The 281,162-nt window shown below is 43.9% G+C and overlaps 6 protein-coding genes across 10 annotated transcripts; 4 read left to right on the top strand and 2 right to left on the bottom strand.

Moving 5' to 3' along the window:
* Window positions 1–3,533: 3,533 nt before the first annotated feature.
* Window positions 3,534–29,979, bottom strand: VPS36 (vacuolar protein sorting 36 homolog). Its single transcript, XM_039236088.1, has 14 exons — window positions 29,817–29,979; window positions 23,683–23,751; window positions 21,504–21,574; window positions 18,613–18,727; window positions 17,450–17,539; window positions 16,642–16,728; window positions 9,903–9,935; window positions 9,703–9,780; window positions 8,916–9,050; window positions 7,256–7,321; window positions 5,804–5,868; window positions 5,104–5,188; window positions 4,115–4,191; window positions 3,534–4,031 (listed from the first exon to the last, which is right to left on the bottom strand). Exons 1-14 carry the CDS (start codon window positions 29,910–29,912, stop codon window positions 3,938–3,940), a joined length of 1,161 nt encoding a protein of 386 aa, XP_039092019.1. The 5' UTR covers window positions 29,913–29,979; the 3' UTR covers window positions 3,534–3,937.
* A 12,342-nt stretch (window positions 29,980–42,321) lies between these two features.
* Window positions 42,322–56,994, top strand: CKAP2 (cytoskeleton associated protein 2). Of its 3 annotated transcripts, none has more exons than XM_039236121.1 (9): window positions 42,322–42,461; window positions 43,401–43,482; window positions 49,172–49,244; window positions 49,357–50,219; window positions 50,604–50,808; window positions 52,272–52,442; window positions 54,378–54,447; window positions 55,970–56,222; window positions 56,720–56,994. In XM_039236121.1, the coding sequence occupies exons 1-9, from the start codon at window positions 42,392–42,394 to the stop codon at window positions 56,973–56,975; spliced, it is 2,043 nt and encodes a 680-aa protein (XP_039092052.1). In that variant the 5' UTR covers window positions 42,322–42,391; the 3' UTR covers window positions 56,976–56,994. The 3 variants fall into 3 exon arrangements, with proteins under 3 accessions (XP_039092052.1, XP_039092051.1, XP_039092053.1); XM_039236120.1 differs by having other exon boundaries at window positions 49,169–49,244; XM_039236122.1 differs by lacking the exon at window positions 42,322–42,461 and adding an exon at window positions 42,995–43,068 and having other exon boundaries at window positions 49,169–49,244.
* A 5,483-nt stretch (window positions 56,995–62,477) lies between these two features.
* Window positions 62,478–87,476, top strand: NEK3 (NIMA related kinase 3). Of its 2 annotated transcripts, none has more exons than XM_039236113.1 (16): window positions 62,478–62,528; window positions 65,296–65,468; window positions 67,387–67,480; window positions 67,568–67,665; window positions 69,789–69,872; window positions 70,442–70,509; window positions 70,603–70,689; window positions 72,765–72,819; window positions 75,525–75,725; window positions 76,610–76,682; window positions 78,890–78,936; window positions 82,372–82,471; window positions 82,988–83,128; window positions 83,626–83,760; window positions 86,086–86,212; window positions 86,896–87,476. In XM_039236113.1, the coding sequence occupies exons 2-16, from the start codon at window positions 65,352–65,354 to the stop codon at window positions 86,981–86,983; spliced, it is 1,515 nt and encodes a 504-aa protein (XP_039092044.1). In that variant the 5' UTR covers window positions 62,478–62,528; window positions 65,296–65,351; the 3' UTR covers window positions 86,984–87,476. The 2 variants fall into 2 exon arrangements, with proteins under 2 accessions (XP_039092044.1, XP_039092043.1); XM_039236112.1 differs by having other exon boundaries at window positions 78,887–78,936.
* A 5,305-nt stretch (window positions 87,477–92,781) lies between these two features.
* Window positions 92,782–153,896, top strand: NEK5 (NIMA related kinase 5). Its single transcript, XM_039236077.1, has 22 exons — window positions 92,782–92,898; window positions 102,070–102,166; window positions 109,602–109,699; window positions 111,362–111,445; window positions 111,537–111,607; window positions 112,670–112,756; window positions 114,965–115,019; window positions 116,978–117,178; window positions 117,258–117,339; window positions 119,100–119,233; window positions 121,632–121,816; window positions 122,956–123,022; window positions 124,042–124,158; window positions 125,154–125,240; window positions 127,042–127,134; window positions 129,361–129,441; window positions 129,671–129,739; window positions 131,697–131,816; window positions 137,136–137,265; window positions 138,807–138,944; window positions 145,210–145,318; window positions 153,629–153,896. The coding sequence occupies exons 1-22, from the start codon at window positions 92,782–92,784 to the stop codon at window positions 153,894–153,896; spliced, it is 2,490 nt and encodes an 829-aa protein (XP_039092008.1).
* Window positions 153,897–159,613: 5,717 nt separating this feature from the next.
* ALG11 (ALG11 alpha-1,2-mannosyltransferase) lies at window positions 159,614–173,911 on the bottom strand. The gene is made up of 4 exons (XM_039236078.1): window positions 173,702–173,911; window positions 167,576–167,806; window positions 162,487–163,418; window positions 159,614–160,025 (listed from the first exon to the last, which is right to left on the bottom strand). Exons 1-4 carry the CDS (start codon window positions 173,743–173,745, stop codon window positions 159,754–159,756), a joined length of 1,479 nt encoding a protein of 492 aa, XP_039092009.1. The 5' UTR covers window positions 173,746–173,911; the 3' UTR covers window positions 159,614–159,753.
* Window positions 173,912–193,121: 19,210 nt separating this feature from the next.
* On the top strand, window positions 193,122–238,859 carry ATP7B (ATPase copper transporting beta). 2 transcript variants are annotated; one of them, XM_039236100.1, is made up of 21 exons: window positions 193,122–193,160; window positions 205,372–206,602; window positions 212,751–213,008; window positions 215,080–215,243; window positions 217,045–217,206; window positions 219,495–219,571; window positions 221,313–221,487; window positions 222,954–223,187; window positions 223,878–223,969; window positions 225,889–226,016; window positions 226,131–226,285; window positions 226,505–226,639; window positions 229,340–229,534; window positions 230,259–230,441; window positions 230,528–230,696; window positions 232,288–232,431; window positions 233,423–233,565; window positions 234,834–235,037; window positions 235,137–235,254; window positions 235,722–235,824; window positions 236,446–238,859. In XM_039236100.1, the coding sequence occupies exons 2-21, from the start codon at window positions 205,417–205,419 to the stop codon at window positions 236,717–236,719; spliced, it is 4,299 nt and encodes a 1,432-aa protein (XP_039092031.1). In that variant the 5' UTR covers window positions 193,122–193,160; window positions 205,372–205,416; the 3' UTR covers window positions 236,720–238,859. The 2 variants fall into 2 exon arrangements, with proteins under 2 accessions (XP_039092031.1, XP_039092030.1); XM_039236099.1 differs by lacking the exon at window positions 193,122–193,160 and adding an exon at window positions 194,429–194,677.
* Window positions 238,860–281,162: the final 42,303 nt, after the last annotated feature.

Below are 281,162 nucleotides of genomic sequence, written 5' to 3'. Positions count from 1 at the left end.
TGGTAAGGGACAGATTGAAGTTTGTGAGTCAATTCACGACACATCATAATCCAAAAATCATTCAAGTATTCAGCTAATACTTAACTAGGAACCTGCCATGTACAATCACTGATCTAGGCCAGAAAAGATTTAAAAGATTCAGTTATGTGAGTGTTTGAGCTTGAAAGAAACCCAATTCCTCTATTTTCTTATGGCTTCAAGACAAAATAGAGTCTTGTAAACAGGATAATTACTATTTCGGAGTTTAGAAAGAGTCGTATACTGGAAACAGATTTTTCTAAAGCAGGTTGGAATGAGCAAAGTATGATTCTGATAATTGGGGTGGAGATGGAAAAGTGAATGGGAAAGAGTTAAGAAAGGGAAGCCTGCACAGTCAAAGGAAGTATGCCCCAGGAATAGGAAGGCGCACCCCTCATGCTGTTCCTCTAACCCAACAGCCTTCCACTCACTGACAACCTCTTGGTCCTTGTGAGCCTAGTTTACGAGGCTCTTCCTCTCCCACGAGAACTAAAGGCTCCTCCTTCTGTCATGCACAGCACGGTACCTGTACCTTTTCCATGACACGTACTTCATTCCATCTTGAATGAAGGTTGTTTACATGTCTATTTCCCTAACTCGGCCACCCTTGTAAAGGCAGAGACTATCTTATTCATTTTGCTTCCACCCCCCACTGGTGGCTCACGCAGTTCCTCACACAGTGAATATGGATTTTTAACAAAAAATTTTTTTATTGAATTGAATGAGAGATAAAGTAGGATAAATGGAGCCAGGTTATAAATAGGTATATACATGAGAGTTCATTCATTCACTTACTATTTATTGAATGCTTACTGTGTGCCAGGTTCTGTTCTGAGCTCTGAGGATATAGCCACAAACACACCAGACAAAAAGTCTCTCCCCTGTGGAGCTCACACTCTAGATCTGTCTTGATAAGGGATTGGCTTAGCGATAAATTCACATCAATTCAACCGTAACTAATGGCCAAAAAGCAAAAACAAGACACACATTTAAACAGTTTAATTACTGGTGTTATAAATGTCTACTGTTGCTATGTAGTTTTTATGGTCTATTGTACTTACTGTTTTCATACCCAGGTAACACTCTACAGGGATTCTAATTTTAAGACTATACAAAGAACTTCACTGGCAATTTAAGAGAGTTTCAGGGATCATTTTGAGCATGCCTGATTTCATTCTGAGGCACAGTCTTTAAAAATCTAACCGGCTTATGAGGCGCAACTCTACTGTACCAAAATGAAAATGCTGATATTGCTGGGCGGAGCATGAGAATGGCCACCTGACGAATCCATGTCTGGTCAGGCGAGTCTGGTTATAGGGAACCAATATTTGGAGAGATGGTACATTCACGTGAATGCACAAGGTCAGTCAACAGTGAAATTCACATCATGAATTAAAAAAAAAGTTCATGAGCCATTTCCCATTCTTTTAAAGAACTAAAACAGTTAAGATCTTGAGGTCAAAATTAAAGAAAAAAATTGTAACGTACTGGCTTATTCTGATTAAAGGTTTATCATTTTCATATGTTTTTCAAAGAGTATTTTAAAAAGAACACCAAGTTAAGAAAAATCATTTACAAGTTTTCCAGTAATTTTACTCTATATACATTAATTCCAATCATTTAACCCTGAAAACAAGCTTCACTTGTACAATGTAAAAAAATTTTTGACAGTGACTAGAAAAATTCCATTATTGAAAAGCTACAAATTTATGCTCCTAAGAGCAAAGTTACTAAAGCAAAAATAATAAGTATACCAGTGATAAGCACCAAGATGAATTTTTTTTTTTTTGCATTTAGGGCCTGATTGGTTGTATTTAAACATAACCTCGACCAACAGAGGACCAAAATAACATCTTATTTGGCAACAAAAAAAAGGGGGAGATGGAAGGGATCAAAAATACACATACAGAAATCTAGAAACCGTGAAGAATGCCCACTTTAACAGTAAAATCAATCATACCTGTTTTCTAATTAATGTGACACTTGCAAAATATATTCATGTCACTTCTCTTCCTCTTAGTTCACTTTGTACAATTTAGACTGCTCCGTTTTTGTTAATGTGTTGCCACACAAATGTAAATAAATATGTTGAACTGTGGGAGTTTGCTGTGATGAATCCAAATTGTAAGAGCCAGACCCAATAGCTCAAACAATCTTAGTTGCAATTCACTCCAACTGCTGAAACAGACTATTATTTACCTTTGTAATTTCTGAGAAACCTTAGCGGGAGGAGACATCATGTGTGTAAGTGTGTGTAAGTGTGCATAGGAACATGCGTGTACAAGAGTGCCAGGGAGTGTGAGTATGCCCCAGACACAGTAGCGCCACACAAACAAGTTCACACTGACCTGAAAGACATGGGCAGCCAGACACTGAGTTCCCCTGAAACACACCGGAGGGTGAGCAGTGAGGAAATGAGGGAAAATCTGTCATCAGAGGACAGAATGAGCGGCACGTTGGGAAAATGGTCATTCCCATAAAGCTGGAGGATGCGAAGTGGCAACAGCCACTTCTGTGGGCAGGGATCAGATGGGGTCTGGCTGCAGTGGGATGATCCCTGCAACTCCCCAAAGGGCATTCGTGGTGGCCTCTGCAGGGGCCCTCCACCTCACTCAGTGACGTCTTAGGGATCCCAGAGCATGAGCCTGGGTCTCCCCGCCTGCTGGTCACAATAGGTCTCTCAGTGCAGACACTATCCCTTCTGGAGGCTTGGCCAAAAACCGTCCCTACTTCCCACTTTTGACATAGTCTCAGAAGGGGGTCTCCCTGTGTCCCTGAGGGATCCCTGAGTTTGAGGTAATGCCAACACACCGTACACTGTCTAGCAGTGACACGTGAAGTCCGGCGGTGCGTTTTAGAACTCAAGCAATCTAGTAGCCAGTTTCTGTTATCGCGGTAATACTTTCTAGTGAGATAAATTTCTCTACGCAACTTCTAATATATGGAGTAAAGAAAAAAAATACTGCTGGGAAATGAAAGATTTTTTAAAGTTCAGTGTTGAAACTCCTTAAGAGAAGGAAAAGGAGACCGATTACGGGTCCATTTTCTACGTTCCTGTCCTTGGCTTTCCAGGTCAAAGAGCAACAAGGTTCCTGTTAAGCTACTTAAAGGTTCTCCCGGCCCCTCCACCCACACAATCCTAGGGAATTCCGGAGCCCTCTAAGTTCCAAATTCGTAATCATATCTCTGGGCGTGTCTATACATCTCATTAATTCAGTTTCAAAATCTACTGCATTTTTAAAACAAAATGACATAGTTGCATTCTTTAAATGCCAGCTATGAAATCATTTCTTGGGGAAAAAAACCTAGTCAGACTATATATACGTAAGTCAAATACAATTCTCTCCTTTTTTCAGGTGTCTGCTGAAGACAAGCTTCTAAAGAAAAGCCCTCACTCAGAAGAAGCCTCGCGTGGCGATCCGTGGTTTCAGGTTCCGCTCCCGTGCTGCCAGGTCCTACACTGCACTGTACGTAGGACTTGCTCCATGACCCTCTCCCATAACGGGCACACTCGATACAGAGAAAAACTTTGTTTATAATTCGGGGAATTTTAGTCACACCAGAAAAATGATCTAACCTGTCCAAACACGCAACGTCTTCCCCCATTCTTCCCTTCTTTAAAAACTTCCCTTTTTTAAAAAATCAGATTTGAGGATCACGTTAAAATTCACCATAGAAGGTTCTATACAGCTGTAGCATGATTTCAAACTCACTGTGGCATTCAGTTTTCTGTATTTTCCTATATTTATCCTAAGTAAACTTCCGGGACCATAATATTTGGGAGAAATTAGAAGGGTATTCTATTATGGTGTAAAGTTCCAGAAATTCTCAGTTCATCAAGGTTTACTCTGAGCTGAATGTCATACAACCTCTACATGATACAAGTATATGGACAAGAAGTATTTTAAATACAAAACCCTTAGCTCTGTGTCATAAATAAATTTGGATAAAACCGCAAGCCTTCCACTGAATCATCTCGGCAAAGGTGGCCCATCTTCTCTGCGAGCAGCAACCTAGGAATCAAGGGAAAAACCACAATCATCTGTCCATTCAGAAACACAAACAGAGTTGTAAGGAAGAGCAAGGACTCGCTTACCTTTCCTTAGCCAGGAGGACAGACATTCCCACCAGCTTAGCAAACTCTTCTGATGTTAGGGATCCCTTTTCTGAAACCTAACAGAAACACAGCAGAAAAAAAAAAGTGATAACTTGGCCACCTAGGTACTAACCTAGGGAGAACGTCTACCATTATACTCAGGAAATAATATTCTGAATTGCCTAATAAAACTCAAAGAATATTCAATATAGATCTAAATTTTCTTCACTAATGCTCAATTCTACAAATGTGGAAGAACCCAGAACAAATACAGCAGAGCCTAAGACATCATGAAGCCCTCTAGAAAGTTACAAAGGCACTGCACTAAACCCCAAAAATAACTCTTGATATTCTGAAAAGGAACATATAACAAATTCTAGTGGAGTGCATACTGCATGTTCCAGGAAAGGAGCTTACAATACATGGTAAAAATATCCTATAGTCTTGAGGTTTTCATCTGGTTTAAAATAAATGTAATGAATTTGAGTTATTTAAATTAAACAGGCTCACCACAGAGGCCATGAAGGCAGTAATATTTCAAGTCTCCTAATGAGTAATAGCAGCAGTTTGGCCAGTAAGATCCATCTAAACTACAGTTGCTTTTAATATTTTTTGAAGCAATTATTTCATAAAACAACCTGTGATGTTTTACAATACTGTTTATAACACTGTTTACGTATGTGGTACTAGAAGAAAAAGTTCAATCAAGGGTAAATTCTGATGAACAAAGCTAAAAACCTGTCCACAAGACTGAGCTTCGAACAAAAAGATAACACCTCACTAATTCTAATTCTCCTTGGCAAGCTTCAAAAAGCTTTAAAAGTATCATTTTGATTAGTATTCATTCACTGTTAATAATAGGTGTTTTTAATTGGGTCTACAAACATTACTTTTTAGAAAAATTAAATTCAAAAGGAAATCCTGTTTCTCAAGTTGCTAAGGATTCAGGTCTTGGTGGGCAGACTAATGAGGAAACTGGGTTCACATACTGTCTCCAAGGCTGAGGCCACCATTTCCTCTTCCTTGTGGGACTGAAGCTCAATCACCATGACGCCACTGTCAAAAACTCGGAGCCTAAAAACCGCAGATGGGAAAACCAAGCTGTGAATATCTAGGATCTTCAACCACTAAGGAGGTGCAAATATCCTGTACTTTCTTCTATGCCCGGGCATGCAGGCAGTATTAACACAAAACAGCATCTAAAATGTAACAACCACAGGCAATTATAGCATAACTGAGAAGCTCATGAATAAATACAGTTAATAACATTATGAACTGGAATCCACAGGCTAAACAAAATATGTCTGGCACTTTTGTTTTTTTAATCTGAAGGGAGGAAAATATAATTCACAACTGAACATCTGTAGTTTTAAATCTCCAGAAACGAGCCCAGGATGTCTAGCAGAGGGGCTGGGTATTCTGACCTCATAGGGGAGCCCGCATTCTTATTTCACTGCCCCCAAAGCAACAAGCGTTGGCCCACTCGCCCCTCAGGCCATGTACATACAGCTCCGATAAGGAGGGAAGCTGGAGGACAGGTGAATTGTGGGCACGTGGGAGATGCCCAGAGGGGCAAGGGGCTGGCTCACCACGCACAGACCTGTGCGGGCAGACCCGGCAGGGTTTTCCTGTCTACTGTGTGAGGAGCGGTGGCTGGACTTGGCAAGCTTCCTGCAGAGGTTCTTTTACCTGAGTGGTAACTGTAGTGCTTCCAGCATCTTGCATGCATTCACTAAATCTTCAGGTGAGAGCAACTAAGAGGAAAAGAAACCCGGTTTATACTACAGATTAATAGAGTGGTGCTACAGATTAATAGAGTTCAAGGCCCATGGTGGGTGTGGAGTCTATTTTTTTTCTCCATTTAAAATAAATAAATAAATAATCACTTATCAAGGATTTTACGTGGCTTAATCGCCATAAGGCAAAAAGGATTAACAAAGGAGCAAAGCAGTGCTATCCGATAGAAAGCAATGCAAGCCGTATATGTAATTCTAAGTGTTCTAGTAGTCATATTAATAAAGTAAAAAGAAACAGGTGAAATTTATTTCAATACATGTATTTTATTTGAGCCAATAAATCTAAAACATGAACATATAATCAATATAAAAATTATTAATGAGATACTTAACATTTCTTTCTCCTCTACTGAGTCTTCTAAATCTGGGGTGTAATTTACACTTACAGCACATCTCAGTTTGGATTAACTGTATTTCAAGTTCAAAGTCGTCACATGTAGCTGGCTGGCGGCCACCCTTCCAGACTCACGCAACCTTAAAGAATCAGCCCGCCTTGGTGGTTGGCATGTACAGCTTTGAGTCACAGGCCCAGTCTGGGCCCAAATGCCTGTCAAACCTGTGTTTCTAGATGCAGCCTTGGTCAAATCATTTAATTTCTGGAAGCCTCAAGCTCCTCATCCTCATATTATCCCCAAGATGGGGACAGCAAAGACGCTGCCTCACTGAGGTCCTGGGACGATAAATGAGGTAATGTGTGCAGAGTGCTTGGGTAGCCAAATTAAAACAGAGCAGAGGCTTCCCTCGTGGACCTGGGACTGCTGGGGGTGGGTGCCTGAGAGATGTAGGAGTTCTCCGCACAGAGGTGACTGCTGACACCACAAAACCGTTTGACTGAAGGGCATGAAGAGCACACGGACCCCACACCCGTGGGCGTGAAGGGGCGATGAGAGTTGAAGAGCAGCCGCGGCTGACTCAGGGCCGAAGGCAGAGGGCAGCTTTCCCTCTGTTTCTCTACAGGCAACCTGAACCCACCCAGCTTAGTCCAGACTGTCACAGGGAGAAGGCATCATTCATGACCTTGCTAATCACAATACAAACACAGAATATTAAAGCCAGAAGGTATCTATCAGTCCAAATCCTTGTTTTAGAGGTAGGAAAACCGAGTCTCAGTGAAGTCAAGTAAGCTGCTCAAGGTCACTCAGCACGCCACTGGCAAAACCAGGAGAAGCATGTACCTCCTAGATCCCCAGGGCAGGACAGCATTCTTGTCACTGCACTGTGCTGCTTCTCAGATGGTTTTGATATTCTCAACCCTTCCTCAAATTGTAATCACTGTAGGGGAACTTGTATTATATTAAGAAAGTCTATATTTAGTTAAAAGAATATCTACATGTTCTATTCTTACCTCCATTCCACGAGCTCGGTTTACTAAACAGTACACCTCTGTAAGTGACATGATTCCCCCTCGTTCCTGTTAACATATGAAATTTAAAAAGTATTATAATTCACACAGGTTAGCATTTCTTAACAGAAATCATAAGCAGAGTGAAATCAAGATTCATAAAATTCCCCAAGAGGCGTTTTAAAAACTAAATTCGCACACAGGAAAACCTAGTCAGATACCATTACCCATTTCAAATTCAGTATTTGGACTTTAGCATCATTATTAGTGTTTCAACATTTACATAAATGAAAAGAGGGCCTCTACATCAAGTTTCAAAAAGTATATTTAAATGTTTTGAATTATTACAAGTGAAAAAATTATAGAATTAAATGGGAATATCACCATTGTAATCCTTAATGAAGTAACAGATCTAGACAGTGACTGTTAGTGGCTGCTAACATCACAGAAAAAAAGACAAACAGAGATTCCGTACCTCCTAATGGAAATGCACAGCACCCTCTATGAAATATCTAGCAGGAAAAAAAAAAGAACTTCTAGATATAACTACCAAGTCTACAGGGAATATATAAGGCGGGGAAGGATGTTAACATACAAGTCAGCCAGATCCAGACTCTAAGACACTCTATAAGAAAAATCATTCATTTCTTCAATAAATATATTTTATGGGAGAGAAAAAAAGAGAAGGGGAAATCCAAGGAATTAAAAAAAACAACAACAACAGAAAACCACCCGGGAGGCAAATCAACCAACTAAAATGTATCCTAATTTGACAAACTAACTATAAGAAAAAATGTGAACAGTAAGAAGATATTTGATTACGTTGAAAATAATTTTTAATTCTTAATTTGTGAAATGGGATTATAATTATATTAAAGGCATCTTTATCATTGTAATTACATACTGAAAACTTCACAGATAAAATGATGTGATGTCTGGGATTTGCTTTAAAATAAGATTTTTAAAATGTTCATTTGTTTATTTGAGAGCACATGTGCATGGGCCCGTGAGTAAGGGAGGGGCAGAGAAGGAGAGAGACAATCACAAGTAGGCTCTGCACTGTCAGTGTGGAGCCCTACACGGGGCTCAAACTCCCCAACTGTGAGATCATGACCTGAGCTGAAATCAAGACTCAGGACACTTAGCTGGCTGAACCAACCAGGCGCCCCTGCTTTAAAATAATTTCGAGTGGACACTGTTTACAGATAAACATAGATGATGGGTATGCAGGGATTCATTATATTATTCTCATTTTGTCATGTTGGAAATACTTCTTAATATGAGTGCTTTAATAAGTAAAAGTTGGATTGCCTGACTCATGTTAGAAGATATATCTGTATTCTGAAATTATTAACAGTACACTGTATGTTCCGACTAGATATATAGAAATATATGGAAACATGCAGAGATCATGTTTCCTTTTGAAAATAAGAGATAAGAAAAACTTCGTATCAAATGGGTTTAGGAAGTTACAGATTATCTGAAGTGGAAACTGAAAATAATTTGCATTTTGACAAAAAAACCACTAATTTAATATTCCTGAACAACAAAAAAAATACCATCTTGGTTGAATAGTAACCATACAATGAAAGAAGTTAAAAATTTCTGACCATATGGATATAATTTAACACAACCGAAAGAGACCACTCAGGTTTTGTGTTACCTCCAGCGGCGCCTGCAGTATCCCAGCCAGCTGTCTGGCCAGCTGCATGTGGTACTGTGTGCCCGAGCCGCACGTCTCCCTGGTGACCGGGTTAGCTATCCCCATGCTCAGCAAGTAGGATTTAAACCTGATGGTCTATAATAAGAGGAGAAAATGTACAAAAAGACTAATAAGAAAAAAAAAAAGACTAATAAGCAGGATTAGTCTTCCCATCCCAACATTTGAAATCTTTCTATCGTAAATTCAATCCTACTCAATTATATCTGTATCTACCCATTTCTTCTACTGTGTTTTGATAGTGTGGATTCTAAGAAAGTGGATTTCTAGTAGCTCCCTGCGTGAAATGAATTCTTCTTCTTTCTCCCATCTTGACATCTCCTACTCCACTGAACTCACAAGTTTGGTGTGAGAAGAGGCTAGGGAACAACTATGCTATATTTAATGCCAACCAAATGATAGAGCCAAAAACTTAGAAAGGGCAATGGCTGTGATCAGATTGTTCTGAAATTTACTGAAACAAACATCCAACTTATGGATATGTATAAAACCCTACTCCTTCCACATTTTAATTGTTCTCTTTTCCACACTCCAAAAGAAAGTACTGAAGTATCCTTTAATCCTACTATAATCAACAAAGTTTTTATGGTTGACTTTTTCTTTAGCACTTTCATATATTTGCAAGTCCTAAAAGAAAACTATATTAAGAAAGAAACTGCTAAACCACTGAAACATCACTGTGTTATTTCTGTAACCTGGTATCTAATGCCTTAAAAAGCAACCAATTTACCTCATCTTCTGTGATGTCACCTTGCTTGTCTTTAATCTTATTAGCAATTGATTTTGATAATTCCACCATTTCCTTAGCCTGTGAAGAGAACAGTAAAAGATTGGAAAAAAAAAAAAAGTCCCCAAAGTGTCTGCTAACAAAACAATTTCAAAAATTGTATCAAAATTGGTAAGAATTTAATAGGTATAAATTACATATACCTTGACCATTAACTTGCTGAGGTCTTCAAAGGCCTGAAATGAGAAATGAGTTTTTGTTGGAATATAAAGAATCAAGATGTTTTAAAGCAATGGAGCACTCTATTTTCTTCCCTTTGACCAAAATTTATGAAAACTTCTTACAAATATCAATTTATAGAAATATTTATATAATAAGCCTATCTTATTCTAAGGATTCAGTTTAGCTAAGAAACTGTAAATTCTTCAAAACAAACTGCAAAAAATAGCCTTTCAAATTTTCAAAGAAAAATGTTATTACTGATTAAAAACACAAAAGGTGACATAAGTACTAAATCGTTCAGAAAGTATTATTTACTGTGCTTTCCCATAAGAGAATTTGTCACTGGTTTTTGCCAAAACCATTTCCTGACAGGAGGGCCAGAATCAAGGGCATTGTAAAGCTTTCCTAGTTGAAAATGGCAGTGCACAGCTGCCAGAATACTTCTGTAGGCACAACAATTTTGGCTTTAATAGCAGGTGTGATTTAACTGAAACTCAGCCTCTAAATACTGAAGAGTTTATACTTGTAGCTTTGGATGTAGTGGGTATCACAAAAGAAAAACAGCCAAATACCACCAAAATACACCTAAATAAAACCCATCAATTGTCCGATTTACTACAATGACTATCCACTTCAAAGGCCTCTTCAAACTTTAATCAGACATTTTTATAGTAAATTTATTTCGTATCGCCAAAAATACACTTCCAATGAAGAACATCTGCCAACTGATGTGCACAGATGTTATTTTTGAGCCAATTAAGCAACTTCTCATTAACTGAAGAATCTTTTGGTTCATACAGAATAATGGTCAACAGATTCTGATTAGCCCACGCCCATCTTAATTACATGCAGAAAAGCATCCCCCATCTGCAAAAAGGGTTTTACTGAAAGAATAGAGTGTTGTGTAAGATTCTTATGGCCAGACTTGCTAAGGCTAATACTGAAAACAAAGGGGAATGTGCACACACCTAACAGGAATTTCCTCAGATAAACAAAAGGCTTAAACTTTGGATTCTTATCAGCAACAACCAGCAGATGCAGGAAACCTTTTGTGGGAAACTCTGGGCACCAGCTCTGAAACTAAGTTAACGCTAACATTCAAATGGAGGGCAAATCACACCCCAGCGTAGTTTTCAAAAATAAAACATCACAAACACTTTACACACTTCGAGTTTTACTTTCAATATACAAAATAATAGATTTCCTAGAGCTGGAGAGGGAACACTAATAAGGCAACATCTTTAAAAAATTTTTATACGATAAATCACTTTATTTACTAGGTTACATTTTCATGGAAAAAATGTGTTAAAAGTAATAGTGAGTCCACACAGGATACATAAATTAGCCCTCTTGCTTACAGTCCGTAAAAGATAAATACAAATATTTTAGTGTCTTAGAAGAATTATCTATATTTTAAGTAATCGTAAAACACAAATGAAATTTTCCTCACTTCTATCTATATTATTATTTTAAAATTAAAGGAATTAGCCAATTATCCAAAAAATAGGCAGAAAAACTACCTACAAGAAAATTAAAGCAACAAAAATAGGCAGAAAAACTACCTACAAGAAAATTAAAGCAATGTACAAATGCAAAACAGATGCATTTGCCCTTTCTGTTATTTTATCCATCAGTTTATAGAACTTTCTATCCTCTACCAAGTCCACAAATTTCCACTCCAATGAAAAATAAAATGGCATCTGCTTTAAAAGTACCCTCCTATGCTGATTTATAGCATTATTTCTTGTTTTCAGTCAGTACTTTGGTTAGTAGCTTTAGTGACTATTATTATATTCTTGAATATTCTGTTTCAGTTTCCTTGATTTTGCACCTTTACATACTCTGTTCCCTCTACCTGGATCCTCTTATCTCCGCTAGTCCTCTGTTAGTGCCTGCTAAACTTTCAGGCCTTGGCTTCCGTTACTTTTGCTAACACGACGTCCCTGAACCCCAGAGATGTCAGAGGCCATATGACGTGTTCCTGCTGCAACCACCATTTTCTCTAACACAGCATTTCTCCCTCTGTAGAGCATGCCTGTTTGCTTGCCTGTCTGGTGCATCATCACAGTATCTAAAACCTCAATCTGATGCAGGGCTTGCACAAAGTGGAGAGCAAGGACCACCTGCTGAATAAATCAGTGACCTGCAATGAGAGAGCACAATGATGGGACTGAATCCTTTGAGCTATGCAACTCCGTGAAAATTAGATTGAATCACAATAGTGTTTCATAAATTAAGAAAAACATTATTTTGGGTTTTTAAGTTAAAAAATATTTTTAAGTTTATTTATTTAGAGAGAGACATAATGAACAGGTGACGGACAGAGAGAGAGAATCCCAAGCAAGCTCTGCGCTGTCAGCACAGAGCCTGATATAGGGCTTGAACTCATGAAACCGTGAGACCGTGACCTGAACCGAAGTCTGATGCTTAACGGACTGAGCCACCCAGGCGCTCCAAAAAAACAAAACAAAACAAAACAAAACATTATTTTGAACACCAAATTAGTATGGCACCATTCAGAAAAATATTAATTCAAAATTAGTTCACTGCTCCATGCCATCTCTAAAAGTATCACACAAAAGGATGACAATAAATGTCACTGAAAGAGGGCAGTGATAGCACCTTCTGAATGACAGAGAGAGTGGCCATGATATAGTAGACTATGCTGGTCTGCAAATCAGAAGACCGAGTGCTCATAACCCTGGTTCCGAATCTAGTCACTAACTCTGAGACGATTACTTCTCTGGATAGTAAAAACCCCTTTAGTGCCAAAATGCTGGAATTTTATGAATTTATTTTATTTTTATTTTTTTAAAAAAATTTTTAATGTTTTATTTATTTCTAGGAGAGAGAGAGACATTGTGAGCAGGGGAGGGTCAGAGAGAGAGGAAGTGACAGACTCTGAAACAGGCTCCAGGCTCTGAGCTGTCAGTCAGCACAGAGCCCGACGCGGGGCTCGAACCCACGAACCGCGAGATCATGACCCAAGCGAAAGTTGGACGCTTAACTGACTAAGCCACCCAGGCGTCCCTAGAAGATGTTATTTCAACATGAGCTAGAAGATGTTAATAAAATGACACAAGCCATGAGTCGACAAAATAAATCACAAATGAGGCAACAGGGTTCATGAAAAAATTTTTAAAAAATCATTTCAGAAATAATGACCACATCAGACAGAATGCAAAAGTGAATAAACACAGCAGACAGCAAGTATCTTAAGAGAAACAACAGGTTAAAAAGAGGAAAATTTTCTAAATGAAACAAATGAAAGCGATAAGGGTTTGAAAGAAAGTCGCAAGCAGTAAAGTTAGGCAGTAGCTATGACATAGAGCTAACAGGACTCTCAGAGGAAAAAAAAAATCAAAACAACTATTAAAAATTACAAAACTGGAAAAAAAAAAAACCCCTGAAATTAAAAGAAACAATTTCTGGAACCAAATCCTGAAAGCATACTGTTAACAAACCAGAATGACTAACACATCAACACATTCTGCTAAAATTACTGGGCTTTATTTAAAAAAGGGCAGGGGGAGACTTTGGGCATTTACGATAAATACTGACTTTAAGGTGACGAAGAATTAGATTAGCCTCAGTCTTTGACAGCAACACTTCATGCCAGACACAAAACTGAAAGTAACTGATTAAAGGCACTCAAGGATGGGGCGCCTGGGTGGCTCAGTCGGCTGAACGTCCGACTTCGGCTCAGGTCATGATCTCACGGTTCGTGGGTTCGAGTCCCGCGTTGGGCTCTGTGCTGACAGCTCAGAGCCTGGAGCCTGCTTCAGATTCTGTGTCTCCCTCTCTCTCTGACCCTCCCCTGCTTCATGCTGTCTCTCTCTCTCAGAAATAAATAAAACATTAAAAAAATTTTTTTTTAAATAAAGGCATTCAAGGAAAGAACACGCGAGCCAAGGATTTTAACTTCATGTATGAGGAACACAAACATGCCAGAACTCAGGGAATACTGTTCCATGAGCACTTTCTGAAAAATCTGAGGCCAACATCAGAACTGGTGGTGTCAGTTGCCTGTAAAACTGGGGCCCACTGAGAGCTGGAAGGGAGAGAGTACACCTAGTGAGTGGCTCGAACTTCAGATATTGCCTATCGACTTTTAAAATTGGGAATAACGGGGAGTTCACATAGACACACACACACACACACACACACACACACACATACAATCTTTTTAACTGTTTTAGTCATTATTTGGTAGGGAATATCAGTATGACCTCATGAGGCACTTGTACTCAAAAAAAACCCATCCAAACAAACAAACAAACAAACAAACAAGAAACCTAGCTCTTTAGACTATAAAGGCCTACAAATAAAGATCAGCGCAGCAGACATAGAGTCCTAGCAGGCAGACTGCAGTTTTAAAATACAATTTACCACTAAAACAAAACAAACAGAGCTTCTCAGGTAATGACTGACTACAGATCTTGGGCAGGAAACATACAAGATGGTCTGGAACTTTGTCATGTTGAACAGTAGGGAAGCTATTAGGGTCCACCCGTCACATCAGAAATACTCAGGAGCCAACTCGAAGAGGCTCCCACTGGCCAAAAATGGGATAATGTGGGCTTTAAACGTGATAATAATTGCAATTGATTGAAACCCATCAAATATGTTATAATTTGTGAATTCACAATAATACGTAAAAAATTCTAATGAGTTGCCATTGGAAGATGAGGAACTAATTTATTATGCTGATGACAAAGAAAAAGTCACTTATCTTGCCTTGTACGAACTGTAACACTGAGTAGTCAGATAGATGAAGGGAAGCATCTCTTCAAAAAGTATTCCAACTAAAAAATAAAAAATAAATCCTAGAACACTGCCATTTGTCACCACCAATGAACCGAAAGATCAATGCACTGCACAGGAACAGCTGCCGACATCATCAACAGAGACATGATGTGCCTCCTGAGGGAAGAATACAGTATGATCGCTAGTTTCACCAAAGGGATCAAACAGAAGTCTGATCAAGCTTCTGATCCAGCTGCCAATTCTCGGGAAATACAGAGCCGAGGAACATATACAACGTTACCATAAATGTGAGATCACCAAACCTAGACCATGGGCACTTAATAGGCCAAATGACCTTGGTTTCTCAATGATAATCTCTATTTTCAACTTAGTGGGCCCAGAATTGGTACTATGATGGTTCATTTTAGGTGTTGACTTGATCAGATCACGAGGTTCCCAGGTTTTTGATCAAACCTGGGATCAAACCTGGGATTGATGTGTCTGTGAGGGTTTTTCCGCATGAGGTTCTGAAATGGTAGACTGAAGCCCACAACTGCCCTCCTCAATGTGTGCGGCTATCACCCAATCCACAGAGGGCCTGAAGGAGTTTGAAAGGAGAACTCACACTTTCTTAAGCCTGACTGCTTAAGCCAAGAGAGCAGTCCTACCCTGCCCTTGGACTGGACCTAAACCATCAGTGCTCCTGGTTTGCAGGCCTTCAGACTCAGATTAGAATTTATATCACTAACTTTCCTGGATCACCAGCTTGCAGGTGGCAGATTGTGGGGTTTTTCAATCCCCACAATCAAATGAGCAATTTCTTACGTTAAATGTCCTTGGGGGCATCTGGGTGGCTCAGTTGGTTAAGTGTCCGACTTTGGCTCAGGTCACCATCTCACGGTCTGTGAGTTTAAGCCCTGTGTCAGGCTAACAGCTCAGCCTGGAGCCTGCTTTGGATTCTGTCTCCTTCTCTTTCAGCCCCTCCCTCACTTGTTTCTCTCTCTCTCTCTCAAAAGTAAATAAACATTAAAAAAAATTTACATGTCTTTGTGTGTGTGTGTGTGTGCGCGCGCGCAGAAAAACGTAATATAAAGGTATATATTGACATCTACGTCTATATATTGATATCTATATACCTCCTATTGGTTGCTTCTCTGGAGAATTTTGATTAATACAGGTATTCAATAACTGCAGTTTAGACTTTAAGCGACTGACATACATCTTTGAAATTCTATGAACAGCACTAGTCAATGGGATTTAACTTATAAACTATTATCATAAACTAAAGAATTACTTCATTGAGTAATTTCATAAAAATCCAAGACCATCTTTCTATAAACACAGGAAAACAAATGATATGTTCAGATGTATTAACTAACTGCAGAATCTAATATGCATAACTGGTTTTCTTAATTAGAGTTCTTTCCCTTGCACTTGAACTTCCTCATATATGATGAAGGTTCAGAAACGTGAGGCACATGCTCAGGGTTGTTCTCCCAACGGACATAATGTGCTGGTTCAAGCCATTCTCACTATCTCTGCGTCTGGTCCTCGAGTGGCCATCAGCATCAAACTGTGTGGTATCGAGCCAGGTGAACAGCCACAGAACAGCATTTTCCCCTCAACAAGTTAACCAAGCATCCAAAATAATCCTACAGAGGACCCTGAATTCATTAGCAGTATTCTCCACTCAATTCCATCTAGACTTTAAAATTTATTCACAACAACCCACCATGTTTTCTAACATCAGAGAAAACAAATTTGTACTTTGTTTTTATTTCTTTTTGGAAAAGGTTTTTAAAACATGTTTTGGCTAACTTATGCCAACCAGAAGAAGACCTGGAATAAGAGACTGTGGCTTCAGGCAAGCTAAATATATTCTAACATACAGACTGGAATTAGTCACGGGTACATCGAAAAGAATAAACACAAATAGCTGAAAGACAGCTGACCGGAACTTATGTTAAGAGTTACCTCAGAAATGTTTTTGTCAGTTTCTTTCCTTTTTTCTTCCAATTTCCTTTCAATGCCTACAATTCCTACAGCCCTTATTCTTCCTGGCTGTGAAACAAAAGTGGAAAATAAAACATACAAAATAGGAAGGACACAGTCTTTTGCAACCCACCACAATGTGTTTTCAATGGCGGGAAAGGACCCACAAAGAACCAAAGAAAAACAGCATACAATTACATCTAGTTTCCTTTCAAAACATTTGTCAGTTTCTTGTCATACACAATGATCTTCATATCAACATTTAAAAAAACTGTATATACAATAATAAGTGGCATAATATACTGTGTATTTTAGATAGAAATAAACTCATTTTTGTTCTTTGGTAAACTATTATATAGGTGTCATATTTAATAGGGTCTCAAACGTTCAAGAAATTACGGTTAAAATTCTGGTATTTGACAGTTATTATACAAAGTACTTTCACACATTTGTTTGAGTGTCCAGAGTTGGTGGTGAATTTAGACTGGTCTGAAAAACATCACCCAGAGGCACTGTCTGTTCTCTGTGCTATACTGATTAGGAAGAACAGAAGGTAGTGAATGGAATCTAACTTCTACCACCTCAAGAATTACTCTGGTAAGTAGTCATTTATTTTTCTAAGTATCTACTGTGTGCAGAGCACTAAATTAAGTTCTGTGAAAATAAATGTTTAACCAGGGTATCATGATTTTGTTTCTTGCAAGTTCTATAATCATAGAAATCTTTTCCCTTAATGAAGATGCAAGTTCAGAACTGAAAACACTGGGTTAAAAAACAGTTTCAACAATACCTGGGGTCCTCTATTTGTTTGTAAAGCCTGGGAAACTGGCATATTCTCCCATCTTCTCTGTGTCATTTCCTCAGATAAACGCCTGTAAAACTGTTGCACACATACATACACTTTAAATGAGTCAGTCAGGTTATAGTATCCTTGTACAAATTATTACTTAACATTTTTTTAGTTGAAAGGTCTGTTCAGTCATCTGCAACAAGCCTAGAATTCTCAGAGACATCAAAAGAAACCAAAGGAAGTTCTTTTCTTGGATCAGCTTCAGAAAGCACAAAGGAAAAAAAAAGAAGAAAGAAACTGACCTTCTATATAGAGTGAGCTATTCTCAACAAAGAGATGACTGACAATGAATAAATAGACTTACTTTAAACAATCCTGCATATGTGGATTGTTTTCAATCTATAGCGAAACAGATAGAGTGCCAAGAAAAATATACAACCATTACCCGTGAAGGAAGCAGAAAATAATTTGTCTAGTTAAAATGTGAAGCCAGAAATGAGAGCCAAAATATCCCTACAGTCACAGAAAATCAACTATATTTTTTAACTACAGTGAACATGACTATATTTAGTCACTATATTTGCTTAGTGCCTACTGTGTGAGGAGCACTGGGTGAGGTGCTATAGGAAAAAAAAAACCCTATAAATAATTTAGGATATCGATGGGGGCAATAAACATACCCTTGTAAATGTCTGAGGAATACTTGTATAGTCACTTACTAATCAGAACCTGTAAAGTATCATATCATGCAGTAAGTAGGTAAGTGATTAGATCTGTGAAGTCAGCAGAGTCCGTGAAGACTGCCTGATTTAAGGCTGATGAGCTATCAGATACCAAGATAGTTTACCATTTCACTGCATTATACCAAACCACCTCCTTAACCAAACCGCTGAAAAGTTTACTAGCGGCCGAATGGCTTGACTTAGCATATTGCCAGCTTCTGCTTTTTCCTTGTGACTACACCCTCCTGCTGCTTCCTGCTCCCACTGGAACCTAAACTTCATTTTTCTACTGATAATGCTTAATCTATTAGAAAAAATTTGTTGTAAAAATATGGTGAAACCTGGTGTGTTGTATAATATGGATTTCCATCATATTAACAAACAACAAAAATACACATAAGTACACGTTTCTAGTCCAACTTTATGCATACAAAAGCTCACCTCAATCTGGCCGTGTTCTTTGAAGGAGAGTTTGATGTAGGAGTTCTTACTACTCTGGAAGGGACCAGGTTCTTTGTTAGGTGGCGCTGGGTGAAGATGAACCACTATTTTGGCACTAAGGAATAAGTGTAATGAATTTCATCACCTTTTAAGAATCACTAATTCTATTTTCATAACTTTCAATATATTTCAGTTCACTTTTAAAATTCATGTAGAACATGTTGTAAGGAATTCCTTTAAATTTTTTATTACTTCAGTATTAATGAACCTTTCAAAAAGACCTCTACTTACAATTTACAAGCTATGAACCAAAAAGTTCAAGTGACTAGTTCCATAGACGAATTAAAAAGGTGGTTTAAAAAAAAAGTTCAAAACAAGTTTGCAAAATTTGGGATAGTTTATTACTTGGTTTATGATTAGGGTTTTCCATGCAGAGTCATCCCCAGAGATTACCGGGGGGCCTATAATTTCTGCCAAAGCATACTACCTTGCTCATTTAAAAACAAAAGGTGAAAACTTATCTGTATAAAACCGGCCAGCTGACATTTTGTTAAAACTCCATCCAAAACTAACATTCTACGGTATATAATATTTGGAAAATGTCACTCAATCAACAGCATGACCTAAAAAATAATCCAACTTCAAAAGTAATTCTCAAATGCTGCTGCTCCAGAAACACAAACTACCATATCTTTATGACCACCAGTATCTTCTATGCTATTAAAATCGCCACTATGTTTGTTCAGTTTTATAAGCCTTTTATCCTCTTTTTCCCCAACCTGCTCAATAAACAATCTTCTTCCACAAATTAGCAAAACCAAAGTACTCAGTCAAAATATCTCGGATATTTAGCTTTTTGTCAAGGGAAACCCAATAAAGAGTTAAAGACTATGATAGAAAATGAAGTTTAAAAATCCCAAAGTCAGCATAAAAGATCAGGCCAGTTTTTAAGTATATTCATTTCACAGGTCATTCAATTATCATATTTCAAGTTGAAAAACCACCAAAACAAAGAAGCATCTTGGGTTATGAGATGTTTGGGGTTTTTAAAAAAAAATTTTTTAAGAGATAGAGAGCACATGCATCTGGGAGGGGCAGAGGGAGAGAGAGGAGAGAGGAGAGAGAAGAGAGGGGAGAGGCGAGAGGAGGTGGGGGGGGAGAGGGTGAGGGAGGGAGAGAAAGAGAGAGAGAGAGAGAGAGAGAGAGAGAGAATCTTAAGCAGGCTCCATGCTCAGCACAGAGCCTGACACAAGGCTCAATCCCACCACCCTGGGATCATGACCTGAGTCGAAATCAAGAATCAGATGCTCGACTGACTGAGCCATCCAGGCGCCCAGGTTATGAGATATCAAAATGTGAAACTATATATATACATCTTTGAATCAATGAAATATGGTAATTGCTTGGTGAGGAGGAGCTGAGAACTAAAGAGAATATTTGAGAAAAGTTAATCTGGCATATTATTAAGTTCTTCATTGGACATGCTTAAAAATAAGACACTAAAGGGCAAGTAAATATTTTAAATATTTTTGTTACAGTTTAGATTCCCTTGGTAGACAGCAGAAGAAAATTCAAATGATCTGGAACATCTTAAAGTTTTACTTTGTAGAACCTGAGTAATATATACAAATATTGGATCGTTGTGTTTTACACCTGAAAGTCATACAATGTTGTATGTAATTATACCTCCATTTGAAAAAGAAGCACTTAAAGAGATGGAGAAAAATGACAAGGGGAAAAACAGAAATTAGAGAAATGGCCTACTCTAAAAATCTATGTCTTTATTAATCTTTTTGAAATGTTGGTCAGTTTCTTTTATGTCAAATAAGCAATCTTTCATGCTAGCTACATTATAATTAAAGTACACACTGCATTTCCAGTGAAGGTCAACATCCACTTAAGCTCTACTGAAGTTAACTATACTAACGCTCAAGATGGGCCCCCGTGGGGTAAAAAAAATTATCAGCAATATTTGCTCATAAGCTGCCCTCAATTACATGTACTGAAAATATATACCCAGAATTTTTGATGTACTTGATTAAACAGAAACATTTTAACATGTGGCTTTAACCCAGGGTGATCACATGTCCTGGTTTGCCCAAAACAGTCCCCATTTTATGCTTCCTTGGTCCAATTAAAAACAGCACCCCTATTACTTTTATAAATGTCCCAATTTGGACAATAACTATTATGATACTTTTATTTAACACTGATATCTGAAAAAGTCAAAGTAGAGAAACTTAATGATCATCTAGAAATGGAAGTAAGGGGCACCTGGTTAGTTCAGTCGGTTAAGCGTCCAACTTCCACCTTGATCATGATCTCGTCACTCGCAAGTTTGAGCCCCAGGTGGGCTCTGTGCTGACAGCTCAGAGCCTGGAGCCTGTTGGGATTCTGTGTCTCCCTCTCTCTCTCAGTCTCTCTCTACTCCTCCCCTACTCACGTTCTTTTTCTCTCTCAAAAATAAATAAACATTAAAAAAATTTTAAAGAAAAAAGAAATGGGAGTAAAGCCAGTCATTTTTCTCAGATGAGTCCTTTCTGATTTTAAGTACTACATACACAGACATGCAAAAGCAAATGTTTGTGGAAATACATGCAATCACAGCTGGTTGACATTTATTTATTTTGACTCAAGGACATTATATAGCAAACCTCAGTACTTGATTTGTGCTTTAAGAATGACTTCCACTTATCCGTGAGTTTAATGTAGGAAAACATCGTCTTAGGGGAGTTCCTGACCAATGACTACTACTTATAAAGCCCCAAAACACAATCATTAGAGTCACTCCCACAGGGGCAGTCATGGTACAGCAATATATCTACCAGGTTAATAATAACAGCTTGACTGGAAGGAGTTTGCAAAGAAAGACTGTAGTATATACACCTCACCTTTTCCCAATTCCAGCTGCCTGTTCTTCAATGAACACAATGTGGGAAAGAGGAATGGCCATGCAGCACTCCTAGGAGGAAATCAACAGAAAATATGACTCTTAAGACTCATCAGAGGGGCACCTGGGTGGCTCAGTCGGTTAAGCGCCTTACTTCAGCTCAGGTCTCTCAGGTTCATGAGTTTGAGCCCCGCATCTGGCTCTGTGCTGTCAGCTCAGAGCCTGGAGCCTGCTTTGGATTCTTCCTTCTCTCTCTGCCCCTCCCCCACTCACATGCTGTCTCACTGTCTCTCTCTCTCTCTCTCTCTTAAAAATAAACATTAAAAGGGGCGCCTGGGTGGCTTAGTCGGTTGGGCGTCCGACTTTCGCTTGGGTCGTGGTCTCGCGATTCGTGGGTTCGAGCCCTGCGTCGGGCTCTGTGTTGACTGCCAGCTCGGAGCCTGGAGCCTGTTTCAGTCTGTGACTCCCTCTCTCTCTGACCCTCCCCTGCTCGCGCTGTCTCTCTCTCTCTCTCTCCTAGAAATAAATGAAAATATTTAAAAAAAAATAAAATAAAATAAAATAAACATTAAAAAAAAAAGACTCAACAGAAATCCTTGTTTTATAGTATTTAATACAGCATTACATACCTTTAAGGTGCTTAATAAAAACAATTTTAAAAATCATGATTTTATTCCTTAGTAAACTGAAGGAAAAACTGAATGGAAACAGTACTGTGGTGGCATTTTGCTGCATGGAAGAACACTAGAGGTTGGAAAGAAACTGTAACTAGCTTTGTTTTTTACAGTAGGCACATCTTTTTAAAAGCAATATTTGTATGAAAACATTTTATATATAATATATTCTTAAATGGAAGTCAAAAAAAGCAGAACAGGTAAATCAAAATAATCTGAAGGAGTGTGCTGTATGGGTGATTTTTTTCCCTAATATTCTATACTTCACTCATCATTTCTTCTAGAAAATACTGATGTAGCTTCCCTTCATTAGTACATTTAGTTTTAAGTTATTATAAATGACTGGCATTTAATAGTTCTAAGGGTTTCTAAATTAGCCTCTTTATTTGACAATCAAAAAACTAAACTAAGATTAATTTACAAATATATGTTTTCAGGACATCTACCCTTCCAAAAAAGGTTTCTTTCCTAAATGTACACTTCTTTTAAAAGAATTAGGCCAATTCTTTTCTAGGGTGTGCCTTTCCAACAAGGTCAATATCCCCACAAAGGGAGCAAAAACGGATTCTTGGGGGCTAAAAAGAGTCAGATTTTGCAATCGTTAGAGGCCTTTAAAGAACCTCAGTACAGTATATAGTTTGCCTATAAAATTAAAATGTCATGGTAGAGGGGGCAGCAATTATGAAAATAACACAGATTGCTTATTTTACTGACAACACTGAAATTTACATACACACACACACTTTCAATTAAAGCTCTTTAGAATAAAAATAGCTTTATACACATAACTTGTTCTCCCTGGAAATGAAAACACAGGGAGGTTTCTCCTCTTGCTGAATGACCTTGAGGCCATTCTTCTCAGTATCTAGGTAAAAGCATGTCCTTCCCAGCAGACCCATCCTCCGGATTCTCAGTCAGGAAGGTTGTTTTGAGAACCCTTGACAACAGGTGGGAGAAATACTGCCATTACACACAGAACATTCAGGTATACGGTAGGTTCTGATTGGTTTAAAAACAGAGTGACCCTGAGTCTCTCTCTATTTAGCAACTACAGATTTTTCGGAGTTGAATGAGGGACAACCCCTAACTCCTCTATCTGCACTCCATTCAGAGAGATCATATGAGACACACGCTTTGGACATTATGAAAATAGAAATTTAAAAAAATTTTTTTCATGTCTTACTATTTATTTTAGAGAGAAAGAGAGAGCAAGAGAGAGAGTGTACAAGCAGGGGAGGGGCAGAGAGAGAGAAGGAGGCTCCAGGCTCTGAGCTGTCAGCATAGAGCCCAACTTGGAGCCACAACTCACGGGCTGTGAGATCATGACCTGAGCAAAAGTCAGATGCTTAACTGACTGAGCCACCCAGGTGCTCCGTGAAAATGGAAATTTATTGCATCTATTTAGCTTTGACAGAAAGAAAGAGAGAGAGAGAGAGAGAGACAGAGAGACTTCAGGGATTTAAAACCTAGAATAGATTAAAAAAACCAAAAATACCATTATCTTACATGATTTTTCTGATCTCTCCAAATCAGTCGATGTGTACTAAGAAGGAGGGTCCCAGCATCAAATTTTATCTAGAAAGACAAGATCACAAAATATTAATGATATATCACTCAATTCATTCCAGGTCTTTTTCCTCGTGAATTACACAAAAGTACATCAATCATATAAATAAACACTTGAGAATTAGGCTTACCACAAATTAAGGAGAAGCAATGCTACACACTTCATAAGCTATATATATACAGCCCCGATAAAATTAGGAAAAAATTGCAAACAACCAAATGAGCAACAAGAGGGTAGTAGTTAAATCAAGTATGATACATTCATACTGTGGGGTCCAAGCAGAGGTTACAAAGAATGAAGTATAGCTGTATGGACTATCACAGAATTGTAGGACAGAGTTAGTGGGGAAAGAAAGACATTTATAGCATATTACATACAATGTAATCAGACAGAAATAGAGATAACCTCCATATCCCCTAAACTACATGTGAGAGACACACATGCACACACACACACATACACACACACACGCACGCACACACACACACATGCACAGGTAGTAAAAAAAAAAAAAAAGATATAAATGAAATACACAGTGGTCCGTTAACAATGATTATCTTGAAAGAGTGAGGAAATGGGAAGAAGAGAAACCAAGACCTCCTTTTTAAAACTAGCCAATTCATTACTGAATTTTTTACCATGAGATTGGATTTGTATATAACACTTATATAATTTTTAAAATGATTTTTAAATAATAAGAAAATAGACACAAACATACAAAATTAATGTGGCTGGAGAGGCAATCAGTGGCACTGGGACAACCGGGTTCCCCAGGAGAAAAATAATGATGATGATGATGATAACGTTGGACTTATACCTAATATACTTTACCAAACTAAAGTCTAGATCAAATATTAAAGTTAAAAAAAAAAACTCCACACACACATGCACACAAATTCCTCGTGGCAAAAAACACCAAGGGCAAGATGGCAGACTGGGGAAAATAACTATAACTCACATCAGAGACAAAGGGCTAATTTCCTTAACATACAAAGCGCTCTCACAAATCACTTTTTAAAAATAGCCTGTAATCCATTAGAGAAATGGGCAAAGACTATTAACAGAAAGTTCACATAAAAGGAACTACATTGACTCTTTAAAAAAATTTTTTTTAAATGTTTTATTTATTTCTGAGAGAGAGAGAGAGACAGCGTGAGCAGGGGAGGGTCAGAGAGAGAGGGAGACACAGAATCTGAAGCAGGATCCAGACTCTGAGCTGGCAGTCAGCACGGAGCCCGACGCGGGGCTCGAACCCACGAACCGTGAGATCATGACCTGAGCTGAAGTCGGACGCTTAACTGACTGAGCCACCCAGGTGCCCCACTACACTGACTCTTCAACACATTAATAGATGCCCCACTTCAAAGATAACAGGAAAAATGCAAATTAAGAGAACATCAGGGCACTCCTTCACCCAGGAGATGGGCAGAGGTCCAGAAGCTTGATAGCAGCATGTAGGTGAAGCATTAAGGAAATAAGCACTTGCACACCTTCTTGGAGGGACAACCTCTACGGAGAGCAATAGATTATTATCTATCAGAAATACAAATACACATATCCTTTGATCCAATTTATCCTACAGATGAATCCATACATGTGCATAATCATACACTACTAGGCTATCCACTGCTGTTTGTGAAAAGTAAAATATAGGAAATAAGTTAAATGACCATCAACAGAGAAATGTACATCTACACAATGAATTACTACCCAGTCATTAAAAAGAAATCAGGAGACTCTATCTTCATAATGTATTTGACAAAATCTAAGATGCCACTGATTACAAAATGCATCCTGATTCTGGTTGTTAAAATGTGTGTGTGTGGGGGTGGACATTTAGAATAGATGAAATATGGTAGATTGTCCACATAGATTAAGTGAAAACAGCAAGATTCAGAACTCTGTATGCATATTACAAATTTACATCTTAAAAAAGGAAACAATTTACTTTATACAAATACCTGTGCGTGACACACATTCACAGCTCTTTAGCACGATGCACTGGTGGCCTCTGAGGGGGAACTGAGTAGCAAAGAAACAAGGTGAAAGGGAGACTTTTAACTTTATATGTTTTGTGGTTTTTGAATTTTTGTCATGGGATTGTATCCTCTACTCAAACTATAATATAAAAAATGTTTTGAAAAACTGTAACACAAGGGCGCCCAAGTGGCTCAGTCAGTTAAGCATCTGACTCATGATGTTGTCTCAGGTCATGAGCTCACGGTTAGTGAGTTCGAGCCCCACATGGGGCTTGCTGCTGTCAGGGAGGCGCCCACTTGGAACACTCTGTCCTCCTCTCTCTACCTCCCCTCCTCTTTCTTCTCTCTCCCTCAAAAATAAACGTGAAAAAAGGAAATTTTAAAACCTCTTTTTTGTCAATGAGTAAGATTTCCCTTTCCCCAAAGCAAGTACTTTATCAACTTGAGAGTACATGGTGCTACCTTACAGCATAATAGTTCTGATGAAGCAAATGCACTTTTCTCTCACTGAAATTCTGCATAAAGGATGCAAATTTAAAGCTGAAGGCAGAAATATATTCCATTCCTACGTCAATTAACAATATGCAAATGTAAAATGCTGATGTTCCAAGTGGAGAAATTGTGTAAGAGTTCCCTTCAGGGATTCCAAGGGATTATGAGCTAAACCTGATAGGCAAGTTTAGGCTGGTCTGCTCCTGCCCCTCAGAGCTAGAACAATTTTTAACTACTTCCAAGTTGATCTAACTTAGGCATTTGCTGGATAAGCTCTTACCCTGTGTTGTTTTGCTTTGCTCTGACATTTTTCTGTTATAAAAGTAATACAGTGTAGAAAATCTGGAAAAAAAATGTAAGTCTGAAAAAGAAAATGAAATCACTCTAATCATAACAGCCAGAGTGTGTGTGTATGTGTGTGCATGTGTGAATAATCTTAAACCATTATATTTATAGTTGTATAACTAGCTTTTTTCAGTTAGTAGCCTCTCATTAGCAATTCTCATGCCGATTAAGCCATGTCCTATTCAATTCACAAAACCCTACGGTGGTCACTCAGATTGCTTCCAATTTTCCCTCTACGTAATAATATATAATATATAAAATAATGCTGAGATGAGTATCCTCATTCATTATTATTTTTATGCATCTCTGATTACTTCCCAAGGGTAAATCCCTAAAAGTCAAACAGCTGGCTGAAAGAAAATAAACGTTTTCTAAGTCTCCCAGTATAGGCTGCCAACTTTCCACTTTAAATACTACTGAACCTGCTTTCATTTTTAAATTCGCTGAGGCTACAGAAGCTTCTGTGAATTTAAACAAATGACCTGTCTATGCTGCTTAAGAAAACACACTATGTGGTCATAATGGGCCCATGAAAACTGTGCCTGTAGAAACAGGCAGGCGCTCATTTATTCACAGGAGACGCTTGGGCAGTGGGAAGGGCACAGTCTACTCTAGGTGTGTCACCTCAGCCGGGTCACAGTTTTCTTAATTGCCAACTGAGTGTCCTCATCTTTGGGAGGAGTCACTCTACGAAACATTACAGAAAGAGTCTGGCACTGGTGACTGCTCTATTCGTGAAGCGTAGCACAGTGGACGAGGCAGAGCCTCTGGGAGTCTGATCAATAGAGAGAGTGGGCAAGTCACTTTCTAAGACTTATTTTCTCATCCATAAAATGTTCCCCTCATATCCCAGTAATAGGAGTAAATGAGATTGTACATGAAGCTCCTGGCACATAGTAGGCACTTCAATTATTCAGGTCTTTTTTTCCCCCCCCATGTATTTCACGCCTACAATGAGCCAAAAGGTACAAGGATGAGTAAGGCACACTCTCTGCCTTCCAGGAGCGTCCACCGGGTCTGTAAGATGGCCAGGTGCATGCCCGCCTGAGGAATGCATTGGGATGCAAAGCTATGAAGGCCAAGTAGTCTGGTCTGGGATGCCCTAGACCCAGGCGGCCAGTGAAAGATATGAAAGGGAACTTGACCAGATCTGGAGGGTGATATGGAGCTTCCTAGAGTCTTCAGACTCCAGGAGGTCTGGAAGCCTTCCAGCAGACGGAGGAAGCCAGGACATGGGGCTTTCCCCTCGGAATCAGTGTGGCCCTCAGTCACACTGGGGACACCTCAGCAAGTGATCATTAGATGCAGCTCGGGGACCACAGTGGTGACCAAGCTTGTCTTAGAGCTCCGCGTCAATTTCAGGACACCCACATCCTTCCCTCACCGCCCCCAGCTTTTACAACAGCTAAGAATTCTTGGGGAGATCAAAGGATCTTAACTAAATTTTTCCCAATACTTTTTTTATGAATCCTCTGATAACTATATCTACTTGTCCGTTAAAATAGGCAAAAAACTTAACGGAAACCCTAGAATTCATTGATTGAGCAATGGTTTTTCATACACGGGTACTAATGGTGTTGACTTTTTATTGTCTTAAATAGACATGCTTGTATCATGTGCCAGGCAAGATGTTCCTAATTTGCACACTGGAATTACACAGAACAACAGAGTGCGGTGCTCTGCAAAAGTGTGACTTCCAGCACGGACTGTCTTTCGCTGAGTTTCTGAAGACCAATCTATCACTGTCAGCATTCAGGTCTGAGAGGGAGGCATGAACCAGCTGTGGGAGGGGATTTGATTAGGCTTCCTATTGAAAACAGGTCCAAGGGTGTAACCTTCGTTCAAAACATTTAGCTCGTCACTCCAACCAAGAGATGCAAACCCAATTGAGATCAAATTAACAACAGTGCTGAGGCAGGAAATGGAGTAAAACCAAGCAAGTTATTTAAGAAATAGGCCCTGACTTGAGAAGGGAAGCGGTTCTGTACGTGGAAAATGTCCTCAGGGAGGCAGAGCACCTATGTCAGCTGTGCCTGTAGACAGCTGGGTAACCCCTGCCCTCAGTGACCTAGAAGGAAGGAAGAAGCCTCAGGCTTCTGCAAGCACCGACCAGGAAACGCTATGAGTCAAGGAACAAAACGCAAAAGGACAGAAGGAAGTTTCATTAATAAAACCACGAAGAAGGAAAGATGGCAAGTGAAAACTTCTGGAAACTAAAAATCCTGGTGAATAAGCGGGTTTTTAAATATGTTCTGATTCCAGCTTATACAATTCATCCAAGAACAGGTTAGTAGTTTGGTAACAGCCAACCCCGCCCCCTAACCGGTCTCAAGCCTTCACTCTTTGCTTGCTGACCAAAGTCCCCTGGTGTGTGGCGGAACCAACCCACTTCCCTTGAGACCTGCGGACCCCTGGAGCAGGGGAGTGAAGGGGCAGACCCCCCAGAAGATAAGGCCTGGCTGCACTGGCAAACAGCTGCGGCTGATGCCGGCAAGTCTGATGTTCAGGGTCACGTCCACCCCGGACTAACCGCCAGGGCACCTGCTTCCCCTGCACGGAGCGCCCCCTCCCCCCAGCCTTCCCCTTTAAATCCTTCCGGCTCTGCCCCGACAGGGAGGACAGTCTTCGGGACGTCTGTCCACCGTCTTCCCGGGCCGCCCGCCTCCCGAGGAAAGCAGCCTCCCCCGGCCCCCGGCGCGCGTCTCCGGAGTGCGGATGTGCCCGCGGGCGCAGCGCGGGCCGCGCCGGAGCCCCTTCCTCGGGCGGAAACAGTCGGACGCAAGTCCCCCTGGGCGCTCACGCCGGGCTGGTCACACTCGTCGCGGTCGGCACGCGCCTCTCCGGAGGTTTACGCCCGGGGGACACGGCATGGCCTACCACATCGCCTTACAAAACACACGCTCTGGACCCTTCCTTAAGTCACTCCAGGAAACGGGGGGGAGGGGAAAGGCGACCAGCGAGACGCGGACACGCTTCTCAGAAAGCCCTGCAGCGCCCTCCCTGCCGCTCGCCGGGCCAGACCGCACGCCCGCCGGCCGCACCCCGGCTCGGGGAGGCACCCCGGCCGGCGAGCCCGACAAAGGCCGCGGCAGCCCGGCGCGACCCGGGCCCGAGGGACAGGCACCCGGCCAGCCGTCGGCCGTCCCCGTCGCTGCCGGAGCGCGGCCGCCCGAGCGCCGCGGCATGCGGACCCGGCACCCGGGCCGGGGCCCCTCAGGCCGGCCAGACCGCGCGCCCGTCCCCGAGGCCGCCTCTACCTTCTCCTCGCCGTCGTAGATGCGCACGCCGCGCTGCTGGATCACCAGCGTCTCGTTGATCTCCAGGAGGCCGCTGGTCCACACGAAGCGGTCCATGGCCGCCGCCAGGCCGGCCTCCGCCGCTCGCCCGCGCCGGCGCTCCGGGGCCGCGAGCCGCGCGCTGGGTCGCCTGCCGCGCCCCCTGGCGGCGGGCGGGGCGGAGGCGGGCAGGGAGGGAGGGTGTCCCGGGAACCTGGGGGCGTGCGTGGAGCGCCCCCTGGCGGTCGGTCAGCCGGCGGCCCGGCGGGGTCGTCCCCTCCCTGTCCAGCCCGGGCACGAACCCGCAGCTTGCAAGGGGTTTTGAGGAAGGCCAGGACGCAGCTTGGACTTCCTTATTGTGCATTATTCCTGCGTATTTGTGCCGTTTTCTTGTCTCTGCCCAACGTGTTGCCGCGTTCATCAAAGGCTGTAAATAATAACACTGGAACTTTTCTTTCCAAATGAAGATTTGTGGCCTGAACTCTTTTCTACACAGCGGCAATCAGTATGGAAGTACTATATTGGGCCCCCCAATCCTTCCCATTAAAACCGTTTTCATTTAGGGGTGCCTGACTGGCTCCGTTGATAAAGCATGTGACTCTGGATCTCAGGGTGGTGAGTTCACGCTCCACATCAGAGCAGAGTCTACTTAAAAAAAAAAAAAAAAGATCATATTCATTTAAACATTTTCAATATCATGAATTTACTCCAGACAATATTTTAATATGTACATCTTCCGGGTCCCCACAAACTGCCACTGTTCCCACCTGCAAATATAAAATTTGCACCTATATTTGTATTATATTTGTACAAACTGCCACTGCTCCCGCCTGCAATTATAAAAATGGAGCATCTATATTTGTACTGCTACAACGGATATATTTTTTGGCTTTTGGGATTATTTTCTTAGTGTGTCTTCCCAAAATAGAATTCTTGGTTTAAAAAGTTGGGTCGTATTGGGGACTTATTTAACCAGGATGCAGTGCCAACAGCAAATTGGTCTTTTTCTCAGGCCAAGTAGCTCTGTGTACACTAGACGTTATCATTTTTGGTTTATTTGCTACTTGACAGTGATTTTATTCTTTTTATTTACTGATGAGGCTATTTCTCAACACCTTTTTTAAAAAAAAAATACCTTTTAATCAAAAGAAAATCCTTGTCCTGAAGAATGGCTAACACCATCTGAAGTTGGACAGCCTCCACTTAAGAGGATAGGATTGTTAATTTAGACCAAATTAAACTGGTTGGGAGAAGAAGGGGCACAGAGGAGGAGATGGAGAAGGAGCTGCTAGTGAGATAGGAATTCAGACAGGAGAAGGTGGTGCCCTGGAAGCCAAGTCAAGACAGCATATCAGGGAGAAGGAAAGAGCAGGTGTACAATTCTGCTCACGGGTCAAGACCATGGGAGTGAAGATGGCTCACTGCTTTTACCATGTGGAGTTATTGGTGACCTTGACGAGAGTGAGGGCAATGGAGGGCTGCAGAGCAAGCCCTAATGGAGCGGTCTTCAAGGAGAAAAAGAGGAGAGGAACTGTAGATAGGGAATAGAGACAACTCCCTTGAGGACTTTGCTGCAAAGGAGAGCGAAGAAATGGGTCGGTAATAGGCAGAGTGAGGTTTAGAAATTTGGATTGTTTGTTTGTTTGTGTTCCAGGTAGAAAAATACAATAGTGCGTCTGAATGCTGATAGCAGTGACTGAGGCAAAGCATTGGGTAAGACGCAAGACAGAGGGATGTGCTTGAGTGATGTCCCGGAGGAGATGAGAGACAATGCACAGGAGAGGGTCAGAGACATTTCTATTATCAGAGGAGAGCAGGGTATGTGAGCAGAGAGATTTTGTGGTGGGAGTCTGAAAAAATTCTCTGGGCTGGTTCAGTTTTCTCAGAGGAGGAAGCAAGACTGGAAGAGGTGGTTGAGGTGCGAGGAGGTACAAGCACACACCTAAGGATACTACAATTGCCTGGCCCGCTTGAAGTTTCCTAACATGCGATTAAAGTGAAGCTAGAGGAGCAATACTGCAGCCCCACTCGGGGGCAAAACCTAATGGGAGAGTAGGAAAGACACAGATTTGATTCGGCATGGGGTTTTGCCACACCATGGATCGAAAGAGGCACCGAAGGATAAGCAAGCCCAGTACTAGACTACTTCGTTCTTTGTAAGAGAGCTGTGCTGTCTGGAAGCTGTAAGAGTTTCTCATTCTCGGATCAAGAAGATGTGGTTCATCTATACGATGGAATACTCCGTGGCAATGAGAAAGAATGAAACCTGGCCATGTGTAGCAACATGGATGGACCTTGAGGGTGTTACGCTGAGCGAAATAAGTCAGGCAAAGAAGGACAAATACCATATGTTTGCATGTATAGGAGGACTAGGAGGAACTTAACGAAGGACTGTGGGGGAGAAGAAGGGGGGAATTAGTGGGGGAGACGGGGAGAGGCAAACCATGAGAGACTCTTGAATGCTGAGAACAAACTGAGGACTCATGGGTGTGGGGGGGGTAGGGGGGAGATGGGCATGGAGGAGGGCACTTGTGGGGATGAGCCCTGGGTGTTATATGGAAACCAACTTGACAATAAACTATTTGTAAAAAATTAAAAGAAAAAAAAGTTTCTCATTCTCCCTGAGGTCCAGAAATTTCACCAGGTCAAAGATTGTGGGTCTGTATCCCTTTTCATTGTCCTGCCTGTGAGATGATGGTCCTTTTCAATTTGAAGACTCAAGTTCCTGTCCCCTTTGGGAAAGTGTGCCTCTATTATATCTTTGATTACTTCTGGTCTCTGTGTTCTGTTTTTGGCCCCTCTAGGACCTTTGGTTATTTGCGTATTTTAGACCTGTCGGAACTGTTTCCCATAGGCCCTACCTTAACCCTCATCATGTTCATTTCTATATCTTTTGGGGCTACATTTGTGTTAACAGTGACCACTCATTTTTCCAATTCTTCTGTTGAATTTTTTTAATTGGGACTTTTTTTTTTAATGTTTTATTTATTTCTAGGAGAGACAGTGTGAGCAGGGGAGGGTCAGAGAGAGAGGGAGTCACAGACTGAAACAGGCTCCAGGCTCTGAGCTGGCAGTCAGCACAGAGCCCGACGCGGGGCTCGAACCCACAAACCGCAAGATCATGACCTAAGCGAAAGTCGGAAAGTCGGACGCTTAACCGACTAAGCCACCCAGGCGCCCCTGGGACTTTTTTTTTAGTTCCAGAATTTTTAGTTCTTGAAACACTAGAATGTTCCGATCATATCTACACAGAATTCTCACTGCATTTTCAATAAAGTTTTCTTCTGTGACGTCCCTGAGTTCACACTCCACAGTAGCCTCCTATCCTAATTCATCTTGTTCCTTCCTTAAGCTGCTGTTTCCTTAAGTGTCTCATAATCACTTTTGCTTTTCTGGATCTGTGAGCTCTCCTAGTGCCTGTGCAAGGCAGCCTATTGGGATCTCACCTGGCAAGGACTGACAGGTGGTTTTTCCCAGGAGACCATAGGCAAGTAGGTCAGTAAGTTGAGAACATCTCCTTGGAGTCCTTTCAAGACAGGCTTCTCTGTCCTCAGCCTACTCACTCATTAAACAAGAACTCAGAAAATACTCGTTAAAGACCTGCTATGTGTTAGGCGCCGTTGAATTGCTCTCCAGTGTTGCTGGCCAGAGAAGCCACTGGTTTCTCCCAAGCTGGGCAGGGCTGGCACTCAGGTAAGGGGAGGGAGGCCCTCCTCTCAGGTGCAAATCTTAAGGAGGTGACACAAGAATTCAGTGATCAAGAAAAATGATATTTTAAAGAAATATGTTTGGTTTTGTAAATTCCTGTTTCTTAACTGACTATATTGACCGTGCTGTCCCTTGTATTCCCGTGACTTATTCATTCCATAATTGGAAGCCTGTGTCACCCATTTTGCCCTTCCCCCCCATCTTCTTCCCCTCTGGCAACCATCAGCTTGTTCTCTGTACTTATGGGTCTCTTTCTGCTTTTTATTTATTCATTTATTTTGTTTTTTGGATTCCACATGAGTGAAATCATGTGGTATTTGTCTTTGATTTGTCATCATGATGTTAGCATCATGCCTTCTATATCCATCCATGTCATCACAAACGGTAAGGATCTCAACCTTTTTTATGGTTGAGTAATACTCTTTGTGTATATATACCACCTCTTCTTTATCCATTTGACCATCGATGGACACTTGGGCTGCCTCCATACCGTGGCTATTATAATTAATACTGCAATAGACTTAGAGATGCATATATCTTTTTGAATTAGTGTTTTCACTTTCTTTGGGTAAATACCCAGTAGTGGAGTTACTGGATCATATGGTAGTTCTACTTCTGGTTTTTTGAGGAAGCTCCATACTGTTTTCCACAGGGGCTGCATGAATTTGGACTCCCACCAAAGTGTATGAGGGTTCCTTTTTCTCCACAGTCTCACTAACACATGTTGTCATCTTGAATGTAGCCATTCTGAAAGGCATAAGGTGATGTCTCATTGTCTCATTAATTTGCACTTTCCCAATGGTCAGTGACGTTGAATGTCTTTTCCTGTGTCTGCTGGCCATCTGTATATCTTCTTTGGAACAATGCCTATTTAGGTCCTCTGCCCATTATAATTGGGTTATTTGTTTTCAAGGGGTTCAGTTGTATAAGTTCAAGTTCTTTATATATTTTGGTATTAACCCTTTATTATCAGATATATCATTTGCAAATAACCTCTCCCATTCAGTAGGTTGCTTTTTTGTGTTGTTGATGGTATCATTTGCTGTCCAAAAGCTTTTTATTTTGGTGTAGCAAAAAGCAATATGCTTTTTTTTAAATCAAAATTAATTTTAAAAACCTATGATAAACTAAATATTCATTTTAAATAAAGGAAACATCAACAGGTCAGGATTAGGGCAAGGAGACTGAAGCCAAGCCATGCATGTGAGGGCACTTGCCTTCCCCTGGTCCATTCTTCAAGTCCCAAAGCCGCATGCCAGCCCATGTGGCAGAAGGGTGGAGGGATGACTCCCTCTCTGTTCATGGCTCTGCATCTCCCCTCATCATGGAGTCACTGCTCTGGAGCAGAATTTCTATAAGAAAGGTAAGACTCTAGGGGCGCCTGGGTGGCTCAGTCAGTTAAGCATCTGACTTTGGCTCAGGTCATGATCTCATGGTTTGTGGGTTTGAGCCCTGCGTCGGGTTCTGTGCTGACAGCTAGGTCAGAGCCTGGAGCCTGCTTCAGATTCTGTATCGCCCCCTCTCTCTGACTCTCCCCTGCTCACATTGTCTGCCTGCCTGTCTCTCAGAAATAAAAACATTTAAGAAAAAATTAAAAAAAAGAAAGGTCAGACTCCAGTGTGCAGAAACTATCTTTTCTCTGCTGAATTAAATCACCATCTTTATCATGTTCTAAAATCCTGTGTAGATTCTGGTCTATTTATGACCCTTCTTTTCTGTAGCTTCATACTTTTCATTTTATATCATGACTATCCCAAAGCACTAACCATTATTTGACATTTTATTTTTTAATTTGAGAGAGAGAGAGAGAGAGAGAGAGAGAGAGAGAGATAGCACGTGAGACAAGGAGAGGGCAGAGGGAGAGAGAGGGAGAGAGAAAGGATCCCTGCTGAGTGTGGAGCAACCCTGGCATCATGACCTCAGCCAAAATCAAGAGGTGGATGCTCACATGATTGAGCCACCCAGGCACCCCTATTTGACATTTTTATCATGGTAATATGCCATTGTTACCTGTGACCATTTACTGTCATTTCCTGATTTTTTGCCATTAGATTATTTATGTATGTTTTGCCTTTTCTCCTATTAAAAGTAACATCACATAAGCTAAGTCTCCTAGTTTGATGTGGAATTGTGCAGTTTTGGTTGTTGTTTTTTTTTTTTTTTGGACTTTGCAATGGTCAAAATGCTGGGTAGTGTGGACATGAAAACAAGATATGCTTTCTACCCTTAAGGGGCATATGCTTCACAGTAAACAAATGTGCCTGACACATGAGAGCTGCTGGGATAGACATCTGTACAGGGTTTTCTCTTTCTAGGCTGCAGCAAGGAGATATGTCATGTGTCTCAGACATGTTAAGAGATGAGAATGGAGTAGGCCAGAGTACCTGCCTGGTAAGAAATTCATCCAAGAAGGAGAACGGGGCATCTGTATGAGTCCGAGCTCTCCAGAGAAAGAGATGGAATGGACACTGGCACATCCGAAATCTATAGGGTTGGCAGGCAGGCTGGAGACCCGGGAGAGCCAACGCTACAGTTGATGTCCAAGGGCCATCGTGGCCATCAATCATCAATCATCAAGAACTCAGAGCAGATGTTCCAGTTTGAGTCTGAAAGCCGTCTGTTGCAGAATTTTTCTTGCTGGGAATGGGGAGAGTCAGCCTTTTGTTGTGTCCAGGCCTTCAGCTGATTAGATGAGCCCCACTCACATTATGAAGGGTAACCTGCTTCCCTCGGAGTCTGCTGATTCAACTGTCAATCTCACCCAGAAACACCCTTACATAAACACTCAGAATAATATCAGACCAAATATCTGGGCACCTTGTGGCCCAGCCAAGTTGATATAAAATTAACCGTCATCGCATCCTAACTGAAAGCAGAAAGATGTTGAAATCCAATGGACAAGGCGGTCAGGGTTCCCAGGGCTGGCTTGGGAGAAGCACCCAAAGGTGAGAACCGGAGGGAAGGAAAGCTGAGAAGCCAGCAGGGAGAGGAAAAAGACCCTCTTTCCTCAGGCTGCGACAACCAAGATTAAGACAATCAGCACAGTCAGCTCCCTAAAAAAAAAGAGAGATAATAAAAGTGTACATACACAGTTGGGGTCTGTGATTGGAGGTTTCCACTCCATGTATGGAAAATGGTACGGGACCCCTGTGTCCTGTGAGCTGTGGGAGAGAAAGCCCTAGAATGCAAAGCTACACACACACACACACACACACACACACACACACACCACAGGTTATCCATGTTTTAAGTATCTTATATATCAGAGTCATAAAACTTGAGACCAAAACCAAATCAAAAATATGAGAAGAAAGCTAGAGATAGTAGAAGAAAATCTTAGCTTTTGAGTTTTGTTTTTCTGTGGACATTATGTTCCCGTTCTAAAATATTTTTTAATTATGCTATTCCTCAGTAATAATGGTAATGTGTTTAAAACAACTGGTACATGTATTGCTACTATCACTACTTAAAATTATTCCACATTATGACTTTCCTAAAGTATGCAATGGGAAGATTTTTGCTGCTATAAGACTATGAAGATCATCATTGGGGCACCTGGGTGGCTCAATAGGTTAAGCATCTGACTTTGGCTCAGGTCATGATCTCATGGTTTGTGAGTCTGGCCCCTGCTCTGCACTGGCAGTGTGGAGCCTGCTTGGGATTCTCTATCCCTCTCTTTCTGCCCCTACCCCTGTCTGTCTGTCTGTCTGTCTGTCTCTCAAAAATATTTTTTTAAAAAAGACTATATAAATCATCATAGTTGGCATATTATTTGGAACTCTAGTTCTTAACTAAAAGCATGATGTGTTTGTTTTTAACATTTATTCATTTTTAAGAGAGAGACAGAGTGTGAGGGGCAGAGAGGGAGACAGAGAATCTGAAGCACACTCCAGGCTCTGAGCTGTCAGCACAGAGCCTGATACGGGGCTCAGACTCACAGACGGCGAGATCATGACCTGATCTGAAGTCAGACACTAAACCGAGTGAGCCACCCAGGCACCCCATGATGTGTTTGTTTTTTAATTGAGGTAAAATTGGCATGTAATACATAAGTTTAGGTGTCCAACATTATAATTTGACATCTGTATTCATTACAAAGTGATCACCTCTGAAAGTCTAGCTATCATCCATCACCATACATTTGACCCCCTTCATCCATTTGATCCACCCCTACCCCCTAGTAACTATCAATCAGCTCTTTGTGTCTGTGTTTTCTTTTGTTTGCTCATTTCTTTTCTTTTCCTTTCTTTTTAGATTCCATGTATGAATGAAATCATATGTTTTTTGTCTTTGTTCTTCTGATTCATTCATAACACTCTCAAGTCCATCCATATTGTTGCAAATAGCAAGATTGCAATCCTTTTTATGACTAATATTCCATTGTCAATGTGTGTGTGTGTGTGCGCACACTGCCACCTCTTTATCTGTTCGTCCATTGGTGGACACTTAGGTTGCTTCTGTATCTTGACTATCGTAAATAATGCTGCAATAAACATAGGGGTGATATGTCTTTTTGAATTGGTGTTTTCATACTCTTTGGATAAATACCCAGAAGTGGAATAGCTGGTCATATGGTAGTACTCTTCTTAACATTTTGATAAGTAAACAGATTTCTGAACCAATTTACATTCCCACCAACAGTGTACAAGGGTCCCCTTTCCTCCACATCCTTGCCAATAGTTGTTTTTTTTTTTTTTTCAATGATAGCCAGCCTAAGCAGTGTGGGGTGACATTTTATTGTAGTTTTGATTTGCATTTCCCTAATAAATAATGATGCACGATGTGTTTTTGCCTCCAGAGATCATCGCCATTCTCACGCATAAAGAAAGGAGCCTCAGGGCACTTAGGTGGCTCAGTTAGTAGAGCGCCCAACTCTTGATCTCAGGTCTTGATATCAGAGTCATTAGTTCAAGCCCCACATTGGGCGTGGAGTCTACTTTAAAAAAAAAGGGGGGGGGGGCAGTCTCAACATCACTAATTCTTTTTTTCTAAGAGAAGATATCATGAAAAATGACAGTAGAAATTGCTCATCTTGGTAGCTATAAAGTGAGACTAATGGAACAAAGTAGTCTCAGGTAAAAGTTGTATTTGAGTAGTTTGGGGGATTAACAATTTACAGATGACATGATACTATATATAGAAAGTCCTAAAGACTCCAACCAAAAGCTATTAGAATAAGTGAATTCAATAAAGTTGCAGATTACAAAATTAATGCACAGCAATTGGCTGCATTTCTATACACTTATAATGAAGTAGCATAAAGAGAAATTTAAAAAAAATTCCATTTATAATTGCACCAAAAAGAATACAATACCTAGGAACAAACTTAACCAGGGAGGTGAAAGACCTATACTCTGAAAATGACAAAACATTGATGAGAGAAATTGAGGACAACACAACCAAATGGAAAGACATTCCATGCTTATGGATTGGAAAAATCTCATTAGAATATCCATATTACCACTACCCAAAGCAATCTACACATTCAGTGGCAATCCCTATCAAAATAGCACCACCATTATTCACAGAGGAAGAACAAACAATTCTAAAATTTGTGTGGTATCAGAAAAGACCCTGGATAGCCAAAGTAATGTTAAAAAAGAAAACCAAAGCTAGAGGCATCACAGTTCTGGACTTCAAGGTATATTACAAGCTGTAATCATCAAGACAGTATGGTACTGGTACAAAAGCAGACAAATAGATCAATGGAGCAGAATAGAGAACCCAGAAATGGACCCACAAATGCACAACTAACTAATTGTTGGCAAAGCAGGAAAGAATATCCAATGGAAAAAAGACAGTCTCTTCAACTAACGGCGCTGGGAAAACTGGACAGCAACGTGCAAAAGAATGAAACTGGACCACTTTCTTATACTATGCAGACAAATAAGTTCAAAATGAATGAAAGACCTAAATGTAAGACATGAAACCATCAAAATCCTAGTGGCAGCAATCATTTTGAACTTGGCTGCAGCAACTTTCTACTAAACATGTCTTTGAAGCCAGGGGAAACAAAAGCAAAAATGAACAATCAGGACCTTGTCAAGATATAAAGCTTCTGCACAGTGAAGGAAACAATCAAAAAACTAAAAGGCAAGCAGTGGAATGGGAGAAGATGTTTGGATATGATATATCTGATAAAGGGTTAGTATCCAAAATCTACAAAGAAATTATCAAACTCAACACCCAAAAAACAAATACTCCAATTAAGAAATGGGGAGGAGACATGAATAGACACTTTTCCAAAGAAACATCCAGATAGCAAATAGACACATGAAAAGATGCTCAACAGCACTCATCATCAGGGAGACACAAATCAAAACCACAATGAGCTACACCTCATACTTGTCAGAACAGCTAAAATTAACAACTCAAGAAACAGTAATTTTGGCGAGGACATAGAGAAAGGGGAACCCTCTTACACTGTTGGTGGGAATGCAAACTGGTGCAGCCACTCTGGAAAACAGTATGGAGGTTCCTCAAAAAATTAAAAGTAGAGCTACCCTACAACCCAGCAATTGCACTACTAGGTATTTATCCAGAGGATACAAAAGTGCTGATTCGAAGAGGCACGTATGCCCCAATGCTTATAGCAGCCCTATCAACAATAGCCAAATTATAGAAAGAGCCCAAATGTCCATTGACTGATTAATGGATCAAGAGGATGTGGTATATATATATAAACAAGGAGACAAACCATAAGAGACTCTTAAATATAGCGAAAAAAACAGGGTTGCTGGAGAGGCGGTGGGTGGGGGATGGGCTAAATGGGTGATGGGTGTTAAAGAGGGCACTGGTTGGGATGAGCATTGGATGTTTATGTAAGTGATGAATCATCAGATTCTACTCCTGAAACCAGTATTACACTATATGTTAACAAGAATTTAAGTTAAAAAAAAAAAAAAAGAATATCCATATTACCCAAAGCAGCATACAGATTGAATGCAATCTCTATCAAAATAGTTTGTACTTGTCCACAGATTGTTTTTGCCAGACCTTCCTAGCTTCTGAATCCAGTGGTTCCTTTCCGTCTCACTCCTACAAGTCCTCTTCAGTGCCCAACACAGGACTATTACTTCTTTAGGTACCTTCCTCCTTGGACTTTGTGTCCTCGGCCTGCCTTTGTCTTCCTTCTATCCTTTGGATGGTCCTATCCTGTTCTCCCGTAGGTGCTCTGTTTCACAGGAAGGGGGTCAGAGATACTCCAGCTGGCTGCAGTTCAATGGTCATCTGTGTTGGGGAAGGACTGTTCTGAAAGGAATTCTTCTCCTGGAACTTTTAGAGAATGGTCTGCCTTCCCTCCAACAATTGTGCGATCATGACAGTTTTAGAAAAGTGTCTTTAAAGAGATACCATTCTTGGAGTGGGTAAGTCTGGAGACTGTGGGGGGAAAGTGCCACGTTGGAAAACCTAGCAGTTTTGTGGGATTTCCAACCCTCCATCTCAGCCTCTTGAGCTCTCCAGGGTTTTCTCTGGGTCACTATTTTTAACCATGCCCCTTAAGAAAATACTGAAGTTTACATAACATAAAATTACCATTTTAAAGTGAACAGCTCAGTGGTCTCTCCTTATTCCCCCTGCCCCTAACCCCTGGCAACCACCAATCTGTGTCATTTCTCTATGGATTTATCTATGATGGATATTTCATATGGAATCATACCATATATGTGACCTTTTGTGGCTGGCTTTCACTTAGCATAATGGTTGGGAGGTTCTTGAGTCACTCTTTTTACTGTTAAACTATTTTGTTAAACTGTTCTCGGTCACTTAATCCCTGGTTACCCAGCCAGTCCCCTGGAACTTTAGTACATAACTGACAATATTAAAAAAGTAATATGCAAAGAGCTGTAATCTCTTAGGGATGATGATGGGTGCTGTTTGGCTGTTAGCTCTCCCAGAATTGGCGTCTAGTGCAGGCAAAGTTACGCAAAATTACACTTGACATTTCATCAAGAAAAAGCAACAACGGAATATCCCAGACTTCATTAGCAAGATGCTATACCATACGATGCTTTCAGAAAAACAAGCAGAGAAAGACGGCGAGAACTGGGGTTTGAGAGCCAGCTCTGGAGTATCCCACAGATATCCGCGCAGGGGATACAAAAAATTGTATCCTCCGGTCTCTGTCTCCCTGCTTAAAACCCGGCTGGAACGGTTAACGTAGAGTGGCACCTTCTGTGGACCCGTTAGCCAAAGTGGCTCCTTCCGTGCGCCCCTTCAGTGAGGATCAGAACAAACCTTCCTGATAACCTTCAGGGGTCCTGGAACACGGATCCGGAGGGAAGTCATTGCAGGAGCGTAAACAGGATGGATCGCCAGAGAGGGGGTCCATGTTGTCCGCAGTCCTAGAGTCCCACGTCGGAGTTGTCATGTGGCAACGAAGTAATGTTTGTGAAAGGGAAAGGCACATGCTCTTGTACAGCAGTGGGGACTTACAGCCTCCTCAGCAAGCACGCCCCGGTTTTAACAAGCGCTGCCAAACGACAATTCTCTAGCCTGCCTCCCTCCACGCACTATGAGCGTCCAAAGGCAAGTCCTATCTGCCACACAGCAAGGACTTTGCAGACCCCCCCTCCCCCCCTCCGTCCCGGGTCGCATGTCCAACGCGGAAACAGCCGATCAGGCTTGCCAGCCTGGGGACTCCGCTGAGCAGTTCTCACTGCATCCAGCTGGGGCAAGACCCGCCCCGGCAGCCGCGGCCCAGGCCCCGCCCCTCTGCGCCCATTGGCTCATTTAATTCACGCCGCACCTCCTGCAGCGGGGCCGGCAGCGTGTTCAGTTTGCAGCCGCCTTGGCTTTAGGAGTCGGGGACCGTCGGGGCCGAGACGCGTCCTCCACCCGTAGCAGCCATGAGCACCCCAGCAGTGCCCCCGGAGCTACAGCTGCCCCCAAGCCAGAGGGCCCAGCCCGAGTTCAGAGGTGAGGGCCGCGGTGGCGGGAGCGGCGCGACCCGCAGGCGCCTCGTTTGCCTGAGAGGATGGGGACGCGGACGGCCGTGGGGGAGGGGTAGCTCGCACTCAGCGGCCGGGGCCTCGGACCCGCCAACTTCAGTTGCGACAGAAGCCTGTCCAGATCGCTCGGCCCCTCGCAGCCTCATCCTTGGCATTCGCGAAGTGGACAACCAGAGCGGTGCCCGGGCCGTGGTGTTAGTGTGCGGGTTGAGCGCCTCCCGTGCGGGCGTTACCGGCCGGGCGTGAGCCACTGGCGACAAGGACCGGCCTGCAGTGAAGGAGTCCGTTTGGCGAGGGAGGGTGCGCGACACTCCGGGCGGCTTCTGCGTTCGGGGCTCGGGACCCGCGGGGGCGGGGCTGCGCTCGGGCCCCGAGCCCAGGGCGCATGCGCAGGGCGCTCCCGCCGCCGGAGCGCGAGTATTTGGAGAGGCGGGGCTGCCTCCTCTGATCCTTCAAATTTAAGACTCTCAACTTCGTGTAAATCCAGGGTTGGCTGGATCTTCAGAAATGATGTTAGTTCTTTGTCCTCCACATGGGAAAGCAGAGGAAAGAAACTCTCACCCAACCCAGTTCTGGTAAATTACAACTTAGGGTCTGGGGTCTCGTCTCTGCTAGTTTCTTAAAGCGTGGGTTTCAGTAACCCTGTATTGAAAATGATATGGTCCAGATTTTTCACTTTCAGACGGCAGAAAATGTAATTCTTGTGCAGTGGTTGTGTGCACCTTTTACGGTAACAATTTCTTAAAAATGGGATTATTTCTCAAAGGCAATACTGAATGAAGAAGTTTTCTGTTGTGTACAAGATATGATCTCTAGTAGAGCATTTTTTGAAGTTGTGCATTTAGTGAATATTTATTTGATGTTACCGTTGTAACCAATGTTGGCTTGTCGCCTTTTCGTTCTTTAGAACAAAGAAGACAGAAACTCAAGGAACATATGTTAAAAAGAAAAACATTTTTTGCATACAAAGAGGAAAATCGCATATCCAGGTGAGGTCAAATTTTCTCACTTCAGATCTGTAAAATTAGAGCTGTCCAATAAAAATGTAATGGGAGCCACAATTGTACTGTAATTTAAAATTTTCTAGCAGCCGCATCTGAAAACTTTTTTTAAAGGGGAATTCTATATGTTCTTTACATGTTATAATTACAACATGTAATTCTTAAGAGTTATTAAGAAATTTTGCATACCTTTTTGGTACTGAGTTTTCAGAATCAGGTGTGTATTTCACACTTTCACAAAGTGTTTGTTTATACCAAAATACTGACTATGGTTTATACAGTGTTACTACAGATGTTGGTCTTTCTTAATTTAGCAAAGTTTTTATTGTGTATGTGAGAGAGAGACAGAGAAGTGGACAGTTATTCTTTGGAAGGTGCCACTCACCCCCCCCCCCCCCCCAATGTTCGGAAAGCATTTGTTACAGTCTCAGTTCTCCATAGAAATATCTTGGTGTTATTTTGTTAAAATTTTAAAAATAGTACATGGTTGTGGCTAAGACAAAAACCCATGAAAGTATATAAGGCAGAAAAGCAAAAGGCCCCCTCCAAAGAGAACTGCTAGTAACGTCCTTTAGGCAATTTTCTGTGCAATCTAAGAGCATTGGCTTTAGAGTGATGAGGACTGGAATCTGTAAGTCCGCCACTACAACTGTGTAACCTCTGGGGAGTTACATGGCCTCTTTGAGTCCATTTACTTTATTACAATGGGATAGTAATGTGTGTTTCTTGGGGGAATAAATGAGCTAGTGAATGCAGTATGCTATGCCTGGTATATAGTGAGAGCCCAGTAAGTGGTGGCTATTATTTCATGATCTCTCAGTGGCTTTACACACAGAGGATTGGTTCTTGTGTTACTCTGTTTTCCTGATTTCTCTAGTTTCTTCCAACAGGTAGTGATATATTTTGCCTCTGGGAATGCTTCATACCCTTCCTCATGATTGAGAGTGGTCGGATTGTGTTGATATTTAGGAGATAGGGATGACAGGAGTTGGTGATGGAAGGGTAGGAGATGTGAAAGAAAGAAAGGAATTTAGGATGACCCTGAATGTTCCAGATTAAGAGATACTATTCAATCCAATACCTGACCCTTCTACCCTATTGTGGAAGAGGAAATGCTATAAAGGACATTATTATGTTAGTTTTCAACTAGAATATAAATAGTAGATTTAGGGGCACATCACATTGAACTTATTAATTTGATAACTGTGTTGTGATTACATAAGAGAAAAATCACTGCTTTCAGGAAATGAACATTGAAGCATTTAGGGGTAAAGAGCAATAATGTATATCTCTTGAAAGATTTAGTTAGAGAACATTGTACATACTCCACACATACACGTATTCAGAAACAATGCAAATGATAACGCAAATGGAATAAAAAATTATCACTGAACAAATCTGGGAAATCAGTAATGGATATTCTTTGAACTATTTCTAATTTTGCAACTTTATGTAAGTTGGGCATTCATTCCAAATTTTTAATAATCTTTTAAACTTTACATTAATGTTACCTTAAATATTTTGCGCTTACATGTAAATGGTTTACATTTTCTTTCACAAATTCCACATTTCTTCATTTAAAACAAAAAGATGGTCCTAGATTTTTTTTATTTGAATAACTGAGTGGATAGTAATATCATATTATCGAGATGGGGAAGACTGAGGGAGGAATGGGGGAATCCGGCGCTCTGTTTGGGCCACGCTAAGTCTGAGGTACCAATAAGAAATCCAAGAGGAAACGCCAAAGGGTTACATGTCTGAAGGCTGGGTTGAGATTGGGACCAGAGATATAAACATGGGAATTAGCAGTTTGTGGATGATATTTCTTTCAAACCTTGAGGGGGAAGAAGGTTACTAGAGAGTAAGCAAAGAGAATATTAATTCGAGTAAGACAGAGCATGACTTTCAAGTACTTATTTAAATAAGGAATCTAACTGGGTCATGGGGTTTATAATATTCTTAGACACAATGGGAAGAAAAAATTCTGAAATTCTTCTGGCTTTACAAGAAATCTCACAAGTGTTGTATTTATTTCTTTCAGAAAACAGATGTCAATTGAAATATCGTTATTTGAGCAACAAATTGATAAACATACAACCAATCAGAGTCACAGCTTTTCAAAATTAAATCATATTTTACAATCCCTAGGGGCGCCTGGGTGGCTCAGTTGGTTAAGCGTCCGACTTTGGCTCAGGTCATGATCTCACGGTTGGTGGGTTTGAGCCCCGTGTCAGGCTCTGTGCTGACAGCTAGCTCAGAGCCTGGAGCCTGTTTCACATTCTGTGTCTCCCTTTCTCTCTCTGACCCTCCCTCCTCACACTCTCTCTCTCTCTCTCAGAAATAAATAAAAAAACATTAAAAAAAAAAAAAAGAAATCAAGATACATCAGAAGAGATCCTGTGTCTCCAGGAATAAACGTTGACATTTAAGAATGCACCGTCTCATTGTATATGTACGTCAGGAACTAAGGATGAACAGTTTGACGAGTTTTGCTATAAAGCTGAAAGGGAACGTGGGCTTTAAGGCTTTTAAGATGAGATATAATATACAGTGTTTATATGCTGGTGGGAATGACCTAGCAGAGGGGCAGGTTCATGGTGCAGAAGAATGAACACATAATCACAGGAACAAAGATCCTGAGTGGGCAAGCGGGAGAGCACAGATGGAGAGCTTGCCTGTGGGTCAGCATGGTGTCAGTTCATTAGCCAAGGAAGGCAGAGTCTATGGCTACAGAGGCACATAGACTGGCAGTGTTTGGTGGAAGAAAGAAGGGCTAATTCTTGTTAAGACTGGTTCTGATTTTTTGGGGCACCTGGGTGGCTCAGTCGGTTAAGCATCCGACTTCAGCTCAAGTCATGATCTCACAGTTTGTGGGTTTGAGCCCCATGTCGGGCTCTGTGCTGACTGCCAGCTCAGAGCCTGGAGCCTGTTTCAGATTCTGTATCTCCCTCTCTCTCTGACCCACCCCTGCTCACACTGTCTCTCTCTCTCTCTCAGAAATAAAAAAAAAAAAAAAAAAAAAAAAGACTGGTTCTGATTTTCTCAGGGAGATCCCACCACAGTATACCATAAGCCCAGAAGGAATTGGGGGTCCGATTAGTTAAGGTACCACATTGGGCGCACCTGACAGATTGACCAGGAGCATCCTCTCCCACCCCACTCCAGCCTACAGGCCAGTGAATAACAAGGGGAGTATTTACCATCAGGCAGCAAATTGCAGGAGTGTATGCTGGGGAGACATTATTCTGTTCAGTGACACATCTTGACTCTCCTTTGCCATCATTCAAAATGGATAGTATAAGCTCTGTCAAAGTTCTGCCCCTTGTCCGAGCAGACTAAGCGAAAAGATGTGAAAAGCAGTATAACCCAAGTTATCAACTGTAGGGATAACAAGTTTTGTTGATTCTAAAATGTACCCTTTTTTACATTTTAGCATCTCTGAACTTGGCAACTGTCTTAGAATCAATGGCATGTCTAATTGACCCTGTTTTTTTTCTTTGTGGAATGCAAATTGTTAACAATGACTTGCTAAGCCAATCTCCTGGCCTGTACTAACCAGAATATATTTGTTCACAGGAGTGTAGGTCAAATTTTTGAGGACACTTTCGTTTTATATGCACATTCTAAATGCATTGCCGTCTAGAAACTGAAATCCCTGTTTGTATTGAAATACAGTCTGTGTGCAAAGTTTTGGATTTCTTTTGGGAGGGCTATTTTTTCTTCTTTTATTACTTTTTAATTCAGTTGTCATATAGTTTTAAGTATACATCATAGTGATTTGACAGTTGTACACATTAAGTGCTTACCATGGTAAGTAGTTACTTTCTGTCACCACACAAAGTTACTACAGTGTTATTGACTATATTCTCTATGCTATACTTTTCATTCCCATGACTTCTTTATCTTATAACCAGAGGTTTGTACCTTGTAACTCCCTTCATCTATTTTCATCTGTCTCTCCACCACCCTCTTAGGGAACCATAGTTCTCTGTATTTGAGTCTGTTTCTAATTTTTATTGGTTGTTTGTTTGTTTTTGTTTTGTATTTTTATTTAAAAACATTTTTTAACTGTTTTTTATTTATTTTTGAGAGTCAGAGAGAAACAGCGCGAGCAGGGGAGGGTCAGAGAGAGGGAGATACAGAATCCAAAGACAGGCTCCAGGCTCTGAGCTAGCTGTTAGCACAGAGCCGGACGTGAGGCTTAAACCCACGAACCATGAAATCATGACCTGAGCCAAAGTCGGACGCTCAACTGACCGAGCCACCCAGGCGGCCCTGTTTTATGTTTTTAGATTCCACATAGAAATGAAGTCATATGGTGTTTGTCTTTCTTCAGCTGCCTTATTTTACTTGGCAGAATACCCTCAAAGTCCTTCCGCGTTGTCATACATGGCAAGATTTTCTTTTTTATGGCTGAGTAATATTCCAGAGTTTATATATGCCACATCTTCCTTATCCATTCATTTATCGATGGATACTTGGGCTTGCTTCTATATCATGGCTGCTGTGAAGAATGCTGCCGTAAACACGAGGGTGTATGTATCTTTGTGAATTAGTGTTTTCATATATTCTTCAGGTGAATACCCAGAAGTAGAATTACTGGATCATCTGGTGTTTCTATTTTTAATTTTTTGAGGAACCTGCATGCTATTTTCCATTGGTTGCACCAATTAATATTTTCATTGCACAAGGGCTCCTCTTTCTCCATATCCTTTCCAACACTTGTTATTCTTTGTCTTTTTGTTAGTAGCCATTCTGACAGGTGTGAGGTGCTATCTCATCGTGGTGTTGATTTGCATTTCCCTGAAGATGAGTGATGTTAAGCACCCTTTCATGGGCTTGTTGACCGTCTGTATGTTTTTGGAAAAATGTCTGCTCAGGTCCTCTGCGCATTTTTTAATTGGGTTTTCTTCATATTGAGTCGAAGGAGTTCTTTATAAATTTTGGAAGTTAACCCCTGATTTATCAGATCTATCACTTGTAAATAGCTACTCTCATTTAGTAGATGGCCTTTTCATTTTGTTGATGGTTTAATTCTATGCAGAGGCTTTTAGTTTGATGGACTCTCCATTATTTTTACTTTTGTTTCCCTTGGCTAAGGCTGGTGACCAGGACTTTCCTGCCTCTTTTTCCTTGCAGGAGCTTTATGGTTGCAGGTCTCTCATTTAGGTCTTGAATGCATTCTGAGTTCATCTTTGTGTATGGTGTAAGAAAGTGGTCCAGTTTCCTTCTTTTGCATGTGGCTGTCCAGTTTTCCCAGCACCATTAATTTGAAGGGAGGCTATTTTTAATTTTTTTTTTTCAGTGTAAATCTGTTACTAAGTACTTAGAACTAAACACAGAAAGTGTTGCTTAATAATGGTTTTGAGAACTTGTTTGAGTGACTAGGAAGAATGGTTTGGAATGTGACTATCAAATGTGTTTACAATTTCTGTGTGGAGAGGGTGTTAAGACTTTTAAGAAAATATCTAAATTCCTTAGCCCTCTTGTTTACACTATTAAGTCACCCTATAGTAAAGAAGACTTTTGCTTCATGAATAAATAAATCTCGGCTGAGTTTCTGCCTTAATATAAAATTACCAAGTCAGTTGATTGTTAAGATCTTCCCATTTCTCCTGCCAAAGAGAACTCATTAAATGTTTTTTCATCTTTTTTTTTTTTTTTTTTTTTAAAGTAGTAGAGACCAGAAAGTGACCTCTGAGGGCCAGGTCCATGAAGAGACCAAAGTTCTGAAATTTAAGACCAAAATGGTAAGATATGGACATAGCCCTCATAAACTGTCCCTTTTCCCCCTTTTCCCTTTCCTAAACTCTTAAAGAAATGAGTTCTGAAATACTGATTTGTCCTAATTCACTCTTTTAGGCTGGTAAAGAAAATGTCAGTAGGCCTCCTGGGAACAAAACTAATATAACAATGGAAAAAAATTGTATTCCTTTAAGGCCTTCTAATGAATTAACCAATTCAACTATAGTAATTGATCCACCTAATTTGGAGGATAGTAATCACACTGGGCAGTTGGTACCAATTAAAGATGATCCTCCCGGCCAACATATGACATTAAGCCAAGTGTTTCATCTTAAAAACAACAATAAAAAGAAACCAATAATGACAGAAAAACCAAAGCAAGATGCTAACGTGTCCAAGAAGCTTGTGCTTGGATCTTACCGTGGCCAGATTGTTCAGTCTAAGGTTAATTCGTTTAGAAAGCCTCTGCAAGTCAGAGATGAGAGTTCTGCAGCAACAAAGAAACTTTCGACTACAGTCCCTAAAGCCACAGAGCCTCCGCGCACAGACAGCAGCACAGTGACTGTCAAAAGCAACAGAGCCTCTAGCGTGACGACTACCACTAAACTTGTGAGCACTACATCTCAGAACAGACAGCTTCTGCGACCTCCTATTAGAAGTCACCGCGACAATGCTCAGGACCCTGTGAGACAAGGCATCGGTAGAAGCTCTGCCAACGTTACGATTCGGAAAGGGCCTCGTGAAAAAGAATTAGTACAATTCAACACAGTTTTGTCTAGTGCCAAAACCAGCTCTCAGGATGGAGAAAGAAAGAAGACACTAACAAGAAGTGTGAAGTCTGAAATCTTAGCCAGGCCTGTTTTGTCTTCTAACAGCAAACTGATAGAAAAGTCGAAAAACGTTGACCCTAGCAGGCACACAATAGCAAAAGCAACTATTAATAGATCAGCTCAGCCCAGAGAAACAGCAGAAGAGAGAAAGTAAGTAGATGTAATTTTATTAGCTTAATTTTCAGTAGAGTACCTCTCGTGGTTTAGCTTACATCTCCTTGAATGTATTAGAATTTGTGTGCAAGTGTAGATTCTCTTCTGCCCTGTGCAGACAAATTTAAGTAAATTTATGTCGTGGAAATAACTGGGAAATATTTTATATATATATGTATATATTTTATAATCCCTCCATTCTTCTGGTTTTTGAGCATATATTAACATTGATCAATATTTCTCTTTCTTCGAACTTGTGATCTTCTCTATGTGCCACCAGCATGGAACTACTTAAAGACCTGAGTTATTTTTTAACTTCTCCTCTGAGAAAACTCTATCATCAGTATCACAGTAATGCTTATATCCTGCTTCTAACCGTAGAGCTCGTCTGAGTGAGTGGAAAACTGGCAAAAGGAAAGTTCTGCAAGGGACACCTAGCTCAGTAGTTACCCAGCCCGAGCCTGAAGAGCAACAGGAAAACCCAGTTGAGTCCTTTTGGACTGTGCTGGTAGAAGAAGATGAACAAAGATTATTTACGGAAAAAGTAAACAAGACATTTTCTGAATGCCTAAACCTGATTCGTGAGGTACTGTCCTTGTATTTCTGTAGTAGTTTATAGTTTGTAAATTATCTTCTAAATGTTATCTCAGTAAATTACATTGTCACTCTTTTGACCATGTAATTAATGTGTTAGTGGTGTTATGTAGATTTAATGTTAATGGTGAGGTTGTTTATCTTTGGCTTTTAATGGACTGCATTTTCATTGAGCTCATATTAAATTGATCAAAGGGATAATTAGGTTTTTTACTTGATTTTTTTTTTTTTACTTATAAACATTATGTTTCTGTAAGATGTTAGTATAAAATGGGCTGAGAGTGGATGTTCACCTCTGATATGTCTGTCTTTTCCATTCCTTCAGCATCTTTACATATTATTTGTTCCACTCATTACACATTTTACCAAAGACGGGCTACATAAATTAGTGAGTCATTCTATCTCACATGAAATTCAAGTTAACGAAAATATTTCAAACAAAATTCTATTAATCGAAACCAATATCGTCATGGTCTTAAACTTACTGTAGAGTTTCACTGTTTGGACCAAACTCCTATAGAGTGTAACAACTCTAGAACGTTTCCTTTATTTCCCAACTACTCTTTCATCTCGCTTTGGTCACCCACGGTGTCCAAGACCCATAGCAAGACTGAATATATGAGTAAGATTTCAAACCTGACTCTGGTCTTCATGAGCATCTTTAGACTTGTGATTCTGAGGACCACTGAAAATTAGAATTGGAGTTTCCCTGATTCTATTCTTAGTTCTGCTTAGCTGGGGCTTCTCATTGAAACTGGAATTTTTCCATCCTACTATCTCACTATGTGTAGCCCTTAAGTACATATACCATAACAGATTCATTTTAGTCTTAATATCAAGACCTGACAGTTTTTCGAAACCTGCAAAGTGTTCTCCCCCATAAGCATTTCATATATACAAAAATTCTAACTCAAGTATTGAATGGAATCCCACAATATGTAAAAGGATAAACATCAAGACCATGTAGGGTGTTGGTCATTTAAAAAAAGTTTTTTTAATGTTTTATTTATTTCTGAGAGAGAGAGACAGCGTGAACAGGGAAAGGTCAGAGAGACAGGGAGACACAGAATTCGAAACAGCCTCCAGGCTCTGAGCTAGCTGTTAACACAGAGCCCGACATGGGGCTCGAACCCACGAACCATGAGATCATGACATGAGCCGAAGTCAGCCACTTAACCGACTGAGTCACCCAGGTGCCCCATGGTCATTTTTGACTAATGTTTTTCTCAAGTGTACTTAATTTTTTCCCTCCTCTGTATTCATGACTAATAAGCCTCTTGTTAGCCATTCGGAATAAGTTTGCAGTAAGGAAGAGAACACTGAATATTTTTATGAATAATTTTCTATCAAGTTTTCCTCTCATTGTCATTGATCTTGATTACAGTAAGCTTACTTAATTGTTCATAGTTTGGAGGCTAAACGAGAGATCGCTCATTTCACTTCTTGCTATTTTAGGGATGTCCAAAAGAAGAAATATTGGTCATAGTGAATGACGTGATTAAAAAAATTCCAGATGCCAAAAAACTTGTGAAATATTGGATATGCCTTGCACGTATTGAATCTCTCACAGGTCCTGTTGAAAATATTATCACACTCTATGAGAAAGCCATTCTGTCAGGCGCTCAGGTAAGATGAAAATGTAATAATCTTTATTATAGTGTAGAAGATTCAGAGTTATTTTGGAGCATATTACATCATAACCGGATACAAGTATGGTTATATATCTAGGAGTAATGAATGTTTAAAGGCCGCAGTAATTGCATATTATAAAAGCTTGTTGCTCAACCTTCTAAAACTTGCTTGTGAATTAGTGATAATCAGACTTAGAAATGGACATAAGCTGAAATGTACATCTAGTGAAAAATGCTATCAGAAATCTTTTATCATAACATGTAATTTTGCACATTTCCCAATTAAGAAATCGGGGATATTGAATTTTTAATATTAAAATGTCTTTAATGACTATAAAGCAAGTACAATTAACTTTTAAAATATTAGCAAGTTCTGTGGCTTTGTGAGAGAACTCTTTTGCTTTAAGAGCATCTTAATGTACTGCTTTTTTTATGCCATATGTTTGGTCCTGTCCACACTTAGAAGGTGGCAGTCAACTAGTTTCTCTGACCTATAACCACCCTAGTGATTTGATACCATACCTCTCACTTCTTCCTGTTCTATTGCTACAAATTCCTGGGTCTAGAATAAATTGTATCTCCAGGTTCTTTTATTTGGTTGGGTTTTTGTTTTTATGGGCAAATATTTCTAAAATGCATTTCCTTTTGACCAAGTTTCTCAAAATGCATTTTTAGAGATTCTTCACAAAGACAGTTTTTAAAATTTCTTTAGCCTTTAGTTAAAAAAGGTCTGCTCACTTTAGTCTACTCACAAAAAGCCAATAGGTGCTTTGGACCTTTCACCTGAGTCAAAAATCAGATATTAGCCGATAACTCTCTCAATGGCTATTACGTATAAAGTGCTTTGCTGAAGGGAAATTGTATTTGACAGAATTCCACCTGGAAGGGGGTGTTAGGTGCCCACTACATGGAACCAGAAGGGGCATTACTTAAGGTGGCTTAAGGCCGAATAGCTAGGATGCCTAACTGGGGCCAAAGGTTCACAGAGAAAGCAGTGTGTAAAGAGAAAGTTGTGACACTGGAGAAGGAAGTGGAAAACAAGGATTAAAATTTGCCAAAGAAAAGTGAAAGCAGGATGGGTGAGTAGTTAAGGGTCATGTTCTAGAACTAAGAATATGAGCCAGCAATTGCCTTTTGTATAATGTCTTGAATATGTTGCGTTAGCAGTCAGGGTAGTTCAAAGGAACATGGTAAATACTTACATGTTCTAGCATGTAACGGACACTTAGGGAACTGTTGAATTTGAATGAGTGAAATGTTAAGCTGATCAACCTTGAACTCATCAGAGATGCATTGAATAGCATGTGAACAAAATATATAGCCATGGACGTAGGAGAAAAGGAATAAATCTCATATTAAATTTACTTTATATCATTAGCTCTTTAATACACATTAATGTTAGCTTGATATTTGTCCATTAATGTTATTTGTATCAGACAAGCAGTTAATAGTTACCAGAGGCTTAAGAAAAATTGTGGGTAAAAGTTTTAACTTATAATTCTACCTTTTAAATTGGAAAAGAGTTGGGGCACCTGAGAAGCTCAGTCAGTTAAGCATCTGGCTTCAGCTTGGATTATGATCTCGTGATTCGTGAGTTCGAGCCCTGCATCGGGCTCTGTGCCGACAGCTCAGAGCCTGGAGCCTGCTTCGGATTCTGTGTCTCCTTCTCTCTCTGTACCTGCAGTACTCGCACTCTGTCTCTCTCTCAAAAATAAACATTAAAAATTTTTTTTAATGGAAAAGAGTCATTTTAAAAAATCTGAGTGACAAAATAAGTATTTTGAGAAAAGAGACATGGTCTAAGAACCACTGCTTTGTTTTATTAATTAAAGTATGAAATGCAATCACTGTTCTAAATATTTTTGTCTTGGTCAATCTCATTAACGTCTGAGAATATAAAGCTTACATTTTCTTCATTAAAACAATTAAGCCTATTGAAGAGATGCGACATACCATTGCAGATATTCTGACAATGAAGAGTCAAGGAAAAGTTAAGTATGGTAAGTTTTTAATTTTCTTCAAGTGAATTGTGATTTTTAAAAAATTCTTTGAATTACTTTGCTTTTATCTTTATAGACTTTTTAAATTTGTAGGTTGTTTCTCTCCTCTTACATCTGTTGGCATACCTCCAAGATTCAGTGGCTTTATGTAGTGGAAAGAAGTTTTAATTAGGAGGTCTAGTTCAAAGCTCAAATTTGTCATTGAGTGTCTATGAAAGTTACTTTACCTCTCTAGGCCTCCGTTGCCTGTGTTTAAAAAAAAAGGAATTTGATTAGATCATCTCTAAAATTTTATCTATGGACTTTTATCATCTGTTCTTTGCTCTAGAGAAGCTATTCAAGAATTCTCTTTGCTAGAGATAGTAGATAGAGGTAAGAGAGTCATAGTTGTCTAGTTCATAGAATGTAGATGTTTTCTAGATTCAGATATATCCTATAACTGAAACATCTCTTAGTAAAAATCGCTAACAATTTCCTAATGGTCAAATCCAGAGGTCTATTGAGCTTGATGGATCTCCCAGGCTGTCTCCGGTATTTCACATCTAGCATGTTTTATTTTGAACTCCTTATCTTCCCTCATTGCTTCCCCTTACTATCATCTCTTCCTCCCAAAAAAGAAAGAGAAAAAAAGAAAATCCTCTGTGGTTAAAGAGGCCTACACAGAAAATCATAGGAGAGATGCTCCTAGTAGACCTGCACTCATTCAGACATGCACAGGCGTTCATTTTTTAAGTCCCAACCTAGAAATGACTCTTAAAGCGAGCCCTGCCTTCTCACTGCCTACCTCTCTGCCACCTTGCCCAGAGACAACCACAGCTTTGTCTTACCCTCACAGATGATTCCTTTTCATTCCTTGCCATTCTAAACCATCCATCATAGTGATCAAACCTTATTGTATCTCTGTCTCTCCAGTGAAGATTTTTTTTTTTTACCAAACTTCTAGCATGTAAAGGTCATTACAGTCCAGCCCTTTATACCTATCTGAACTCATCACCTCCTCTTCACATTCCCACCTTGCTTCTTATCCTGTATTCTAAGCACGCTGGCCCTTTAATGTTGTCTTAGTAGGTCATTTTCGTTTAAGCTTCATACCAAAATTGTCTTCCTTGGTCTTGTCGAGTACTCATTTCTCAAGACCCACCCTAAGTGTCACTTGGGAATCTTTCCATAGCCATCTCGTTGTCTCTCACACAAAGCTAATTATTCCATTTCATGAGTTCCTATAACCCTTTATTCTTAGCTCAATTATATAGCATTTTTCTCATTTCATAATTACTTTCAACTTCTTAAAGGGCAGGGATGGTTTCGTTCTTAAATCTGTATCTATAACCCCTGACCCACAGGTGATTGTAAATATTTGTTAATGGTCGTCAGCAGTATTAGCTTAGGAAATGTAATGGTTGGGAGATGGCAGTTCGTTTTGTTGATTTTGAAAATCTGACCAACTATGAATCACTTTAATGCCTTCTGTTTTGCTCTTTACCTTTGGCCAAAAGCTTAATATATAAATATATGTCTATAGGAGAAAATACTGAGGAGGCTTGTGCAACCAAAGAATACATCCATGAAGTCAACACTGAAGATAGAGGGGTCAATCTAGAGTCAGGAAAACCAGAAATGGAAATGAAAACTAGAAAAGTGCTATTTCAAGATGATGAAAAAGAGCAAGATGACAAACCAAAAGATTCCACCAATGACGTTAAAACCCCCAGTACAGAAACCAGAGGGAGTTGCTTAATTAAATATAACGTGTCTACTACACCGTACCTACAGAGGTGAGCTTTCAAAACATAATGTGCTGTGATTTGTTTTTATGTTTAAGAATAATAAATATGGTGTCTAAAAGTCTTCTGCTTCTAATAAGAACTATCGTGTGTTAATAGGTAACAGTTTCAAACAAATCAGTATCATTGGGAGATTTCACCATTTAAATACCGTATTTGCTTTGCTTTCCCCTAAGAATTGCCATTTTGTAAAAGAAAACTTTGAGATCTCTGTACTTTGATGTCTGTATATTATTCATAATAGTAGGTTTTGGAATTGAGCAAATAGCCAATTGTACAGACACTCAAGAATCTGCTGTGTACGTGCTGTGACGACAAACACAGAAAGGAGTAAGTTCCCAACCACGAGCAGCTCTGGTACCTCCTTTTCTGTAAGACCGCCAATCACATGGTTGTAACATACAAGTCATAGTAAGATAAACGGCATAAAAGAACAAGTAAAAACGTTCATGTTTTTTAACTCTGGGAATAATTTTGTGTCTTCTTAGTGAAAAAAAGAAGATACAGTTCGACAATACAGATCCTACATTTAAAGAGCTAAAGTTTCTAACACCAGTGAGGCGTTCTCGACGCATTCAAGAGAACACCGCTAAGTTGCCAGATATGTTGAAAGACCATTATCCTTGTGTGTCGTCTCTGGAAGAATTGACAGTGTTGGAAGGTGAAACCGATGCTTTTGTGTGCCGCCCCAATATCGCGCTACGCCCCATGTACTCGGCGCCTGGAACCATAGAAGAGAAATAAAACAATGATAAGAAATGGGTTTTTTGTTGTTCCTGGGGTATTTTGTTTGCGTGTTGTGGTGTTGTGTGTCATTCAGGAGTTGGCCAAGTACCAAAATACTGGTGGCAGTAAGCTCTCTTACTGATGTTTATATTATAGCAGGTATTGCCTTCTGGGCAGCAGAAAGCTAAGCCTGCCTTTCTGATCTTGGCAGAGGAGGTTTGTAAGATGGTAAATTTGTCAAGTAGTTGACTATGTTCCTTGGATATAAACCAGTTTCATCATAATGTTGGCTTGTTCGCTTTGAATAGTCTTAAGTTAGAGATAAATTTTTTGTCATTAAATATAAGCACAGTAAACAATAATGCTGCATCATCGGAAAAGGTGTTCTAGATAAAATTTATATATTTGCATAGGCATGTTCTTGAAATTCATAACATACATGCCAGCCTTTAAACAGAATACTGACTTTTCATTGCCTTTCCTTAATTCTAGACCAGTAGGAAAGTCAATAATTGTAATGCAGAGAGTGATTCCATTCAAATGTGAAGACATGGAAGAGTCGGCTTGCTTTTCCACCCACTTCTTGTTCCGCAGACTGCTGTGGTCTGTTGTGCTTTGGCTCCTCACTATTGCTTTCCATCTGTGCTTAGGGAGTCTGGTCTCTGTTGGCTTCTCTCTTTCTTTATTGTAGCTGAGGTCACCAGGAAGGGTAATTAACTAAATACCCCGCGTCTAAGAGCAGGTACTTTGTAGTAAGAAAGAAAAGGTGCCAAACACACTGGGTATTTGAAACTTTCCATCTGAGTTTCTTTCTTTAGTTCCTTCTATAACTTGACTATCTAAAAACGCTAAAATTGTAACTGGTATTGTTTCATTTGATAGAGTTGTAGACTTTTAGAATGAAATTAGAGCAGGAATATATAATGTTGTTCTAATTTAAGTAGAATTTCTAAAATAACTAATAGTTTCTTCTAAAAACTTTACTGTTAAGTCATGTCCCTTGAAACATAATAGTTGTATACAATAAACCGTTTCTTCTCCCTACACATAAGTATCACCAATAAAATTGTCTTGTAACTCTCTGAACTAATCCTTAAATACATCGTCTACCAATTTTATAGCTCCAAAGATAGGTTAGTTTTAAAACTGTGTATAATGTAAATGTGCATGAAAATCACATAGTCTTATATTTGCTCATTCCATTTGTATAATAGCACCTATCTTTGTTCTATTGTTTTATGTTCTAGATAGGATTTTTTATTCTTTCATAAACTGTGTACCTAATATTTATAAATAAATTTATCTGTATTTTGCTGTTTCAGTGACATTTATTTCAACAAATATGAAATCCTGTTTAACCACAGTGAATGAATTTGAACTTTGCTTTTGAAATACATTATAGTGCCTGAGCTACCTGCGTAGCTCAGTTGATTAAGCATCTGACTCTTGGTTTCAGCCCTGGTCATGATCTCACAGGTTGTGAGTTCGAGCCCTGCATCAGGCTCTGTGCTGACAGTGCAGAACCGCATGGAATTCTCTCTCTTTCACTGTCTCTCTCCCTGTCCCTCCCTGCTTGTGTGTGTATGTGCGTGCTCTCTCTCAAAATTAAGAAACTTTAATTAAAGAAAAAGAATCAGACTCGAGTCCTACCATACTGCCCTGGTCCTAATTCCAGTTCTGCCACGTATTAGCTGTGGGACCTGAGACAACAGACCTTTCTGCACCCCAGAGATAATAATGGTAACTTTAGGGGTGTTTTGGAGAGTAAAATGAGTTGCTAGCTGACACCCTTATCTGGTCCTACGCTAAACACTTCACCTAGATTGATTCACTTAAACGATGCCTGGTACCTTGTATATGTTATCTATAGTGATATGTTATTTCCTGTCACTACCCAATTCAGAAGGTCGCCTGCTTGGGATCCACAGCTTGGGAACAGCTGTAGAGAAAAGGGGTTAGATCTGTTCTCACTATTTCCTCTTCCCCACACTCACTAGTCCATGCTTGCTGATCGTTACAGGTTGAATTGTATCCCGCCAAAGATGTTACGTTGGCATCTTAGCCCCCAGTACTTCAGAATGTGACGTGTTTTAGAAATCGGGTCATTGGGGCGCCTGGGTGGCTTAGTCGGTTGAGCGTCCGACTTTCGCTTAGGTCATGATCTCGCGGTTCGTGGGTTCGAGCCCTGCGTCGGGCTCTGTGCTGACTGCCAGCTCGGAGCCTGGAGCCTGTTTCAGAGTCTGTATCTCCCTCTCTCTCTGACCCTCCCCTGCTCACGCTGTCTCTTTCTCTCTCTCCTAGAAAATAAAAAAAAAAAAAAAAAAAAAGAAATCGGGTCATTGCAGATGCAATTAATATGAAGTAAGACTGGTCTAGGGTTGGCTCCTAGTCCAGTATGCCTGGGAAGGTGCTGTGAAGACACAAGGAAGAGACCGCCTTCCAAAGCCAGAGACGCCCCTCTCTGAGGCCTCAGCAAGAATCCTGCTGGCCCCCTTATTTTGGACTTGCAGGGTCCAGAACTGTAACAGGATACACTTGTGTTGTGTAAGCCACTCAGTTTGTGATGCTTTGTTAGGGCAGGCCTAGCCAACTAATATATTCTTGGAACAAGATGAAAGATTTCTTTTCATGATTATCAACACTGGGCGAGAAAGAAAAGAGTTGGGCGGCTTCATGACTTTTGCCCCAGTGCTGTCATGAATTTAAAGTGGTTGGGGTCTGGGGCGCCTGGGTGGCTCAGTCGGTTAGGCGTCTGACTCCAGCTCAGGTCATGAACTCACAGTCTGTGGGTTCGAGCCCCACATTGGGCTCTGTGCTGACAGCTCAGAGCCTGGAGCTGCTTCAGATTCTGTGTCTCCCTCTCTCTCTGCCTCTCCGCTGCTCGCTCTCTGTCTCTCAAAGACATTTAAAAAAAAATTAAAGATAATAAAGTGGTTGAGGTCTGTGTCTACAGCTTGAACAGCGGGAGTATGTTCATGGAAACAAGCTGTAGTAGCATTCTGGGCATAGGCATGTCTAGTAGTTTTGTCTTCATTTCTTTAATTGAAACCAACCAATGCAGATGTTGCAGATGTTGGCCATTCAGAAAGACTATTATACTCCAGAGACCCTGCTCTTCTCTGTATATGATAGAATAATAGCACATTAACTCTGCTATATTATAGTGAACATGCACAGCACAGACAACAACAAAGTTGTTCTAATATGTATACCTTCTAATACAGTGAAACCTTGGTTTCCAAGGCATAAGTCATTCCAAAAACATGATTGTAATCCAACGCACTTGTATATCAAAGCAAATTTCCCATAAGAAATAATGGAAACTCAGATGATACATTCCACAACCCCAACATATTCATATAGTAATGATAACAGTACTGGGGCATCTGGGTGACCCAGTTGGGTAAGCATCCTGACTTAGGCTCAGGTCATGATCTCACAGGTCATGAGATTGAGCCCTGCGTCAGGCTCTGTGCTGACAGCTTAGAGCCTGGAGCCTGCTTCCAGAGTCTGTCTCCTCCCTCTCTGTCTGCTACTTCCCCTGACCCCCGGCCTGCACTCTGTTCCTCTCTCAAAAATATAAACATTAAAAAATTTTTTTAAAACCCTGATAACAATACTGTAATATAATACAAAATTATAAAGATAATACAAAACAAAAATTAACTGCACTTACCTTTGAAAACCTTCGTGGCTGGTGTGAGGGAGAAAACAAGAGGAGGGTTATTGTGTAGGACGATTTTCAATATCATTAACAATCACTGCTATGCATTGGCTCAATGGAATCTTTTCCTTTTTTTCTTTCTTTTTTTTTTTTATGTTTTATTTATTTCTAAGAGAGAGAGAGAGACAGTGTGAGCAGGGGAGGGTCAGAGAGAGAGGGAGTGACAGACTGAAACAGGCTCCAGGCTCTGAGCTGGCAGTCAGCACAGAGCCCGACGCGGGGCTCGAACCCACGAACCGCGAGATCATGACCTAAGCGAAAGTCGGACGCTTAACCGACTAAGCCACCCAGGCGCCCCTCTTTTCCTTTTTTTCAATGTTAACAGGGGAACTACCCAATGACCTAGAATGAAGCAAAGCATTCCTAAGCTTATTCTTGTATGGAAAAACAAAGGACTGTCCATAGTGTAGCATGATTCTCACATACAGAGTCATAACATGGATGCTTTTCTTTCCAGGAAGCAACTTTATTCATGCCTGCACTGCTGAGTTGGGTTCCTAACCAAAGAACTGAGCCCCAAACCCCACGTGGCATAGTTTTTTTTAAATATATTTTTTACTTCTTTGTCTCCCATATATGGTAACATACAAACATGTAGTCTGATTAAGTGGTCTCATATTACAAGGTCGTGAGGGATGTTGTCATGTATAGCCAGGTTGCCTTGAGGCTTTTTTTTTTTCTTTCCTTAGGGAGGGGACCCTGCCACAATAGGTACTTTGAAGTGACAAAAAATACACCATTGCCAGTTGTGGGCACCATCCAATGTTCTGAGAAATCACCGATTTCTGCCAAACACCATGGCCTTCCGATCACCCACAATCCCAGAGAGAGAGAAGAGAAGAATCATTGGTTCCATTGTTATGTGACGTTCAGCATCGAATGCTACTTGTGTTACAAGACTTCACTGGTTTATCAAGTTAAAATTTATTAGAAATGTTTGTCTTGCAGAACACTCAGAACAAGTTAATCGCAATCCAAGGTTTTACCGTATACCCATTTTGATTTTCACAATACTCCTATGAAGCAGGTACTATACTCATACACAGAGAGGTTTAATGACTCGCTGTATGAGTTTTCTAGACTTGCCCTTATAACAAATCACCACACAGTGACTTAAAACAACATAAAGGTATTCTCTTCTGCAAGTTAGAAGTCTGGCTTAGATCTCACTGGACTAAAAACAAAGTATAAACAGGATTGTGTTTCTTCTGGAAGTTTAAGGGGCAATTCATTTTCTGGCCTTTTCCAGCTTCTTGAGGCCTTCTGCGTTCCTCGGCTGACGGCCCCTTCCTCCATCTTCAGATGTCTCTGACCAGTACTCTGTCCCTCTCTTCCACTTGAAGGGGCCATTGTGATCATACCGGGTCCAGCTGGAGAATCCAAAGTCAGTTCCATATTTTAGAGTTAGTTGGTTAGCGGCCTTAACTCCACCTGCAATCTTTACTGCCCTTTGCCATGGAACCTAACATCCACAACTTACATGGAGAAGGAGGTAGACATGGGGGTGGGGGTACTGTTCCCCTCTCCACACTTACCCAGTATCATTCAGGTAGAAAGGGGAATGCTGGGCCCAAGAAACTGGTCTATATGAGCTGTTCGCTTAAACTGGAGGCAAAACTCATGTTGCTGGGAGATTCTTTCCCCCTCAATATTGCTGGCGTTGTTCTAGAGCAACGTGGATCAAAGGTTTGTAAAACACGCCCTTAGTAGGCCCGGCTACTCCGATAACAGCGCTTCCCGCTCAACCCGGGAACCTTCCTTCACCGGCAACCCGAGAGACGACCGGCTGGGCCCGCCCGGCGGAAACGCTCGGACGGAAAGGCCTTCTTGGGTCGCCTGGGAAGCTGGTAAGCGCCCCCCTCCCCCGCCAGGCTCGGAGACTGGAGGAATGAGCGCGACCGTAGTGACGGCTTGGGGCCCGTGGAGTGGGCGCCGCCCTCGCGCGGTGGGGACGAGTGGGAGACCCGCTCTTGGCGCTCCGGGATCCACGCCCCAGCTCGGCCCGGGCCCGGGCCGCTCGCCCGCAGGTCCCCTCCCCCCTCCCCCGCAGCCTCGGGCCCTCTGGGCGCCCCGCGTGGCGCAGGTGCCCTGCAGGTGCCGCGCAGGTGGGGGACTTCGAGGTGGCGCGGGTTCTCCCGGAGGAACGATTTGGGCGCGGCTGGCCTGCCGCAAGGTGCGGTCACCGTGCTCAGTACCTTCTAAACTTGAGCTCCAAGGTTTTTCACCCTTGCTCCCATTTCTGGCCATTTGCAAATCACTTTTACCAGTTTTTGCCTGGGAGAGGCGTGCAAAGGGACTTTGTGACACTCGGAGTATATACAGGTCTTTTTACTGAAATATGGGTGTTAATATTGAGTAATGGGCAAATGTGGGCAGAAACGACCAAATAAATGTTGGTGTTCAGCTAAGAAAAATCAGTGGTCGTCCTTACTTATCGGTTACTGTCCATTACATAAAAGAAAAGAATAGAAATCTGGGAAAACTTGGCCTCCTTGTTAAATCGGGCAATACCAAGAGTCAGTTATAATAGTGGCAAAGGAACTCTTTTTTCTTTCTGCTCCTTAAATATATGGAAAGGCCTGACTCTTCTGGAAAAGAATTAGTTTTGAACAGAATATATCCAAGTTGGTCAATATGCAGAAATTTCTAGAGTCTCCGAGTCCTTCTATGATACACGTGAATACAAATGACAGTTTACAGATCGCTGTACTATGTAGATTTTGGTTTGTGATTTTGGCTTTACCTGCAGTGCTCTCTTTGCCTCATAATTCTTTGTGGTGTGATTTTAAAACATAAACGATACTACATGTAAGCTCTCTAAAAGTTAAGGTAATTCGTTCTAGTGGGTTTTTTTCTACAGTGAGAAAAAATTGCATCATCTTTCTAAAGTTTTAATAATAATAGCTGCCATTTATGCAGGGTCTCCTCTGTACCAGGCAAAATGTTAGGAACTTTATATTCATTCTACTTTACCTATGAACCATCCAGCTAACTGCTTCATCCTAGAAATACAGAAAAGGACCTTGATGTTCAAGGCTCTGCTTATCTCTTCTTCTTCTTCTTTTTTTTAATGTTTATTTTTGAGAGCGAGAGAGACAGAGACAAAGAGCAAGGGAGGAAGGGGCAGAGAGAAAGGGAGGGGCAAAGAGGGAGGGAGACACAGAATCAGAAAGAGGCTTCAGGCTTTGAGTCCTCAGCACACAGCCCCAATGGGACTCGAACTCACTAGCCCTCAGATCATGACCTGAGCGGAAGTTTAACCGACTGAGACACCCAGGTACCCCTCTGCTGATCAGTTCTTTATCCCAGGCATCTCCAATTCAACATGTCCTAAAATGAATGTGTCTCCTTTCACTGTGCCTTTCCCTGCCGCTGCCACACTCGCACTGCCAGAAACACACGTACACAACCATTGTGGTTTTCTTTTCCTTCAGGGAATGGTATCATCACTCACTCAGTTTATCCCAGAAACCTGGGAGTCTACCTTGGCCTCTTCTCCTAGCTGTTCCCCATAAATCTGTTGCCAAAACCCTTGCCGATTCTTTCTACATCCTTCCTTTCCGTTTTCTTCATCTCCATTGCCCTCACCGTATTCTACCCCATCATCATTTTTTTTGCCTTTTCTGTTCTTGGAGTCCCACTCCAGCCCTTTCTGCCCCCTTCTCTGTGCGGTCCATTCACTCTGCAGCCTGAGTGAGTGAGTTTTCTAATATGCTCTCTTGATTAAAATCCTTCAGAGACAGCACATTAACTACCCCAAAGATAAAATCCAGCAACCTTGGCTTGGCTTACGGTAGCCTTCATACAAGGTCCTGTCTGCGTCACCAGCCTGTTAACAGTTCTCTTTCACTTCCTTGAACTGAACACAGTCTCTTTTGCTCTTAAAACATGGCAGCCCTTCTGCCTACATCACTCTTCCTGGCTGATTTCCATTCATCCTTCAGACTTCAGTTAAATGTCATTTTCCTAACTCCTCTGGATATTTCTGCCTTGTGCCAGCAGAACGCTTTCTGTGAGACTCACCACCCTATACTGGAGGAGGCCGGAGGTCTTCTCTGGTCTGGGTCGTGTGTGTGATGGCACGGACCATGAGAGATCGAAGTGCTGTGCTGTATAAATGCCATCTGGCATTGAAATATACAAACCACACTTGACCCTTGAACAAAACGGTTTGAACTGCACAGGTTCACTTATGTGAAGATTTTTTGATAAATGCAGTACAGTTCTGTAAATGTATTTTTTAAGTTTATGTATTTGTTTTAAATGAGAGAGCGAGCAAGCAAGCATGTTTGAAGGAGGCGCAGAAAGAGGGAAAGAGAGAATCCCAAGCATGCTGTCAGTGTGGAGCCCAATGTGGGGCTCCATGCAGGGCTCGAACTCAGGAACCCTGAGATCATGACTGGAACTGAAATCAAGTCGCTTAATGGACTGAGCCACCCAGGTGCCCCTGTATTTTCTTATTCAGGATCATAAAAGCTGGCGTGAGTGCTCTACCTGTTCAACGAATAAAGGAATAAATTGCTGTTGTCCTATTAGGGTGATTAGAGCTACTTTGAATTGATTCTGCATTTTGAAAGTAAATTTAATTCTCAAATTTTCTGTGTTTGAATATAGGTTGGGAGAAGCTGTGGCTACTGTGCGACTGGAGGGGGGCTGCGTGGTGCCTCAGCATGGATGGCTACGTGGTCCTGAGGGCGATTGGAGAGGGCTCCTTCGGCAGAGCCCTTTTGGTTCAGCAAGAAAACAGTAATCAGATATTTGCCATGAAGGAAATAAGGCTTCCCAAGGTACCTCCTGAGGCAATTCGCTCATGGTGAAGGTGTACATGCAACTTGTCCAGGGCAATAAGTTCTTGAGATTTTACATGGAATTGCTTTTGCGAGCAAAAGATGTAATGGGTTTATTCTTTAGCTTTATAAGGTCTTGATGTATGTATGTATTTTAAGTTGAATTTATTAAGTAATGTCTGCACCCAATGTGGGGCTCAAACTCATGACCCCGAGATCAAATGTCAGATGCTCTTCCGACTGAGCCAGGCTGTCTTGATATATTTTATGTGGATTTTTGGATATTGTAATTAATAATAAGGGAGAAAAATAGTCTAGGTGGCGATTGCTGTTTATTTTATCTCAATGAATACTTCGTAATAATTTCCAATTTTGCGTACCTAAGAGGAGGGAATCTTTGCCAACGGCAGATCAGGTGCCAGATTAATGAAAGTGGAGCATAAAAATACAATGAAGGGCAAAAACCTAGCACTCTAACCTTTGGTCTCAGGAAGCCTATTCTGTGGCTCAGTTTTGGGTTTTGTTTCCCTGTAAGATGAGGAAGGTGCTGACTTAACTGGTGTTTATCATAGTTGTCATGGAAAAGCAACTGGGCCATGGAAGCTGCTTGATAATGTCTTGATCAATCTTTTAAAAAGATTTTAATAAAATTCTCAGAATTGTATTTCCCCACTGCGTTCTTGACCTCGTTTAGTGATTCTCAGGTGGGCTTCAAAGACATCTGGAGGTTAAAACCCAGATGGCTGTCCCCCGCCCCAGCCTCTGGCTGAGTAGGTCCCGCTTGGCCTGTGAATTTGCATTTTTAGGGAGTTCCCAGGCGATGGCAGTGCCGGTCTGAGTACCCTTGTGCAAGCATGCAGTCGATGGCCTTTCTTCATTGAAAGATATAAGTCATTCAGGAGAGTAAGTGAGGCCACAAACAGCTTTGGAAGCTCCTTTTGTAAATCATCTCCCATCCTGACTGCAGAAACGCATCAGTCTCCTTTTTCGTCTGGGCCAGTGGTCTGGAAACATGATGCAGACCTTAAAACACGACAGCCCCAGGTTTTCCTTAAAGATATACTATTGTTAATGGCATCCTGGCTCACAAATTCAATTATGCTTAGGCTCATGTTAAAAATTTTTTTTTAATGTTTATTTATTTTTGAGAGAGAGACACACACACAGAGACAGAGAGACAGAGCAACAAGTGGGGGAGGGGCAGAGAAAGAGGGAGACAGAATCCGAAGCAGGCTCCAGGCTCTGGGCTGTGAGCACAGAGCCCAAGGAGGACTTGAACCCACCGACTGTGAGGTCATGACCTGAGCCGAAGTCAGACCCTTAGACGGAGCCACCCAGGCATCCCTGTTAGGCTCATGTTAAAACTGGTTTACATTCTACACTTGCAAGGACATTAGGGGTCAGCTCAAGCATGCAAAATATAGCCGTAATTGAAAATCACCACTTTTTCTCTTAGAGTTTGATAAACGTAAGTTGGGTCAAAGTTCAGTGCTGTAAAACTGCATCTAGCATTGAAGTATACAAACCACACCTGACCCTTGAACAACACAGGTTTGAACTGCATGGGTCCATTTATAAGGATGCTTTTGATAAATACAGTCCAGTATAAATGTATTTTTTTCTCTCTTGTGATTTTCTTAATAATATTTTCCTTCCTTTAGCTTACTTTATTGTAAAAATACAGTATATAACACATAAAACATATAGCATATATGTTAATTGACTGTGCATGTTATTGGCAAGGCTATTAGTATTTACATTTTTGGGGAGTCAGGTGTCACATGTGGATTTTCACCTCTACAGGGACCATTACCTCTGACCCCTGTGTGGTTCAGGGTCAACTGTATACTGTAATGTTGTAAAAGTATCTGTTTTAAAATGAAGTATTACATTTATGCTGTTTAAAATCTTTTTCCAGTCTTTCTCTGGTACCCAGAATTCTAGGAAGGAAGCTGTTCTGTTAGCCAGAATGAAACACCCCAACATTGTTGCCTTTAAAGAATCATTTGAAGGTAAATATGAATTCCCCCAAATGCATGCAATGTGAAATTTGATTTATGACCACCAGGCTTTCCTAAAGAGTCTTCTTTTTGTTTTAGCTGAGGGACACCTGTACATTGTGATGGAATATTGTGATGGAGGGGACCTAATGCAGAAGATTAAGCATCAGAAAGGAAAGTTGTTTCCTGAAGATACGGTAAGAGACAGACTTACATAGTTTCTCTCAAGGTTCAGAAGCAAACTTTCCTCGTAAAATTTGTAGAAGTTCAAATAAAGGCATTGTACCTATGATACACTATGGGATACACATAGTGTATCAGATACACTATGATACCTGATACACTAGTTAGAAACAGCTCATTTCCATATCAGTGCTACAGTTTTGTGTTCAAGATCTGGCTGCTTGAGATATTTTTAGGAAGTTAAATAGATATGTTGATAAAATACCAACATTAAAAACATTTTTTTTTTCTTTTAAAGAGAGAGAGTACAAGTGAGGGAGGGGCAGAGGGAGAGAGAGAGAATCTTTAGCAGGCTCCACACTCATCGCAAGGCTGACGTGGGGCTTGATCCCATGACCCTGGGTTCATGACCTGAGCCGAAATCAAGAGTCAGACTCTCAACAGACTGAGCTCCCCAGGCACCCCTGTTTATGAAATATCCAGGAATGAAACTTCTGTGTTTAAAAGAATTTCAAAATTATCTGATTCATTTTTTGTCCTACATATTTAAAATTTACAGTTGTGTTGTACTGAAATTTTAGAAGGTGGATGGATTTATTTTGTATTACAGAATCATCCAGATGAAGTATAAATTCCTTTTTCTTGAGAGTACCTATCTCACTCTTTTTCCTTTTACATCTTAACACATTCTCTTAAGTCTAGTACTTCCTGCCTTTTTAATGGAAACTTGTATATTAAATACTATTGAAATGAATTGACTAAGGAAAATATTTAAATTTTTTAATGTTTTTTATTTATTTCTGAGAGAGAGAGACAGCATGAGCAGGGGAGGGTCAGAGAGAGAGACGGAGACACAGGATCTGAAACAGGCTCCAGGCTCTGAGCTAGCTGGCAGCACAGAGCCCGACGCGGGGCTCGAACCCACAGGCTGTGAGATCATAAGCTGAGCAGAACTCAGATGCCCAACTGACTGAGCCACCCAGGCACCCGGAAAATATTTAAACAAACAACCTTGATGAGATTTAGTTTGATTTAGGGTATAATGCATGTTATGAAGGTAAATATTTTTCATTTAGAAGTTGTGATAGAAGGAGGAAGGACGTCAAAGGAATGAATTTCCATAGCAAAAAAGAAAAAAAAAATGGGGCACCTGGGTGGCTTAGTCGGTTAAGCATCTGACTTCCACTCAGGTCATGATCTCGCTGGTGAGTTCTGCTGGTGAGTTCAAGCCCCGCATGGGGCTCTGTGCTGACAGCTCAGAGCCTGAAGCCTGCTTCGGATTCTATGTCTCCATCTCTCTCTGCCCCTCCCCAACTTGTACTCTGTCTCTCTCTCTCAAAAACAAATAAACATTTTAAAAAAAGAAATCCTTTTGACATTTAAACATAGGCACATGGAAATTTTGACTAGTATTGACTGGGGATTTATGAGCAGAAATGCTGACCTCACAAGATTGTTGACAATAGAATGAAATCTTTTAATGTTAACATATGAACATTCTGGGGGTGCCTGGGTGGCTTAGTCGGTTAAGCGTCCGACTTTCGCTTAGGTCATGATCTCGCGGTTCGTGGGTTCGAGCCCCGCGTCGGGCTCTGTGCTGACTGCCAGCTCAGAGCCTGGAGCCTGTTTCAGATTCTGTGTCTCCCTCTCTCTCTGACCCTCCTCTGCTCACGCTGTCTCTCTCTCTCTCCTAGAAATAAATAAAAAAATATTTAAAAATAAAAAAAAGGCATTTAAAAAAAAAAAACATGAACATTCTGACAAAGTAAATGAAAATATGACATAGTAAATTACAAAAATTAGTAGTGTACTTATTCCTTAGTGGTGAACTATCTTTATATATATATTTAAGGAAAACTTTTATTTGGTCGAATTCAAGAAAACCATAGTGAGAGTTTTATTGAACTAAGTTGTTATTTAGATCATATGTAAGATGATGAAACATGGGCTTCACAGTTTTTCTGAATTTCTCCAGGCAACATTGACTCTTAGTTGAACTATGTAATTTTTAGGAGTTCTGTATTTACATTATGGAAACCCCAGGTCAACTAAGGCCTAGAGCCTATTCTTTGGGATTTGGGCTTAACACGAACCACTTAGTGCATTTCTGCAATTATTGCGACCTTTTTTCTTCCAGATACTTAATTGGTTTACACAAATGTGCCTTGGAGTAAATCACATTCATAAGAAACGTGTGTTACACAGAGATATCAAGTCCAAGGTAAGTGGAATACCTTGTGGGGCCTAAAAGCAAAAACAGAAACAAAAACTATTCCACTCAGCTTTTTTTCTGTTTTATTCTGCCTCCTTCTGGGACATTTTTAGTTAGCTTAGAAATATTTCTCAACCTAACGTTTATCTGAGCCAAGTAAGGTACTACCTGAGAACGATCATGAAATCTCTTTAGTAGTATCTGTTACTGTGTTCCATGCTCTCTTTGCCACTGCTTACTGCGACCGTACGCTCTCTGGTGGAAGATGGTCGAGACCTGGGCCTGCCACACGGAGTCACCCTGACACAGGCTCCCAGGTGGTCCATCAGGGTCTGCTGATACAGTCTCACGCTCACTTGTTTGATTCTAAGCAGGGATCCTGAATTCGCAAGCAGCGGAATATGTAGCTGTCAAGAGGGTGTCTTGACCTTTTTTGTGTTCCACTCAGGGACTCAGCTGTCAGCATCCTTCCCCTTAATCTCTGTCCTCAGTGGGCTTTGAAAGACAGCTTCTCAGGAGGTCTCTGCTTCCCTGTGAATGATGGAAGACGTAATCTGAGCTCTTCTTTTTTAATGCAGAATATCTTCCTCACCCAAAATGGAAAAATAAAACTGGGAGATTTTGGATCTGCCCGTCTTCTCTCCAGGCATGTAATTCTCTTCTGTGGTAGTGACAGCAATCAAAGCGTCCATTCTTCAGGAATGCTCCCTAACCGTTCTTTGCCTCTTTATGGTTTCAGTCGTATGGCGTTTGCTTGTACATATGTGGGAACACCTTATTACGTGCCCCCAGAAATTTGGGAAAACATGCCTTATAACAATAAAAGGTAAGTCATGGACTTAATTTGATGCAAGCATCACTGCTTGGCGACTGGCACTGCGGCCTTCCGGTGAAGTTTGGTTTTTAAAAACTACATATTTGAAAGCATTGGAGAATGCCCAGGCTTCTAGATGAAAGTCCTAGTTTCCCAACTGTTTGAATCGGAGCTGAAAGGAGCCAAAGATAAATGTCTAGAGGCCGTGTGAATGATACCGCTCCTCACGCTCTGCTGTGCCCGCTTTAAAAAAATCCCAAAGCACAGGTTACAAGCCTGCCATTTCCATCAGAATGTCTGGGGGTGGGAAGCAGGCATCCGTAATTTTCCAGGATCACCGGATGATTCCAAAGTGCAGCAGAATTTGGGAACTGCTGGGTTATGTCAGTGAGTTAATGTTACAGGACTGGATAATAAACACTTGGCTGATGGGTTAGTTAATTATCAGGAGAGAATATTAAGGCCTTAAGATTTAAAAGATAATATTTTTCTGAATACAAGTAACACGTGCCCGTTGATGGAGTGGATGAGCAGGGAGAATTTTGGAAATAGATCTACAAGAAAGGATATGGCTGTCACCACTCTTACCCTGCTATTAATAACATTTGGGTATTTTTTCTATCTATTCACTTCCCCCCTAAACCTAGTTTATGTACTCTATATACAACTTGGCTCCTCCTTTTTGTTTACATTATGTCACATTCATTTCACCACATATTTAAACTCTTCAGAAATATTGTTGATTTAATGATATATTTCCAATTTTCAGTATCACAAACAGTATTGTGATTAATATACCTGTTGTGCATAAATATAGGTCATTATTATCGATCACCTTCCTGGCATGAATTCCTAGAAGTAGAAACACCTAATGGCTCTTGTTGCCTTCTGTGGAGTTGATTTCTGGGAAGGTATGATAATCCATACTGAATAGGTTCCTTTAAGAGTAAAACTGAGTGAATTGGGAATAGAACAGCAGTCAAGAAACTTACGGGGACGGTTGGGGAAATCTGAGCCTGGACAAATATTCAATAATATTATTGAATTAAGGTTACATTTCTTGGGTGTGATCATGGCTTTGTGTTTATAAGGGAGAGTATCCTTGCTCTGAGGAGATACATGCTGATGTGTTTAGGGGCGAAGGCTTTGAGGTCTGCTGTCTTTTCTTCAAGAGGTTCAGATTTATATGGTTGCAACGGCTTGCATACGTGGCAAATGTTAATAGCCGGGGAGTCTAAGAAACCATGCGGGCATTTACTTTAGGTTTGAAAGTTAAAAAAAATCAGAAGTTGGGGGTAAATGGTTGATCAAAGCCATTAGTTAAAATGCAAAGGAGTTTTGGAAAAATGGAAAAAGTCTGGGGGTGTGACAGCTAAGCAGTGAGAGTGGTGTAGGAAGAGAGGATGCTTACTTAGTGTGCAGGAGGGTGGGCGTGTGGGGCAAACCAGAGAAGTCTTCTCTGATTTTTGAAGAACTGTTTAGTGGAAGAATGAGTCAGCACATTTTCTTTGTTAGGAACATAGAGCTAACACGGGGTGATGGGGGGGAGGTGGTGAGGGTTCCCAGGAGATGCACATTTTAGTTTATGATGAGGAAGATGGCTGTCCCATAGAGCCAGCCCGGGATCGGAGAGTGGGAGGTGGGTGGGCTGTGCCCAAGGTAGAGCACTGTTCCTCAGGGCCTGGGGCTCTGCATGGTTGTGAGTGGGAGCCTCAGTGCATGACTTCCAGACTCCTTCTTCCAGACTCCTTCTTCTATTAATCACAAACAGTATTGTTTGTCCACAGATCCACGCTCTTGTAACACATGCTAATGAAATCACACCGGAACCACCCTGCTTTGGAGGGCTAGGTGCTGGGGAGCAGAGAGTTATATTGTGAACATTCCTGTTAGTAAATATCTAAGTGTTAGAGCAAACTTACCACATATTTTATTTTTTATTTTTTTATAATGTGTTTTATTTTAATCTCTGAGAATTACTTGGGATATTTATTCTTATTAAAGGTAATTTTTCATTTTTCTTTTTTTATATTTCATATAGTCACTCATAACACATTTGTCATTATGTTGCTTCTTTATGCTTCTAGTGACATCTGGTCCCTGGGATGCATTCTGTACGAACTCTGTACCCTTAAGCATCCAGTAAGTATGGTGTGCAAAGTGGAAAATCTGGCTATATCCTCAGGAATGTGCCAGATCCCACTTGGCAGTCTGCTTCCCTAGGACGATGTAGGAGTGCTGACCGCATGGACTCACTCTTTGGCCTTCTATCTTGTTCTTCCCTCTGGCTCACAGCTGGCACCACGTAGGTAACTGCCTTGTGGCCTCCCCACCATGCCCCTCACTCCATAAAAGCTGGGGGTTAAGGTCTGCATAGCTGTGGAGAAGGGGCAGAGAATAGTTGTGTAGTGCCTGGATCCACCTCGCGCCTCACCAGGCCGCCCATGGCCCCCATCTGTAAGTTACTCGGCATAAAACTCTGTGTAAATGGTACGGAGTGGCTTGCTTCGTTTTTTGGTACTAAAGTACCTTCTCAGTCTGGAGGATACATTACTGACCCTCCTCCAGCTTCTAACAGATGAATTCATACACAAGTTTTCATTCCATCGGCATCACCTTTGCCTTGAGCCCCTTTTGTAGCATATACTGATAGGAAATTTCCATTATTTGGTTTTTATAGTTTTATATTTAGCTTGCCTGCTTGCCTGCCTTCTTTCCTTCCTTCCCTCCTTCCTTCCTTTTTCCTGCTATTCTCAATTTTTTTGTGTTTGTAAAATATATATAACATAAAAGGTACCATTTTAAGTGGCATTGATTACTTCACAATATTGTGCAATCATCACTACTGCCTATTTGCAAAACTTTTCCGTGGCCCCAGACAAGAAAACTGTGTACCCATTAAACGATCCCTCTCCCTCCCCACCAGCCCCTGGTAACCTCTAATCCACTTTCTGTCTCCATAAATTTGCATATTCCAAATATTTCATGTAAGTGGCATTACACAGTGCTTTTCCTTTTGGGTTAGAATTTCCTTTCTATGACTGACTATTCCATTGTGTGCTTATACCATGTTTTGTTTATCCATTCATCTGTTATTGGACATTTGGGTTATTTTCACCTTTTGGCTATTGTGGAAAAAATATTTTTGTGTTTATTTTTTTAAGATATTTTAAGAAACAGTTTTGCAAAAAAGAGGTTAAATAACTTGCCCTACTTATCTAGCACTTATTTATTACACAGAACTAACAATACAATTCCCAATTAGGTCTTAGCCTTCAGTGGCAATAAATTCTGTCCTTTGGGCACAGATTGAAACTTGGCTCTAACCAAGCATTTTTTGGTCTTTAATTTTTAAAATTTTAACTGAAATATGGTTGACATAGAGTCTTATATTAGTTTCAGGTGTACAACATGGTGATTCAACAGTTCTGTACATTACAAAATGCTCATTGTAACTGTAGTTACCATCTGCCACCGCACAAAGTTATTAGAGTATCATCAACTATAAGCCCTATGCCGTACTTTTCATCCCCATGACTTTCATACCTGGAAGTCTGTGCCTCTTAATCCCCTTCACCTATTTCACCCGTAAAAGCATCTTTACGGACACGCTTGAGAATGTATGAGACTGAATGATGGAGAAAAAGCTTTTGCCATCACTGGGTAAAAGCAACTCACACTCAAGGCGTGTGCTATTAAGAGGCTGTCTTCCTTGGATATATGTGGCTTATAACGCCAACTGCATAATTATAACAGTTTGGGAAACCTTAACAAATGGTGATGTCTGGGCCTATGCCAGACTAATGGAATTAAAATCCCTGAGTATGTCTGGACAGTAGTAGTTTTAAAACAGATAGTTCTAATATGTAGTTCAAGTGGAAAACCGCCGTTGTATACAAATAAAATTATTTTTAAAATACCAGTATCTTATCCCTGATTTTGTCTCTTTTTTTTTTGGTAAACTTTCATATACATGTTTGTATTTTGTCTAGCGAGAATAAGAACTCAGGAGTGTAAGGCCTTGATATTTGACACAGTCTGCTCATCTGCTTTGAGGCAAAAGTAGTTCTCAAACCTATAGGAAAGGCAGAAACCTGGTATAATGGTCCCAAAGCCTAAGACAAAGCAGATTCACTCGTATTTTTTACTATCTGAATTTGCCCCTTGTAATATGTTGATTTTTTTTCCTTTTCCCTATCTTCACTTGTATATTTCATCAATAGGGCAGTACCCTTCCAAGGTGGAATGCCATGTTCTTGAATGAGTATTACCAGGGCTAACTAACATCTAATCTTCATTCCAGTGTTTATCATGCAGTGGACATTTTTTAAGTGTTATTCTGGCAAGTCATTTTATATCCCATTCTACTGCTTATCAAATTTTAATAGCTACTTTGATGGTATGAAAGTGAAAAGGGATTTGGCAGTAGAAGTTTAAAGCTGGAGAAGTCTGGAGTGTGATTCTCAAAGGTGGAGGCCTTGGGTATTCTGAGGTTCAAAGGGATGCTACACTTATCATAAGGCTGTCAGTACCGTTGCCTTCTTAAGCTACATGTGTGTGTTACTTTGATTTTTAAAATATGTTTAAAATGTGTTATCTGCAAACACCTTGATTGTGAGTGAGAGAGAACCCAAGGCTGGCACTGATGCTTACCTTTCTTCTGAACCCATCCTAAGATTTCGAAGAGTACCTCAAGGACCCCTCCCCACCCTGTCAGGAAGAAAAATGACCAGGCAGCAAATACATTTATAAAGTTAAAATGATTCATAAGAATTCAGCTAAGCTGATGATTTCTTACTTCTGCTCTTCCCTTGTGTCTTCTCTTACAGTTCGGTTTTACCTTTTAGTTTCAGGCAAATAGCTGGAAAAGTCTCATTCTCAAAATATGTCAGGGGTCCCTGAGGCCACTGCCGCCTCAATACTCCTGTGAGCTGCAGCAGCTGATCAAGCAGATGTTTAAAAGGAACCCCTCACATCGCCCTTCCACTACAACGCTTCTGTCCAGAGGCTCCTTGGCTCGGCTTGTCCACAAGTGCTTGCCCCCAGAGGTATGATACATGCTGGATGACTGTGAACAGGTTTTGAGTGTGGTAAAATGGTTTGTTATCTTTTAAATGCACTGACATGTTGTACGTGCTTATAAAGATTCAAATAATGCAGAAGTGTATTAAAAAATACGCCCTTTCTTTCTTTTCTTCTCTCCCTTCCACCATGCTGATCCCTGAGAATAATCACAGGGAGAATTTGTGTAAGCTTTCAGATCTTTTTCTAGACCTATAGAAATATCTACCTGTGTGCCTAAATGATATGTATTTTCTAAATGGCATTATTCCTTGTCTTTTTTCCTTTTTTTCTTAAAAATTAAAAAAAAAATTTAATGTTTTATTTATTTCTGAGAGAGAGAGAGAGAGAGCGAGCTTGAGCAGGGATGGGTCAGAGAGAGAGGGAGATACAGAATCTGAAGCAGGCTCCAGGCTCTGAGCTGTCAGCACAAAGCCTGACGCAGGGCTTGAACCCACAAACCATGAGATCATGACCTGAGCCAAAGTCAGACGCTCAACTGACTGAGCCACCCAGGCGCCCCTAAAATATTTTTTTTAATGTTTATTTATTTTTGAGAGACAGAGAGAGACAGAGTGTTTGGGGAAGGGCAGAGAGAGAGAGGGAGACATAGAATCCAAAGCAGGCTCCAGGCTCTGAGCTAGCTGTCAGCACAGAGCCCAATGAGGGTCTTGAACTCACAAACTATGATACCATGACCTGAGCCAAAGTCAGCCTCTCAACTGACTGAGCCACCCAGACCCCCCGGCATTTTTCCTTTCCAGCTGTAAATAGAATCATGGGGAAGAATGTTGATAATCAAGTGACATTATGGCAATGTCTATGGAAAACCATATTCCACATCTTTAAATTCTCTACTTTAAATTTTCAGATCATCACAGAATATGGTGAGCAAGTATTAGAAGAAATCAAGAATTCTAAGCATAGTACACCAAAGAGAAAAAGTAAGAATTTTGGAAAGCTTATTTTTTGCTAAGTGCTCTTTTAAAATGTAGTATAACAAAAAAAGAAAAATATGATTTTCAAGTTACTAGAGACAATTTCAGAGCTATTCCTGAAAATCAAAAATTTCTTATTGCTATTTCTGGTGTAATTCTGTACTGACTCTTATATATTTAGTTGGCTAGGAATCAAAAGGCCTAGTTTGGAGATTTTAGGGATGTAAAGATTGTTCTCTGCCTAGGAATCTAACCATGAAAATACAACATTAATCTTCCAGGAAATTATTCCCAGGTTTCCAAAGAATCATCTGGTAAACAAAACTTTAAAAACAGAACCTTTTCAGAAGTTGGAACTGTCCCCATAATGGCCACGCATAATTTCCATACGTCAATCCTGAACAAATTTCAAACGTAATTTATTGTCTCTTTGGAAGTTGTCATCTCTTAATTTTTTCAAAGCTGTTGAAAAAATGGGGGCCGTGTCTGATGTACTCACTGTCATATCCTCAGCGCCTGTCATCACAGATGCTCAATAGCAGTTTTTAAAAATGTTGAATGAATGAGGATGAACATGGAAGGCAGGGCTCAGCCAGGGAAAATCAGCCACTCTTACCGAAGGGACATGGTTCTGCGAGTACCTTGGGAGGGAAAAAGCAGCTCCCTTTTTTTTCCTCCACATTTTTATTTAAATTCTAATTAGTTAACATACGGTGTAATACTGGTTTCAGGAATTGAATTTAGTGAGTCATCACTTACCTACAACACCCAGTGCTCATCCCAACAAGTGCCCTCCTCAGTACCCATCACCCATTTTGCCCACCCCTCCACCACCCCTCCAGCAATTCTCTGTTCTCTATGGTGAAGAGTCTCTTTTAAAAATTTTTTTAAAAATATTTATTTATTTTTGAGAGAGAGGCAGACAGAGCATAAGCAGAGGAAGGGGCAGAGAGTCCGAGACAGAATCTGAAGCAGGCTCCAGGCTCCAGGCTGTGAGTGCAGAGCCTGACATGGGGCTCAAACTCAGGAGCGGTTAGATCATGACCTGAGCCGAAGTTGGATGCTCAACTGACTGAGCCACCCAGGTGCCCTGAGTCTCTTTCTTTTTTAAAAAATGTTTATTTATTTTGAGAGAGAGAGAGAGCAAGCAGGGGAGGGGCAGAGAGAGAGGGAGACAGAGAATCTGAAGCAGGCTCCACACTGCCAGCACAGAGCCCCCATGCAGGGCTTGAACTCACTAACCATGCCATCATGATCTGAGCTAAAATCAAGAGTCAGATGCTTAACTGACTGAGCCCCCTGGGTGCCTGGAAAGATCAGTCTTTTATGGTTTGCCTCCCTCTGTTTTTCTTTTCCCTTCCCGTATGTTCATCTGTTTTCCTAAATTCCACATATGAATGTAGTCATATGGTATTTGTCTTTGACTGACTTATTTCACTTAGCATGATACTCTAACTCCATCTGACATTGCAAACAGCAATATTTCCTTTTTTTTTTTTTAATGTTTATTTATTTTTGAGAGACAGAGAGAGCATGAGCAGGGGTGGGGTAGAGAGAGGGAGACACAGAATCTGAAGCAGGTTCCAGGCTCTGTGCTGTCAGCACAGAGCCCAAGGTGGGGCTCGAACCCAGGAACTATGAGATCATGACCTGAGTTGAAGTTGGACACCTAACCAACTGAGCCGCCCAGGCAGCTCGCAAATGGCAAGATTTCGTTCTTTTTGATGGCTCAGTAATATTCCATTATATGTACACCACATCTTCTTTATCCATTCATCAATTAATGGACATTTGGGCTCTTTCTGTAGTTTGGCTGATGTAAATAAGGAAGCAACTCTCTTCTTATGAGGGATACCTATTCACCTGCTTTAGGGAAAGCACAGACTCCATAGCTATCGCCTGAGCTGAAGATGATAATGACCTTCCAGGTATGCAGAGTATCTTACTCCTAATGCTTCAATGGGCTGGGATAGGTGCATAATGACGTCCTACCTTTCAGATGTTAACATTAGGAACAAAACAGCAGAAATAGCCTCTTTTTTAATTACAAAAGCTTGATATCACTATTCAGGCTAATGCTTTGGCCCTTTGACTTGAAAAACTACATTTGTCTTCACTTGTCTTTCAAACTTTATGCAAATCACATTAAGAACTTAAAATATGTGAGCCTTTCCTTGCTTTCTCTTCCTACCATCTCTTTTCTTTTGTAGCAGACCCCAGCAGAATCCGGATAGCTTTGGGAAATGAGGTAACCATAATGGTAAGTGCTTTCCCTATACGGGTACCATCCGGCGCTATGAGATGCTTGTAAGACTGGGACCTGGTCTGTCCCGGCCAGTAGCTTTTCATCCTTTGGCGCGTGAGGTCATTGGTGGCTGTTGACCTGCCCTGCCCGCCAAGCTGGTTTAGATCACCGGTCATTGGTTCATTTGCTTTGTTTTTTTCTTTTCATTTTTTCTTTTTCTTTTCTTTTTGCCCCAAACCCGTTTCTTCATTTGGATTCTTGATGACAAGTGGCTTCAACATAGATGTGAGAGAATTTTGTTCTGCTTTCCATCATGAAGATCTTGTTTTAGTCTGGCTTTGGATTGTTTCTCATCACGGCAAAACACATGTCACATAGAATTTACCATTCCAGCCATTTTGAAGCATACGATTCAGCAGCTGCAATTACAGTCACAATGTTGTGCAACCACCAACACGCTGTGTTTCCAGTACTTTTTCATCACCCGTTACCGAAACTCCGCCCACTGTACAATAACTCCCCTTTCCTCCTCGCCCTGCACAGCCACCCCAGCTCCTGGTGACCTCCATTCTACTTTCGGTCTCTATAAATGTGCCTGTTCTAGGTGTTTCCTAGGAGTGGAATCATACAATATTTGTCTTTTTGTGTCTGGCTTCTTTTGCTTAGCATAGTGTTTTTAAAAGTTCATCCATGTTATAGGCTGTATTAGAATATTTTCCTTTTTATGGCTACATAATACTTAGATCTCTAGTTTGATCTTGACATTTTTCTGTTCAGGAACTTCTGGTGCCTCCCCATTACCCGAGAAAGCAAGTTGACATTTTTCAGCCTGGCATTCACGGTCCTGTTTGTCTTCTTTTGTCCTGGGTGCTGGGAGCTCTTTGACCTAAAGCTGCAGTCAAGTCCTGAGTAGGACTTGGATCCGCTGACCAGCTCAGTAACTTGTGTCCTACTGCCGACGCTTTTTTCTTCCTTCAACAGTTTAGTCAGTCTTTTAACTCCAGAAAGAAAAAATGTTGCGCTAACAGCAAATTTTTCTATTTATGGAATGTACTAGTAATTAAACTTGTTAATTTTTGGAATGGAGATTTGGCCATAAATAAACAACAGCATTCCACCATTACATTGACAAATGGGATAGATTCTGCCCCTGTACTTTGTTTTTTAATTTGTGCGGGAATATCTATTTTTTTCCCCAGCTTGATTGAGGCATAATTTATAAGCAATAAAATTTGCCCATTAGTACAGAGTTTGATGAATTTTGGAAATTTTATACAGTCCTATAACCACCACCACAATCAAGATCTAGAAATCCCAGCCCCTTAAAAAGTTTCCTCAGGGCCCTTTGCAGACAATTCTGGCTCCTGTTGTAGGTGACCACCACTGTCTTTTATTTTATTTTTTGAGTGTATTTATTTATTTTGAGAGAGAGCGAGAGCGAGAGCGAGAGTGAGAGCACAAGTTGTGGAGGGGCAGAGAAAGAGAGAGGGAGAGAGAGAGAATCCCAAACATTGGTGTGGAGCCCAATGCAGGGCTCGAACCCATGAACCATGAAATCGTGACCTGAGCTGAAGTCAGACACTTAACTGAGCCACCCAGGTGCCCTCACCACTGTCATTTTAATACCTACCTATAATGGGCCTTTCTATGTGTTCTTGCAAAATGAAGAGGGGGCTAAACGTACGCAGAGAAGAGAGAGCCAGAAAGTCAGGTAACGGAAGAGCTGAGGTAGGGAGAAGGTCCGGGCAAGCTGGCAGGATGTGGTGGCCGGGAGCCAGGGCTGTGGTGCGGGGCCGTGGTGCGGGGCCGGGGTGCGGGGCAGGGGTGCGGGGCCTGGTGTGGGGCAGCGGTGCGGGGCCGGGGTGCGGGGCCGGGGTGCGGGGCAGGGGTGCGGGGCCTTGGTCCGGGGCTTGGTGCGGGGCAGGGGTGCGGGGCTGGGGTGGGGTTGGAGGCTGCTGTCTCTAGAGCAGTGACTGCCAGTGGGAAAGGAGCATCAGATTCCCCTCAAGGCTTTTTTTTTTTTTTAATATTTTTTTAAGTTTATTTATTTATTGAGAGACGAGAGGGAGAGATGAGGGGGGAGGGACAGAGAGAGGGAGAGAGAGAATCCCAAGCAGGCTCGAAACTGACAGCGCAGAGCCTGATGCAGGGCTCGGACTCACAAACCATGGAGTGAGATCATGACCTGATCTGAAGCCAAGAGTAAGATGCTCAACCAACTGAGCCACCCAGGCGTCCCCCTCAAGGCTTTTTTTTTTTTTTAACTTGTTTTTTTTTAATGTTTTATTTATTTCTGAGAGAGAGAGAGAGAGACCGCGTGAGCAGGGCAGGGTCAGAGAGAGAGGGAGACACAGAATCTGAAACAGGCTCCAGGCTCTGAGCTGGGAGTGCAGAGCCTGACATGGGGCTCAAACTCAGGAGCGGTTAGATCATGACCTGAGCCGAAGTTGGATGCTCAACTGACTGAGCCACCCAGGCGTCCCCCTCAAGGCTTTTTTTTTTTTTTATTTTTTTTTTTTTTAATGTTTTATTTATTTCTGAGAGAGAGAGAGAGAGACCGCGTGAGCAGGGCAGGGTCAGAGAGAGAGGGAGACACAGAATCTGAAACAGGCTCCAGGCTCTGAGCTGGCAGTCAGCACAGAGCCCGAAGCGGGGCTCGAACCCACAAACCGTGAGATCATGACCTGAGCTGAAGTCGTTCGCTTAACCGACTGAGCCACCCAGGTGCCCCTCTCAAGGCTTTTAAAACTGCTCCTCACCACCACCCAGCCAAGATTCTGACTTCTTTGTCTACTGGGGGTCCTTAGCCATATGGGGAGAGAAGTTTGAGAGCCACTGTATAGAAATTAGGAACCATGTGGCAGCTACAGCCTACTGTTTATTTATTCAACGAATCATTGAGAACCTACACGCTGCAAACTGTCTAGTCACGGGCCATGTCTTACTCAAATATTTGCAGATTTAGTGGCGTCCAGACGGTGTGTTGCTATACATGAAATCAGAAGCTTAGATAATTTGGAAAAATACCGAATAGTGGGAACACCTTGACTATATATAGCCAGTTTATAAAAGATCTCACTTTGATATTCCAGCATGAAAAGCCCAACACAGCAACTCGTTCTGGAAATTTTCATTACTCATTGCTTCTATAAAGACCCTTCAAATACCTCTGTGATTTTATATATCCTCTTCATATTTGCAAAGATCGTTATTAATACTTAGTAGTGGGTGTGATTTAATACACATAAATAGGTATGTATGTGGTTTTTAACTTACATACTTATGATGTATATGGCTTCTACATACAGTTATATATGGGGTTCTATAGTTATTAAGGTTTTTTTAATTCATCAATCTTTATTTAAAATTAAGGTAGCTGACTTTTTATACCTTACCTTGTTTGTAGTAATTCAAGAATTGTTTAATCTTTATTTTTAATCTCTTTTAAAGCAAGGGGAAGAACAAGGTAGAAAGTCCAGCCACATGGATTTAGAAAGCATTAACAAAAATTCGGTCGAAAATGCACTGAGGAGAGTAAATGAAGAGAAAGGTAAGTTACTCAAATTTGAATCATTGTATACGTGAGGAGCCAGGGAATATGGAAGGAATACTGATTTTCACTGTACTTGGTTGTATCATAAGCAAGTGGACTGGCAGATTTTTGTTTGCTTATCTAGTGATTTATTTAATGCCATACGAATATTTTATTACTCATAAAAAAAGAGAACAGTGTTTATTAATAAGAGCCTTTAGAAAAAACAGTATTTGTTGCACTGTCTACCATAGGAACCATGTACAAAAGTATACAACCGCTCAGGGCTTCATTCTTCGTACAGTGTGAAAGATATACATATTTTTAAAAATACACTTTAATGATTAGCTTTACCTTTTCATTTGGAGGGTTGTTTTTTTTTTTTTCCATTCCCTTTACTACGTAGACTCAGAAGAACATTGTGAGTGGAGGTGAAGAGAAAAGAAAGACTTCTGTATCGTTGTTGGAGTATATGTGTGCCTGTCGTCGAATAAATAATATGCTTACCAATCCTTCTTAACATTTTGAAATCAGATAAATCCGTCCATCTGAAGAAAGCCAGTTCACCAAGTCCTCTCAGGCGACAGTGGGAGAAGAACGTACCCAACACAGCTGTCACGGCTTTGGAAAATGCAGCCATCCTCTCCTCCACGTTAGGGGCAGGGGATGTGAGAGGTCAGTAGTCTGACAGAATGGTGTTACTATAGAACATTAAAAAAAATTTTTTTTAACGTTTATTTTAGAGAGAGAGAGAGAGACAGAGACCGAGACAGTGCGAGTGGGGGAGGGGCAGAGAGAGGGAGACACAGAATGCCAAGCAGGCTGCAGGCTCTGAGCTGTCAGCACAGAGCCTGACACGGGGTTCAAACCCACAAACTGCGAGACCATGACCTGAGCTGAAGTCTGACGTTCAACCGACTGAGCCACTCAGGTGCTCCACCATACAACATTTTCTAGTGGTTGTTTAATCGGCTAGACGTTGTTCTTGTTGTTTTTAATATCACCCTGTAAAAGATCTCTGGTGTCACACATCAGAGCAGTGCTCATGGAGGTGAGTGAAATAGATTTTAGTAGAGAGTAAAATATAATTAACTTAGCTTCAGATATGGTCTGGAAAATACATGCCGAAGGTCTTTTTTATGTGGCCCTAACTGTTACCTTTTCACAACTAGGTGGTTCTGTAATAAAGTATAATGAAAATAGCACCCGTAAGCAGTGGCTCAAAGAGACTCCAGAAACTTTGATGAACATCCTCAAGAATGCTGATCTCAGCCTGGCGTTTCAAACGTACACAATATATAGACCAGGTGACTCAAGTCTATTATGTAACCGTGAAAACCCTTTGATTTTTTTTTTTAAGTGTGGTAAAATATGCAAAGACTAAAATTTACCATGTATGCCATTTTCAGGTGTACAGTTCGGGGGCATGAAATACATGTATGCTGTGCAGCCGTCACCACCATCCATCTCTAGAATTTTCCCCATCTTCCGAATCTGAAATCCCATACCCATTAAATAATTTCCCATTCACCCCTCCAAGAGACTTTGATTTTGAAGTTACAAATGATTTTATTTAAAAAAAAATTTTTTTTAATCTTTATTTATTTTTGAGAGAGAGATAGACAGAGTATGAGTTGGGAGGAACAGAGAGAGAGACACACACAGAATCCAAAGCAGGCTCCAGTCAGCACATAGCCCAACTCGGGGCTTGAACCTATGAACTGGGAATTCATGACCTGAGCCGAAGCCAGATGCTTAACTGACTGAGCCACCCAGGTGCCCCAAAAGTTATAACTGATTTTAAAGTTATGAAATCATTCATAACATTGTATTTTTTAGGTTTTCTTGGATATTTTTCAGCCAGTCTTGAGCTGTAATTAAGATTTCCCATGGAGCTTCATTACTTCTATTTAATTTTTATTTAAAATGTTTATTTTTGAGAGAGAGACAGAGACAGCATGTGTGTGTGTGTGTGTGTGTGTGTGTGTGTGTGTGTGTGTGAGATAGCAGGGAGGGACAGAGAGAGAGAGGGAGACAGAAGATCTGAAGCAGGCTCCTCACTGACAGCACAGAGCCCAATTCAGGGCTTCAACTCACAAACCACGAGATCATGATCTGAGCCAAAGTCAGAAGCTTAAACTCAGTCTAATGAGCCACCCAGGCACCCCTTTATAACCTTTTATTGTTTATTTGTTTTCACTAGGTAGGACTACTTTGAAGAGTGGCCTGTTTTTACCATGCAAATATACCACTGCTTTACCGACTTTAGTTCTGACTCCATCATAGTAAACTTTGAGGCACTTCAAGATTTCTTTTGCTCTATGCTTGAATTCTGCTGTATTGAATAGAACTCAAAGAAGAGAAATAATTAGGATTTGATTTTTTTTTACTGTTTCTACAGACATTTTCCCTAAAACTGTGCTAAATCACCTTTTATAATATTCTCTTTAGGAATCTAGACCAAAGCAGTGCATTAAAGGTGTCTACATGTGTGTACATGTGTGTGTAAGTTTGATCATTCAATTATTAAGCCACCATGCTAGGTTAAGATCTAAGACAAATTATGCCAAGTAAAGCATGTGACAATTCTCAACTGTATTTATTGTGACAGATTTAGTTGTATTTGTTTATTTGGTCAGTATTTATTGAGTGCCTAACATATTCTAGGTTAAGATTTAAAAAAAAAAAAAGAATAAAACCCAGTTCCTTGCCTGAAAGAGTGTGGGGGAGCGCGGCAGTCACATGAGCATTTTAGAGGATTGTAGGCGAATTGTAGAGGTGAATTCTGATAGAACTGCCCTGCAAGGTTCAGGAAGGTCAACGGTTGTGAATTTTGTTTTAGCAATTGTAGGTCCTGGAGTTTGTTTCTGGTCCAATGATAAAGGTTTTTGTCACTTCAGGAAAGTCACTGGTCAGAAAGTCTGCCGTAGCAGGGTTTAACAAAGACTTGGGCTGTGGGGCACCTGGGTGGCTCAGTCGGTTAAGCGTTCGACTTCGGTTCAGGTCATGATCTCACGGTCCATGAGTTTGAGCCCCACATCGGACTCTGTGCTAACAGCTCAGATCCTGGAGCCTGTTTCAGATTCTGTGTCTCCCTCTCTCTGACCCTTCCCTGCTCATGCTGTCTCTCTCTCTCTCTCAGAAATAAATAAAACATTGAAAAAAAAAGACTTAGCCCACATTTTTGTGTTAGGTTATTGTTGTGTGAGCAAAAATCGGCAAGCAGTTGCCATCTAGAAAATTTCTTGAAGGCACGCGTGTGGTCTCCATTCTGGAATGTTCTTCCCCGCCATTGGGAAACGTTGGGGGTGGGGAGCTGAAAGGGAAAACAACTGTTATACAACCATCCAAAGGTAACTGTAATAGAGGTTCTTATATTTGGAGGTTTTAAGTGTACTTTTCTGAATTCTTCTTTTGAAGCAAGAGCTATTTGTAAATTTAATACCCATACTGATGCTTCATGGGCCTATTTTATGCCAGAAAGTATTCTGTTTAATGTGAGGAGAAGAAATACAGGGCCTGGCATTGTCCTTAGTTAGCCAGCCGTCTTTTGGAGGGTTTTAGTCCTATGTTCACTAAAGGAGTATATACTATTAAAATTGGCATAATTTCTGTTAATATTCCTCTTGAAGGATCAGAAGAGTTCTTGAAGGGCCCCCTGTCTGAGGAAACAGAAGCCCCAGACAGTGTGGACGGGGGCCACGATTCTGTCACTTTGGACCCAGAGAGACTGGAGCCTAGATTGGATGCAGAGGACACGTACGTTGGGATATATATACCTAGATGGTGGTAGCTGGCACGCGTGATTTACATTCTACCTTAATTTCAGGTTTAGCAAGAACTGGTTATATTACTTGACATCACAAACGAATATTTATATCTTGAATTTTTGTCTGGGATGGTAATATGTTACAGGATTATTATAGAATTCCTGATAGAGCCATGTTTTTGATCCTTCCGCTTGGACTTCTTATTTTTTTTTTTTTTTAATATTTTTATTTATTTCTAGGAGAGAGGGAGAGAGAGAGAGAGACAGCGTGAGCAGGGGAGGGTCAGAGAGAGAGGGTGTCACAGACTGAAACAGTCTCCAGGCTCTGAGCTGGCAGTCAGCACAGAGCCCGACGCGGGGCTCGAACCCACAAACCGCGAGATCATGACCTAAGTGAAAGTCGGACGCTTAACCGACTAAGCCACCCAGGCGCCCCTGGACTTATTTTTTAACATGTAGCATTTTCTTTGCAAATGTTATGGAAACACGGAAGAAGCAAGTCCGTGGAAGGGATAACAATGTTTTTTCTCTGTTCAGTTGCCTCATGGAGTTCGTTTTTCAAAAACGTAAATATTGTGATGGTGGCATTCTGTTTTGAGCCACCAAAAAAAAAAAAAAAATACTTGCTGTGCCCCTGACATGGAGGCTTAATATCCAAATTGTTTCTTCACAGGGATTTTGAGGAGGATGACGATGAGAGCCCTGACTGGGTGTCCGAACTGCAGCAGCGAGCTGGCTGGCAAGCAGTGTCTGACGGGTAGTGCCCAAGGACGTGCTGCACCGTCACGTGGCATAGATGTTTAAAGTGAGGAATCCATGTTTGGATGATATCAGCTCACAGGATGTGTATTTTTCTTTGGACACAGAATGAAGATGGGGAAACTGAATATTTAAACTGTTCCTGATTAGTATCACAAAGTTTAAAATATCTGTTAACTCACGGGTTTTTGGACTCAGAGAGAAGGTGTTGGAAGAATGGCTCTGAGCTTCCGGCTTGCGGTCAGAAGAGAAATGGGATGCTGCTGCTTACAGTTTGTGTGCTGGTGGGAGATTATTTAACCTCTTTGAGCCCCAGTGCCCACGCCTCTAAGATGAGGGTAATAATGCCTTCCTCATAGGGACGCTGACCATAGACCATGGCAGCAGCCCATAATGTTATTTCTGCGATTGTTATGATTTGTGTTTAATTGCTGCATAACTCTCTTTACATTTCCTAAAGGTTTGAGGATCAAAATAAATTTAATTAGACCATAATGAGGTTGTCCAGTTTTCCAGTAAGACCCATTTCTGGGTAGTGATCTATGATCTCCAATGATCGTCACCAGCAACTCGCCATCCTTTTTAAAAAATTTATTTCTTATTTTTTTAAACATTTTTATTTATTGTTGAGAGAGCATGAACATGGGAAGGGTAGAGAGAGAGGGAGACACAGAATCTGAAGCCGGCTCCAGGCTCTGAGCTGTCAGCACAGAGCCCAATGCGGGGCTCGAACTCACAAACCACGAGATCATGACCTGAGCCGAAGTTGGACGCTTAACCGACTGAGCCACCCAGGCGCCCCAACAACCCTTCATCCTTAAATACGGCCCCTCACAGGATGCACAGGAGCGCCCAGGTCAACGGATTGGCCGTGGGAAGGGGTGAGGGGGCTACAGATCGTGTCTGAAGTTAGTGGTCTTGGGCAGGAGCCAGAAATGGCCCAGAGGTGGGAAGTGTGGAGCACCCTGACACACACCTGCTGCGTCCTGTCATTCCATCGTCCTTCCCTGCTGGGATGCTGTTGTGAGGTGAGATGTTTTACTACAGGGGAAAGAGCCTGCTCCCCGGGGAGCAGCCTCCCCCCCACCCCCCTCGGCTCAAGTGAAGAACAGAAAAGTAGCTGAAGCCCCAGCAGGAGCGTCACTGAGGATCTCCTGAAAATGTGGAATACATGCATCTTCTAGATTTAAACCTTTTTTAAAAAATGTTCATGTACGAGAACCGTGGGATAGCCCTTCATGCCACACGCTTTATTTACCCATAGACATCTGGTCATCCTTGTTTTCCTCTGCTCTCTGACAGCCTCTCCAGCTTTCCTTATTTTTTGGGACCTTGACAGTTTTGAGCAATACTGGTTGGGGATTTTGTAGACTGTCTCTCACTTTGGGTTTGTCTGGTATTTTTCTCATGGTGACGATCAACTTAAGGGTCATAGAGGCAAAGTGCCCTTCCCATCACATCTCATGAGGCAGTACACGATATCAGCCTGATTTATTACTGCTCTTGTTAGCCTCCATCACTTGGTTAAGGTGGTGTCTGCTACAAGGGTAAACTGTAAGGTTACTAATTTTCCATTTCTGGGCCTTGTTCATTCTAAGTGGGTCACCACTCAGCTGCAGAGAAATCACGCTGTGCCTCCCGAAGGGGCCTATAATCCAGTGCTAACTCATTTGTGTTGTTGCTTAAATTGTTCTAGCTTTGGCCATTGGGAGTTTTTCAGGTTACTTCTGTGTTCCTTTGACATGCCCTCATTCTTTTGTGTTTCGGGAACACTTTCTGGTACTTTCTGGTAATACAAGAAGATGGTCTAGGCTCATCTCGAACCTTCTCTGTCCCAGCTCCAGCATCAGCTGTTTCTCGAGGAGGCTTGGTTCCTTTTATTGGTTTCGACCAATAAATCAACCAGGATCTGGGTGCTGGGTGTGCTTGTTGCTGCTGGGGTGTCACTGCTCGTAGGCCCTCTCAGGAAACTGAGCTAGGAAATCCATGTGTGTTTACTGTCCTGTGCACATACCCACAACTGTAGTCATTCTGTACCTCTGCCCCTGCACGTATATTAAGCTAAGGGTGAGTTTGTAGTGATGCCCTCGAGTCTGATTTGGCACCGCAAGTTCAGCCTCGCCTCCCCCCTGCTCTTCTGTAGCTTCTCTCTGACAGGGAGAAGCCTGGCCCGAACCATCCCTTATCTGCTTACCTACTCAACCCCAGGATACATAAGTAAAGCAGTTTCCAAATTACTAACCCTTACTCCTGTGAGAAACAAATTTCCCAGCTAGAGTACAGCCCCTATGTATTGTTTCTAGTGCTTTTAGCCCTATGGTTCCAGTTAAAACATCATTTCCCAGAGTTCCTTAGGTTGGCTCCATTTTTTTTTTTTTTTTAAACGTCTCTAAGACTTTTCAAGAATTAAGATAGTCAGGGATCACTTTAAGGCTAGTTCCAGATACTCAGCTTCCATAAATACAGTATTCTGTACCACTTAGACATCTCAGATTTTAGCATTATCCCAGGGTGTAAATGTTTCCACACCATCAAACAAAGGGAACTTGGAATTATGTATAGTTATTGAGAGACTGCATCTTGATTGGACGACAAATCCTTTCAAAAGTCAGACGGTTTGCAGAGTTTTGTTTTTATTATTTTTAAAAAATGTTTTATTTTTGAGAGAGAGCAGGAGCGGGAGAGGGGCAAAGAGAGACGGGGACAGAGAATTTGAAGCGGGCTCTGCACTGACAGCAGTCATCCGGATGTGGGGCTCGAACTCACTAACTGTGAGATCATGACCTGAGCCAAAGTCTGGGTGCCGAACGACTGAGCCACCCAGGTGCCCCAACAGAGTTTTGCTTTTGAGGTACACTTTTAACAAAACTTCCAACTCCTGTTTATTTAAATGAATGAGATTCCTTAATACTTACAGCTGGAAGGAAGGAAGAAAAGAAGGAAAAAAGGAACGAAAAAGGAAGGAAAAAAGGCAGGGAGGTATGAAAGAAAAGCAAGAGAATCATTGTTGAACCTTGTCTATTCCAGCAAAAAGTTAGCATTCATCTATGGATACGAATTGGGAGGAGGAGAAAAACCCATTGACATCTGTAAGAGATGAATTTCCAATACAATTTTACTTTTTATGCTTAATGATTATCAGTGTGATTGATCTTATTTTTACCAGTTATATACTACTAGTAATGTTAATAATTCAATAAAAAAATAAAAGCCTCGGATCAAGAAATATAAATTTCCATTTAGATGATAGGGTGATCAATATAACTTTGAAGCAGAAAAACATTACCTATGGGCATATAAGTTTAAGGAGAGAGAGAAATGATGTCCACTTTGTGATTCTTGAAAGAAGCTTACTTAAAAAAAGAATGATTGTTGGTTTCAAATTGCTGTAGTTGTTAGATTCCTTTGGATATGTTTTACTTGTGTCAATATTTATAATTGTTGGAAATTACATCCTTTTCAACTACTTAGACACGTAATGAAAGGTTTTAGACAGCAGCTTGGTGTGCAATCGGGAATGGGGGATGGGGAGGGGAAGGGAGCCTGTCTGCGGGCCTCTGGGCGGCATCCAGTTTTGTAAAAGAACCCCATGGAGGCCGCCAGCTGTAGACAAAACAGTCTCCAATCTCTTGACAGTATTTGAGACCTTGCACAAAAAAACCTCTCCCGGGGCGCCTGGGTGGCTTAGTCGGTTAAGCGTCCGACTTTCGCTTAGGTCATGATCTCACGGTTCGTGGGTTCGAGCCCCGCGTCGGGCTCTGTGCTGACTGCCAGCTCAGAGTCTGGAGCCTGTTTCAGTCTGTGACTCCCTCTCTCTCTGACCCTCCCCTGCTCACGCTGTGTGTGTGTGTCTCTCTCTCTCCCCTAAAAAAAAAAAAAAAAAAAAAAAAAAAGTCAAAAAAAGAAACAACACCTCTCCCTGTCTCAATTCAGCTCATTTGGAAAACTGGGAGACCACAACCTTGCTGGGTTGTTGCAAACAGAGATAAATATATGCAAAGCATCTAGTACGCAAGACCGGAGGAGCGGTGTGCTTGTGTGGTGGGATCGGCACAGGGGGCCTGACCCAAGACAAAGGAAGGTGGTGCGGCCAGGTCTCCCAACTCCCTGGCCTCGGACCCCTCCCTCTTCGGGGTGGACTGCGTAGACAGTTCCCCCGCAGCTGCTCCGCGCGGCTCCGCCCCGGCGGTCCGGAAGCGGGGCGGGCCCGGGACCCAGATTCGCCCGGGACCCAGATTCCCCCGGGACGCTTCCCGCCCTGCGGAATTGCCTGGACAGGTACGCTGCGGGCGGGGCCCCCTGGATCCTTATCCCGAGCTGTCCTCGGCGCCCCGGGAGCCGCAGGGGAAGGGACGGAGCCCCCGCGGGGTAGGCCGGGGCTGCAAGGGAGCCGTCCCAAGTCCTGGGCCCGCGTCGGTCGCCGTGGCAACGCGCAACACGCCGAGCTCCGGCCCGCGCGCAAGCTCGGCCGCCCACCCGGCGGCCGCCTCCCCGAGGGCTCCTAAAGGAGAAGGCTTGTCCCGAGAGCTGGGGGCTTCCACCCACCGGTGCTGCCGGGGCGGTGGGTCGCGGTCCCTCAGGTACCCCGCTGGTGCCCTCGAGTTCCGATTCCGCAGCCAACTTCCTCAAAACCCGATCCTCGGGTGTCCCAGGCCTCCCCTGGCAGCGGAGCTGCCACCCAGCTCCATGCCACCCAGTCGTCCCCCTTCCTACCCTGGCACAAATGACCTAAAACATAACCTGCCTGTTCACGCATGATGCCCTAACTGCAGTGTAAGAGGAAATGCAAGGAAACCGTTTACAGCTAAGTCTGCATTTCGGTCTGCAAAGGCTTGGTTTGTCCACACTCGAAGAAGTAGTGAAGTAGCCAAGGGCCCGCACCTGGGCAGGGAGGCACCTGAAGGTGACTACACCCCCACCCCCCGCTGTTAGGTTTTGGCTACTAGGAGCAGCGCGCCAAGCGGGGGCGTGATTTTCTACACCGGTGCACGGTTCTTGGTAATGTTCCAAACAAAAAGTGCAATCAAGCCTTGGTTTTACATGCAGTTGCATTCCTCGAAAATTCAGTGTTCGTTAAAACTGTGCAAAAAAAATTTTCTGTATTTACATGTAAAATGGAATTTGGTTCTAGCCGCAGGTAATTATAAACGGATTTTTCCACGCACATGAATGTGTGTGGAGATTTGCTAAGGCTGTAAGGCCGCAGGATAATCCTTTATTTTCAGGACTGCCCCTCGCATCGCAGGACATTAGCATCCCAGGCCCAAACCACTTCTAAATGCCATAGAACTTCTCCAACTCTGCAGAGAACAGAAAAACCTTCACAAATTCCCAAGATGTCCCCTAGGGGGCAGCACGTCTCCGTTGAAAAGGGCTGAACTGTAAAACTGTGCAAGCTTTAAAGATCGGATTCCTGCTTTATAGAGATACCAAGACCCGAAGTGGTGTAGCTTTGATTCTCAGAACAATCTTGGAAATACAGGAATTGTTATTTCCATTTTAGGAATTGGGAAAGCGAGGTTTTGAGAGATTAAGTGACTTCTCCAAGATCACAACACTGCAGTGTATCAAAGCTGAGTCCAACCTCAGATTCCACCAAAAAGCAGTTTCACTTTGGTTGTCTCCTGTGGCCACAAAGAAAGTTACTCAACTTTGTCTTGGTGAGGTGGGTAGGAAAATTTTAGCAAAATAAGTTCTTTAACGTTGTAGCGATCGATTTCGTGATTTTATTAACGTTTCTGAACAGTGTATGATAAAATTTCATCGCTCTGGTTTCAGGAGCCACTGTGCATTCAAGACCATGGATAAATACGATGTGATTAAGGCCATTGGGGAAGGTGCCTTCGGGAAAGCATTCTTGGCCAAAGGGAAATCAGATAGCCAGCACTGTGTTATAAAGGAGATCGATTTTGCAAAGGTAAAGTGAAGAAGTTCACATTCCTGTTCATTTTCAGCATTATATTCAGCTGGCTTTTAATTTGGTATGAAAAGGAAGCTTTTTTTTTTGCTTGTTTGTTTGTGTAGTATGAACTTTAAGCCTCAGTTTACTAGTTTGCTCAAACTCCTAAGTCCGTGGTCCAAACAGCTACCAATGATTTTATTAGAAAAAAAGAAAAGGAAAGGAAAGAAAGGGAAAACAAAAGAAGAAAAGAAAAATACGACTATCACATCTGGCTCCTGTGGCATTCAAGGGTGGCCTGCAAGGCCTGTGAGATTTCCCCTCCTCCATTGCTCGACTTTTTGGCCCTAGGGTGTTCCTCTTCCTCTGACTGTATCTCCGTCATCAGGTCCCCTCCATGAAGATGCAACATGCCGGCCGAGGTAACAACAAACCCTCAATCACTCCTTATTACCCTGCCCCATTTCCTGAGTGGCATTTTTAATGATCTAGAATTACTTTGCTCATTTACTTCTTCATGTGTTTATTGTGTGTCTCCTTCAGCCTGTAGGACAGTACCTGGCACATGACAGGCGCTCAGAAACATTTATGGAAGGGCTTGAATGAATGGAGGAAAACAATGTACTTTTGTTAGTCGAATGATTTTGGAGACTAATGAAATAGATTTCATTGAAAAGGAATCATTTTTGTGGAATTCCTCTCAGCATTTGTGTCATCCTCTCTAGTGATGTGTGCATTTCAAAACATATTGGGACAACAGTGCCCATCACACACTAGAATTAATTTTAAGGCAAATTGTGTTGGTTGCCTTCTGGAGGATTTAGGGATGAGGGTAGCAGAAGACCTTCCATACATATGTGTGCAAAATGGGGCTTCTGGCTGGCTCAGTTGCTCAGTCGGTAGAGCATGTGACTGTTGATCTCTGGGTTGTAAGTTTGAGCCCCATGTTGGGTGTACAGATTACTTAAAAATAAAATCTTAGGGGCGCCTGGGTGGCTCAGTCAGTTGAGCGTCCGACTTTAGCTCAGGTCATGATCTTGCGGTTCGTGGGTTCAAGCCCCGCGTCGGGCTCTGTGTTGATAGTCAGCTCAGAGCCTGGAGCCTGTTTCAGATTCTGTGTCTCCCTCTCTCTCTGACCCTCCCCTGCTCACGCTGTCTCTCTCTCTCTCTCTCTCTCTGTCAGAAATAAATCATTAAAAAAAATAAAATCTTAAAAAAAATCCCCAAATGTGTAAAAAATGGACTTCATAAGTTGCACAGTGTGAGTGTACTTAATGCCACTGAATTGTACATTTAAAATGGTATATACTTATGTTCTATAGACTTTACCACAATTCTTAAAAGTTGCAAAGGAAAAAAAAGGACTTCCCAAACTTACATGAAAGCTCAGGTGGAGGGGCACCTGGGTGGCTCAGTCCGTTAAGCATCTGACTTTGGCTCAGGTCATGATCTCACGGTTTGTGGGATCGAGCCCCACGTCAGGCTCCGTACTGACAGTGTGGAGTCTGCTTAGGATTCTCTCTCCCTCTCTCTGTGCCACCTCAACTCTTGCTTTCTCTCTCTCTCTCAAAATAAATAAACTTAAAAAAAAAAAAAAGCTCAGGGAAAATGCTTTATTTACCAGTATAAGTCTCTTTTCGTGGCTCCATGGCATACTTCTACAGGTGTCTTCTTACTCTAGCGGCCTGTCCAAGCTCCCTTCTGCAACATTATTCTGCTCACTCTCCTTTGTTTATCTGGCTGCTCTTTCTCAGTCCTCCCTGTTTCCTCATCCTCTATCTGTCCCAACCATCTGTTCTTTGCTGACACTCTTTCTCTGGGCTGTCACCTCACTGCAGGCTTCACCAGGTAGCAGGCCACACTTACAACTCTCTCTCCAGTGCTGATACCTTCCAGCACCCTGGTTTTGCATGTCTCTGCTCCGTGCTATGCTGTGCTCATGACATTAGTGTCCTTGTGATACCCAGGCTCAAAACTGTGGGGTCATCTCTGAGTTTTTCTCCCTCCACACCCACTTACTTGCTAAATACGCTCCCTTGTCTTTGTCTTATTCCTTTTGCCAATTCCCTGGGCTACCCCAGTGGCGTCACGGCTCGGACTTCCACATAGCAAAAGTTTGATAATGCTCCAGTCATGTCTGCACACCTTCCCGGAGACAGAAGTCGTAAAGGAAAAGATGGCTAGATGCTTGTCATCTTTGACTACAAACAGAAAACTTCTGTATGACAAAATCACCATGAATACATTGGAAGTTGACAGAATCCCAAAGATGTTTGCCAAGTATTGACTAAAAGGCGCTAGCCTTTTGTAACTGAATAAAAAGGAAAAAATCCATAACATAAGTAGTCATTATACTTACTCATTAGTAAAATAAGAAATATAAATCAACAAATAACATTTATTTATCTCTTATACATTGGGGAAGGATTAGAAAGAGTGTAACAGTGGAGGAAGTGGGCACTGGCTCCCTCTACTGGTAGGAAGGTAAATTGGTATTATTCTGAAGGGAACTCCTCAATGTGTATCAAAGCTTTGGAAGGATCCATGCCCTGTTTGTATTGTAGGCCCGCAATATGTTGTAATGATGAAAACAAAATCAGGCCACCAGAACGTAGGTGTATATGTGTGTGTGTGTGTACTGTTAATGTTACACATGCACACACACTAACAGTGATTATTGCTGAATGATGGGATTTCACCTCCACCATTCTTTTCTGCAGTGTCAGAATTAAAAAAAACATTTTTTTAAAATGTTTATTTATTTTTGAGAGAGAGAGAGAGGATGAGTGGGGTTAGGCCAGAGAAAGAGAGGGAGACACAGAATCCAAAACAGGATCCAGGCTCTGAGCTGTCAGCACAGAGCCCAGTGCAGGGCTTGAACTTGGGAACAGTGAGATCATGACCTAGGCTGAAGTCAGATGCTCAACCGAGTTACCCAGGTGCCCCATGAGTTGTATTATATGTATAAGCAGAAAAAACTATCTTAGTTTTGAATTTTTATATGTTATTTATTTGAGAGAGAGAGAGAGAGAGAGAGAGAGAGAGAATGAGCAGGAGAGGAGCAGAGAAGGAGATAGGAGATGGAGACACAGAATCTGAAGCAGGCTCTAAACTCTGAGCTGTCAGCACAAAACCCAGAGGAAATCCTCAGAGATGTACAGTCAGAAAGCAACTTAAATGTTCAACAGCACGCTTTGGTTACATAATTTATGAAAAATGAAGCGGCTCTTAGAAATCATGTTGTAGGTGAAATATTGACAAGAGAAATATCACGGCTTCTGCTAATTGGGAAAACAGTATGAGTACAAGGCAATCTTCGTAAAAATACATACTATCTAGGTATATATATACCCGCACACATATATTCACATACATAAAAGGAAGATGTCCTAGATTGCCATCATGTAGGTGGAATGTGGGATTATGAGTAATTTTTGCCCTGTACTTTCATATTCTTTCACTCTTCAGATTAGTTTTGACACTTTTCCTGATTTGCTCCCACATTCTATTTCCAGCACCCTCCCCCCCCCCCCACATGCACACCCTTTGCACCCTAGCCTCCGTGCTCACCCGCAGGGCTCTTTCTTTCAAGAGAGTCTTTGTCGGCCAGTCTCCAAGCATCAAGATCCCACTGGTTTAGGGCTGAGCACCAGGAAATCCTCCAGGACCTTCCCACTCAAAGTAATCTCTCTCTCTGCAAACTCCATAGCTTTTTATCCATCATGCTGTTGTGTGCTGATTGCCTTCTACTCTGATGTGCTTTGGGGGGTTTGTGTGTGTCTGTGCCTTCTTCCCGTTATTAGACTGCGTGTTCTGTGCAGGCAGAATCCAGGCCTTACTCGTCTTGGTATTGCACACAGCTCTGGTAGGTATTCACTACGTTGTTACTGGATACATAATTCAGTGGATAAGGGCGCCTGGGTGGCTCAGTTGCTTAAATGTCCGACTTCGGCTCAGGTCATGATCTTGTGGTTCGTGGATTCGAGCCTCGCGTCAGGCTTTGTGCTTACAGCTCAGAGCCTGGAGCTTGCTTCGAATTCTGTGTCTCCCTCTCTCTCTTCCTCCCTTGCTCACACTCTGTCTCTCTCCCTCAAAAATAAATAAACATTAAAAAATTTTTTTAGTAATTCAATGGATAGATACTTTCAGGCCTTCTAACTCTATTGTTAAGCCTGGTACATAGGAATTATAACACCACTGTAATTCTAAGTAAAGAAGAAACTATTTGGGAGGTGAATCCTCTTTAAGAATGTATGTTAATGCACTTAATAGAGTCTCTCCCATTCTTTAGTTTGGATAATAAAAAAATTAACCATATTTTTCTAATACAGCACTGATTTTCTTTCATCCTTTTTCTCATGAACCACCCTGGTCTGCATACCGTCACCAAGGAGAATGTTATGTTAGGCCTCGTTCTTCTTGCTTTTTCATATCTCTTTATGTTATTAAATTTGCCTAGCAATGCCTGTGTCCCAGTATTAATATGTATTACTACTTTCTCCCTTTTCTACCCTAATGTAGTTTTTCATTACTTCTTAGCTGAAGAAATCTATATTTCTTTTCACATCTTCAATGCCTGTCCATGCAGTAAACTCTAAATGCCAGAACTTCAATTGCTTATTTTCTTACAGGTGCCAAAAATCTAATATTTTCTCTCTCATTATCCTACCATTACCAAGCATATTATTTTGATTCTTTTTTTTTTTTTTAAGTAAGCTCTACACCCAAGGTGGGGCTTGAACTCCCAACTCTGAGATCACAAGTCACATGCTCTATTAACTGAGTCAGCTAGCCACACTATTCTTTTGATTCTTACTTCCAAAAAATGTGTTGTATATTTTCTCATTTATAAAATCAAATGTTCATTGTAGAAATTTTTGAAAAAAACCAAAGGGGAAATTAAGACCACTTAGAGGAAAATAAAAATCATTTATAACCTTTCTCTTCATCACTATTCATTATGGTGAATTTCTCTCCAGGTTTCCTTTTTTAAAGTGTTTTTATTTTGAGAGAGGGGGAGAGAGCACGTGTGAGCTGGGAGAGACAGAGGGAAAGAGAGAATCCGAAGCAGGCTCTGAGCCTTCAGCGTAGAGCCTGATGGAGGGCTCAAACTCACAAACCAAGAGACCATGTCCTGAGCTGAAATCAAAAGTTGGACACTTAATTGCCTGAGCCACCCAGGCATCCCATCTCTGGGCTATATTTTTTAAATTTTTTAAAAGTTTTTATTTACTTTTGAGAGACAGAGACAGAGCAGGAGTGGGGGGTGAGGGGTAGAGAGAGAGGGAGACACAGAATCTGAAGCAGGCTCCAGGCTCTGAGCTATCAGCGCAGTGCCTGACATGGGGCTGGAACTCAAGAACCATGAGATCATGAGATCATGACCTGAGCCGAAGTCAGATATTTAACCAAGTGAGCCACCCAGGTGCCCCTCTGGGCTATTTAAAAAAAAATTTTTTTTTAATATTTATTTATTTTTGAGAGAGAGAAAGCGACAGAGTGTGAGCAAGGGAGGGGCAGAGAGAGAGGGAGACACAGGTTCTGAAACAGGCTACAGGCTCTGAGCTGTCAGCACAGAGCCTGATGCGGGACTTGAACTCACGAACCACAAGATCATGACCTGAGCCAAAGTTGGACATTTAACTGACTGAGCCACCCAGGTGCCCCACCTCTGGGCTATTTTTAATGTATTAACACTTTATAAGTTGTTGGAATGATTGGTGCCATGGTAGATACATTCTTCTATAGCAGCTTTTTATACTTAGCAATATACTGTATTTTCTCAAGTCATTCAATGTTTTCATGTAATAAAACATTCTCATGTAATAATATTAAATGTTTACAATAATAGTGATAATGGTTACTATTTACTGAGTGCCTATACGTTATATCATCCTGGGTACTTTACCTATATCACCCTATTTAATCCTCACAACAACCCTAAAGGTAGATCTCTTGCTTCATTGTGTAGGTGAAAGGACTGAGGCTCAAAGATGTTAAGTGATTTGCTCCACGATCCTTCTATCTCTCCCTCTGCTCTTTCTGCTACAACACTTGGCTGCCTTGATTTGTGATGACTGCATAATATGATAGCAGGTTAAAAAGCCCATCATTTAACTTCTATTTTCAGAAATGTATGTTTGATTTTGGGGGTATAATTAAATATATATTTATATATATTATATATTATATTTATATAAATATAAATATAAAAATTCTACATATACCATGTAATATGTAGAATACGAGTCATTTTTAAGTTTATTTATTTATTTTGAGAGAGAGAGAGAGAGAAATTGGAGGGAGGGGCAGAAAGAGAGGGAGAGAGAATTCCAAGCAGGCTCTGTGCTGTCAGTGCAGAGCCCAGTGTAGGGCTTGATCCCACAGGTCATGAGATCATGACCTGAGCCAAAATCAAGAGTAAGACACTTACCCAAGGGAGCCACCCAGGCTCCCCTAATATGAGTCATTTTTATTAAAGAGATTATGTCCCTTGTTTACCTATATGTGCATTAAATAAAGAGGTTTAGCAATTGAGACGCCTGGGTGGCTCAGTCAGTTAAGTGTGCAGCTCTTGGTTTCCGCTCAGGTCATGATCTCACGGTTTGTAGTTTAAGCCCTGTGTCAGGCTCTGCACCGATGAGGTGGAGCCGGCCTGGGATTCTCTCACTCTCTCTCTCCCCCTGTCCTGCGCACTCTCTTTAAATAAATAAATAAACTTAAAAAAAAAAATTAAAATATTTATAAAAGAGTTTAGCAATTAACAGCAATTATTCCTAAGACATCAGAATTCGTGGAATGAGTGGGAAGACAAGGGGAAGTTTCATTTCCATCATGTTCATGTCTGTCTGGCTTCAAATATTTTTTAAAATCACAAGTGTGTATTATGATAGTAGTTAAAAAACTAATAAGAAGGGCACCTGGGTGGCTCAGTCAGTTGAGTGCTGGACTCTTGGTTTCGGCTCAGGTTATGATCTTGTGATTTGTGTGTTCAAGCACCTCGTCAGGCTCCGTGGTGACAGCGCAGAGCCTGCCTGGGATTCTCTCTCTCCCCCACTTTCTCTGCCCTTTCCCTACTCACACTGTCTCTGTCTCCCTCAAAATAAACTTAAAAAATAAAATTAAAACACTAATAATAAAACACGGCAATGAAGGTTTCCACATGAGAAGGCTCAAGCACATTTCTGATTATTTTCTTTGGATAAATTTCTGGAAAAATTACTAAGTCAAACTCTAGAGGGTTTTAAAAGTTTCTTAGTACATATTGTAACACCCCCTTCCCTGAAAAAATTTACCAGTTTGTATACTTAACACCAGAAGTCTGTGAGTGTCATTTTGCTGCTTTATGGATAATCCTGCATATTAGCATTCTTTTTGTCTTTGCCCATGTCTTTGATGAGACAGGATATCAAATATTGTTTTCATCTTTGCTCTTTTGATTATTGAATGAGGTAGAATATTTTATTTTAGGGGCGCCTGGGTGGCTTAGTCAGTTAAGCGTCTGACTTTCGCTTAGGTCATGATCTCGCAGTTTGTGGGTTCGAGCCCTGTGTCGGGCTCTGTGCTGCCAGCTCAGAGCCTGGAGCCTGTTTCAGTCTGTGACTCCCTCTCTCTCTGGACCCCCCCTGCTCACGCTCTCTCTCTCTCTCCTAGAAATAAATAAAAAATATTAAAAAAAAAAAGAATATTTTATTTTCTATTTATCAGTAATTTTTGTTTTTATTTTTTGTGAGTTGTCCATTTGTGTATTTTGCCATATGTCTATCGGCAGGTTTGCCTTTTTTTCTTATTAATTTGCTAGAACTCCTTATATATTATAAATACAGAACTATTTGTCACATATATTGCGTATTTTTCCCTAACTGTAAAAATGCAGTAACCTACCTACATTTGCCTTTTGATTTGGTGTATAATGTTCTTTTGAAAAATAGTAGTTAAAATTAAAGTAGTTGAGTAGCCAAGTCTATCAAGCTGGTAGGAATACTTCAGTTTCTTTCTTTCTTTCTTTCTTTCCTTCTGTCCTTCTGTCTTTCTTTCTTTCTTTCTTTCTTTCTTTCTTTCTTTCTTTCTTTCTTAACATTTATTTCTTTCAGGGGGTAGGGGAGAGAGAGGGAGAGAGGGCACAGGGGAGTAGCCAAGAGAGAGGGTGAAAGAAAATCCCAAGCAGGCTCTGCGCTGTCAGTGCAGAGCCCAATATGGGGCTCAAACCCATGAACCATGAGATCATGACCTGTGCCGAAGTCGAATGTTTAACTGACCAAGCCACCCAGGTGCCCCAGTTTCTTTTGTTGTGAAGCCCATGTGTACCAGCTGTGCAGTTTAATTGGGTGGAGGGAACTGAAGCTAAGATTTGAATGACTTCCTCAAGGGCACACAGATAGGAGGCAGTCAAGCTCGGATTGAGAAGGGTAATTTTTACAAAAGTCTTAAACCTTAGTGAGGATGAGGAATTTGGGAACTCCCACATCATGTGTGGGCCAGTGTCGAAGAACATTAGAGGGAGCAGTGGAGAAGAACTGGTGACCTGCAGACGACAGAAGCCAGGGTGGAAGTGACAGGTGAAGCCATGTCACAGGGTTGAGAATGAGAAAGAAGAGGTGAAAGCAAAGGGTAGCCCCTGCCGCTGGCGCCAACACAATTGAAAAATTGTGTCCGTAGATGATACATTGAATAGTGAGAACATACGTTAAATCGGAAATGAAGTCACAAGGAACAATTTTTATTTGCAAATGAAAAGTGTTGTCCTCTTAATATAGCATCATACTGGTCTGATTGATGTGATATATGACTTTTTTCTTTAAGATTTCATTTGATTCTTCTCCGCAGTGATTGCTGCTAAAACATTGCATTTTTATAGCGAATGTCTTTGCTGCTGAAAGATATTCAAATAAGTTTCCTCTAGATGCCTAAATAATTAACACAATGGCACCAATGCAACTGAACCTTTAAGACGGCACACCTTCACCAGAAATATTCATTTTCTTGTTTACGATTGTCACAGACAAACCATTGATTAGATACACACCCGCTCTGCTAATTCTAGGAATGTCTTTCCCTGCCACTGTAGATCAGTTTCAGAAGTGGCATTAGAAGCCAGTGAAATTTTGAAAAACTTCAGATGACAGCAGAAGGCATGTTCTTGAAAGCAAATTATCTTTACAGACTATCCTCTCTCTTAATATACTCTAGATGCCCAGCCGAGAAAAAGAAGCATCACAGAAAGAAGTAATTCTTCTGGCAGAGATGAAGCACCCCAACATTGTAACCTTCTTCAGTTCGTTTCAAGGTTTGACTTTCCAATATGCTTCCAGTGTTTTAATCAAGTGCAGTCACGTACACATCTAGAAGGGACACGGGACACGTTCCTGGGAACTGTGCATGAATTAAGTTTTGTGAACAGACTCGTTTTCCCCGTTTACCTAAATGGTAATTTGAGGCATTGACTTTCTTTCTTCTCTAGTGAGGTTTTGTAGACAACTTTCCTATGCTCGCTCTTAAGTGTTTCCGCCTCTCCTTAATTCCGACCGTCTCAGACAGGTAATGATCGGTCTGGTGAGAACTCCTAAATTGGGGACCCCCGTACTCCACATCTGTTTCTCACACTGCACGTTGGCGGTGAGATGTCAGGGGCTCAAGTCTGGGCCCTGGTGGTGGAGCTGCCCAGATTCAGAGTTCGCTGTTCTCCTGAGAGCGAGAAAGGAGCGAGACGCAGAGCCCGCTGCGCCACCGCTGTCACAGCCCTGCCGGGATGTGGCCTGTTCTCACGTTTGTCCTGGGCCCACTGTCCCGTTGACACGGCGGCCCCAACACCGCGGCACGAGGGGGGGTGTTCTGCCTCTGAGCGTTCTTGCATGTGCCGGGGCCACCGGTGCGCTGTCCCGCCTGCTGCAGGGAGGCGGCGGGCAGCCTCGCACGTGGCCAAGCGGGCAGCCCGAGCAGAGGGGAGAAGCTCGAAGGGAGCAAGTCCCTCCCTGTGGACGCCTGAATACATCTCTTCTGCCTTAATCCACCGCTTGGCCCCAGAGGTAAAAGTACAAACCAAAAACACGAAAGGAAAGGAGCATCGGCCGGAGAGCATTCATTCACTGAACAGAGTTGTATTGAGTGTTCTCTCTGCCTGGCATCGTTCTGAGAGCCAGGAATGTAACCGTGAACAAAACAGGCAGAAGGTCCTGTCCTCATAGAGCTTCCATTCTAGGGGGAGGAGACAGACAACAAACACGTGTTCTGTGTGTCAGGTGTGTGTAAGGCCGCGCACGCTTTGCGTGGAGCACCCCCGTCGGGGGTGGGTGCTTCAATTCACAGGTCCCGAGTAGTTAATGGAGCCGGAATGCTACCTAGATGCCTTCAAGCACCCATAGGGGGTGTAGACCTCAGTACATAGATATACTGTTTAGCCCCTACTGTTGGAGCTTCTACCCTGTATAGGACACTGTGTTTCTTACAATATTTTACACGTTTTTTTATTTTTGAGGGGGAGAAGGGCAGAGAGAGAGAGAGAGAGAGAGGGAGACACAGAGTCCGAAGCAGTCTCCAGGCTCTGAGCTGTCAGCAGAACCTGATGTGGGGCTCGAACCCACAAACCGTGAGGTTGTGACCTGAGCTGAAGCTGGATGCTCAACCGACTGACCCGTCCAGGCGCCCCGTGTTTCTTACAAAGTGAAACCTCTGCATTCACAGTAGTGCGGCCCCTCTTCAACTCGTGGGCATGTGAGAGTTCTCAGGGCTCTTCTGAGGGCTTCCTGGGACTTGAGCAGTACATGTGAGCAGGGAGTTGGGTTGTTTTGAACAACTTTGAAGGGGCAGCCTCTGAATAAAGTGCCCTACATTTCTATTCATTGAGTCCCAACAAGCCAGAAGACCATTTTTTCCTCATTCTTTGGGTTATTGCTGTCACACCCTCTGCCTGGCTAATGCCTGCTTACGCTCAGGCCTTCTCCGAGATCACAGTCCCCATCAGAGCCCTCTTTCCTGACCTTGTACCGCACCTCCACACTTGTGTGTGTGTGTGTGTGTGTGTTTACAAGTATGAGTTGGTGTAAGATGGTCCCTGTAAGTTAGTAGATCTATTGAATCCTTTTCTCAGCACTGGGTCTTCAGCATCTAACACATAGTAGGTGCTTAAAATACATTTGCTGAATTAGTACACAGAGGAACTCTTTCACAGAGTGGAATATGTCTTTATGCAAAGTAGATATTTGAGGACCATTGCCACAGGTACTGTTTGAAAATCAGGGGTCATTCGTACAGTATGAATGACCTCTACTGAGTCTGTTTATATTGTAAGCTTAAACTTTCTTATGGCAGCTTTATTTTTTGTTTTTGAAGTGTGTGTTTAGGAAAATAAGAGCTATGAGGACATTTGCATTTGCCTGCAGGTTGTTGGGACAAGAAACATGGAGCTTATCTGAAAGCCACCAAGCCTTTTGTAGCCTGGGACAGCTCAGAGTCGAGACAAAGCCTTTGTTTACCCTCAACAGCTTGTCTCTGAACAGAACCATGGCTTTAGTTCAGTACATGTTTGTCTATAGAAAGCATGAAGTAACATATGAATACTAAGGGAATGTAGTGAGATTTTCCTATAGCTAAGTTAATTCCATTTAAATTCCTTCAATAAGTATTTATCAAGTACCTATTACATGCTAGGCATGTTCTAAGTTTTGAGGATCATTGCTGAACAAAATAGGCCAGTATGCCCTCCACTGTTGTTTTCTGTTGCTGTGTAGCAAGTGACCACAAATTCAGTGACTTGACCCAACACTCATGTATCTTTTCCTAACCTCTCCAGATCACAAGTCTGGGTTTGGTTTTGCTGGCATCTCCGCTCAGAGTCTCTCTCTCAACTGGGTCTGCTATCTCTTTGGAGGCTCAGAGTTCTCTTCCGTGCTTGTTCCCAGTGCTGGCAGAATTCATCTACTTCACTGGGGTGTTTATGGCCTTCTAGAGGCCAGCTGCCCTTCTATAGGCCTTCTCCCACCCGGAATCTCTCACTTCCTGTCTCGGACCTCTAGACCTAGGATTGGATGGCTCCTGTGCCTAGGTCGAACCCACTGGTAAAATCTCCTTTTCTTTTAAGTCCGAGTTTACTGACTTCAGCTATATCAGCAAGATCCCCTTTGCTGTATGATGTGACATAACCATGGGAGTGATATCCCATCGAATGTACAGGGCGTACCTCCCTCCGGGGGAGGGAGTCCACAAGGTGTGTGCACGGGGGGCCATCTTAGAATCCTGCCTGCTAGCGACTGTGGGGCTCACGGGCCCAGGGGAAAGGGTGGGGAGGGACGGACAATAATTATAAACCTAATTAATAAGCACATTGTATAGTATACTAGAACATGATAAGTGCCGTGGCAAAATAAAATAGGGTGAGGCAGGAGTGAGGACACAACTTAGAATAGGGTGGGCATTTGAGCAAAGACTTGGAGAGCTATGCTAACCTCTGGGGAAGAGCTTTCCAGGCCAGGGCAACAGCCACTGCAAAAGCATGAGGCAAGAGCTGGGTTAAAGGACCGGCCAGGAGGCTTTGGGGAAAGGCAATGTGCTCCGGGCCCTGAGCAGCTCTGCACGCTCTTGCTGGAAATGCCAGGAATGCAGAGCCCTGACCACTGTCTACTCAGCTACATCTTGTGTTTGTAGTGACATCTCCCCCAAGGCTGAGCGGGCTTGTTTATTGCTCACTAAAATGCAGCAGATTCCTCAAGGTCAGTGCTCCTCTCCGGTCACGTGGCCCACTGCAGCTCACGTGTCTGTCTAGGCTCGCGTGTTGCACCTCCGTGGAATTGGGAGGCACAGAGAATGAGCGCTAACGTGAAGCTCTGACTCCTGCTTTTGTCGAGAGTAATAAAGTCCTTTGCCTCTGGCCCGGGAGTTGCATTTCCCAGTATCCGTGAAATAGTCACAGGCTTGTAAGTAGTACAGAATCTCACACTTGGCACCGAGCCCTATGGGAAGTCAGTGTGAGTAGGGTACAATGAGCAAGGGAGACTAGCAGGAGGTATTGTTATATTTTTTTAAAAAGTTTATTTATTAGAGAGAGAGAGAGCGCGCGCGCATGAGCAGGGGAGGGACAGAGAGAGGAGACACAGAACCCAAGGCAGTCTCCAGGCTCTGAATGGTCAGCACAGAGCCTGATGTGGGGCTTGAACTCACGGACCACGAGATCATAACCTGAGCTGAAGTCGGACGCTTAACTGACTGAGCCACCCAGGCTCCCCCTGGGTATTTTATTCTTTATGCTGATTCTGTGTCCCTCCTTGATTTGAGGTGCTAAAATACTTTTATTTAGGGGGCCTGGGTGGCTTAGTCGGTTAAGCGTCCGACTTTCGCTTAGGTCATGATCTCGCGGTTTGTGGGTTCGAGCCCCGCGTCGGGCTCTGTGCTGACTGCCAGCTCAGAGCCTGGAGCCTGTTTCAGTCTGTGACTCCCTCTCTCCCTGACCCTTCCCTGCTCATGCTGTCTCTCTCTATCTCTCCTAGAAATAAATAAAACATTAAATAAATAAATAAATAAATAAAAAATAAAATACTTTTATTTATGAAATGATGGTAGTAATGGATGATATTTCATCAAATCTAGAGGCCATTGGTTATAAGATGCACCATTATGTGTTAATTACAAGAAACAATATTGTCTATTAAACTATAACACAGTGCTTTTTTATCATAATTTTTTATTTGCTATGTATTAAAAGAGGCTTTATAGACTTACTTACTTCTATGACTCTTATGCACACATAAAAAGGCAACCATAGGCAAGTTACACTGGCTAAGGTGTAAAAATTATGCAGGCGGTAATATCAGGACTGCTGGGCCCACAGCAACCGATTAGGAGATGCCAGTGTCTGTAAGATACAATCCTAATTTTTTGAAAGTGTGGTTTAGAATGAATTCATTAAAGATATTGTTTTCTAAGTGTTGGAATTTGACAATAGAAAAGTTGCTTAATGTGAGTCCCCACTATTAGTGCCCCTCAATAGTTTTTTTTTTTTAATTTTTTTTTAATGTTTTTTATTTAATTCTAGGAGAGGGAGAGAGACAGCGTGAGCAGGGGAGGGTCAGAGAGAGAGGGAGTCACAGACTCTGAAACAGGCTCCAGGCTCTGAGCTGGCAGTCAGCACAAAGCCCGACGCGGGGCTCGAACCCACGAACCGCGAGATCATGACCTAAGCGAAAGTCGGACGCTCAACCGACTAAGCCACCCAGGCGCCCCAGTGCCCCTCAAGAGTTTTGAAAGGTCAATAACCCATGAGCTCTATAGCTCCAGAAGCTACGGCCTGACAACGTGTCTTGTACTTCCTTTTAAGAGCATCCTTTTCCTTCTCTCTGCATTGCCAAATATTATATGTGCTTTAAGACTCTCTCTTGCCTCTGCTCTGAGCACCTCCAAATTCTTGCTCCTGTGACATATGATATGCTGTCTTATAATGCCAGTATATTATATTCTTTATGTCCATCAATGGGATTGGAGACCATGAGAAAAATAATCGTTTCTTATACCTCTTCCCTCCCTCCTACTGTGCTTAAACAGAAGGAAAATCTGAAAACATAAATGATCTTTCCAGACAGTTCTAACCCCATTTAAATATGAAATTGACAGTGGCTAGTGGGGGGGAAATGGATATTTAGAGCCAAATGATGCTCATTGACCCAAATAGTTTGTTTAAGATGGCTCAGCCATGATTACTTCTGAACCAGACAATTAATTTCTTGCACAGAAAGCCAGCTTAAGGCCGGGTGAGTTGTAAGTTGGTGGAAAGGGAGTGAAATGGAACCCTTTCTCCTTACTGTTCCTGACTTTGTTCCACGGTTTTGAGATTGCCATACCTTCATCACTATGGCAGCCCTTTCGATGACTCAGCGGTGAGAAAAAGCAGCTCTCCTCAAAGTAGTATGTTCCTGGAAATACCTGATCCCTAGGTGAGTAGGTTGTGTCAGGAAACACCTTCTTAAGGCCTTCCTGGACTCCTCAAGTCTGTCCTCAACTGTCTCTTGTGCCCTTTGCCCTGCAGGGCACAGACTGCCACTTAGCTCTTCTCACGCATCCTCACTGGCTTGCCAGCTATATGGCCAACTCCTTATGCAGGAAGGATGGCTTATTTTCCTTTTAGTCCCAGTAGTGCATTCCTTGGCATGTCCTCGATGCAGGTTTGTTGATGAGTGAATGGATCTGTCCCATTTAAGAAGAAGGTGGACATCGAAGTGTTACGTGAAAGGAGCACCGAGTTTGTGAATAAGACACAACCACAACCGAGGGCAGATGCTGTCAGGATGCTCACGGCCACGTTTAAGTTGGTTCGAGCTACTTGAAAGAGAGAGGTAGCAAATGATAGCGATTTGGCAAGAGATTCTGGCATTTAGTGGATGTTCAGTCACTACAGGGGAAAACACTAGGGAGATTAAACCCTTCTTATAAGCCTGATTTTGTGCCATAGTTTTGTGTTCCTTACATGTTTTTATGAAACCACTTAACCAGCCTTGATTAGGCTGCTTCCATGTGCCTTCTATTGTGCTCGGCGCAGGGAATACAGAAGAGCCAAGCGTGGACTCTCTGCAGAGAACCCCCACTAAATAGCAGGAGAAGCGAATGACTGAGTAGAAGCCATTTCCTAACACAACCCTGCTGGCAGCTGACTGGTTGAGAGGAAAGGCTGGTTAAGCAGCAAATCATACACACATACTTATTTTCATCTATAAATACACAACCACCTGCCAAACTTTTGACATAAGACCGAGGCTCATCTTTGACTATGGGCTCATTGCACAGAGTTCTAAATATCCTTCTTAAATAGGCACCTCCCTTCCATTTCTTATTGCCAATTTCTTTTCTTTAGAGTGGAGTCATAATTTACAGATACTCTGGGTGCACAATCTTTTTAAAGCTTTCTTGGTTATTTTCCACTTGTCTTATCCAACGTTTAGGTTGATGGCATTTTTTTTTTTAAGCTACTCACTTTTACAGAGTTCTCCACAGTAGTCCACGTAGATTTTGTAGAAATAATCACATCTCTCTTTTTCCATTCATATTTCATCAGTTCATGCAATAATTATAATAATAAGTATAATTGGCTGAAGCAGATTTGGGAATACAGCCAAGGATCTTGGTGAGGATTAGGGGGAACAGAGGTAGCTGAGCATGCTAGAGTCTAGTGGCCACCATTGGGAACCCTGAGTGAGCAGCAGGAATGGAGAATGCCCATTATTCTAGAAAGTAGGTCAGGCAGAGGTCAGTTGAGAAGAGTGTCTCTTGTTCTCAACAACATAGTTGAATAAGTGCCATGTAAATAAAAGGTTATACTCAGGTTCAAAGGTCTATTAATTAATTCTTCCTGGGGTTTTGGCTAAGATTCACAGCTACTATTTTACAGCAGATTTCTCACATCTTGCAGGAATGCGTTAATAATAATTATCAACATTTATGGAACTCTCATTTATATGCAGGCATTGTTCTAAGCATCTGACATGGATTAACTTGTTTAACCTTTACGACAATCCTGTGAGGAGTGTCTGTATTCTTATCTCCACCTTACAGAGGAGATAATGACGCACAGAGAAATTTAAATAACTTGCCCAGGGCCATAGAGCTAAGTGGTAAAGAGAGATGAGAACCCAGTCCATCGTGATTCTACAGCCAGAGTTTTTAACAATCATATACTGTATTTTTCTGTTATATTCTCCACCTTTGAGAACATGAAAGGTAATGAATGATGCCTTTTCTTACAGAGAACAATAGGCTGTTTATTGTGATGGAGTATTGTGACGGAGGGGATCTCATGAAAAGGATCCATAGACAGCGGGGAGTGTTATTTAGTGAAGATCAGGTAAAAACACCTCCATTGTGTTTTTTAATTTGTATTAGGGGCAATTAGATTTATAGTGCCAGAAATAATAGACTGTGTTTACATACAGCATATTGCTGGTAGAGAAATTTAAACCATAAAACAGTGGATCAATATTCTTGATAGATTTAGTCCAGAACATGTTTGCAATTGAACTGAAATCGAATCTCTTTTTGAGAGTGAACTTTGAGAAAAGATAGTGTTGTATTTTTGGACAATCTCACATAGGATGCCCTTGAGATAAATCTTTACGGCTAAAAAAATGTGAACGTGGATGTTCCTTAGCCATTTCAAATGTGACGTGTTTATAACTTTACTCTTCCTCCTTTTACCACTTTGTATACTGTTTTTAAATAGCTATCCCACTTTGCTAGGGAGCATGGAAGGCCTTCATGGCAATTGGCTATTTAGTTTCATCGATTATGAAGAAAGAGGAGAGAAAAGGTGAAGAATAATGGCCTCAATTCCCGTGCTCTCTTTGTACAAACACATTTTTCTTCTCTGAGCTTCCTTTGGAACCCCCTTGGGAGCTGTACTCATGAAGGGGACAGCAAGTGTGTGTGTGTGGAAGGGACTCTGAATCGGGCCTGTGTGATGGATGGGACAGGCCACTCCCTGGAGCGGTGCACAGGAATGGCCTGCCATGTTTCTTTCGGCCATTTGTTTCTTTGTTCTATTTTACCATGTAAGAGCCTTGTGCCTATGTTATTATCTCCTAGAGTTTAAATGGAATAGTTTGAATGGACAGATGATTCAGGAATGGTTTCTCTCAAGTTTACAAATTTAGTCAAGCATCCTTCCTATCCTCATTGACATCATATATTAAATTCTGTGTTTGTAGAAACCCTCCTTCCTTCCTATCCAGGTATTATTTTGCCATTTAACAAAAATACCTTTCTCTACAAAATTTTGAGTTACATTTCCCTTGGTTGGAAAAGAATGTAAATTACAACTGAGTCTTAGCACCTGGAGTCTACCCTTTTTTCCTTTTGTTTTCCTCTTTCTGTGGAATCTGGCATCCAAAGAACCAATGAGATTTTAAAATAGTTTAAGGAAATCTTTACAGGCATAGAACACATTTTTACAAAGAGGTTCATGACCAGCTAAGAGAAAATAAAATCATGACTAGGAGATGAAATTATGTGTTAAAAGTAAAATATTTGTTGTTTTTATATTAGATACGTATATATTGATATTTCGCTAAAATTTTTAATAACCTCACCAATTCTCTGCTTCTTCCTCTTTCCCCCTCTGCCCTGGACACCCTCTTTCCACTGAAAAGGAAACACTCATTGCACCAGGGTTATCAGGAAATGCTGCTTCTCTATGATCCTAATGCAGTTAGCAAACTAGTGTTAAGAAAAAAGAAAATCATGAACTGCCTCTCTTCTGTCCTCTGCTTCCACTTCTCTTTTTTGTTATGTGGAGCTCCCTTTGATGCCAGCGCATTCAGATTGCCTTTTGTGCCCTCCATTTTTCTAGCTATAAAAAGAGAATAATGTGATGAGATGGTATAATTTGTAGTTTCGTTCATGTAAGTATACACGCACGGATGTGTTAGTTCTCTCTTTTTGCATATTATCATGAAGACATTTCAACGGCCACCAGACTACTGACCAGTTTTGTTTTATGTTCCCTCTACAGATTCTGATTTGGTTTGTACAGATTTCTCTGGGACTAAAATATATTCATGACAGGAAGATCTTACACAGGGACATAAAAGCACAGGTAAGAGCTCAGACAGAAGATCAAGACATAAACTGTTCTTTTTTGTTTTCTTTAAACATCTCCAACAACATAGCACTTTCTCTATTTATAGAACATTTTTCTTAGTAAGAATGATATGGTTGCAAAGCTCGGGGACTTCGGTATAGCAAGAGTTCTAAACAAGTAAGTACTTTTAAAAATCCTTTGCTTTCTATTCATAGCAGCCAAAATATGTATTTTTAGGTATCATGAATTAAGAAGATATTAAAAGCCTGGCTTCCAGATAATTTGAGATAACTATTTCTATAAATGCCTTAAGTCATTCAGATGAAAATTTGAGGTTAAAATTTCCAAGATAAATCTCGGTATAATAGAATGATGGTGGCAGTGTTTTATAGTGTGAGATAAGCTTATCAAAGAGATGTGACTGAATAGGCAGAAAGCTAGTGAGCATTTAGTGAAACAGGCAAATTCACACATGCTCTGGGGACTGTATTGGTGCAGCTGCTTTGGAAGACAGTTTGGTGGTAATAAGTAACAAGAGATTTTTAATCATTCTCTTTCTGGGAATTTGTTCAAAGGGGATAGTTTGAAACTGGGAATGATTTAAATGCCTAATAATTGAGAAATGGGTAAATCTGTGGGACAAGCATGTACCTGAATATTAGGTAGCCATTTATATTTATGATTTTGAAGACTTCTTGATGATGTGAGATCACACCTTGTTATATGAAGGCAAAAATGGAATTCTGAATTTTAAATACTCTGTGATCACAGCCATATGAAAAATATGCCTGGAAAAAGGACAAGAAGGAAATATATCCAAATTTTAAATAATAGCTGTTTGGGGGTAGTAAGATCGTGGGTAATTTTTTTCTTCTTTCTTCACTTCCATATTTTCCAAACTTTAAGTCATGAGATTGCATTTCTTGGTAATTGGAAAGGGGGAATTCTTTCTACATCTAAAAGTTTTATAATATAACAATTGTACTTCTTCCTGGAGTCTTTGAGCCATAAATTTGTTTTATGTGTTGATTTGGGGGAGATGAGTTATAAATTTAAAAATCAACTAACTTTATTACTCTTGTTATTAATATGCAATATATCTGCTTTATTTCAATATGTGCATTCATCAAATTCGTGTTATCCATTTTTATACTTTTTTTTCCTGCGTGTCTGTGTCTTAAGCCTTTTCCTACTCTAATAATAAACCATGTTGTTTTATTATTTAATGTAATTTGCTAGTACCATGGAACTTGCTAGAACTTGTATTGGAACACCTTCCTACCTGTCCCCAGAGATCTGTCAGAATAAACCCTACAACAATAAAACGTGAGTTACCCACTATTGGTTTGAAAGTCTCAGTGAATGCTGATAGGTTGTCGCTCTTTCTTATGGTATTTACATAATTTCTTTTTCTTTGGGTGTGAAATGGGGGTCCCAGTGACTGTCTCTGACCACTTCAGTGTCCCCTGAAGCTTTTGTACTTATTTAGAAGAAAGATATTTCTCTTCACTTAAAGATACAAGTGATAAAAAGAACATTGAAAATTGCAGTCACTGCGATATCTGTCTTTCTATTTGATTTTCATACCTTCTCAAGCTATTTAGCCTGATACAGGAAAGCATTGTGGGTGGGTCAGATAGAAGGCAGTGAGGTCCGGTGGCAGAGCTCTGGGTCAGGCCCTGTCACCAACTCAAGCACGTCAGTTAACCTCTGTGGGCCTCAGCTCCCCTAGCAGTAACAGACAGTGTTGGCCAGGTAATTGTTAAGGTATCTTCCAGCTTTAAAACCCAACTCGTTCTATGAATGTGATACCAGAGTCCATTGTTCAGGAGTAATATTGATATATACACTGTAGTAAAAGGTGAACAAAGGTAGTTTTTATTTCTATGTAAGGAGAAGGGGAAGAAATCAAAATCAAAGCTGGTTGCCAGGTGAACTAGTTGGCTTATCAGGAAGACTGATTTCCTTCTGGGAGCTAATTTTCCATTTGTTCGGGAAAATCCCCAAGAGATGTTTGGCTGTTTGACTTTGCAAGAGATAAGTGGAGGGCAAAGCCCAGATGGCAGAGATTTCTAAAAAAGAATTGTAAACACTTCTCTGCATACCAGAAAAATGGGCTTTTTTTTTTTTTTTTTTTAATAGCCTCTAATACCAAGAAGGGGTTTGGCCTCAAGTTAAGCAGGAAGGCAGCTGGTGTGGCCTGGGTGGGAGGGCAGGCTGTCCAGAGAAGAACCCCGGGTCAGCAGCAGTTTTGTTTCCTTGTGCCGCTTTTTAAGAAGTTGAACCACCGTTTAAGTAAGCTGATTTGGTGCTTTTGATAACTGGAAGACCTTAGCAAATCCAGCTGGGTAGCCCCGCTTTAGCTCAGAAAACACACAGGGTGCTGTGAGACTTGTAAACGCTGCATTCGCTGGCGGACCACGCTGGCCACAGAGGGCGCTCTGGGACAGGAGAGGATGTGGACCTACAGATGACTCGGTGAAGACAAAATTCTGTGTGGTCGTGGGAAGTGGCCAGTGAGTTTCTAGAAAGTCTTAGAAAAACGCTAGGAAGCAGTTGGAAGTGGTTTCCTGCCTATTCTGTAATCACTCTTTGTTTCCTCAAGGCTTTAGGGTGACTTTCTCTGCTCTTTCTGCACACAGAGGAAGTACTGCCAAGTAGTAGAGCCATTTTCCTCCCTGTACTGGATCCTTGTTTTGACTTTTTCACTTCTCATTCTCTTTTCTTTTCTTTTCTGTTCTTTTTTTTTAGATTTAATGATGCTTTTTGTTCTATAAGGTAACTCGTTATTAAGCCAATCACATATAAATACAAAGCACTAAAGAGCAAGTGTCTAGTCATATACTGTTAGCACATTGTTCAGTTTATGGAGTACCAAATACCATGTCCTCACTTCATAGACTTTGGCTCTGTCAATAGGCTGGAGTAGAATATACCTTTCTAAATCAACCCAGTTTTACCCTTTGACTCAAAACAAATCCATATTTAAGTCCTGCCTCCTTCCTCCAAATTGCTCAAAATCCCATATATGCACACATTTTCTTTGAGGACATGAAGCTGAAGTAAACACTGAGTGCTCAGATTGTAGCAAAGCTTGTATACCTTTTGTTTCCTGGGATTCTGACAAACTACATATTGTTTTAATTTTACCTCTTAGGAATAAGAATAGATAATGTATGTGAACATATTTGTAAAAAACTGGTCAACCTCAGGGTGCCTGGGTGGCTCAGTCAGTTAAGCATCTGACTTTGGCTTAGGTCATGATCTCACAGTTTGTGGGTTCGAGCCCCGCATCAGGCTCTGTGCTGACAGCTCAGAGCCTGGAGCCTGCTTCAGAGTCTGTGTCTCCCTCTCTCTCTGTCCCTCCCCCCACTCATGCTCTGTTTCTCTCTGTCTCAATAATAAATAAACATAAAAAAATTTTAAAAAAATGGTCAACCTGTAAAGATACACAAATCCAAAGCACTGTGAGGATAAAGCCTTTAATTGAAAATTATGGATATTTCTTGGGATGTGAACTCTTATCTTCCCCAGGGATATTTGGTCTCTTGGCTGTGTCTTATATGAGCTTTGCACACTCGAGCGTCCGGTAAGTGTGTTAATTGTCAATTTAATCTTGAATTATGGAAACTATGTGAGTGAAATTAACTTTTGAGAGGAAAAAGGTTAATATTTGGAGTTATTAGATTATTAAAAATTATATGGACAAGCTATTAAGATGAATGATCGATCTATATATACTGACATGGAAAGATATTCAACTTATAAAGTAAAAAATCCAGGTTAGAGAATAGTATACATCGCATATTTGCATTAAAAATAAATTGTGTGAGGGGCGCCTGGGTGGCTCATTTGGTTAAGCATCTGACTCTTGATTTCAGCTCAGGTCATGATCTCACGGTTTGTGATTTGAGCCCCACATAGGGCTCTGTGCTGGCAGCAAGGAGTCTGCTTGGGGTTCTCCCTCTCCCTCTCTCTGCCCCTCCCCTGCTCACTTGCTCTCTCTCTCTCTCAAAATAAATCAACTTAAAAATTAATTGTCAAAAAAAAAAATAAATACATTGCGTGTGAACATACATGATCAGCCAAGGGGAAAGGTGGATGGGGTAAAGTCTGTAGGAAACCAGGCACAAGCTTCCAAGAGCCTCTTCCAATGGAGTCACACAGGACACGCTAATTTCTCCAGCAATCAGTTGTGACAGCACGTGTGACATGTTATCAACCAGAGAAGCTCTTTAGAGACCCAGTGCCCAGGGTTTTATGCGGGACTGGTCATGTAGGCACCTTGTACCTGGCATAAAGCAAGCTTCCAGACTGCCAGGGAGAAGGCCGCTGTTCAGTACAAACCATACTGTTTGCACAAATGGTGTCGGCGAAGAGAGCCACTCTGAACATTTAGAGAGTGGTGGTGACTCCCCTGAGCTGTGAGTCCCCAGATGCCAGCCAAGGGCCAACACAGTCAGTTGGCCCTTCTAAGGAGAGCAGTCTTAAAGGTGCTGTGTTAACTCTTTTACATAATACACATATACACACATTAACTTTTTGATAATGCACGGCTGTTATTGTTATTATTAATTATGACTATGATGGTCAGTGGCCACACAGCTAATAAGGGCCTGATCAAAACCGCATCTTTACTGCCACCCCCCGGCCGCTCAGCATTATTGTTATGTGTAAATAACCAATGGCTTCACACAATGGGAGGTTTTCTGGCTTATGAAGAATTTTTAGGAAAATGTTTATGTCATATTAATTTAGAAAACAAGATGTAAAATTTCATGTTATTATGACCTCAACTCTGTTAACATTATTTTACTTTTTTCTTTTCTTTTTTATAAATGTAAGCTCTGTGCCCAACGTGGGGCTTGAACTCACAGCCCCAAGATCAAGAGTCTCATGCTCTACCCACTGAGCCAGCCAGGTGCCCTAGTGAACATCATTTTAAAAAAGACTAGAAGGAAATATACCGCTGGCTGGGAAAATTATGTGTATTTGCCCTGTGCGTAGCTTCCTATACCTTCTAGTTTTTTAGAATGAATAAGTATTAGTTTGATAGTAAGAATTAAAACAAACAAAAAAAACCCTTGTTTTATATAACATGACATCACATGGGGTAACTACATATAATATCCACTCATCAAGTATTAGTTGATGAAAACAATTTAGGGCGGACCATAGTGTTTCCAAATGGAGCTTTAAAACATTGTTTTGTGTTCTTGTGTGGGGTTGTTTTTATTTTTTGAGATTCAAATTCCACTTTGATTTAAAAAATCCGGATTGGGTAAAGGCAAAGGGTCTGCTTTCACAAGGACTCCCTCAGCCGGAAGAGGGAAGGGTGGTCCCTTCCGGCACCCCCAGTTCTGGGGGGGCGGGAATCTGAAGGCGACAGGTAAAGGCCCCGCCCCGAGTGTGAGCGCGTGTCCCTGCAGCGTGCCCGCCCGTGCTGGAACCGGCACCAGCTGGAAATGGTTTTGTTTCTTGTTATTACTTTACATGCTAGTCCTGAATTCTTCTCTGATTTAGTGTCATTCTTCCTTGTCCTTCTAGTTTGAGGCAAACAGCTTACACCAGCTGGTTCTGAAGATTTGCCAGGCACGTTTTGCCCCAATATCCCCAAGGTTTTCCCGTGACCTGCATGCCTTGGTATCTCAGCTCTTCGAAGTATCTCCCCGAGATCGGCCATCTATTAATTCCGTTTTGAAAAGACCCTTTTTAGAGAATCTTCTTGCCAAATACGTGACCCCTGAGGTGAGCTTTGAGGTGATTCTGTGTGGATTTTGACAGAGATTTTGGTGAGCAGGTCCGTGACACATGTATTGCATCTTAGGTCATTCAGGAGGAATTCAATCACAGCAACACCCGTAAAGCAAGATCATTGGCTTCTCAACCTTCAGGGAAGGGGATCCAAGGTAAGAATGCATTTGATCATGTGATCAAAACACATTTCTTACGTGTGTCTCACACAGTGGCTTATATTATATGGCTGGCAACATTAGCATGGAAATTCCACCAAATACACCCAACGTGGATGTTTAAAAAATATGAGCAGTGTAAGCAGGAAAAAAACCATCTTGTTGTGCCTGTATATCTAGCTCATGCCTGATCTGGGGGACTCATGTCCTCTCTTCTCTTTAGTTAGGAAACTTCAGGAAGCAGTGGATTTATGAATAAAGAGGCCCTTGAAGAGGTAGAATCCTGGGGTGCTTGGGCAGTGCAGTCAGTTAAGCATCTGACTCTTGATCTTGGCTCAGGTCATGATCTCAGTTTGTGAGTTAGAGCCCCACATTGGGCTCTGCGCTGATGGTGTGGAGCCTGCTTGAGATTCTGTCTCTCCTTCTCTCTGTCCCTCCCCAGCATGTGTATGTGCGCACACTCTCTCAAAATAAATAATAAACGTAAAAAAAAAAAAAAAAAGAAGACTCCTAACCTAACTTTTGCATAGGATTCACAGACAGACCTGGGATGATGAGATGAAGCTTAATTTTTAAAAACAGAGAGGGCGGACTGGCGATTCAGAATTCTCTTGCAAAGGCCCCATGGAGCTGAAGTTAGTATCTCAGACATAATTGGGTAACAGTGTGATCATTAATATTTGACCCCTGAAAGAAGCAGATGATACTTTACAGTAATGATCAATAGAAAAACAATTTTAGTGGTGGTTTCAGGAGTCAGCTGATGATGTGCTCTGTGTGCGTGTGCTTGTGTGAGAGAGAGACAGACAGACATTAAAGAAGATGAAATTACTAATGCCATTGATGTTGTGAAATAAGAGCAACATAGACTTGAGGAGGAGTCGAACATCTCCCCAAGGAGTCCGTGACAGGGAAATCTATCTACTGGGATAGAGAAGCTGAACTTGAGGAAGATTGTTGAGGGAAGAAGGGTGAATGAGTCCCTCTGCCATGTGTAATTTGGTCTAGTGTTGTTCTATGTGGGCCTAGATTGACATTTCAAAAGTAGGTAAGTGGAGGGGGAGAGAAAGCGCACTGTCCTCATTTCTAATACAAGGAAGAAAGGAAAACAGGGAAAAAGCCTGATGGTGACAAACACAGACACGTTAGAAACCTGCTCATGTGCTGCAAACAGCAATGTGGCCTGAGAGGCGTGGCCTGTAACCCACGCTGTGATGACAGCGTGTAATTACTTGGACATCTGAGTATTACTTGGACATATCTGATGCATACTGTTTCTGTAAGTGTTAGCATGAATCGCTAAGTTTTTAAAAAGTAGTGATATATATTACTAGAAACATGTGAAGGAACCCCGGATAGAATTTTATCGGTTCAAACAAAATGCATGGTATGGGGCGCCTGTGTGGCTCAGTCGGTTAAGCGTCCAACTCTTAATCTCGGCTCAGGTCATGATCTCACAGTTAGTTCGTGGGATCGAGCCCCGTGTCGGGCTCTGCACTGACAGCACCTAAGCAGGCTTAGGATCCTCTCTCCCTTTCTCTGTCGCTCTCTCTCAAAATAAGTAAATAAGCACTTTTTGTTTTTTTAAATGCAAGGTAGTTTTCCATCAGCACTTCTCCCACTGGGTCTAAATATCTCTGGCTAAAGTCAGCTTACTGTTTTATGATATGTCCCATATGTTTCTACTCTTACAAGCATCGATATTCAAGTGCGAACATTTTAAAGAAATTGAAGTTGTTTTATTTTGGTTAAATAAGATTCTAAAATACAGAAAGTGAGATTCCAGGGAAAGTGCCTACCAAGATCAAGGATATCGGTGCCAATTAAAAAGAAGGAGATACTATATAGAAATGAATGGAGACGACCAGCTGGAGCCCAGAATCCCATAGCCGTAAGTTGTACTAGACCCTTTCTCTCTTTTGTTATAACGCAGGTGGCGTGTTCTACAGATCTACTTGCACATTTTCATGAAGTACAAGCTCATTACTTTGGAGTCTCCTTATTTTGTACTTTTAGTAAAATCATTCTGTAATGATCATTCAAGTGGTATTTCATCGGATAACTTCTAGTTACTATATTTTTAAAAACAATACTATGATTTCTCATAAGTATTCTATGTGCTAGTTTTAGTTTTCCTTTTATGACTCAGAAATCTTTAATTTGTTGAAAGAAACAATGTTTTTCTATATAGAACAAGTGAGGAGAGCCGCATTATGCCACTTTTTTTGTTGTTGTTGTAAAGTAGGCTCCATGCCTAGAGTGGGGCCCAGGGCAGGGCTTGAGCTCATGACCCTGAGATCAAGACTTGACCTGAGATCAAGAGTCAGATGCAAAACTGACTGAGCCACCCGGGAGCCCCAAACATTATGCATTTCATTCTCTTAATTCTAACATGTTATATATAATTGAGAAAGTTTTATTACATAATCAATGATTTGTTTTTTCCCCTAGAGATTATGCTTAGTTATCTGAATCCCACATCAGCAGAACATTGAATCTCATAGTTGATGCTGGTGAAATGCTTCTGGTATATAAATGATAAAATGGCTATTGTCTTTTAGTCTGAAGAACTGTATTTTTAAAGGACCATTTGGAAATACGTTTACTAAGTGCTTACTTGCTATATAGACATTTCAGAAAATGTGGTGGTGTTGTATAGATAGATTTGGAAACTATTTGTTAAATTACTGCTCTTCACTTGACAGACTGTGGTTTAACTTTATTAAAGAAATTTAAAAGTCAGGGCGCCTGGCTGGCTCAGTTGGATAAACATGAGACTCTTGATCTTGCGGTCATGACTTCAAGTCCTACATTGGGTGTGGAGATTACTACAAAAATAAATAAATAAACTTTAAAAAAGAAAATTAAAAGTATGTTATTTAGAATACTCTGTAGCAGACTCCTAGGAGAGAAAAAACAAGATTCAAGGATGGATTAAGTTAGGAGAACAAATTTTTCTAATCCGTTGAAGGTTTCTGCTAATGCAGTGCAATGAGTGGATCTCCACCTGTGGTGCTTTCACTGACATTTGGGATTTTAGAGAAAACCCTAAAGAAGCTGTTAATTTCCTTCCAATACTTTTCTCTATTTCTAGACATTTTTCAACAAGTAATTAGTAATACCTTGTTTTGGGTTCTATATAGGTAAAATTGCAACACTAAGAAGCATACGTCACATTTTAAAAGATTTTTAAAATAAATATATAATTTATGTTTAGACTAATAAACCAAATTTTATATACTTACTTTAATATTTCAATAAAACTATTTGAAGCTGCCATTTTTTGTAAGTTAAAAATGGTCCAATATCTACAATTCCATATGGTTCAATTAACATATATATGAACCACACAGCATTAAAAAGAACAGAGAAGATAGTGTGTTACTTCTTCACAGAGAGGAAATTTCAGCTTAAACCATTCGTTTGGTTATTTATATTTCCAGCTACCAGTTCTAGGCCTTCCCAATGGTTTGAACTTCTTTTTCTCTTTTGTTATCATCTGTTAAGTAGGCAGAGTTGTCCTGATTAATATTAAATTGACCTTAGTTTGCTATTTAGCAGCAGGGTCCTGACCGGTTTTCACGTGTTAATTTGGCCTGGTTCTTGTCTTAAGCTCGGTGGCCTTTCCTTAACTCCAAGACCAACATTTGTTTCTGGTTCGCCTTCTATCATTCTGTTTTGGTTGGGAAGGGCGGTGAGGTGTAGCTTGGGGTGATGATAGCCTGTTGCAGCTGTTACATGACTTTCCTTGTGTTTACTTGGGAGGAAGGACTGACTGACTCAGCATTTTCCTTCAAGTCGTGATGACATTGTGTATTTAGTCAATTTATCAGAACCTAAAAATGTTGTGAATCTCCACATTTGTGAGTGGCACAATACCATTTATTCTCCCATAAAGTACAGCAAGATGTAAGTAATTTTTTTTTATAAGTAAGTTTATAAAAATAGAAAATAATAATGCTGAGTTTAGTTTCAGATCTTGGGTTGACCAGGCATACTCACTAGCTAAGTATTTTTGGTAGACCAACCATGAAGTGTGCAGGATTCCTATTCACACCTCAATAAAATGACAAACTACTGTGCTACAGCGCTCAGACTTCTAAAGTATTTTCCAGTTCCAGGATTTGGGGATTCTAAGATGATTTTCCTCTGAAAACTAGACTAGAGCAAAAACAACAAAAACATACCTTTAGTGCCTTGTCTTAACTATGGTCACTATGAAACTGTCAAGTAGTATAGATTTTAATTATGTGTCTTCAAAATCTTTCCTCTTCTTTTTGATCCTTCAGATAAAAATGGTAGAAAGGCCCAAATTTGCTGCACTCTGTGGGCATTACGATTATTATTATGCCCAACTTGACGTGTTGAGGAAGAGAGCTCATGAACCAGGTTACCACTGTGTTCCTTCAAAAGATTCTGGAGTAGAGGAGAACTATAAACAGGAAGAAAGCCACAGTCCATCACCAGGTCAATGGTAATGTCAGAGTCTAACTTAAGCGTTGGTCCTCTGAAACTATCTTGGTATATCAACATTTATTCTGAAGCCCTTTCAAATTTTCCTAAAACAAATAAGAAGAACTTCCAAACTCTTCATCTTGAATACTTGACTCGTATAGTTCCTTTTGCCCTTTCTCATCCTGAATCTAATGTAGCTTGTCTTCTTTTTCATGGAGCCTTTGAACCATGAGCAGAAACTCATACTCCCGAATTTCTAATGTTTTTTCTTCTAGTAAATTCCACCATCTGGGAGTGATAAAAAATAGTTGTATGCATGTTATCTTCCAAGGAAATTGTTAATATTGACAACAATTGAATTGTAATCAGATTATCATTTGAGACATATTAAAAAGACATATTGAAAATTCGGCATGTATTTTCTTGGGAGCTTTCGTTTATGCGCCAGCATGAAGACTAGAGGTAAAGGAATGGCACACAGCTATAGTGTCATGGAGCTCAGGGCATAGTACAAGAAATGGACAAGCAATTGGCAGTCCAGTCAGGGGCTCAAGGCTATCAGTCAGATGCCTGCCCAAAGCGCGAGAATACGCTGGTATGGATTTTTCTTTTTCCCTCCAACATACTGTAGACCATGGAGGGACTGATCCTTTTGTGAAGAAAAATTACGGCATCAGAATATTTTTCTGTCGTATCCTCTCCTGTACAGTTGGTACAGTTCTCTTTGTTTCCTTTTCTTTTTTTTTTTTTTTTTTTTTAAATTTTTTTTTTAATGTTTTATTTATTTCTAGGAGAGAGAGAGAGACAGCGTGAGCAGGGGAGGGTCAGAGAGAGAGGGAGTCACAGACTGAAACAGGCTCCAGGCTCTGAGCTGGCAGTCAGCACAGAGCCCGACGTGGGGCCCGAACCCACGAACCGCGAGATCGTGACCTAAGCGAAAGTCGGACGCTTAACCGACTAAGCCACCCAGGCGCCCTGTTTCCTTTTCTTCCTGAGTCCACAGTATACACTCTGTAACTTTGAACCACTTCTTAAACTCAAAACTTCAAGCCACGGGTGAACTGTGACTCACATTCCTAAATTGAAAATCCACTTCTCAGATTGGTACCTAAGACTAGTGAAAGTTTCTACTCAAGCTGAACATTTTTATTTTCTAAGGCCTGCTGAATACCTTCAGAGGAAATTTGAAGCCCAACAATATAAGCTGAAAGTGGAAAAGCAGCTGGTAAGTAAAATACCAATTATCAGAGGCAATCAAGACCTTGATGGGTCCTTAAGTCCAAGTGCATTCTGCATAGAAGATCGAGACTACTCTCCACCTTCTCCAGTTTTAATTTTTTTATTGTATTTTTTTATTTTAGAGAGAGGGAGTGTATGAGCAGGGGACAGGGTCAGAGGGAGAGAGAAAGAGAATCTTAAGCAGACACCGTGCTCAGCACGGAGCCCGACATGGGACTCGATCCCATGACCCTGGGATCATGATCTGAGCTGAAATCAAGAGTTGGATGCTCAACTGACTGAGCCAACCAGGCACCCCTTAATAGCTTAAGAAGAATAATGGGAATAGGCTTGAATCAGAGTCCGGGAGGCCTGGTTTCTTTACTGTCTCTATCCCTTGCTGTGTGACCTTAGGCAGGTTATACAACCTCTCTGAGCCTCGTTTCCCTTTTATAAATGACAGTTTGGGAGTAGATGAGCTTCGAGGTCCCTTTCAGTGCTACAGTTATTTGATTCTATTTTACTAGAATACTACCCACTTTTAAAAAGTGACTATTGTATTTTATTTGAAATGAAAGTTAGCTTTTTAAAGTTTAACCTTTATTCTTTAGTGTCAGAGTTCTGGAATGGAAGGAAGCCGGATATGCATTCTATTTCTATTACTCTTACTTTGAAATACTCAAAAGCTCTAGTTCTATGCCACTACCTAACCTGATGCTCCAGGGATGGCTCAACTTTTACAGAACTTTAATTTCACAATTATAGTTTACCAGTGCAGAAAATGAATCTAGGTGTCTCACGTGGTAGCATAAAATAGCGATTGTTTGGGATAAACAGCACAAGTGATTTTATTAATTGTCTTTACTTTTTAAGTATTTCATATTCAAATTAAGAAAATCCTACCGCTCACTCCCAAATAGTGAGTGTGATTCAGGATATGCCTCTTGTTTAAAGAAAAAGGTCAAAGGTCAAGAGGATGCTTCTAAAATGCAAATATGCTTATAAATTATTTCATTTGATTCATAGGGTCTTCGTCCATCTTCTGTGGAGCCAAATCACAACCAGAGACAAAAGCTACGAAGTAATGGAGAAGAGTGTAGATTCCAGGAGCTGCAGATCAGGAGAAACAAAACGAAGGAACAGGTTGAACGCAGTCTGATTCCAGAGCTCCCACTGTACTTGCCATTGTCTTTTGTGCTACTTGTATACTACTTTTAGCGTCCCCAGTACACCTGAGAGACAGAGCTCTCTTGCACAGTACCTGATAGACACACTCGTGGGAACCTTCATGCAGGGAGTCTGAGGGGATACGGAGATACATATCTCACCTCCTCAGAGAATGCGATGTGGTGAAGCTCATCAGGCTTTTCACCTTGGATGGATAAAGTAACCGTCCATCATTGACATTTTTGAAATCTGTATTCGTTTCCTAGGGCTGCCTTCACAAAGTACAACAGACTGGATAGTTTAAAGCAACAGACATGGATTGTCTCCCAGTTCTGGAGGCTGGAAGTCCAAAGTCAAGGTGGCAGCGGGGCCATGGTCCCTCTGAAGACTGGAGGGGAATCCTTTGCCTGCTGCCCACTTCTGGTGGCTTGTCAGATGTCTTTGACATTCTTGGCTTGCAGCTGCACGACTCCATTCTCTGCCGTGTTCACATGGCTTTCTCTCTGTGTCTCTGCCTTCACGTGGCTTTCTTCTTAAAAGCACCCCCATCATGTTAGATTGGGTGTCCGCTCTACTCCAGGATGGCCACATCTGAGCTTAACTAGCTGCCTCTGCAGTGACGCTATCTCCGAATAAGGTCACATTCTGACGTACTGGAGGTTAGGGTTCCAAAATATCTTTTCTAGGGGGATAAAACTCAATCCATAAAAGTGGGATATATAAAGTGATGGTATGTCCTGAGTGCATTTAAGGTTATCTATCAAGGTGACAGCACCCCCAGCCACCCTATCGAAGTCACAGGGAGGGGAGCATCACAGCCAGGACGTAGGCAGATCATCATGTTTAGGAACAATGGGTTTTCTGATTCTTTCTGTTTATCACACATTCTTTAAATTCGTAGGCTGTACAGAGATTACTTTGTTCCATGGTTCACCAACATTCAAACTTTTTGACTGGGGATTGCTTTCCAGGAATACTTGAAGCAGCTGGAGGAAATACGCCAACAGTACCACAATGACGTGAAGGAAATTAGAAAGAAGATGGGGAGTGAACTGGAGGTGAATACATTTGTTTCTTTCTTTTTTTAAATTTTTTTAATGTTTTATGTATTTTTGAGAGAGAGAGAGAGAGACAGCATGAGCAGGGGAGGGTCAGAGAAAGAGGGAGACACAGAATCCGAAGACAGGCTACAGGCTCTGAGCTGTCGGCACAGAGCCCGATGTGGGGCTTGAACCCACGAACTGTGAGATCATGACCTGAGCCAAAGTCGGATGCTCAACCGACTGACCACCCAGGTGCCCCGAATACATTTGTTTCTTGAAGGAGACGTGGTACTACTGATTTAGACCTACCTAAATTGAGCAGGGATTCAAAAGTAGTGTTCTCCTCACAGAAGTTATAAAATGTTATCATGCACCCTTCTAATAGGAAAGCCAACAGATTCAGTCGAAGCTTTTTTTTATTATGGTTTACTTGAGACTACCCACGATGGTGAGGGTCTCTGAGATTCTCCGTTAGGAATGGCTATTATTAAAAATACTTGTTCATTGTCTTCCTCATGAATCAGTTCAGTACTTATTGACTGAGTAGTTACTTCACACCAGAACTAGGTTAGAAGCAGAAAGTAAGTCCAAGCCTGTAAGGTAGGACAAAAGATGAACATTTACTGAATTTGGCAATGCTGGCATAGCCTCAGATGCACGGGTAAGGTTTGAAAGTCTGTGTCAGGCCACATTTGAGCACAGTCCAGATGATTCTTGAAAATTTCTTAAAGGAGCCACTTTGGAAACTCATTCTTCCATCTCTCAGAGCACGGCTTTTTCGGTAGAGCTCCAGATGAGCTAGCTGGGCTGTGTTTGTAGACCATCGTTGCATGAAAACCACACGAATGTTTAACCGTTGAACCACCCTCACTGCCCTGGAATGCTCTTCCTGTGAGAGGCCTGTGGTTCTGAGGCCGGTGAGGACACAGCTGGCCCCCAGCTCACACTCAAGTGTGGAATTGGCCACACTGCTGGGCTTGGTTTCTTTTTCCCTCTCCCCCAGCCCTGAGTGCATATAGATTTATTAATATAAGTGAAGTGAGCATATGGTACAATTCAATTACACGTACCAGGCTCTGAACCAGAGTCTCCACACATTTTATCTCATTTTACTCCCCATAATAGAGAAGTTAAGTAACTCATCCAAAGTCACTTCGATATTATCAGGCAGACTAAATACCTGATTTGGAAACCTCTACTCTTTCTAACATGTGTACTTCTCCTCAAAAGAGTTGGAAAGCTACGGCATGTATGAGCAATGATCGTAAGACTGAGTATAGTTACGCTCTGTGCACAGGAGTAAGGATGAGCCCGGTGAGAGTTTTCATGGAAGATGGGAGGTGGGGTCTAACCTGCTCTGAGAAGAGGAGCAGAGGCAGAGCTGAGGGGGAGGGCGTGCTGCGGGAACCACGCAGAGGTTCACCCAGGACTGGGGGTCTGGAGCAGGGAAGGCTGGAAATGGTTCTTTCCAGACCAGAGGCTTGGTTAACGGTGGGGAGTTTTGAGTCATCATCCACCTCGTTTTTAAGTCAGGTCTGTGATGGGAAACCTGAGTCTAGGAAGATACAGAGCAGACTTTTCTTGGAAGACCAGGAAAGATGCTTGTGGGGAACATGTTAACGGGGAAGCCGAGGTGGCCACAGGGGGAAGGAGCCGGGAAGAGGGCGCTGTGCAGTCACACCCACTGATGGCGCCTGCGCAGTGGGAGGGGAGCGTTTCCTTACTAGATCCCCATCAAACTGGCCGCGGCGCCAACTCAGACCTTAGAACTGACAGGGAACCACTCCTGTTGACTGTGTGTAATTTGTACTTTTAGGAGGACTCAAAAATAAGTCTTAAGACCTATTTAGTGAAGAAAAGTGACCTGCCCATCCACCAGCAGGCACCTGAGGAAGAAGCTCCTGTACAGGTGATGGTTATTAGTAGGTGGTAATGTGTTTCCTAGTGAGGTGGCTCTAGCCTGGGCGGTCTTTTTTTTTTTTGAGAGAGAGAGAGAAAGAGCACGAGTGAGGGAGGGGCAGAGACAGATGGAGACACAGAATCTGAAGCAGGCTCCAGGCCCCAGTGCAGAGCCCTAACCCGTGAACCATGAGATCATGAACTGAGCCAAAACCAAAAGTCAGTGCTCAATGGACTGAGCCTCCCAGGTGCCCCTCTAGTCGGAAAGTTCTTACCCCTCACCGTGCAGGAGAGCTATGTGTGGAAGTTCGTAAAAACTCAAATGCCTAGGCTCTACCCCCAGGTGGTCTGGGGTAGGGCTCAAGCATCCTTTTTTCAGAAGCTGGCTGAGTGATTTAGTGTGCAGCCACCTTTGAGAAGAATTCTGGTGTGTGTATAAGAGTTCAGCTTTCTGAAGGGTGTTCGAATCAGTGTCTCAGATACCTTGGGCACAAATCTCCACTTCAACCTTATGTTTTTGGTGGGAGGAGAGAACTGGGCAGAGATGAATTATCAAATGGCTCTCAAGGTTTATTTTTTTCCTTCTGGGAGGTCTTTCACCTTTATCTTCAAGGTGCTATGAGGGCTTGGTTAAGGGTGAGTGAGGGGGGGCCAGTGTTGGGTGAAGGCTGAAAGGTGCCCTGGGGAGTTTTGCCCTGGAACCTTCTGCGACATGATGTCAGGGGAATGGGGCTCGGGAGTCTGAGACGGTTGTATTTTAAGGAAAGTAAAGCAATAGGACACTTGTACAATCGAGACAACCAGACCCCACAATCAAATCTAGACAGGCAACTTCACAAAATCAGTAAGATACAAAAGTCACAGTCCTGTTTCAGAGTTCATAATATTGCAAGGCAGAGACAGGCCCTTCCCAGGGCTGCAGGGAAAGCAGGTATTAATGATTCAAACTAACACACGCTGTATGCCGTGTGCCTACAGACGAATGAATTCTAAGAGAGAGGTGATAGAGACCTCATGTTACATGGTGGAGAGAAGAGAGCATTAACCCCCCCCCCCTTTAAAAAAGACTCCTGTGTTTCTGACTTACAAGGGGTAATACCATTTACTAAGGCGGGGAAGAGGGGGGAGCAAGCTTGTGGTGGGGGGTTCCTCTCTGGACATACCGAGTGGGAGAAAATCTGAGGGACTCCATGCCTGCTTCAGGGCTCCCTGCACATGGAGCATGCTGTCCCCGGACCTTCACATACGCAAGGTGCCACATCATTCCAGGCTTCCATCATATGCCGGGACGGGCTTTTCCTGCATTACTCTCCAGCTCTTCTCATTTTCTGTGCTATCGCCCTGTTTTATTTCCTTCATAGCACAGCACTTTCTGCAATTATGTTACTAAGTTAACTCATTTATTACCTGTGTTATTCCAGTAAAATGGAAGTGCCACGTCAGCAGGGATCTTTGACCACATTCACTGCACTAACCCATTGTGTAGGCCGGTGTCCGGCCCGTGGTGGGCGCTCCGTATGAATGTGTGGAATGAGCGTCAAGGTGAAGATGATGCTAAGTAGGTAGCTGAGTAGGCGAGCCTGCAGCTCAGAGGGGAGAAAAGAGCGTCCCTGGAGGTAACATTTCAGGGCCCTTGCATAAGGGTGGCCCTTAAATCCATAGGAACTGCTGACACCCTGCACTGAGGAAGAGAGGCGCAGAGGGTCCCCAGAATGCACCTGAGAAAGCCCGGCACTTGCAGTTCACCTCTCACCTGGTCCTTTGACTTCTTGTCATCTACTTTCACGTTCTTCTTCTCTTCTTCAAAATTGCCCAGCAATTTTTAGAGCCTTCTCTTTCCTTTTTACTATGTGAGCAGTGCTCTTGGGTTTTTCCAATTACAATTGTAAGCCTCTTAAAGGAGGGATCCTGGAGCCAAAATGACATTTCTGAGTTAGATTAGGTTGTAGTGCACCAGAGTGATAAGCAGTGTCGCGTTATGGAATTTTCGCCATTGCAGTGCCAGCCTCCAGTGTATTACTATTTCAAGTTAATGGACGCTGTGTCCAAGTTCCTAGTGAATTGTTATCAGCTTTCCTTTACAGAGGCATGTTTTTATGCTCAAATTAATCATGGGATTCAATCCAGCAGAAATCAAGTAATGTAAACAGACCATGCTGTGAGTTCAGGGGCTGTGAAACTATCATTGTTTGATCAATATTAAATGCTACATTTTAATTTTTCTCTAAACTTGCAGGTTATTGAAAGAGACTTGAAACAAATGAGAGCTCCGGCCATAAAGGTAGGTAAAATTCCAGCACAAAACTGTAAAGCTAAGGTAATAAACATTTGGTCCTGCAGCGTCGTATTAAACAGGTTGCGAGGGGGCCCACACCTTGCAATCTGGGTTGCCTATAGGACTTCTCACCCCTACTATTTTATGGAATTGCCTTATTTTGTGATGTTCATCCAATGTTTTCCAGTATCTGTAATGTCAAATAGGAATTGCAATTTTAACATTTTTATTAGATTGCTCAACTAACATTATTTCCCTTGCTTTCTTCTAGGGTGGAGTGAAGTTTGAAATTAGTTTAAACCAATGTATTTCTGATGAACACACCCTCCAAGAGGCAGAGGTATGCCGCTAAGTATTTGTTTCCATTAATTAATAGGTATGAGAAAAAAACTCAGTAGCACAGTTAATGACATTTTTCAATAGGCCGTAGGGAGAATGTTCTTAAATCTTCCTGGAAGGAACTCTGGTGTTCAGATGAGTCTTCCAAAAGGCTTTTTATCTTCCCATTCTTTTTTTCATTGAGATTTTTCGCTTAGATGGATCATTTGAATCTAATGTACTTTTCTCTTATTTTTAAAAATGTTTTATTTATTTCTGAGAGAGAGACAGCGTGAACAGGGGAGAGTTAGAGAGAGAGGGAGACGCAGAATCCAAAACAGGCTCCAGGCTCTGAGCTAGCTGTCAGCACAGAGCCTAATGCGGAGCTCGCCCGAACCCACGAACTGTGAGATCATGACCTGAACCGAAGTCGGATGCTTAACTGACTGAGCCACCCAGCGCCCCTGTACTTTTCTCTTATAAAGGAATTATTTTCTCATAATATTAAGTATTTGTCCTTGCCAAATTAAAATAGAAGACTTAATTATAGTCAGCAACTAATATACTCACCTAAAATATTGAGCCGATACCCTGAAACCGTGTGCATTTATTTTGGGTCTTAATTAGTTATTGATAAGTTTCTGCTGGTCTTTGGATAAATCTCATTTATGCACTTGGGCTCACATTGACGCAGCGATAAATGCACGAATACAGTGAACTCACACCTCATTTTAGTACTTGTATTCAACATCTTTTTTAATCCCGCTTTCGACCAGACCTGCTAACAGAAATCAAAATCAACTGATTCGTGTCCCCATTTCACCTTCACTAACTTTGCCTTGTAAATGACCAGAAGTTACGTGTGTTTACATATAGGTGCTGTATCACTTCTGACACTTAATTTCTTTCATTCATGTTCTTCATTAGCTGAAAACATTTTTAATGTTATCATTGCTGTCAGATTTTTTTGTTTTGAATAGACTTCCTGTGTTAGGGCAGTTTCGGGTTCATGGCAAAAATGAGCAGAAGGTACAGAGATTTCCCCGATATTCCTGGTTCCTACCCATGCACAGCCTCCCCAGTCACTGCCCTGGGGTGGGACATTTGTTATACCTGATAAACCTGGATAACCACCCCCCCCAAAGTCCCTAGTTCACATTAGGGCTCACTCTTGGTTTTGTACATTCGATGGGTTTTTGACAGACGTACAGTGTCACACATCCATCATTACGGTACCATACGGAGTAGTTTTCCTGCCCTCAGAATCCTCGGTACCTTTCAGATGTTTATCAGCATTTTTGCCAAATAGAGACTTCTTAGAGTGGTGATAATTAAGTCTCACCTCTCTTTAAACACTATGTGTCTTAGTGTCCCAGTCCAGTGAGGACCAGAGGGGGCGGATCTGGGGACATATTTCTGGGTTAGAGTGGTACATCCACAGCACTTCTGTGAAGCCAGGTGCCGGAGCTGGCCTGTTGTGTAAAGGAATAGAGTCAAAAAGTTTTATCTGTCAGGCTTCTTCACCCTTTGTTACTCGATGCTTTGATGTGCTTGAAACGGAGTGATGATTTTAGCGTTGATTGTGGAGTATTAGAAGCAGTTTTAGGGACCTGATTGGGAGCATTGTGCACTTGAAGCAGGGCGTGGACAAGATAAACCTTGAGAGTTCTATAGAATGGAACTGCAGGAGAATAGAATTGAAGGCAGGAAGTCTGGATAAAATCAAGGTGCCCTACGATTGGCGCTAGTCAGTGTTGAGAAAGAAGGAGGAGAAGAAAGAAAAACATTCGTGTTTCTGTCTTGTTGCACCATAGTTCCAGTTTTAAAATGCGACTGGTTTATTTATTTAATATACATTTGTTGAATACCTCTCACATCCCTTGGTAAATGTTGTCACTGGAACACACAAAAATTTTTTTAACATACGTTTTTCTCAAAACATGGCTTATTTGTCATGAAACACTGTGGAATTGCTTCAGGCAACAGATGTGCGAAATGAAACTTTGACCCTTGAGGACGGCATGGAGCTTCAGGAGTATGAAGATTATACAGACGAAGCATTTGAAAAACTCTGTTGCCCAGAAGCAGGTAAGTGTCGTGTCCCTTGAAAGCCATAGAGGAGAAAGAACATTTTATTAGCAAGCCATCACAGTCCCTCTCCTCACTCACCTGCAACTCTGCTGTCACCTGCCCGGCTCCATGGTCACTAGCTGGGCAGAGCCCTGGTGCCTCTGCTCCCAGAGACCCAGCCCTTTGCACCTGTCGTGTGCGGTCTCCTTGGGCAGCTGCCCCCCGCCGGCAGCTCCACTCCAGCCATGTTCTCGTCATCTGCTGGAAAGCTCGTTGGACAAGTCCCACTGGTCTCTCAGACTCGGCAATTGTCCACTTGAATTTTGGAGCTCTTCTTCTCGAACATCCTTCATTTTGGCGACTGCCAGCAGCAGGCTGACCACTCCTGCCACACACGGCGGGTGGGCTCTCCTCTGAGGTGCCTCTGGAGTTTTCCTCCTCCTTCATCCCCTCGGCCACCGGTGCGGGGCCCTGTCGTCTCTCAGCAGTGTGGCGTGATAGTGATTACATGGGGTTCGGGTCACGGCCGGCACTGCCCCTTTCTGACTGTGTGACCTTTCCTAAGCGACTACAGTGTTCGAACCTCAGTTTCCTCCTAGGAACAGGGATGATGGTACTTGCCGTGTAGCCTTATTGTGAGGACAAAAGTGAAACTTGATATATAAAGTACCTGGCACATAGTAGGTGCTTCGTAAATGCTATTTCTAACTTGTCCTTTTCCCACGCCTCAATGTACTGCCCTATTCTCCCGTGTGTCCTTTTCTCTAGTATTTCCCCCCTTCATTCTCTAAATGGCGGCTAGAGTTATCTTGTTGTAGTATTCTTTTACTTAAACTTTTCTTGGATGATACTTGCAGGATTCCTCATAGGCCAGTCCACATAGTATCCTGTTTAACCCTGTGGGGCCTGATCCCATGCTCACCCACCTTTCCTGCCCCAGCACCCCTCTTCCCTGCCACTGATGATGGAATCCATACAGCCTCCTGGAGCACCCCCTCTTCTCTCATTTGGCTCAGGGCCTTCTTCCTAGAATAATACACTTCACCTCATCTCCAGCTGGAAAAAGCTTTCTTCAGTTCAGCAGGCATCTTACTGAGAATCTCCGTGGGCAGAGATTGCGAGGTGGTCAGGCTCTCGGAGACGCGTGGAAGCGGAGTCTGCCCTTGACATCACAGTAGCATCCTGAGCCAAAGAGAGGAGGAACGAAACATGTTTCCTGAGCCCAAATACTAATCATTGCTACAGCGCCAGCTGGCTGGAGAGTCAGGGAAGTCCCCGCTCCTACAGAGCTTGACATGCCAAGGGGCTGGGGCTTTACCTGCGTGATGACCTTCCATCAAAGGGAATTAAATGCTATTTGTGATAGAGAAAGACCAGGCTGGCTGCAGCGTAAGGGTGGCGTGGAGCGGCCGGCCTGCAGGCAGGAGAGAAATAGCCCAGGTGGGAAATGAGACGTGCGTGGGCCAGAGCGGTGCGGTGACAAGAGACACTGAAGTGTGAACCTCTGAGTGTGGCGGTTGAGGAAGAGAGGGAGGTCAAGGATCTTTCCAGTTTTTTCTAATTCAGATGGATGAAGCTGTCACCAGCCAAATAGGCACACACATCGCGCTGAAGGAGGTGAGCGGACAGTTTAACGCTCTAGATTTGGGACATATTGAGGTTTAGGTCTTTATGAGCCTCAGCTGGAGACACTCAGCAGCTGCCAGCTGTGGAAGATGGGAGCCCTGGGGTGAGGCAGGGTTTCCGGAGCATACACATGGTATTATAATCACCTTAGCGATGGTCGAAAATACTTAGAGGGACTAGAGTCAGGAGGAAATGGAGCTTAGGACAGACCCTAGCAATGTTTAGACAAGTTTTGGAGAAAACCCAGAGAGAGTGAAGCCGAAGGAGGAGAGAAAGTTCTGGAAGGAGGTGCAGGGTTGGAAGCATCAATCGGAAAGACCAAGTGAGGTGGGTTGAATAAGAGCCTACAAGCGTGGCCATCAGGAGCCCTTAGTGGCCTGAGTGAAAGTTGCAGAGAAAGGGACAGATTCCAAGGTTATTCTTTGCATTGTGTAAGTTTTCTAAGAAGAAGAGACTATAAGTTGTAGGTCTCAAAAGACGAATCTGCCTTTTTTGTTTTTTTGTTTTTTAGATTAAAAAGATTTCAGTTGGATACAGAAAATGGTCTTTAAACTTCTCTTCATTCCTGTAATTATAATTCAGATCGAAACATGTTTTCCATATGTTTTGATCATCCATATTTCTCTTGTGAATTATGTGCTCTCATCTTTCATTCATTTATCCACTGAAAATGGCATTTATTTTTCCCTTTATAAGACTCTTTAAGTTAAAGCTTTACCTTTAATATGTATTGCAAGTATTTTTCTCAATTAGTTTTCAGATCTCATTTCCAGTTACAACAGCAAGTGTGTGTGTGTGTGTGTGTGTGTACATATATAATTTAGGAATAAACTTTATAAGGATTGTGCAGAGCATGTGAAGAACATTATAAAACCTTACTGAGGTAGTTAGAGATCACTTGAATAAATGGGGAGAAATAACATTATTATATATTAAAAATATTTTTTCTAAATAAATATATGGAATTTTGTCAGTTTCAATCGAAACCACAAAAAGACGAGAACATCTTGGCAGTTTGGAGGAGGTTGGAGATTCTTAAGTAGAGAAATTTAGAAAAGAAGAGCAGTGAAGAGGCACATATGCTTTCAAATGTCAAAATATATTCTATAAGTTATAGTCATTGAAACAGTATGATACTAGCATCAGAATAGATAAAACAGTGAAAAGAAGAAATAGTTTAGAAACAAATCTGAGTATGGATAATAACTTAGCCTATGCTGAAAGTTACATCACAAGTCAGTGGGAAAAAAAGGCCCAATCAAATAAATGTTACTAGGCCAATTAGTTAAAAATTTTGGAGAACATTGTGAAATCAGACCCTATATAATACATATAATGACAAAACAAAATAAGAATAAAAATTTTAAAAACCAAAGAGTTTATATGTAAAAAATGAAGATCTATGTTAGAAAATGAAGTAAAAGAACAATTGAAACTAAAAGGAAACCTATGGAATAGAGAAGATATTTTCAAATGACCTACCTGATAAAGGGTAAGTCACTTGCACATAGTATCTGAAATATACAAAGAACTTAAAAAACTCAACACCCCAAAAATGAATAATCCAATTAAAAAATGGCAGAAGACATGAATAGACATTTTCCCAAAGAAGACAGACAGATGTCCAACAAAGATGCTCAACATCACTGATCATCAGGGAAATGCAAACCAAAACGATAATGAGATGTCACCTCACACCTGTCAGAATGGCTGAAATCAACAACACAAGAAACAACAGATGCTGGCGAGGATGAGAGAAAGGGGAACCATCTTGCACTGTTGGTGGGAATGCAAACTGGTGCAGCCATTCTGGAAAAGAGTATGGAGTTTCCTCAAAAAATGAAAAATAGAACTATCCTATGACCCACCAATTACACTACTAGGTATTTACCCAAAGAATATAAAAATACTAATTCAAAGAGAGACATGAACCCCAATATTTATAGTAGCATTTTGTATAACAGCAAAACTATGGAAACAGCCCTAGTGTCCATCAACTGATGAATAAAGAAGATGTGATACACACACACACACACACACACACACACACACACACACACACACACCATGGAATATTACTCAGCCATCAAAAAGAATGAAATCTTGCCATTTGCAACAACATGGATGGAGCTAGAGAGTATTATGCTAAGTGAAATAAGTCAGAGAAAGACAAATATTCTATAATTTCACTCATATGTGTAATTTAAGAAACAAATGAGCACTGGGAAAATAGAGAGAGGGAGGGAGAGGCAAACCAAAAAACAGACTCTTAACTATAGAGAACAAACTGATGGTTACCAGAGAGGAGGGGGGTGGGGGAAGGGTTAAATAGGTGATAGGGATTAAGGAGTGCACTTGCTGTGAGGAGCTCAGGGTGATGTATGGAAGTGTTGAAGCACTATATTGTATACCTGAAACTAATATTATATTGTATATTAACTAACCAGAACTTAACAACAACGACAACAAAAAGAAAAGTACAGGTGTTTTTCTTTTTGGATAGGGAAGAACTAACTATTCAAAATACACGGAAAGCAATCATGAGCAAATTAGTAATAGATTCCACATTAGCAGTGAAAAGCTTTGGTAAAGCAAATAATCTAGCTCCTAGAACTGTGATCTTCTATAGTTTATCTAAGGTAAATAATCATGAAAGTTGACAAACACTTAGCTACAATGATCTCATTATAGTATTATTTATAATAGTGAAAAAAAATTCTAGCAAAGTAAACATCCAGCTATAAAGACATTCTAATACATCCGGGAAACAGAATAGCATATTTGCTTTAAAATGGTCACATAGAAGAGTAGCTAATAAACTGAGTGTAAGATATGTTGCTCATTGAAAAGAGCAAGTTAATATGCACAGTGTGAGGCCCATTTTTGTTTCAAAACACAAACTATATTCAAGGGGAAATTTTTAAGTTTTTAATAGTCTCTAGGTGGTGAGATTATGGGTAACTTTTATTTTCTTCTACTTCTCTGTTTTTCAGATTTCCTATAATGAAACATAGTAATAAATAAAAAGATTTTTAAATTAAGATAATGGAACTGATTCCAATTCCATGGAAACTGAAGTAAAATGCTCATAAGTGCCCCAAGGAGGAATTTGTCCATTCTTGTCACTAATATTTACTAACATTTAGATATATTGGCTAGTCAATCAAATATTACTAATAAAAATGAAGCAGCTTTGAAGCCCATTTAAAATTTCAGTCTTGCAAGTTATATCTATGTCTTAATCTGTTTGGGCTGCTATAAAAAATGCCATTAATTCGGTGGCTTATAAACAACAAACATTTATTTCTCACAGTTCTGGAAGCTGGAAAGTCCCAGATCTTGGTGCTGACAGAGTTGGTGTTTGGTGAGGGCCATCGCCATGTTTTCACCATGTCCTCACTTAGCAGAAAGGGTGAAGAGCTCTGCGGAGTCTCTTTTATAAGAGCACTAATCCCATTCATGAGGTCTCCACCCTCATGACCTCATCACACTCCTCCCCCCCCCAAACCCACTTCCCAATATCATCACTTTGGGCATTAGGTTTCCACATAGGAATCTGGGGGAGGTTGGGCACAAGATTTCAGACTAACAATCTGTATTAGAATGAGGTGGTAATCTCTCTGTTTTTGAGTGTACCAAAAACAGTTTGAGTTTGGTACACTCAGTGCACTTTGGCTGCTTTTTAATGAGTCATTTTCTCACACCCAGAGTTGTTCATTCAGGATACTGGTGCTGCTGCAGAGAACAGGAGACAGTGGGATGCGCGAGCTCCTCAGACTCTCCTGGAGATGATGGCAGCGGGGGACATTATCTCCACCCGTTTCACTCTGCGGGAGGGGCCATCTACCGTCAGTCAGCGTAAGTTGCCAGTAGGGGGAGACAAAGCCTCAGATGCAGCTCTGTTGCAGGGGCTCAGCTTGAGCAATTCCTATACATTTGGTATCAAATATCTTTCTTTCTTTTTTTTTTTAAATATTTTTATTTATTTCTAGGAGAGAGAGAGAGACAGGGTGAGCAGGGGAGGGTCAGAGAGAGAGGGAGATACAGACTCTGAAATAGGCTCCAGGCTCCGAGCTGGCAGTCAGCACAGAGCCCGACGCGGGGCTGGAACCCACGAACCGTGAGATCATGACCTAAGCGAAAGTCGGACGCTTAACCGACTAAGCCACCCAGATGCCCCGTACATTTGGTATCAAATATCTTTCAAAGACATTATTCTGGTATCTCCCCCACTTCCTGAGAAACTTGCCTGCTAATTATGCTAGACAACTGATGACTTCAGTTCGTGAGAAGAGAAAGGAGGAAAGACCCAGAATCCCACTTTCCTTGTGGGGAGGGAGATTGTCCAAGGAAGGACAGGTGGCTTGACTTGCCTTCAATGCTAGGCCCGTTACTTCCTTGGAATTTCTTGGAGGCGTGTCTTTTTCAATAATAATAATAATAATAATAATAATAATAATAACAACAACAAAATCTGAATTAAGATGATAGCTATCCCACCAAGTTTAGCGTTAGCAGTACAAAAATACATATAAAGTTGCTCTGTAAGCCAGTGTACTATTTAAATGTTAGGAGAGTTTAGAATATGACAATATTTCCAACCTAAATTCCTTCATTTACATTTGAGCTTCCATCATAGTCTCTCCATAGGAGACGTTCACAGCAAATTCTGGGTGTTATTTTTACAGGTGGTGAAGATTTTTATTATTTATTTCCTATGTTCCTCTTGATAAGAGTTGGAAGAGAGCTAAACTTTATACCCGTTTTTTTAAAAATATTTTTTGAATTTATTTCTGAGAGAGAGAGAGAGAGAGAGACAGTGTGAGCAGGGGGGGTCAGAGAGAGAGGGAGACACAGAATCTGAAGCAGGCTCCAGGCTCTGAGCTGGCTGTCAGCACAGAGCCCGACGCGGGGCTCGAACCCATGAACCGTGAGATCATGACCTGAGCCAAGTCGGACGCTCAACTGACTGAGCCACCCAGGTGCCCCCTACCCATTTTTTAAGTTGAAACATGTAACTATATCACAGACATTTATAAATGTGTGAACTGACTTACATTTATAACATTACAAAACACTGAAGTCCTCAAACTTGCAAGAGAGGGTTGCGATTTCATCTGTCTGAGGCCAATGAGACAATAAGAAGGAAAACCTCATTTAAAATAAGCAAGTAGAACAGAAATTTATACACCCGTGTGGCTAGTTTACAAAGCAAAAATAGTGACTCTCTTATCCATCAGCTGTGGGTCATAAGTCACTAACTTTTTCTGTACCTCCGTTTTCTTGCTGGTAACATGAGGGGTGGGAATAGGTCACCTTCTAACAGTCTGTGATTTTATAAGAACTCAAATGAAGAAGCGTTTTTATTTTCAGTAACACAGTTTCCTCTTCAGGTGGCCAAGGGATTGTGACCGGAGGCGTTCCAGAAAATAGGAAACAGTGGCGGCACGAAGTGCCAGGAGCTTTAATGAATGCTTTGGCTGCAGCACGTCTAACAAGTAGCTCATTTTCTGCCAACGAAGGAGAACTGGGTATGCAGTTTATTTTTAAAAACATAACCAGTCCCCTGAGGAACTTTGTCAGAGACTTGCAAATGCAGAAAGGGGATAAAAATACCTTCAGCCCAGAGAGAGAACTGTAAAGGTCTCAGCCTTTTCAGAAGCTGATTTGCTGTGTCCAAGCCTGTTTCAACTGCTGCTAACGAAAGATTTGAGCTTCCGAGAAGAGTGGGGTAACTTTCATTAATGTGATCTGTTGACAACTGGTGAAAATAAGTAAGTGGGGCAAGTGGCTTTGTAGATGATGAGCTGGTATTGCTTAGCTCTACCTGCCAGTTTATTATGACAGCTATTCAACAGACTCAAATTATTTTCTGATAGGAATGAAAATACATCATAATATAATTTCTTGGCTTTGGGGAGGATTTGGGTTTTTTTGCCTCTGATTTTTAGCAAGATTATGTTTGTGTTTACTTTATGGGAAGCCAGCTGTCATTTTCAAAAATTTGAGGCGATTCGTATCACTGGGGGATTTGGTCTTTGCTCAGGTGTGCACTGCTACACAGAAGGTCTCCACAGGCAGGCAGGTGCATCAGCACAGGTGCGAGGTTAGGGTCCCTGTGTTTCAGGGACATGAGATCGAGGCATGAAGGAGGCATAGAAACAAACTAGATAGAACAGAGGCTGATAAATACATAAAGAGTGATACAAAAATATGTGCAACCTTGAGAATAATGTTAAGATACGTACCTTCCTACCCAAGAGTGAGTCTGCCAGTTTATAAAGCCTAAACTTCACAGACTTTGTGAAATCTTTGTGAAAGATGAGACTTCAAGAATGTACAGAAGAACGAAGGTATCAGGTGGGAAGGACATACAGATACACAAGTCTGTGTCGGGCCCTGAGAAAACTGGGTTGACTAAAATCTAGGAGCAGTAGAGGGGACCAGAGTCCCTGAGTGTACAAAGTCCTTCGAAATCCTTCGATCTTAAACTACTTCTAGCAGTTGACACAACACACTGTTGCTTAAAACTTAAGAGGAAAGGGAGGGAGAAAGGGAGAAACTGCCTTCAAGACTCCCTTTCCAGTACCTTCAAATTAAAAGCAATGTAATTGCCTGTTTGTTTGTTCCTTTCCCTTCTGTGCTGGGGTAAAAGCACTGTCCCTAAGGATGGGACTGAAGGCAGTAAGGAGGAAACTTTGGGCTGATCTGGTTTGGCCTGGAAGCCAAGGGCTGGGTCCCCAGGCCAGGTAGGAAGGATGGTGTTCCTCTTTCAAGACACTGAGGTGGGGACATACTTGGTGGCTAAGATGCCTCTTCCTGCATTTGCTCCTGTGATTCTTGGAGAGAATCATATAAAACTCTTCCTTTGGTCTGTCATACCAAATTAATTAATTAATTAATGAACTTCCTGTAATTTTGCATGGATGGCTTTCCATTGGGCACGTATGAACAATTGATCTATCAAGTGGGGTTGGAAATAGGAATTTGCCTCCACAGGTGCATTCAAAGCAGAGTGCAGATGTTTTCTTTTGCAGTCTGCTCAGAGTGCTGACACCCCTCCCTGCCCAGCTGTGCTCTGCCTCTGACTGCTGGTGGCTGGTGGCCTCTTGACTTCCTGTCCCTAGTCATCTTTTCTTCCTTCAGCTCAACCTCTTGCACTCCTGCCAAATAATCCTCCTCCTAAAAAAAGACCAAATCTCTTTTCAGCTTAAAATCCGGTACAAGATTCCCTCTTACCCCCAGAATAAAATCCAGTCTCTTTGTGGCCTCTAAGCACCTTAGATCGTGCCAAGTTTGCTTGCATTTCTCCAGCATCATATATCCCCCCCCCCGCCCTGCCCCCCGCCTTGGTTTAGAATGCCTGCCTCTCTGGCCAGAATAATGCCTCCTGTAGGATTTCCCTCTGATGAACCTCCTACAGCTTCTGTATGTTTCATAGGTGGTTCCCCCTCTCTCCCCTGCTTTTCCCGATAGTACCCAACGGGGCTTTTTGTAAAGGGGTCTGCAATAAAGTCGAATCTTAAGTGCTCTTTTGCATGAGGGAGTGGAAGGCTCTGTAACTATGTTAATAAGCTTCTCTTTAGTCCAAAAAGTTCTAGTAAGTCCTCAAGTTTGTCTGTTGTTTCCCTGCCTTTTCCCTTAGCTGCTTCTGACAATTTCATATTCATTCAGTCTGACACTTAAATTCATTCACGCTCAAATTATTTGTTAAATGCATGCAATATTGACCTTTCATCAGTATATTTATCATTTAAATTCACGTCATAAAACGATGCAGTCATGAATTTATTTGCATTTTTATGTTTGCTGTGAAAAACCCGGGTCCCACTGCTGGGGACCCACTGCTTTAAATGATTAAGAAAACATCTAGGCAGGTTTCCCTTGCACGCTTCTAGGTTTGGCTTCCCTGCTTAATACCCCACAAGACACAATAATTCTCTGATCATAAAACTAAAGTTCACTTTAATTTCTTAGTCTTACCATCTTCCTCACTAGACCATAAGCTTACGAGAGCTTTGTCTTGATGACCACCCTGCTTTGTCTCTCTATCCCTAGTTCCTAGAACTTAGTAGGTGGCTGTCGTCTTTATGAATGAACATAAAACCACAGCACATTTTTAGTACAACTTTATGCAAGGGCATGTAATCACCAATATTTGTATGGCCATCAAGTTGGATAGGAAAATTACAATGTGAAAAATAATTCTTACGGCTGTATAGAATCTTCATGAAGACTTTCTGTGTGTGTATGTAAATTTTACTAACTTTGATTGCAGTATAATAGTCACAGTTTATAAAGGCTGGTAAAGATCAGCTGTTGGTCATACATTTAAGCATTTTTCATATACCCTTCGTCAGTATTTAACTTAAACTTCCCACTTCTTAAAAATAAATTGTTTTCATGCTTCTAGCCCTGCATTCCATTAAAAAAAAATGAAACTTTATCAACTACATGTTTAATTTATCCTCATTTTAAGTTTAAGAAAGCAAGATTTTTATAAAAATCCTTTTCAATGACTCTTACTAATAAAAGCTCCACTCTTTAGATGAGGACAAGTACTTTTTTTTTTTTTACTTGTGCATAATTAATTCAGGTCAGTAATTTTGTTTATAGTTTAACCACTCCAAGGGGATCCTTGGTGGGAAGGTAACCTCCATGTTTCTTGTATAAATTTCCAGGCCACATAGTTGCCTTGGTAACATCATAGTTGCACATCCTGATAACAGCTGATTTACATTTCTATAGTTAGCTATATTCATTCTTTCTTCTCTCTTGTTAAAGAAAAAATAAAAGCCTGCTAAAACTGTCTTCCTGAAACAGGAAACCAAAAACTATGAATCCCATACCAAGTGGAATATTCAGACTGCCAGTAATCAGCCAGACAACCCCATAGATGAGATGTACCAATCAGTTCATTCATTTCATAATGCACTTTAGGAAACAACAGAAGCTATGATTTGGGATGAAACACATTGATTAAAAATAGGTAAATATTTAATTACAGTGTGGTGAAACTTTTACTTGTAGGTATGTACATGAATAGCTTACCAAAAAGAAAAAAAAAAGGCCACGCTTTGTTTTTAGTTTCACCCTTGGAGAAAAGTTACGATTTCTTCTCCCACTTGTTAGCCGTGGGCAGGGATTTACCCCTGGAGACTAATGTGAAACACTGTTTAGACTCCCAGGAACCAGAAGGTTGCAGAGCACATGTGGGAGAGGTAGGTCGCCGTAGGTTCCCAAAATGAGCATAGTCCTTCCCTCTTCCTTGTATCCATGCCCTTTTCAATATGACTTTGCAGCTTCTCCATCATTAAATGGCTTTTTTTCCTTTCCCCTTAAATCTCAACCGGCCTCTGTAATTTGCTGAGGCAGGTAAGATGGAATAGAAGTGGCGCTGTGCTGAATCTGAGTGTTCAGGGAACTGCTCCCCTTTTTTTTTTTTTTTTGGAGCCCCGTCTGTCTCTCAGCTGCCTCCAGTTGGCCTGCTGGAAAAGAAAGGGACCATGTGGAAAAGAGAGACAAGCCACCCAGGAGAGGCCGCAGTAGGCCAGCCGGCCTCCAGCGGGAGTGGGCTCAACCGAGACCAGAAGAGCCAGCCAGCGAAGCCTGGTCCAAGCTGCCTAACAGCAGAATAGTGACCCAACTAAATGCTTATAGTTTTAAACCACTAAGTGGTTTATTCTGGAAAAGCTAACTAATGTAGACATGTATAACAAAATTCCCAAAGTGGGAGTCAGAAGGACGCCAGCGTTACATAGTGTTAATGCCAAGTTAGGAAGCCAGCATTTTTAATTTTTTTGTAAACTCTCTCTTTTTTTTTTTTTTTTTGATTTTAAAAAAATCTGTCTCAGCATTGCTCTTGATTGCACCAAGGTTGAGGTTTTGTAGGAAAAAAAACCTAGACATCAATGATAAGCATATGAAAAGATGCTCAACATCACTCATCATCAGGGAAATTCAAATAAGTTCAGGGATATCACTTCACATCTATTAGGATGGCCGCTAGCAAAACAAACAGAAAATAAGTGTTGATGAGGATGTGAAAGAATTCAAACCCTTATGCACTGTTGGTGAGACTGTAAAATAGTACAGCCGTAATAGAAAGCATATGGAGGTTCCTAAAAAAATTTAAACTAGATCTTCCATATAATGCAGCAACTCCACTTCTGGGTATCTGTCCAAAAGAAACAAAGAGATATTTTTGCACATCCATGTTCATCATAGCAGTATTCACGATAGTCAAGATGTGGGAGCAACCTGAATGTCCATCAGGGGATGAATGGATAAGGAGAATGGGGTGTATTCATATCACAGAATATTATTCATCCATGAAAAAGAAAGAAATCGTGTCATATGCTACAACATGGGTGAAACTTGAGGACATTATGCTAAGTGAAATAAGCCGGACACAAAAAGATAAACACTGAATGAGCCCACTTGTAGGAGGTATTTAGAGAAATCAAACTCTTAGAAACAAAGTGGAATGGTGCTTTCCAGGGGAGGGAGAATGGAGACTTATTTAGAATTTCAGTCATGCAAAATGAAAACGTTCTAGAAATTTCTTATACGGTAGTGTGCATATAGTTAACAGTACTGTACGCTTACAATTTGTTAAGAGGGTAAATTTATGTTTTGTACTTCTTATAATTTAAAAAACATTAATGAGTTTTAAGATATTCAGAATATCTTAATTGTCTCATAAATCATTTTATTATGGTATCTCTGAATCAGGATCCAAAAATTGTGATTGATAATATAAAAAAATAATTCAGAGGAGTAATATTCTGAATGTGAGGAATTTTAATTATGTGTTATTCAATTTGTTTAACTGATATTTTCCTTTTTATGGATATACAGGGCTGATTAAAAATGTATGCTTAGAAAGGACTAAAAGTTCTGTAATAGTTTATATTTATAAAATATAAACTCCAAGGGCTAATAAAACATTTTGTCATTTCATCAGGAACATTGTCTTTGCTTTTGGTGTGTAAAATAATAATATGTCTCATAATCAGTGGAATCTTAGAGTTGTTGAGGGATGCTTTCTATAAAGAAAGGAAATACTATCTTCAGTCTGGTCTTTTTCCCAAGAGAAAAAGAACACATTTTAAATAACCACAATAAATCCACGTCCTCACCCCCACTCCCAAAAATGTGGGTGAGTGCTTTGGGTTTCCACTGCAGATGTTAATGATTAAGCCTCACTCCATGTTGTATACTCAGTTTACTGAAACAGTGAAGAATAGCATGGTCCAATAAGGTTGGCAAATCTCAAGTTTTTACAACAGAAGATTTTCTTAAATTTTCTATACAATCAAAGCATCTATCCCCAAAGTGGGAGTATTTTGCCTTTTCATTTCTCTCTCTTTTCTTAAGTTTATTTATTTATTTTGAGAGAGGAGGGGGGAGGGGCAGAGAGAGAGGGAGAGAGAGAATCCCATGCAGGCTCTGAGCTATCAGGGCAGAGCTGGACACGGGGCTGGACCCCACAACTGTGGGATCGCAACCTGAGCCAAAATCAGGAGCTGGACGCTCATCTGACTGAGTCACGCAGGTGCCCCTTGTCTCTTCGTCTCTGATCCTGATTCCTCTCACTTCTTTTTCTTGTGTTGCCTTCCACCTTCATGCAACGTGTGGTGATTGAGATGTCAGTTGTCATACCTGTCATAGTCTCCGATTTAATGGAAATGGTTAAAAGGTTTTACCTTTATGGTTGATATTCAGTGCAGAATTTGGGTACACCCCTCATCAGGTATATAGGCTGGGATGCTTTAATCTCTCTTATTTCTTTAGCAGTGGGAACATTGAAACAATGGCTTCCTAGAGAAGATGAGGGAAATGTGGAAATGGCCCCTGGCATTGAAGCAGATGAGGAACAACCAAGATCGGATGATGATGATACGTAAGTGGGTCCTATCCAGGTGCCCGAGTGAAGTGCTGGTAGAAAGTGAAAATGCTGTTGTTGAGACTTGAACAATAGCCTCAGAGACCTAGCTAAGGAGACCAAGTTTTACTACACATGTGGGTTTGTTTCCAGGCTCTCTGTTCTTTTCTAGTGGCATCGTTTTCCTGTCTCTGCAGGAGTGATATTCTGTCTTAAATTACTGTGCATTTACCATATCTCTCAGTATGTGGTAGGGCTAGTTCAATACCTTTTTCTAATCTCTGTTTCTTTTTCTTCAAAGCTATTTTAGCTATTGTTCCTCTGTACTTAACACATACATCTTTGCATTTTTCTTGTAAAGTGTCATGAGAAGCTTTGTTGGGATTTTGATGAGAATGACATTACATTTGTTGATTAATTTATAGGATTTGACATCTTTATGATCATAAATCTGAACATCCATGAATATAGTATAGCTCTGTGTCTCTTTATGTCTTTCCTTAAAATATCCTTCAACATTTTTGTGGTTTTATTCACGATATATAGGTACCACCTATGGTTTTTGTTGTTGCTGCTGTCATTATTAAGGGGGTCATTTTTCTTTTACTGTGTTTCAGCTTGGCTACCGCTAGTGTATAGAACACTATTGATGCTGTATTTTGTAACCTTACAGAACTCTCTTATTAGTTCTAAACCTTGGAGTCTTTTGAATTTTAAAAATTTTATAATGTGCTTTTTAAATAGGTAATATATTCACATGACTTCAAATTCAGAGGTTAAACTTTGCCATAGTATTCCATTAAACTGTAAGCCAATATTTATATCTTGTGTATGTGTGTATCCTTTTTCTTTTTCTTTTTTTTTTTTTATATATTTTTATTTATTTCTAGGAGAGAGAGAGAGACAGCGTGTGCAGGGAAGGGTCAGAGAGAGAGGGAGTCACAGACTGAAACAGGCTCCAGGCTCTGAGCTGGCAGTCAGCACAGAGCCCGACGCGGGGCTCGAACCCACGAACCGCGAGATCATGACCTAAGCGAAAGTCGGACGCTTAACCGACTAAGCCACCCAGGCGCCCCTCCTTTTTCTTTTTATAGAAAGTTTCATAGTGTACATGCTTTCCTGCAATTTCCTTTTATCACTTAACACTGTAGCTTGAATAGGTATCATAATGTACAAACAGTAATGTACATACTATTTGTACATTTGTAATTGGATATTGTCAAATTGCCCTTCACAGAGGTCAACACCTATGAACGCTTCCACTGACAGAGTACGAAAGTGCCTGTGACCTTGCACATTTTTTTGTTCAGTGTGTTGCCAAACCTACGGACCATTGCACAACTGATAGGTTAAAAAATGACATTTCAGGTCATGTTTAATTAACATTTCTTTTCTGAGTAAGGCTGTCTTTTCCAAATGTTTAAGAACCATCTTTTTTTCCTCACTGGGGACAATTATTCATAGCCTTAGGCATTTAAAAAAGTAGGCTATTAACATTGTATTGATTTGGGGAACCTTTTGTATTTTAAGGAGATTAATGTTTTATCTATGACTCTAGAATATTTTCTCTTGTTTTTTGTTTGCCTTATTTTATTTATAGTGGCTCATGCCATGTAGAAATTTCTTATTTTTATCTAATTAGGTTTATCAATTATTTCATAAGAAATGATACCAGGATTTTTAAAGTAATTTTATGATCTCATTTTCTATTTAGTTAAATATTTTAATCCTCTTGAATTGCATTCATATTACACTGCAAAGTGTGGCTCCAACTTGACTTTTTTTCCAAATAACTCCTTAGTCCAACGCCATTTATTGAAAATCTTTATTTTTGCTACCAATTTGAAATGCCACTTCTCTGATATGCTACATTTTTGTATGTGCTTCCATCCAAATCTTATTCTTGCTAGTCTAATTATTATATTATAAACACATTGTTTATAATATGAATTATTATTTTGGAAGGCTAGTTCTCTTAAATACTTTTCTGTTTTCAGTATTTTTCTATCTAATTTTGCTTGTTTATTTTTCCATATGAACATTAGAATCAACCTGTCTAGCAAGTAAAGGAGGGCAGGAAGGAAGGGAGGAGAGAATTTTCTCGGCTTGCTTCCTGCCAGTAGAATCTTGGAGTCCAGCCACCTCGTTTCAATTAGGATTGTCTGTGTCCCTTTTGGTTCAACCTGGCTATGTTTCTGCATATATATTTTTTTCAAAAATCTTGTAGGTTTCTGCAAATCTTACTGGGATTCACTTCATTAGACAAAAACCAGATCCACAAATCTTTTTGACGTAAGTGCTTCTCTGTCTTGAGCTTTTGCTTAGATTCTGAGGGACAACACCCTTAAGCTTCTTGGAAACCCTCCCGTTTGAGAATGATTTTGAGATTCATCCACATTGACATATGTATCAATTAGCCATTCCTTTTTATTGCTAGGTACTATTCCATCATGTAGAAATACCACAATTTGGTAATACATTCACCTAACAATCAATGTTTGATTGTTTCTAGTTTGGGGCATTATAAATAAAAGGGCTATGAATATTTTTGTACACATCTTTGTGTGGACATGACTGAGTTGTATGGTAGGTGAATATTAAACTTTTTAAAAAAACTGCCAAACTATTTTCCAAAGTGGTTGTTAGCTTTGGAACAAAGCCATTTTATATCCCCCTGTTGAACAGTGTATGAGATTTCTAGTTGCTCTACATCTTTACCAAACGTAGGTATGATCAATTTTTAAAAATTTAACCAATCTTGGGGCTCCTGGGTGGCTCAGTCAGTTAAGCATCCGACTCTTGTTTTCAGGTCAGGTCATGATCTTGTGGTTTTATGGTTTCCGGCCCTTCATTGGCAGTGTGGAGCCTGCTTGGGATTTTCTCTCTCCCTATCTCTACCCCTCCCTCCCTCACACTGTCTCTGTCTTTCTCAAATAAATAAATAAATAAACCAATAAAAAATAAAATAAAAATTTAACCAATCTAATGGGTATGTGTGGTGTCTTTGTAGTCTCTGAGTTACAGGCATTATTCACACAGCCTTGCTACCAGTTCTTTGAGAGAGATATATTTTGCCAATATTTCTGTCTGGGTTTCTTATTATGGTATGAATCAGGTTTGAAAATTTTTGTTTTTAATTTTTTAATATTTATTTATTTATTTTTGAGAAACAGACAGAGCATAAAAGGGGAAGGGGCAGAAAGAGAGGGAGACAAATCTGAGTCATCAGCATAGAGTGAGATGCAGGGCCTGAACTCAGGAGCTGCGAGATCATGACCTGAGCTGAAGCCAGATGCTTAACTGACTGAGCCACCCAGGTGCCCCTGAAGTTTCTGACTAGTGCATTTTTAAATCACTTTCTAAAATCAGAATTTCCAATTTATTTGCATTTTGGACAGAGAACATCATCTGAGTTTTAGTAATTTGGAAAAGTTTATTGGGATTTCCTTTGCTATTCAGTATAGTTTTAATTTTATGACTGTTACACATGTACTTGAAAAAAATGCATATTCTTCTTACTATTCTGGGGGTACATATGTTCTTTTTTTTTTTTTTTTTTTTTTTTTTTTTACAAATAGTTTATTGTCAAGTTGGTCTCCATACAACACCCAGTGCTCATCCCCACAAGTGCCCCCCCACCCATCTCCCCCCTCTCCCCCCACGCCCATCAGTCCTCAGTTTGTTCTCAGCATTCAAGAGTCTCTCATGGTTTGCCTCTCTCCCTTTCCCCCACTATTTCCCCCTTCTTCTCCCCCGTGGTCCTCCGTTAAGTTCCTCCTAATCCTCCTATACGTGCAAACATATGTTCTATATAATTATCAAACTTAAAACATTTTTTAAAAAACTACTCTATGGTCTTTATTTCCCCTTTATCACTTCTGAATAGAAGTACATTAAAATCTTAAGCTGTGTGGTGGCTTTGATCATTTCTCCTCATATTTCTATCTCCTTTCAACGTACTTTAAATATGTAGAAGCCGTGTTCTAATTTATGATTGTTATATCAGTTTGATAGACTATCTCCCCTTTTTTACATTATGTAATTTTTGTCCCTGTTAAAGCTGTTTGCCTTAAATTCTATTTTGTGAGATACTGACACTGCTATTCCAACTTTTAAGTTATTTTATTTAATTTTTGAGTATTTTTTCTGACATGTATTTTTTTATTCTTTTATTTTCATCATTTCTGTATGGTTTCGTAATATAAAATGTTTCTTATAAAATGCATGTAGCTGGTTGATAATGCTTCTTGTCATGTAATAACCTCTGTTTCTTAATTAGTTTAATATAATAAAACTCATTAGAATTATTAACATATTTGGGGTCCACTCTTATGTTTTAAGCTTGATTTTGTGTTTTGTTTGTTACCATTTGGCATTTCCTTCTCCTCCCCTTATGTCACAATCACAAACTTTTCTATATTACTCCTATTTTCTCTATACTAGTTTTGAAGATACAGATTATATTTCTATTCTTTTAGTAGCTAGCTTTTATGTACTTCCTACAGATTTGTCTAACAAATTCAGAAGTTGTTCAGTGATCTTTTTTTTCTTCCCAAACATGATGAACACATTTAACCACTAAAACCTTTCCACTCTAATATTGTTATCAAGAGTTATAATTTTACTTAAAAAACATGTTTTAATTGTAGAAAACTTCATAGTAAAAGTACAGAGAACAGCATAATGAACCCTCATGTTTTCACCATCTTTACTGCCTGCCCCCCAACCCCTACACTTTTTTTTTTTTCCTAAGGTTTGGGACATTCCAAGTCTGAGACATCAAATCACATATTCCAATTTTATCTTTTTTTGATGAAATATACGTATTTTATTCTCAAACCTAACTCAATTTGCCATTATAGTTTATCAATCTTTGAACTTCCCATGGTTTTTTCTAGTCTGTGCTTTTCTTCCAATTTCAATTTTCTTCTTGATGATGTATATTCTCTAATAATTCTTTAAGATAGGTCAGTGGGTGGTAAATTTTGGATATGTTTGCATATCCAAAATTGTTTTATTGCTTTATTTATAATTTAGCTGGGTATACAACTTTAGGCTGACAATGATTTTTCTCCTAATCTTTATTACTATTGATGAGAAGTGTGCTGATTGTTTTTCCTTTATAGATATGCTAACTTTCTCCCCAGCATGTTCAGAATTTTCTTTTTATCTTTGTGTTCTTATGTTTCACTGTTTTATGTCTGGGTCTGGAATTCTCTTTTCTCCTGCTTGGCTCACTTCTTGTGAGGACCTAGGACTGTCTTTAGCTCTGGAACACTTTTACTTATTACTTTTCCAAATGTTTTTCTTATTCCCTCCATTTTGGTCCTCCAAACAGAGATGTTCTGGAGCTTCTCAGTCTGTCTCCAGTAACATCTAATTGTACTTTCATATTTTTTATTCATTTCTTTTTTCCATGCTGGGTGAATTCTTGAATACTATTTTCAAACCTATCTGGGTATTATATATTAAGGTTTTTTTAGTTTACTTATTTATTTTGAGAGAGAGGGTGAGAGGGAGAGCATGAGCAGGGGAGGGGCAGGGAGAGAGGGAGAGAGAGAATCCAAAGCAGGCTCCAGACTATTGGCACAGAGCCCGATGCATGAACCATGAGATCATGACCTGAGCTGAAACCAAGAGTTGGACGCTTAACCAACTAAGCCATCCAGGTGTCCCATCATCTATTAAGTTCTTAACTTAAATGTTTATATATCTCCTGTCTAAGATTTATAATTGTTTGTATATTTATATATTATTGTTTCATTATTGCATAATTATTGCCCCTAATTTAAAAACATTTTAAAATGGATGCTATGCTTCATCTTTTTCAGCATACTTACTTTCAGAGCATTATAAAAATCCTCCATAAAAGTAATAAATCTGGACTTAATGCCTGCCCCAACTTTAAATAAAATTTCTTGCCTATGTTTCTTACCATTAGATTTATTAATGTGTTTTGGAATTTTAGTTTACAGACTCATTTTGTTTTAAAAGTTTCATGTTTTGTTTTTAAAATTTTCTTTCTTCCCTTTCTTTGTGCCCCTCCTGTGTATCTAGCATGTTTTACTCTCTTCAATGGGTTCCCCTCCATTCTTGTTCACTGGAGCCCTTGAAGAGCTACACTTCATTGCAAGGGTGGTCTAGAAAAAAAAATCTCAGTAACATGGCTTGTCAGCCTTGGCCAAATCTCTGGGAGAAGAGTTCTTCCTGAGAAATTTATAAGCATGGATTTACCTTCACTTGGGTTTAGCGTTTGAATTTATAATACTTGGATGGTCTGGAAATACGTATATTGAGAAATCAACTTTAAAATTAACAGTAAGGGATCATAATACTCTGGGATCTCTACAAGAAATAAATATAACCTGGAGGGATATAACCTCAATCCAGGCTACATCAAACTTTCTCACTCAGGCGCTGCTGAAGATGAGTTCACAACTAAAATTAGAATCCACAGCAAATAGCTGAATTAGACCATAAAGACCTTCAGATAATATAATTATCCTATGAATATTAATATTTACATAATTAATATTGTATATTTAGAATTAAAGTAAGGAATGAAAACATAAGAGAAAAGCAGATCTATCAGAAAGGAGCAGGAGGATTTGATAATCCATCAAATAGAACTTCTAGAAGTAAAATAATATAGAAATTAAAATTTAAGGACAGTTTAAAAACAAAATAGGCATAATTAATGAAGGAATTAAGAACTGCAAGATAGACCTGAGGTAAAAAATGATAGAACATGTGAAAGAGGAGTTAAGAGTCATGAAGGTCCAACATATATCTAAAGCAAGTTCCAGAAGAGGACAACTGGAGAAAAGCAATATTCAAAGCAGTTATAGCTGCGAACTTTGCACAGTCATTGAAAGCCATAATTGTGATAGCTGGGAAGTAAAACAATAACCAAGCAGGAACAATGAAAATAAACTCACACCTGGGCACATCATACTTCTAACTGTAGAAGGTGAAGACAAAGGGATGATCTCAGGTAAGCACATATCTCAGTAGTGATAGCTTAACAAATGGAACCTAGAATTCCTGGTCCACATCAAATTTATGATCTCCGATTTTAGTGATATCTGGCAATCCTATGCCTGGTTTGCTTCCTTACAAACCCTCTGCCCTGCATGCTGCCCCCCCATCCGCCTCACTCTTGTCAGGTGACCATGCCTCCTACTTCACAGAGATAGCATGTGGTTTGTAAGCGGAATGGTCTTGATTGTCTAGTTCCATAACTTCTCTCTGTCCACAGGCGCCCTCGTCGCCCGCCCTCTCTCTATCTTCCTTCTCGGACAAAAAATTGTCTCCCTTCCTGCTGAAAGCACAGCCTGGCACGGGTACTCTGGATCCCAGCCTTTCTCAGAGACCTTGTTGCTATCTATTATCCGTCTTTCTCCTTTATTTTATTTTACTTTACTTTATTGTATTTTATTTTATTTTAGAGAGAGACAATCTTACATAAACTCCTCAAGGAGTTTAAGTTCCTTGTCGTCACTTGCTTACCTACTACTGCTTTCTTGATCCACTGTATAATCACTCCTGCCACACAGCACGCTCAAAATGTTCTTGCAAAGGTCATCTATCACCTGGAAATTGACAGGTCCAACTGTCATTTCTGTCTTCATCTTATTTGGCTGCTCCCTCTCTGGAGACTCTCTGCCTCCTTGGCTTCCATGATGAACACTCTTGGCTCTTACCAGATCCTCCTCAGCCTCTTGACTTGCCATGTAGGCATTTGGGATTGTTGACATGGTTTTCTTGGTCTCCTGCCTTCTTCCCTTCTAAGACTATCGGTGTTGAGGTCTTAGATATAATTTCGATTCTGAGTCCTACTAATTAGGATCTGTGAGACCTTGGGCAAGTTTTATTAGCCTCGCTGAGCCCAGCTTCTTTATGAATTGATGGTGACTGTGTCTACCTCCAAGTGTTGTTAGTATTAGATGAGATACAGTTGTGTGTTAGGGGCTTGCGGGCAGTCACTGGTGTAGAATAAGGGCTCACTATATGGCAGCTGTTTTTTATTCTTTTATTCTTTTTTCTCCTCTTTTCCTCACCTTTTCAACATAAGAGTAGATGGGTATTAATAAATATAATTAAAGTTGTCAAACATGAGTCCAACTAAACAGAATACTGATTTTCCAAACATTGTTTTTTTTATCATCCTTAGGAAAACCAGACTGTTATAATAAATAATGCATTACCTGGGGGGAAATGCGTCTATTAAATTGCTCAAGTAGGGGTGGGAAATGAGAAGGGAAACGACTTTTCATATGTATTTTTCATTATTTTGATATCATAAAGTTGACTTTTAACTTATTTCAGAAATTTTGAAGAATCTGAAGATGAGTTGAGAAATGAAGTAATAGAATCCCTAGAAAAACTTGCTACTTCTAAAGATGAAGAAAACAGCAAAGAGACTCCTGGCTTCTCTAAGGGTGCTGAAAAGTTGGGAGGAGAGGAGATAGGCATACAGAAATATGCAGACTTAAATGACGGTTTGGAGAATATTTCTACTCAATCTAATGACAAAGTGTCCATTGCCGATGAAAACCAAGAAACATCAACAACCCATCAAAATATACAAGTGTGATTATTGTACTTTTTCTTAAGTAATAAGTTAGTATCTATTAGCTGTAGTATCTGTCCGGGCACAAGTCACTAATATTCATTGTGTAAGAGTTTTCCAGTCATCCCAGGGGTTTATTAATTTTTCTCCCAATTTAGACAATAAGACTAATTTGAGTGTAGAAATTAATATTTTTACTTTAAAATCAAGAGATCTTTCGGACAATAGATGTGATAGGCAGAGTAATGAGTCTCTCTTCCCGCCAGCCCAGCTGCGCACCCAGTCATGCGAATATATTGTTACATGGCAAAGGGGACTTATAGTTGCAGCCGGAATTAAGGCTTCTACTCAGCTGACCTTCAAATAGGGGAGGTTTTTTTTTTATTACCTAGGTGGGCCCAATGTAATCACAGGGGTGTTTAAGAGTGGAAGAGGGAGGCAGAAGAGAGACCCAGAGAGGCGTCAGGGTGAGCGGGGATGAGCCTGGTGCCGCTGGCTTTGAGGACAGAGGAATGAGCCATACGCCAAGGAACAGAGGCAGCTTCTGGAAGCTGGAAAAGGCCAGACAATGGACTTTTCCCAGAAACCCGCAGACGGAACACAGTCCTGCTGGTATCTTGATTTTGGCTTCGTGAAACCCACTTTAGACTTCTGACCTACAGCACTGTAAGATATTAAATTTGTGTTGTTTTGACTAAATTTGATAATTTGTTAAGACAATGGTAGAAAACTAATACAATGTACAAACTGATGCATTTAGAATAATGAATCTGCCATTATAGAAAACTGTGATCTGGAGATTTCTGAAGTTATGCTGAATACACTTTTTTGAAGCTGATGCTGACACTTAAGGGAGTACGGTAACGGAGCAAAGAGAGGATCAAGGCCCATTATGTTAATTATGCGCCAAATATTCATTTCATTATGTTTTATTGAATTAATTTCTAACAGCTTCAAATGTATAGATTATAAACTTCTTGAAGGCAAGGACCAGAGACCTGGTCCTTATATCTTACGCTGATCTTTTTATATATGGCGCTTAGCAGAGTGCCAAGTTACTACAATCCCAGTGTTGAACATGTGCCTGGAGTTTAATAGATACTTGTTGATTTATTGTGTTGCTTCTACAAAGGACAGAGTGGTTACATTTCCAAGTGGTAGAATTCTGCCTGAAATACATGCTCTGTAGCAAAAATAAAACTAAAATTACACATTAATATATTGCTAAACCAATAGAACAAGGATGAAGAGGGGTTGGCCAGATTATTTCTAAGGTCTGCTTAAGTGTTTATGTTTGATATAATTTTATTAAATGTGGGGAAAGTATCAAGATTCCCCTAACTGTGGGATGCATCCTATATTTTCCTAGTGATGACTGACACACTGTTCTTTCAACGTGGTGTGGGTTTCAAGCCACTCTTTAAGGGAGATTGCTCCGTATCGTCCCATCATGAGCTGAGAATATTCAAAATTTTCTCACCACTGTGTTAATTTCAACCTTGATAACACATAGTCCTGAGAGATTAGAGCATCATTAATTCTATGACTCTCTTAGTGGTCAGTGTATACTTGTTTTACTTTCAGAACATTATGTGGCTAAGGCATAATAATTCTGTTAGCATGCTTCATTTAATCCTCATTCTAGATAACATTTGAATGCATGGAGAATGAAACTTGGTTCCTGAAAATCCCAAAGATCCAAAGACCAGTCAGTTATATGCAGAGAAAAAGAAAAAAAGAATGAATGTTCAGTGTTTAAGAATAAGCCTCTCAAGTTTGCTCCAATGACAAGATGTTTGGCTAAAGTCACCTTTAGCTAATAGCCACCAACCCTTATCCATTCTAAGAGTTTAAGTTCTTTGTCGTAAAGTAGGAAGTGTTCGTTGTGATAAGTATACATAGCTTCAAGGTTTTTCAACCTGTGTCAGCCCCTAATTCACCTTACCCACCTTACATACACTATTACCTAAATCATGTTCTTGAGGTACAATTGATTACTTTATTCTGGGTTTAGGCTTAGCTGCATTTGTTAAGTTGAAACTATGTATCACACCTGCATGTGTTTTTAGAATAAATTTTATTAAAAACTATGCATCTTGGTAATTATGTATCCTAACTATCAAACTGATCATTCTTTAAATGTGTACGACTCGGGGCGCCTGGGTGGCTTAGTCGGTTGAGCGTCCGACTTTCGCTTAGGTCATGATCTCGCGGTTCGTGGGTTCGAGCCCCGCGTCGGGCTCTGTGCTGACTGCCAGCTCAGAGCCTGGAGCCTGTTTCAGTCTGTGACGCCCTCTCTTTCTGACCCTCCCCTGCTCACGCTCTCTCTCTCTCTCCTAGAAATAAATAAAAATATTAAAAAATAAATAAATAAATGTGTACAACTCTTAACTTCCCTTTATTGTAACATGTACAGTGCAAGTGAGCATGTAGCACTCAAATATCACAACTGATGCTTCTTTGAAGTCAAAGGTAGCCTTAGATTTAGGGTGGGGACAGAGGAAAAAGAATTAGCTGAGGAACAGTGGGAGAGGTAGGGAAAATGACGGGGTCATAATTTGATCCTAGTAATTGGCAGAACTGCTTGTTGTGGTTAATTTTTTTCTTGTACCCATTGACAGATTTAGCACAGACACCCTATTCATATTACAGTCCTGGTACATTCACATAGTTAAACACAAATATTCTGAAGGCATTGATAATTACACTGACTCCTTTCTCAGAATTTTGTCTATGACTTTAAAAAAGAAACAAACCGAAAATTATTAAAATGCATGAAGTTCTGCAGTGTTTTGTAGGTCTGAAATACTCATTAAAAGAAAAGTCTTTTAAACCTGACAAACTATTCTTCTTGGGTACCAGAGGCAAGACCATTTTGCTTTACCTTTAAATTCTTTTTTGTTTTCTTTTTAATCCTTGCCATGTGGAGCTTGAAAGTACTAGTAGTAGATAACAAATAATTCCAAATTGAGAGACTGCATGAGAGAACAAATGAACCATATGGGGAAAAGTATCCAAGATAATGAAAACCACTTCCTATCATACTCAGATACAAACAGATTTTGTATCTGTTAAATCAAAGTCCTATTTAGATACAAGTAGATGGTTATACAAAGAACATGTATTTTATTATGCACAACTGAAATAAGAATGTGAATCCCCATGGCTGTTGGTTCAAAATTTACTGTGTTTGGACCACTCAAAAACAATGTTTTATAGGAATTTATAGTCACTCAGGAGTTCTTCAGACAGATAGTAGCGGACATATTGCTTTGACACTTTCCATGGTTATCAGTCATTCCAAAAAAAAAAAAGACAGGTCATATCACATTAGGAACAGGGAAGATGAACATATATGCAAATTATGTTTCCAGTGATGCTTGTGACAGATGAAAAAAATAATTTTGAAGAAACAAGATTAGAAAATGCTTTATGGGATTTCAGAATCCTTTCTTCCTTTACTGTATCCTTTACTTCTGCTTAGTCCCTTTCAATTTATCTTTAATCCCATGATTTTCTGTAGGTAGATGCGTAGACTGAGGAGGCAGTGGTATGGATCTTACCACCAAAGACTAGCTGTAAGATAAGAAAGTGAACTGAGCTGGAGACAGAAGTCTCAGGTTATAATCCTGATTTTGTCTTTAAACAGCCTTGTGATACTGAAGGAGTCTTTCAGTCTTTAAATTGTTCTTGTCTGTAAAGTTGAAAGTAAGAAAACTGGACTATAGAGGATTTGTAGGGTTCCTTCCAGCTCGTGTCCACCAGTCTTCCTTTTCCCTTTTTTTCCCCTTATGTTTATTTTTTTTTTTAAACAGAGAGCGAGCACGAGCTGGGGAGGGCAGAGAGGGAGACAGAGGATCCAAAGTGGGCTCTGCGCTGACAGCACAGTGCCCGATGTGAAGGGCTTGAACTCATGAACTGCAAGATCGTGACCTGAGCCGAAGTTGTGATGCTTCACCGACCGAGCCACCCAGCTGCCCCCAATCTTTCTTTTCTAAACTGAATCATCTCCACCCAAACTATGTTGGTGTGTCACATCATCCTGCGCCTCTGTTTTGCTGCTTTTTGATCTGATGACAGAAGATGGCCTGTGGCTTGCAGATGGGTCAACGACGTAATTAGTAGATGATGAAGCTGGCCAGGTCGGTGACCGGATGAGAAGAGTTTGGGAGAGAAAAACATATTTCTTTCACGTGCCTCTCACACAAAAATGTATTAAACTGACAGAGAAAGACAGATATATGGTTTCACTCATGTGGAATTTGAGAAACTTAACAGAAGACCGTGGGGAAAGGAAAGGAAAAATAAGATATAAACAGAGAAGGAGGCAAATCATAAGAGACTCTCAAATACAGAGAACTGAGGGTTGATGGCAGTGGGGGGTTGGAGGGGCAGGGAAAATGGGTGATGAGCACTGAGGAGGGTGCCTGTTGGGACGAGCACTGGGTGTTGTATGTGAGGAATCACAGGAAACTACTGAAGCCAACACTGTGCTCTACGTTAGCTAACGTGACAATACATTTTAAAAAATAAGATCTATCAGACTGTGCAGGAGGTGGATTCACGGAGCCAGGAGCTAGTTATGTGTGCAGAAAACGCCAGATGTCGGAGGTCTCTGTAGTCGCATCTGCACAGCCACATAATTTTCATGCTATTCAGCACAGGAGTCCTATTAAATGTGTACTGATTCCTAGCTAAGTAACCATTTATCTACACTGAACCCTAATACATTAATAAGGAGGATTACAAAAGTCATTTACTATAAATTGTTATCTTAAAGTACTTTATAAAGGTACTTTTAAAAGCTTGGATAAACTTCCAGGTATTTTCTACAGCCATTCCATCTCTGAATCACTAGTAAGGGCAGGTATTACCATCTCCGGATTATAGATGTACAAGCTGAGTTTCAAAAATATTCAGAAGCAGCTTGAGTATCAAGAGGTCAGTGTCTGTAAATGATGAGGCTGGGTGCAGGCCAAGGTGTTCTGCTAGCCCGGTGTCTTTTCAGAATGTCACCTCATCATCTTTCAAGGCATGAGTGCTGATCACGGAGACTGGTGGACGGACCCGACTACTCTGTCATTGCTACCAGAAAGACCCCTTATCAAAGCGATCTCACTCAGACCGTCTGAACAACTTAAAGCTAGCTTCCAGCCTCCTGGATGTGGAAATGTGCAGGGATGAGAGTATCCTTATCAAATGTACTGATAGCACTAAACAGAAACCTAATTTCACAAATATGGAGCTGTGGGAGGGATCGCAGGTGGCAGCCTGGCCTCTGTGGCCTGACACATGCCCACAGGGTGGTCTGTCTGTCTTTTTACAACATGCTTTTAGAACACGACTAAGCCTGCTTAAAGTCTCTTTTCTCTTTTAAGAAAATCTTTAGATATATTCAAGAAGGTCATCCACAATTATATTTAGGATTTAAATGTACTGGAATTTTTCTGTGTTCCCAACATCTCAGAACAGTTCTAAAGTACTAATCTATTAATTATCAGCCTTCCTTTTGCCTTTTAACATTTCCTTTTCTGCTAAAGGTCCATTCTCTTTCCTGGTTTTTCTAAAGTACAGTGATTTGACAAATAGGATTTGAAAAATAAGACTTATACCAAAATTAAGATGGTTCATTTTTTTCTTTCAGATCCATATTTTTCAGAATTTGAGACAAAATCGTAATCTAAAATTTTTTTCACTGAAACAACTCAGGTAATTTTGACTTTTGTCATTTTCACTGAAGTAAATATTCTGTCTCTATCCATACTGCTGAGAGCACTGTTAAGGCTGACTTCCTGACAATTCAGAAGAAGTTTAGAAAAATGACTAACGAAGGCATTTAGCCATTTCATATAAAATATCTTTAATCTGTACAGACATGACATTATTTGAATAAGTTCTCCACAGCCGACAGGAATGCCAGCTCAAACTCCTGATCGGAGAATCTGCTTACGGACGCCCGCGCGTTGCTTCGGATTTGGAGTCTCTGTTCCTCAGACATGGAAAGAATGTGAGCCATGGTCTCCGCGTAGCCTTCTTCGCTTTCAGCCAAGAATCCGGTTCTCTCTCCTTCGTGAGGAACGACGATGTCAAGCTTGGGGCCCCCTGAATTGTGCGCGAGGATAATCGTACCAGCTGCCATGCACTCAACAACTCCTGGGAAAGAAACAAAAAAGTCTTTTAACTTTTTGAGAGTGTTAGCAAGAACGAGGCTGAGTGGCAACCTCTCCAAGTTTTAGGACGCTTGCAAGAAATGGAACCAAATGTCTGTTGGGTCCGTAAATTTGCTCACTAAACTTCCATGGTGCCAGATACCTTTTACGTTTTTTAGCTTCACAGTAATGCTACTTCGTTCTTACTTGAAACAGACAGGCAGGTGGAGAACACACTATAAAATCACATCCCTGAGGGTAACAAAACAAAGCAGGCTGCACGATGCTAGCAAGATGGCAGACTGAAAGATAACAGGTGTAAAGAGATAGCAAAAGCAAGTTTCAGGAGTTCCAATGACAGCTTTAGGGGCTTTCCCTCCTCCCTCAACTTCTTGGCTGGCTCCCTCCTCTTCTGCCCATGCCTGAGCCCTTCTCGTTCTCGGCACCATGCAGCGGGGGCCTCCTGTCTCCCTAGGCCACCTGACCCTCTTCCGTGGGGCTTCTGTAACTACCCGGACGGTGACGAACTGCTCAGTCTGTGTTTCCTGGTCAGGTCCCTCACCTACACTTCAGACTTGTACAGACCAGTGTCCGCTGGACACACACTTCCATGTCCCGCAGATCATTCTAACTCTACCTGCTGGGAACCTGGCTCGTCAACCACCTCTCCTCTCGGGAGTCCATCTCTAGGTGAAAGCCATCCACCATCCATACAGTTGTCTACACTCAAGACCTCAGGAGGTCCTCTCGGACTCTTCTTTTTCCTTCGTGTAATGCAGCCAGTTAATCACCACGTCCTGCTCAATCCTGCTTTAGATTTCCCTCGAGCGTGCTCGCCGACCGTGTTTGTACCGCAGCACGTCACCCAGGTTGCCGGGGCTGCCCGACACATCCTCCTGCCCGCCTCCCCCGGCCCTCCCTGCCCCTCACCAGTCCACCCCTCCACGGCGACCGCAGTGAACTTGAGGAAATAGAAAGCTTTTAAATCCAACACTCAAAATCCAGCTCGCTTGTCCCGCTGGCTGCATCTGGCCCCAGCTCCCCTCCCCGTCGGCGTGCTGCCCCCTGCGTGCTCCAGCCGTACAGAACCCTCAGTTCCCTGATGCACCGGCTAGTGCCCCTACGGTCCCACCTGTCACAATGCTGTTCCCTCCGCCAGATACTCTCCCATCTCTTGCAAGGCTAACTTCTAATTGCTGTTCGGGCCCAGCTTACGTGTCACACCGTTTCCTTGGGCAACTGTTCTGTGACCTCACACATCTTTTATGTGTTTCTCTTGGACGCTTCAGATCCCCCTGCACTTGCCCTGGGCAGCACTTAGCCCCCTGGCCAGTAAAGTGCCGTGTGACTGGTCTGTATCACACACCGAGCCGGAGGTCTCTGAAGGCAACAATAGTTCCTGTCTCCCAGTCATTTTCCCCAGCACCCGCCACGTGCCTGGTGCAGTGAATGCTCAGTTAGTGTCCGAGGACGGAGGCACCGGGAGTCAGGCTGAATCAAAAAGTTCTGGCTCTGTGCCCCTCAGTAGCGCGGTACCCACTAGGGACAGACAGGAGAGCAAGATAAATCAGAGCCTCAGTACAGGAAACTTCACTTTTACGCTCTTCCGTTTTCCCTGAGCACCTAGCAGCGTGGGACACAAAGCAGCCACTTGAGAAACAGACGTTGAACCAAATGAGACCCAAGACAGTACTTGACTTTATACCAAATGTATGCACAACAGGAAGTCAGGGTAGAGAGAGCAATTTGCGCTAGAATAAACAAGAAAGGCTAAATTAAAGGCTAAGGAGATGAAAGTCGGACACTTATCTTATAATGAGATCTGGCAGAAAGAGGAGGGGAGCCTTTCCAATGATGGGCCGGGGATCGACAGAACAAACGAGAGAATTGCTGTGAGGAGCCTAGTCAGCTCAGCTTTTGGTGTGTGACAAAGTCACCTGACGAGCTTAACCAAAACGCTTCCACCAGGGCCCCACTCGGAGATTTGGATTTGGTCCTGCAGCTGAGATTAGGCCAGGAATCTGTACCAGTCCGGCCACGGGGTCAGGTGGGGCAGAGAAACCGGGGTAGGTGAGAGCAGGGGCTGTCTGAGTGAGGATCCAAGCTCTACCTCTTCTTGCGGCTGAACAATGGCAAGTTTAAAACCTCTCTGTGCCTGAGTTTCTTTATTCGTAAAATGGAAATGAGAATACATCAAGCAGGGTTTCAGAGAGGATTAAATCAGATAATACTTGTGAAGATCTCAACAGCGACTTCCACACAGTAAGCTGTCAGTAAATACCAGCTATTATTATTGACTACACACTGTTCTGTCCTGCGGGCTCTCAAATGAAAAAAGTGTACTTGGCGGACTGGGGGAGGAGAATTAAGACCTGATGTGAACTTCTAGAGTATTATTATTTTATCAAGAGAGCCCAAATGTACACCTCATGACACCAAACCAGTTGCTGAAAGGACAAACTCACCAATCCCAAAATGCTCGTTCCACATGGTATGCAGACCAATTGTGGCTTCAGACAAGTAAGACTTTAACTCATCAAACGGAATGTTTACTTTAAATTCCACACCTTCTTGAACTCCTAGATCCTCAGAAAGCTTTCTCAGTTGATTTACCCTGAGTTCATCATCTTGGTTACGACAACCTCCGATGAGGAGGAGTTTAAGGGAAGGAAGTGACCGAGCCACCTTCTTATTCAGCAATTTAGCAAAGGCTTTGATCTGCAAAGGATGATTCTTTTCAGGCCGGAACTGGCCTATGGAAACCAGTAAATGTCCCGGGGTTGTCTTTTTCTCATGTAAGGGAATGTCCAGAAAGGTCTGTACATCACAAGGTGGGTAAACAATATTTGTGCAGTTCCCGACTTTCCACAGTGAGAGAATGTGGTTTAGTGTCCAAGAAGAATTGACCATCACTACATCGCTGCAGGAACCCACAAGTCCATAAATAAAAGCAAATAAATAGTAATAGATGAGCTTTACTTTGCTGAGAAAAGGATTCCTGGTAATGAAGGCTGCGTTATTAAACCCGACATTCTGATTCTTCACTACAGAGAGCATATCAGTGCTGATTGTGGGATAATGAACATAGCTGCCAACGCGGCAACCCCCTAGATACTTAAACAGAGGCAGTGTGAACGCGTATCCCATGGAATCGATGTAAACGTCAGGAACGCACTGCATCAGAGCTTCCCAGCCAAGAAAAATGGATCCGAGACTCTGGCCCAGCAGTGTGAAGTGAGGATAGAGCGAATCTTCCACAAGGTAGCGTTTCCTTAGGAAAACAAACTTCACTGGGTGAGTGAGCCTGATGTGAAATCTTCGGAAAGCACCTTCTAGTATCTGCTGACCACTGACATTCACATCACCAGTATACACAACATAAACCGCTTCGGGATACCTAAAACAGAATGTAGGAGTTAAGATTTTCACTCGTTTAGGTTAATATCAAGCAACAAGCTGGAGATAATTATTTTGTCACAATCATAAAGCAGGTCGTTTTTATACTGAAAAAACTGTCTTGAATGTTTTTCATTCGTTATACTTGGTCTACTGATCCTCTCTCCTGAGTCTTGTGCTGTCCTGCAAGGTAAATATTCGTCTGCCAAATGACACTTCTAGTTCTTTGCTATTTCCTCTTCTAAGAGTTTTGCATAGAGCAGACATCAACAAAAATTACTGACTGCTATTTCCATTTTTTATGAAATACACGGAAACTTTATTTTGACGACTTTTTCGGGACAAAATGATAATATCAGCTACATACTCCTAAACAAGAGTTAAAATTTACTAAATGTATCTTTACTAAATGTATCACACACGCTAAATGTATCTTTAGATAGGATCACACATGCTAACGCGTTACTCAGTGTTTTTATCTGAGAAATGCAATGAGATTCTAAAAGTTAGATCTGGTGCCTGCATCAAAATATATCAGATAGGGCATAATGATAATGGAAATTTGTAAAAGTATACTCTTATGACTATTTATGCTTTTGGCACTTGCTCTGATGGTGTTTTTTGTTGTTCTCTGAGTCATAAAATATTTCTTAAGTGTCTAGTATGAGCTACTAGGTTCTGGGGATTCAGGAATTAGAGAGTCTTTACCCTCGAGGAGCTGAGTTCAGTGGGGGAAAATAGATATACAAACAGAAAACTGCAAAACTGTGATATGTGTTGATAAAGATGGCCATAGGATCCTGTGCAGGCCTAAAGGCTGAGCATCTCGTTGCACTTCCCCACAGTCAGAATGATCCTTAGACTGAGGTTTGTTTGTTTTTAATGTTTATTTATTTTTGAGAGAGAGAGTGAGAGAGAGAGAGAGAGAGAGCAAGCTTGTGCACATGGGCAGGCAGAGGGGCAGAGAGAGAGGAAATCCCAAGCAGGCTCCGCATTGTCAGTGCACAGCCTGAATCGGGGCTCAAACTCCAGAACCATCAGATCAGGACCTGAGTCGAGACTGAGTCGGATGCCTAACTGACTGCGCCACCCAGGTGCCCCTGGAATGATCCTTATAAAATGAAATAAGATCGTCGTTTCCGGTTGCTTAAAGATGGCCACGAATTCTTTGACACTTATCAAGTGGTGGGATCTATGTCCCTTCCCCTGGGATGACGGGCTCTGTGACTGCTTTTACCAATGGACCATGTCAAAGGTGACATTTTGCCAGTTTCTAGAGCCCAGCTCTAAGGGGATGGTAATTTCTGCTTTGCTCTGGAGAAGTCAGCTGTCAGATAAGAAGTCCAACTGTCCTGAGACAGCCGTGTTGTGTGCAAGCCCAAGCAGGTCACGTGGGGGGCTGCGGGCGACAGAGACGCCTGACCAGCGCTCCCTCCCCTCACCCACTGTGGCTGTCGCAATCGTCCCAGCCCAGGAAGCAGGTATGTTAGTGAGGGAGCCTTCTGATGACCAGGCCCCAGCTGTCATCTCAGTGCAGCAGCTTGGTATGCACGGTTCCAAACACGGCCCATCAGTCCCCAAGCTGTGAAAGATCATGATGAATTCTTGCTTTAGCCATTACGTTCTGGGGTGGCCCGCCATGCGGCAGCAGGGAAGCACAATATCCTCTCTCTGTCGGGAATGCTCGCACAGTTTCCCAGGCACTTAGATCCTCACCGCACTCGCTCAGGCCTGTGGAACCGGCCCTGCCTCGGCTCTCGCACGTGCCCTGGGGTCAGCCAAACTGGACTCCTTCCCCCGAGGGACACACAGGCTCCGTCCAGTCTCAGGGGACTTGCAAGAGTGGCTGCCTCTGTTCTGAACTCTCTTCTCTCATCTTCACTGTTTTCCTGAGGTAGGCGGTGTGGCATGTGATTTACAGCGCGGGACCTCCAACGCGGTTCCCGTATCTGTCAAAGGAGGGTAACAGTGGGGGCACCCGGGTGGCTCAATCAGTTAAGTGTCCGACTTTGGCTCAGGTCATGATCTCGTGGTTCATGGGTTCAAGCCCCGCATTGGGCTCTGTGCTGACAGCTAGCTCAGAGCCTGGAGGCTGTCTTCGGATTCTGTGTCTCCCTCTCTTTCTAACCCTCCTCTGCTCACGCTGCCTCTCTCTCTCTCTCAAAAATAAATAAAACATTAAAAAATTTAAAAAAAGGAGGGTAACAGTAACAGCCTCACAAGGTCATTCTGAAGACTGAGCGAGCAGACACGTGTAAAACATGTCACACAACGGCTGGCACACAGTAAATGCCCAGTATGTGTCAGCTGCTCTCGTCACTTAAACCTCAGTGAAGTATCAGCTCCTTGGAGGTTTTCCCTAATTACTCAGTCTAAAGTACGGAATCACTCCGGGCTCAGCCCGTTAGGCATCTGACTCTTGATTTCGGCTCAGGGCACGATCTCACGGTCATAAGCCTCAAGCTCTGCGCAGTGTGGAACCTGCTTGGAATTCTCTCTCCCTCTCTCTGCCCCTTCCCTGGTCTCTCTCTCAAAATAAGTAAACATTAAAAAAAAAAGTATGGAGTCCTATTTTGATTTCTTGCATAGCATCTCTCACCATTTGGTATTTTTCTTCTTAGATATTATTTTGTCTCTCTCTCAACTAAAATCTAAGATCCATGATCTATTTTGTTCACCATTCAATCTCGACTCAGCAGCGCCTGACACAGAGTACGTCCCCAAGAAATATTTCCAGATGGAATGAAAAGTGTATTGTAGTTTATGCTGAGTTACAAGAGGCTTGTAGAAATTAGCTGGAGAAAAAGGTCATTTTAGAAAAAAAGGAACGCTGTATGGAAAGGCAAGGAATCTAGAGAGCGCATGATGCTCCCAGTTCAGCATGCTGAGCAAAGTACACATGAAGGAATGGGGAGGGATGGAAAAGAAAACGTGGCAAGAACAAGATGCAGAAGTATCTTCTATGTGATACTGAGGATTTGCACTTCTTTCCTTGCAGGGGATTGGAAGTAACAGAGTTTGTGGGGAGTGCGGGAGAGCTGTCACAAAGCGCCACCACTGCCCTCAAGAGTTAGGCAATCTGGGTAGACAAGTTAATGCACCGAGTTACGAGAAGGAAAGAGCAGTAGTGATTAGAACAGGAGCAGGGAAGGCCTCAGAAAGGTGGGCATTAAGCTGGGATTTAAGGGCATGTTTTTTTTTTTTGTTTTTTTAATTTTTTTTTATTTAATGTTTTTTATTTATTTCTAGGAGAGAGAGAGAGAGACAGCATGAGCAGGGGAGGGTCAGAGAGAGAGGGAGTCACAGACTGAAACAGGCTCCAGGCTCTGAGCTGGCAGTCAGCACAAAGCCCGACGCGGGGCTCGAACCCACGAACCGTGAGACCATGACCCAAACGAAAGTCGGACGCTTAACCGACTAAGCCACCCAGGCGCCCCAAAGGGCATGTTTTAAATCTAGGGAGTTACGGGAGATGGCTGAGGAAACGCAGGGGCGGTGGCTGGAAGCCAGGATGAGCCTGGAGCGAAGAGATGCAGAGTGCAGGGCATTCTGTGTGCAGGCTCTGGACCTGGAAGAAGGGCTTGGGCCAGGAAGTAGAGTAACCATGGAAGAATAATAGTTTCCCCCTCTGATAAAACCATAAATGGAATTTGTACTTTACTATGTTTGTTCCTTTCTATGTTTGGAGATGCAGGAGGGGAGAAGGAAGCCTAAAACGTTAAATGACCAGTTAGCAGCATATTCCTTCGTTATGGTAACGTAAGACTAACTGGTAATGATATCAATATTAAAATCAGACAGATGCTTTCACAGAGATTACTTCCTGTGTGACATTATGGACTAAAAATATTCAGGTTTCAAGTGTTCCCCATATTACTTGGCATATTTCTGTCTATTACTCAACTTCTCCACACATTCTTCCAAGGTGACAGTTAAACCCACTAAATTTTGTCATTAAAGGGCAGATACTTTCCCTTTCCATTTCTTTATCATATCAACTAAAATTCAACAGTATCTTGTAAGGCAGGCTGGCACCTAACAGAAGTATTTCCTTATTGAAGAACAGTTGGCTATGGATAAGGTATGAGAGAGAGGTCAATTTCCGGTGATGATTTTTTTAAGGTAATAACAGAGCAAACTAGCTAGATGCATACCTACTTTTTCTGCAGCGCCCTCAAGGCACACCACAAAACTCTTTCTCCTCCTCCGCCAGCATTGCAGTATGGATGAAAAAACGCAATCACTCGTTGATTTTTCCCATTTTTGTTAGTTGCTACTGACTCTTTCTTTCTCTGTACCAGCAGTCTGACTCCCCAGAGGATAATGAACAAACATATGCATAAAATTCCACATACGGTCAGGCCAGGGAGGAGTAATGAATAAAAAAACCTGAAACAAGAGGGAAAATGTAAAAATCAACAGAATGCCCATTCAAACGAAACGACAAATTAAAATCTACTTTTGCATGTCCACTTTATATAGTAGTAGTAAAGAGAGAAGATCTTTATACCTGTGAGTCTGCTGACGAAATACTCACTTTTTAATCAGCAGTAAAAATCAATGTTGAGCCACCTTTCTCCTAACAGTGTATGTGTTAAGGGATTAAAAACAAATTTAATTATTAACCTAAACAAGACCTGACTAGGAACGGCATCTGACCCTCAGTTACGACACAGAGCCCAAGCAGTATGTCTTCTGAATGATCAGTAATGAACATTTAATTAGTTAAGAGTGTGATGAGGTAGCAAATCATTTTTATCCTCTCACTTTGACTCAAACAGAACAATTTCTGGGGCCAGAGGAACTTAGATATCTCCATTTCTATTACGAGCTCTGCATCTGCTGTTTCTACGACCCTAGAACACTGCTGTTCCTCATGTGCCTCTAAATGAGTTGCCAAAAATGTACCGACAACTAACTTCTATGCCATGCACAGAGGCAAACTCACTTACTCGCTGACTGATAGAACGTCTGGCCCAAAGAAGGTATCTGTGTTTGTTGACTGCATACAGTATTTTTTACCTCTCAGATGTCTCTTAGATGATGTTAAAATGACTTTTCAAAGTATGTTTTTCTCTTAGGACTGGGCAATATAGTCGGTATCTAACTTCATATTTTTCATATTTTTTATACTCTGCTTACCCTTTAATAAAGGATCGGGGAGCTTGTAACACATAAAAGCACTAAAATACTAAAACTTTTTTTCAAATGTTTATTTTTGAGAGAGAGAGGGGCGGAGCATGGCCAGGGGAGGGGCAAAGAGAGAGGGAGACACAGAATCCGAAGCAGGCTCCAGGCTCTGAGCTGTCAGCACAGGACCTGACATGCGGCTCGAACCCATGAACCGTGAGATCATGACCTGAGCAGAAGTTGGATACTCAACCAACTGAGCCACCCAGGTGCCCCATATAATACTAAAACTTAAATAATGAAAAGCCAGGACCGGGCAGTTCAAGTATTTGGTGGGAAGTGGTGACAGGTGGGGGACATAGATATACAGACTCTAAATTTGTATGTAGTAGTGAAAAGCAGATTGGGCTCTGAAGGGCTTAATGACCCAAGTATCTATGGGTATATTTTGTGTAGCGGCATAGTTTTCATTGTCCATAAGTAGAAGACATAAATTCTTCAGAGAAATAACTATCCTTTTTTTCTTTTTTTTTTTTTAAAGCATATCTAATTCTATTTCTTTTTTATTTATTTATTTATTTATTTATTTATTTCTAGGAGAGAGAGAGAGACAGCGTGAGCAGGGGAGGGTCAGAGAGAGAGGGAGTCACAGACTGAAACAGGCTCCAGGCTCTGAGCTGGCAGTCAGCACAGAGCCCGACGCGGGGCTTGAACCCACGAACCGCGAGATCATGACCTAAGCGAAAGTCGGACGCTTAACCGACTAAGCCACCCAGGCGCCCCAGTATCCTTTTTTTCTTAATTTTTAAAGTTTATTTATTTTGAGAGAGAGAGACAGAAAGAATGAGTGGGAGGGGCAGAGAGGGAGAGAGAGAATCCCAAGCACAGAGAGAAAACCTGACAGTGCAGAGCCTGACACGGGGCTGGAACTCAAGAACCATGAGATCATGACCTGAGCTGAAACATGAATTGGATGCTTAACCGACTGAGCCATGCAGGTACCCTGGCAGAAATATTTATATTTAGTTCGGAAACAAATTTCTCGTGTGGGATTTCCTATGTGAATAAGTCCACTACTTGAATAGGTGTTTGACTTATTAGAATGATTTGATCTCAGGATAACTTTAAACTCTTAAAAATTACTGAAGACCCCATCCAGCTGTTGTCTATCAGGATTTCCCAACCTCAGCACTGCTGACATTTTAGACCACATAATTCTTTAAAAAAATTTTTTTTTAATGTTTTATTTATTTTTGAGAGAGAGATAGAAACAGCATGAGCAGGGGAGGGTCAGAGAGAGAGGGAGACACAGAATTCGAAGACAGCCTCCAGGCTCTGAGCTGTCAGCACAGAGGCCGATGCGGGGCTGGAACCCACAAACTGTGAGATCATGACCTGAACTGAAGTTGGACACTTAACCGACTGAGCCACCCAGGCGCCCCTAGACCACCTAGTTCTTTGTTGTGGGACTGTCCTATGCCTTATAGGATGTTTAGCTGCATTCCTGGCCTCAACCCACTGGATGCCCACAGTACCCTTCCAGTCATGACCATAAGAATTATCTCGACATTGGTACATTTCCTGCAGGCGTAATATCACCCCTTGTTGAGAAATACTCATTTACATTAATCAATCATTACATTGATTATTATATCTACCAATATTTAGCATATCAAAAATTAAACTGAGGAATTTAAAAAATTGTGAATTATTCTAACAATGACAAATCCATTACATGTTAATAGAAAACACATTTTTATTAAAAAACCCTGTATTTTCCAAACCAAAAAAAGAAAAGAAATTCAGTAAGCAGAGTATCAGTGTTTTAGATTTTTGCAAATCTCTTTAATATCTGGCTTAACAACACAGCGGCTTTTCACATCTGCTTCTGCATTCAATCTTAGTGATATGTTGTTTTATTTGAAGTATATAAAGGAAAGGCAAGCTCACTCAGATATGTAGTAGGAAAAGGGAATACAGTTAAATAGCCTTTTTAGATGATTACAACATTTTTCTGGGATGTTATACCAAATTAGACAAATGGCAATTTCTTAATGGTCAGGTGCAACAAGGAATTTGGAACCCAATCAATGACCTTTTCATACTCTATTATACTCAAATCTTGTACTTTAAATGGATCTTTTACCTACACATGGTTTTGTAACATCATGACTTGATTATATGGAAAATATGGTTCATGACTCATGTAGACTTTCCAAATGTGGCTGATTTCATTGTATAATATCCCCAAATCACATCTGTTAATATAATTACCCATCTCTTCAGGAAAATCTTTGAATTACTGGAAAGTGGTCAAGCTCTGAATGGCAGATACAGGTTCCCCCAAATTCTAATTTTCACCTGAAAGTTCAAACTTTATTATTAGCAATGAATTCTATCACTTGTTTTCTTCGAATTGACAGGGCCACTTCATGAATTTTCAAATACCTAAGTCAAAAGACCTATATGTTCCATATGGGACATTCTTTCACGTAAAAACCATGTCCCATAAAAAAGTGTCTAATTTAGCTTGCAACTTAGCAATCATATAAGAACTTTTCCTTGAGTTAACCATCGTACTTCAGTATGGAGACATTATATAGAATATTAAAAAGATATGTACTCAAGGTTAACACTTAACAAAATTAATTTGTCCTGTTTCATCAAGGACATTCTTAGTAAAACTGGCTTTAGCAAGTGCACTGTGGTCAAAAACACAAGACTTCTAATATACTTTGATGTCATCAACTCGATTTGTAATAAGTAGCAGTTTTATCCACTATTACTTTTGCACTGTTGGTGCAAATGTAAACATGGTGAGAAAGCAAATGTTATCTTAAATTATTATAAAAATGGTTTTGGTCTTGAAGACCTGCCAAGGTCTATGGACCATACTTTGAGAACTACGGCCTTCAAGGACGAACAGGGTTTGACATCAAGAAGTGGTAAGATTTGCTAATTATTTAACATTTGAAATATATCTGTTCATAAAAGGAATACTATATAGCTATCCCAGGAAAAGTTAAAAGCCCATTTAATTTAAAATGTGGCTGACCCATAGAATCCAAGGATTTTTATGGCATTTCCTTCTAATGATTTAGGTGGGAAGATTCATGTGATAGGATTTTCAAACTGAACTATTTAACTTAAAATCAGAAAAAAAATCCTAATAACTAGAGTCGATCCAATCTTTTATTGAGTCTGTTAGTTTCAAAGATACAGACTATATAAATTTATTAGACAGCCTACAGTACTTACACATCAAAACTACCCATTTTAGAATCTGTTTAAATATAACTAAAAATAGGGGCGCCTGGGTGGCTCAGTCGGTTAAGCGTCCTACTTCAGCTCAGGTCATGATCTTATAGTTTGTGGATTTGAGCCCTGCATTGGGCTTTGAGCGGTCAACACAGAGCTGTCTGCTGACAGCTCAGAGCCTGGAGCCTGCTTCAGATTCTGTGTCTCCTTCTCTCTCTGCCGCTCCCCAACTTGTGTGCTCTCTCTCTCTCTCTCTCAAAAACAAATAAACATTAAAAAATACATATATAACTAAAAATATGTGCCATTAAATAATGTTTAGCACAGAAACCTAAGGCTTTGAAACTTAACTAAACAACAGTGACTCATGTATTCAACAAACACTTATTTAGCCATTATAATGTGCAAAGTACTGAGTTAGGGATATTTCAAATGGCAAGGAAGAATATGAAGCCTCTGAAAATCGACTTTCCTGTTCAAAAAATTTTAAATAATCATTATAGAAATTGGAGTAGAGGGGACCAAAATGAAGAAACAATACCTGAATTCTGGAGAGAATATGTACAAACTATTCAGGATGCTATCATGTTAATTACAAATTTCAACCTGAACAAAAATAGGTAGATGTTAAAAGAACTGTGTAGATGGAATCGATTGTATATATATATATACACACACACACACACATATATATATACACACACATATATACATACACACACACATACACATATATATGGCAAGACACATAAAATACAGTCGTACTGCATCAACTAATGTAGGGGAAAAGAAAGTCTGGGTTTTTTTCCACCAACATGTTAAAAATAGTTATCTTCAGATGGTAGCATGCCTGGCCAATTTCCCGTTTTTGCTCCTCTATTTCCTAAGCCTTCTACACAAAACAATGTATTACCTATGTAATAAAATTTTATGACTACTCTTACACCAACCGGAAATGACGATCATACAGCAGAGGATTCAATATAAACTTTTTATTTGTGAAAATAAAGAGAAATCTCACTAAAATGGATTCAGGAGGCCAGAAGGGGGAGCGCAGAAGGAGTCCTATCCCTGAAATGTCAATTTCATGAAGAACTGTCAATTACAGCATCCAACAGAAGAATCCTAAACAGGATGGCATGGTCACGAGCAGGCCCCAACAGGGGAAAGGTGTACACCGCATCTCCGACGAGAGTACTCCTGCAGCTCAGCCAATGAGAAACCCTCACCACTCCTGCTTTTCTCCGGTAGACTTTCCTTCAACCCCACCCCTTCAACTTCCTCCTTCTCCAGAAACCAGTGGTCCTCTCCTTGGTAGAACTTGCCTATGGTTTTGCCATAACTTGAATATCCAGAAGTGCAATTCTCTGCTACTCCCGAGAAAGCAAACAAAAAACCAACCAGATCATTTTTGCTGGTAAGATAGCTATTTTATTTTTACGGTTAACATATTTAAGTGGCATATGTTAACAATGACACTTTTGGTGAGTGAAAGAAGGGAAACTACGACGTGAGAAGGAAGAGCCAGTTTATTCTTTACCAAAAGAGACACGATAGTTTGAGAAATGATCCATGGCTCAATCAGAAAGGAAAACGAGAAATGAATATGAACAAGTTATAACAGAATAGTTGGGCGTGCGAAAAAAAAGAAGAGAAACTGCACTCCTCAGCCAGGAGTGGGCCAGGCGAAGAAGACGCGGTAAACTGAGTCTTTAACCCAATGGGCTTCAGTCTAATTAGAAGACTCCAAAGTGAGAAGAGCGCTCACTGTCCTTGAGGCCTAGATTCGTGACTAGAAGACCCCCCTCCCCCCCCCGCAAATTTCAGTTGCACTGGCTGGACAAGTACCACCGTGAAACAGAAAACGCCTGCGAGCCCACACCACCTGCTCCTCACCTCAATAACTCGCACAAGCACCAACCCCCTCTGGTGGTCGCCATCTTCCCTCGACCCGCGAACTCAGGAAGCGCTTCGCTACTCCTCTTCTCTATTGGCTCCAGAGGAAGCGGGCGGGGTTCTCCCCGCCCCTATGGGGCAGGTTGCGCGTTTCAATTGGCTGCTGGTAGCAGCTTCCCACGGCCTTCCAGTCAATAGAATCTCCCGGGGAGGAGACAAATCTTCGGCGTGGCGCACAAGAGTCCCGCCCCCCCAACGGGCGGGGCCGTGGTGGGAGGCGGGCTGGAGAGGGCGTGGCCTGTGATGGACAGCCGGCGCACCCGCCCTCGGCCCCCTCCCCCGCTGGAAGCCCCCAGCCCGGAGCCCGCCGGCCGTTGAGACCAATGGGAGGCCCTTGCGCGTCTCGGATCGACTTCCCAGGTGCGGAGTTCACTCCCGCGACGGCGGCGACCTTTGGGACCCGCGGCGTCCCAGAGCGAAGCGCGGAGCGGAGGGGGAGCCGTGCGGAGCGGACCCGAAGCTGGTGCCCGCCACGCCGCACCTTCTACGCGGGCGGTTGGCGAGTCCTGGCATCTGCATCACCGGCTCGGCGCTGCCCGGCTCGCCCTCGCTCTTGTCCTTCCCCGCACGCGCGGGGGGCTGAAGACCGAGTCCGCAGCGCACCGGCCCGAGGTAGCAGATACTTGGGAGGGAGCACTGGCCCCCTCCAGGGGCACGGGCAGGGCCGCCACTGGGTGTGAGTGCGGGTCCGAGGCCGACCCCCCTCCCCCCGCCCGGCTTTTGGGCTTATCCCCGCGCCCTCCAAGGGCCAGGGCTCCAGGGCGCGCAGCTTTGAACTAGGCGATGGAGCGAAGGCTGCTGATCCCCTGGTCTGAAATGCAGAGGCCCTTTTCCAGACCCCTTCCTGGGTGAGGGAGCCGAACCGCAGAGATGCCACCCACAACCCGCTCCCGGTGTTTTAACACCGCACTTCTCCGCTACCCAGGTGACCTGTGGGCTCTGGGTGGAATCCACACAGAAGAAACTGCTTCCTCCCAAGGAGGATGCTTGAGCAGGAGAGGCAGCTGACTGCTAGGGTAGGGGCCAGTTGGAAAGTAAGTTTCCCTCCCTGGGCGCCGCGCGCTCCCTACCTGGAGAACTTTCCACGCCCACCTGCCCACTTTCCTCTGCTGCCTGGCTTGTTCGGGGAAGACGGGGGGCTAGCTGGAGCCCCAGCCCCAGAGGATTCGGGGATGTAACAAGAGCGCCCTTAGAAATGCCATGCCTTTAACGGGTTTGCAGGAACAATTTGAAACCCAGCACTTTTCCGTTCATCTTTATGTCCGAAGCTGGATTTGTAAAGTGAGCGTTGAGTTGACGTGTAAGAGCCCTAATTGCCCAGGACAGTTAAGTTAATTACCCAGAGAAGTTATTAAGAGTACGCGGGTCTCTTTTTGGTCTATCCAGGTCCCGCAACTTTTTTTTTTTTAAAGAACTATTTTGAATTCATTTTAATTATACAAGTAACGCATTAATGTGGTGATTTAAAAATGCAAACAGCACGGAAATATGGAGCATGAAAAGCAGATCTGCTCCCTAATGCTTTTCTGTTCATTTACATATGTCTTCCTTTGTTCTGAAAACATTTATTGAAAACTTACTATATATTTCAGGCATGGTGCTAAGAGCTGAAAAGGGAGTGGTTAAAAGATGTGTGTATGTGTGCGCGCGCGTGCGTGTGTATCTCCAGAGAAATCTTTAAGTTTTGTATGTATGTGGATTTAAATTTTTTGTTTGTTTTACGTAAATGAGATCACATAGTGTGTATTCTCCAAACCTCCCCCCACCCCCCAGTAGAACTGTATTTTGGAAATTGTTTCATGTCAGTACATAAGCATCTATCTTGTTCAGTTTAACTTGTATACAATATGGATACATCCCATAGTATGTTTTATTTTTTCCCTGTGGGTGGATATTCTGGCTATTTCTAATCTTTTTTCCCCTTCACAAGCCACGCTGTAGTGGACATCCTTGTACATGATTTTTAATGCTGACACTTGAGTATTTCTTTAGAATGGACACATAGGCCTGAATTGGTCACATAGGTCTACAATTTCTAAAGTGAACTCGACATTATTGTGTGCCCTTTTGTAGTGAAATTTGTCTTAGGCTCTGGTTGTATACAAATGAAAGGTAAGAGGATTAATGGATGAGTAGAGAGAGGCTGGTCAATAGATGCTTCTAAGTGCAATGACTCTGCATTTAATGGAGGTACAAAGAACACATGTGGGGGAGGGGTGGCTCAGATAGTGCCAGAGATTTCAAACCCCCTGTGGTGCCGCCACCTCTCTACCCATCTGGACAATCCTTATCATTCCAGATCCAGCTCAAGATGCTTCTTCCTTGAAGCTTTGGTAACTGCTTCTCCCTGTGTTGACCTCACCCTCTTCTGGATTCCTTAGATAATAGTATTAGCTGATGTTACTAAACTTACTACTTGCTAGGCACTGTATTAAGCACTTTATATTCTTCTATGTGCACTGTCTTATTTAATCCTCACAAAATCTTTGATGTAGGTATTTTTTCCTTGTTATCACAATTTACTTAACTTTTTCTTTTTTCTTTTTTTTAATCTGAGAGAGAGAGGTTGCGAGTGAGCAAGGGAGAGAGAGAGAGAATCCCATGCAGGCTCCACACTGTCAGCGCTTTGCCTGAAGCGCTGGTATGATTGAGCTCACCAGATGTGGGGCTCGAACTCATGAACACTAAGATCATAACCTGAACCAAAGTCAGATGCTTAACCTCCTGCCCCACCCAGATGCCCCTAACAATTTTTTTTCTTTTTAGTATTTAGTCCGGGCTAGCCATTCTCGGCACTGGGGATCCAGTTAAGCCTCAAATCCTGCCGTCAAGGAACTTATGGTCTAGTGGGGGATGCAGAAATAAAAAATTGTAGACAAATAGTGTGATTTCTGGTACCGTTAAGTGTCATGCAGTAAATAAATCCAAGTATGGGCATTAGGAATGACATGGGAGGAGAGATCCTATTTGAGGCAGGTCATCAGGGAATTCTCTCTGAGGAGGTTGTATGATTAGAGACCTGAATGGTTCAGGTTTGGGGGAAGTGTTCTAGGTCGAGGAACCAGAAGGTGTCAATGTCCTAAGTCAGGACTGACCTGAACATGGGAGGAACAGTAAAAGAACGCCAGAGTGGTTGGAACAGAAGGAGAGGAAGTAGTATAATATGAGGTCAGAGTTCATCATCTTTACAGTGGGGGAACTGAGGCAGAGAGAGGTGAAGGTCCTCTCTCTTCTTGTTCAAGGTTCTACACCCAGTAAGAGGCAGATCTGGAATTGAGTCCTAGCCAGCCTGCTTTGGCTTTCTTGGGTATGTATTTTCTTTCAAACTTCCTTGACACCTGGTCATACCATCTGGTATGATTATTTATACTTACCTAAGTATAGCTTTTTTTTTCTCTCTCAACTCTGTGCTTCTTGAAAGTAGGGACCAGGTTCATATCTCTTAAAAAATCTCCAGGGGGCGCCTGGGTGGCTCAGTTGGTTGAGTGTACCATTCTTAATTTCAGCTCAGGTCATGGTTCTAGGGTCATGGGATAGAGCCCTGTGTGGGGCTCTTCGTTCAGCATGAAGCCTGCTCAAGATTCTCTCCCTCTGCTCCTCTCCCCTACTTATGTGTTCTTTCTCTCTCTCAAGAGAAAAAAAAAATTCTCCATAGCTATAATAATAGGTGCACCACAGTTGTTCTTGAGTGAGGGAGTTATAGCAAGATTTTCCCTGCCCCCAACCCCAACACATTGTTTTCTCTTCAGAGGCCTGTCTGGGGCAGCAGTAACCCTGAAAGGGATGTGGTCCATGAGCTGGGTCATTCAGCCTTCACTTTACAAACATGAAGCATCTTCTGTTTCTCTGATGCTGGGCCAAGGCACAATAGGAGTGCATCGCGGGACAAAGATGGGTAGAGGTCAGCCCCTGTTCTTAGGGCTGACAGTCACAGGTGCCATAGCAGAGGCACTCACAGGCAAGAGGCAAGAGTGATTGGCCCTTCCTGAGGTCATCCCATCCAGATCCAAGGTGGCCGAAGCCCTGCCGAAGAACTGCAAGTCCCGTTCCCTGGGGAGCTGTCATGTCAGGAGATAGTGGAGGTTCTTTGCACTCCTCAGTGTCCAGAGCGTCACAGGCAAATGGTAGTCCTGTTAACTGGACTACACGAGTTAACTGGGAGTAAACCACGGTGGGAGAGGGGCGCCTGGGTGGCTCAGTCAGTTAAGCATCCAGCTCTTGATTTCAGCTCAGGTCATGATCCTAAAGTCGTGAGCCTGCTTGAGAGTCTCTCTCTCTAAATAAACATTAAAAAAAAAAAAAAAAGCTGGGGGGAGAGAATTGGATTTTAAGTGCTTCTTTATCTGACGTACATCTTCACTGCAAGGATGGAGATGGCCCAGGCCCATTGCTGTCCGCAGACGCCAGAGCACAGGTAGCAGGGAAGTGTGCATGCTCAGGCGTGCGCAGTATTATTGCATCAGGGCGATTAGAAATCCTTCCCCAGTGGAATTCTTGACTGTCTGACTTTTTTTTTTCTTTTCACTAAGTTAAAGGAAAAAAAATCTAAGCAGATCAAAGGTCAATGAGATAAAGTAGAGGGCAAAGCAGAGAGTGACTCTTTATTGTGATGTAACCAACACGGCAAATAAGATTGAAAAGCACCAGTGGTTTGAAACCTGTGGGTTCAGAATGCAGCAGTTCTGCCGAAGCCTCCATTCCCACAGAAACTCAAGATGACCGTTCTAAACGTAATTTAATTCTGTAACTGAAATTTGGCAAAACAGACCGAAAGGGGAGATTTTACTTTTTTGTTTTTAAAGTTTTAAATATTTTATTTATTTCTGAGAGAGAGAGAGAGAGAGGCAGCATGAGCAGGGGAGGGTAGAGACAGAGGGAGACACAGAATCAGAAGCAGGCTCCAGGCTCTGAGCTGGCTGTCAACACAGAGCCCGATGTGGGGCTCGAACCCACGAACCGTGTGATCATGACCTGAGCCCAAGTTGGACGCTCTGCCAACTGAGCCACCCAGGTGCCCAGGGGAAAATTTACTTTTGTTCTTCTTACTCTTAGGACAGCTGTTAGCATATTTGTAAACTTTCTTCATCGCTTGCTTGCACTGCATCAAGCTCTTAATTTTTAGAAATACATACAACCTTGTCTCTGAAAGATAACCAGTGGGAACGTCTTAGGGCTATTTCAGTCCAGTTGGCTCAGTCAGTCTTTCCTGTGTGTGTGTGTGTGTGTGTGTGTGTGTGTGTGTTTTCTTTGTCTAAACTCAGAGGTAGTCTTGTGTTTTGTTGTTTTGTTTTTAACAGGCTTTAAAATCTGCCCATCATGGAAGCTGTTGTTATTATTGTTAAATTGTATGTGGCCTCCTGTATCCTGGAGGGCCACTTGGTGTAGGCTGACGTTTCCACCCAGGCCCTCCCTCCCTGGTCCCAGGACCCTGCTGCCACTCCCCGGGGACAGAACTGCTGGGAAATTCAGGCAACCTGCCCTCCGTGCTGCCTGCGGTTTCTTGTCCCTCATCCCGTCTGTGCCTGTTTTTCACTTGTTCTGTGTCAACTTCTTGCGACTCGGTCAAGCCTTCCCTGCTTGCTCATCCCTGCCTTCCTTATTGTCAACAGATGGCCTCCGTGCTGACTTCAAGAAAACTGGGTGCCATTGTGTATGGTTTTCTCCAACTTTCTGCTTCCCTCAGTGCATCTTCTTCCAGAATTTTATTTAGATCTACAACCTATTTCCACTTCCTCATCTAGTCTCAGGATAGGCTTGCTTTCTTTTCAAGGTCATCTCCCCGGCCTCAGTGCCCGTGACCCCTACCCCTTCTTCTCTACCTGTTTTGGAGCCCTTAGTGGTCATGTCTTTTCTCACCCCGTCTTTTCCTCTTTGTGCAGACTTCTCCCCTTGGTTTATAAACGCATGACGTTTGCCTTCATTTAAAAATCTCTCCCATTACCTTGTGTCTCCCATTAGCTCTTGTACTATGTCTCCCTTCTCCTTCCTCAGTCTTCCAGAAAGAATTGTCTTCATTTACAGCTTTCCACTCTCCTATTTGCTTTAAGATTTTTCCTTTATTATTCTTATTTTAATGGTCTCTCTGACTGCATTAAGAAAAACAAAACAGCTCAGGGGTGCCTTGGGTGGCTCGGTTAAGCGTTAAGTGGTCCACTCTTGATTCGCGTCAGGTCACGATCTCTAGGTAGTGAGATCAAGCCCCCACTTTGGGCTCTACGCTGACAGCAACAGTGTGCCTGCATGCTCGTGTGTGTGTGCTTTTCCTCTCTCTCAAAAATAAATAAGCATTAAAAAAATTATTTTTTAAGAGACAGAGCATGAGAGAGAAAGAGCATGAGCAGTGGAGGGGCAGAGAGAGAGAAGGAGACACAGAATCCGAAATAGGATCCAGGCTCTGAGCTGTCAGCACAGAGCCCGACGCGGAGCTCGAACCCACAAACTACAAGATCATGACCTGAGCCGAAGTTGGACGCTTACCCGACTGAGCCACCCAGGTGCCCCTAGATGTTAAAAAAATTAAAAAACAGCTTTATTGAGATAAGATTCACAGATATATGCAGTTATCACAACAATTTTGTAATATTTTCAGTACCTCAGAAACAGAGCCGGCACCCTTCATCTATGATCCCTTTGCCTAAGCAACCCCTAATCTACTTCCTATATCTTTAGATTTGCCTATTGTGAAGATTTCGTATAAATGGAGTCTTTGTCTTATTTCTGATCTTAGAGGAAAAGCTTCTAGTCTTTCACCATTAAGTACTATGTTAGCTTTCAGTTTTTCAAGATACCCTTTATCGGGTGGAGGAAGTTTCCTCCAATTCCTAGTTTGTTGAGTGTTTTTATCATGAAAGGGTTTTGGATTTTGTCAAATGGTTTCACTGTGTCTGTTGAATTAACAGTGTGTCTTTGGGTTTTATTCTGTCCGTGTGGTGTATTCCATTAATTGATTTTGGGCATTAAACCACACTTGCATTCCTGAACAGATTCCACCTGGTCACGGCGTGTAATGTTTTTTATATGTTGTTGGATATGGTTTCTTACTATATTGTTGGGGAGTCTTTGTGTCCATATTCACATGAGATACTGGTTTGTAGTTTTCTTGTGATGTCTTTGTCTAGTTTTGGTATCCAGGTAATGCTGGCCTTATACATAGAATGAGTTGAGATGCATTCCCCTGTCTTCTGTTTTTTTGGAAGACTTTATTAAAATTTTGTATTAATTCTCCTTCACTAATCTTTGATGGAATTCAGTGTTGAAGCTGTCTGAGCTTGGGCTTTTTTTCTTGGAAAGCTTTCCGGTTATTAATTCAGCATCTTATTAACAGTTGATTCAGATTGTCTGTTTCTTCTTAAGCCAGTTTTGGCAGTTTGTCTTTTTAGAATTGGCCAATTTCATCCAAGTTCTCTAATTTGTTGGCATACAGTTGTTTCTAATTGTATCTAATATAATCCTTATTTCTGTAAGATCAGTGATAATAACCCCTCTTTTTTGATTTCTCATTCTAATACTTGGAGTCTTTGTTTCCTTGGTCATTCTAGCTAAAGGTTACCAATTCTATTGATCTTTTCAATGAATCAGCTTTTGGTTTCAGCAGTTTTCTGTATTTTTCTAGCCTCTATTTTATTAATTTTTTTCTCTAATCTTTATTATTTTCTTGTGTTGTGGGTTGAATTGTGCCCCCAAAAGATAGGGTGAAGCCTCATACCTGTGAATATTGTCTTATGTGGAAATAGGGTCTTTGCAGGTATAATTAGTTACATTCAGATGGAGACGTATAGGATTCTGTGGACCTTAAATCCAATAACTGCTCTTCTTATAAGAATACCATATGAAGACCCAGAGAAGAGAAAGCTCCCCGATTACACACACAGAGATTGGAGTGATGCAAGAAGTGCTAAGGATTGCCAGTAACCACCAGAAAGCAGGAGAGAGGCATGGAACAGATTCACCTCAGAGCCCCCCAAAAGGACAGTCTTTGATTCCGAGCCTCCAGAACTATGAGAGAATAACCTTCCAGTACTCAATTTGTGGTATTTTGTTACAGCAGTACTAGGATACTAATCTGATTTTCTTCTGCTTCTTTAGGTTTAGTTTAGTTGTCTTTTTTCCCAGTGTCTTAGGCAGAAGGTTAGGTTATTGATTTGAAATCTTTCTTAATACAGGCATTGACAACTGTAACTTTCCCTCTCAGCATTGCTTTAGCTGCATCTCGTACATTTTGGTATGTTGTGTCTTTATTTATTTATTTATTTATTTTTAAATGTTTTATTTATTTCTAGGAGACAGAGAGAGACAGCGTGAGCAGGGTAGGGTCAGAGAGAGAGGGAGTCACAGACTGAAACAGGCTCCAGGCTCTGAGCTGGCAGTCAGCACAGAGCCCGACGCGGGGCTCGAACCCACGAACCGCGAGATCATGACCTAAGCGAAAGTCGGACGCTTAACCAACTAAGCCACCCAGGCGCCCCTGTTGTGTCTTTATTTTCATTCGTCTCAAAGTATTTCCTAATCTCCTTCTGGTATCTTCTTTGACTCATTGGTTATTTGAAGTGTGTTGTTTAATTTCCACTATTTTTGAGTTTCCCAGATTTCTTTCTGTTACTGATTTTTTAAAAATTCTATTATGAGTGAGGAACAGACTCTGCATTATTTCCATTTTTTAAAAATTCATTGAGGTTTATTTTATGGCCTAACATATGGTATATCTTGGAAAATGTTCCATGTGCACTTGAAAAGAGGTACATTTGCTGTTATTGGGTGGAGGGTTCTGTACATATCAGGTCTGTTTGGTTTATAGGGTTGTTCTGGTCTTCTGATTTGTGATTCTGATACCAGTTCCAACGTGTGGGTCTTTTCCCCCACACCAAGAATTGCTGGGTGTCCTACAACTTAACTTAATTAGCTTTCTGGAGATAGCATCCGATCCATAGGTTAAGAGCTCAGGTCTATAAGACTGAGCTCTGAAGACCTGCCTCCCCGCTTCAGGTACCAGTTGCAAGTCCAGGTAGTTACCTGTGCTTCTGACTGACCAGCTGTAGGATGGAGGTTGGAACAAGCCCCTCCTTGGGTTCAGTTAATTGGCTAGAGTGGCTCACAGACCTGAGAGAAGAACTTACTTACATTGTGTATTATAAAAGGGTGTAACTCAGGAACAGCCATGGAAGAATTGCATTGGGCGGGGTATGAAAGAGACTTTAAATCTCCCATCACTTAAGAAATTTCAAGGGCTTTAGGACACCAAACATGTATTTCTTATAAATCACAATATCACATGTTTCCTTGTTGATATTCTGCAATTTTGTTCATTTTTGAAAGTGAGTGTTGAAGTCTCCAACTGTCACTGGTGAATTGTTTTTTTTTAAATTTTATTTATTTTTTTAAATTGATTTTAAATTTATTTATTTATTTTGAGAGAGAGAAAGAGAGAGAGAGAACATAAGCAGGGAGGGGCAGAGAGTGGGAGAGAGGGATAATCCCAAGCAGGCTCTGCACTGTCAAACGCGGAGCCCAATGCGGGGCTCGAACTCACGAACCATGAGATCATGACCTGAGGAGAAATCGAGTCGGACACTTAACTGACTGAGACACCCAGGTGCCCCTAAATTGTCTTTTTTTCTTTTCATTTCTGTCAGTTATTTTTGTCTGGGAACACATTTTGTGTTCTGTTATTAGACATGTATGTTTATAATTTTTACATTTTCCTGGTGGAGTGACTTTTATCATTATAATATGTACCTCTTTATTTCTGGTAGCATTGTTTTAAAGCCTATTTTGTTTGATATTAGCATAACCACATCAGAGTTCTTGTGGTTGCTGTTTGCCAGATGTATCTTTCTCCATTCTTTTATTTTTATCCATTTGTGTTTTTGAATCTAAAATTCATGGAACTTTCTGGATGTGTAGGCTATTATTATTATGATGATTATTATTAGTTTTTCATTAGATTTGGGGAAGTTTTTAGTCTAAGTTGGTGTGGGTAGTGGTGTCCCAGTGTAACCGAATCCAAGTCCATCTGCCCAATGCATGGCAAAGCCAATCACCAAGACATTAGGTTTGCAGCAAGGAAAGGGTTTATTTGATAGGCAGACAAATGAGGAGATGGGAGGGCAAGCCTCAAATCCGCCTGCCTAAAAGAGAAGAGATCAAGTTTTTTATAATCATAGGGGTTGAGATTGCATACATATTGATGAATAAGGCCGGGAAACTTACGACTAATCATGAAGAACAATGGAGTGTGCGCACTGAGCAAACATACATATAACGTATATCCCATTTTCACTTTACAGGAAGACTTAATATTCAGCGCTGATGTCAAGAGGTTATCTTATTTATATCTTAGGACACGGAGATGGGGTGTGGGCATGCTCCTAGAGCTGTGTGTAATCTGGATGGGGTCTTGGCTTGTTATCTTGGGTAAGGAAGGGCAGGGCCTTGCTTGTTCTAGGCTGGGACCATATCAGTTGACCATGAGCCCAGGCTCAGAGACAACTAGTGGATTTGATAGTGGGGTCTGAAAAGACACAATAGGTGATTAGGGGGAAAGAGTTCTCTGAGTTAAACTTTCTGCTAGTTTCAACCTCATTAACCTTGTGGGTTACAGTTTCATGAGGCTCTATTACTTTTTTTGCATTCTTTTTTTCCCTCTCTGTTCTTAGATTGTATTACCTCTGAGCTCTCTTCTTGTTTTGGCTAATTCTTTCAGTTCAGATCTACTGTTGAACTCAACTAGTAAATTTTCATTTCAGTTACTATACTTTGCAACTGCAGAATTTCCATTTGGTTCTTTTTTACAATTTCTGTCTCATTGATATTCTCTGTTGGATGTGACATTGTCATCATCACTTTATTTCTTTAAAATGGTTTTAATGGTTTCTGTCTTTGTATATTAAATCCTACATCTGGTTGCAATTATAGGCAGTTTCTATTGGCTGCTTTTTCCCCTGGTGTATGGGTCATATTCTTCTCTTTCTTTGCATGTCTCATGATTTTTTGTTAGAAACTAGACATTTTACACAGTTTTGGGTACTGCTACTTCCTTACCACCCCACCCAAGGGCTTGCTTTTTTATTATTTAGTAACTCACTGGATTATTTTAGTGGTGACTATTTTTTTTTTTTTTTTTTTTTTTTACTGTTTTCTTATTTATTTTGAGAGGGGAGTGGAGAGAATCCCAAGCAGGCTCCGGCTGATGTAGGCCTCAATCTCAGTGACCATGAGGTCATGACCTGAGCTGAAATCAAGAGCCAGACCGGTCACCCTGGCGGTGTGGAACCCCTGTTGTTGTTTCTCAAGAGGCACAGCCTTCTGTATGCTGTCAGTCACCTTGTAATAACAATTATTTTGTCTTTGTGGTTCTTCCCGACCACACGTAGCTATTAAGCCCCGCTAATTGCTGGCTGATCTAGTGTTTCAGTAATGCCGGGGGCATACGTTGCTCCACAGCTGGGTCCATTCACATTCAGGCTCCTTTGAGGGGGTGTTCCTGAGCTCAGTGCTTTGAGATTTGTTCTGACCTCAGTCCTGCTCTCCCTGAGGTTTCCTTTCCCAGGACACTCCAGCAAACTGGCCAGCCTACAGTTTTCTCTATATGTCCGGTTGATCCACCAGCCTCCTCCCAGTGCCTTTCACCCAGGCATACAAGGCTTGAGCTGGGGATGGGGACAATGTCACACCTCTCTCTGACTCTCGCTCTTTTAGAGCTGAATGTGTGGAGAAGGGAATTCGCCAGAGGCACGGGGCGACCTGCGTTCTGCTTAGACTTCCGCTCTCGGGTCGGAACCACGATGTCATGAACCAGGGCAAGGGCAGTTGAGGCCCAATATTCTGGGTGCTCCATGCTCAAGGTAGAGCCTTTGTACTACTAGTGGGGACTAGATGGAAGAAGGGGACCTCCACCTCTGGGCTGCGTTAGCCTACAGCTTAGCCCCATCATCAGGATTAGATGGATGGGGTAAGAAGTGCTGACGCCTTGCCCCTCCTTCGAAGAAAGCCTACTGCCTGGTAGTGGGGTGGAGAGGGATCCCTATGTTCTTGGCTGCACCAGTCAAGTGGAGTTTCTACCTCTTTGAGCTGGGAGAGGGGAGGAAGTGAGGTGTTGAGTCACACGGCACAGACTGGAGGCACCTGGGTGGCTCAGTCGATTAAGGGGCTAAGCATCTGACTCTTGATCTCCACTCAGGTCATGAACTCACAGTTCCTGGGATTGAGCCTGCATCAGGCTTTGTGCTGAGCTTGGAGCCTGCTTAGGATTCTCTCTTTCCCTTGCTCCTCTCCCCACTGTCTCTCTCAAAATAAATAAATAGACTTAAAAAAACAACAACAACAACCCAGCACAGACTCTTGGTGTTCTTACCAAATATTAGTAGGTTTTCAAAACATTTTTTTAATGTTTATTTTTGAGAGAGAGAAACAGAGCATGAGTGGGGGAGGGGCAGAGAGAGGGGGAGACACAGAATCCGAAGCAGGCTCCAGGCTCTGAGCTGCCAGCACAGAATCTGCTGTGGGGCTCTTATGCCAAGAGACACAGAGACCCACCGAGACCCCTGAAGCCGAATTCAAGGAGTCTTTATTACCGGCCGGGACGGCACAGAGTTAACACGGAACTCTAAATGTGCGACCCCGAGTCCAAGGACTTAGGGCTTTTTATAATGAGCAAGCAGGCACGTGGGCAGTACAGAAGCATAATTGAGCGGTTGTTGTAAAACGACTACAAAGTGATAGAGCACCTTGTCCTGGTGTGTAGGACAACATTTGTCATCCTGAAGGCAAAGTGTAGGGTTGTAGGAGGGTCGCAAAGGAACAGTTATTATCTCAAGGACAGAGTATGCCAGCTGTGTCAGAAATAACCATTAACAGGGACCATTAACCCTTATCTTTTACTGTTTATTTTTTCCTCTTGCTCCTGACGATAGTTATGTAGTCTTTCAAGTGAAGACCCAAAAGGTAAACTCTGGGTCAGGATAGAAGGACTGAGGCTAAATTCATGCGCAACAGGGCTCCATCTCATGAACCATGATATCATGACATGAGCTGAAGTCAGACCCTTAACTGACTGAGCCACCCAGGTGCCCCTAGTAGGTTTTCTTGAATTAAATGTTTCTTCATTTGCTGTATGCCTTTAGAATCATTTCCAGCTATTTTTCATGTTTGTTTGGTTTCTTTAAAATAATTTTCAGGGGCACCTGGTGGCTCATTCGATTAAGTGTCCGACTTTTGATTTCAGCTCAGGTTGTAATCTCACAGTTCACGAGATCAAGCCCTGCGTCGGGCTCTGGTGCTGATAGCACGGAGCCTGCTTGGGATTCTCTCCCTCCCTTTGTCTCTGCCCTTCCCCCAAATAAAAAAATTAAAATAAAATAATTTTCACCAGTTTCACTGGGGAGCTGATCTGCATAGCTCATACTGCCATGCCAGAAGTTCCTACCCCTCTACCGCATTTGACACTTGTATGAGAATTGTATTATGTTTGGCCGTGTATATCAGAAAGCCCCAAGCAACATGGCTGTGAGCGAAGTCTAGAGGTATGCATCCCAGGTTGGCTTGGTGTCTCCAAGGTCACCAGGGATGCAGCCTGCCTTTTCTCTCTGCTCTAGCAAGCTAGGATGCAACTCCATCTTCCTAAGACGTCGTGGCCTTAAGCTGGCTACCAGGGATCCAGCCATCTAATCCATGGTACACACGGCAGAAATGAGGAAAGCCTAAGGACAAACCCACTCTTTCTTTTAAAGAGCCTTCTCAGGAGTCCTGACAAACAGCTTTTCCGTAGATTTCATTGACCAGAACTTTGTGTCTACTTTCAGCATTTTTATTTTTTAAATTTTATTTATCTTTAAATATTTCTTAGTTTTTGAGAGAGAAAGAAAGAGGAAGAGAGAGAGCGTGCGCAGGAGAGGGGCAGAGAGAAAGGGAGACAGAGAATCCCAAGTAGGTTCTATGCTATTAGCACCGAGCCCTTCGAGGGGACCATGAGAGACCATGACTTGCGCCCAAATCAAGAGTCAGACTCTTAACCAACTGAGGCACCCAGGCACCCCTCTTTTCAGCATTTTTAATTAGAAGCTTTTATTGTGTAAAATTTCAGCTACTTACCTTCTCTTGGAAAGTCTGGTGACCCAAGGCCCTTTGACAATAATTGGCTGGAGTGCAGAAGTAACTGCTTCTTTTAGGTGGAGCATGTTAGTAAGAAAACAGCAGGATCAGAATGGTGCCACTTAGGTTAAGGCCCCAGGACTATATAAACCCGGGCTTCCTATCTAATCTGACTGCAGTTTCAACCTCCTGCAGAAATACACCCCTTAACTGGTTAGTCAGGAATTTTTGGATAAGCACCAGGGATGTATTCTGTCACATGAGTCTTGTCTGTCTCCTAAAGGAAGATGAGGTTTGGGGCAGAGTAAGACCCTCTCCTCTTCCCCTTTACGGGAAGAGATGTCTGAAACAGTCTTTCCAATCTTTTCTCTTGCTTACAACTTTTAGGCCCCACCCTCCTTCCCTTAAAACCTCCCATTTTGTAGGACTCCTTGGGGCGCCCCTTTACTTGGTTCATGGGATGCTGCCTGATGCATGAAGCAGTCCATAAAGCCAATTAGATCTTCAGATTTACTCAGTTGATATTTTTTTTTAAATAAGGCTTGTTCTCCGTAGTATTTGAGTTTAGACTGTTGGTTTGGAGGAGAAAAGGACTAAGTAAAGGAGAGCCAGCTTAGGACGAGGCACCTTCCGAATGTTGAATACTTGTTTGAAAGTTTGACAGTCTGGGTTTTACAGCAAGCAAATATGTGAGTTGTTTTGTTTAGTTTTTGTGTTATTCATCCAACAAATATTTTTTGAGAAACCTAAGTATAAGTGCTGTTGTAGTGCTGGGAATACAGAGAGGAGTGAAGAAAACAGACAAGGGGTTCCTGCCTCCTGAGACTTACACCCCGATGGAGAGACTGTCAGTAAACAAGTAAAGTATAAATTACCATATCAATGGTAGTTGACTACTCCGAAAAATAGTAGGCAGGACGGGACCTGAAGGGGAGTGTTTGAAATGAAAACAGGGTAAACAGAGGCAAGCCACTGAGAAGGTGACATTTGGGCAGAGACCTAAAGGAGGTGAGGAAGTGAGCCACCTGGATATGGGGTGCTGGGGGAGGGTTGTTTTTAAGCTGAGAGAGTAGGGAGTAGTGGGCATAAAGGCCCGAGGCCAGGCCGGAGCAGGCCTGGCTTTGTTACAGAAACAGCCAGATCAGAAGAGATTTAGCCAGAGTGAGGGGTGAGCAGTGTGCAGATTGTTTGAAAAGAGATGGGTATGGAGCTAACTGCAGTCATCTGCCTTCCCCATCAAGGGGATCCCTCGTTTTTGTGTTGAGAATAGACTTTGGGGGCCAAGAACCACCTAGGGGATTGTTTTAATACCGCAGAGGCGATGTGCTGGTGGCCGGGACCTGAGCTGTCTGTAGCAAGAGGTACTGAGAGGCGGCTGGATGCCGCACATACTTAAACATGGAACTGACAGGATTTGCTCAACATTCACCTGTGGGTTTGAATGGAGGGGACAGTTCTTACCAACGGTTAATGCAAAAGTTTTTGCCGGATGGGTGGAAGGAAGAAGATGGGCAAGACTGGGGCAGAAGCAGGGAAGGGACAGGAGAGTGGGAGCTCAGTTTTAGGCAAGTTAACATTTGAGATGCCACCAGGGGATGCTGGTCAAGCCTTTGCATCCACACGTGTGGAATTGGGAGTTACTGGGTATGAGTGGTGTCCCGCCTGGACTGAATGAGCTCACCGAGGAATGAGTACAGCCGCGGAAGAGGTCCAGGGACTGAGCTGTGAGCCACTCCAGCACTGAGAGGTTTGGGGACTAGTTAGGCTCCTGGGAGGGCTCTGACAAGGATCTGTGTGTGTGTGGGGGGGGGGTTGGGAGGACACCCAGGAGGGGGTGGGTACTTGGAGCCTGACCTTGGGGGCAAGAACTTTCGCCCTGCTGCCAGAGGGACGGCACTAACGCTGATGGGCAGGTGGTTGAGATGTTGGGGGGTTGTTTTCTGATTGCTTCTGTTATTTCAGTGCAGCAGGAAGCCGGCTCATCAGTGCAGAGAGACTGGGGCGGGGGTAGGGAGTGGCGGTCAGAGGAGCCGGGGGGGGGGGGGGGGGGGGGGGGGGGGGGGGGGGGGGGGGGGGGGGGTGGTGAGACGTGCGACGCGTCCTCCAGGGGAGCAGAGAGGGTGAGGACTAGGGAGGTGCACAGTGGGACTGCCAGCGGCCTCCCCAGGTTCATGGTCTTGAGGCAGCGGGGCCGACCAGCCTGGCTGTGTTTGATGTCATCCTCATTCAGCTGGGAGCCGACAGGGAACCGGGCTGGGGTTGTGCCCGGTGGGCATCGGATGACTGGGGCAGCCGAGAGGGACTCGAAGGTGCGTGCGGTTAACTGTGGAAGTGAAACGTTGGCTGTTACTCTGACAATCTCAACCGTCTCCCTTCCTGGCCCTGTTTCAGCCTCTTTATGATTTAGAACTATTGTGATTGTTTTCCCTGCAAGCTAACTGGTTCAGTCGCAGATACCACCCGTTCCTGGGGACGTGAGCGGCCGCCCAGCAGTCCCCTCCCTCCCCGCAGGCCTCCCGGTAACTGGCCCACAGCAGCCCCTCCCACACCCCCTCACCGAGCACCCAGTGTTGGAAGGAGGTCTTTTACACTTTGATACCATCCTCTCCTGTTCTCTCCTAACCTGCTAATGAAGCCCCGAGGGCAGACAGTGGCTTGCGTCTTCTGCTGCACAGAAGCGCTGGAATGAGTGGTTGGCTCTCAGGCTCTAAATTGTATTCATTTATTAACATCCCGCCTCCGTTGTGAAGGATGTGCTGTTTGTACTGCTCACCTTCTCTGTATGGGAACCTTCTGGGCCACTGCTTCCCAGCATATGGCTTAGTGTCAGGTTCTGTCGTCCTGTCCCGTCACAGGACCCGGGGCTCCTCTGCCTGTATCGGGGGCCTGGCCCAGTGTTTTTCCTGAGAAGCCCCACCCAGGGCGAGCCTCGAGCCAGGCTCAGCTGGTCATCTTTGCAAAGTGCTGGAATATGTGAACCAGGTAGCCCTCTTGCACCTAAGGTCGTCTGTCCCAGAGGCTCATGGAAACGTGAGCCGCACATCTGCCGTGGGGCCCATGCTCCTCGGGTTGCAACAAGACGGTTTAGGACATCAAAGGGATTTTTAGATTTTTATTTTTATGCAGAAAAGATCCACGGAGACCGGGAAGGTGAGTCGGAGATAAACAAGATGAACTTATTTTGGAAAACCGCTGATATAATTTGCACCTGTGGGAAGCAAAATAGTTGAGTGCAAGGAGACCCCTGAAGGCCTGTAGTTCTGGAAGGAAGATGTGAGAGATGAGTGTGCCCTTGCACCGTGGTTAGGGGCACAGACCCACCATGCAGCGCCAGGTGGAAGCACGTTCGGGTCTGTCTGTACTTCATCTCCGTCAGCACGTGTGTAACATCTGGGGGATGATGTTTGTTCATCACCGTGTTAGGTACGAGGGAAGAGCCTTGTCTGTGGTGCTTGCAGTGTTTCCTGGCGCTGGGCGCAGGCCTGGTCTGGATACAGCCTCGGTGGAGAGAGAAGACTTGGCCTCTACTCACAGTAGAGGCTCCGTAGCCGTGACGCTGGAATTCCCATGAGGGAGAGGCCGTGCTGGCATGAGTAGAGGCCAGTCCACTGAGAGCAGGACTTAAAAGGATAAGGAGGATTAGGCGGACAGAGGAGGGGACCCAGGGGTCAGGTGTGAAGGAGGGGGGAGGCGCTGGAAAGAGGAATTGGGACTTGATGCTCAGCCAGGGAAAATGGCTTATGCTCCGGCTGTTTCGCAGGTCCCTTAGAATCTGTGGGAACAAAGGAGAAGCCCCCCTTGTCACCCCAGACGTACCTCCCCCCCCATTCCTCCTCATCTCTGCCAAACTGGAAACGGCCCTGTCCGCTTCAGGTCCTCGCCAGCTGTGGTCACTTGATCGCTGAGCCTGGAGGCCCTCCTCATTTGTTTAATCCTGCTCTGCTATTCATTTTCTCTGCTCCCTGTAACCCTACCGTCCTCTCTCTGTCTTCTCTCTCACGCCTGCCCAAACTGTGTTTCAAAATCACAGATATAGTCATGTAAGTCCTCTGCGTTAGAAACTGCCAATTCTCTGCTGTCTATTGGACAGAGTCTAAACTTCATGCCTATTATAAACTGGTCCCCAGTCTCCCTTTTTCTTTTCTTTTCTTTTTTAAACATTTATTTATTTTTTGAGAGACAGAGCGGGAGTGGGGGAGGGGCAGAGAAAGAGAGAGACACACAGAATCTGAAGTGGGTTCCAGGCTCCAAGCTGTCAGCACAGAGCCCAACATGGGGCTTGAACTTACAAACTGAGATCATGACCTGAGCCAAAGTCGGACACTTAACTGACTGAACCACCCTGGTGCCCCACCAGCCTCCTTTTTCTAGCTGTGTTCTGGGTTTGAGTGGCCATTTAGGAGAAGGGAAAATGTTTTACAGTAAAGCGTTTATATTTTCCATAGGTCATGGTGCTAACGGGGTAGATTATTCAAAAGCACTTGGGATGTATGATGCCAACATACTTCCCTTAGTAACCGTTCATATCTGTAACACAGAAGTAGTATTTCTATTTAGAATGATCCCATATCACCAAGGAAAAGTTGAAATATGGATAGTACCTCAGATTTTAAAGACAGCAGAAAGATACACAGCACCTTTGGGGAAGGATTTCTACCCCAAATGATAAAAATTTTTTAAAATATCTGGTGCTTAGGGGCGCCTGGGTGGCTCCGTTGGTTAAGTGTCTGACTCTTGATTTTGGCTAAGGTCATGACCTCACAGTGTGTGGGATCAAGCTCAGAGGTGGGTTCTGCACTGTTAGCATAGAGCTTGCTTGGGATTCTCTCTCCTCTCTCTGCCCTTCTCCCCCACTTGCATGTGTGCTCGCGCGCATGCGCTGTCTCTCTCTCTCTCAAAATAAATGAACATTAAAAAAAAAAAATCTGGTGTTTAAACAGATCAGCTTAGGGTAACTGGAGAATGCCCTTAGGATGCCCAGGGAAGGAATTGGGGGTGGTGGGCAGGCACACGCAGGTCCTGATGGGGCTTATCAGGAAGACCAGAGATCAGCAAGATTCAGGCGATCGCAGGAAAGCGACGGCAGCTACACCGGGCTTTGTGCTGGTTCCTACGCGGAGTTGGGGCCTGAGGCCCCTAGCATCAAACATGCCATTCCGCTGTGGTCACTGATTTGAACGGCACTTCTTAGAACTGGAGGCAGGTTCTTCTCTGCGCGCGGGGAAGATAAGAAGCCAGGGGAGGCACATTTGGGAGCTGGCTGCCCCAAGCAGTTTTCAGCAGTGGGAGCAAACAGGTGGTCACGTCCCCGCAGGTAAGTGAGAGGCAGAAGAGGAACCGGTCTCCAAGGACCCGTGGCACGTGCTGCCTTCCCTCCGGGAGAACAGGGCTCTGGCCCAGCAGCCTCGGGGGCCGCAGTAGAAGGTGTAGTGGGGACGAAGGGTCATCGCGGGGAACTCCTTAAGATGAAGAATGGTCAGGGAGCTTGAGCAGAAGCGGTATGTTCTAAATGCCCTTGGGGACCCGCCAGTGTGACCTCACCCTCCCCTGTGCCAGGGGCACGTTCACTCGACGAGAATATTTTTACCAGCCCGATTCAGTGGGCAGCGTGGACGCTCCACACCTTGGCAGGGGCCGGTGTTGCCAGGATTAGCGGCTGGCAGAGCTGTTCCCTCCCGTGGGGGATGAGGGCGCGTCCTTCCTGGTCTGTGAGCCTGGGGGGGGGGGGGGCGAGAGGACCGTGCTGCCCAGCAGGGCGGGAAGCTGCCTGCATTGCCATACCGCCCCCTTCTCTTAAGCCTCCTGGGGAACAGCCGGGGTGGGGGGTCGGGGGGGCTGGAGAAGCCTGAATTGTGGGTTCCTTCCTGGCTGTCCCGCTACATATAAAATGGGATGACAAGGATGTTATCCAGTGAGTCTTTGCAGTCAGTTCTTACTGAAGCCAAGCCAAGTTGGTCCAAGGGAAAACAAAGCTGCAGGAAACATGGAACTTTCTCTTACACCTTCTTGAAACTGCAAGTCATGTTGCCTAGGAAATACTTCTGTCCCCTAGCGTGCTGCACACCGCCAGCACTGGGGCTGTGGCAGAGGCCGCTGAAGTTATTCCAAGAAAGCGCTGGAAGTTTGGTAATAAAAGGAAGTGTCATTTCTCTCCTGCCCCAAGGCTGGGTTTCTGGGAGTGCACACGGCCAAAAGGAAGCCGTGCTCAGCCCTGGGAGGTGACGGTGCGCTGGGCTCCCGCGCACGCTGGCCGGCTGTCCTGGCAGAGCCGGGCGAGGGCACGCGTGGGGCCGTGTGCAGAGATTCCCGGTGCCGAAAGCAGTGTGGTGAGTGAGAGGGTGCCAATTGGCTGGAAGGATGTAGGTAAACAAGAGCAAATCTATATACAGCGGTGTGCAGCCTGCCCAAGTTCAGAGGCGGGCTGCTAGGCTTGGCCGGCGGCCTCTCGCCCGCTGGCTCCGGCGCAGAGGGGAAGCTGCGGGGCTGAGCACAGGTGGCTCCCCCTGCTAGCGAGGAGGACACCTTCAGAGGTTTCCTTCTCACACCAGCAGGTAGTCTGGTGAGGGTGAGCGGCTTGCTTGGATGGTGGGTACAGGTGTGACTGTGGACATAGCGATGGAGAAGGCCGGGGGTGAGACACCCGGGAGCCCTGAGCCGTCCTTCCTGGTGACGCTGGGTGACCCGCGGGTGACCCTCGTGTCCGTCCACAAGCGGTGGTCCTTCAGGAGGAACCCTGGGACCAGGGGCTCCGCCGGGCCAGTGACTTCGGAGGCGGAAGGAGAGTTTTCACAGAAGGTTTTGAATGGAACCCGGGGAATCCGTTCCAATCAGGTCAGTGCAATTGCAGAAGGGCTGGAAAGCCGAGAGGGGGTTGGACCGGGCTTGCAGACGGAGGTTTCTCCGGTGTCCCTCAAGTGAGGGCTCAGGGAGGCACAGCCGGGCTGGGGAGACAGGGACGAGGGGAGTCTCCAGAAACAGAGTCCATCACGGTAACTGTTGGGTTTTGTTGCTTGCTTTTAGGATATTTTGTAAGCCTCTGTGGAGCAAGAGTTTTCCAAAAGGCAAATCAGACAAAAATGGAATTTTGCCCCCTTTTTGTTTTTTAAAATGTGTGCCTTATTTTGTTAGTCTCCATATTTCAACTAAATAAATATTTTGAACACGTTACTGCAAAACGAAGCTGCTCTTCTTAAGCAAATGAACATTTTGTTAACCCAGAGGCCAGGTCATGCTCAAAAGTAGGGCAGTGTAACGTTTTATGAGTGGTGCCTTTTAGTAGCATTTCCGGGTGGGGATGCTGGTTTGGGGGGGGGGGGGGTCTGTTTCATTGATAAGGGCAGACGGAAAAAAATACTAGTTAGCTACAAAGGAAAGTTTTTGGAAGTCTTTTCCCCCTTTAAAAGTTATTTTTGTTTCTTCTGGGTTTTATTGTTTAAAAAGTCCCCAAATTTGCTAAAGGAAATTTTGTGAAAAGAGATTTTTGAAATGTACTATGCAAGAGATTTACATATGTTGAAGGAAATATATGAATGCCCTTTATGTGACGCACGATTAACTTTGTATTTTTTAGCAGACTGTCTAAGATAGCAAAATATTAGATTGGAGGTGGGAATGCATGACATTTCTTTAAAATGTTCGGACTCCTAGCTTACAAAATCCAGCCTATGTCTGAGATATTTGAATGTGAAATATTCTAATTTTTAAAGGGCTGTTCAACCCGAACCTGGCTGGGGGAGCCCTTCAGAAAGGAGGACCCAAGTAGAGGCCAGCACAGAGGCTGGGGTCCTGACGATCTGGTGCAGGTCTGTGCTCTGCCGTTACGGGTCTGGGGGACCTGGTGCCTGAGTCTCGGACTCCTGCAGCTCTGAATCCCCCACTGCAAAGTGGAAATGATAAGTCCCACCTCATAGGGTCATGAAAGCACTTTGCGGAGTACTGTAGACATGCAAAATGGCATCGTTTCTGCCAAAATTATGATTTGCAATAGAATTCCCAACTCAAGATGTGTTTGATGCCCTCTGAGTGTCTGGTAGAACTGTGTCAGCCAATTAATCTGTCGGAGCAGAGTTCCAACTCTTTTTTTCTAAAGCTCTGATTACACAAGTAACATGCTCATTATACAAGACAAATTTAGGATGAGGCAAGGGGAACAGAGAAAAGTATTAGGAAGAAAATAGAAGCAACCATATGCCTTAGCCTTATATGTATACACCTGTCTATTTATTTACAAATATAGGGTCAGGTCGTATATAGTATTACATACCTTACGTTTTTAACGTTTTGTGGACATACATCCACACACGTGACATATATACATGCATATCTATATATATATCTGTATCGTCAGGTTTAATTGTAGTCCCACTTTTAAATTTAGGATTATTTTTGGAACAGATTTAACTATTCTCAAAAGGGGGACATTTGTAGTAGCTGGTTTAGGATGATAAGAACCAAGCTGAAAGTCATTTGTAATTGAATATTTGTTCATTGTCAACAGTGTGTTTACTCAAAGTCTATTACAGTCAAACTTTGGATCTACTTGAGAGTTAACTTGTTTAGTGCTTAGTATCTTTTTGATGATAGCCATTTTAACAGGCCTGAGGTGATATCTCATTGTGGTTTTGATTTGCATATCTCTCGGGTGACTGGCCCTGTTGAGCACCTTTACAGGTACCTCTTGGCGATTTGTACATCTTCTTTGGAAAAGCATTTATTCATTTCCTCTTCCTATTTTTTAATTGTGAGCATAAATATAAATATAAATTTTGCTATTGAGTTTTATGTATTTTGGCTATTAACCCCTTATCAGATATGTGGTTTGCAGAGATTTTTTTCCCCAGATATGTGGTTCGCAGATATTTTTTCCCCATTCTGTGGGTTGTCTTCTCATTTTGCTGATGGTTTCTTTTGTCGTGTGGGACCTCCATAGTGTGATGTGGTCCCACTTGCTTGTTTTTGATTTTGTCGTTTGTGCTTTTAGGTGTCATATCCAAAAAATCATTGCTAGGATCCATGTCTGTCAAGGAGTTTTTTCCTGTGTTTTCTTCCAGAGTTTTATGGTTTCTGGTCTTCCACTTAAGTCTTTAATCCATTTAGGGTTAATTTTCATGAGTGGTGTGAGATAGGGGTCCATTTTCATTCTTTTCCATGTGCATGTCCAATTTCTCCAGCACCATTTATTGAAGAGACTATTTTTTCTCTCCACTGAGTATTGGATCTCTTGTCAAATATCATTTGACCATATATTGTTATTAGTTTTTAAAAAGTTTAGCAACCATTTGCATTTCTTTCTCTGAGGATTATATTTAGTTGCAAGTTCCTATCATGCATTATAGAGTAGCATATGTTATAAATATGCATTTACACCTAAGGAATATATTTGTTTTATGTTTAGCTGATCATACCTGTAATCTAGGCAAAAACTTATACTTGTTAGCCATTCTAGAATTTTGTGTGATGAAACACTGACTAGATTATTTCACCACATCTGACAATCACATGGAATTAATAATAATAATAATAATAATTAGCAAAATAATCCCAAGTTCATTGACTTCTGTCATATAATTATCTGAGTTCATAGTGTTGCTGTGACATTTCCTCTAACCAGTGGTACGATTGCATGTATTTAATGTACATCTTTTCCATCATGATCTTGTAATTCTGGGAAATGGCCGAAGGGAATTATGACCTCATGATTCTGGCTTAGACTGTTTCATTCAAATAAAAATAATATTCCAAGATACTGACAGTTGCTTGATAGTGACAGGCCTCTTGTAAGGTTTCTTTGACGGAAAGGGCTCGCAATGTAGGGTTATCAGAGAAGATTCTGAAACAGAAAAATATGCTGTTGATTTGGTGAAAGTCTGATGGAATATGTGTTAGGATAGATGTAAGTTAAAAGCAATGAAGTTCTCTGAAGCCATTAATAGAAAAGCTTTCTGGAATGAGATGGCAAACAAGTTTTCTGAGGTAATAATTGAAATACTTCTTGGAGAGGTCTTCTAGTTTGTGAATTTCTAAATTTTATTTTGTTGAGTATATATTGAGACTGGTTTATTTTATTTAACTCAGTGCACTTTTTCTCCCAAGCAAACGGATATACTGCACCCAGTTTCTCAGTAAGAGTTAATGTTTTTCCTTGCTGTGGTCCAGAGAAGCAAATAGGCAATACATTTGTCCAGAATTTCCCAGAAAGTGCATAGTCAGCACCGCAGCTGGGTGGCCCTGGAGGGCAGAGACCCAGAGATCCACACATACACAACGTAGTCGGCCTCATCATTGTATGAATTAGTGCCCGAGTTTTGGTCGGTTAGATTTTTCAGTGAATACAGTTTAAATAAGAGTTGCTGGAAGCTCTTGCTGGACCCTTGTGAAACACCCCAGAAGGACACTTGGGAAGGGGTTGGAGTGGGGGCTGGGAGAGTATGTATACTAGTTTTAATCATTGCTTTTCCTTATCAGTTCAGTGGTGGAAATAGTAAGTTCCCCGCCTACCTCCTTGGGCCACTTTTGAAGACCAAAGGAGCCATGTTTGTCGTCATAGTCATTTTCACACATTTATTATGTTAACCTCTTAACTCTTTTTAGCTTTCAGGCCTTCCTGCAAAATTGTAGGGGGCGCATTTTGACTGCCCCATTTCACATGTAGCTAAGAAAACTGAGGCTCGAGTTTGTTCAGATGTGGCTGAAATTTATACTGAAGACTGTTGGACGTACCTTCAGTAAATTCCCAGGAAGTAGGAAGGACAGATATTTAACCCCGTATGTGGAAGTGTGTTGTAGAGTATGAGACCAGGTATCATCGGTGCATCGTTGCTGTCATCTTTATCACAATGCTTAATACTGCTGTTTACACTATGTGGTTAACAAGACGTTTTCTGGGGCGCCGGGGTGGTTCAGTCGGTTGAGTGTCGGACTCTTGATTTTGGCTCAGGTCATGGTCCCAGGGTCATGGAATCAAGTCCTGAATCTGGGTCCACACTGGGCGTGGAGCCTGCTGAAGATTCTCTCTCTCTCTCTCTCTCTCTCTCTCTCTCTCTCTTTCTCTCTCTCCATTTGTCCCTCTCCCTGACTCACACACTTTTTCTCTCTCTCTGTCTCTCTCTCGCTCTAAAAACACAAATACAAAACCTAAGATATTTTCTTCTTTGCCTTAAAGTACAAAACCGCATGTGTTTTCTGATAGAAGAATAGTAACACTTGTTTGTTTTTTAATTTAAATTTTAAAAACCGGAAAAATATACAGTTAGTCTCACCCATGGGTGACCGCAGGTTTGTATATTAATAAATCTGCATGCATACCAGTTTAACAATGAGACATTCTTCCTCAGTGGAGGTTTTAGAGACTGATGCCAGTCTGCCTGGGGTGTTTCGAGTGGGATTTTTTTCTTGAGTCAAACAGTCTTTTCTGACCTTCCCTCCCTTACGAACCTCTGACATCCAGGATTTCTCAGATGAGGGTAGGGCCTGGCAGTGACTCATTCATATGTTTTCAGGAGGATGTGGAATGTCCCAGAGCCACGTCCACCTCTCCTTGCGTCCTGCTTCGCCTTGTAAATGTAGTTGCCTTGAATGTGTACTTCCCGTTAGGAATATTGGAGGAAGCAGAGCGAGTGCCCATATTCTGCCGTGGCTTTTCTGAAGTACTGGAGACCGCCAGAGGTGACATACTAAGGGACCAAGGCCCGACTCAGACACCGGCAGCTCCTGGCCACTCCTCTGCCTCCTCCCTACTGTACTCACTTGCTGAGGTGTCAGCCCATTCACCATGTGGCAGGTAAGAGGTGGCTGTTTTTCCGTGTTTTTCTGTGTTTTGCTTTTCTGCATTGCAGTCTCTTCCTGTAATTAACATGGCTAAAAGGAAAATGTAGCCTTAAATGTTGTTTTAAAAAAATAGCCTGCTGGACTTTTGAGCTGGGTTTAAATCCTAGCTGTTATTTAAATTGCTTTCTGACCTTTGATAAATTTGAGTCTGTTTCAACAGTAAGACGGCGATAAGAATATCTCTTTGTAGAGTTATCTTGAGCATGAGAGATATAAAATGCGGTCCCCATAAAATAACACTGAGAATCATTAACTATTGTCTCGTATTGGATCTGTGTGCGTGTGAAAGAACCAGGAATTCTCTGTATTTTGAATTCTATGAAAGTTCAAGGTGCTTAGAGTTTTACAGGGTGGAAGTTATATGCTGGAAGAATTGCACGCATTCATATCATTTTTGCCTAAGTTTTTAAGGGTGTTACATACCCTTCAAGGTGAAAGAGGTCTCAAGGATAAGTGGGCGAGCAGTATCCTTGAGGATGACGGGGATCCCAGTGTGACTAAGAGCTCTCAGAAGTGGCTAGTGGTCCTTGTGTTGTGCATGTGGTGGAATTACTGTTGATTTGTAGTCACGGACATTTTCTACAAGGCATGTCATTTCTGGGCTTTACAATTTCAGTCTGGCTTTGAAACCTTCCATCCGAGTGTGGCACCCCATTTCTGATGTCTTCATACCAGGCTGGCCTCTCTGCACATCTTATTTCCCTTTCCTGGCTCCGTCTTGGTGAATCGACCATTTGTATTCCTTTACCCATCTTTTCTTCTATAAGCCCTGGCTCTCACAGCAAAGTCCATGTGGCCTGAGTGTCCAGAGAGTAGCAAAGAATTGAACTTCATGTTTGAATTCCCCTCTGTGGAATTCCCCCCTCTCCTGTGTTTCCAGTCCCTTCTAATCCTGATGCCTACTATACTAATAGTTTGTTAAAATTTCAAAAGCTAGCAAAAGTTCCTTCCCGGTATGTTGTTGGACTTGTTAAAGAAGTAAGTCCCAGATGTCTGTCCTCAAGAAGTATATAATTCAGTGAGAATTAGGCAACATTAGGGCTTCCATAAAGTTTTCCCTGGACACACTTTGTTCCCTGGACCCCCTCTCCAATGTCCATGATTGCTCGATGAGCCCTGAAACCTCAATGTGTTTGTTTGTTTGAATTCATTAGAGTTTACCCCCTGGCAAAGATCCTCTTCCCTGAAGAATGGAATTAAAACCGCACATATGTACCATTTGTGTGCACTTAAAAACTGTCCAAACACCCAGCCACAGTTATGAGGTTGCTTCTAAACCAACAGAGACTTTGGTGTTTCGTTGTGTTATGTGCAAAGCAAAGCTTTGTCTTTCGTAACTACTTGTCTTTAGAAACCTGCCCGTCTAGAAGGGGGACCTCTCAGTATTGTTTGCTACAAACAAATAGCTTCTAACGCTTCTGCAAACCCTTTTGGCAGGAGCATAGGATCCATAATCCAGGGATTAAGAGCTAGCATTGTGGCCTGGGGTTCAGTGAGTTGTAGCTAGACCTACGTAGGACCAAGAAAAATAAGTTGGGTCATAAATCATTCAGGATTTGTTTTTCTAACAGATGAGGTGATTGAGGGTTACATCTTGTTTTAAGGAGGCAATTCTACTTAAGAGCAAGTGTCCTTGAATATCTTAATTTTTCTCTTTGTCAATTAAACAATCATTTAATACTGGTTACAATCAAATCAGTATTCTGGATCTCCTTTTACTCCTTTTTTTTTAATTTTAATTTTTAAACTAATTATTTTTTAGAATTTGATGATGTGTATGCATTATAAAATAGGCTATACATTGAACAGTAACTTTTTCTTCCCACTCCTTGCCTCAGCCCCTGATCCTCCTCAAATTCTGTACCAGTTTCATATGCATTCTCCCAGAGCCCGTCCATGTGTATACAAGCAGCTATGTGTATAATACTCTTTTTCTCACAAGTAGTATTAGCATGCTCTGTTAGAACTAATTCAGTGGCTACCAATGAACTACAGCTCCTTGTATTTAAGCCCTTATATAATTCCCTCCCGTACTGACCGAGCTCGGCCATAAGCCTGGCTTTGGCCGATGGTGAATTGGCAAGTGTGATGCAAGCAGAGGCTTGGTAAGTGCTTGCATACTGGGACTTATTCTCTGGGAATGTGCACTATTGTGACACTCCCTCTCAGAACCCAGAAGTTACCAATTGTGAGGTACCCCACCTAGCCAAGGGAGAGGCTGCGTGGAAGAGAACTGAGGTCTCTGCTAACAGCTTCCAGACAGTAGCCAACATCAACCTGCCAGGCATGTGACGGATAAACCATCTTCTTGGAAGCGGAACCTCCAGTCTCACGGAAGCCACCCCAGACGATGTTATGAGGAGCAGACGAGCTTTCCCTGCCGAGCGCTGTCCACATTTAGAAACTGAGCTGTCCTTCTGAGCCACTAGATTTGGCTTGCCACGCAGCAACAGATAACCAAAACACTGTATTCACTGTAAATTCTGTGTCTTGCTTTTGTTCACTGAATGATATATTTGATATCAATCTATTTCAGTACATACAGAGTTACCTCATTCCTTTTTTAAGAGCTGGATACTATTCCTTTTTTTTTTTTTTTTAAATGTTTTATTTATTTCTAGGAGAGAGAGAGAGACAGCGTGAGCAGGGGAGGGTCAGAGAGAGAGGGAGTCACAGACTGAAACAGGCTCCAGGCTCTGAGCTGGCAGTCAGCACAAAGCCCGACGCGGGGCTCGAACCCACGAACCGCGAGATCATGACCTAAGCGAAAGTCGGACGCTTAACCGACTAAGCCACCCAGGCGCCCCTGGATACTATTCCTTTTATAGCTGTGCAACAATATAGTTAATTGGCCTCTTATTCATGGGTATTTGTATTTCCAGCTGTTTGCAGCATTTAATATCTTTGTTGCAGGCTGGCTTTTATACATGAACAAATACATTTATTGAGTAAATTTGTAGAGATGGAGTTGCCGGGTCAAAGAATGTTTGGACTTGTCATTGTCATATGTATTGCCAAGTCGCCCTCATGAGAGGTTATGCCCCCACCAGCCGCAGGGACTGAGTGGATGGTGCCAGCCTGAGGGGTGAGAAGGGCCATGATGTTATTGGAGTGTACACTCCTTCCTTACTATTGTCTCTGCATATATTGAAAAGGCATTTGTATTTCCTGTTTGATGGAATGCCTTTTTTCTCTTGGATGGTTGGTCTTGTTTTTCTTAGAAGGAACTCTTTACATTTTAACAAAATTAGTTGTTGCTTAATATGAAGCAAATCTGTCTCCCCTCCCCCACCAACCCCATTTCTCATTTATCCTTTTCCTTGGTTAGAGCCATATCTTCTCCTCTTGTGGTTAGATTTATAGTCTTCTATAGTTTTTGGCTTTTCTTATTTTTCTATTTCTTTTCTTATATTCAGACTTTCCCCTGCCTGAGATCATAATGGGTATTTTCCTGTGTTTTTTTTTTTTTCCTGGTATTATTACTGTTTTGCTTTTTACATCTTCATCTCTGAGGTCTCAGAAATATCTCTTGGTATATAGATCCCAAGTTCTGTTTTTCCCATTTATCCATTTAATACTATTGTATGTCATCCTTATCATATACTGCATTTCTGGATTTGTACCACAGGTAATTTCAGTATATTTACTGAATGAGTTGCTATCCCGTAATTACTTATTTCCTTTTTTCCCCCTCTACTATTTTAGGAAATACTACAGTAAACATTTCTTAAAACAATTCTTTATAATCATTAATCCCGGACTAGCTTAGGATTTCCTTTGTGGACATACAAATGAACATTTATAGTCTGCTTTAAAAGTTATTTAAACTTCCAGGGCACCTGGGTAGCTCAGTTGGTTAAGCATCTGACTCTAGATTTGGGCTCAGGTCTTGATCTCCATGTTCATGGGTTCCAGCCCCGCGTCAGGCTTTGCACTCACAGTGTGGAGCCTGCTTGGGATTCTCTCTCTCCCTCTCTTTCTGCCTTTCCTCTACTTGTGCTTTCTCGCTGTCTCAACATAAATAAATAAACTTAAAAAAAAAGATATTTAAGGTTCTCAAAAAGCCGAAGGTGAAAAGATAGGCGTTTTATGCACAGGGTTATAGAGAAAGTCAAGCCATGTAATTGAGATTCATCTGAAGATACAGGCAGGATTGCATAGGCAAATCCCCCAAACAGAGAGGGACGTGCTTTTTTATCACGTACCATATATAAAGGCCTATTCCTGAACTTCTGAAGCATGTAACAGTACTGGTATAAAAACTGTATCTAAGTAGGAGATACAGAGACCCTGTGCAGGTGGTGGTGAGGCCGGGACCCTGTGAAAGGAGGATTCGGTTTTGTTAATAGAATAGCGGAAGCCACGTACGTCATTGTGAGAAGTCAGGGAGTTATGCTTATACTCTGGTACATTAGGTACATTAGGAACATGGGTCCACTTAATCTGGTGAAACACCTGTAATTTTATTTATTTGTTTATTTTTAAATGTTTTTTAAATTTTTTATTTATTTCTAGGAGAGAGAGAGAGAGAGACAGCATGAGCAGGGGAGGGAGTCACAGACTGAAACAGGCTCCAGGCTCTGAGCTGGCAGTCAGCACAGAGCCCGACGCGGGGCTCGAACCCACGAACCGCGAGATCGTGACCTAAGCGAAAGTCGGACGCTTAACCGACTAAGCCACCCAGGCGCCCCAACACCTGTAATTTAAGTAGTGACCCCAGCTGTCCTGCACACCCAGGAGGGCAGTGACGCTCGGCGGAGGCAGAACCCAGGAGCTCCCCCAGCTCTCCCCCTCCTGCCCCTCCGGGCCCCGCCACTCGTGCCCATCCCCCTGACTCGAGGACTGTACCGCCAGACCTTTCTTCACAGGCATGCGGTCTGACCCCACGGGGCCTCGCCCTACGCTTGTTACATGTAACCCCTGCTAGGAGAGTGACAGGGACCCCCCTAGAAGGAGAGACTGAATTAAGGTGTCGCCTACTCTGTGTATGCACATTGCAGTACCCCCAGTGTTTGAGCTCAAAGGAAGATTTCAGGTGTCAGCAGGGGGCGGGGGTGCTCTGCTGGGAGCCTGTGCCCCCCTGCCGGGGTCACCGAGCCTCTGCCTCTGCCGCGTGCCTGCCACGCTCATTCTGCGCACGCGAGCTGTATCACGCTCCCCTCCTTCCCTACAGAAACCTCCACGTCTTTGATGTGAGGAAAGCATTTTGCTCAAGTGGGCGGCTGACTTCTAGGTTCACAGTCAGAGAATGTTGGAGCTAAAAGAAACCCATTGGAACCATTTGATTTGATAAATAATGTTTTTATATCTTTCTTTCCCTGCATTTTCTGTTCTTCTACTCTTGGGATGTTTTGACACCAGTGACATTGTTTTCCATTTTCTCAGTGCCAGCCAGACAAGCTGGGATATTTTAGCAAATATTAAGTTTTTTTAAAAAATACTTATTTTTGAGAGTGTGTGCGCCGGTGAGTGGGGGAGGGGGGGGGGGAGAGAGAGAGAGAGAGAGAGAGAGAGAGAGAGAATCCCAACCAGGCTTCACACTATCAGAGCAGAGCCCGACGCAGGGCTAGATCTCATGAACTGTGAGATCATGCCCTAAGCCAAAATTAAGAATCCAGTGCTTAAGTGACTCACCCGCCCAGGTGCCCCACAAATATTTGGCTTTAAGGATAAAAAAATGTTATTTCTTTTCCTCTTAGATCCTGTCTAAACGTTCTTTGCCCGCCCGTGTCTGGGAACCAGCAATGAAGCAGAAGCAGAGTTTCGCCTTCGACAACGTTGGCTACGAGGGGGGGCTGGACAGCGTGTGCCCTTCTCAAACGACCACCGGCACCATCAGCATTTCAGGCATGACCTGCCAGTCGTGTGTAAAGTCTATCGAGGGCAGGATTTCGAGTTTGAAAGGCATCGCGAGTGTTAAGGTTTCCCTGGAGCAAGGCAGCGCGACTGTGAGCTACGTGCCGTCGGTCCTGAGCCTGCCGCAGGTGTGCCGTCACATCGAGGACATGGGCTTCGAGGCCAGCGTCACAGAAGGAAAGGCCGCCTCCTGGCCTTCGAGATCCTCGTCTGCCCCAGAGGCCGTGGTCAAGCTTCGGGTGGAGGGCATGACCTGCCAGTCCTGTGTCAGCTCCATCGAAGGCAGGCTGGGGAAGCTGCAGGGGGTGGTGAGAGTCCGCGTGTCCCTTGGCACCCAGGAGGCCGTCATTACTTACCAGCCTTATCTCATTCAGCCCCAGGACCTCAGGGACCACGTAAATGACATGGGATTTGAAGCTGTCATCAAGAACAGAGTGGCGCCCATAAGCCTGGGACCAATTGATATTGGGCGGTTACAGAGGACCGACCCGAAGATGCCTTCGGCGGCTGATAACCAGAATCTCAATAACTCTGAGGCCTTGGGGTCCCAAGGGAGCCATGCGGTCACCCTGCAACTGAGAGTCGATGGGATGCACTGTAAATCCTGCGTCCAGAATATTGAAGAAAATGTAGGCCGGCTCCCAGGGGTCCAGAGTATTCAAGTGTCCTTGGAGGACAGAATTGCCCACGTACAGTTTGACCCTTCTCGTGTCACCTCCGGGGACCTGCAGAGGGCCATTGAGGCTCTTCCTCCTGGGAACTTTAAAGTGTCTCTTCCGGACGGGGCCGCGGGGAGTGGGACGGATGACAGGCCTTCCCCGCGCCCCGCCCCCGCCCCGGGAGCCCGGGTCCAGGGCGTGTGCAGCACCACGGTGCTCGCCATTGCCGGCATGACCTGTGCGTCCTGCGTCCAGTCCATCGAAGGCCTGCTCTCCCGCAGGGAGGGCGTGTGGCGTGTATCCGTCTCCCTGGCTGAAGGGACTGGAGTGGTGCTCTATGATCCCTCTGTAATTACCCCAGAAGAGCTCCGAGCTGCTGTCGAAGAAACGGGATTCGAGGCTTCAGTCATTTCTGGTACGTAGTTGACCCGCATGAAGCACACCCTGGGGCCTTCTCCTTTCTCCTTGCGTCTTAGGACACAATGACTGTGGCCACACTCGCTGCGCAGCTGCTAACGGTGGTGACAGCATTCTGCAGCTTTTCCTTGCGTGCTCAGTGTGTCAGGATAGACGACGTAGAATTTCCGGGTGTGTAGATTTTGCCTCTCGTGTAGCTGGGAATAAAATGCTAAGTTCTTTGGATTTTTCTGAAGAGAACTCTGATTTCTGTGTTCTTTTTTTTAAAAAGAACCCTGTGGGAACATGGGGGAACATGGGGAACATCAGGACCATCTGTCTCCAAAAGCGCCACCATCACATTCCCTGAGCTTTCTCTGCCAAACAAAACAAGAACACCAGAGCCTCAGTCTGACCTGGATCCCATTCTGTTGAATGTGGGACTTGAGGAGGGGATTCAGCGATGACTTCCCTTGCCCCACCTTGATGGCTGTGGGGAGAGGGGTCCGTTTCTGCCCTGTGCCGGGGCCTGGAAGCGGTGGGCTGGTAAGCGAGTGAGACTCCCCGAGAGCTTGTGTTGCAGCCCCGCGTGAGGACAGGATGGGGACAGACAGGGACACCGGAGGCTGGGGGGCAGTGCCCTGTGCGGGGGGTTGCGGACAGGAGCCTGAGAGCGTGAGGACTCAGGAAGGTGGGGAGCCGGGCGGGACCGCAGGGGGCCTCTCCGAACGGGCCTGTGTGTCAGCTGAGCTTGGACTTTACTGTACAGGCCAGAGGTGTAGGCAGTGGATTTTTTTTTAAAGTTTATTTACTTCTTTTGAGAGAGAGCAAGCGAGCAGGGGAGGGGCAGAGAGAAAGGGAGAGCGAGAATCCCAAGCAGGCTCTGTGCTGATACTTGGGGCTCAATCTCACGGACTGTGAGCGCATGACCTGAGCCACAATCCAGAGTTGGACATTTACCCGACGGAGCCACCCAGGCGCCCCTCCACAGTGGATTGTAAATCTGAGGAAGCACAGGTGAGTTTGCACTCGAGCAGGCCAGTGGCTGTCAGTGCAGTGTGGACGGAGGCACGGAGGCTGTGTGGGAGGCTGGGTGAGAGGGGACGTGGGGCTGGAGGACAAGACATGGATTAGGACGACACTCGGGAGGTTGGGTCCAGAGAAGGGGTGTGATGGGGCAGGGCGTGGAGGAAAGGGGGAGCCTGCGGGGAGCCCTGGGCCTGTGATTCTGCAGGGCAGTCCCTGGATTCTTGAGTCCCTGGAGAGTGGGGCCAGAAATGCCGATTGGAGTGGCAGGGGGAGGGGACAGGAGCCCAGGGAAAGTGAGTCTGACCCCCCGGAAGGGGTGAGGGGAGAAGGTGATGGCACTGGTGTGGAAGGAAGGGGTGTCCAGAGGAGGAGATTCTCACAGCCAGGGACGGCACCCTGGAAAGGAAGGAAGCCGTCTCAGGGGACCTCAGTCTCCGCGTAACTAGGAGGTGGAGGAGGCTCCGGTGAGCCGGGAGCCCAGCTGTGCGAGGGCGGGAGGCGCGGGCCTCCAGGAGCTGAGCGGGATGGAGAAGGCAGGGTGGACAAGGCGACGGGTGGGGGGGTGGTTCAGAGAGAGGCTGGAGATGAAGTAGAGCGGGTCAGGCCACCGTCAGCTGTGTGGCAGCAAGGTTTTAGCTGTAAAGACCGCCAGGTACCAGCCCTGCGGGGCGGCGCGAGGTGCACGCTAGACGGGGAGAGTAGAGCGCATCTGTCTGCACTGCAGGCTGCGCCTGGGGCGGTGGCCAGCCTGGCACCGGGAAGGGCTCGCGGGCACAGCCCCCCGGCCACGCTCAGGGCTGGCTGGACTGGGGTTTCCCCCCGCGGACCTTGCAGCGGCCACCGAGATAAAGTGTGTCTCCTTGGGAAGTTCCCGTGCCAGTGGGGCCGGCCTGCACTCACACCCTTGAAGGCGGTGGGTAAGTCATGTGGAATGACTCGCCCCGTTCTGCACTTTGTCTTTTGAACCACGTTTCAGGAAGGAGTTTGTTTTTAGACAAAAATCAATAAGGAAAACACAATGGAACAGTAAATCCTGTACTTAAATGGTAGGAAACGTAGTACAGAGTCATCATCTGTTCTGTTTGTGTGAGGTTTCAAGTCTTTAAACAGTAGAGTCAGGTTGTTGGCAGTAGAAAGAAATTTGCATTGAGCTGCATAATCCAGAATAATTGGATTTGACTAACTAAGCCTAGCAAGAAAAGAACAGTGATTTTTATTGGACAGAATTATGAGCATTATGTGTTTAGCCCAAGAGGTATTTAGTGTACCAGATTTAGCAAATAAAATATAGGACATGTAGGTAAATTTGAATTTCAGATAAACAGTGAATAATGTTTTGGTGTAAGTGTGTCCCAGGCAATATATGGGGCATCTTGTATTTCACCTGGCAGTCTTAATTGAGGGTAAACCATGAGTGTGCTGGTAACTATAACCACTTAGATGCTAAAAAGGCATTATGTGTATTTGATGGGTCGTTCTGGACTGACCAGGAAGAGGGGCTCCTTGAGCACAGTCTTCAAACCATGTGATTTGTTTCTCCTTGGACTCAGCAGCACCCTGCACATAGTAGGTGTTTGTGAAGGAAGTGAAAGAGAAAGAGAGTAATGGGCTGTGACAAGCCGGGTCGTGGGATTGACAAACTCAGTAATGGGATTAATCCAGGAACTACTCGGACATGTTAGAGAGCTGAATAACCCAACAGGGAATGGGAAGGAAATGAGAGAGGTGGCTGATAGCAGAAGCTGGCACCGCGGGCGGGAGGGCGGGAGGGAAGAGGGCATCACTAGAGCCCAGGGGCGAGGCTGCCCGCTGGGAGCCGGCACACCCCTGGACTACTGAGGGAGAGGCTGTGGCCAGGAGCTGGGCTCCCGGTAGATAGACGGGAAACACGGTAGGTTCCCCCCTTCCTGTCCTGCTGTGTCCCACTTGTTACCTCCTGTGTACCAAATTTAACCAGAAACCAGTTGCCAAGGGAACCTGGGAAAAGTGGTGTGGGCAGGGGTCAGCCCCCTGGATCATGGAGCGGGGAGAGGAAGGGGAATGGTCAAGAGCACATAGGCAAGTTGCAGGCACTGAATTTCAGTGCGCTTATTTGACAGCTAACAATGCAGTAAGATCTGGTTTTTATCTGGAAATCAGCTCTGCATTTGTGCACTGGTTTGCATGGTAAATACTTCCTGAATGAATGAATGAATGAATGGACAGATGATTGGATGGATGAATATAGTGTGAGGAAAAGTCATCTGTCACACGTGACATGTTCCACTCAGCCTTGTAAATGAAAAATGTTACTTCTGGCGCACTGTTCCCTCATCCCAGCACGTGTTGAGGGTCTCCCAGGCCCCGGGCACTGTGCTGGCTGCCGTGAGTGCTCAGAGGCTGGCCAGGACCTGCCCACATGCAGCTCACACTCTTAACAAGAAGCAGATCAGAGACCCATTATCCGAGGCAGGTTGAAATATGTGCGACAAGGAAAGTGTAGGTAAAGCACTCTTGAGTTTCAGAAGATTGAGGAGACAATCCAGCACCTGGTCGTGGGGCTCCCAAAGACTGGATAGGAGAGGTGACGTTGGAGCTGGGCTTGGGGAAGACTTCAGAACAGATGGGACCTCAGCAGGCAGAGGGGCAGGACGGCATGCCAGGCAAGACGGAGGAGACAGGAGCTCCAGCTTGTCTTGGGAGCAGTCTACCTTGGGTGGAACTTGAATGTAAGTGATGGGAGATAAGGTCAGACAGGCCAGCACCCTGGTACAAGCCACCATCAGCTGTGCTGTGGGTCCTGGAAGAGGCTCCGAGCTAGTCTCTGCTTCCCACCTTTTGGCTGTACAGTCTGTTCCCTGGCCAGCATCCACAGTAATCCTGTTACTCTGTTAATACTCTGAAGCCTTCCCATCTTAAGAGGGAGTCCTTAGGGTGACTGAGAAGCCCCCTCCTCCGACTCCCTACCTTTCTAACCCCTTTCCAATCCTCATATCGGGCTTGTTCTCACCTCAGGGTCTTGTACTTGATATCCTTCTGTCTAGAATATTCTTATCCCAAAAGCCACATGGTGCACTTCATTTCATATATACTTTTCTGGACCTTTCCAAAACGTGTCATTTATATTTAGAAATATACAGATTTGTATTATACACAGTGGTTTTGTAATCTCTTTCACCCCGTGGTTTATCATAAGCATACTTGTAGGGGTTGATGGGTGCAGGGGGATGATGGGTATGGGAGAGGTTGATGGGTGCGGGGGGGTTGATGGTTTCAGGAGGGTTGGTGGGTGTGGGAGGGGTTGATGGGTACGGGGGTGATGGGTATGGGAGGGATTAATGGATACGGGAGGGGTTGATGGGTGCAAGAGGGTTGGACAGGGAAGGGAGGGGTTGATGGGTACAGGAGGGCTTGATGGGTGCTGGAGGGGTTGATGGGTAAAGGAGATAGAATGTTGAGAGGCTAAGGCTACAAAACAGCTTTTGTGAATTTGAGATTGGAAGGCCAGAGTCGTTGTGAATAATGACAGTCCAGGAGAGTACACCTGAACTGATGGATGAGGTATGGTCTCTGCATCGGGAGGGAAGGGGGAGGGGTCCTGTATGGTCAGAGTAATGGAGGGTTTTCACTGAAGGTGCCGAAAGTATTGATCAACTGGACTGTTAGAATGGGTGGAAATAGGTTTTAGCACCTTTCAGAAAATGAGCAGAACATCCCAGGATGTGAGACTTATTTAGAAGAAAAACTTTGAAAAGTCATGGCCTATCATCAGTACAGGTTAATGCCACCTTCTATCTTCTGCAGCTGTGGATTTTCAAATAGCAAGAGTTCATTTGTTAAATGATTCAATTGTCTTTTGTATATACTCTTAAAGGTACTTTCTTTCATCAAAATCGTGTGACTTTCTGGAGCGATGACAATGTTCTGTATCTTATGTGATTAGTTACATATGTATATGCCCATGCAGTGGACAGAAAGATGGCCCCCAACGATGTCTGCACCCCCATCCCCAGAACCCGATGGGGCAGAGGATGGTCTTTTCGGTTTATGTAGCTGGATCAAGTGGATATTCAGATAGAAAGAAATGAACCTTAACTCTTACCTCCCACCTACACAAAGTTAATGTGCCAGTATCATAGGCCAGATGTGGAAGTTCTTTAAAATAACAGCTTCTAGAAGAAAACAGCATGAACGTGTTCACTGTTTAGGGAGCACAAGACATACTGACCATGAAAGTTGGTTTAGTTGGTTGATAAGTCGCCTCATTAACATTCGGGACTTCTTTTATCAAAAGAGACACCATTAGTTGAGAGCGCAGGTGCAGAGCCCAGGTGGGGGGCAGAAATTGCAGTGCGGGCCCCCGACAAGGATTCGTGTCCAGAATACGTACAGGACTTAGGCAGACAACTCAACAAAGGTGTTTTGGGTTGTTTTGATTGTTGTAGGGAGGGAGTGAATGACTGCCAGCCAGAATGTGATGGTGGTTAAAGGGACAGATTCTGGAAGTAAAGAAACCTGGCTTAGAACTAGCTTCATTACTTACCACCTGAGGGATTTAGGGCACATTTTAAAATTTCTTCTAACTCAGGGGCGCCTGGGTGGCTCAGTCGGTTGAGCATCCAACTTTGGCTTAGGTCGTGATCTCACGGGTCGTGGGTTCTAGCCCCACGTGGGGCTCTGTGCCGACAGCTTAGAGCCTGGAGCCTGCTTTGGATTCTGTGTCTCCCTCTCTCTGTTCCTTCCCCACTTGTACTCTGTCTCTCTCTCTCTCTCTCTCTCAAAAATAAATAAAGATTAAAAAAAATAAAAATTTCTTCTAACTCAGTTCTTTATAAAATGGGGGTGATAGTCCTATGTACCACAGCTGTTTAAAAGGACATGTGCTTCACAGAGGGCCTGGAGAGTTCTTATTGTCCCCATCTAATCAGGACACTCATCCAACGAGAGCATTCCATTCTTGAGTATTGGCATCTTTTCATGTGCCTGTGACTGTGTGCCTCTGTCTCTGGTTGGGGGGGGGGGGGCAGTGATGGAAACACCAGCCTTCGTGTAGCTGTTTCAAGAGCTTTCATTTGAATACTATCAGCCTTGAACCTCCTGCTCTAAAAAAAAGTGATTTGTTCTTTTAATCTGAATGATTTTTTTCCATTTTATCCTAGAAAACTGGTATAGCAACCATGCTGGAAACCTTGGCGCGGGGAATTCCGCGGCGCCCAGCACAGCCGGCGTGCCTGTGTCTGAGCAGGGAACGGCTCCCCGTGCCGGGGGGCTCCCTACAAACCACAGCCCCGGCTGCTTGTCAAAGTCCCCGCAGGCCTCTGCGGCAGTGGCACCACAGAAGTGCTTTCTACAGATCACAGGCATGACCTGTGCGTCCTGCGTGTCCACCATAGAGAGAAACCTGCAGAAAGAGGCAGGTAAGCCACCTATGCCCACACTGAACCGGGGAGGCTGCGAGACCCTGCAGCCAGCAGAGTGGGCACTGTGCTCCCCCTTCACCACCCCCACTGCCTCAGTTTGTCAGCAGCCCTGAGAATCTGGCAGCAAGTTCACTATGTGAGAGTAGAGATGTTTGTCTAATGTTCTTGGGCGATTGGCAGTCTGCTCTTCAGGAAGTGTTCCGTTTGTTTAAGATAAAATGTCTCCGAGTAAGTTAGTGATGGACAGTCCAGTTTAAAGTTCGGGGACATTCCATGGGTAGCTTGTCCTAGTGGTGGTCTTTATCTCCCCCCACCTCACCCCCACCCCGAGTCCCATCCATCAACCTCCAGCTCTCACATGAATCTGCAGCCTGCTGTTTGCAGAGAAGTTGCAGTTTTGAATATATTCCATCCTTTATCCCTGTAAATCATAGAGTGTTGTGGAAGTGCCCAAGTTTTGTCTTCTGAACTACATTTCCAGTACTGTCTCTGAAGCCTGAAGGTGCAACAAAATTCCTGTCCCGCTTTTGTTTGGAAACTATCTTAACCATGACGACCTAGCCACCAGAGTCCCTTTCACTCTTTCTATGTATCTTTCTTCTCAGACTCCTTGGCCGTCTCAGCCCCAAATTAGGATGATATGCTTCCAGCCTCTTGTTCCCCATGTTTTATCATGGCTGAAGCTCTAGAAAGACTCTTTGCAAAGTTAGGCGCTCTAAGAGTTTCTTTGTCATCCACGGGCTGGTTGTTCATAAAATATCCTATATCTCATGGTTCCTGTGTTTCTTTTCCTGACTTGATCCCTCATTTTTATTCCTTGTGGCATCCTTTCAAAAGCACATTTATTTCTTTGATGTGAATGAGTCTTATTTTCCCCTTCAGACTCACAAATAATCTCACTGGATATGCAATGGCATTATGTCCCAGTAAACCCATCATATGTTGAAAATATTGTAAGTCAAAAATGCATTTAAGCCTGGGTCGCTCAGTTGGTTAAGCATCTGACTCTTGGTTTCAGCTCAGGTTCAAAGCCCCGTGTTGGGCTCTGTGCTGATAGTATGGAGCCTGCTTGGGATTCTCTCTCTCCCTCTCTCTCTGCCCCTCCCCCCAATACATGAACATTTTAAAAAATACATTTAATATACCTAACCTACCAAACATCACAGCTTGGCCAAGCCTCCCTGAAATGTGTCAGAGTGTGTAAGTGTGTCTGTCATTCGCTGTCAGGACAGCATCACTGACTGGGAGCCAAGGCACTCAGCCACTGCCTAGCATCACTGGAGATTTCGTACAGCATAGCGCCAGCCCCAGAAAAGATCCAAATCTAAAATCTGAAGTCTGGTTTCTAGTGAATGTGTGTCACTCTCACACCATCATGAAGCTGAAAATTTTTAAGCCAAACAGTTGTAAGTTGGGGTGGTCTGTGGTCTGTGGGATTTCTCTTGCACCCCTGAATGGGATCAGAGCCTGAAAAAGAGTAAGGAAAACTACTTTTGAAAGAATTTTTTTTTCCTGTTTACGAAAAGTGTCTGAGGGAAAAAGTACACCATTTATGTGACAGCAGTTGTGAGCTGCAGGCTGTATCCCTTGCCGTGAGGTGTGGACACCGTCCACATGTCTTCTCTGGCCTGACGTGAAGCCACCCCCCGGGGCCAGCAGCGCAGGCATCGCCTGGGAGCCGGCTCTGCCTCAGAACACTCCAGACTGACTGAGCCAGAATCTGTAATTGAACAAGGTCCTCGGGTGATTTGTCTGCCCATCAAAGTGTGAGGAGCGTTGTTCTAGAACAGTGGTTTCTCCCACTTGGCGGGCACGTTAAAGTCACCTGGGGAGCTTTAAAAAAAAGATGCCTGGTGCCCACCCTGAGGGGTCCTGACTTAACTGGTCTGAGCTTGGGGCCAGGCGTGGTGCTTGTTAGAAGCCCAAGTGAGTCTAATGTGCAGTCAACTTTGAGAACTCGTGTTCTAGAGGCTTCTGGGAGCAGACGTGTTTCTTTGTTAGGTTGTGTTGAATGTGTCATCCCTGAGGCCCTGCCTGGAGCGTTGTAACTGTGGCCTGACGGTTCCAGGTATTCTCTCGGTGCTGGTCGCCTTGATGGCCGGAAAGGCAGAGGTGAAGTACAATCCGGAAGTCATCCAGCCGCTGGAGATAGCTCAGCTCATCCAGGACTTGGGCTTTGAGGCCACAGTAATGGAAGACTACACAGGCTCAGACGGTGACCTCGAGCTGATCGTAAGTGCAGCAGCCGAGCCGGAGCTGGAGCAGGACCTGACGGGGGCCGGGAAACTTCTCCCATTCTGCACACATCCTGTGTGTTGTTGGGGTTTCGTTTTCCTTTGAAGCCAACAACAATGACCCGTTCACTTTGTGAGGGAATGTCAGTTATGTCACAGAGTCACAGGGTGCACCCGCCCGGGTGCATTCAAGGTGTGAGGAGGAGGAGGAGGTGCGTGGCGGGAGTGTAGGAGGAAGAGGAATTAAAAATGGCAGCCTCCCAGAGCTTGGTTTGAGGGAGTTGACTGTGACCACATTCCATGAGGCCCAAAGGGAAGCGAGAATGCAGAGGTGTGGTGGGGCCAGAGGAGTGGAGGCAAGGTGATAGCCGGGGCCGCCGGTACCACCTCAGCGGGGGAGGAGGGCTGGATCGTAGGCACAGGGATGTCTAGAGGGCAATTGATGACCGGCGTCCTGAAGCATACTGTCCAAGAGGAATGCCAAGGTCAGTGGCTGTTCCCAGTGTGGGCGGTGACGGGGTGGTGCAGGGACTCATTTTTCCTGCCTGTCCATTGTCACCTGCACATGACAGCAAATCATTGAAATAATTAGGTATATATATATGTAGTATTTCCAGTATGCTGTGTTCACAAGCACTTCTGCACAAAGCTATGTAAATAAGGAGAGACGGTGAGCAATGCTGTTTTACGGAGGTGAAAGGGTCTTGCTTCCTTACTGTGTTCAGTCACTGCCGTTAGTGGTAAGTAAATGTTTAAAGAGTACTAAGGACCCGAGTGGCACTTTGAGCTCTTGATAAGTGACATTCTGCATACAGCAAACCCTCGGCCCTGGACAGGCCTCCCGGCGTGTGGTCGGGGGACAGCCGCCCGGCACGCCCGCAGCAGGAGCAAGACCCTCGCTGCAGACCCTCCGCCCCAAGGGGATGCCTCTGCCTTGCTCAGACGACTGTGGAAAATCTAGATCGTGAATGTTATTGGGAAAGGTGAAAACAAATTTAAAAAAATGTTTTTAATGTTTATTTTTGAGACAGAGAGGGACAGAATGTGAGCAGGGGAGGGACGGAGAGAGGGAGACACAGAATCCGAAGCAGGCTCCAGGCTCAGGGCTGTCAGCACAGAGCCCGACGTGGGGCTTAAACCCGAGGACCTCGAGGTCGTGACCTGAACTGAAGTCAGACGCCTTACTGACTGAGCCACCCAGGCACCCCAGCAAAGACATTTTTTGAACAGTGTTTTTTATTTTAAACTGAGCAGTCTCAGTATATTGTTATCACATGTTCAGACACTGTATGTGGACATTTAATGTCTGTATTTAGTTAGCTTTCTGGGAAATGTTGACCACTGATACTCAGAAGAGTGACTCGTCTGGCTTACCTGGCACATATTACAGGGATGGCCTGTCTCCCCTACGACGTGAAGACATGCAATGTGGCATGTGGCGTGGCAGTAGTGGCCTCACAGAGAGGGTAGGGTGGCTCACGAAAGCCCATCACTGTCAGAGCTGGAAGTGAAGCGTTGCTCTGTTGCCATTTGCTCAGTGACGAGCTACATCTCTTGTCCCCGAGCTGGGGATGAACCACTGTTTATATGCCCGCAGCCCCTGGGGTGGGGGGCGGAGGTGGTTTCGGGTAAAAGCCCTGCACACGGGCCTGGAGGTGGGAGTCCAGGGCCTCGGGAAAGGTGCTGTGGAAGGAGGAAGGGCTCCTGGCTGTTGTGGCTGCCAATTAACCCAGCTGCCTGTGTGCCTTCGATGGGACCCTCCCAATCCTGAGTCAAACTTTTGTCTTCCTGGGTGACAGATCACGGGCATGACCTGCGCATCCTGTGTTCACAACATAGAATCCAAACTCACGAGGACGAATGGCATCACCTACGCCTCTGTGGCCCTTGCCACCAGCAAAGCCCACGTGAAGTTCGATCCCGAAATCATTGGTCCGCGGGATATTGTCAAAATTATCGAGGTAAGTCTTTCATTTAAAAAAATCCTACAAACTAACATAGCGTGTGCATCAACTGTACTTCAATTAAAAATATATACGTTCGTTTTTAAAGACAGTGGTTTATAATCACCGTAGGGAAATGAGAAAATACAGCTAACCAAAAAATTAAAAAGAAGAAAAGTCACCTAACTGACTTTATTCTTCATTCTCATGGAAATAAAGGTGAATCTTTTTTTTTTTTTAATGTTTTATTTATTTCTGAGAGAGAGACAGCGTGAGCAGGGGAGGGTCAGAGAGGGAAGAGACACAGAATCTGAAGACAGGCTCCAGGCTCTGAGCTGGCTGTCAGCGCAGAGCCCGACGTGGGGCTCGAACCCCAAGAGATCTGCGAGATCAGGACCTGAGCCAAAGTCGGACGCTTAACCGACTGAGCCATCCAGGTGCCCCTGAATCATTTTAAAATAAACAGTGAAATTAAGTAAATATCAGACCATGAGGATGAAAATCAGTGAATGGGTAAGAAAAAGGATACTATTGTTTTAATTGCAGGTATTCCCGGAGAAACATCAGTATCAGCAGGGTACCTGGCCCATGGGGTGTAGTTACCTGTCATGGCAGAGTATTATTTATGTCTGGACCGAACATCTATAGACGGAGGGATTGTTGGAAACAAAGAGGAATTGGGCTGTGTCTTACCACTGTGCCAGGCCTGCCCAATAATGGGAGAGTTTGGTCGTTTCTCTTTTGGAAAATTACTTAGTCTTCATGCACTCCCTTCCTCTGTTACCTCCCTCGCTTTATCCACAGACACTCCATTTCCTCTTTAAGGCCTGTATTATACCACACCGGGAGCGGGTGAGCATTGGTGCTCATCCGAATGGGTTAAAACGGTCAAAACTGAACGAGATTAAGTCGTAAAACTGATGGCCAGGATAAGTGAAGTTCAGCAGGAAGTACCAACGCAAGGAAGCGTCTTGTGGCCTGCTTGGTGTTGTCTTTCATTTTCTCTTCCCTGTGCGTGTGTTTAAGGGAGATGTTGTCTGTTGTGGGGCTTAGCAGAGCCCTTTGATGTGCATTATTTATGCTGCGGCTGCTACGAATAATTCTGTCTTAGAGGCAGACAACCCAGCTGCTTTATCAGATGGGGAAGGAGCCGCAGAGAGGTTACGTGACTTTGCTCACTGGTACCCAGCTGAAGGTTGCAGGGCCGGCCCTCAGACCCAGACCTTGCAGTTCCAAGCTCAGAGGCCTTTCGAGTTCTGCCACACCGCAGGTCCTACCGAGCAGCAGTGACGTGGCATCAATGAGGCTGAGAAGTCAGACCGATGCGCTGGCAGGCGGGGGAGTCCCAGGTCCTCAGTGTCCCTTCTTACTAATCCTGCCCGTCCTGGCCCCCACCCTGCCCGCCGAGCTCGGTGAATGCTGTCTTGGTCCGTACTGGAAGAATATTGCCAATATTGCATCTCGGGTGCAACTTTTCCAGCTGTAATTAGGCTGGTATTCGTTCTAAAGGATTTGTCTTTAGATGGTCCTGGATGCTCTTTCCCCAACCAGCACTTTTAACTTTTGGGTGAAATCCCAACATGAGAGTGCTAGGCCCCTCTTTATATTGTGCTGACTGATGGGCCATTTCCTGACGGCCTTTCCTGTGTAATTTCATAAAGGGGTCAGATCAAATAAGGAAGAGAGAGAGGGTCAGGGAGCGAGGCAGCAAGAAACGCTGGAGTCACGCCCTGGAAAGAACCGGCGGATTGCGGTACAGCCCCCATCTGGTTCAGTGTAGCTGCAGCGAGCAGGTGTGGGTCTGCTCGGCGGGCGGAGGCCTGGCTGGGAATCCAGAGACCTGAGCACCGAGCACCGGGCCTCGCTCTTCTGGCAGCACGATGGCTCTGGGCAGGGTCTCTAACCTCTGACCTTCAGTTTCCCCACGCAGGGAATGACCGCACCTGGCCACTCGGTGTTTGGGGTGCCTGACCCAGCAGTTCTGGGGGTCTGATTCAGCATTGGTCAGCCCCGGGGCACCGGACCTTCCCCCAGAACCTGCTGCTGTTGCCCGCAGAAGGGACAGGAGTCGCGTCTGAGGCCAGCTCCTTGGGGATGATTCAGTCTGTGGGCATAGACAGTGTAGACCTCTGACAGGATTTGTAGTGTGACTTGGGAACAGAGATCGTGAGCGGAAAAACCAGTCCAGTCTTTTGAGCGATTGTCGAGTAACTTTCTAATTTCAAAAGATGTAAAATGCTTTCTACCAACGCACGTTTTAACCAAGTGCCTTCCTCCCTGTTTCTCACTTCTCTTTTTTTAACAAGGAAATCGGCTTTCGTGCTTCCCCGGCCCAGAGAAACCCCAACGCGCATCACTTGGACCACAAGGTGGAAATAAAGCAGTAGGTAGAAAGATAGGCCGGAGCTCATGTCTAAGTGCCCCTCTCTCCCCTGCTCCTCCTCCCCCCACCCCACCCCCAGCTGGGCCTGGCTGCCTCATTCTGTGCTCACGGGCGTCCCTGCCCACTGGCTTCCCACGGCGCCATCCACATGGACCAGCTGCCTTCCGCCCTTGTGACATGAACCCTCTAGAAGGGCGCTGTCCAATAGACCTCCCTGCAATGACAGAAATGTTCTCTACCCGCACTGCCCAGCCTGGGAGCCACCAGCGCCTGAGCTGTTCGTGTGACTAAGGAACTGAGTTTCTAATTTCATTTGACCTTAACTGATTTTAATTTAGATAGCCGCTTACGGCTGGTGGCTAACAGATGGGACAGCACTTAAGTTGAGATGGGAGGAAGAGGGTGTGGATATTTCCTTTTACAGCACAGTATTTTAAGACTTTATTTGAAAGGGTTCTAGGAGTGGGGTCGGAGGGCAGGAAGCATGGTTCCTGGAAAGAAAACGGCCTGGGGAGAAGGAGACCTGAGTTTATTCATTGATGCAGATGTGCACTTACTCATTCAACAAACACAAGGGCCCTATGCCACGTGCTGGGATGAGTGGGATACCGTCACAGCTGCACTAGGGAAGGGTGGGCGGGCAGCGGAGCAGATGGGTTAAGGGGGTCTGGGAAGCCAACCAGCCGGGGACACGTGACCTGAGCCTCAAAAGAACGAGTGGAAGTTTGCCAGGCAGTGGGGGTGGGGGAGGGGGTTGAGGTGAGTGTCCTCAAGGGACATGGAGGCAGGGGACCCTCAGGACTCCTGTCATTTGCTCTGGTTGGCATGCCCGGAGGAGGCCAGGACTGAATGGAGAAGCACCTGGAAGGCCAGCAGCCAGGGTAACTCTCAGGGCCCTGGCGGCCGCCTGAGAGCATAGACTTCCGTGTTGCAGGCCAGGGTTCTGTGGGCCAGGGTGGGCGCATGTCAGAGCTTTCACAACAGCCAGTGGGAATTTCACGGATGCTGACGCTGACAGGAGACCAGAGCTGTCACTGTGGTGCTCATCAAGATGGCTTTATGGTTCTCACTGAATCTTTTTTAAAATTTTTAAAAATATTTATTATTTTGAGGGAGAGAGAGACTGAGCATGAGCAGAGAGGAGCAGAGAAAGAATCTGAAACAGGCCTCAGGCTCTGAGCTGTCAGCACAGAGCCCGATGCGGGGCTCGAACCCACAGACCACAAGATCACTTCCTGAGCCAAAGTTGGATGCTTAACCGACTGAGCCACCCAGGCGCCCCAGTCACTGACTCTATTTTAAGTAATAGCTTAAAGGTCAAACATATAAGTATATTCATACTAATAACATTTTGCTTTTATCTGTTTTTTTCCTTGGGAATCTGTATAAGATTTTATTTTGAAAAAAGAGCACTAGGCAGCCATAAGGACTGAGGATGTTCAACTGCTTTGGGGCTAGATTCTCAGTTCTGGGCCTCCGTCGCCTCCCCTAGAGATTAGAGGCAGCAGATCAGCCGTGGGCAGGCAGAGGCTGTCTGAATCCCTGGAACAGCCCTGCCAAGCGTAAAGGTTTAGATGTTCTCTCAGGTGGCGGGTGTCAGGGAGAAAGCCTTCCCTTCATTTCACACCCTTGCTCGTCTGTCCCAGACGTGTGCCAAAGGCAAGTCTTAAACTGAGTCCCCAGGAGGAGACCAGCCAACAGGCGATGCCTAACAGGTCGGTGTTGCTGCGTTGCTTTGCAGGTGGAAGAAGTCTTTTCTGTGCAGCCTGGTGTTCGGCATCCCTGTTATGGGTTTAATGATCTATATGCTGGTGCCCAGCAGCGAGCCCCACGAGACTATGGTCCTGGACCACAACATCGTTCCGGGACTGTCCTTTCTAAATCTCATCTTCTTTATCCTGTGTACCTTTGTCCAGGTGCGTATCTGCCCCCCCCACCCCCACCCCCTGCTCTGTGTGGCCAGCAGTCTCTGCCCTGTCACGCCAGCACCGCCCGTCTGCTTGGCTTAGGTGGCACTTTATCACAGCCATCCTGCAGGGGCTGCTGTTTTCCTTGAGGACCGGCAGGCAGCACGGAAAGGACCTGGCTTCACTGTCACGTTCACAGCGTGGTTGTGGGCGATCAGACTGCCCCTGCAGTAGCGAGCACCTTGCTGCAAAGATTGGCGAAGCCGTGTGTGTCGCTTATTTGTTTACTGTCTCGTTTACACCGCCTTTGTTGTCAGAAGCAGCGTCTCCTGTCCTGAATGAAGAGCTGTGGTTCTGAGGAAATATAACTTATTAAAAAAGGTTTTTTTACCTTTATCTTTGAGAGACAGAGAGAGACAGAACGTGAGCAGGGGAGGGGCACAGAGAGAGGGAGACGCAGAATCCAATGCAGGCTCCAGGCTCTGAGCTGTCAGCACAGAGCCTGACGTGGGGCTCGAACCCATGAGCCCTGAGATCATGACCTGAGCTGAAGTTGGGTGCTCAATCGACTGAGCCACCCAGGCGTCCCCCTGAGGAAATTATAATTTAGAAGAGACCAGCCTCCTGGAGCTTCTGCTCTAAGGGCGATATTAAGGAGCTGGCCACGTTTCTGGTGAAAGTGTGCCCTCCTATTGATTTTAGAATATAAAATAAAACTGCTGATGTAACGTGGGAATGTCTAGTTTAAGACTACCTGAGAGCATTTATTTGTCAGCTGAATTTGCTCTTTCCTGTAATTTCTTTTTCATTACAAATGTAGTATATATTTACTGTAGACGATCCAAACCATACTAAAGTAGAAGACGCAAAGGGGAAGATGTTCTTTCGCTAGAATCATACCCTGCCTCCAGCCCAGTCCTGTTCCCCAGCGTTACCTTAGTATTATTACTGGCTGGAGATGTGTGTTTACAGATCTTCGTCTGTGTAGAAAAATACTCATTTGCACATATATGTATGTGTGTGTACATGTTCACATAATATAGACACACGGACTTTATATTTTTTAACTGAAATAAGATCATACTAGATGAACTGATTTACCACTGGCTTTTCCACTTAACTGTGTCTTACGGGCATCTTTCGTGTGAGTGGTTTATAGACCTAGCACTTTCTCTTTGGGGACTGCGTAGCACTGTCCACGTTATAAATGAACCATGATTGATGTCACCATTGCCACCCTTCTCTGTTGTTGGACATTCAGGTCACGTGCTCTGGGTTTGGAAGGTCCCCCATGACCTTGACCCTCCGTTCCTGTGGCCGGTAGTCTTGTGAATCAGGAAATACTTTGCCTACGCGGCACTTGCAGAGCAGAAAGTAGCGTCGGAGCACTTGCAGCCCTGAGGGGCCTCGGGGTCTCTGGTTGCTCCGTGGGCTGCGTGCCTGCTCATGCACGGTTGCTGTCCTCTGTCTTTCAGCTCCTGGGCGGCTGGTACTTCTACGTCCAGGCCTACAGGTCTCTGCGGCACAGGGCGGCCAACATGGACGTGCTCATTGTGCTGGCCACGAGCATCGCCTACACCTACTCAGTCATCATCCTGGTGGTGGCCGTGGCTGAGAAGGCGGAGAGGAGCCCCGTGACCTTCTTCGACACCCCCCCTATGCTCTTTGTGTTCATTGCCCTGGGCCGGTGGCTGGAGCACGTGGCGAAGGTAACTGCAGCTTCGGGCAAAGAAAAGAACTATGTCTTCAGTAGTATAAATCTTACTTCGTGTGAACGCCTTGTTTAGAATTACTAATTATACACAGTCTGGCGAAAGTCTTAAAGAAATGTGAAACCTACATATAATTAGGTGTTCCGATCGCTAATCTCCAAATTGATTGCTACTTCTGAAATCCCAGCTAATCTGGTTAATTACTGAAACCTTTATTCAGGTGCATTGTGTAATGAAGAGAACTCCGGATTTTGGGCCCGCGCTTACACTGCCTCTTCTGCATAACTGAGTATTTGCCTCATTAGGCTAGAAAGCCATGTTTGTGTCATAGGGCCATTTTTAACACCCTGCATTATACCCGGATTTTAATGTATTCTATAAGAGTAGGACTCAGTTGAACAACAACAACAAAAAAAGCAGTTAGTGAGCAGACTGGTTCTGTCTCTTCAGCAAAATGTAATTCATAGAACTCGGTGGCATTGTACCCTCCGTGTGGTGATGCCGTGGCACGTCAACCACAGTGACATCCGTCCGGGAGGAGCCTTTCGATATGCACCAGGGCCGTGTTACAAGGCTGCCAGCCTCTTTCTGCAGGGGTTTCTCTCACACCAGCCTAGGGAGCATTGGTCTGGGTTTGCACAGGTCAGCTTACGATAGCTCTTGTCTTCCATTCTGGCTCTTTCCTAGAGCAAAACTTCAGAAGCCCTTGCCAAGCTCATGTCTTTCCAAGCCACGGAAGCCACCGTCGTGACCCTCGGCGAGGACAACTTGATCATCAGGTGGGTCGTCTTCATGCAAAGTTGTATCAGCCCGTGTAAGACACCGCACACACCCATTGTGTCTGTGATGTTACTATACTAGGTGTTGTGGGGCCGGCAGAGATGGGTGTGGTCAGACCCGGTCTCTTGTGCCAGGTAATTAACAGGGCACTTAGGGACTGCGAGATCCCTAAGAGTTCACGGTGGTGGGGTATGCTGAGTGCCACGTGAGAGGCAGAGGTGATTAGTGCTCCTGGAACTGAGAAGAGGGTGCTCAGGGAAAGCTCCACAGAGCACGGACCACACGTTGGACCTTCCTTGCACGATCTGGAGGATTTACAAGGCTGAGAGAGATGAGGTTCAACTTGCCAAGGAATACAAATGGGAGAAGTAGTTTTCTTCTTCATACAGTTGGCAGATACTAAAAATAATAATAACTCTCCTCATTATTGCTGGAACTTATATAGCATTTACTACCTGTCAGATACTTTTAACCTCTTTGTATTAAATCTAAATTTAAAAAAAAAACTATAGGAGGAGGGGACTGTTACTACCTTTATTTTGTACATGAGGAAAGTGACGTTCAAAAAGGCTAAGCAAGTGGCCCAAAGCCACACACGTATTAAGTAGTGGAATTGAGTTATCACCCAGGCTCTTGGTTCCAGAGTCCAGATTTTTAACGCTTACACATACTGGCTTTTAAGGCACATTTACTTATTTAAAAAAGATTTTTTTGTGTGTTTGTTTATTTTAGAGTGAGAAGGAGCATGAGTGGGGGAGGGGCAGAGAGAGGGAGACACAGAATCTGAAGCAGGCTCCAGGCTCCGAGCTGTCAGCACAGAGCCCCACATGGGGCTTGAGCCCACGAACCGTGAGATCATGACCTGAGCCAAAGTCAGATGCTTAACTGACTGAGCCGCGCCCCAAGGCATATTTAATAATATGGGCATTTTCACAAATTAAGGCTTCTGTATTTCCCCGGTCAGCCTCATTTTCATATTCTAGGCAGTGCTGATTTCGGACCTTCACGTTCCTGAAATCTCTCTCCAGCCCCACCACTCTCCCCTCTGGCCTGCGATCTCAGTCTGACTCCAGGGTGGGAAATGCATCAGGTTCTGGTCACTCTGCCTACAAAGCTAGCCTCCCCTCTGTACGCTGCCTTCCTCTCCTTCTGGGCCTCGGCTCAGGAGCCTCCCTCTGTCTGTGTCTTGTGGCTCTTCAGCGTGTCCGTCTTTGCTGCTTCTTACCATCCAGCGTGACCTACAGTCCAGACTCCTGATGTCGAAGCAGCCCTGTGGCCCAGCCCCACGGTACCGCCCATTCTGTACACTGCTGCCAGTGTGAGTTCATGAGTGTGTGCCCCAGAGATGGCCCTCAGAGGCCGAGATGGCCCCCCTTCCCGTTGCTTCCTGAGGCGGGGACACTCGGCGAGCCTATGCTGAATACATGAATCAGAGAATGAGGTGCCAGCTGACCACTGCCTGGACGCTGGCTTTTGAGTACAAGTCAGAATTACAGTAGCGAGAGTTTGAGAACTTAGAGTGTGCCGGTCCCACTAGCGACCACTAGGTTCAACTACCTAATTCAACCTGGTAACTCCCCTGTGCGGGGAGTGCTCCCATGATCCCCATTTCTTTAGGAAAACCTGAAGCCCAGTGGACTGGCATGATTTGCCTAGAGTCTCTGGCTGGGACAGACGCCCTCTCAGCCACTGGCTTACTATATTTTCAGTGTCTAGTACAGTGCCTGTTACTTAGTAACTGCACAATAAATATTGACTCAATCTGTAAATGAGCGTCAAATGAACTCTGCTACTCAGTGTAAAAGCGAAGAATGTAACTAGCCCAACACTTTGCCTAGAACCTGACCTGGGTGGCAGGTTGGCAGGGGTGAGCTCCAGTTAATTGCTGTGTGCGTGACCCGAGTGGCATTTGTTTCAGAGAGGAACAGGTACCCATGGAGCTGGTGCAGCGGGGCGACGTCATCAAGGTCGTGCCCGGTGGAAAGTTCCCGGTGGATGGGAAAGTCCTGGAAGGCAATACCATGGCCGACGAGTCCCTCATCACAGGTTAGGTGGCTCGTTTCATGTCCCCTTTGGGCAGGTATCTCAGCAGTTGCCAGGTCACATGACTGCTGAATGGGGCTCAATGCATGATGGTCTGTCTCTTTTGTCCACCCCTAGGAGAAGCCATGCCGGTCACTAAGAAACCCGGAAGCACAGTGATTGCTGGGTCTATAAATGCACATGGCTCTGTGCTCATTAATGCCACACATGTGGGCAATGACACCACTTTGGCTCAGATTGTGAAATTGGTAGAAGAGGCTCAGATGTCAAAGGTAATGAAGAAATTTGTAAAAGATAATATGACTTCAGCTTCCTCATTTAGGAATTACTCCAAGAGTTTCATAGAATCAGGCAGATTTTGCTGGGTAGAGATTGTTTAGTAAGTGTAGTCGGTGAGGGGGCTCAGAATCCCAGTTCTTGCCCATGCTTGTAGTGTTTTTATTTCTTTGTGGATCGTAATTTCCCATGGTCTTGGTGTTTTGTTTTCATAGGCACCCATTCAGCAACTGGCTGACCGGTTTAGTGGATATTTTGTCCCATTTATCATCATCATTTCAACGTTGACGTTGGTGGTATGGATTATAATCGGTTTTATCGATTTTGGTGTTGTTCAGAAATACTTTCCTGTAAGTTGAATGCTTTGGTTCATTCAGTATGGTTGCCGTGTTTTAAATAATCTCTTGCCATTAATCCTATACTCTCGTATCTGAGATTCATTGGGCTTTAATTACCCGTTACATTTGTTTGTTTGCTTTGCTTACTTAAGGTGGCAAAGTCTTGGCCAGGATAGAATGATCTGTCACTCTGTTTCTGCAAGTTTTTTTTAAAGATTCCCTGGGCTTTCTAGTTAGATGATTGCACAGACTCCAGTTGGCTCTCGGTTGTAATGCTTAAAACATTTGCATTATGTGATCCTGGCCATTCCTGGAGTTCTAAGGTACATATCATAGGCCACTTCACAGTTTTGATGGCATGATAATATTATTTAACAGATTTTAAGAAAAATATGTTGTTTGCTCTCTATGTCCATCAATAGCATCTTCCACCTTGTAGCTTCCCAAGCAATACAAAAGCTTCTTAATAATTAAATATTTATTAAACATAACATGAGACCATGGAATATACTTTCTTGAGTTAAAAAGTAGATAAAGAATACGATCTTAGGAACTACAATTTTATCAAACTTCCAAATAGGGCAGAAAATCCAAAATAAAAGCTTTTCTGCCTGAGAAATAAGAACTGTGGTGGTTCTCAGTGGGGAGTTGTTTCACATTTGGCAATGGAGACATTTTTGGTTGTCCTGACTGGGGAGGTAATACTCCTGACATCTAGCGGGTGGAGACCAGGGATGCTGCCAGACGGCCTACCCCGCAGAGCACAGTCCCCCCCCCCCGCCCCCAACAAAGAATCACGTGAGCCCAAATGTCAGTAGTGCTGAGATTCAGAAAGCTTGATTGCATCAGCAGCAGGTGGCCCACACAGACCAGCAGTTGGTAAGTGCCCAGTGAGTGGAACAGGGTTTTACACTCAGCCACGTCTAATGCATATTTCACCTGAGGACCATAATATCAGAAACGTGGAAGAGAATTTTTTCTTAAAAAAAAAAAATCTACCCATAATTAAAAGCATAGCTTATATTTTCGAGGTGCATGTCCTTTACTAAGATACCACTTCCTCTCTCCAGTCTCCTATTTTAAAATGAAAAATGTCCACGTTAACCTCTTCCTGACATGTCAGGAGACCTCAGTGCTATTAAGAGTCACCTGTGACTGTATTGCTAGAATTTGTCAGGGGCTCTTATGGCGCCTCACTGCCCCAAGTGTCCGCCTTTGCGGGAGAGCAGCTCCTTGGCATATGGCTGTGGGAAAAGTCATTCCTAAACAAGTTGGTATATGTGGCTTTCTGCTGGTCCCTGCCTTTCCATCTTACTTTGGCTTCTTTTGTTTTTATCTGCAATATCAGGGCGGATGCTGGCAAATGAGGTACTGCATGTTCCTTTAAGATATTATCACCCTGCTGTGTGATAGTCATGTGTAGGGAGACGTTCATGTCACCTTCTCAAAGTCCACCTGGTCCCATCAGAATGCCCAGTGTTATTTTGACAAGAATTACTGTTTTTTTTTTTATCACATCATCTTTATCTCTAAAAATCACATTATGTCTTAAATACTGTGTCCTTCTATCTAAATACAACTTTATAATCAAAGTGAAACGACCCTTTAATAATACACCTTGTTTTAGGATTCTGCCTTTCAAAATCAAGGAGTAAAATATAGATGGAAGCCAAAGAGACTGTGGTCTGTATCCTTGATTTAGAAAACAAACTATAATTGAAGTGACTATAATGTCTCCTGATTGTACCTCAGAGACACCCGCCATTTTGAAAAATAAACCAAGATAAATCAAGATGTCAGAATGCACAGAGTAATAACCATGTGTGTCTCTAGGTAACTGGAAAAGAGACCCATATTTTGTTTGTTTTGAGTTTACCAAGAAAACAACAGTGAAAAAATAGAAGCACATAAAGGTGGCTCCAAATCCCATCCCGAGGCGTAACAATTTTTTGTACTTTGGTGCAAAGTTGAAGGACTGTGTAGAGACATGGGCAAATAATTCCACACTAATTCAGTCACAACACATGCCATTTTGTGCTTGCTTTTTTTTATCCAGTAGTGTTACTGGTATCTTTCCATGTCGGCAAGTATAGATGTGCAACATGATTTCAACAATTGCATAATATTTCATTATGTACATCATACCCACCATTATTTTTTCGTGCCCACAACTTAATTAACTGATTCCCTATGAATTGTCTCTAGTTTTTTGCCATAATACAAAACACTGTGACAGTTTTTTCGATGCCTCTCTTATGCCTGATATTGTACAATGTACATTTATATGTTTGTATGTATTTGTATATATGTTATGTCATTTAATCCTTAAAACAGCCAGTGGGGTGTTATTGGTATTATTGTCTCCATTTTGTATGTGAGGAAGCGAGACCCCGAGAAGTTAAATTAGTGCCAAGGCCAGGAAATGGACATGCAGAGTCCGACTCTAGGGTCCACGCTCCTTCCTCTAGCACAGAGGCTCGTACGACTCTCTCGTCTCGCCTTACCTCTGTCAGAGGAAAGCCTGTGGGATCAGGTTGGAAAACCAGGACGGGGAACACTGAAGTGAGCCATGTGATACCAACCCCACGTTTCCCAAACCCCTGCTCATCATGCAGCCGCGGGTCCCACTGTCTGCACAGAAATGTTCTGATGTGACTCGGAGTCTGCGGGATTCCTCATGTAACCCTCAGCCTGCCCATATCTGTTTTTCAGACCCCCAACAAGCATGTCTCCCAGACAGAGGTGATCATCCGCTTTGCGTTCCAGACGTCCATCACGGTGCTCTGCATCGCCTGCCCCTGCTCCCTGGGCTTGGCCACGCCCACGGCCGTCATGGTGGGCACTGGGGTGGCCGCCCAGAATGGCATCCTCATCAAGGGAGGCAAGCCTCTGGAGATGGCCCACAAGGTGACAAAGGCTTTGACATAGCTGTTGCTGTGTGATTTTTTTGTTTGTTTGTTTTTGAAACTTAGAGAGTCCTGGTGAGCACGGTATCTGTTTCAATTCTGTATGAAGAGAACACCCTGGGAGAGGCTTGAGGGGCACTGTTAATTAAATAAAACAGAAAGCCAGGCCTGACTGGGAATGGTAGCAACAACAGCTAAGAGTTGTAGGGTTAAATAACTGGCGGAGCCCAGACCCTTGGGGACCGGGCACCGAGTGGGACAGGCGGAGAAAGTGGCTCTGGCGGTTACTGTTACTGTGGCCAGGGCCCGGGCCCCCCCGCCCCCCACCCCCCGGCTGCAGCGGGAGCGCTTTATGCTCAGTGGGCTGCAGATGCTGTGCGCTGGGAGGCAGGTGTACCCCGGGGCCCTGACGCAGGTGCGCATGGTGTCACTGCCCGGAAGAGGGTACCATGCCGTCTCCTGTCACACTGGGGTGGCTGTTGGCTCCACCTGACAGAGATTAAGCTGCAGTGCAGGTCGTGTCAGCTGGACCGAGAGGGGGACAGTGTCTTTGTCGTGGGAGCGTGTGAACCCCGGATTGACCGTGGAGGACTGAGTTAGTGGAGCAACAAAGGGGTGTCGTCTGCTCGAGCTTGGTTGAGTGGGGTTCTGCCTCAAGATCGTGTGGACTCTTGAAGTCCCTTCCCTCTGTGTCTGTGGTCACCAAGACGTGGTTGTTTCGGCAGATAAAGACTGTGATGTTTGACAAAACGGGCACCATTACCCACGGGGTCCCCAAAGTCATGAGGGTCCTCCTGCTCGTGGACATGGCCACGCTGCCCCTCAGGAAGGTCCTCGCTGTGGTGGGGACTGCGGAGGCCAGCAGCGAGCACCCGCTGGGCGTGGCAGTCACCAAGTACTGTAAAGAGGTATGTGGACCTGGGCGTTGCTCACCACCCCCCCGCCCCCCCTCCCGTGTCTGCCTGCCTCCCCGTCACCTCCCCTGCCTTCACAGGAACTGGGAACAGACACCTTGGGGTACTGCACAGACTTCCAGGCGGTGCCAGGCTGTGGAATTGGCTGCAAAGTCAGCAGCGTGGAGGGCATCCTGGCCCACGGCGGGCACCAGCGGGGCAAGCAGGCTGCTCTCAAGAACGGCGGCGGCGGCGCTCCTGAGGAGACAGGTACCCTGGCCCTCGGCCCTCGGCCCGGCCTGACAGGGGTGGGGCCCGGCGGGGCGGGGCGGTGGTGGGCCAGGCCAGCACCGCCGATGGTCCCCCTGCTACGGACGAGGGTGCCCGCCGCCCCCCAGGAAAGCCGGAGGTTTCTCTGTTGTGTTCTCTGACGCGTCTGTGTCTTGACGCTATTGGCAGACGGAAGTAGTATGTGCTGAAATCCACAGAGGGTGTCGCAGCGACTCGCACTCTCGAGTCTCCTCTTTTCATCCCGAGTGAGTCTTCTCCTGAGCTGCAGAGCGGTCCGATGGGAATTCTGCTTTTGCCCTTCCCGTCTCCCTCCCGTGCGGGGAGCTCTGCTGGGCTGCGTTGTGTTTGCAGAGAAGGCAGAGGGGAGTGGTCTGCTCAAGCCAAGAAGGGGTACTGCCTGCAGCGACAGCTGCCTTCGAGCAGTGGCTTTTCTGATTCTAAGGGTAGCTTGCTAGCCACGAGCGTAAGGGTGTAGAAACCCTCCCAACCCAAAACACCCATGTCTAGTATTTTCTCTTACATTCATTGGTAGCATAGTCTTGCTTCGGAATATATGTTGTTAGAAGGCATCTGCCACCTTCCAGCAGTTTAGAACCCCAGGGTGACCCTTCCATTTAGCTTCCAGGGACGGGTCTGTGTGGTGACACCTGTTAGTGGCACACATAGTTAAAAGGTGACAGGGATGGGGCACCTGGTGTCTCAGTAGGTTAAGCATCCGACTTCAGTTCAGGTCATGATCTTGTAGTTAGTGAGTTCAAGCCCCATATCAGGCTCACTGCTTCAGATCCTCTGTCCCCCTCTCCTCCTTCCCAGCATGTGTACATGCACACACGTGTGTGTGTGTGTGCGCGCGTGCGCGCACTCTCTCTCTTAAAGATAAATAAACATTTAAAAAAAAAAAGGTGAGGGACACCTGGGTGTCTCGGTCAGTTGAGCATCTGACTTCAGCTCAGGTCATGACCATGTGGTTCGTGAGTTCAAGCCCCACATTGGGCTCTGTGCTGACAGCTCAGAGCCTGAAGCCTGCTTTGGATTCTCTGTGTGTTTTTCTCTCTCTGCCCCTCCTGCTCTCTCTTTCTCTCAATAAATAAACATTAAAAAATTTTTTTAATAAAGCTTAAAAAAAAAAAAAGACAGGAAGACTCACTTAGCCTTTTAGGAGGAACAGCTTTAAGACGTTTCCTAGAGGTAGACTAGTTATTTGCTGATGCTCCTTGAGTCATCTGCACCAAGCTACACTTGCTGCTTCTAATCTCTGCAGAAAAGAACCAGCAGATGTCTCTTAAAGGCAAATAAAAACACTACCTCATGTTTAATATGTTCATAAAATTTTCACACACACTGCATGTACCTTTTAACACCTCATTTTAATCCACACCCTCACCTTCCACACATGAATTGCTCTTTCTCCCCAGGTCCTTTACGGATGGTGTTATGAGAGGTGCTTACTAGGTACAGTTTTTCAGAACAGTTAAAAGGACGTTTTGCTGTTCAAAGCATTCAATGGTTTTTAGTCCTTTTCACAGTAAAACTGGACTCCCTAGGAGTAACCACAAACTCTTTTGAACAGATGCGACCCCCCAGACCTTCTCTGTGCTGATTGGGAACCGCGAGTGGATGAGACGCAACGGCTTAACCATTTCCAATGGCATCAGTGACACCATGACCGATCATGAGATGAAAGGCCAGACAGCCATCCTGGTGGCCATTGATGGTATTGCCCCACCCACTCCACCTTCTGCTTGCAGAAACGAAGTTTCTTAGGGATAGCTGGCAAAAATAGACTTTCTCATGTTTTTATAAAATATGTTTTCCTCTCTGTTAATTTAAATTCTATAGCCCAGAAGGCTGCCTTGCCAGTTTTTGCCTTCATTCTCAGTCTGGAGGCCTCTCTCGCTGTGTCTGCCCTCCCCCCACACCCAGAGTGAGGCGGTGTCGGCCTCCTGAGTCTCATATTCTACACTGCCCTCGCCGTCACTGTCTGCGTCTGTCCCGGCCAGCCGTTCAGTCACCCGCCTCACCCATCACTGTAGACACCACAGCAGCAATGTGTCCAAGAAGTTTAGCCACGGGGTGCCCTTAAGGAACGAGACCCACTGCCCCGCTCCACAGAGCTCCCCAAGCTTGCACGCATCTCAGTCCCCGAAAGCCTTCCTGCCTCAGGATCTGAAGATTCACTCAAAACAACACAAAACAAGCAAATAAAAAGTTACACAGAAATGCTTTCTGTAGGAAGGAAGAGAAAGAGGAAGGACTGATTTTCTGTTTGGACATTCACCACTTTTAAGTAACATTTATTGTACTCATTCTAATTCTCATGTTCCAAAAACAATAGCTAACATGTATTACATTATTATGAGCCAGATGCTCTGTAACGTAATAGGTGTTCCTTGCAGAATATTTGGAAAATTCTGCGAGCTATAAAGAAGAAAATGCAATTACTCCTTATCCTAGCCTTCAGAGAGCCGCTGTTAGCATTTCACATTCCTTCCAGACTTGTGTATGCATCTGTACGTGTAGGTCATGTTTAAAAACACAACATCAAAGCCACGTTATGTTTTGTACTTTGGTGATTTGTTTTTCCGCATGTGATGTTACATTATGGGAACCTTCCCTTAACCTATGCAGCTTCCTTCCTTTCCTCCCTTGTCCCTCGGGCCGCCCAGTGCCTGCCGTTGAGGACTCACCACGCGTGTCCCCTGCAGGGGTGCTCTGCGGGATGATCGCCATCGCGGACTCGGTCAAGCAGGAGGCCGCCCTGGCCGTGCACACGCTGAAGAGCATGGGTGTGGACGTGGTTCTGATCACCGGGGACAACCGGAAAACGGCCAGAGCCATTGCCACCCAGGTGGGGGCTGGGGGCCGGGGCTGGGGCAAATTCCTCTTGCAATTTGACTTGAAGCTCACTGGAGCAGGGGAGGGGGGGGGAGCGAGCAGCGCTTCACCCAGCGCTCCACCTTGCTTCTGGCCTTGCCCCATGCTGGGTGTGTGCCTGTCCGCATGCTCTGTTCCGGCCCCGGCCTCCATGTGGCATCCCACGGAGGCCACTGTGCTGCTGTTGCAAAAAGCAGTTTCAGCGTCCTCTGCTTCTGTATTTCCAGTGACGGGGGAGGGGGGGAGGGCGGGGAGGAGAGGGGAGAAGATAATGGCTTGAGAGTTGAAATATACCACTTTCTAGATTTTGTGTTAAGGGAATGTTTTGTCAGCTCAGCTTTTTTTTTTTTTTTTTTTTTTAACGTTTATTTATTTTTGAGAGAGAAAGACAGAGCATGAGTGAGGAAGGGGCAGAGAGAGAGGAAGACACAGAATCTGAAGCAGGCTCCAGGCTCCGAGCTGTCAGCACAGAGTCAGATGCGAGGCTTGAACCCAAGGACCGCGAGATTGTGACCTGGCTCGCTGTCCTGGGGGCAGGGTGGCCCAGTGACCAGGGCTGAACTGAGTGCCCAGTTCTTCAACAGAAAAGTGCACTGGCCATGTGGGAGCTGCCACGTTACCCCCGCCTGGCAGGGGCTGGAGACCCCTTCCCAGGGGAGCAAGTGCTTGGGGTGGGAGTAGTCAGGTGAAGAAAAGGGGAGGGGTGGAGAAAGGGGAGCCGATGGAGCCAGAACAGAGCGGGCAGCTGAGCTCCCCGGCAGCGGGCTGGAGAGCTGGTGGGAGCTGAACGGGGCAGAACCAGGCTGGACCTGCTGGGCCACAAGGCAGGGGGCCGGGGACGCGCAGCAGTCAGTTCTCAGGGAGCCTTGGAAGGCAGACCGCAGAGTGTGGATGTCGTCCTAAAGGAAGTGGGAGCCCCTGGAGATCACTGAGCAGGAGAGTAGCATGCCCGGCTGACCACTGCTTCTGGACGACCACAGTGGGCATGGGGGAAGAGAGGCCGGGAGGTGGGCAGGGAGACACGCAGGGGCCTAAGCCGCCGTGGAAGGGGGACAGGACCAGGCCAGGCACGCGTGCCCTGGGATGTGCAGAGTGCAGTGACTGACTTGGTTGACGGGGCCTGGAGGCTGAAGGGCCTGGAGCAAGATGACACGCAGGTCTCTGCTGCTCTTCACTGTCCCTTGCCGACACCAGGTGTTGTCGTGTATTTGTTTCTTGACTTCTCTTTTCCTTTCCCTTTAGGTTGGCATCAACAAAGTCTTTGCAGAGGTGCTGCCTTCTCACAAGGTGGCCAAGGTCCAGGAGCTCCAGAATGAAGGGAAGAAAGTCGCCATGGTGGGAGACGGGGTCAACGACTCGCCAGCCTTGGCCCGGGCTGACGTGGGCATTGCCATCGGGACAGGCACAGACGTCGCCATTGAGGCTGCCGACGTGGTCCTCATCAGAGTGAGCTGGGCTCCGCCTTCGCCCGCCCTGTTGTCCAGGTGGTGGGAGCGGTGAGGGCCGTGGGACGGAGCCCCTGACCAACCTGCGTTCCTCCTGCAGAACGACTTGCTCGACGTGGTGGCCAGCATTCACCTCTCCAAGAGGACCGTCTGGAGAATACGACTCAATCTGGTGCTGGCGTTGATCTACAACCTGATTGGGATACCTATCGCAGCAGGTAGGGTGGCTCTCGCCTGTCGGCTGACCTTTGACCCCAGCTCCTCTGCAGCAGGCTTCTGCCTGCCTGTTGGGTTCCTGGCAGCCCAGCGGGGAGCCCACTTCACTGGCTGCCAGAGCGTTTCAGAAAGAGTTTGGTTTTGTTATGTTCTCTGCTTTGTAAGTCTCTGAAGGTAAACAAAAGCTGCAGAGAGGGTCCCTGGGATTCCCTGCTCCCTTGGAGCTCCTCCTGAAACCCGCGAGGACCCTCCCGGGAAGGCCAGGGTGGGTGGGCGAGCCCAGTCCCCTTGGTGGAACCCCCCGCCCAGCTCCGAGACTGCCCATTTCAGAGGCATGCTGGCACGGGGCTGTTACATGGCAGTAGGGGCTTCTGAGCCACCCCAGGGAGGAGAACGTCACAGGGGGCAGCCCAAAGCGGGGCCCGTCTCCTCTGGGCTGTGGCGTGAGTGTCGCTCTTCCCTTGTTCAGGGGTCTTCATGCCCATCGGCATCGTGCTACAGCCGTGGATGGGCTCAGCGGCCATGGCGGCCTCCTCTGTGTCTGTGGTTCTCTCGTCACTGCAGCTCAAGTGGTGAGTCCCTGGAGGCAGGAGCGTGCGCCACGGGCCGTGCCCACTCAGCCTGCTCCCCCCGTCCAGCCACCCCCGCAACCCTTTCCCTCTGCCTCCTGGGCTAGCAGTGGGTGTGTGCCATGTGCAGGTGCCCAGCGCACCTGCGGCAAAGACAGAAAGGACGGTGGAGCCGTGTGTGTGTGTGTGTGTGTGTGTGTGTGCATGTGCACACATGAACACGCAATGACTTAATCAGCACCTCACAGCCATCATGTGCTCGGGTGTTGTGGTTAGTCGGCTCAAGAGTCATTCATGTAAGTGTCACCTAGACATGGGATCCTCGTGCATTATCATGTATCCTTTTTTGAAAAAGATATTTTCTCATGCTTTCACTTAACGGAAGTTAATGGCAGCCTACTATGTGCCAGGCGTTTAGATAGGCAGTTTCTAAAGCAGGTGAACCTTACCTGAATCCCAGGGGCTCAGTACCATCCCCTTTAAAATCCATGAGGTTTTGATCCTGTATGTTTTATTTAAAGACTTTGGTGAGAGGTCTTTGCCAAGTTTCCAAAAAGAAAAAAAAAAAAAAAAAGAAACCTGTGTCCACAATGTCTCAAATGCTCTCGGGTCCTTGCTTTGCAGCTATAAGAAGCCTGACCTGCAGAGGTACGAGGCACAGGCGCAGGGCCGCATGAAGCCCCTGACTGCGTCCCAGGTCAGTGTGCACATCGGCATGGATGACCGGCGCTGGGACTCGCCGAGGGCCACGGCCTGGGACCAGGTCAGCTACATCAGCCAGGTGTCTCTGTCCTCACTGAAGTCGGACAGGCTGTCTCGGCACAGTGCTGGGGCTGACGACAGTGGGGACAAATGGTCCCTGCTCCTGAGTGACAGGGATGAGGAACAGTGCATCTGAACAGTCCCAGGGCTCGGTCCCCCGGCTGAGTAGCCGGCCCGGCTTTCCTGGTAGACGAGGTGCAGGCCGGTCAGGTGCGGCACCAGCAGCAAGATGGACGAAGCTCCTGTCCGGCCTTGGGGCTCTTCACTCCCTGGACGTTCCTGGCCGTCTCTGCTAGCGCGTGCCGCATCCCGATGTGGCCCCTGGCTAGGCCCGTCCTGCCTGGGTCCCACTGGCACGGCGGCCGGACTTCCTGGCCAGACCCTGCCGCTGGCACGGGCTTGTCGGGACCTGGGCTGGACTCTAGCAGAGGAAGGGACAGCCAGCCCTGTGCTCGGACCTCTGCTTGCGTGTTTGGGATGACCACTTGTAAAATGAGGAACAGCTCATCAGGACCAAAACCTTTTCTGGGCCTTTCCTTAAAACCCGTGAGAAGCCTTGGTGTTGGGTTCTTTTGGACGACACCCACACGCACGGGTATCTGAGACCGCGGTTTACCTCAAATGCACCCCATTGATTTCTGCCGGCACAATCTCTTCCTTTTCTGTTCCTAACACTGGGGACGTGCCCCACCCCCCCCCCGCCCGCTCTCTGAGGGCAGCACTGATGCCGTAGCGATCCCTGTGGCTGCTCTCGGCACTTCTGCCCGAATCTGCGCGCTCACACGCCTGGCTGGAGGGCCAGCTGTGCCTCTCAGCTTGAGGAGAGTTCTTTCTCGCTTAATGTGCCATGTGACCATGGAGTCCTGGCCATGTGCTCGGCTGCCGTGGTGGCCTCTGTTTCTGTGGTTCTCTTGTCGCTGCAGCTCAAGTGGAGAGTCCCTTGGGGCAGGAACATGTGCCACAGGCGGCCTTCTCCCTGCAGAATGGCCTGCTGCTGTGGGTCGTTACTGCCTCGCCGGAGTGAGGGTCTCAGGGCCTGAGACCTGAGAAATTCTGCTCACTGTGGGGTCCAGGTACTGGGGACCCCGAGAGGCCTGTGGTGCCTGAAACGGGTGCCCCATGGTGGGGGTGCGTGTGCTCATGGGAACCTCCTTACAGGCTTCCAGGAGCTTCGTGGTACATGGTCTGCTGTGTGACTGTTGCTTCATGGAATTCAATTCAGAATTCCTGGGGGGGGGGGGGAGTGCCCCCGTGGTGCGCAAGTCTAAGGAAACAGTGGTACCCAAACCAGAGGAAATCACACTTGTTCTCCATGAGCTCCCACTTCTGCACAGTCAGTGCCTTAGGAAAGGGGTCACCACAACTTCCCCAAGGGAAAGCCTGTCACACTTTCAGCGGCTGTTTGTGCTGGTAAGACCTCAGAGGGGCAGGGATGGGTCCGGTTTTAGGCTCTAACGTCGGTGGTAGTTGACAGAGTTACAAGGGGGTAGACAAGTAGGATGAAGATAAATTCTAAGGTAGAGCCCTTATCACACAATAATCTTATTTATTGAGCATCAGCTATTTTTCAGGGACAACGCAAGCACTTTCTATAGGTTACCTCTAATCCTCCCAACATACCAGCAAAGTAGATACTATTGGCCACATTTTATAGGCGGGGCAGCAGGCTCAGAGAGAAGTATCCTGCCCAGGACCACACAGCCAGCACACTTGCCAAAACGGGGATCCAGATCCATGTCTCGTGGCTCTGAAGTCTTTTCTTCTTTGCTGCTGCCACCTGAGTGTCAGTTTGGTAAGAGACAAGAGGAAAAGGCCCCTGCTCTTTGAACAAAGGTGCCAGGCGATACACTCGTTATCAACTTGGGATGAAATTTGACCTCGGGGTCAACTTACTCACGGCCCCCTTGGATGGTTTGTTTCCATTTTTGCATATAATTCCATTGTGTCGCGTCTTGCCCTCTAAAATCCAGGTCCCGGGGTCTGTTGTGTCTGTACTGTTTTCCGTCCTCGCCTCCTTGCAGGCCCTTCCCGTTCTCTCCTTTCTTTATTCCTGGCTGTGCTCGGGAGCGTCTCCTGTTTTCTAAACTAGGTTAATCATTGTCTAAAGAATCTAACTATTGATTTTTTCAAAGGCTTTTAGGACCATAAACATCATGTGTGTATATATATATATGGCCATGAAAATGTTTATATAATTGCACAAAATGTAACCTTTAGACGTTCAAGGGGTAAGAATTTTTTTGCGTGTCAGAGAAGAGCAGTTCCTATTTCAAAAACTTTCCATACTGTATTAGAATAAAGTTTATTTTTATTCATCTAAAAGTCTGCCTCTTGCTGGCTCCGCGTGCTTGAGAAGAGTAATTGAGGTCAGTGCGGCTCTGTCTTCAGTGAGAACTTCTGCGAGGTGCCGGCTTCAGTCTGCCTTATCCGGGCACAGAAGGATAGGGTTTTAAACAGCGGAGGCCGTTGGGCAGCCACACCCTCTGATCTGCCACCCCCCGCACCATGTGGGCCCCTTTCCTGGGTGCAGGGCCTTCCTCGGTGGTGTGTGGGGGAAACAGTGGAGGGCAACCCCATCCAGCCGTCTGAGACACAGGCCTGGATCTGCCCCATTAGACACATCTCTTTCAGAGTAGTTGTCAACCAAATGCTGTGTCAGACACACGTGTTTTAATCTGGAGGGATGTGCTTTGGGTCCCTTGGCCCTAAAGGAGTGGGGTGGGAGGGAGTAGGAGAAGAGTCTGGACGCAGGGCCTCTGCAGGGAAGGCTCTGTGGGCGTTCTGGGGTGGCGAGCGGGTCCAAAGCGAGCTCCAGCTGAGGCTGAGGTGACAGTGTTTTATCATCCAAACCAGGACACTTCTAGGAGTGAAAGGAGGCGCTATTAATACTTGGCCGGGCCAGCCGTCCTGAAGTGGCAGCCAGCAAACTGGGACGCGTGGCCACCTTCCTAAAAAGGGACATAGACCTTGTGAAGTCACTGACACAAACGGTATCACTTCAGAATTCTGCCCTCATTGTAGATTCTGTGGACATGATGGTGACGTAATCCTTGATCCAGTTTGAGAGTTTTCCCTTTGTCATACCCGGAGACCAGTGCTTCTCTGTAGAATCACTGAGGTGATCATCTTTGTGGCCCGGTACGGCCACGTCGAGAACCAGACACGGGTGTGTGGCACTTGCTGGTGCCCTGCGGTGCCTCCCGCACACCATGTCCAACTCCAGGCCAGGCACCCTTGGCTATTTTTCTGAAAGCCTGCATATGGGAATTTTGTTGTATGCATGTCCCCTTGTGGGAAGAGAGGATTCATCCCACTTTAGGAAGGGATTCCATTTCTTTAAAACGTAGATCTTTCTAAAACATGAACAAGTTTCCCTGATATGATTCCACACACACCAGAATAAATCACAGCATCTCTCCATTTCTGATACGTTTTCAGTCTTTCAGACCTTTGTGAAGGCTTGTGATGGGGTCACCTTTTAAGTAAATAGTAATTGTAGTTTTTTTGTAAAGATGGCACCAGGAAATTGACGTGTCAAAATGTAGATACTAAAGTTGTTCTGCTAGTTTACTAAGAAATCAGGATCAGGGCGCCTGGGTGGCTCAGTCAGTTAAGTGTCTGACTCTGGATTTTGGCTCAGGTTATGATCTCACACTTTGTGAGTTCAAGCCCCACATCAGGCTCCGCGCTGACAGCGTGGAGTCTGCTTGGGATTCTTCCTCTCCCTCTCTCTGCCCCTCTCCAGCTCAAGCTACTGCTCTTTCCCAAAATAAATAAATTTTTAAAAAATTTAGAAACCAAGATTAATAAAAGTGGCCTTTATTTTAAGAAAATTCAGCACAGGCCAAAATCAGGCCATCAAATAGGTTAATTAGAAAAAGATTATTCGAATTAGAGGGTTTTTTTTTTTTTTTTTTTTTTGCTTTAAAAAAATCCACGTCGGTATTTCAGTAGGTAAATTTCCTAATGCATATAAAGTTCTCCTTGAGTTAGGAAGTTTTATTTGGCATACAACTTTTTCTTAACTGCATCTTTTGTTTAAAGAAAACATGCACATACAGAGGAATGCATATACAGAGAAATGCTTTCAACAAGCATTCACGCTGACTCAGTTTCCCTTTGCAGATGACCCTGTCTGTGGCAGCGCTGATCTGGTGTGGAATGCACGGTGGTGCTATTGGGAGCGAAACCACTCTGCTTTCTGCATTTCCACACTCAGCTCGGGCAGGGACACGCACACCACTATGTGGGTTTATCCCAGAGGGAGATGTCTGCTTGTCTGCTGTTTTCCTTTGTGTGAAGACAATGGCAACAGTTGAAATTACAGGATAGAGTATGAGAATGTTAAATAGTGCCACGGAATCCCAGAGTCTCCTTTATTCTATTCAAAAAGATGAATAAGCACATGTGAAATCATCCAAGGGCTAAGATGAAAACAAGGATTGATGGAAATGTAACATTTGTTCCTGTGAAAAGGAAATAGCTATTACTTCTTTTTTACTTCATATAAACATGGTAACTGCTTATAGCAAAATTTAAGCATATAGAAATCTGTAAACTAGGGTGAGGGAGATAGCACCCAAAAGGAAACCCCACGAACATGATTATGTGGAGGGTGGCCTTTGTGGGAGGACCACATGGAGATCCCGAGGGAGCAGAGCCTGTCTGTCCCCAGTGTCCTGATCTAGTGGAGGGAGAGGTGCTGTAATGGGCCAGGGACGGAGCCGTGATGAACCGCCCAGTACCCAGGTCCCCATGACAACGTTCAAACACTGGGAGGTGAGGCCATCAGCTGTGTGCTGGGGCCACAGTGGGCTCTGTCTCTCCTGCTCACCCTGTCCTCGCAGTGACAGTAAGAGCGATGGGCATCACTCAGTCTCATTTCCATAGATGAGGGGGACCAAGCTCAGGGGGGCCCAGCTGATTGTCCAGGGGACAAAACGGGGAAGGGTGTTTAAGCCCACTTGGCTCTGGCCCTGCCGCGCCCACCCCCCTCCCTGCAAGGCGACGCCCAGTGCTCTCAGCAGGAGAAGGTCCTGGCACCCCTGGACCCTGTCACATGCTTGGGGTAAGAGATGTGTCCTTTCGTGGGACTGTGTGGTTTATCTCAAGAGCCACCAGGTGTCTCTCTGACCAAAACAACTTCCTAGTCTGCAGCAGGATCCCAAATTCTCTTGATTTTTTTTTTAAACATCTGGAAATTCAAATAAACCTCCTCATAATGAAAATGGGAGACCGGACAGAAGGTGAAGCTGGAGTCCGGTGCTGGCAAGGGGGCGCCTCTGAGCTGCGATGTATTTGTACTGGCAGCTCGCATTTAGCCTTGCGGAGTGCATGGTTGGGATCACTCGAACGTGAATTTCTCTATCACCATGTGTGTCTGGGTTTCATGCTATCTATTTCCAAGTTAAGATTTTTTTTAAAGCTTGAACATTAAAAAAAAAAAAAAAGATTTTTAAAGGCTCATGGTGATTTTCAGTGACCCCTTAGCTCTGAGTTCTGAGACTCCTGAGTTTGCCTTGAGTTTATAGGACTCCATCCCACCCCCCAGGAAGAAGTGTGTTCCCCGTAGTGTCCAAGGGGCACCCTTGGGGGTCACTTGATCCTGAGCCTGCTTACCTGCTGCGGACCTCTCCTCTTCTGTTTGGTGAGGAGCCCTGCCCTCTTTCCTGTCCCGAGATATGTGGATAAGGGGCAGTCTGTAGGAAACCCCCACACAAGTGCAGGGTGACCGATGGTCTCAGGGACCTCAACAGGCAATGCAGGTGTCGCCCAGACTTCTTTGGATCTTCCTACCTTGTCACAATTGAAAAAATAACAAAGCATGACCTGGGGCCTCAGTGTTCTCATCTGTGCAAAATGGGCAGAATTCTAGTTATCACCTCCCGGGATTGTGTAAGGGTACAATGAAGTCACCTGAGGAAAGCACATTCTCAGCACGCGACACATGTTAGCTGCTGTCCTTGATGTCACGGGTGATGGTGGATGTCGTCTGGGATGGAAACATAACTCAGCCTTTCCTCACAAGCAGGTAAAAACCATCCGTGTGTGTTCCCTCACTGGGCCGGAGGAAGGCCCACTTATGGGTCTGCTTTTCAGACTTCATGGATCGTGTGGCTTGCCTTAAGAAAAGGTTTAATGTCAGCAGCACTCTCCACAATAGCCAAAACATGGAAAGAGCCTAAGTGTCCATCAACGGATGAATGGATCAAGACAATGTGGTTTATCTATACCATGGAATACTACATGGCAATGAGAAACAATGAAATCTGGCCATGTGTAGCAACATGGATGGACCTTGAGGGTGTTATGCTGAGTGAAATAAGTCAGGCAGAGAAGGACAAATATCATATGTTTGCACGTATGGGAGAATTAGGAGGAACTTAACAGAGGACCAAGGGGGAGAAGAAGGGGGGAAATGGTGGGGGAAAGGGAGAGAGGCAAACCATGAAAGACTCTTGAATGCTGACAAAAACTGAGAACTGATGGATGTAGGGGGAGGGGGGGATGGGCATGGAGGAGGGCACTCGTGGGGATGAGCACTGAGTGTTATGTGGAAACTAATTTGACAATAAACTATTTGTAAAAAGAAAGAAAGAGAAAGAAAGAAAGAAAGAAAGAAAGAAAGAAAGAAAGAGAGAAAGAAAGAAAGAAGAGGTTTAATGTCTATTTTTGGAAGAGAGCACAAGCAAAACAGAGGAGGGGCAGAGGGAGAGGAAGACACAAAATCCAAACCAGGCTCCAGGCTCTGAGCTGTCAGCGCAGAGCCTAATGTGGGGCTTGAACTCATAAAAGGAGCACCGTTGCCCAGATGCTGGGCACCAGGCTGGGCTCCCGTTTCTCGATTCCTGATGGTTCTGGAGTCTGATGCTCCGCCGTGGCGCATGTCATGTTCCAAGGAGAACACAGCAGCGGGAGGCCATACGGTGTAGGAAGGGGTAAAAGCATCTGCTCTAGACCTGAGTTCGAAGCCTGATTCCACCCCATGAGAAGGTTGCTCTGCCTTCTAAGCTTCCGAATCCATGTAGAAGAGATGAATTCAACTTCACGGGCTTGTGTGGCCTAATGGAATTGTGGATATAAGTATGTATTGACGGCTTGAATGATGCACGAGGGGAATTAGGGAAATAAGGAAAGGGTGCTAGTGAGCAAGAGCTGTGAGAAAAGTGGCTTTCTTTTACTGTGTCCTCTCAGTCTGGTAGGACCTTGCCTCCCTCACCTGCCTGCATCCTATTTAGGACTTTAAGCATTTACCAGTCTCTTTTGATGTCTTTCCTTTCTCTCCAGGGCAGAATTACATCACTTCGGGTATAGTTTCCTAACGAATGTACTGATATTTGATTAAACAGAGTGATCTTGCTCTCCTGTTTCTGATGACTCAGCTTTGGTGGCTAATGTACCCCAGGCAGAGACGCGGTCCCTCCCGTCACAGAAGTAGAGAGGCCATGACGTCATGTGGAGTTAATCACAGGATAACCAGCCTTTAATGGCCCACTGCAGGGTGGGGGCAGAGAGAGGATCTTGTTTTCTGGAAGAATATACGTGTTTTATAAACGTCTGTTTTCTCCTTCCTGTTAAATGGTCAGAATTACAGCTAAAATCCATCTGAACTTAGAATCCAGCTAAATCTTGGAATTTATTACTTCGGGGGTTCTAAAAGAAGCTTATACTGCCAGTCCCTGGCTTTAGGGATACTTAAGTTTGGTTCCAGTGGGGTGTCCGGTAAAGTATGAAAAAGGATGAGAGCTTTGTTTTCCATGTAAAGCTCCACCCAGTTTTAGGTAATGTGTAGTGTATGTGTGGATTTCACAGTTCTCATCACTGTCCTGTCCACTTGAAGGACACTCAGTGAAGATGACCGTATTCTTCCTCCTCCTGTTGCCCCCCTGGCGTGGGAACACACACACACACACACACACACACACACACACACACACACACAGAGCCCTAACGGGCTGAACGCCTTTCACAGGATGGTGACGACCCTCAGCAGCCTGCCTCCCCTCCCAAGAACTGTTAAGGAAAGCAAAAGTTGGGGGAGAGGAGAGTCCAACAGCATCTTGCGTGGCTCCAATCTCCGGATGGTCGCCCTGGGCAGCCCCGCGCATGGACGCTGAAAGGCAGGGGATGCAACCGACTTGTCCATATGGGGTCACAGGCTGAGGAAACTGTGGCTTCCAGGCTCAGCTAAATAGGAAGTTCCTCGTCTTTCCTACCTACCCCTGAGCCTGGAGTGGGACTGATGTTCCTTCATTCTTGAAGTTCAAAGGGTGCTTCCTCCCGAAGCAGGCACAAAGCAGGTACACAGCCAGAAATATGGCTCAAATGAACAATACGGGCTGGAGTGCACCTTCTGAAGGAGATACACCTGCCGTGAAAACTGAAAAGCCTCCTGGAGCCTCAGTTCTGCGGGAGGATGGGCTGAGGGCCTGGAGGGGTTGGGGGGCAAGGGGGGCTTTTCATCTCCTCTCCTCTCCCCCTGCCCTGCTCCCCCTTTTTCTTTTTTTCTTTTCCCACCTCTCCCCTCCCTTCCTCCCTCCCTTCCTTCTTTCCATCCTCTTTTTTTCTTTGCTGTTCTTTTCTTTTTTTAATGTTTTATTTATTTCTGAGAGAGAGGGAGACACAGAATCCGAAACAGGCTGCAGGCTCTGAGCTGTCAGCACAGAGCCCGGCGCAGGGCTCGAACCCACGAACTGTGAGATCATGACCCGAGGCGAAGTTAGACGCTTAACTGACTGAGCCACCCAGGCGCCCCTGTTCTTTTCTTTTTTAAAAGACAGCTTTGGGGTTGTTTGTGTCACAGGATTCTTTCAAGTCCTGGTCCTCAGTCCTCAAGCCCAGTCACAGAACAAGCCCACCTTCAAGAGGCGCACCGCCTGAGGAGCTGCCTACATGGACCCCGGAGATGAGGCCTTCCTGCTGAGACCTTTCCAAAACCTCGGTGTGGACCTGGCACCGCGATTCTGTTTTTTGTTTCTCCTGACATTGATAAGCCACCAAGTCCTCTGCTCCTCCATCTTGTCGTGGCCGGGGACAGTGAAGCCATGTTAGGTCCACAAAGCCAGCTCCTCACTGGCCCATTTGTGTCTGCTTTCTTGAGACATTTATCAAATAGCTTGGATGCTAGGCCTCTACAAGAAATAAGGAGACCCCGAGTCACAGCCCAGATTTCAGAGTCTAAAACCAGAGTGAGTTTGTCAAAAGTGTGTCCCTCTATTTCTGCTGGCATAGGTGGGCTGCTGTGCCGAATTCCCAGAGGCTTATCCGGACATGCCCATGCAGAGGCTTGTCCAAGACAGCCACCCAGTCAGCTCCACATGAGGTGACATACCGCCACCTGAATCTAATCAAGGGTTCAAACAGCCCCCTTCATCCCTCCCACACCACACACTGAGGTAGACAGAACAGTGGTGTCACCTTACACGGGACTTAGCGGGTGTGATGGAGTGGACGATCTTGAGATGGGGAGAGAGTCCTGAATTACACAGGTGGGCCGGCGTCCTCACGAGGGTCCTCACGAGTGTGACCCAGGAAGATCAGAGTCAGAGAAGGACCCATGAGAACAGAAGCAGGGGTTGGGGCCGTGTGCTCAAAGCTGGAGGATGGGGTCTCCAACCAAGGCTTCGTGAAGCTGGGAAAGGCAGGGGAATGGATTCTTCCCTTGAGCTTCCAGAAGGACCCACCCCTGCCGATGTCTTGATCTTAGCCCATAAAACCCATTTTGGGCTTCTGATCTTCAGAACTGCAAGATGAGAACTTTGTGTATTTACTGCTGATAATAAATTTGAGCCACGACACTTGCGATCATTTGTTTTAGCAGCCACAGGAAACAAAGCCACCCCAGTAAGGTCGCCAAAGTCCCCTGAGCCAACCAGTGCCAGGAGTCACAGCCTAAGCCTCCCCCAGACCCACCCAAGCTTCTCCAGAGAAGCTCCGGAAACCAGGTGAGCTTGGAAAACCCTGGTGTATGAACAGGACTCCTTAAAGGAGATGAGCTCTCAGAAACTCTAATGTGTCTGTCTGTCTAAAAAAGGAAAGGGCACATGCAAAGGTTCTGATGCAATAGCTGTGGAAGTATTTCAGGCGATAACTCCGGGGTGGGTGGTCTGTGAAGGACTGGTTGATGTGTTATCCACCCTCCCCAGCACATTTGTCTCCATCCCATGACCTCCCCTACATACAGAGGCCAGTGTTGCCTGGAGAGAGGTGGGAGGGAGGACCCAGAGGACCAAGTCGGAAGTCTTGCTTTTAGATTTCAGAAAGGCCCAACCCAAGTGAATTAGCGGGAAGACTACACATCAGGGTGGACTTGTGCATCTTTCCCAACACACACACACACACACACACACACACACACACACACCACAATCCCCCACACTGGCCGGGGGGAGGGATGATGGCATGGAAGTATGAACAAGGAGAAGGCTCATCTTAGGTTGAGTTGCTGAGAAAATGCTTTGGACTCTTCCCCCGCCCCCCACACCGCCCCTCCTGGCTGAGTTGGAGAGAGGGAAGAGGGGAGGAGGCATATATATGTGGGAGAAAATGCTTGAACCCCCTTAATTCTGATGGCTCAGAAGTAGAGCAGCCCATCCCCCTCGGGACTGCGTTCCGCCGGGGTGGCTGTGGACTGCGAGGAGCCCCCCTCCTGGCCCCGGCTAGCGGAAGGCAGGGGCTGCCCGGCTGTCGGTCGAGTGGGCTTGTGGTGGCACTTCCAAGGCACAGGCCACCACCTGGCATGCCTTGCAGAAGGACAGCCAGCCCCAGGTCAGCCTAGCCTCGGAGGATTCCCTCGCCCACACGCAGCCTGGAAGTAGACTCCCAGGAACAGGTAGGAACTTAGACACTGAGGACTGAGGAACAAGCCCACCAGGCTCAGGAACGGAGGATCACAGAAGGTTCCTGGATTCCTGTGTGGAATGACTAACATGTAATTTCTAGCCCGGTGGAATTGGCAGTTGCAAAAGCAATTATCTGGCAGACCCGCGTTTGTGGACGGAAAGGAAACTGCTAGATACCTGAATGCCTACTCTGCACCAGCTATTGAAGGAGAAACCCAGGCTCGTCCTCCATCCCCTGATATAAGCCTTTACCTCTCACAGTGGCCATTTCTCGGTCCTCAGGTCAAATGTCTGAGTGTCAAACAGGATGGACACTCCTGACGGTCCCTTCTCTGCCTAGCTCCTCGAGGCTTGCTGCAACTGTGAATTGCACGCATCAGAAGACAAACCGAGCAGGTTCAAGCCATGGGGGAATTTGTAATAGGGATGTAGGAGTGTTGTGGGAACACAGTCAAGCCTCAGGAATATTTGGGGCTGGGAATCTGAGGGCCATGTGGAACCCATTTCTTTATATAACAAATATTGACTAGGCACCTATCCCTATTGTAGGCATTGGGGCCACAGCAGGGGAATGAAACAGACAAGGCACATGCCCTTCAGAAATTCTGTTGCAACAGAGAAAGACAGCAATAAACAAACAGATGATATCATCTCAGCTGGTGGGAGGTGCTGCAGAGACACTGTAGCAAGACATGGGGTCCAAGTGAGGGGGCTGAGGGGTGGGCATGGCGTATTTTAGCCAGGCAGCAGGAGACATGTCCCTGCAAAGGAGTCAGTAGAAAGATGCAGCCCTTTGGGTGTGAAGGACTGAAGGGGACCCAGCTGGGAGGGGGCCGGAGAGTAGGAGGGAGCATGGTTAGAAGGATGGGGCCAGATGTCAAAGGGGCGTACAAGCCAGAGCAAGAAGCTGACCTTGCATTCCGAGGCTGATGGGAGACCTCAGACGGTTTGGAAGAGACGAGAGACACGATTTCATTTTTCTTTTTAAAAGATCAATCCAGCCACTGCAGGGGGAGGGAATTGCTGTCTGGATGCCACCTGAGAGCAGTGGGCAGGAAGCTGCCTCATTGTGGGCAGAGATGGAGAAAGGAGGGCGTCATGGCTTGTGCCTCAGCCCGGCTGTACCCAAGATGGGGGTGCCTGGAGCAGGTGGGATGGGGTCCTTGGGATCCTGTCCTCAATCCTTGCCTCCTGTCCTGCAGCTCCCCTATGTCTCCTTCTGTCCCCTCTCCCTTCTAAGGGCTGCCCCTGCCTCTGGTCTGATAGCATGGCTGCTCCAGTGTGTGGTCCTGGGTCCAGCCTCATGGAGGGACAAATCCTTCTCCTTCAGCCCCATCTGCTCTGAGGTCCTCAGGCCTGTCCCTGGCTTCCCCTGGTGCACAGTGTTCAAGATCTCCCCTTGGGCCAGTTCTGTCTCTGCCCCGGCTGCCCAGACCTCTCGCGGGTCCGATGCTCCAGGGCCCACTTGTCCAGGATACAACCTGTGCCTGTAGGAGGCGAGTGAGTGACCCCACCACCCGGCAGAGCTCTGAAGAAGCCCAAGACCAAGTCCATCCTGGGTCCACCCCCCCCCCCCACCTGCCATCCAGTCAATAATACAGCTCTAGTGACTCTCACAGTGGCCTCCTTCCCATGCTGAGGCCTTAGTCCAGGCTGCTCTCAGAGCTCACCTGAGCCGTGCCTGGCACAGAAGTTAAGCACGTGTTTGCTGAATTCCCATGAAATCTTGTCCTTTATCTGTCTACTCTCGGCTGCCTGAAGACAATGTAGTTGCATTTCATCTGAAAAACTACACAAAGAGTCTACTCCTCGCTTTTATCAGAAGCCTAAGTCCCGCAAAATACAAGCAGTGGCTCTCATTTTTCTACTGAGGTGTAAAACGCATGCTGAGAGTATGCTCTTTGATCCCAGGCTCATGAATCGCTTAACCGACTGAGCCACCCAGGCACCCCAAAAATATGAATAAATTTTAAAAAATACATGTGGGTCTGGAGTCTGGGGAGAGGCCAGGCCCAAAGCTGCAGAGGAAGGTGGCATCTTCACCAAAAGCTCGGGTGGAGCTGTGGGGTAGATGCACTTGCCCAGGTACTGCGCCTTGATTCGCTCCTCCGATGGTAGCAAAGACCTCGGAAAACACTTATTTTTAAGGGAGGATGTGGTGGTAAAGAAGAAGTAGGCTTCATGCCCAACATGGAGCCCAGTGTGGGGCTTGAACTCACACTGCTGAGATCAAGACCCGAGCTGAGATCAAGAATCAGATGCCTAACCGACTGAGGCACCCAGGCACCCCGAGTCCTTTTCCTTAAAGAGAACACGCTTAACCATATAAACTTTAGGACACACAAGACTTGGATCTATCCCTAATAAGGTCATTAAGTCACAGGCTAACGTCATAGCCACTAAGTGGTCCAAACAGGATTCAAATCCAGAGTCCAAGGGCTGGCCTCACGGTGTGTCTCAGACTCCAACATGCATCGGTTCCCCTGGGCTCTTGTTAGAATCAGATTCTGATTCAGTAGATGTGGGCTGGGGCACCAGTGGCATTTTGACTGTTCTCTGGGCAGCACTCTCAGGGCCCGGGGTCTCTAAGCTCATGCACCATTTGGCCAGCTCTCAAGCCATGTGATTAGGTTGCTAGAACTGCTTCCTCAGGGAACAGGGTCTAGCTCACCTGATTTCCTCCTTAACAACGCCCTTCCCCTCCATCCAACCCTGGAGGCATGAATGGCATGTAGAAGGTGCTCGAATACCACCTTTCATACCTAACTTCCCTCTATGGAGCGCCTATGGCTGGTCGAGTAGTTTCTGTTGACCATCACTATTGTTCCCAACTCGGCCGCAAGGGGGCGTGCTCCCATCTTGCAGATGAGGCCACTGCCATTCAGGGAGGTCACCTAACTTGCCTGCGGGAGCAGGGTTGGTGGTTGAACTCACGTCTCCAGCCCTTCCTCACCTGGTGGCAGGTGGCTAAGTGCGGAATCCAGAAGTCAGCCTGTGTTCCCAGGGAGCACTTCCCCGCCCGGCCCCTACTGTCAGGTGGGAGCCACTTGAATCTCTCCCCCCTCAAGGCATCCTCTGCCTTGGGATGGACCCTAGATGCTGCGTGCTTCCATTCCTTGTCTGTTACATGGGTTCTCTGTGAACCACAGCAGAGAATTTTATGGGGAGTAAATGAGGCGTTACCTGACGAGGTACGTGATACTACTCATCCTGGCCCAGAGCCCCCATGGAAGTGGTCACTGTTGTCTCCGAGATGAGCTGACCTTGGCAATCAGGTGGGTAATCCTCACAGCTTGTACCCCGGGTTTGCTTTCTTCCTGATGTGTGTTAAGAAAAGACTGTGTCAAAACACAAGGACATCTGGAAACATCTCAGACCCTGCAGGGTGCTGAGCAGTGCTTGACGGCAGCCACTTACTTGCTGCCTGGAAGATGTCGGTTTTGCTTGTCTGTCTCTCCCAGTGTGTTTGCAGACGTGGAGCAGGCTGACAGCCTCTGGCATTCTCTTCCCGTCTTGGCCCTCCCAGCCATGCTGCTCAATTACCGCAGGCCCACCTGAGGACACCATGCTGCAGTGATTTTATTTGTCATCTTCAGAACACGTGAGGCAATGTTATTTTCAGAGACTTCCGACAATTGTCCTGTGGGTACATTTTCCAGAAGAAAATGCCAACAGTTGGGAGGCTGCATTCTCTGGCCATTCCCAATCCTCTGGAGGCTTCTGTTTGTTAGCAGAAGGATGTGCACACCGTGATGGCTGCAGACTCAGGGTGGTCCTGCCTCAGGCTCTGTAGCCCGGAAGGGCCGACTCCCACATCCGCATGTAGCCTGGCCTGGATCGGGGTTATTTTAAGCTACCCCTGCAATGCAGCTGCAAATCCAGAGAAAGAGGGACACAGGTCCTGCTCACCAGGGAGCAGCTCGCTAAGCACACGCTGTCACTGGCCTGGAGAGTAGGCAGACAATATAATTACAGTCATTCCAAGAGATTCATTCTGCTGAATTGCCCCTCCAGGGCCACCCCTCCTGTTTCTTTGGTACCAGTATAATTTTTTTTAAACCCTTTGGTAAATTTCAAAATGTCACAGGTAAAAGCAAACCTCTTCACTTAGCTTCTTGGTTATTTGTTTAGGATTTTATGTATCTCATTGGAGTTTTTTTTTTTTTTTTTTTTTTTTTTTGCAAATGGATTGAGGCCCCTGGCTCTGCCTTTTGGGGAAAGAGGGGGTTCCAAGAGCAGAACAGGGAGGTGAGCTCAACTATACTCCATGTGGAACATTAGCTTCAGGACAACAGCAATGGCAGACTGAGCCCTGGGGATGCAATTTGCTTTCCCTTCTGGTTGTTAATTTGGTGTCTGAATCAACAGGCTTTGCACCAAGAAAGAGGAAGAGAAGAAGTCATAGAATATCTTTCTTTGAAAGCTTTGTCTAATGGACACCTGTTAGTACTGGACGCCAGACAGCACTCTGGGCTCAGGAGGTGAATTTCAGAACTCTCAAGTCCGTTCTCCTAAACATTTCCATCAGTGTACTGTATAGATTCCAAAGTATTTCTTCTGCTTCATCTGCTCATGTACTCATTCATCTGCCCAGTGAGCATTTATTACATGTGAATGGATTTATCACAGGTGCTGGGATGGCTCTGGGCCCTGGGGATACTGTCCCTGCCCCTCGGCTGCTTATAAACCAATGTGGGAGGCAGACACATGGAAAGCATAATCAGTGCTGCTCTCAGGAGAAGCCCAGGGTCTGGAGTGCGTGGGGTGGTGCCTACTCAGTGTGGAGGGGCAGAGGAGGCTCCCTGGAAGGGACCTGGATAAACAAGTGGGGGTTGCCTAGAAAGAAACTTCGAGGAAAGAACAAAGATATTTAAAGGGAGATTTTGAAAAGTGTGGCCCGATGATGAACCATGGAAACCCCCTCTCCGATCTCCCCACAGTCTTAAGCTAGAGACCCCTCTCCGTGGATGCGCTGGGGCTGGGGCTCTGTCCACGAGGCACAGGAGGTGCTGACGTCGCTGCAAGAAGGATGTGAGTGACACCCGAGGCTGCCACTCCCACATGAGGCGGAGAATGCCATTTGCAGAGCGGTCACGGGCAGCCACGCGAAGGTAAAGCATTGCAAACGCAGGTCACAGCAGCTCTGCGTCCCTTGCATTTATTCAGTCATTTCGCATTAATTGAATACCTGTTACATGCCCTGTGCTAGGGGCCTGGAGTACAAGCAGTGAACACCACTGGATCGGACCCGGATGTAATATGGGGGGAGGTTAGCAATCGACAGACGGGTACATCTATGGTCTACCAGACGGTGAGGGAGGAAGACAAAGGAAGGAAAGGAGACAGTGTAGGGCTGAAGTGGGGATGGGGGGAACACCCCGGCAGGTGACATTTGAGTAAACACTCAAGGGAGCAAACCCTGAAGTAAGCGGGTCCCAGGCAGAGGAAGTGGTAATGCAGAAGCCGCAGCAGCAGGGAGGGGAGTGAGGTAGGGGAGGAGGGGAGGGAAGGGGCGCCGGGAGGGGGTTGCCTCAGAGCCTCTGCAAAGTGAGGAGCCAGCGGAGGTCTGGGCAGAGGAGCGGCATGATGTGACTTAGGTTTAATAGCTTGTCCGCTGTCAGGTCAGGGTGGGGCCCGTCTTCAGAGCAGCAAACCGGTGCCTCGCAAAGAAAAATCAGGAGCCTGCAGAAACTGATTTCGCAAAAATATTTCTGGAACATCTAGTATGCAATGGATACTTTGCTAGGCGGTTTTGTCCTTATCCTGAGGGAGGGAGCCCCCTGGGTGAGTGGAGGACATGGGCGGTGCTTTATATACATTCGGGGAGGTGCATGGACTCAGAAAGGGCGCCCAGAGCAGGTGGGCTCAGGTGGCCGGGTGAGAGGAGCGCCCCTGGGTACCAGCAGCACCCCCAGCACCTGTGTCTTCCTTCTGGGATGCGGTTAGCGTGTGTCACTTGCCCATGGGATCGCTGAGGCTCTTGATGGGCAGAGGTGAGCCACTCCACCCTTCCCCGGAGGGCTATGTCTAGAAAGTATAATCTGTCTCATTTGGGACGGGCTAAGGAAACGGCTCTCCAATAAAGCAAAGGTCAGTAAGAAAATGTGCATTTTATTTATGAAACTACCTACCAGCCTTTGCCATGAGGAGTAATCTCAGTCAAGCACCCGAATCAATCATCTCGGACCGCAAACACTGAAACACCAAAGTGACCGGGCGCTGGGGGCTTAGGTTAGCTATTGTTGCCTCACAGACGACCTCAAGGCTTCCTGGCCTTTTTTTTTTTTTTTTTAATATTAATTTATTCTTGAGAGATAGGTAGATAGAGAGAGAGCACAAGCAGGGGAGGGACATAGAACCCAAAGCAGGCTCCAGGCTCTGAGCTGTCAGCACAGAGCCCGACGTGGGGCTCGAACTCACAGACCGCGAGATCATGACCTGAGCCAAAGTCGGATGCTTTACCGACTGAGCCACCCAGGCGCCCCTCAAGGCTTCCTGATCTAAAACAACGATTTATTATGCCTCATGATCTGGGTCGCTGGGAGGTTGTTCTGTGGGTCTTGTCGGGGCTCATTCTAGTGGCTGCGTTCAGCTGGGGGCTGTGGCCTGGGGACAGACACGGCGAAGATGCTGTGTCATCTGGGCCTTTCCCTGCATGCACTATTGTTCTAAAATACAGGGGCTATTGTGACGCAAGCATGGTGAGGGCAGGCGCTCAGGAGATGACTTCCCCTGAAAGGATGGTCTGTTAGACTCACAAATCCCCAGAGAAGGCGGCGTGCCGGGCCACGCGGGGCCACCGGGGAAGCACCTCCAGTCGGGAGGCAGAGGAAGTGGAGCGAAAACGTGGCCAAGAGCCCTTTGTTGTGGTTTCCACCAGAACGAATGGGTGAAGCAAGGCAAACAGATTTAGAATTGGCAAGTTTGAATGATTTCAGCAGGCTCTGGGGCAGAGGGACCGTCCCTAGTTGTTTGGCAAGATTCGGGCAGGTGGGTAACGGCCCAGAGCATGAGAGCCAGATAGAGGCGGCGACTGGGCCCTCGATTGGCTTGTTCTGTGTATGGAAGTCACGCTGAGGGGAAAGTTGCTGACTGTCTTTCGGAACTGTCTGGGCCTGGGAGGGAAACGCCCTCAGGGTCAGCAAGCCAGATGTCACAGCCTCAGAATATAGAGAACAAACGCGGTTCACACAGGACTCAAGGCCTCTGTCCGTGTGGTCTCTCAGGAAGGGCTCGAGAGTGGGCTTCCGTAAGTGGCGGTCAGGGCGCTCCAGGGAGCAAGAGCAGAAGCCGCAAGGCCGCTTAGGGCCTCAGCTCGGAAGCAGTGCGACATCACCTCACTTGGTCAAAGAATCTCAGAGCCGCTCCAGAGTCACGCTCTGGCCGAGAGGAGAGGAGCACTTACCGTGTCAGCTGGGACAGTCGTTGGGCCATGTTGTCAAACACACCGCCGCAGGTGTGCTTCCGGAATGTTGCCAAGGCCTTTCTGAATGGATCAGATCCAGCAGGAAGGACAGAAGGTGTGGGGTTTCACTGGTGTGTGGACAGGGCGTGACTTCCCTCCCACGGTGGGTCCCCGCCTCCAGGGTCGGTTAGGTATTTGTCCCAGAGTCCACAGGGACCTTTTCTACTTTGAGAGAAGGGTTGGCATGACTCTGAGCAGCTGTTGCTCAAATGGCCTCAAGGCCTGGCACTCCGGGGAAGACCCTGCCTGCTCAGGCTCTCACTTCCTTTTCCTGTGGAGTGAAAGTAACCCCATTATTTCTCCCACAGAAGCACAGGTGCTTTATTATAAACATGCTGTTCGTACAGCATGTGGAGTTGGGCCAGTAAGAGCCACTGTCACCTCACACTGTAGACCCTTGCAGCATTTTCTCGTATGTTCTTTCATGTGTTTTCACAGGCCCCCACGGAGGATGCATCATTATCCTACTTTCTCATGTAAGGACACTGCAGCTCCAGGGTCTCAGGGACTCACCGGGCGTCTACACCGGCGTGGGCCTCGGGAGGTGCCCTGGACCCCCGAGTGAGGCTAGCGAAGCCTGACAAATGTTCTCTCACCTCATTCACACGGGTGCTTCAGGGGGTCACTTCTGCCTCCTATTATGGCTCTGCTCCCTGGCTGTTCTAGTTAGAAGATTATTCCCCGCTTTGAATCAGTGCTCTGAGGATTACCCGTGGCCAGGGGGTACCGCTCTGACACCCTACATACAGCCTGGCCCTGCCCACTGCTACACCCAGCTCTTGCTCCAAAGGCCCCAGCCAGGCCAGCCATTTGCTGAGAGCAGATTTCAGTCCCTCATGAACACGCAGCCTGTGGAAAGCCAAGCTGGCTCTCCCCTCCAGACCCGGAGGTCACCTCCAAGGTATGGGGGTGGGATTCATTCAAGTGAGTGAGTCATTTGTTCTGCTTCTAAGAGCCTGAGCTAGACACCCACCTGTTTGCTTCCGAAACCCAACAAGTGAGGCCGCGCCTGCCAGTCGGTCTCGAGGTAAAGAAAACTGAGTCATTGGTGAGTCAGTACCTACCCATAGTACCATGGGCCACTTTCCCCAGACACACAAGGACATTCGCTGGGGATAACGAGGGCAGACTCTCTCAGAGTCAGATCCTGTTTCTTTGGAAACCAGAGTCCAGTCTTTTAAAGGCTGCATAGCCCGGGATCACAGTCTGCATTTTCCGGAACGCAGAGGCCTCTACAATCCCTATGGGGACCCAGGGGAGTCCAGAGCAGTGGCCACACCTCAGGATTCCATCTCCTGCTTGGAGGCTGACTCAGTTGTGAGGACTTGCCCATTTGCCTCTGTCTCTAGCCGCTTCCTTTGTGAACAGAGGTAACTCACCTGCCAAAAACCGATTTGGGAGAGCTGCTCGTGAGGAACCCAGGTTGCCCTTGGGACATCCTGAAAAAGATTCTGTCCAGACAAAAGGGTCCCAAGATGCAAAGGCGTGTCCCAGACTCAGGTCAGGGCGGGGTGCAGGTCCAGGCCACAGGTGCTGAGACTGCTCCAAAATCATGCACGTGCCTGGCTGTTGCTCCTGAGTCGTGCTTACGGGGTCTGCTCCTGCTGGTGGCTCTTTTCTCTAGAGAAGGATGGTCCCTTTCTTCCTGTAGAAGCTGCCTGCACAGCTACACTGCTCTGCAGTGTCTGCCTGTCCCCCGAGGGTTCTCAACCAAGGGCGATTCTGACCCGCACCGGCCATATTTGGCAGTGTCTGCAGACATTTCTTGTAGCCACGGGAGGTGCTACTGGTATCAGGTAGATAAAGGCCAGGGATGCTGCAAAACATCTTACAGTGTGCAGGAAGGCGCCACAATAAAGAATCACCCAGGGGCTCCTGGCAGGCTCAGCTGGAGGAGCCTGTGACTCTTGATCTCCGGGTTGTGAGTTCGAGCCCAAGTTGGGTTTAGAGATTGCTTAAATAAATAAGCTTGAAAAAAAAAGAAAGAAAAACTTAAAAGAAATTATCCAGTCTACAGCGTCCATGGTGATAAGGTTAAGAAACGCTGCTGATGAGGATGACCCTTCACCTAGCACTAATGTCCAGGAGTGTTCCCCTCTCCAGCAACACTTTTCGCCCTACCTTGAATGCGTGGGCTGTGCTTGTTTTATCTCTTCTGAGCTAACGCCTCCTTTTTCCTGTGGTCATACTAGCAATTGCTAGCCAGACCTGGGGCAAATTCTCCATTACCACTATTCATTACTGTCCATTAGCCACTGGAGGCCAGGTGATATTTTCCCAGATCTACCTCCTATTTTTTATTGCCATCACCATCATTGACAACGAGGTTGTCATAAGTTGTCATAAGTATAGCATATAAGCTACCTGACAGTCATCAGTCAATTGCTTGTGGCCAGATGTCACCTGAATACACTTCCTGCCATTGTGTGTTTCTTAACTCTAAAGCAGGCAGCACTAAAACCTAAAACCGGTCCATGGGCTCATCAGCAACTTCATTGTCTTCATGTCGTCACCACCCACCACCATTGTTGTTATCTTTACAAGCCAGCCAACAAGAGGTCTTTAAGTCCGTGATGATGGTGGCGATACGGAGCGGAGAGTGGCTCTGTAGAGCATTACTGAAATTCCAGCAGCCAAATGCACGGATACTCTGCTTGAGTTCACTTTGTCCAATGTGAGCACATTTTTATTAGGAGTTATTGGCATCTGAGCCTCAGGTGACCAGGTCCTGTATTCTGTGCGTGTGCGCGCACACACACAAGCGCGTGCGCACACACACACACACACACACACACACAATTCTTTGTCTCTGTCACTTTTCACTTCCCACTAGTAGAGCTTGGTAATTGCTTCCTTCTCTGGTCCCCCAGAAATTGAGACACTGGGGTGTTTTAATTTAACATTTGACTCAATGAGATGCCCAGGGCCTCCTGCTTCTACACCCAGGGACTGGGATAGAGTATGTTGGAGTAGGGGTGGGATTGTTAGAAGGCACTTTGCCCTCTACTTGGTGACTTTCCAAATCTGTCCAGTGGAGACAGCACCCAGAACCCGAAGTGACAACTGAGGCATTGTCAGCCGCAATGTAGAGTCTCTTCCCTCCCCCTCCTCCCTGTGCCTCCCCTCCCAACCTCTCATAGCGCACTTGGGAATGATTTATGGAGTGTCACACTGGGAAGCAAGACTTGAATAGTAATGAGGAGAAAGCATAGAGTTAGTTATTATTGATCATCTCTGTATGCACTTTATATATTTGCAAGTACCTTTCAGGACCTGGTTAGTAATAAATTAAGTGCCTCTCAATCACCTCGCTGCTTCCCACTGCTTCATTTCTGCTGACACTCTTCATGAATGCAATTCTAGTTTGTGCCTCCTGGTGACCCAAACTAAGGACACGGTACCCACAAACTGCATGTAAAATACTTTCATAATAGTGAGTGTGTGTGTGTGTGTGTGCACACACGGAGCTGTCAAATCCTCTTTAGTTTATGATCAACACCCATGGTAGATGCACTTGGCGCCCTGCCCAGGTCCTCTTTCCTTTCCTTCCCTCCTCTTCCAGCTTCTTTGACTGTTGGCTTACAACAGCTGTCCCTTTCTTGAAGAATTGCCCTTGACCGAACAGCAGCCACAATGCTCAGAAGGTTATCCACTCTGGTACCCTTCAACCAGTGACTGATTGTCACCAGGGCTATATTAGTTACCTGTTTCTCAAAATAATTACTCCAAAACTTAGTGGCTTAAAATAACTTAGGAAGTTTGAAGTCTTTTTTTCTTTGTAACAGCTTTATTGAGATGTAATTAACATCCCATCAAATTCATGAATCTACTTTTTCAATTATGTATCTACCTATTCTGGATATTTCCCAAAAAGGTAACTATATACTATGTGGACTTTTCTGTCTGGCTTCTTTCACTTAGCATAATGTTTTATAATTTCGTCCACATTATGGAATGTTGTAGCAGTACTTTATTCCTTTTTTATTGCTGATAATATTCCATTTTAAGGATATGCCACATTTTGTTTGTCCATTCCTCAGTTGATGGATATTTGGGCTGTTCCTACTTTTTGTTATTATGAATAATGCCGTGAGCATTTGCAACCACATTTTTGTGGGGCCGTATAGTTTATTTTGCTAGGGCAGACATGTAGGAGTGGCATTGCTGGGGTGATACGGTAACTCTTAACATTTTGAGGAACCAGAGCATTGACTACATTGTTTTACAAGCCCATCAGCAATGTATGAAGTTTCCAGGTTCTCCACATCCTTGTCAACACTTATTATTGTCTGTCTTTTTTATTTTAGTGAGTGTGAAGTGGTATCTCGTCGTGGCTTTGATTCGCACCTCCCTAATGACTAACGGCATTGAATATCTTTTCACGGGCTCATTTGCCATTTGTGTCTGGTCTTTGAGAGAAATACCTATTCAAATCCTTTACTTATTTTTTTATTTTTATTTTTTTACAAATAGTTTATTGTCAAATTAGTTTCCATCCTTTACTTATTTTTAAGTTGTGTTATTTGTCTTCTTATTGTTGATTTTTAAGAATTCTTCATATAACCTAGACTCAGGTCCCTTGTTAAATAGATGACACGTCTTTTCTAGCATCCATGGAACTGTAAGGCTAGCCGGTGGCTGACTAGCTCCTGTCAAGGTGCTCATCACAGTCACCTGTCCCAGGGTGGACACCCCACTCCCCCCAGCCCCCCATTCCCCACCTGAAGCACAGAGAATCTAACTCCAATCTTTTGTCTTGAGGCTAGATTCCCCTGCAGTTACCACCACGTGTGATCTGCAGCTGCACGGTGGCCTCTCCGCCTGCTGAAGGAATCAGGAAGCCACCTCCAGAGGCAGCTCCCCTCCAAGGCAGCCGCTGAAGGGGGCAATGCTATCAGAGCCCACCTCTGCTTACAGGTTCTCTGCCTCACCTCACAGACCGCCACCAATTCCACGGACATCCCAGCCAGGCCGGCCTTGCCTTCTTTTTTCTCAGAGTGAATGTAATTTCCATTCCACATATTTAGGTTTGCCTTTTTGCCAACTTTTCAGTCTTTTCAGGGCTTTCAGCTGGAGGTTACCAGGAATACGGCCCCCACCCTCCAGCTGTGTGTAATGGGACAGAGCTTCGAATTCCATGGACATGGGACTCCTACATGGCTACTCTCCTTCACCTTATCCCTCAGACACAGGGATTGGCTGGAAGGCTGAATACATCACCCAAACCCAGCCAATCAGAGTCCTAGTGAATTTCCACCCCCGGGTCCTCTCCTTCTTGGCTCATCTTTAGCTGGGAAGGCATAAATCTGCTGTTACCTGTGCTGATTCCCCTGTCCCTTGACACTCTCTGATTTGAATGGTTTCTGCCACTTCGAACCTCTAAAGTTGTGATTAATACAAATTTGTGTCCCATGTGATTCCCCAGTGCAGGTGTTGGTATGTCTCTATCTATTTAATCTCTATTTGAAAATAAGCAAATGTTGCTGGCCTGCCTCCAGATCCTTCATGCTCTGTTCTGTGTAATGAACCCTTCCTTCCCCACTCTGCTTATGGCCCTGCTGTTTTTGCTGATCATTATTATTATTATTACTATTACTAAACTCATATAAAGTTCTGTATTGAGGACTTAACATGTTTTCTGCACAAGATAGCAAACTTCTTAGGGATGACTTTTAAAAGCATCTCCCTCAGGACTGACCTTAATTCTGGGCACTTATCCAATGTATAATAATATCAATTAAATAGGAAAGATTTTTCCAAAACATGGTACTCCTCAGGAGTATCACACTCCCCAGCGGTCAAGCCCTTGGCTGGTGGTGATCATCTGAATGTTCATATTCCTGGGGAGGAGCAGCTGAACAGAGGTACAAATGGAAGAAAGCCAGAGGAAGAGATTTTTTGCACAACTTTTCTGAAATAAAAATGGTCTTTGGAGAGCCCTCGTAAAGCGCACGCACATTCCTTGCTTCTGACCAGCTGCAGGACCGAAGTGATTGTGAGGCACCGGGCCTCGGTTTAGCTAGAAGAAGGGAGGAGAGTCTGAAATGGGGGTGGGAGTCGCGGGAAGGTCTGCTGCACACGAACAACCCCCTGGCTAAAACGTTGACCTCTTCTTGATCTGTCTGTGGAAGGCCAAAACGCTGATTGGGGATCTTTTTTTTTGCTTCTACTTTCTTCCTGAGGGAGTCAGAACTTTGATGCATTTAATACAGGCAAATTCTTTTTAAATGGCCAGAACAATAGATACAGTTTAAACCTTCTTGATCCCTTAGCAAATATTTGACAAGTGCCAAGAAAGCAAATTAAGCTAATCTTCCCTCAAGAAGGTCTTCCTTGGTGCCTTCCCTTCCGTAAACCCTTGGAGAAAGGAAGCCAGTGCGAAGCCCCTGCAGGACAGGTGGGAGTTTAATGAGTGTGTGCCTACAGTTTAGGGAGAAGGAAGGATGGACTTAAACACTGTTTGTCAGAGAATAGAAAGAGATGTGAGCAAATTAGCTAAGAACTGGGTTAGCCCTTGTGTGCAGTAACGAGAGCAGATCCCAGTGGCCACGAGATTCAAAGTTCAGTTTAGCAGGAGGAATTGAATACAGTAGGCTGGTCAGGAGGGTGTTACAAGAGCTGAAACCAGGGGAGGGGAGGGAACCTGGAGATTAACAACTGCAGGAAGTCAGTGCCACTCCTAGCGCTGGAGGAGGCTGAGCTCTCAGAGCGCATGCACCGGAGCTAGAACCATCTAGTAGGTGCTGCACCGTGGTTTTGGCCGCCAGGCAAGAGCTGCAGCTGCAGGGATGAGGCACGGTGGGGCTGGGGGTGGGGTGCGGAACCAGGGCAGGGGCTGTGTGGCAGACCTGGGTCCAGGCAGGAAAAGTGGTTACTGCCAGAGATGTAGCCACTGTCTAAAACAAGGCTGAAAACGTAGGCAGGCAGGATGAGCAGGGGATCCAAAGTTCTCCGCGTCTTCCACCCTTGCCTCCAGCACTGACCCAGCCTGATGGAAAGCAAGTGGGCCCAGGAACTTAGTGCGTAGGGGTCAGCCCCCAGCACTCTGGGCGGAACAGGGAAATGGGGGATGGTCTGAAAGCAAGTAAGCAGGTGACCTGTCCTCCTGGGCTGGCTATTTCCCTGACACACAAGCCTGGGGTCCTTGGGGGCATAACAGGTTTCCCTGAGGCCGAAGTGGCAGCAGGAGGTGGTGACGGTGATGGAGAGCGCAGTGTCCTTGGAGAGCAGATGCTCTTGCTTCCAGGCTTCAGGGAACACAACCCGCTCTATCTATAGATGGCTTATGGGAATCAGAGATCCCAATCTTCCAAGTCTCAGACGAATCCCGTCCCCCTCCCTCTGCTTTGCCACAGCTAGTAGCTGCTGCAGGGCCTCAGATGAGGTGGGGGAAAGAGCAGACGTTCAAATTCCCTCCTTGACCTAAAGTTTCTCCACCCTTTCTACCTGTATAAGCCTTCATTGGTGTAAAACAAACCAGCAGACAAGCTGCATTGCCATCGTGAGAAAGTGGAATCCTAAAAATGATTTGGTGTCGCAGTACGAATCCATCTGATCTTCAGAGTTTTGGTTAACCCAATTTTACAAATAGTTTTCAAAAATTGTTGACCTTTGGTGCGCCTGGGGGGCTCAGTTGGTTAAGTGTCCGACTTTGGCTCAGGTCATGATCTCGCGGTTTGTGAGTTCGAGCCCCGCATGGGGCTGACTGCTGTCAGCACAGAGCCTGCTTCAGATCCTCTGTCTTCCTCTCTCTCTCTGCCCCTCCCCTGCTCCTGTGCACTCTCTCTCTCTCTCTCAAAAATAAACACACACCCCCCTACACACAAAAACCCAACCAAAAAACTGTTGACCTCACAAAGCTTTTATCTGACTTTCAATTCTATTCCATTGACTGTCCCTTGCCCGACTCCTCAACAATAATCAAGTTCACCCTCTCCACCTCCAAATATTCTCTCCAGAAACATTACTTGAGCACCTACGAGGGACTAGAAGCTGGGAATTCGAAAATGAACAAGGCACAGACTGCCTTCTCCTGTTGTCTATAACGGTAGTTGGCCCTTCTCCCCAACCCTCCCCAGCAGAATCCTTCCTGCAGATTCTTGTCACTGGGGGAAAATGCACAAAGCAGGGGAGGTGAAGCTGCTCTTCCTGAATTGGGTACAGAAGTTTCCATCCCTGTCTCACTCCTCCCAATTGGGGGCGGGGGGCGGGGAACCCTAAGGTACATTCTTAGAATCCCCCAGCCCTTGCAAGGCAGAGTTTACAAACTCCTGCTCCAAAGCAAGCAGTGAAAGAACAAGAGAATCTTTAGCAAATCTATTTGGGGACAGAAAGAACATAAATTAGGCTTGTCATAAAAATTGCTACATTTGCCTTCCTGTGTGCCCTTTGACAAATAGGAGTCTGACAGCTGAGGCAAGCAATCCCTAAACATGGGTGAGGCTTTGTAGGAATGAACCAAATGAGATCATCAGTTTAAAAGTGGCTTGCAGGCGCGCCTGGGTGGCTCAGGCGGTTAAGCATCTGACTTCGGCCCAGGTCATGATCTTTCCCAGTTCGTGGGTTCGAGCCCCGTGTTGGGCTCTGTGCTGACAGCTCGGAGCCTGGAGTCTGCTTTGGATTCTGTGTCTCCCTCTCTCTCTGCCCCTCCCTCACTTGCACTCTGTGTCTCTCTCTCTTTCCCAGAAATAAACATTAAAAACACTTTTTTAAAGTGGTTTGCAGACTGTGAGCTCTAAACAAGTATCAAGTTTTTTCTTTTGGTAATTTTCCTTCCTTGACAGAACTTTCCAAGGCTGAAGAGAAAGAATGAATGCAAGAACCTCACGGTGGAGGCTTTTGCTTTGGCTCGAGCTGGGTGAACAGTCACTGGGTTAGAGATGACGGCACATTCCATGTAGGACGCAAAACACAAGCCCCTTACTTGGGTTCACGTCCGCATAGCAACTTGGCTGCTTCCCTCATTACAGGCCTCCTGAAGGACAAGTGGCCACAGTGTCACCTTCCCTGGGCCCTCACCGCATGACTTATGCACGACATTCACAGAAGGAAATCTGTGTGCGCGCAACCCTGGGGACGCGCGCCCCTCGTTTCTGCACACGGTGCTCTCGCCGGGTTCTCCCAGGCTCTGGGCGTGCACCGCGCAGGGGGCTCTGGGAGACCCTTCCACTCCCACCCCCTCCTCCAACATTGCTACCCTCTCTCTAGCAATTTGCCAGAAGCAGAGCTTCCCATGGGGGCTTCACCAGCTCAAGTTCACTGGTCTAAGATTCTCCCTCCTTCCCAGCGCGGCGGACATGGGCCCGGGTGCGCAGTGGGGAAGAGCACCTCCCCCGCCCAGGCTCCTCTGCTTTCTCTCCTGGCTCTGCCCTCCCTCCTGCCCCAGAAGGGTTTGTTGTTTGTGTGTCTGTTTTTTAAATCTCCCCTCTGGCTCTGACATCATGATGTAAAGTCTAGATTTAAAATCCTTTAGGTTCAGGTTAGTAAGAATTGTAGGAGAGGAAAAGTAATATTCTCTCTACCCTTCTGAGCTCTTGGCTGAGACTCCTTGTAATAAAAGACAGACTTACGAGACAAAAACAAACAGATGTTTTTAACATCGTTAAAAGATAAACTGAGGCATATTAAAAATGTTGAGTTTTGTGAATAAAAATTAATTTGAATTGGACAGTGCTGAGGCACCTGGGTGGCTCAGTCGGTTAAGTGCTGACTCCGGCTCAGGTCATGATCTTGAGGTTCCTGAGGTTCTGGTCTGTGAGCGCAGAGCCCACATCCGATCCTCTGTCCCCCTTTCCCTGCTCTTCCCCCCTCCCTCTGTCTCTCTCTCTCGCGCGCAAAAATAAATAGATATATAGCTAGACAGGCAGATAGGTAAAGAGAGAGAGAGAGATCAATAAAAAGGTTGCATCAAGGGGCGCCTGGGTGGCTCAGTCAGTTGAGCATCTGACTCTTAATTTTGGCTTAGGTCATGATCCCATGGGATGGAGTCCTGTGTCAGCCTCTGTGCTGAGTGTGGAGCCTGCTTAAGACTCTCTGTCTCTCTCCCTCTGCCCCTCTATCCCGCTTACTCTCTCTGTCTCTCTCTCTCTCTCAAATTAAAAAAAGAGAAAAAAATAGTTGCATCCAGGAAAAATACCGTGTGTCTAATATGATCACATTTTATCGTATGTGAATTTAGATAGATATGTATATGTTTAGAGATATTTTTAAAGTGAAATTAAAAGACGTAAACTCAGCTCTGGCCCAGAAAGCTAGGATGGCTGGGTATTACAGAGCTAAGAAATAGTCATCAGATGAACAGGCCAGTTCGTCTTTCTACTCGACGGCCCTTTGTGAGCCCGAAAGCCTCCAAAATGGGAGAAGAAAATAGAGGATAGAGAATCACTGACAGAGTCCTTAAGAATTTACTGTCCTGGAGCCCCTGGGTGGCTCAGTTGGTTAAGTGTCTTACCTTGGCTCAGGTCATTTGTGGGTTCAACCCCTGTGTCCGGTCTGTGCTGACAGCTTGGAGCCTGGACCCTGCTTCGGATTCTGTGCCTCCCTCTCTCTGCCCCTCCCCCACTCACATTCTGTCTCTCAAAAATAAATAAAAAACATTTAATAAAATTTTTAAAAATGTACTGTTCCAGAAGATTCATGTCTTTCTCTCCTGTTGTGGTCTGGTTATAGAAACAAATAACCTCTAATTCCCTTTAAGTAAGCTAGAAAATGAGCCACATAAGGCTATACATTACTGGATTAACCGGAAGGAGAAAGCTCAAAGCCAGCGACTTTCAGTAATAGAAACATCCATTGTCTGGAATGTTCTCTCTGACCTGGGCAGACTCTCAGCTTGTAAAGCAGGTTTTACAGAATGATGGACTTAATTGTGAAACATAACGATTCTGTCAAGGTCATCACTTGTTATTCCAGAAAAGAAAACACTTCAAAAGAATTGAAACCAAGAGAGCTTGAATCACTCTTTACCCTGATTCTCCTCTACCAGTCTTATGGCCCCTTTCTTCAGACTTCTGCAGCCAAAGCCTGTGTCACAATGGAAGCAGTGCAGATGTTGACCAGGGTAGTTAGTTAATGGCGTTTATTGAGTAACTCAAGGCAGTTTGGCCAACCAACCACCAGCTGGTGAAAGCATTCCCACCATCAACTAACGGCCCCCAAAAGATCACCAGACAAACTTACATGTCAAGCAAAGCCAAGTTTACGAGACCCTGAAAGGAGGAAGTACACTACATTGTAGAAGCAGTAGTGTCTGAGAAGGGGAACATATGGGGAAGATATGTAGTATAGAGTGTTAGGTCCTGGGCTGAGTGATTTTAAGGTAGGTCTTACAGTGGGTGCTGCCTGGGTGGCTCAGTCTGTTAAGCATCTGAGTTGAGCTCAGGTCATGATCTCACAGTTCATGAGCTCGAACTTTCGTGAGTTCAAGCCCCACATCAGGCTCTCTGCTGTCAGCACAAACCCCGTTTTGGTTCCTCTGCCTTCCTCTCTCTCTGCCTCTGTCTCTCTCTCTCAAAAATAAACATTTTAAGGTAGGTCTTGTAAGTGGAGACCTTGTTGGAGCTGGGTAGAATTTCTGACATCATAGCCTTGGGTTGGTGCACAGTAAATGAGGGTTTTGAAGTTAGTGTTGAGGAACTGGCTAATAATAAGTCAGCTATTTTAGTTGGGTGACAGTCTTATCTTCCAGAAACAACTACTTCCAGGAGCAAGGAGCTAAGTTAGATTTGCACGGTCTCAGAATGACTTCACACCAGGACAGGAAACTGTTGGTTTCAGATGTCACCACTTCATCATTTGCCAGCCTGAAATTTTCAGTAACTGGACACTTACTGCAGATGGAACTCATGACAGTAGACTCCCAGATACGTCCCAAGTCTATGCTTGTAATGGATTATATTGTGGCTACTGTGTGTAGAGGCCACTTTTAGGCAACAGGCTTGAGCAATGGAATGTAGAGCAGGGCAAAAGGGCCCACCATGACCCCTGAGCTGAATGCAAACAGGCTCATGAAGTGACCCACCTCAAAATAGCCATAGGCTCTAACTCACCAATGACAAACAGGCACAGTTCCTAAGATTACCAAAAAAGGGGAAATTCCATACATTCCCATAGTCCCTCACTCCGCCCTATAACTGTGGCCCCTCACCACTGTCTCAAAGCAGACAGACTGTCCTTTGCTGTCCTGCCTGCCACTCCCTTACAGTGTATTCAATATACTTTTATCTCTTTTCTGCCTTGCATGAATTCTTTCACTCCTTAGGCCACTGACCCGTACCTGATCGGGATGCCTCACATTTGGGGGCCCTCATCTGATCAAGAGAGACACCACATTTGGTGGCCTGCATATGGGGACACTTTGTGGCCCTACTGACCATGACTTGAAACAAGAATGATATAGGAAATTTAGAAAATTGTATATCTATAGGGAAAAAGATCTTTATTTATTTAAGATGCCAGTTGTGGCAATGTTAAGAGCATTGGTTCTGGAGATAGACTGTTTTCAAATCCTAGTGCTGCCATTTGCTAGCTGTGTGACTTTGAATAAGTCACTTAACAGCTCTGTGTCTTATTTTTCTTATCTGTAAAATGGGAATAATGTAAGTACCTGGGAATAATATAAATCCCTGATATTTAGGGGATTAAGCTAGTTAATACATGTATAAGATTTAGGACATCGCCTGGCTTATATTAATTGTTCAACAAATGTAAATATTATTGCTTAATAACTTAAGGGTTAACGTTATTCAAAACTAAAACCAAAGTCCTCCACCTGCTGGCTCATAGACCCCAGCTTCCCCGTCAGTGTTTCCTTCCTTTTCTCCAAAGTTGGTTGTTTTTTGGATACTTGTTACCTGCATCAATCTTCTCTCTCTAGATTACCCATGCCAGTCTCTCAGACCAGTATGTTGAGACAGAAAGCTTTACAGCAAAGAATGAATGATAGTTTCCGTTGAAGGTCCAGGCACCAGGTGGGGAAGCTGAACATACAGGGGAATCTTTCTGAAGATTAAAAGGTTCTTGCTATAGGGAGCTGGGAGTGACCACATAGCCTGTCTTCTCCAAGTTCTTGTTTGGGGCCTAAGTCAAGCTTCGTATATGCCCCTTGGCATAGTTTTTAAAAAAACTTTTTGTCCTTATTAGACATTTATTTGCTTGGCTTGATTTTAGGTGGGACAGAGACTCAAAACTGGGATCCTGTGTTTGGGTAATAAGCATGTGTTTCTAAGATTTCTAGTTCTATAGGACAAGCATGTGACTGTTAACTCCAAAAGGAAGGGTCCCTCAGAGGAAACCTCCTTCCGTAAGAAGACGAAAGCCCGTCCCGTGCCCAAGCTTATTTGTAAGTGTTTTGGGCTATGGAAATTTTATTCAGCTGTAATTTAATGAGAATTGCCAATTTCATACACGTCCGTTCATGGGCTGTGTGTATGGGAATCATATACCTAACGGTGCTCCATCCAGATGCCAAGCAGAGATGGTCTCCCCCTGGGGCTGTCTCAGGACCAGTGAAAGATCCCATGGAAGCCTCTAGCAGACTTCAAACCTTATTGGATAGAAACGGGTCAGATGCTCATTCCTAAACCTGTCGGTGGCCAGGGTTGGAGTTACCATGACTGACTTTGACTGGCGTAGAAGAGGACTCACGGAGCCAATCACAGTGGCCCCTGAAAGCATGCACTATGCCCCAGGCAGCGTGTGAGGTGCCGAAATATTATCTCACTTAGTCCTATAACAGCACTATTAGCTGGGAATCATTTTCCCCATTTTACAAACACAGAGACAGAGACTTGGCAACTTTAATCATCACCGACCTCACTGAGCATGTACTGTGCTCCAGGAGACATCCTTCATGTTTCATGTGTACCAGCTTAGTTAATCTTCACCATCACCTTTTCAGAAAAGTTCTGTTGTTAGTTGTTGTAGATGAGGAAACAGGGACCCCGAGTGACTTGTCAAGCTTCCGCAGCTAGCTGGGGGCAGAGTCAAGATTCGGACCTAGGAAGTTTGGCTCCAGTGTCGGGCACTTTGTGACACACTGCTGAGGTCACAGCTGGCAGGGGAGGAGTCAGGAATCACAGACAGGTTGGTCTGGCCCCAATGTCCAAACTTGCAGTCTATCCTGGATACCCCCCACCCCTCCATTCATCAGTACCGTGCTTTATGGTTATCAAAAACACATTCTGCATGTTTGTTTAATTATCAAGTCAGCCCTGTGGAGTGAAGTATTGTACACACAAGAGAGGGAGCAGGTAAATAGAGTCACAGAGCAGAGTGGCAGAAGCCGCTCTCAAACCGTGACCCCAAGAGCTGTCATGACATGATCACAACCAGCTTCCCCTATTCTGATTCCCTGTCTGTAGATAACGTGAGCTCCATCTTTACTCTTGTATAACCCTCAATACAGGTGATGGGCATTTCCCTCATTTACTGTGGAATATAGAGGAATGACAAAGTAGGTTTTTCTACAGGCAAACTGTAACCGTGGCAAAATTCTGGCCGGAGTCCGCATCATTCTCTCCATCTTTATTAGTATTGCATGCATACTGGTCAATAATCAATAGTGATTACATACTTGCTATCACTAATTGATACCGATTAAATCCCTGATGGCTCCAGGTTGCTAAAGTCTCCCCCACACTCCGAACCTAGATAAACAACAGCACAGAGTCTTATTTTGACATCATTTACAAATATTTTAGTTACAAAGAAGAAAGAGTAGAATAGATGATATGACAAAGGAATGGATGGACCAAGGAGGGACACAGCTTCACATGGCGGTGGGGGAGGGGCGGCTCACAAGTCCGGAGACACAAGTATGGCATCACGGCCAGCCGCGTTGTAAACATCTCAGGATTTTTCCCTTCCTGTTTGATGAAAAGTTTGTAGTATTTATACTTACACAGAGTAAATAAATAGAACCATCACATCTGAGTGAACCCAGAACCATATTGCCTACCCATCTCTCAGGCCACTTTCCTATGCTTGTGGAGGTTCTGGTGTTTAATCCTCTCCCCCACCCCCACCCCCCACCCCTCCCCCACTCTTGTGTTCCTTCAACATTTTTTTTAACTGCTGAGTTAGTTGGAAGATTAAACTGGATTGTTACCTACTCTGACCACGTTTTGGTCTGCTTTTTTAATTCTTGTGAAGTTAATTTTTGCTTTAGCAACTTATAAAACCAAGGTTAAAGACAATTGAAGGAAAATCATCAGGGATGCTAATGCTTCAATAAGCTGTTTAAGAACCAACTCACCTTACACTTGGGGAGGATAATGTGTCCGGCTTTTCTTTCAATAGAAATTAGGAGGCACCAGCAACATAAAGGCCCAGCAGTCCAATTCCAAAAATGTCACAAAGCATACATTAGGCAATGTATGTATTAATTATTGAACACACCCAAGGGTGACTAAATTACACAGTCCCAGAATCTCAGGCACAGCGCTCAGCACATGTCAGACATTTAATGAGGCTTTGATGAGTAAATGACTGGCAACTTACAAAACCTAATGAGATCAGAGACTCATGTATTTCAGTCCCTAACAATGTCATATTCAAAGACACACAGTTCAGTGGCATAAAATAATGTAAAATAAATTTTTCTTTGTTATCTGTCTTTACATTATTTAGATGAAAAACAGATTTGGTAATCACCCACTCTTAACACCAAGGCACTCGGGATAATACTCTACATCCTCTTTTCTTTTTCGCTCTTCTCCTCATTAGTTAATCTCTTGGACACCCAAATCAGGTTCTAAAAAACAACCAATTCTTATTTGCAAATATTTTAGTACTACAGTCCCTCTGGGTAATAACATCCGGGAAGGAGAAGGGTTACAGGTATGCTTCAAGTATTTCAACCGATTCTCCATTTTCCTTTGTTCACGACTTAGCTTGGAATTCTCACTTCTTTTGAGTAGAAAGAATTGAATTTAAAAGTCAACAATCTAGGAGCTTCAAAATTACTGCGACCGCCTACTACCTTCCAGAAATAAGCACCCATGAAGACTACAGATGCTACAATTTATTACCCATACTCGTTCTATTACTGATGTTCTCAAATTAAATTTAAGCTGGAAAACAGACACTCCACAGCTTCCTCCATCACCCCCGCCCACACAGCACATTAGATCCGGCCAAGTAGAACGAGGAGGCGGGGAGGGACACGGAATTCCGGTTGTTCCAAGGGGATATTTGGAGCACCAGACTTGTTGCTGTCAGTGAGGGTGTCAGTTTGAGGCATCCATGATGACTTCATCATGACTTCACCCCATGTTTTATCCCTTTCTGTTTTCTTAAATTAATTTTTAAAAATTTGTATCCAAGTTAGTTAGCATATAGTGCAACAATGATTTCAGGAGTGGATTCCTTAATGCCCCTCACCATTTAGCCCATCCCCCCCCCCACACCCCCTCCAGCAACCCTCTGTTTGTTCTCCATATTTAAGAGTCTCTTATGTTTTGTCCCCCTCCCTGGTTTTATATTATTTTTGCTTCCCTTCCCTTATGTTCATCTGTTTTGTATCTTAAAGTCCTCATATGAGTGAAGTCATATGATATTTGTCTTTCTCTGACTGACTCATTTTGCTTCACATAATACCCTCTAGTTTCACCCATGTAGTTGCAAATGGCAAGATTTTATTATTTTTGATTGCCGAGTAATACTCCATTGTATATAGACACCACATCTTTATCCATTTATCCATCAATGGACGTTTGGGCTCTTTCCATACTTTGGCTATTGCTGATAGCGCTGCTATAAACACTGGGGTGCATGTGCCCCTTCGAAACGGCATACCTGTATCCCTTGGATAAGTACCTAGTAGTGCAATTCCTGGGTTGTAGGGTAGCTCTATTTTTAATTTTTTGAGGCACTTCCATACTGTTTTCCAGAGTGGCTGCACCAGTTTTCATTCCCACCAGCAGTGCAAAAGACTTCCTCTTTCTCCACATCCTCGCCAACATCTGTTGTTGCCAGAGTTGTTAATCTTAGCTGTTCTGATGGGTGTGAGGTGGTATCTCATTGTGTCTTTCCTTTTTTTTTTTTTTTTAAAGGTTATTTATTTTAAGAGAGGGGAGTCGGGGGAGAGGGAGAGAGAATCCCAAGCAGGCTCCATGCTGTCAGCCAGAGCCTCATGCGGGCTTGATCTCGAGATCATGACGTGAGCCGAAGTCAGACACTTAACCAATTGAGCCACCAAGGCGCCCCTGAATGTTAGACATTTTGGGTTGTTCAATTCTCTGTTGGCAGGTTTGGGCGACACAGGGAACACCTTAGAGTCGTCAGCCACATCCCCAAGCCCTCATCTGAAGGGCGGCTTCTGCCAACAGCCTGGACAGCTCATCCAGTCCGTGGGGGAGACACCAACTGAGGTCTTTGGTTTTGCACTGTGGCAATTCCTGTTCTCTGGGACTTTTTCAGGTTCAGGAAATGGAAATCCACTTGAACTAATGTTCGCAAAACAGAGAACATCTTGTAAGGACACGAGGGGACCTCACAGAGCAGCCCAGCTGCGGAAGGTCAGGGGCCAGAAGGCCATGTGCTGTAAGGAGCCCAGGAGACTCCTGTCCCCGGCTCTTTCTCCACTTCCCTCTCTAAGAAGGTTTCATTCTCTTTTTCCTGCAGCAGACTGCTTTTCTCCACTTCTTAGCCCCCGTGAACAGGAGATGCCCTTGCCAAGAACTCCCAGGTCGACACAGGCTCTCCTCCCGAGTCTAAAGGCTCTCTTCGGGTCTACACAGGCTCTCCTCAGTCTAACTGAGGCTGGGCACTCGCTGTCTCCTTCCCCTAGAGGCCGCTTCCATTCATAGCCCCATCCCCCGTAATTCCCATTTACCAAAGCGGCCATGAAACTCACAAGTCTTTCGACTGAGGGTGAAATAAGCAAATGAGCGGTTTTGCCGGTTGGTGTTTGTGAGCTGTGGGGCCCACACCTCTCTGGCCTGGCTGAGGGAGGGGCAGCTGTCAGCCTTAAACTTCCCGAATCTCTGAGTAAATCAGCCTGCTATTCAAACCCAAAACAAAACCAGGAAGCCCTATATGTCATCATTTTTATGTAATGTCCTTTTAGAAATTCTGACTAATGTATTAGAGCATTAAATAGAAAAGATACAGATATCAAGTTATATACAAATTTCATATATCACAAAGAGAAAGGAAGAGTTATTTAATATATTGAAAGGGAATTCCTAATGATCAATTCAAAACATATGTCTGGCCCTTCCCTCTCCCCAGTACCAAATACTAATATAATTCCATATACATCCAATAGTTATACACTTAAAAATAAGCTATTGGAGGGGGAAAATCAGAAGAAAACAGAAATGAATATTTATCAAGTCTGGGTATGGAGAACTTTCTAAGTATAAATTTTTCAGAAAAAAACCCCACATAACTGCAAGCCTTTTAAACATTAAAAGTGACCACATGATCCCTGAAGTGAAATCATTCATCAGAGCCTACATAACATGACAAACAGTAGATTGGGAAAAGAATTTGCAGCAATAAGGAAGGAGGGAATATGTTTAAGTGGGTAAATACTTCACACCAACTGGTAGGAAAAATGCTAAAGACTCTTTGGTTTAATACACAAAGGTAGAAAGCTGATGATCCACACAGAAGAGGAAATAACCCTAGAAAACAATCATTAGGTAAGGTGTAGTCTCACAAATAAAATTAATGCAAATTTAAAGTCCAAAATAAGGCCCCATTTTCACTCATCTGCACCTTAAAATTTTTTTTAACTTTTAGAGAGAGAGACTTGGGGAGAGGGGCAGAGGAAGACAGAGAGAGAGACAGAGACAGAGAGACCGAGAGAATCTTAAGCAGGCTGCACGCTAAGCACAGAGCCCGATGTGGGACTCGATCCCACTACCCTGAGATCATGATTTGAACTGAAATCAAGAGTTGGATGCTCAACCTACTGAGCCACCCAGGTGCCCCTGTGCCTTTTTTTTCTTTTAATGTTTATTTATTTTTGAGAAACAGAGTGGGAGCAGGGGATGGGCAGAGACTGAAGAGAACAGAGGATCCTAAGCAGGCTCTGCACTGAGAGCAGTGAGCCTCACATGGGGCTCAAACCCACAAACCAAACTGTGAGATTATGACCTGAGCCGAAGTCAGATGTTCAATCAACTGAACCACCAAGGGGGCCCTGCACTTGTTTTTCCCCAATGGCAGTACACAAAATTAATAAGTGGATAGTTGTAAGATAATAAAAAATATGATCAGTCTCTGCCCCCAGTTGCTTGTGATTTCCTAAGTGCTAAGAGCACAAGGAACCTCTTTTGTTCTATTGATGCCACTCACGCTGTGCTCCCAGTTGGCTCCTGGGTGGGCCTAGTCTCCAGAAGGACCGAGCCATAATTAGAAGTGGGAATTATCAGCATCCCTCCTGCCCCTCAACTTCTCCAGGGAGGGAGTGGGGCTAGAAACAAAGTTAATAGTGGATCACGTCTGGATGAGGAAGCCTGCACTGAATCCCAACAGCACGGGGTTCCGGAAACTTCCGGGTTGATGGACACATCCACATAGGGAGGGTGATGAACCCCAACTCCATGAAGACAGAAACTCCTGTGTTCAGGACCCTCCCAGATCTCGCTCTAGGTATCTCTCCATCTTGCTGTTCATCTACATCCTTTCTCACATCCTTTAAGAATCTGGTAAATGTAAGGAAGTGCTTCCCTGAGTTCTGTGAACGGCTGTAGCAAGTCATCCAACCTGAGGAGGGTCTTGTGGGAACCTCTGATTTATAGCCAAATCAGACGGAAGTTTTGGGTAACCTGAAGACCCACTATTCACAGTTGGCACCTGAGGTGCGAGACCGAGCCCTTAACCAGTGGGATCTGATACTATCCGCAGGTAGACAATGTCGCAGTGAATCAAATTGCAGGTCACCCTGCCGGTGTTGCAAGGTGTGGCTTGGGTGGGGGAAACCTGGTCAAATTTGGTGACTGGAAGTGTCAAGAGTGAAGTGTGAGTGGTAAAAAAGACACACACAGGTGGAAAACTGAGTTTCTCTGACACAGGAGGAAAACCAATGCCGTTTATACAGAGCTGGTAGAATCGTCAAGTAATACAGACATATCAGAAAATAATTTAGGGGAATTTACCCCTTGACTCACAATTTCTATTTCCTTGAGTCTAAACAAAAGAAATAATCCAAAATAAGAACAAATATATTCCTTGCAGTGATTTTTATAATGAATGATATTCAATTTTTTTAATGTTTATTTTTGAGAGACAGAGCATGAGCATGAGCATGAGCAAGGGAGGGGCAGAAAGAGAAGGAGACACAGAATCTGAAGCAGGCTCCAGGCTCTGAGCTGTCAGCACAGAGCCTGACACAGGGCTCAGACTCACAAACCGCAAGATCATGACCTGATCTGAAGTCAGACACTTAACTGAGTGAGCCACCCAGGTGCCCAATTAGTAAGGAATTCTAGACAGAATTTGGGCCGGTGTCATAAATTAGTAAAAAAGTAACAAAGATTGTTTATACAGCCTTCTCAGCCCTGAATTTCCCATGTCTGGGGATAAGGGTGTCTCTCGCCTCTCAGTACAGGCAGGTACTCTCACATGGGAGATTCATTTCCTGCCTTCTGGGGCACAGAGGAGGGTTGGGGGGTCCTGCTTGCACAGGCTATCTCTTAAGAAACTTTTATTTAAAATAGTCAATATGACAAAGTGGCACATTTGGGGGCAGCCTGTCCTTGGCCCCTAGGATATGTAATGATGAAGAAGAACCTAACAGGGTTTCTGGTACTCACAATTAAACTCAGTTTCAATCTGGTGAGATGCTAATGGAATGACTTCATGACCCCCTGAATTCCCTGCCTGAGGACCTCTGGATAGGCAGCCAGGGCTGACAGTGGTCTCTGACCACCCTTCAGGGGGCAATCCAACAGGGACTATTAAAAGGGAATATAATTTGGGAAGACATCAAGTTAGAGTGTAAGAAGAGTGTAGGAAATATTCCAGAAGCCAAGAGGCCAATTCTTTGGCAGATAGTTTCTGGTATCCCTCTGGCTTCCTTCTTTCCCAGGGCACTCCTAGGAGAGCTGCAAAGAATAAACTAGAAGGAAGGTCCAAGGCTGAGGATGAAAAAGAGGTAGTAAGAGAGGCCCCAGCTTAGAAAATTTTTTTTAATGTTTTATTTTTTTCTAGGAGAGAGAGAGAGAGAGACAGCGTGAGCAGGGGAGGGTCAGAGAGAGAGGGAGTCACAGACTCTGAAACAGGCTCCAGGCTCTGAGCTGGCAGTCAGCACAGAGCCCAACGCTGGGCTCGAACCCACGAACCGCGAGATCATGACCTAAGCGAAAGTTGGACGCTTAACCGACTAAGTCACCCAGGCGCCCCAAGAGAGGCCCCAGCTTAGGAGAGATCTTTGCTAGGCGGCAGCAGCCCAACTGATGAGAGTCAGGCAGTTCAGTAGCTAGAATAGAGTTACCAGGGGCTGAAGACCCAAGATGGTAAAAGAACAGGGAAGAAGGTAAAAGGCTTTGGTTTTGGAATCTGGGTCTAAAAAAGTCCTTGTCTTAGTAGGAAGAGATAGCTGTCTACTACAAATCCCATACCCAGGGGCTTCATTAGAAGGTGTCCTGGGTGGTTTTCCACAGGCAAGCATGAACTGAAGCTTATCAGGAGATTGTATCTGGTCATTGGGGAGGGGTGTGTCACCCCCACGTCAGCACTTCCTGCAAAGAGATTCTTTCCTTCTGATGTTCTGTCCCCAGCTGGGTCCTTCCCCCAGCCACAGATTTCCATCACCCTGAGCCAGGTTTAGCCTTGTGAACGGCAGGGTCAAGAAATGACCTCTGGTCCAATTTCAAGTTTAGCTGACATTCTATTGCATTTGGAGTGAGGTGGGTAGAGAGTCAAGAGAATTGTTATCAGAATGTCTTTTTGATGTGGAAACTAATTTGACAATAAACTATTTGTAAAAAAAAAAAAAAAAGAAAAAAAAAGAAAAAAAAAAGAAAAAAAAAAAAAAAATAAATAAAACTGCATAAAAAAAAAAAAAAAAAAAAAAAAAAAGAATGTCTTTTTGGTGGTGTGTTATATGTGATAAGTTCAATCACTGATAAGAGTACCCGAGATATAAGGGGTCTAAGAAGCCTAGTTTAAGTTTTTATGGAGCTAAAGAACACACAACTCTCCATTGGAAGAGCTTTCTGTCTTAGCAGCTTTTAGGGAAAGGCATCGAGAATGGCTACTGAATGGGCATTTTAGCTTAATTTAAAAAAAGTTGGGTTCTAGAGCAGGGACAACCTAGGTCCAAATCCCCATTCCGTCTCTTACTGGTGGTGTTACCTGGGGCTCCCTGGGCCTTGGTTTCCCCCATTTGTAATGGAAGTTAATACTAGTGCCACCTCCATGGGTTGCTGTGAGGATTCAGTGAGTATAAAACGGTGCACAGCACTTTGAACAGTGCCTAATGCCAAATGAGCTCTCAACCAACATTAGCAATTATTCTCTCTTTTCAAGTCTTCGCTGGGGTCTTTCTTCTGCATCGATTAGGGAAATGTGGATCTAGAACTAGTTAAACCAGCATCTCATTTTGTTGCTAAGCGACCAGCTCCCAGCTCTGCAAAAGTGCAGCATGGTGTGCAGTGACACAGCCCCCCTAGCAATCGAGCGTCAGCCAGGCTGTTGCCAAGCCCTGTGTATATTACTTAAAGGCTCATTTGAAATTGTGGACCAGGAAGCACAGTCATGACTCATGAGCAAACCCAGCCTTTCCAGCTGGAGAGGCTCACGATGGGCAAAAAGGTAAGAAAGCAAATAGTGATGCGTGCTTGCACCCACCTTCAGGTGTTAAGGAGCTCACCCATGCAATTCACTCTGAGCTGGAGTTGAAAAGATTATCATAGTGGTATCTCCATAGACCAAGGGAGTATCTCTCCTTCACCCCATTTGGATCTGGAGGTGCCAGGCCTGGGTGCAAACTGGGTTATGTGACTCCAAATTGAGGAGGGGCAGGGCCAGAATCATCCACAAGGCTCCCACACTCCTTCTCTCAGGGGCATTAGGGGTCACGGTCACTGACTTCAGGGGAACTGGTTCTCCCCTTCTTCATTCATTCATTCATTCATTCATTCACCTATTATCCTTCAGCGTGTAGTGAGCGCACTAAGTGCTCAAGATTTGCTAGGCCCTGAGACTAAAGCCTAAAGCCAGACAGTTACTCTCGGTCTCGTTCTGGTACTTAGGCAAAAAGAACCAAAACCCGCTCTGGCTAGTTTAGCAGACACGGTATTTACTGAAGGATATTAGTGCTCACAGAATTTCCCCTAAAGCCTCAGAACTGGGGTGGGTGACTGCAGAGCTAAGAGCATTGCCCAGAACACAGTTCTGGATTGGCAGTTTGGCTGAGTACAGAGCTCGTAGCTGGAAATCACTTCTCCCAGACTGTTGAAGTCATCGCTCCCTCGTCTTCCATCGTGCAAGTGTGGGAGAATCTGCAACTATTCTGATTTCTGGTCTTCTGTGCATTGCTCGCCCTCTCCCACTATCCTTCCTCTCTCCTTCTGGGCTTTTAGTGTATTCTCTTCATCCTCAGTGTTCTGAAATTCCTTATCCTGGTTAGAGCTATTTTCATCCACTGTTCTGTGCACTCGGAAGCCTCTTCAATCTGTAAACTTGTGTTCTGGGACATAGTCTTGAATTCTTTCTTGGATAATTTCTTCTATATTCCTCTCCTTTTCTTTTTGGGTCTCATTGTTTGGAGGATGGCATTTCTGGGTGAGGCATTCATTCATTCATTCATTCATTCACTCATTTTTAACTTCCCCTGACCTATTTTCTTGTCTTTTTGCTCATTTTTCTCAGAGGATTCTTCAGTTTTCTCTTCCAACTCACTTCTTGAACTTTTTATTCCTATGTCATATTGCCAATAACTCTTTTGATTTTCTAAAAATTTCTAGCTTTTTGTTTATTCTTGTTTCAGCTACTCAGTATCTTCTCTTGTTTCTTGAAAGACATTACTGATCATTTATCTCTCCATGCATATTCTCTATTTCCTCCAAGTTACAGTTATCTGTTAATTTTAGCCTGTGTCGTATTAGAGGCTTTCAAAAGTATCTGGTGATCCTTGGACATCTATTCATATTTAAGGGGGTCTCTGTGTGCACAGGGAAGGCCCCAGGGCTAAACTTTTAGGCCTACTCTCTTGGAATGGTCGAATTTTCCTGAGAAAGCTCTTCCGGTCTTGTGCCTAGAAGGTACAAGCTTGGCTGCAAGCATTCTAGAAGCTGAGTGAGGAGAAAGAAGGTAGTGTGTGTGTGTGTGTGTGTGTGTGTGTGTGTGTTATTAATCTATTGCTGCATAATATTACTACAAAACCTCATGACTTAAAATAATTATTATTTCAGAATTTCTGTAGGTTAGAAATTCAAAGACAGTTTAAGTGAGTGGTTCTGGCTCAGGTCTCTCATGAAATTACAGTGAGATGTGGGACTGCAGTCTTCTGTCTGGGCCTGGAGGCTCCGCTTCCAAAGCTTCTCAGTTACATTCCTTGCAAGAGATGCAGGCTGTCGGCAGCAGGCCCGTTTCCTCCCTTGTGTCCTCATGAAAATGGCAGCTGTGTTCCCCCAGAGTGAGTGATTTAAGAGCGAGTAAGGTAGAAGCCATAGTCTCAGAAGTCATGCTTTGTCATTGTTCACACAGTCTCCTGGTTACATAGGTCTGTTCTATTCAGTGCGGGAGGGAACTACCTCAAGGCATGCATAGAGGAAGAATCACTAAGCGCCATCTTGGAGCTTGGCTACTACTAGGGTGGGGTAGGATGGGGAATCTCAACGCCTTTAATGTTCATTTTTACTTTTTAACCATTTTTAGCAAGGAATCACCATCTTTAGCTATACTCAATGCCTCTAGTTCAAGAACCCTGAGTTTTGTCCTCTCCAAAGAAAACATTTCCAAACCTCTACAAAATGGAGGAGCAGCCTCCTGGCTTCACTGACTGGGAAAGGGGGTCTAGGAGTTTGCTTCTTAATAAGACTTTCACGCAGCCTTCCTGTCATTAGCTCTTCCGTAACCTATTCTGCAGGAAGTATGTGGCCTGCGAATGCCCGAGGCTTTGAGGGAGGGAGGTGGCCTGCAGTGTAAATGGGATTGATTCTTGGTTTTTCCCACTGCTTCTGCTAAGTCAGCTCTATTCATCCATCTACTTTTCTGCTTGCAAAATTTTGTTGTTATTGGCCTTTGTCTTGTTCTCTTTTTTTCCTATGGATTTATATCTTTTTAATAATCTCTTTGCCATTCTTGATTGGGACTTTGATAGAAAGTAAAAGCTGGTGCATGACTCCGTTTCTGTAAACTTCAACTGGCTTTATGCCTCCTCTTTTCATCCTTGCTTCTTCTGGGCTTTGCCTTTTGATTGGAAATTTATTTTCTTTTATTTTCCCCCACCTCTCATAAAGCTTCTGAAACGAATCTTAAGAACCTATTTTGAAAGCCAAAAACTGAATAAAGATTCTTTCAATGTACATTTTAATCTTTCCTAAGGAAATGGATGACTCTGATTGAACAGGAAGAAGGCCACATACAAAAAATAAAATACATTCCAAAATATCATCTAACCACAGGAGCACCATCAACCTAGTAAAAAGGTTACCAGTAAAAGAATATCAAGGTAAAAGAAGGTAACTAAAGGAATAAAATCATGGTCTTGAGTGTCCTCACACAGAGCCTACCACACTCCCTCACCAGATCTCATTGCTGAAGCGCCACTATGAAGTACAGGGCATACTGCTATGTAAAGAAGTAATTTGTATTGATTGATCATGAAAACTCACAACCTCTTAGCTAAAGATATACTAATTGAGAAACTAGTGGTTCTCAATGGAGCAGAATTGCCTCCTTTGGAATGTTTTGAAATTGGCGAATTTTTGGTTGCCATCAAAGATTGGGTAGCACTACAGGCACTTGTGAGGCCAGAGATGCTAAATGTCATAAACATTTTAGAAAATACTGTACAATAAAGAATTGTCTTATTCCAAATGCCAAAGGCACTCTCATTAAGAAATACTGCATAGAAAGATACCTTTAATGGAGCTTGAAATTATAGATACAATAACTAATCCATAAAGTACTAGAGCTTGAATGGTTAAGTAATTAACTTGGTTCTCTCGCGATGTAACAAACTATTCAAAGGAAATTTTGGCTGAAGTATCAGGAAATAATAGATACCAAATTCCAGAAGAAGTGCAAAAACACATACAGAGGTGACCAAAAGTTTCCAAAAACTATTTACATAACTCTTAAACTCTCACCCA

The sequence above is a fragment of the Hyaena hyaena genome, unplaced genomic scaffold (assembly GCF_003009895.1).
Source record: "Hyaena hyaena isolate Hyena2069 unplaced genomic scaffold, ASM300989v1 scaffold_106, whole genome shotgun sequence".
Classification (NCBI taxonomy): Eukaryota; Metazoa; Chordata; class Mammalia; order Carnivora; family Hyaenidae; genus Hyaena; species Hyaena hyaena.
This window is presented reverse-complemented; position numbering and strand designations above follow the sequence as displayed.

Bases quoted from the DNA above. Each gene is read 5' to 3' on its own strand.
- VPS36 (XM_039236088.1), bottom strand. From the start codon at position 29,912: ATGGACCGCTTCGTGTGGACCAGCGGCCTCCTGGAGATCAACGAGACG. The intron at 21,575-23,682 runs GTAAGATAATGG...ATTTCCTCCTAG, and splicing joins GGAGAGATCAGAAAAATCAT to GAGTGCTGCATGGCCATTCC. The intron at 16,729-17,449 runs GTATTGTTGAAA...TTTGTTTCACAG, and splicing joins AAACAAATAGAGGACCCCAG to CCAGGAAGAATAAGGGCTGT.
- CKAP2 (XM_039236120.1), top strand. From the start codon at position 42,392: ATGAGCACCCCAGCAGTGCCCCCGGAGCTACAGCTGCCCCCAAGCCAG. The intron at 42,462-43,400 runs GTGAGGGCCGCG...TTCGTTCTTTAG, and splicing joins GGCCCAGCCCGAGTTCAGAG to AACAAAGAAGACAGAAACTC. The intron at 52,443-54,377 runs GTAAGATGAAAA...AAAACAATTAAG, and splicing joins CCATTCTGTCAGGCGCTCAG to CCTATTGAAGAGATGCGACA.
- NEK3 (XM_039236112.1), top strand. From the start codon at position 65,352: ATGGATGGCTACGTGGTCCTGAGGGCGATTGGAGAGGGCTCCTTCGGC. The intron at 65,469-67,386 runs GTACCTCCTGAG...ATCTTTTTCCAG, and splicing joins AGGAAATAAGGCTTCCCAAG to TCTTTCTCTGGTACCCAGAA. The intron at 69,873-70,441 runs GTAAGTGGAATA...TTTTTAATGCAG, and splicing joins ACAGAGATATCAAGTCCAAG to AATATCTTCCTCACCCAAAA.
- NEK5 (XM_039236077.1), top strand. From the start codon at position 92,782: ATGGATAAATACGATGTGATTAAGGCCATTGGGGAAGGTGCCTTCGGG. The intron at 109,700-111,361 runs GTAAAAACACCT...TTCCCTCTACAG, and splicing joins TGTTATTTAGTGAAGATCAG to ATTCTGATTTGGTTTGTACA. The intron at 117,340-119,099 runs GTAAGAATGCAT...TGGTTAAATAAG, and splicing joins TTCAGGGAAGGGGATCCAAG to ATTCTAAAATACAGAAAGTG.
- ALG11 (XM_039236078.1), bottom strand. From the start codon at position 173,745: ATGGCGACCACCAGAGGGGGTTGGTGCTTGTGCGAGTTATTGAG. The intron at 163,419-167,575 runs GTAGGTATGCAT...ATTCTGTTTTAG, and splicing joins TTGAGGGCGCTGCAGAAAAA to GTATCCCGAAGCGGTTTATG. The intron at 160,026-162,486 runs GTGAGTTTGTCC...TTTCTTTCCCAG, and splicing joins GAACGAGCATTTTGGGATTG to GAGTTGTTGAGTGCATGGCA.
- ATP7B (XM_039236099.1), top strand. From the start codon at position 194,429: ATGGTGGGTACAGGTGTGACTGTGGACATAGCGATGGAGAAGGCCGGG. The intron at 223,188-223,877 runs GTAACTGCAGCT...GCTCTTTCCTAG, and splicing joins GGCTGGAGCACGTGGCGAAG to AGCAAAACTTCAGAAGCCCT. The intron at 223,970-225,888 runs GTGGGTCGTCTT...CATTTGTTTCAG, and splicing joins GAGGACAACTTGATCATCAG to AGAGGAACAGGTACCCATGG.